Consider the following 259,959-nt stretch of genomic DNA (forward strand, 5'->3'; position numbering starts at 1 on the left):
CCCTAGTTCCAAATAAGGTCACATTCTGAGGTTCTGGGTGGAAAATATTCAATCCCCTAAAATAAGTAAAACAGGGATTATTTTAATGTTGGCTCTTATTGAAAGGAAATACACATACAAACAACCTCAACAGCCCAGAAATGCTGATGATAAATAACGGGGCGTCTTTTTTTTTTTTTGGCTGGGCCACAATGCATGCAGGATCTTCCCCGACCAGGGATCGAACCTGCACCCCCTGCAGTGGGAGCACGGAGCCTTAACCACTGGACCACCAGGGAAGTCCAGTAAAGGGCATCTTAATGTAGAATGGCTTAGGAATACGCTTGCTGCTTGGGCTGAATGTGCCCTCAGACAAGTGATCAACTAAACTCATTCTAACTCTGCTGCCCTGAGCTCGTCATCAGGTGCTCAAGAATAATGTAGAATAACTCTTCGAGAATGCTCCCTGCTTTATTGTTTTTCACCAGCACATTGCCCTCAAATCGTTGGGAACAGTGTAAAGTAAGTGGCAATCTTCAACCCCCAGAGTGTTCCTCTATTAATGCTGAAATCATTCTTAGAATCAGTCTTAGAATGAACCTCTACTTTGGTTCAGGTTTTGATTTGGCCCCCAGAGCTGTACTACCTTTAGCAGGTCATGATTTCTCGAGGGCCTGACTTCATCTTCATTAAGATATGCCTCAGGTAGGGCAAACTGGGCAATTCCTAGGTTCTCTCCTACCCCTGTGTTTCCCGACCTGACTCTTCCCCATTAGTTGATGGTGGTTGATCCAGCTCTGGCCCAATCATGCCAAGCTCCAGGTGAAATATGGCAGACAGGTGAGTCACTCATCTTCCCAGGCCAGTTACCAAACAGAACTGCTCTTCTCCTGTTCAGCACATCCCAGTGCTCTCCATGGCTGCTCCCAGCCATGCTGCATGTTTTCCAACGTCCCTTACAGCCATCAGAAGATGAGCGGTGGCCCAGAGAGGTACGCCAGCTTACCCAAAGATATTCAGCAAGTTAAAGGCAGAATGGAGACTAAACCTTCAGGCCATGGTTTGTTCCCCCGCTGGATCCACAGAGCTTCCCTAGGGCCAAGCCAGTTAGCTATCCTCTGCCTGACTTAAGAATGGAGTTATTGGTTTAGAAGCCAAAGCTGAAGATAACATCACCAACTCTACCTCATGGTTTGAAAACTACAATTCTTCTTTGGAAGTTAATGGGAAACCCAAAATAATGGAATCTGCCCTTCAGATATTCGCAGAGGACTTTGAAGTGGTGTCAAATAACTGTTAAGTGAAGATCAGGTAGTTAAAAAGCACCCCATGCAGAAGCAGGTCTCAAGGACAATTTACATTTATTTGTTGATGACTGACTAAACATACTTCAAACATAGCAGAAGTTAAAGAGTGTCAGGTGACGTCATCTCATGCCAACAGCTAAAGGTGGCCCGTGTAGAGTGACATGAGCTTCATCTTCAAGCTGAGGCCCTGACTCTGGGCAAACAGCTGGTGGGTGGACCTGGTCCTTCTGGCCTGGATTGGGGCCTCCAAGGAGCTACGCCTTGTTCTCATACTTGTGCTTGATGTGTTTCCATAGCTTCTGCATTTTAAAGACAAGAACCACAAACTTAGTTTTGCCTCTCACATTTTATAACTCCTCCCACTGCCCTGGTCTCTAAAACAAACCTGAGAGAAACATGTAGCACATGCTGACAGTTTGCAGTGGGCAAACTGGAAGCAGTACTAGGCTTGATGTACATTCCTAACATTTACAGGATGCTCTGATGCTCTCAATCAGTGTGTGAAGTAAGTGGGAAGGCATGATCTCACTTTACAGGAAACAGGTAGAGAGACTGAGGGACCTACCCCCTGAGCATACAATTATTAAGGAACAGAGGCTGGAAAATGTCTCATTTTTCAACTCCCAGGTATTACTCAAGAGGTCCTAAGTGCATGGTCCCCAAATACTTCACATTGAGCCATTTTAAAAATTTCCTCAGACCTATGATCATTGGGTGAGGAACTAGCTGTATTCTCATTCCTAAAAGCAACAAAGATGGGTGGGTTATGACAACATCCTGAGATGCCTTCCCCACACATTGGAAACAGCCAGAGGAACTGCTTGAAAATGAACAGTAGCAGCACTTTCATAAGGGCAGAAAGTTGACCTGGCCACAGGCAGTACATCAGTGGACAGAGCCTGCCTGGGCTGTAGGGCCAGACCCCTTCAAGTTAAAAACAGAGTGAGTGGTGGCACAGGCCTTATTTGTCCAAGACCTTCCCCAGTATGAGCCAAAATTTAACGATAGAAAGCAGGCAAGGCATCCAGCACAGTGCCTGGCACACAGTGAGTCTAAAAAGTGTTGTTATGCTCTATCTTATGCTTCCACTTTCTCGTGAGGAATGTAACAAATGACATTTTTTGGGAGTACCACTTACCAGGTACTGTGGCACCTTGCCTGCATCTCATATAATCCTCACAATAATTCCCTGAGATAGTTGCTATTATTATCATTTCTATTCCACAGATAAAAGTGAAGCTCAGACAGGTTAAGAAACTCGCCCACCTTAACGCCACAGTTATTAATTGATAAGGCCCAGTATTCCCATCCAGGGCTCTCTGATTTCATACCCACCCTACTCTTAACCATTATTAATACCACCGCTGACAGCATGGAAAGACTTTGGAACTGAAAAGTGCTATCTGAAAAGGCCAGCCACGGTATCTAAAGAGTTGTTCTTTTCACGACCGTCGCCCGCTCAAATCTGCCCTTGAAACCTTCAGACGAGATAGGGGGTCCCGGGTCCAGCCCTGACTTGCCTCTAACTCCCTGGTGATGTAGCCCTAACAAGTCCTTTGCTCTCACTAGGTTAGTCTTCGCTTCTGCAAATGGACAAGTGGGTGTATGGGGCGGAAGACAGCAATACTTAAAACCCCTGCAAAGTGGGATCTATTGACCCCGTTTAACGTTTTAGGATTCACACCGGGCGGAGCGGACAGACGGCAGTCTGCAGACAGAAGACACCCAGGGATCCCCCCCCTCCTCGTAAAGGTAGACTGAATCCCGCCCCACCCTCACTCTCACTGTCACCCCTCAGAGGGGCCCAAGGTCAGGATCGGCCCAGGCCCTCACCCCTTCGTTGATGTGTTCGTAGATCGCGTCCGCGCCTTGATCGAAGGCGCGCTCGAAGAACAGGGCGCCCACGGCTATGGTGAGGGCAAAGGTGGAGGTCCTGCGGAACAGCACGGAGTACAACCTCGCAACCAACGTCGGGCCCGCCATGTTTGTCCGCTGCCGAACTAGCGCCACCGCGCATGCACCGCGACCGAGCTTTCTCTCCAAAGGTCCTCAACTTGTAACGCTTTATGGGATTTGTAGTTCTTCTGGATCTCAGCGCTCGTCGTTTTGAACTATGGAAGTAACTGATGGCTTGCGCGTGATTCAAATCTCCTAAAATCCAGATCACGGCAGCCCAAATAGTTGGTAAAATGTATTACCGAATTTTTCTCCTCAATCATTTCTTGCTGATTGAATATTTTAAACTACAACACCCAGAAGCCCTCGCGCTTTCTCCGCTTCCTCCTGCACGGTCTCAGCTTTGATTCGCAAAGGTTTCTGGGAAGGGTGGACCGATACCCAAGGAAGGACTACAAATCCCAGCAAGCAGGAGGAGGAGCTCAGAGCCGTTGGGCCCCGCGGAGCCAGGTACCTACTTTGGCGGGACGTCGAGGGCGAGTGTCCTTACCCCCACGGGAGGGCTTGGGCTCTTCCATCTAAGTCCGCGAGCCCCGCGGCGGGCCACACTATTAAACGGAATGCGGAGTGGATAGGGGAGCGAGGCCTGGGTGCCCGGTCCCAGGCTTGTCCCGCGTCCTGTCTCTGTCAGCCCCAAGTCCAGGGCTAGAGTTGGAGCCTGTGGAACAAGTCGGGTCCTGGGGACTGAATCCCTCTGCCCAGCCTCAGGGGAAGTGGCGATTCTGCCCATGCTTCATGTTACCCTCATCCCTGGGTTTCGCAGCTGGCAATCCTGGCTTGGAAGGCAGGAGACCTAGATCCACTCATTCCTTCTTGGGAATAGAAATAGCAAGGACTTTGGAGGACTAGGGCCGTCCAGCACATGTTTTCTAAGTGCCTCTGGGCCTTGCGCTGGGGACCCAGCGGTGAACAAGTCCCTGCCTTCATGGAGCGCCCATTCTACTGTGTATGGGTAGATGGGAAGGTGCAGTAATGACAAGTAATGCTTTGAAGAGCTGAAGAAAGGTTGATTGGGGAGGGGGTGGTGGTGGTAATATTTTAGACAAGGTGGGCCCCAGGGCGACACTTAACCCTAGACCTGAGTGAATGGTAGCCGTTCAAACAGGAAAACGTTGGTGCAAAGGCCTTGAGGCTGTTCTATCCTGGGGTGTTTGAGGGGGAAAAAAGTAGAGTGGACTATGAAGTAGGCTCAGGTCAGCTCATATCTGGCCTTGTAACCCGTGGTAAAAAGTCTTAGTTTTTTCTAATTGCACTAGGAAGCCAATGAAGGGTTTTAAGCTGCGGTGTGACATGATCTAATTTACATTTTAATGTCATCATTTCTGGCTGCTCTGGAGAACAGACTGAAGAGGGGAAGTTGCTGTGGTGGGTCAATTGAGGCAGGGTGGTAATTTAGATTAGGGTGTGGATTAGAGTAGTGATCAGATTTGGGATGTATTTTTGGAGGTGGGACAAACAGAACAAGCTGACAGATGCATGTAAGGGCTTACAGGAAAGTGGACTCAAGAATGGCATCAAAGTTTTGACCTCAGCAACTTAAAATCAACAGGATGATCTTAAGTTCTGTTTGGCCACATTAAGTTTGAGCTGCCCCTTAGGCATCAAATGGAGGGGTCCAGAGGCCAATTGGGATTTGGATCTGGAGTTCAGAGGAGAGGCCTGAGCCAGAGATAAAAGTCATTGGCGTACGTGTGGCATTGAAAACCAGGGACTGGATTCGAGACCTGGATCTGCCTCTGACTTGTAAAAGCAACAGTAATGCCTTGTTTGGGGACTGGTAGGAAAAACGTGAAATGCTCTATATCCACCATGCGGTTATTTTCTATTTGCAAAGCGTCCTGGTAGCCCTTTCGGGCAGGAAGTTGTGAAGCTTCTGGGAAAGAATACTTATATCTTGCTGATAACTTCCCAGATGAGGAGTTCAGAGGAGGGAGGAATTATTTTAGGTGAGATGGGTAGGGAAGACCACAGGGAGTTAAGGTGGGTCTTGTTTTATTTTTTTGCCTTTTTAGTTCATTCTCATTTTGGAGCAACAATTTTCTAAAAATCTAATTTTCTTTAGGCCATCGATTTCAACTTAGAAATTATTATTCTATACATAAATCTAGAAAAATTAGAAAAATGACCTTAACTTTCCCTTTGATTAATGTTTGAACTCAACTTGAACAAAGTAAATTCCTTTAAACATTCAGCCCTATCTTCAGCTCAGTTACATTCCCTTACACATTTAAGTCCACTTATACATTTAATATATTTGATTTTCTTTTTAAGTACTTCAGATATATAACCTAACAAGCATAATTTCCCCAGAATACTTAAACAGTTACTAGAAAATCTAATCAATTAACCTTATAAATGTAATAAATTTTAATACTTTTCAATACTTTTAACAAACTTAGTCAAATTCTGTTTTGTCAACTTGTTCTCAGTCGGGGGATTCAAAAAATACAGGCTCCATCTCTGACAAGAAATTAGGATATGGCGGGCACCCTTAGTAGCTTTCATAGCACCTCAGTGATTTTAACGTGCAGCCAGTGTTTCCAACCATTGCTGACCCCTCAACTTAGAATCACAAGTTTCATATCAATTACTGACAGATACTTTATCAATTACCTAACTACATATTTTGACTTTTATATTTTAAACTGGAATCACAGTGCTTTTCTGTTATATACTCAACATGTCAAATTCTTTTCAATGTGATACTTTTAAGCACCAGGTAGACACTGATTATTAATAATCTTAGGACAGGAACATTAGTACAATAATTGATTTAGTCTACTACCTCTGTTTTCAATTTTAAGCTTTCCTGGAGTGTGACAGGATGCTTAGCCAGTAAGAAAACACTTCTATCCACTCTAACAAATTGTGCTTAGCATTCTCATCAAGTCGGGGTTACCATTTCAGCTTACTGAGGTGGTTCATAGTCTGACCAGTTTCTGACTGGGACACAGATTTGTGGGCTGTGTCTACCCAGAGTGACTGCCTTCAGCAAAGGCTGCCTTTGGGATGCAGGGGATGAAGAGGTCAATGAACAGTGGAAGCTCAGTTCTCCAGGCTTTTATTTCTTGGGGGTACCTACTGGGGGTGGCTAGAGTCCCTGGTTAAAATGCAAATTTCTGAGCCCCTCTCCAGATCTGCTGAGCCAGAATTCCTGAGGATCTGATTCAGGAGACTTCATTTTTAATAAGCTCCTCACCAGGAGCAATGGAAAATTTTGAGGAGTTGTTTTGAGAGGGTTGATGTGATGCTGCCAAGGGTGGGCTGAACTAAGGAGGCTGGTCCAGATGTGAAGGGGTGAGACCTGACTTGGGCAGTGGTAACAGAGAGTCACATGGTATTTGGAGCCCAGACTTGGTGGTGGGGAGAGAAGGGAAAGGCAGAGGTGTTTATATGAGTCAGGGTATATGGTTCAAGAGCCTCTTTCAGACTATTTTTGCCTTTCCTATTTGGAAACTCTGGCCTTTTGGGACCTCTAACTATCTGGTGAGAAACTCTCTCCATCCTGAAGCTCCTGGAGCCCAGATTTGGGTTCAGCTGACCTTCACTGGGCCAGGTCCACTTGGAATCAGGGCTTGTCCTATCAACCGTCAGCCTGGACTGAGGAAAATGTTTACGCTAGATCCCTTTCAACACCACCCCCGGCCGGTTCATCCAGGTGAACGGGGTCACTGGAACCATCCATGGCAGCCTCCTAAGGAAGAAGGAATAGGGTTTATCCCTGCCTGACAAATTTCCCACTTTTTTGAAGGGAATTTTTGGGGAAAATTTTAAAACTATACACGCCAAAAGTAGAAACTTAGAAAAACAGAAAAACACAAAATGAAAAAAAAAATCCCGCACATCGTAATTTTATTCTCTAGACATAACTACAGTAAATATTTTGTGTCTTCTCCAGTCTTTGTATGTGTGTCTGTGTGTATATGTGTGTGTTGAGGCGGGAAGTTCTTTCTCCTTAAAAAAGTGGTATCATGTTGTACATACTGTTGTGACAATGAGTCATTTTTCATTTACAATATGGGATGAACATTTTGTCCCTGTAGGGAATTGTTCCCTTTGACTGATTCTTCTTTAACTGAAGTATAGTTGATGTATTACTTTGACTTGATTTTTTTTTTTTTTTTTTTTTTTTTTGCGGTATGCGGGCCTCTCACTGTTGTGGCCTCTCCCATTGTGGAGCACAGGCTCCGGACGCGCAGGCTCAGTGGCCATGGCTCACGGGCCCAGCCTCCCCGCGGCATGTGGGATCTTCCCGGACCGGGGCACGAACCCATGTCCCCTGCATCGGCAGGCGGACTCTCAATCACTGCGCCACCAGGGAAACCCTGACTTGATTTTTAATGGCACCATTGAATAGGTTGGCTCACACCCTACTCTTGCTCCTTGCCAGTTGTGGGCTCCCTCTACCCAAAGTTATTTTTAGGGTAAAATGAGGATGGTAGGCTTTGTGCATCATCATTGAACCCCTTCCCCCTCTCTACACAGGACCCTGAGCGGTCTGCCTGGCATGTGGTGAGCAATGGATAACTGTCAGCTCTTTTTACTCTTGGACATTTGGAGTTTGGTTTCAGGACAAGCTACATTGCAGTGCTCAACTTGGTACCTAGATCTTCGAGATGATCTCTGATCATTTCCTTGGAGGAAGTCCCTGTTGGATGCAGGCGCCCCTCTTTGGGACCCCCGGCACAGAGCTTGTTACCTATGGCTGTTACTGGGGGCACATCTGTCGGCTACCCATCCCCAGCACATACTCAGCTCACGTTCTCGTGAGAGCATGGACTCTGTGTCATGAAGCGTGAACCCCAGTCTGGCATAGAGGAAGTGCTCAGTGTGTTTGGCTGGTGAATGAATGACTGAAAAGGGAACCATGGAACTTTAGGGTTGTGCATATGCAAGTGGGAGGGGGTCCCTCCTTTGACTTGACTCAGGAGAGTTTTGCATTGTGGGGCACTTTGTACCTGTGGCCATCACAAATTATAAAGTGATTTAGCTTCTCCATTCATTTATTTCACTGTATTAGTTAGCTGTTGCTGCATAACAAATTACCCTAGAATTTAGTGACTTACCACAACAAACATTATCTGATACGGAAGTGGCGTAGCTGGGTGGTTCTGGCTCAGAGTCTCCCACAGGTTGCTGTCAAGCTGTCAGCCAGGGCTGCCCTCCTCTGAAGGCTTGACTGGGGCTGGATGGTCTGCTTCCAAGCCCACTCACTTGGCTGTTAGCAGGAGGTCTCAGTTCCTTGCCATGTGGGCCTCCCTACTGGGCTGCTCACAGTATGGTAGCTGGCTTCCCCCCAGAACAAGTGATCAGAGAAAGCGAGACACCAGGATGGAAGCCATGTTGTCTTATAACCTGATCTTGGGGGTGACATACCATCCCTCAGCTCTCTTCTCTTAGTCACAGAGACCAACCCTGATATGCTTTGGAACAGGGGACACAAAGTGCAGACACCAGGAGGTGGGGTCATTGGGTGCCACAGAGGCTGGCTGCCACGTCCACAGATGTGCATTAAGCAGCACTGGCTTGCCAGACACTCTGCCAAGCACCTAGCATGCATGATTCAATCCTCACAGTACTCCTGTGAAAAGTATTATTACCCCCGACTTCCAGATGAGGCTCAGGGGTAGGTAGTTTGACGAGAGTATCACAGCCTGCGAGTGGCAGAGTTGGGATTCAGGCCTGGGTGGATGGCTATACAGTAAGGGCTGACTTGTGTGGCCTGTGTGACTTCAGGCAAACTCCCTCCTTCTCTGTTCCTCAGTCTGTCATCTCCCCACTTAGACCAGCATTTCTCCAAGTATGGTCTGTGGACTCTGCATCAGGGCCTCCTTAGACCCTACCCCTGTCCCAGACCTGCTGAGTTAAGAAATCGCTGTGGGTGGAGTCCCCACTGCCTTATATTGCTGAGAGTGGATGATATACTTTACTTTAAGAAGTGAACACGTTTATAAAGCAGAAACTAACACACCATTGTAAAGCAATTATACTCCAATAAAGATGTAAAAAAAAAAAAAATGAACACGTGAATGAGGTCAGGATGAGAAAGCTTCGTGGTTGCTACAAAACCCTGGGACATCTGAGGGAGACCCTTAACATATCAGGGCTCCTATCAGGGGAGACATCTGGATCTTCTTGGCACTTCTGTTGGAGCTGGGTCCTGAGCAGGCAGTCTGCAGGCCACCTGCAGGGGCTAGGTCCGATGCCGCCAACTCCAGACGGCGGGCATATGTGGTGCTGGGACATTGCCATGCTCCTAGTGGGCGTGCAGTAAAGCCGTCCTCTGGCTGCGGTTTGCTGTTCACCTGGGGTCTGGTGGTGCCATAATTAGAAGAAATGACAGGTAAGCTCGAGGGCAGCATGTGGTGAGCACAAGTCCTGTATAATTACAGCATGCATCCCAGCCCCGGCCACGGCCAAGCTGTTGACTGATTTTAGCCTTGTGCCAAAGCCAGCTCTGTACCTGAGACGCACGTGATGAAAGCAACCAAGAATATCAGTGAAGCACAGATGTCTGCCTTGAGCCAGCCTCACGGTGGAGCGGTGGGGTGGGGAGAGAATGGGTCCCGGGTCAGCCAGGCCCCAGTGTGAATGCTGGTTCCAATGTGCCTTGGCACGCCTGGTGAGGGCTCCACAGGAGGTGCACGGGGGCCCTCAGCACCACTGGCCCACCCGCAGCACTCAGGTTGATGAGAAATCTTCCTTATCAGTGTCTCTCCCGGTCGTGGCTTTGAGCAAAATAGGAGTGAGAGTTTCTGAACCTGTTTCCTCATCTGCGAAGTGGATGCCTTGATATCTACTCCGAGGGTCTGTGAGGATTAAATAAGAGAATGCCTAGCACACAGGAGTCAAATCTGATTCTCCTTTCTTCCTTCTTCCACCCCACAGCGTCTCAACTCGTTGGTCATCTTTTCCTTGAGCCTGGAGGCCTGCAGTCAGGTGCCGTGGGCTCGCCAGGTGTGGTCTAAGTCGGTAGTGGGGGCCCTGCTGGAGACAGAAGCCCTGCAGGGAGGGTGGGGGTGGCAGAGACCTGCTTTTGGGGGCCTTACATGTCTCTCTTCTCGTCCCCGTCCTTGTCCCCAGATTCAGGCTTGTGGAGAAGAGGGTCGGTGAGCAAAGGGCGGGAGGCCTTGGGCTCCACAGGTGGCTCCCTCGCTTATTCCACCAGCAGTTCTGCATTTGATCCTCTCTTCCGGGTGGTGTAGTTGGACAGACAGACAGAACCCTCTGCCCTCGTGGAGCCTGTATTCTAGTGGGGAGGCAGCTCTTGTGACAGTAAATCAGTGTGTGAGACGAGCTATGGAAAACAGCAGGTGGTGAGGGGGCAGACGTGTTTGCTGCTGTGACTTTGGCTGCAATTTTAAATCAACTGGTCAGGACGCGCTGGGGGTAGGAGGGGAGTGAGCCTCCCAGGGGATGATGGCAACAGCAGTAACGGCCTCCATTCTCTGTGGTGGTAAATTCACAGCAGCGGCGGGGTCCCTGTTTTATAGCTAAGGACAGACTCTGGGAAATGAAATAACTTTCTAGTGGTGGAGCTAGAATTTGAACACAGGCCTGTGTGACCTCAGAGGGTGGTCCCACTAGCATTGCCCTCTGCCCCGTGCCCATGAGGAGCCACCCTGTCACCTGGCGAAGCTCCAGGGAGCCAGCAGATGCTGTCGCCACCGTGGACCTAGTCTCTGGGAGTGGGTGGGTGGCACTGCCTGTGTTCCTGGTGAGGGAGTCGGGCCGGATGGTCCTGTGTTCCGGACAGGACCTCGCTCACACACTGCAGAGTGCGCCAGCCTCAGAGGACGAGGATGAATCACAGCAGAGAGGGCCAGCTTAGTCAGCACCCCATGCTGGTGTCTGGGTGCCGTAGAGACGTCCGGCTGTCCCCATTCCCCTTTCCCTGACCTCCCACTCAGGGCTGCCAAGTGCAGTGGTGCAGGTTGTGCCTTGTGCAAGGACACCTGGCTACGAGGTGAGGCAGAGTGAAATACACTCTGCTTGCCAAGTTGTGTGTCTGGCCCGGTGCTGTGTCTGTCCAGAGGATTCTGCAGCCGCATCTTTTGCTAATGTGTGCCAGGGCACTGGAGCAGGAGGGAGTTGGGTCAGGAGCTCTAGAACTTCACACCTGGACGATGCCTGGGTGAGGTCACCCTGCTGGAGGCCAGCTCCTAACCAGGGACAGGGCCTCTGCCTCCATGGGGTCAGGCCTGTGAAGGAGGCAGGAAGTGCTGGCCCCTCTAAAGCCGCTCTGCTCCCTTGACACCGTTCCTGGGCATTGGGGGCTCTGCAGAGCTGCTGTGCAGGCAGAGGTCTTAGCCTGCCAACGGGGCTGAGGTTCAGTCCCACCCCTGCCTTGTGCTGTGTGCTTTGGACAACTCAGTTCCCTTTACTGGCCTCCCTTGCCTCATCTGTAATATGGAATAGCTGACCACAGAGGTCACTTGGGCACTGATATCCTGTTCCTTGTTCTGAGTCTCAGTTTTCTGAAATACAGGCTTTTGGAGGCTAATAATAATGATGGTGATGATGGCCAATGTTTCTGGAGGGCCTCCTGTGGGCCAGGCTCTGTGCTAAGTGACACACGTGTGTGTGTGTGCCCTTAGAGATCACCTGGTCTAGCTGTCTGCGTCCCACTTCACATGTGGGGAAACCGAGGCCTAGAGAGGGCAAGTGACAGAGCCACATCCTCACCTGGCAGAGCTGGGACTAGACACAAAGTCCATTGACCCGTCCTGGATGGCTGAGCACTTCCCCTGTGCCAGATGAGGGGTGACCAGGGTGGGCAGAGGGAGGCATGGGTGGGCAGCGCTGCCACGATGGCCCTCAGCTGAGGCTGGTGTGCCCCCCATGGTTTGTTTATGTGAGAGAGAGGGGAAAACACAAATACACACGCTCACACAGGCACACACAGCCCAGCCCCGAGGGGCTCATCATTTGAATCGGTGTTGCTGGGCAGGTTGGGAGAGGGGCATGTGATCTTCATTTCCTGGTGGTTTGGTTGGAGACCTGCTTTGCCCTTCCTGGATGTGTGATCTGGGGCACCTCACAGCACCTCTTTGGGCCTCAGTTTCCTCAATCGTAAATGAGGTTGTAATACATACCTCTTGGGGTTTAAAGGGGCCACATGGTCCTGGGGGTGTAGTGAGTAAAGGAAAGCTGTCATCAGTATGATTTGTTAGGAGGCAACTTTCATAAGTGATTAGGAGTGTGGGCTCTAGAGCCATCCTGCCTGTGTCCTAAGCCCAGCTCGGCTGCTTTCTAGCAGCGTGATCTTGGCTAAGTCACTTCACTTCTTGGAGCCTCAGTTCCCTCATCTGAAACCTCACAGGTTGTCCTGAGGATTAAGTGAGATGATGGATTATAAAGCTTTTAGCCCAGTGCTGGCACATAGTAGGTGCTTAGTGCATCAAATATTACATAACATTTATTGTACACTTGCTTAATGCCAGACATTATTAGTGTCATTTGTATTGCTGTTACTCTTTTATTAATAATTCATTTGGATTCAAACTTCTGTGTGCTGCTCCCTAAGCAATCAGCCAACCCGTTGGACCCACCGCCCCATATTCCTACAGTGAAAGTAGAGGCCTGGAGAGGTCCAAGGTCACACAGCTGGCTTCCCAGTGCCCTGTGTGGTTTTGCCTAGCTAAGTCTGCCGCAGAGCCACTGTTCCTTATCAGTCTCCTGGAGGAACGCCCCTCCCACTGGCCCTCCCGTCCCTTCCCCTTTATGCTCCAGAGCCAGTGGCTCCTCTGAGCTTCAGCCTTCATGAATGGCTTAGTTAAGCACTCGGCCGTTAAACGTTCATCTCTTACAATTTCAGTCCAATTCCTATAAGTTTATTGGCAAGACGGGGTGTATTAGAGCTGCCAAATTTAATATATCAAGTCCGCGTGTCTGGGATGCGGTTTCTCAGCAGTAATGGGAGAAGAGAGGTTTTATACGTTTTCATTTTGAATGACTGTTCGTGATCCCATTACAGCCCTTGACTTAATGGCTGTTGTCTCTGCCGCAGGAGCGGCTTCCTCCATCCCTCGCCTGGCTGCCTGGACTGTCCAGGGGCTTATTTGTCTCTGTGTCTCTCCCCGTTCTCTTCTTCCCAACATGTATTCCCCCATCTCTCTGCCCTGTGGGTCAGGTCTCAGCTTTAACTTTACTAGCCAGATTCTGAGAGTCTGGGGCTTTTGCCGCTGGCCTGGGCTGCTACCTCGTGACCTTGGGGAAGTCACTTTTCTTCCTCCTCTTGGCCTCAGGAACCTGCTCTGGGAAATGAGGGGTCAGACTATAGGACCTGAAAGGTGAGAGGCTATTCTGGGCTCAGCCTTTGCAGATCCCACCTGGTGGCCCTGAGTGAACCCATTTGTCCTCTGGTCTTGTGACACCAAACGGGGACCCAAGGGCTGGCCTTGAGTCATGGCTGCAGATCTCCTGGGTCAGGAGTGGCAGCTGTGGTCACCAGGACTGAGGGGTCTTAAGTATCTGAAGACCCTGAAACGTTCTAATTTCCCTCTGTGATTGCCACCTAAGTGTTTAGCTGGTCTCCTTGCGAAGCTGTGTGCATTTCTCCCTGAGCCCTCTGGCTTCTCTAAGCCTTAAGCTGGCTGTGGAAGGGAGGACACCAGCAGCGGGATTTTAGGGCACCGGGGTTTGCCTTCTGCTTACCAGCTGTGTGACCTTGGGCAAATCGCTTCCTCTCTGTGAACCCCAGTTGTCCCATAAGGAAAATGGGAATTAACTCATTGTTGAATAACAAATATTTGGTTGCCTACTCTGTACCGTGCACCACTTTGGGGGCTGGGGCTTTGTAAATTTTATGTAGAAAATAAAGTGTGAGTGTCCTAAAAACAACAACAACAACAAAAACACAAAAATATGCCAGCCCACATGGATTTATATTCCTGTTGAAGGAAAGAAAAATATAATAAACATAACAAGTAACTTATTACTTCAAAGGTGATAAAAGTGAAGCAGGGAATGGGGAAAGCTAAGTGGAGGGTTCTGCAATTTTAAATAAAGTGGTCATGGGAGATTACTGAGAAGGTAGTATTTGCGCAAAGATCGAAGGAGTCAAGTGAGCAAGCGGGGCAGGTATGCGGGGGGAGCATCCCAGCAGAGGGAACAGCAGGTGCAAACAGCGGGAGGTGGGCGTGTGCCTGGCGTGTGCCTGGCACGTGTGAGGAGCAGAGAGGGGGTGCTGTGCGGCCAGCATGGAGGAACAGGAGAGGGGACGTCAGAGGTGGTGGGGGGTGCTGTCCAGAGTGGGTGAGGTGGTGGTTCTCCAGCCTGGCTGCAGACAAGAATTCCCTGGAGCGCATTAAAACATGCTGATGCCCAGGCTTCACCCACTGTGTTTCCGCTTTAACCGACCTGGGGTGGAAGCTGGGTGTCAGAACTGTTAAAAGACCCCTCTGGAATGAGGCCTCTCAGGCCATAAGCATCTGCCCGGGTAGCCCCTCATGGGCTGTTGCGGAGTTCATACGAGCTGGTGTGGGTAAGTAGAGCCTTCCTGACGTGGCGCAGGCCTGGCCCCCGGGCGTGCTCAGGCAGGGTGGTGGCATTTCCTCTGTGCTCTGACCCAGCGCCCTGCGACTTCCCAGGCAGCAGCAGCACCTTGCGGGGGTGACCATGGGGAAGCGTTACTTCTGCGACTACTGCGACCGCTCCTTCCAGGACAACCTCCACAACCGCAAGAAGCACCTGAACGGGCTGCAGCACCTCAAGGCCAAGAAGCTCTGGTACGACATGTTCCGAGGTGGGTGTTGCCGGCCTGGCGGCCGGGCTGATGAAGCCCTATTCTCCAGTCTTTCTTATCATCAGACAGGGAAACGCTGCGGGCCAGCTGGGCTCTTTGAGGAGCAAAAGAGAGGAGGCCTGGGTTGCTGGCCCCTGGGGCAGATGGGCCCTCAGAAGGGCAGGTGGAAGGCGAGCTCCTTTCCCTGCAATCCTGACTGAGGGCTCCGTTCTCTGACGCCTTACCAGGCTCTGGGGACACTGTGGCCATGAACAAGGCCTCTCTAAGGAGCTAATGTCTGGGCCCACAGCTGAAAGGTAGGGAAAAGCCAGTGCTCCATCCTGGGTAGAGGGCAAAGCGCCAGCTGCTCTCGGAGCCAAAGAGAGGATGAGAAGGAGCATGGTAGGGACCAAGGCTGGCCACAGGGCCGGGGCCAGATCGTGCAGGCCTGCAGAGGCCACGGTAAGGGGGATGGGCAGAGGGCAGCCTTTGAAGGGCTGTGGGCAATAGCCACCACGACCGGAGCTACGTTTGATGGCGATGGCCGACTGCTGCCTGAGCAGGGGGTGCAGTAAATGGCTGTCGAATGACTGAGCTGCTTCTGGGAAAGGCTTATGAGGCAAAGGAATTAAGGCCATAAGCACCTGGCACAGGGCCTGGCACCTAGGAGCATTGGCTGGAGGGGAGCTGCTGCTGCTCTGCTGTCTTTAGCCACACTGAGCCATAGTGAGAGAGGCGCCAGGAGCTGGACAAATGGAGGGGGACTGTGGCAGTGGGGTGGGGTGACCAGGAGCTCCTGGAATGAGCCGGGGCAGGGCCGGTGCTCCATGAGCTGGGGAGCAGGATTCCAGGACAGGGCCCAGAGGCTGGAAGGAAGGAGCTGAGTCCCAGCAGCTCAGAAGGGGAGACAGAGAGTTCCCTGGTCTGTGACTCAGATTCAGATCACTCACATTTTATTGAGTGCCTGCTGTATGCCAGGTGCCTTCCATGGTCTGTCATTTGCTTTTCTCAGTAACTCTGTAAGGCAGCAGATCTAAACCCTTTGAGTTAGGATCACCTAGAGACCTTAAAATAAAAAACACTGATCCCCTGACCCCCATCCCCAGAGGCAGGTTTGGGTGAGGGAGGGTGGCCAAGCCACTCAGCAGACCAGGCGTGGCTATGGTTGCAAGGGGCTGGGAGTGGGGGCAGAGGGGAATTCAGGGGCGGAGGGGTCTCCCAGGTGCCTCAGAGGCCTCTGAACCTGGTGTCAGGCAGAGGCTCCCTGTACCCCAAATCCAGTAGGGGCTGCGATCTGGTGTGGTGCTAGGCCTCAAGGTTATCCTGGTGTTTGTTCCTAGTCCCAGACTTTCAGCCAAGAACCCTGGCCCCGTGGGTACAGGTTGATTGGAAGAGGGCTATAGAAAAGATGAAACAGTGGGTGCCACGAGCCCCTTCTCAGGGTTCCCAGCATTCGCTCACATCCCCAGCCATATCCAGTCCTTAAAACAGCACTTCGAGGGAAGCTGGGCAGGCCAGGGAGCCCCACTTACAGGTGGTGACTTAGAAATCCAGAGCAGTGCATCACCTCACCCTGGTCCCCAAGCTGACATATGAGCTCTTTCCCCTTCCTTGGGAGGCTTCCCCAGGGCTCCAGCTCACCTGCACAACCACACAGCACAGTCTCTGCAAGGGCATAGGGTACCCTGCCTCAGCTAGGACTCGAGACCTGCTCTGCTCCCGGCTTCATGGCCTTGAACAAGTCCCTTAACCCTCAGAGGGCTGATGATCCATCTGCCTTGGTCAGGACAGGCATGGGCCCTGGAGCTGGGCTGCCTGATGTCAGTCCCAACGTATCTGCCTTGGTCAGGACAGGCATGGGCCCTGGAGCCGGGCTGCCTGATGTCAGTCCCAACGTATCTGCCTTGGTCAGGACAGGCATGGGCCCTGGAGCTGGGCTGCCTGATGTCAGTGCCAACGTATCTGCCTTGGTCAGGACAGGCATGGGCCCTGGAGCTGGGCTGCCTGATGTCAGTCCCAACATGTCACTCACTAGCACTGTAGCCCTAACTTTGCCATGTGTAAAACAGCTGTAATAGCCATACCCCCCCTCCCAGGATGTGACGGGGCTCAGTAATCTCCTGATGACTGTATGGCACGTAAGGACTTACTAAGTAAGAACGATGCTTATGGGTCCACAAAAGGATTGGCCTTGTACCCTTTATCTCATGGCTCATGCATTCGGCCAACACTTGGTGAGCGCTTAGCGTGTCCTTGGCTCCCAGAGAGGCTCTGAAGACTTAAAGGTGAATAAAACAGGGCCCCTCTCCTGTGTAACCTCACACCCCATTACAACAGTGTGTTCTGGGTGGAACCCCTGTCCCACCCAGGCCTCCAAGCCCTGCTGACCTGTCCCTCCAAGCTCCAGCCACACTGACCACCACAAGTACTGTCCCCTCTGCAGGCATGGCTTTCCTGCTGTCCTCCCCACCCCAGACAGTCCTCCAGGACGCCCTCTCCAACTCCTGGGCCAGGTCAGGTCATTTGGCTGCGTGCTGGCTGTTTACCCCGTTTATATCCACATGGATTAGTGTGACTATTGGAGTGGAAGGAAGGACCAGGTCTGACTTGTTCTCCACTAAATCCTCATCCTGGCGCAGCGCCTGGCACACAGGACGCGCTCAGTAAATGTTTGTTAGATGAATATCTCAATGAACAAGCAAACAAACCCAGGGCAGCAGGGCAGCTGTTGATTTGGGGAGCTGAAGCGAGAAGGACCAATAGGGTCAGATCATGAGGAGCCTTGAATGCCAGGCGGAGGAGCAGGGCCTGTGGCTGGGGGTTCTCAATCCTGGGTGCACTTCAGAATCACTAAGGAGCTTTTAGCAATTCTCATGCCCTCCCCTTAGATGAATTACAACAGAACCTGAGAAAGATGGGCTTGGGCTGTGTATACTTTAAAAGCTGCCTAGTGATTCGCCATGTGGCTGGAGTTGAGAACCACCAGCCAGATGCTGGGCAGCCTGGAACTCTTCTCCCATACTGAGTTACCCCACCAGGGCCCCTTGTCTAAGACTCAGACTCAGCCCCATTTCCAGTTTAGCTGTCCTACCCCAGTGGGGCCCTGGGCAATGTCCACACGCCCTCCACCAGCCCTCCTCCCCAGGGAAAGCCTCTGGCACCAGCTGGGTGGGCTGAGTCTGACAAGTCCAGTGCTGACCCTCTCCCCACGCTGCTGGCCCACCCACGCTCCTGCAGGCCGCCCCGGGAGTAAGTCCTCTGATAGCTAACTCTCGACCCCAGCAGGCCAGCCCTGAGGAAGTGAGGAGCCTCCCTCAGAGTCGGCTACTCACCAGCCACCAGGAAATCAGCAACCACACAGGAAAGGGTGGGGGCTTGAGATGCACAGGCCAGGGTTCAGACCTGGCACTGCCACTTCTTATGTGTGTGCCCCCTTTCCCTGTGTGAACCTCAGTTTTTCCGTCTGCAAAATGGGGATGTTCATGTAAATGGTGGGTTTATGAGGAGGAAATGGAGTCAGAACTGCTCCTGTTTGTTGAGCAGCCACTCCAGAGGCTCTCAGCCCTGGCTGCACATTAGCATCACCCGGGGACCATGATGCTGAAGCCGTTCCCAGCCCCACTTTCCCACAATTCTAATGTGGGACCTCCTCTGCCCTGTGCTCTCTCCATCCGTTATCTTATTAAATGTTGACAGCAGCCCTACCAGGTGAGAATTTTCCTCCCATTTTACATATGGGGAAACTGAGACTTAGAGTTCATCTACCAGTCAGGGCTCGTTAATGAGGAGCCCACCTAACCCCTCACTCCATTTGGACGTGGCCTGGAGAGTATTCGATTGGAAATGCTTGTTACCTGCTCCAGCTGGAAAGTCTGACTTGAGGGCTAAGTAGGAATTTAGTGGTGAGGTCTCCATCTTGGAGTAACCAGCAGAGATGAGTTTGACTTCCGAATAAATTTAGGAAAGAAACAAGAAAGTGTAACAGAAAATCTAAACAAAGAAGAGCAGAGGACCCAGAGGGCTCTTAGAGTGAAGGTCAGAAACACCAGGGGAACTATTTTGACTCGGTGACTTTGGAATCCAGTGAAAAGCAATAGCTAACACCATGAAATGAAGCATAGAAGTCAGAAGTCAGGTGGGATAAGGCTTTCAACAGCCATTAGACTTCTGAGGTGGAGGTCATGGTGACATTTGGTGGATGTGGTCCTGTGTACCTGGACTCAGTAGCCCATGGTCTTTCCTTTACCCCAGCAGCCTCTAGAAAAGGCAGCAGATGGACGGGGAAAGTGCACAGCTCAGACCTGGCCTCTCCTTCCTCCAGGGCGACATGAGGGCCTCTGAGTCAGGGCACCTTCCTCACTTGTCTCACTCACTTACAGATTTTGACTGATTGATTCCTTGCCCACCAAGGAGCATACAAGATTTAAACTGTACCTATATGATGAAAGTAAAAGTAGGAAAAATCGGAGGAAACCGGGGTTAAGGTTCATATCCAGAAAGATTGCCAGGAAGTCCTGTTGAGGCCAGTGGCTAGTGTGAGAGGGGAACAGAGGGAGGTGGGGTACAGCCTTGGCCATGGAGCGATGCCTGGGCCCTGGGGTTTACTGGTGGGCTTTTTAGGTTTTTATTTTGAAATAATTAGAGAGTCTCAGGAAGTTGCAAAGACAGTACAGAGAAGTCTTCTTCTGGTACCAAGACTTCAAAAAAAAACACTTCCCAATATGATCTACTGTGCAAAGTTGAGAGTCTCTGACCTCAAACCTGGCCCTGGCCTTTGGCTGGGTCTACGTGGGGTGGGTGGGGCTGAGGTCACCTGAAGCTCGGATCCCTCTGCCCAGCATCCCTACCTGTGGTCATCCCCTCTTACACTCCTCCGTGGATGAGGACCTCTTTCCTTCCCTGATCTCAGTGGTAGGAAGTGCCTGTGTGCAGCTAAAGTCTGAACCCAGATCCTCTCTCCTCGCAGATGCAGCTGCCATCTTGCTGGATGAGCAGAACAAGCGGCCCTGCAGGAAGTTTCTACTGACAGGTAAAGTGTTCTACTCCGTTCAGGTCCCCCTAGGGACCAGCGTGCCCTGTCTGGTCTGCTTGGACTTCTGCACAGCCTCCCCCCACCCTCCCGCCTGAGCCCGCTTTGTGGCCTTGGTGTGTCAGCTGACTTGACACAGTCAACAGGGGCCTTGCCAGGGGTTGTGCCTTATGACATCCAGGGCTTGGTCCTCAGCTCTTCAGACCTAGAATGTGATTTTATCAGCTTACCCAGAACAAGCAAGGGCTGGGAGATTGCAAGTAAATCCAGGAGATACTAATAGGTGTAATAGACTGGCTGATTAAGTTAGCCTGGGAGCCTGACCTCCACTGTGCCCGACCTCCACTGTGCCCTCCCTCCCAGCAGGCAGGGCTGGAGACAGGAACAGGCCTGACAATGCCGAGAAGCTTCAGGGTTAGAACAAAGGACGCTGGGTGTTGATTTCACTGCTCAGTACGCAGCTAATAAAGATGCATATAGTTCAAAGAGACAAAAACCTCAGTAAGTGAAGGAGCCAAAGGCAGATGAAAATAAGGGTAGGAAAAATAAGACAAGGCCAGAAGAATGCTTAGTCTCCTCCATGCTTGCCTTGAGGTCCTGTATACTCTAAGGGTTTGGCCTTGAGTTTCCTAGCAGCCAAGGCAAAGAGGAAAGCCATGATGATTAACATGGTGTAAAAGGGAGCTTAGCACCAAGGAGAGGTACTGCTGTTGGCCTAGGAGAGCGGGGTGAATGGCTGTGCTCCCCTCAGGAGACCATGCTGCCCCTAGAATGGGCACCAGGCCTGCGAATCAGGGGCTGCCGTTCCCCATGGGCTGCACCTTGATGTGAACACGCTGCTGGTAGGCAAGGCTGTCTTAGGACACCTCTAGTCTCCTATTATTATGACTTTTTAAATTTATTTATTTATTTATTTTTGGCTGCTTTGGGTCTTTGTTGCTGTGTGCGGGCTTTCTCTAGTTGCGGCGAGCAGGGGCTACTCTTTCATTGTGGTGCGCAGGCTTCTCACTGCAGTGGCTTCTCTTGTTGCGGAGCACAGAGAGGCTCGCGGGCTTCAGTAGTTGTGGCACACGGGCTCTAGAGCACAGGCTCAGTAGTTGTGGTGCACGGGATTAGTTGCTCTGCTGCATGTGGGATCTTCCCAGACCAGGGCTTGAACCCATGTCCCCTGCGTTGGCAGGCGGATTCTTAACCACTGCACCACCAGGGAAGCCCTATTTTTTTTAATAATTTTTATTGGAGTGTAGTTGATTTACAGTGTTGTGTTAGTCCAGGTGTACAGCAAAGTGAATCAGTTACACATACACATTTATCCACTCTTTTTTTTTTTTTTTTAGATTCTTTTCCCATATAGGCCATTACAGAGTATTGAGTAGAGTTCCCTGTGCTATACAGCAGGTTCTTATTAGTTATCTATTTTATATATAGTAGTGTGGATATGTCAGTCCCAATCTCCCAATTTATCCCTCCTCCCCCTAGTCTCCTGTTATTTTGAGAAACATTTTGGTCTCCCCAGTTGAGATTTGGAAAGCCAACCTGGACTTTGGTACCTCCTTGACAAAGCTGCCATTAAAGCCTTTCTGGGGCACAGTCCAGCTACTTGTGCTCTCCTCCCCCCCCCACCCCCTGCCATGGGCAGGGGGCACCAAGGCGGGGGTGTGAGGAAGCAGAACCCTCTCAGGGACCCACCCATAGTTAGTCGGGGCTACGGGCCAGGGCAAGGGGAGGTAACAGGAGACAAGCCTGCAGAGGCTTATGGAACCCAATCATGAAAGGCTTCAGTGGACTTTGGTCCCCGGCCAGGGAAGGGCTGTGAGCAGGGCCTAGTGGACCAGACAGGCCATGCTGGCTGCTCTTATGGCTGGGCCAGAGAGAGTCCAGCTTCTTCCTCAGGGCTGGAGTTGCTACTCCTTAGTCCCTAACACCCTGCCCCTAAAACTCTGGTGGCCCCTCATCAGGCTGCCCTTCAGCTCAATGGTAGGAGTCCATCCCGGGCAGCAAGTGACTCTCTCCTCCTGTTGCAGGCCAGTGCGACTTTGGCTCCAACTGCAGATTTTCCCACATGTCAGAGCGAGACCTGCAGGACCTGAGTATGCAGGTGGAGGGTGCGTTTCACTGGGACCCTGGGCTGGGCAGGGGTGGGTGCTGGGGGGATGTAGGGGAATGCTGCCCTGTGTCTCCCCCCTTCCCCCTCTTCTGTGGCTGCCATGTGGGGTAGGCTGAGGGCTATCCAGGGCATCAGGAACTGCTTTCAAACCACCCCAGGCATGAGTGGGGAAGGAGCCAGGGAGCTCCCATCCATGTGCCTGGCTGGGTTTAAAGTGACACGCATGGCTTCCTGTCCAGGAGTCCCGAGGGTGTGCCTCAGCCCCACCTGGGCCCTGCTAGCCTGGCATTCATTCATGTACACCCACCCTCCCTTCCTCAATCAGGCAACGTGTTTGGAGCCCCTATTCGGCCCCTGGCAGATCCCCCACTGCGCTCTGGGGACAAGGGGATAAAGAGAGCACCTTCCCTGCCCTCAGGATGCTCAGGCCTGGGGACTACAGGGAAGGGCAAGTTCAGCTTCCCTCTGGAAACTGGCATGTCTGCCTTTGGGAAATTCACTTCCTACTGCTCCAATTAGAGATAAGGAAATTCCCACTTAGATGGTCTTTATCGATCTTCGCATGCAGCCCCTCACTGAATGGATGGAGAAACTGAGCCTCATGTGAGCCCCCATCCAGTGCGGCTCCTCTGTCCACGTGGCCTCGGGCAGCCAGCGAGCGTCTGGGGTGGCCTGGCCTTCACCCTCATCCACCAATAGGCCTCACTCCCCTCCGACCAGTCAGACCCTGTGGGCAGTGCCCTGCCCTGGGGATCTGATGACAGTGTAGCAGCAGCCCTGCCACAAACACAGGTTTCTAGGAGCTTTCCCAGGGTGGAAGTGAGGCCTTATGGGCCAGGCCAGCGAGTCCTGGTGACAGCTGTATCTCCAGCTCTTCCAGCCATGGTCTCTCAGAGCCTTTGGCTCGTGGTGGGAGAGCGCAGGCTTTGCCCTGTTCTGCAGCCCACACTGCCTCCCTGACCCCAGGTTTGGACCCCTCCTGAGGACCAGGCTCTCAACTGTCCTGTGTCCAACTCCAAAAAGCTTGGGAGGCAGCCAGTGTTTTGCCTTCACTTCATGGGGAAGCAGAGTGAGGCCCAGAGGGGCTACCTGGGGAGGTGGCTGCAGGATGGGGACAGGCCAGAGGACCTGCTCCTGGCCTCCCAGCCCGTGCCTACCCCCCTGCCTCTGGAAGGTTCCAGCTGCTTTGTGAGAGTGTGGGGTTCAAATGGGGGTGAGTATGCCCTTCAGTTGCCTGTCTCTCTATCCCCACAGAGGAGAGGTGGGCCAGGGAGTGGCCACTAGACGTCACCGAGCTCCCTGAGGTCCACGTGGAGGACTGGCTGGAGAAGAGAGCCCAGCAGCTGAGCTCGGCCCCAAGCAGCAGGTACAGGCCCTGTGGGTCCACTTCTCCCATGCCCTCCAGTTGCAAGACCCCAGCCAGCTTGCCCTTGTCTCTACGAACTTCCCAGGGACCAGACACAGGTGCCCCGAAAGGACTCCTCAGGTGAGGGCCACATCGGGAGCTCTTGGGTCCCCAAGCCCTGGCCAGAGGCTGAAGGGCACTTGCCTGAAGGTTCCTGGCCTAGGCCTCATCCCCCTGCCTTAGTGGAATCTGCAGTGGCTGAAGGGGGCAGGTGGCCAAGCCAGCTTGACTCCACATTACCAAGTCCATTGCCAGAGGGAGAGGCCTGACTGTGGTTACTGAGGCCCCAGAAAGCCAGTCACCGCACTGTCCCCTCTAGGCCCTGCCAGATAGGCATGGTTGCTCCGACCCTGCAGAAGGGGAAGTGAGGCTCATGGGATGATGTGACTTGTCCAAGGGCACACAGCTCGGAGCAGGCACAGCTGGGATTGCACAGGCATGTGACAGGCTCTTTGTCATTGTCCCACTGCCTCCTCGAGGAGGGGGCTGGGGTGGGGCTGGCCCAGCTGCTGCCTGGGCCCAGCACTCAGGACGCTCATAAGTGGACAGGGTGCGCTTTACCCCTTGTATTGGGAGCACCCTGGGTCAGGAGCCCACAGGTGTGTGCTGTGTGCCGTCCCAGGTTCTCCTCTTCAAGGTCACAGCCAAGACCAAAGCCAGGGCTCCTGGGGTCTTCTACCAGGTATTGAAAGAGAGAGAAGGGAGGAAAAGGGCTAAAGGATGTGCCTGTGACCTGCCTGACTTGGTAAAGTCACCCCGTGCTGGGCTGCCTCCTTTCCTGTCCTGCACTGGGACCCGGTGGCCTCATGGGACAGCAGCCTGGCTGGGACAGTCTGTGGGAGAGGTGAGGCTTCCCTTGAGGCTCCGCCAGGAGATGAGGGCCAAGCTTCTTGCCTTCTCCGTGCCTCAGTGAGGAGAGCTTGTTAAGCTATTTTAAAATTAACTTTAATTGTTTTTAAATCTGTGCCCAGTTTGTCCTCCGACCTTGAAAATATATAGTACAGTCATGACTCCTGTGTTGGAATGTGACATCCCTTCCGTCTGGTCCTGTCAGAAGTGGTTGTGATCTTGGTAGTGTGGGCACCTCCCTCGGGACTGGTCCAGGGACCCATGTTCTGCACCCCAGCTCGGGGCTGAGGCCACTCAGAGAACTCTGGGGGCTTCCCCGCTCCCCCACTCCCTGGACCCAGCTGCCTCCCTGCTCCGCCACCATGGTTCCTCTGCTGGGAGTGAGCCCCAGAGGCCTGGGCACCCCCTGGGCTTGTGCCGAGGGCTCAGGGAGACCCTGTGGCTGGGCTGAGGGGGCGTGGGGGTGGGTAGAGATGGGTGCCCTGAAGTCCCTTCCTAGGGATAGATGTGTCCCTGTGCTCTCTAAGGCAGCGTGCCTGTGACCATGAGACTCAGAGGACTAGGGCACAAGATGGAGAAACTGAGGCTGAATGACGGGCCCAGAGTCGCAGGAAGAGTGGTGACCACGTGATAATCAGGTGTGTTGATGCTGTGGTGTGCCCGGCACTCAGCCCCGGCCTTTAGGGGGGTTGGTGCCCCCGGTTTGTAGCTGAGGAATCTCTTCCCCTCCAGGAGGTTGTGACTGCCTTGGTCACACACCTACTACCCTTAGCAGCACTCAGCTGTCACTTGAGAGAGAGCTTAGGTCCCTGCCCTGGCTTTGGACCCTGGGCCACTTCTGTTACCAGGTCTAGGGCTGGCCAAGGGCCAGTGCAGTGGTTGGCCACTGCAGCCGGAAGTCTGCAGTGGTAGTGGCAGTAGCCGGCTGCTGGGATGGCAGTGACTGGAATAGAGCTTGCCACTGGGGACCACCCTAGGCTGAACCCTATCCCCTGGGCTCCTCTCCCGCTGACCACCCAACCTGGCCCCTTCCAGGGGACCTGCTTTTCCACTTGTTCTCTGTGCCTTTGCACAAGTCCACCTGCCTCCTGAGGGCTTGGGGCCAAAATGAATTACTCTCTGGGCAGAGCAGGCCACTCCAGCCTTGAGAAAAGGAGGTTGTTAGGAGGGAGGTGACCATTTATCATTGCTTTTGCCATCACAGCCTCGGTCTTCCTCAGCCCTCTCCCCTCAGGTTGGTCTCATGAAAAATGATACCCACCCCCTGCAGCCCACAGGCTTTGGGCTCTGCCCTTGCGTCCCTGGCCCCCACTCCGCGGGGTCAGGGGGGTGGATTGCAGCCAGGAGGCTGCCTCTCTCTGTTCCCTGAGTCTACCATCAAGGCAGCCCTGTGGCAACAGTGCCCTCTCTGCCCTTCACCCACCCTGGCTCTCCTAGACGTCACGGCAGCCCTTCCTGGTCTCCTACCTGCCTCTGCTCCTCCAGTCCATCCTCCACACAACAGCCCCAACCAGCTTCTAGAACACTCCCTGGCCCCGGCCCTGCTGAAACCCTCCTGGGCTTCCTCCCCGTCGGGGGGACCCGGACTCCACAGCCCAGTTTGCAGGGCCCCGGAGAACTTCCCTGCCGCCTCCACGGCCCTTGAGGGTCACCTTCTCACCTCTCCCATCTGGCCTCTTTGTCAGTCCCGCCGGACGCCTGGCAGCTGGTTAGGTGTGGTGGGGCGTTTCTGATTTGCGGGCACCTTGTGCACACTATTTCCTCTGCCTGGAACTGCCCCACCACCACCACGTCTGCCTGGCAAAGTCAGACTCATCCTTCAGGCTTTAGCTGAGACATCTCCCCTTTCTCCCCTTCCACCCCCGGGCCTCCCGCTCACGGCCCTGAGCTCACACTGTCATCAGCCTGGTGCAGACCCAGGACATGTTGGCTGCATGAGAGAGCATTTGGGGGAGCAGGGTCCCGGCCTGCAGGACTATTCCTGAGTATTAGTGCCGTGGGCGCCTCGTGGGGACGGGTCTGGTGGCCCCTCTTCCTCTCTGGGTGTCTGTGTCCTCCCCCCAGGACACAGGGCAGAGATGGCTGCCTGGCCCACCTGGGGCCACCCAGACCCGAGGGCTCTGACCTCACAGGCTGAGCGGAGCCCTCAAGGTGAGCCAGGCTAACCATCCTTGTAAAGGGGAGATGGAGGCTCAATGGGGCCCCAGCCTGGTGCATTGTCCCACCCCTCACCCCCCCACCCACCCCCACCCCCCCACCCACCCCCACACCCCCACACCCCCCCGTGCCCCAGCAGACCGACCCTGAGGCACCTGCTGGGAGCAGACAGTAGGGGGAGGGAGGGGCCAGCCTCAGGTGAGCAGGCTGATCCCTGCGAGGCCAGTGCTCGCCCCTGCTTTCCACTGTTGGCTCTTCAGGTTGTGACTTTATCCGTCTTAATCTTCCCCTTTGCACCCCTCTCAGGGCTGGTGCTACTGTTCTGGCCCAGGTGCCTCCCTAAGACTCTCTCCTTGAATTAGGACCATAGCTGGGGACAGGTGAAAGAGAGCTGCCCTGTCCCTGTGACGGGGCAGACAGGCCAAGAGAGAAGCCACGAGCACAGTCCTACGCACCTGTGTCCCCGTCTGCTCCGTGCAGACTGGAGGGGTGTGCTCCAAGGCCTCAGGGCCCGCATGTCTGAGGCCCGGGGAACGCACCCTTCTCCTGGCGGGAGGCCTCAGCTGCCCGGGAGTCTGACCTGTGTCCTAGAGGAAGGGCCTGAGGCTCACAAGAAGGGGCTCCCCGATGGATCACACCCTCTCAGGAGAACTGCGGTCACCCCAGCCCCACGGGGAGCCGGGGCTTGGCTGGCAGCTGGGGCTCTCCCTTCCAGCAACTGCGGAGCCTCCTCCATTCCCACCCTTCTCTGCGCCTGGTGGAGTTTATAAAATCTCCCCGGCACCATAAATCATGCTGGGAGCCGCTTTCTGTGCTTTCCAGTGGGCAGCAGGCTGCCGAGCAGGGATTCCCCTGTCCTTGCGCCACGGGAGGCCCCAGAGGCTGCACCGGGGCTGCCTGAAGCCCTTGCTCTGGGTCCGACAGCAGGTCAGGCCCAGGAGGGGTGGCTGGTTGAGGCTTCAAACCTCTCAGTGGGCCTGGGACGCTCCCGTCCTGCAGTGGCCTGGCCACTGGGCCCCTGAGCCTGCCAGGGCCTCACCTTCACTGAAAGTGGGACCTGGGGGTGGGCTGGGCTGGGCTGGGCTGGGGGCAGAAGCATGAGGGGCCAACATCTGGGGCCCACGTGTAGGTGGCATTCCGGCCTCTCATCCCCCATTCTAGACTGTGTCGCTTGGGCCCGTGACTGATTCCATGCACCTCAGTTGCCTCATCTATAAAGTGGGGTTCAGTAAGGATTCTTGAGGTTCCTCTCGGCTGTGCTGTCTGGCCCAGAGTAGTATCCAGGCAGTAATAGCGCTCAGCATGGCTGTTTGTCATCAGCAAGCATTCACCGGGTGGCTCCCTGTGCCAGGCCCGGCTCTGGGCGCTGCGGGAGCAGATGGACGCCACCCCATCCCCTGGTCTCTCCCCCTTGGAGAGCTCCAGTCCTACAGGGGTGACATGAACTCCCAAGTGAGTTCAAGGTAGCCTGAGGGGCAGAGCAGCCCTGGAGCGGCAGTCTGAGTGGGGGTCGAGTCCAGAAGGATCGGAATGTGGAGCAGTTGGTGGGGAGGCTGCCTGTGCGCCTCAGCGGCTCCCTTAGGACAGGGCCACCCCGGGCTGAGCACACAGGGTGGGTGCTTCAGATAGGCCCTGGGCCTTAGGAGGTGGCTCCTGGGGCGGTGGACCTTAAGGGGAAGGGGAGTAAGTAGCATGAGAAATAAGGCTTTTAAAAAATTTTTAGACAATATTTTTTTCTCATTTCAAAGGCTTGCGTGCTTGAAAAACTTTCTTGAAAAGTATAAAGAAGTAAAAAAAAATCACCCATAATTGCACCGCTCAGATAGAACCACTGTTAACATTTTGCTGTGTCTTCCAGGTTTTTTTTTATGCATTTATATATGCTATATATCTTTAAACAAAAATAGCATCATGCTATATACATTATTTTATAAGCTGCTTTTTCTCCCTACTCACACAGTATTATACATCATGACACCTTTCCTCGTCAGTGCATATAAGTTTGCCTTAATTCTCACGCAGGCTGCATAGCATTCTCTGCTGTGGACGTGCATATATATTTAATTAGTCCCCCAGAGGTGGACACTTAGGTTATTTCCATTTCTTATAGCTCAGTCTCTGCCCACAGCCCCCCTATTTCCTTGCGCTCAATCCTAGAGGTGAGGTGGCTGGCTCAAAGGGTCTGCGTGTTTCTGAGACTCTGCCTTCCAGAAAGGTGATACAGGCAGCTGCCCCTGCCCACAGCTGGGGTGGTGGGGAGGGTGAGCTGGAGGGGGGTGCCCCCGCCTGGGCCTGAGCTGTGCTCCACACTAATTCTCTGTTCTTTTCTTTCCCTCTAGGGCTGAACCCATCAGAGCCACCGTCTTCCAGTACCCGGTGGGCTGGCCACCAGTCCAGGAGCTTCCTCCATCCCTGCGGGCACCCCCGCCTGGGGGCTGGCCCCTGCAGCCCAGCGTCCAGTGGGGCTGAGTCCCTTATCCCTGCCTAGTCAGCCCTCCAATCAGCCACAATAAAGATAAGGGCTTGTACGGGGGACACCCAGGCCCCCTCCTGCTGCACCCCATGGAGCATCTGAAACTAAAGACCGGGCCTGGCCTGGCCTCTCTGAGGCCTAAGTGTCCTCCTCAACCAGGTGCAGCCCTGGTCCTGGCTCTGAGCCAGGCAGCTCCACCACCCCCACCCCAACAGGACATCTTGAGAAGACTTCCTTCCAGATGTTTATAAAGAAAGTCTGTCACCACCATCGTGCGGCTGCTCTTGCCCCTTGCCTGGCGCCCTCAGCTCCGTGCTCTGGCCCTGGGTCAGATGATGGGCAGGGCTGGAGTGAGGTGAGGTCCTCTCCAGGGTGACCGGTGCTTGCTGCCCTTCTCCCTTGGGAGCCGGCAGAGGCTCAGCACAGCCGGGCAGGGGGCAGCCAGCGTGGCTGTGACTCGCCCAGGCGCGCAGTAGCCCCAGATCTGGGGAGGAGAGCTGAGGACTCAGTCTGCCGTCCTGGCCCCACATCAGCCCGTGCTGAGCTGCTGCCCAACCGTGAGACGGCACAGCTTGGGCAGGGATGGGAGCCGGGTCTCCAGCCTGGATGGTGTGGAGAAGTGGGCGACCCAGGAGGACGGGCCCTGAGCTTGGGAGAGTGGCCTGGCTGAACTTCCTGGCACTGACACCAGGGGTGGCTTCTGCCCTGGAGGAGCCCCCCAGTCGGTAGGGAGACCACATAGGTTGCTCAGGGGATTTGCAGCCTCTGGGCCCCAACTCTGCTTCCTGCCTCCACTGCACTCCACTGTGCTGGGGTGCTCGTGGGCAATGTGGCCCTCAGGTCACTGGGCCTCTGGTGGGGGGCCCAATGGATGAGGTGGCAGCTGGGCCACCTCAGATGCTCCATCTTCTGTGAGCTTCTGCCCTGCCTAAAAATCACCATTGATGGGGGAACTGAGGCCAAATCTGGGAGCCCTCTGAGCCTCAGGGTCCTCATCTTTGAAATGGGCTGATTCTCTAGCCCTAGTGGGTGTGTGGAGGAGGGCTGAGTTTGAGTCTAAGGAAGGTCAGAGGAAGGGATTCAGCAGAAGGCCGGGGTCTTCCTCAGGCCATGCCAGGGAGAAGGGCCCAGGAGACCCCAGCCTCATGTTGCCCTCCAGGAGGAGGCTTTCTGTCCCCTGCACTCCCCTCCATGGCCCTGGGCAGACCTGAGGGACCAGGGTTGGGTTGGCTATGTGGCGCTGGGCACACAATGCCTCCTCCTGCCCAAGGGACCTGCAGCTACTGGGCCCTGTATAAATTCCTCCTTAATTTCCCAGGAACCCCTGCACAGCGAGAAAAGTTAGTGCTACATACAGGCCAGGGTGGGGCAGGGCAGGGTGCAGGCAGGGCCAGGGCCAGGGCCGTCCTCAGAGCCACCACCAGGCCCTCTGCAGCTGGGTCACAGCTCCATGCAAGGCCTGTGGGGCGGGCGGGGTGGTGCTGCTGGACACCCAGGCCCTGAAGTACACGCGGTGGTGGCCCAGGGAGTTGGTGGAGGGAGAGGACTGTGGGCGGCGGTGGGTGTGGAGGGGGCCCCACGCACCGCGCGCCCCATGGGGCGCCCAGGTGGCGCCTATTTCATGCCGCTGCGCAGCACCTGGTTGGCTGCGATGAGCATGACGCTGATGATGAAGGCGATGGCGAAGGCGCAGATCAGGCTCTTGCGCACGCACGTCTGACGGATCTGCTGGTTGGAGCAGGCTGTGGCCGCCCGCCGCCGGGGAGCACCAGAGAGAGAAGGGGACAGCCAAGTGACGGACTCAGGGGCCGTCTGCCCTTCTGCACATGGGCTCGTCCCGCGGGGCACACGGGGACGCAAGGTTTGGGGCAGGCAAGGAGGCCCCCAGCCCCGCTCTGCAAGCCCCTGGTTCCTCCCCTGCCCGAGCAGTTGGCCCGCCCGTGGGGTCCCGGGGTGGGTCACTCACTCTCCACGTCCACGGGGCACTCCTCCGCTGTGCCTAGGTGGCTCTCCTCCTCCGTCATGATGATGTTCTCAATATCCTTCATGGACAGGTGCTCACAGAAGGTGTCGTAGAGCAGCCGCTTCAGCTCGTCCACGGTCAGCTTTTGCATGTCACACTTGGGTGGGGGGAGACACAGCGCTCTGGCCACCAGCACCACCACAGTCCCCCCCGCCCAGCACCTGCAGCCACACAAGCCAGTGACAAGCCTCCAGATTCTGGAGGGCTGGGAACCACTCACTCCATTCTCTGAGTCCTCGACCAACACCAGCCTCCCCAGGGAACCCCATGGCCCGCTGGGAGACAAGACGTCCAGTGGACAGAGCCTGGGGGTGTCATCCCCCCCTTTATGGTGTGGGCCCGACCCTTCACTGGCCCAGTACAGCCCTTCACTGTGCACACAGCCCTGGGTCCCAATCAGCCAGGGAGTACCTTCCAGAAGACGGTGTCGAAGTCAGTGCCGTGGAATTTCTCTGGGATCCCCGAGGTGGAGAGCTTGGGTCCCAGAAGGGTCACAAACTCCTCGAAGTCCACTTGGCCATCACCTAGAGCGGGCACAGTTCCAGTCAGCTGGTGAGGCTGCACCTGGGCACCTTGGGCCACCATGGGACCTCAGGCAGGTCCCCTCCTCAGAGCCTGATGTGCCAGTCTCTGGGCTGATGCTGAAGCCACTGCGTGTGCTGAGGCCCCACCTGACAAGGTGGGGAGTGGGGGGGGGCGCACAGCAGGTGGGCCCTGAGCAGGCCTTGCGTGTGGGAGACACGTTTCCCTCTGAACCCTACATGGCTTCCCAGCACCCTGCTGCTGTCCCTGAGCAGGGGTGGTGCCGGACATCCTCCCCACCACACAGACAGGAAATGAAGCTCAGGATGGGGGACCGCCTGCCCAGGTCATCACCTGCTCTCTGGGTGGAGAGGAGGTGGGGGAGGCAGCCAGAGGAGGATGAGCGGAGGGCACTGGGCATTACTGGTTCTTATGAGTTTTTCCTTGATTAAATGCCAGGTGGCAAATATTTACAACTAAATTGACTTTTTATTTTTGGTGATGGGAAATGGGGTATTTAGTATATCCGTTCTGCTTTCCTGTACTTTAAAAATTTCTTGGAACACAGAGTGAGAGGGGCAGAATCTCCAACCTTTGGGTATGGCTGGGGCTGTCACACTCTCTCTAGCCTCAATTCTCCAGGCTGAGAAATGGGGCCAGACCTGGCTGCAAACCCAAGCCATGGGCTTGGAAGGCTGGCTGGGAGTGGGGAGAGTGAGAGGCCCCCTATGGGCTCAGGCCCCAGACTTGCCCCCCACCACCAGGTGAGGGGTGAGGAAACAGCCAGGGGGCAGGGCTCACCATCCATGTCCAACCGCTGGATGATAACCTCCAGCTCCACCTCGTTGGGCATGTATCCCAGGGAGCGCATGGCCGTGCCCAGCTCCTGCTTGGAGATGAAGCCATTGCCATCGCGGTCGAAGACTTTGAAGGCCTCTCGGATCTCTGTGGGAGGAGCAGAGCAGGTCAAGACCTCACTCCTGTCCCCAACAGCCCACTCCCCAGACCTCCAGGATCCCAGATGCCACATCCTGAGACCGGGATGGAGAATCCCCCCTTCCCCTCTAGAGCCCGAAGGTCTGGTCAGAGAGAACTGGCAGGTGGCTCAAGAGTCCACTACAGCGCTGCCTCCCTGGAGCTCAGGCCAAGCAGGCAGCAAAGGTGCCCAGGCCCCGCGGCAGTGACAAGACCGCCCCGGGGGTCTCCGGCTCCGTGTGCCAGGCTCCCACAGCCTCTTCAGGCGTGCTCACGACGACCCCGTGTGGCCGATACCACGGGTCCCACGGTGCAGGGGAGGACGCCGGGCTAGGCAGCCAGTCTTCTGTGAGCTGCCGTAAGCTTCCCTGCCTACCACCCCCCCTCCATCCCCCTCCCATCATCCCCATCGCACTTCCTCCCCAGGCTCAGCTCCTTAACACCAGCCAGCACTCATTAATGGCGGCTCCGGGCTAATGGGCTGACAGCTCAGTGCAGACTGCCTCCCAGATGGAGCCCAAGGTTTGGGGGAAGAGAGAGGAGGGCTGGAGCAGCCCCAGGCCAGCTCAGGTGCGGGGGGTCACTCCCCGCCATTGTATGGAGGGGGAGACAGGCCTGAGGACCTGGGTGACTCAGGGGTGGGGAGCAAGGCACTGGGCTGGGAGCCTGGGAACAAGCAACCCAGTGAGTGACCTTGGGCCAGCCTCAGTCTTACCCACAGTAAAATGGGCGGTAATGGTATAAGGATGAAAGGGTTTTACCAAGGACATCCAGGAACTGTTGAGGGTTGAAGGGTCCTAACCTCTCCCCAGTTCACCCTTTTTTCACCTCTTTTTCTCTGTTTGCTGTCCCTTCATTGTTACTCAGCCCAAGAAGGGTCCTACAGAACATTTCCCATTGATGGGGAGTGAATTTCAACCCACTCCCACCCTCTCTGCTCCAGCTCCCGGGGGTCTCCTTGTTCAATTCGCGGGCAGAGGTGAGCTCATGTGCGTGCGTGCGAGCGTGCGTGCGAGCGTGCGTGCGTGCATTTGGAAGGAGAGACAGATGAGATGCTCCATGCTGCCTGCCTGGAAAATGAGGCCCAGAGAGGCTAGGTGGCCAGTGTGGGGTCAGGGCTGTTTCTGGTGAGGGCAGGAGTTAGGCTGGCCCAGGCCTGGCCTAGAGGGTCTGTGAGCCCCTGAAACTGACTGTGGGATCCTGCACCTTGGGGTCATCCCCTGATTCTGCTGGACCCACTATAGCCCAGAGAGGGTGGCCATGTGTCCCAAGCCACACGGCAAGGTGGCTTGGGCTGAAGCCCCAAACTTCATCAGGCTCTTCCCACCTGGCATCTATAGCCAATGCCTGGAGGTTCCAGTTGACATGCAGGCCAAGACAGAGTCAGTGGGCCACACCTGAGTTGCCTAGGCCCCCAGACCCTCTGACTCTGGACCACCCCCTACCCATCCCAGGCAGGTCCTGAGAACCTGGTCTCCTAACCAGTGGCCCCTTGGCCAGGAGAGCAGCTGGGAAGGGAGATCTGGGCCAGGCCCAGAGGCTTCTATAAACCCTGGACTCTGGGAACTCCAGGCCAACTCCCACCTGAATTTTCCAGGGCCACGGAGGAGGTAGTGAGCTCCCCATCCCCAGAGGTGTGTGAGCAGAGGCCCAGCAGTTACAGAGGCTGTTGAGGGAATTCCAATCACCTGGGAGTCTTTGGGTTCAGAGGAGGGCACTGACCATGCAGCCAGGCACACCCTCTGCCCAGCCCTCCACACACACACTTAGGTTTCTGGCTGGCACTGTTGGTCTCCTGACCCAGCCATGGGCTCTGCCCACCTCAGTCATGGTGGGCACCAGGGCTGCTCCACCTCCAGGCCTTTGTATATGAGGCTCCTTTTGCTTGGAATGCTCTTCCCTTCACCATGGTGAATTCTGATACATCCCTGGTTCCCAGCGTGGATGGCATCACCTCCCTGGAGCCCCCCCCCCCGCCCCCCCAGCTGACTCTGGCCCTCCTCTGGGCTCCCACAGACCCCACTCTTCCCCCAAGGATTCCTTCCTGACCACATCAGATTGTGAACTATGAGACGCCATGAGAGCAGGAGCCAGGTCAGTCTTGTTCACCGCTGTGTCCCCGCTCCCTGGAACGGTGCCTGTCATTCAAGCGTAACCATTTGCTAATAAGTGGTTAAGTGAATGAATGACTGATTCAGGGAGCCACCCATCTGGAGCACGCACACAAAGGAGCTGACCAGAAGTTCATGCTCCACTTGGTGTGGGGTCATCGCTCAGAGCCCATTTACCCTTAGTTTACAAATGATCCTAGTAAGGGCAGGCGTTTGCTTTCTACTCCCCAAGCAGGCAAGAAGCAGGAAGGGAGGCTGAGGATGCCGCTTGTCTCCTTGTGCAGTCCCTAAGGACCCCCTCACTCCATGGGCCACCCAGTGGAGGGGGATCAAGCCGAAGTCAGGGGTGGGGGAACCATCCTCAGACCCACCCAGGTCAGGGGCTGGTTTGGGGAACCCAAGGCAGGCACCCCATCCTTCTGGGTGCTTGGTCGGGAGAGCTCAGGGTGGGATGGCAAAACCCTGGACCTGCAGTGGGTGCTGGCTCTCCCCTGCAATGAATTGGGGTCCAGGCTGTCCCTCCCACACTGACAGGGGCCAGGTGTGGCTCCCAGAGCCCAGGGCTGCTTCAACTGGAGCCCCTGATCTCCTAAAAGTCCTGAGAAAATGCACAGGAGACAGTGGAGGGCAGGTGAATCTTGGGCTCCGTGGGCAGGCGACAGGCCCAGGGGCAGCCCTTTCTCAGGCAGGACTAACCTTCCAAGACCACTAGATCAATCCAAAGACCGCCACCTCCTCATTCATGTGTCGCCTCAGCCACTCCTCCCTGGCACGCCTGGCTCGCAACCTCAGTCTTACTCTGTGTCCTCGCCCTTGCTCAGAGCTGTGACCCAGCACCAGCTGATTTCTGAGGCCAAGTTCGGGGATCACCTTCTCGGCCAGAGAATCAGCACTAAGTCACACAGATTCAGGGTCAGAGCCCAGCTCTCCCACATCCTGGTCGGGTGCCTTTGAGTGGGTGTTTGCTCACCTGTACAATGGGGCTGCGGAAATGACTAAATAAGAAAATCAAGCATGTAAGTGCTTGGCTGGGGCTGGGCCTGGCTCAGAACACGATGCTATAAATCAGAACATCCCAGACGTTCTGGCAGAGCCGGAAGGAGAGGGAGGACTAGGGGAGCTTCAAGCACCAGGCCGGCCTTCCTGTTTGCTGGTGCCAAGACTCGGGGGCCCGGGCTTGAAGTCTGGCTTTGCCACTCAGCAGCCGAGTGACCTCCCTCTCTGAACCTCAAGAGCCTCGCCTGTGAGATGGGAACGTGACTCTTGCCCCATCTCTGAAGCCTGGACTCTGCTGGGGGCTCCCAGAGTGGGGTGGGTGTCCTGTTGCTGCTGCCGCCATCGGCACATCCCAGCTGGGCACGTTTCCCCGAAAGCCTCACTCTGTTTGCTCCCCACGAGGCCAGGGAAAGCCTGCCGTGCTCCACGTTGGCATGGGGAAGCCTGGCCCAGGCAAGGGCTGGCAGGGCCTCTGGGTTTCCGGGCCGACACTGGTCCCTACCTGCCACCTCCAGCCTGACGCCCTCAATCCCCTCCCCGGCCCAAGAAGCTGCGTTAGGGCCTGAGTCCCCAACCGCCCCCAAGGGATGCCAGCACTGTCAGGGAGCCAGAGTCCAGAGAGGGGGTGCGTGGGCTGGAGGTCACTTTGAGGGGGGCAGTGTCTGTCCTCTGCGGCGACAGCCACTCTCCGCGGCATTGGCACCGCACCCCAGCACTTTGGCCTCCCTGAGATTCCAGCCTGACAGAGGCGGCTGCTGGGCTCGCAGAGAAGAGGGGCAGGAAAAGGGACTCCTCTGCCCCCCCATACCCCGAACGCCCCCGTTTGGCCACTCTCATTGCAGGCTCCACCATCTGACTGAGCAGGTCAAGTGTCAAGCCCAGACCTCTGCCCTGGTGGTTGTCTGCCTGTCCGTCCGTCTTCCTCCTCCCCTCTCAGAGGGAGGGCCAGTCTAGGGCTTGCAGCTGCCCCAATTCCCACCCTCAGGTGCTCAAGCCCGTCGATGCCACTAGGGTCAGCCTCAGCACTGCCACAGGCCAGGGGAGCTCTGCTGTGTGCATCTCAGGGAGAATCTGGGAGATCCTATACCTCCACCTCAAGGGAGGCTGGAGGACCCAGACCAGCTCTGCCGAGCCACGTCTACCCTGCCAACTGCCATCCAGGGGTCCCCAGGTGCCTCTGCCAGACCTTCAAGGCCATTTCCACCCACCCTCTCCCCCAGCCTGCCTTTCTGGCCTGGCCCCCCTGCATATCCCGTGTTCCTTCCTCATGGGCCTTCCCTGACCCCCACCCCTCAGCCTCCCTGCTACTGCGTCCCGGTCCCCGAGTCCCCACTGCATGCCAGGCCCTGTGCTGAGCACTTTCATCACATCCTCTGTCACTGGCAGCCCTGGGGAGGGGCAATGTCAACCCCCTTTTACAGATGGAGAAACCGAGGCAAGAGAGGCAAGTGATTGCCCAAGGTCACTCCATAAATTGAGGGAGCAGAGAACTCGAACCCACCACTGCTTGGCTAGGAAGCCCTCACCTTAACCGGTGCTCTCCACCTCCCTCCCTAGTCCTCCTCCCCCCTCGGACTCACCACCCCCTGGATTTCTGCAGGCAGGCACATACTGTCTGTAGCATTTCATCCCAAGCTACCCGGCTCCCTCTCCTCGGCATGTGTGGCTCCCCCAGTGATGGGCATCCTCCCAGCAAAGAGCCTGGGCCTTACCCACACTACCCTGGGGCGGGAGCACTGATGAGGCACTGGGGAGGTGGAGGGGGCAGAGGGGGGATCTGTGCTGTGGATGGTCACCCTTCCCACCCACCCCTGGCACTCAAGGCCCACTGGGGCCTGCAGAGACTTGGTCTCCTAGGAGAAGGGCTTCCAGAGTGCCTGCAGCCAACAAGGGGGCCGATCACAGAGGACTTCCTGTCTTCATCCTTGGCTGCCCGCAGGCCGGGAGATGGGCTGGGGCCACCAGGCATCTGCTTGCTCCATGACGCCCCCCCCGCCCACCCCAGGGAGGGCTCTGTCCTTCAGATGCCCCCTGTGCCAGGTCCTTCTGCTTCACAGGGCCCAGGAGAAGTGGACAGGAGAGAAGCAGGGAGTGCGTTTTGGTGTGGCTGGTGACTAACGTTCCTGGGCTCCTGCCAGCATGTCCGCCATGCGGTCCAAGGGGAGCCTGCGGCCTCTTTGCCCCTGGACTGCCCGCCCTGTGCCCTGCTCACCCCTGCACCCCAGCCTCCTCAGCTTCTCCCCTTCCTTGGGGTCTGTACTCCAGGGCTGGGAGATCAGGAGAGGAGGGACAACTGAGGCCCATAGCAGGGCTGCCAGGGTCATGGTGGGGTGCTGGGAGCAAGGGGAGGGAATGAGGGGAAAGCTGCCGGTGTAGGGGGACAATGTTTACCCTTGCCCGCGTAGCCAGGAGGAAGGTGTGGGTGAGGGTCTGTGGAGGGGAAACTGGTAGAGGTTTGCAGTGGCCCAGGGCAGGAGAAGACAGCGTTAGGGAAGAGAAGCCTATGCCCATCCCCGCCCTCTTGTCCCTCATCATACTCCCTCCTTTTCCCAAGCCCTGGATGAGACTTTTTGTTCCTGGGCTTCGGCGGAGACAGGGCAGGGACTTGGGCTTTGGAATTCAAGGCCAGAGACCCAGTAGCGGCACCCATCCATCCGTCCTGCCCACCTCAAACATCAGGCTCCATTTCCATGGCTCTCCCAACCTCTGGAGGCTTTTGGGGGGACTTGCTGAGAAGCAGGCGGCTCATAGTCTGTGGTGCAGTGCGGGGGTGGGGGTGGGGTGGGGTGGGGGTAGCTGCCTTCTCCCCTTGATCTTCCCCCTGATCCCATCTGACTCCCCCAGGATCTGCTCCCTCCAGGGCTGGGGGATGAGGCTGGATCTCTCTCCATGGCTTGTGCTCCCACCATCATCCCTGACTGCGCTGGTGTCTCAGCTGCACCCCCCAAAGGCCCTGTTGAGTCCCAGATCACAGAGACCCCTGGACCTAAGGTACCTGAAGAGAGGCCCAGCTTCTGGGTGATCGCAGCCCCTCCCCCAACAGCAGACAAGCAGATCCCAGGGGGCCAAGACTCCCATCAGCCCAGAGCCCCTCACTCCACTCCATATGGGACCCCAGGAGGTCTGGGGGGAGGGAAAACCTGAGCACCTGTCCTTAGCCCAGTAGGGAAAGAGCTCGCAGGCCCCAGGGGTCTCATCGCTCCTCAGAAGCCTCTGTCTAGGGACCCTGGCCTCTGCCATCTGCTCTGATCTCGCCTAGCCTGCTGCCTAAGGTCCCCATTCATGTCCAGAGGTGGAGGGACTCCAGGGGGACAGATTTAGGTCCCGGCCTCTCTGCCTTTCCCTACCAGGCTTGGTTATCTCAACCAAGCCGCCCAATCTGGCCACTTGTTGTCGCCACCACCTCCCGGGCCGCCTTCCTGGCGCTCCAGGCTGGGGGTCCCCGCAGGGCTGTAGGGAAGGGGCTACGGCCGTAAGAGGGGCTGCGGGCATCCCGGGAGCCGGCAGGAGCAGGGCAGTCGCCCTCTCCCCTTCTCTCGCTGCCCGAGCAGACTGGATTTTAAAAGCGACACGAGCGGAATGTCAATGCCAGCGCAGAGCCGCGGGCGGCCGCCGCGGAGGGGATCAAGATGCGGGTGCTCTGGCCGGGCCGGCGGAGGGGACACAGCTCAGACCCCCAACCCAACCCGCCGCGTTGCCGCACCGTCACCGCGGATTGCGCGGCCCCGTGACCCCGCTGCAGGGCCCGGCAAGTTTCCGCAGCGCGGGGGACCACGCGGGCAGGGGCTGGGCCGCCCCTCCGCCTTGGCGACCCCCACCGCGGCGCCCAGAGGTGCGAACTCGTCCTGCCTCCCCGCGCAGCTGTTCGCTGGAGTGCCCACCTGGCAAGCGGCACCTGCAGACAGCCCCCCGCCCCTGCGCCCCTAGACCGCGCTTCACCTGGGCGCACAGGTAGGAGGGCCAGCGGGCGGAGGTCCCGGCGGGGCACTCACCCTCGAGCTCGTCCTCAGGGATGTCCACGGGGCGCTGCTCCGACAGCAGGTTGGGCACGGTGTAGATGCCCCGGTACATCAACGCCGCCGTCACCGGGTGGAACGGCATCTTGGAGGCTCCGCGCCCGCCCGCCCGCCGCAAACTTTGAGGTCGGGGCTCATGGGCCGGCGGCGGCCCCGGGGGCGGCTGGAGCGGGCAGGGCGCGCGGCTGCGGAGGGCGGCCCGGCGGCGGCAGTGGCGGCGAGGCGGGGGGCGCCCCTCCGGGGGCCTAGCGCCCCCGCGCCCCGGGCCGCCGGTCCATGCCGTCCCCTCCCTCGTCGGGCTCCCGGCCGGGGCCCCGCAGGGGCCGCGGGGGCGGCGCCGCTCGGGCCTCTCCGCTCGGGCCGCTGCGCGCTACGCCGGCCGTTCCCGCTCCTCGGTGCCCCGCGCGCTCCGCGCTGCTCGCCGCCCGCTGGTCCGCTCGCCGGCGCGGCCGCCCGGCCCGCCGCTCCGGTTCTCGCAGCCTCCCCTGCTCGCTCGCTCGCTCTGTGCCGCGCTGGCTGCGCTCCCCGCCTCCCCCGCCCGCCGCCCGCCCCCTTCGCGCTCCCCCCACCAACCCAGCCCGCCCCTTCCCGCCGCCGGCCCCTGTGCGGCCGCCCGTCGCCCGCCGGGGATTCCTTCTCCCTTTTGTCCCGGGCTCCCCTTTCTCCCTGAGGAGGATAACTTGCCCCCCCAGCGCCCATACAAACCAAGTCCGCAGCCACCAGGATTAAATTAAGGTGGGGGTGGGGCCCTTCCAGCCCCTTGGCTGGCCCCCACCCCCATGAACTGAGAGCTAGGAACTGAGGACCAGATAACTGGCAGCGAGGGGAGGTCTGCCCCAGGCGCCTGGGTCCTCGAAGAGAATCACACAGTGTTGGCGCCAGGAGAGGCTCCAAAGTGGGGAAACTGAGGCTGAGAGAGAAGGGCGTTGACCAAGGTCATGGGGCAGGGCCGGCAGGCAGGAGCTGGGGACAGCTCTGGGGCAGGCTTCCCTGCCCTGTGGCTGAGACCGCGCACCTGACCTTGCCTCCAACAGTGGAGCCTCCTTCCCAAGCCCTCACCACTGCTCAGCCTGCAGAGAGGGAGCCAGGCCCCAGAGGCAGTGCGGGACACAGAGGTGGCTGCGTGCCTGTAGGGACTGGTGTGAGGCTTTGTCAGTTCACATAGCTCCAGGTTAGACCTAATACTTGTGCAGGGCTCTCCCAGGCCCCAGAGCTTGTGTGCGTGTGGCGTGAGGGGTCAGGTGTTCGTGGGAGCAGTATGCCTGTGCGTGTATCCGTTATCCATGAGGGTGTGTACATGTGTTTGCGAGTCCACACGCAGATGAACGCATGTTGGGAGTGTGTGTGGACACCTGTGTGTGCCAAGGTTGTAAGCTGGGAGGGGAGGGCAGGAACCCGTGGGCAGGTGGGGGACAGTGTGCGGCCCCTGGGTGTGGGCCTGTGTTCGCAGACGGCCATGCATATTTATGAAGGAGGGATTGACCCTCTGGCCTCGCCATGGCCCCAGCTGCGGACCCCGCCCCTTGAGGCCCCATCGGAACCACCTCCCTGCCCCCTTTGGTCCAATCAGCCCTCGGCCCCAGGGGAAAGCTGATTGCCACGGCCCTCTACGGCCCTGCCCTTCCCAGGCTGATTACGTTTTTCTGCTTTTGTCGCTGATTAATCACAGCCCTGTCGCATGGCCTGGGGAGAGGGGCTCAGGGAGAGATGCCAGCCTTGGCTGAGCTGGGCTGGGCCAGGCCTGGGCCCCAGCACTTCTTGGACTTGGCTGTGGACACGGCTCCCAGCAGCATCTACAACCTGCAGAGAAGCCAGGAAGGACCCCAGCTGTTTGTCTGTCTGTCTCCCCAGCCGCTATGGGCCAGCTGGGTGCCCATTAGGACCTGGGGCTGGGGACTGTGTGAGGCCCCAGAAAAGCCCCTCCCGAAGCCCTCCTAGTCCACCAGTCCCGGGTCTGACGTTCCACCCTTAGAACTGAGTGCTTTGAGCTCCCTTGGGTCTTCTGCTGGAGCAGAGGAATGGGGAAGAAAGAACCTGGACCTCGGAGCCAGACAGACCTGGGGCTGCTGCTGTAGGAACTTAGTCACCTCCCTTAACCTCCTGGGGCCTCGGTTTCCCTCGTGAAGTGAGGGTGGCAGTGCTACCTCCCGGGCAGTGTGAAGATGAAGAGATGTAACATATGAGAGGTGCCTGGCAGGGCCTCCCTGTGTCTCTTGGGAGTTTACTATTAGCATAACCCCCCCCCAAGGAATATGCAATAATAATAATTATAGCTGCAACGTACTGATGGGGAGTGTGAATGACAGCAGCTCAATCCTTTGGTGTTTACTGAGTGGCTAGCCAGTTCTAAATCAGGACCCCCACGTCTAGGGAAGGTGGGCTGGGACCTGCTGAGGGGCTGGTGGGAAACCCAGCTCCTGGTGACTTTCCAAGAGGCTGCCACACAGCATGTTGGCGCTCGCCAGACGGAGCTCCCGTTGCATCCCCTGTGGCTCCCGCCGTGCTGTCCAGGCAGAGAATCTTCAAAGGACGGGCAGAAACAGTCCCTGAGTAAATCAAGCAAAAATCAGTTGTGTGGGCCTGACTAGCACTACCTGCAGGTCTGTGCTGAGGGAAGGTGTAGGTGTCTGCTAAGACATGGGCCCTCCTCCTGGCCTCAGCCTTGGTCTGTGACCATCTTGTGACCAGGCTGCTCCCTGGGACAGGCTCCCACCAGGCCAAAGGGACAGGACCCTCCAGGTTTATAGCACCAAGAGATTATAGCACCAAGGTCGTGGTGCACCCACTGCTTGGGCCATTCTTGACCTCAGGCATATTTATGGAGGCCCATGGAGCTGGCTGTGTGTCCAGGGAGCTTCCACACGCCACCAGCTGCACCTGGGCTACACCTGGGCTGTGCATATGACCTGCACAGAGTCCCCTAAGACTCTGAAGGCAGTTTGGCCACACCCCACTCACGGTCAAGGGCAACCCCATTCAGGGAGCTGAAGGGACCAGGTTGGTCATGCAGAGTTATGAGATAGAGCTGGGGTTCAAGCTCAAGGCAGGAGCTGGGTAGGGGTGGGATGGGAATCCAGGCTCTGGGCCATGCTGCTCTCTCTCTGCCCTTCCAGGGTCAGAGGAACGCCACCTCCTCTGGGAACCTTCATCGACCTCCTCAGCCCTCCGGTGGGCAGCCCCTGGGTGCTAGGTCCTGCGAGCAAGCCAGGCTGGGAGTTAGAGGATGAGGGGGAGCTGCTTGTACCTGGGGCTCACAGAGCAAGCGCCAGAGGGCTGGGCAGCATGGTTAAGGCCAAAGCTCATTGCCTGCTGAAGGGCAGGTGGGGGGGGCAGTTTTTACAGAGGAAGGACATGGAAACGGGGCTTTTGGTTGAGGAGGCAGTGCCATGAGCAGTAAGAGCTCTGCGTGGAGAACCCAGAGCTGGACATGTGCCTTTGGGTGTCTCTGAACCTCAGCTTACTCACCTGTTAAATAGGAACACATCCAGCCCCCAGAGTGAATGCTTAGTTCCTGCACGCGAAGTGCTCAGGCACGGAACATGGTGGCTCTTACTACGAGTCAAGGGAACTCCAGGAGGAGGAGCAAGGGTGGGCAAAAGCTCAGAGATGTGTGAGGGCCCCACTCAGCTCTGGAGGGCAGGGTCCGGGTCTGCACCTCCCAGATCCGAGCGCCTGGCGCAGGGCTGGGCTGGGCTTGGGAAAGTGGCAGGGGCTGGATGAACATCTGCTGAAAGAATGAATGAGAGAATGAATGAATGAACGAAGGATCACACACCAGCCCAGCCGCCCTTCGGCGTTGCAGCCCCGTCCTCTCCTCTGCACGTCACAGGGGAGCAGATGGTGAGATCACAGGGTGTGAATTGTGTCTGTCACTCCCCCATCTGGGGAAGGTGCCGCTGCCATCACACTGTACTCCCTGGGGTGCCACCAGGAGACTCGTGGGCCCTCCAGAGAGGGGTCTCCACAGACTTCCCCCACTAGTCCTTGTCTCAGGGTGCCGGAAACCCGAGGAGAGGTGCCCCATCTGTGACTCTGGGAGAATCCACCAAGTGGCAGGGAGGCAAGAGGAGAGAAGTGGGGACTACCCTGTCCAGAGGCTGGCTGCCTCCCTGCCAGAGACTGGAGCCCTCTCATCTCAAAACCAGCATGTTCCCCAGCATCCTGTCGCCACCCACATTCAGCACCAGGGAGAGCTACTGGCAGAGCCCAGGGCCAAGCCATACTGGGTAAAGTTGTGGAAGGATCCGGGAGGGCCTGACAGGCAATACATGAACCCATTATCCAGAAGAGGATATCAAAATGGAGGGAGGGCAAGCACCAAGCTCAAGGCTTTGCTGGGGCCACTGACCGCAGCCCTGCCCAAACCTGGGGACTGCTGGGGGAGGCAGGGAGGTGCTGGTGGGGGAAGGGCACATCCAGGGAGGGCAGAGGCTCTGGCCTCTGATCCTTGGCTAGGGAACAATATTGTTCCAAGAACCCGCTGGGGACAGTGTGTGGAGATGAATAAAATATTCATCATCCGGGAAAACTCACAGTCACTTGATGAATAATGGAATTTATAGACCTGCAGAGGCAGACCCAGCCATGAGGGGTGCGGGCCAGGACCCAGAGGCCCCTGTCTGCTCTGATCTTGCCTTCCCCTGAGCACCCTCTCTGAGCCCTTAGATGCCCAGCTCCCACAGGTGACAGGGGTAGACAGGACAGAGCAGGAGGCAGAGTCCATGAGAGGGAAACAGGGTGAAAGGGACAAGTCCTTAAATTTGTTACTCCTTGAGAATCAGCTTGGTGGTAGAAAAAGAGCACTGAACTTGGAGTCCATTGTGGCTGGCATGAAACCCGGCTGCTGTTACCAGTTCTGTGCCCTGGGTGTGACACCCAGTCCTGCCTCAGTTTCCTCCTCTGTAAGATAGGGTTGACTACCACTATCGGACCAAGGATTGCTGGGATCTGATGAGATGATACAGGTGACAGTGCCTGGTACCCTGTCCCTGGCACACACAGCGCTGGGACGTGTTGCTGAGAGCTGGACCTTTAGAGCCTCCCTTTCTGGCTCTCACACTACCCTGGGCCCAGAAATGGTCTGGCAGGCAGAGGGAGGCATGGCCATAGGAGCAGAGAAGCGTCTAGTCCTTGCGGCAGGGTTTGATGTCAATAAGTGCGAAACATCTGGCCTGGGAGAGACAGACTCAGGCACCCACCCAGGCCCCCCCACCCCGGAGAGTCAGCTTGGCTGGGGCCTGGGCAAGGGTACTTTTAAAAAGCTTCCCAGGAGCTTCCAAGGGTTAGAACCACTGCTCCAGGGAAGAAGGCTTGGTCGGGGAAACTGAGCCTGGGCAAGGGCGAGAAGAACTTGGTCGTGTCCATCCCAGGAAATGACAGCGATCCCTGCCCCTGCTCCCCTTTGGGCCTCGGTCTCCCCCTTTGGGCAGGCTGCTGACTGGCTGGGGCATCAGGGGCCAGCCCCTGCTTCAGGCCCACTTCCTGAGTGACAGCTGTGGCAGCTGGCAGAAGACAGGCGCAAGGCAGCTTCTAATTTCTCTGGGCTCCCAGATCCCTGCCTCAGTCTGTCGCCTCTGATGAGATGCTTGACCGATTTGCCCAGGGCAGCCGCTCCTCCAGAAGAGGCCCCAAGTCCTGCCGGCCCGAGCGCCAGCCAAGGGTGTGGGTGGGAGGAGGTTGCCTCTCCTTGCAGGCTCTGGCCATCTCTGGAGTGGGATGAGGGTGCCTCTCCTTTTCTGCATTTCTTTGTGTGACATAAAGAGCTTGTGCATAAGCTTCCATTTGAACAAGGAGCTGCACAGGTGCTGAAATGTGCAGACCTTGCGGGTGGGCTCTGCAGCCCCATCTGGCACACGACATGTCCTCTGGGATCAGACCGGAGAGAGAAACAGTGTGACCTCAGGCAAGTTGTTGGACTTCAGAGTCTTGGTGCCTCACCTGGGAATAAGGGTACCCATTTCTCAGGATGAGCACAGGAGGAGGATGACAGGGAAGGCACTGAGCCCGGGGTCCAGGGCACAGCACAAACATTCGCCGTCACTGCTCCTGTGGTGTCTCAGAGGGGTCACTGCGGTGCCAGGGACCGGCAGCCCTTAGCACACCAGGCTGAGTTCTCAAGCTGGTGCCTACCTCCGTCTCCAGCTGCCCGGGCCCTTCCCCCTCCCCTCCTCTGCCCCTGCCCCTCCCCTGTTGTGGAAGCACCTCCAGGGCAAGGGCTGGAGATCAGACAACTGAACCCTCCGGCCCTCCCAAGGGGGTTCTCAGATCCTAACATCTCATATTCTTTCTCAGGAGAAGAAAATTACTTACCTGGCTTCAATCATCCAGCCTAACATTTACCTTTCTCCATGTGTGAGCTTCTGCCTCCACCTGCCACCATGAGGCCTGGGTGCTGCCTGTGTTTGCACACCTCCAGGGACGGGGAGCTCACTCCCCCCACCTCCAGACAGGGCAAGCACTTGCCTATTCCCTGGCCTCTGGCTTTGTGCTCCAAGATCTGCCCTGTGCTGAGACAAGTCACTGAGGGTCCCCCAAAGGAGCACCTGCTTGTCACCTGGGAGATGGACAGTGCTGATCTGTGAGTAGCTCATCAGAGCGGTGCCCCAGCACAGTGGGGATACCGTGTAAGGATGGCACCTCGAGGCTGTGGGCAGAGGGCACTGTGGTAGCAGAGAGAGGGGGCAGGGGACGTGGGGGCCAGACTTTCAGATGAGTGCTTACGGCCCCTCGTCCTGGGACTCAGCTGTGCAGGTTGGCCTGGCACTGAAACACGGGGCCATGAAACGGTGAGTCTGATGAGGAGAACGTGGGGGAGGCGCAGACTGGAGGTGCTGCCCAGGTAGAGGCTGGTTTTGCCGAAGTCCCTCCTCCGCTGCCCGCTTCTGATTCCGTAGGGAACAGGGCTATGATCTTTTGGAGTCCCTGATGTTGGGGGACAGGGTACTAGGACGCCAGGGGTGGTGGGTGGAGGGACTTCCTTCTGAGCTGCTGAGCTAGGCCCCCAGCCCTGGCCCTGGTCAGTCCCCACTCAAGGGGCCGCTAATGGGCCTCTGTGGCCTGAAGTGCCCTGGTTGTGTCGAGCCTAAGTGATGATAAAATCGACAGCAGTTTAATTGGTAATTTTAATCCTGGACAGAGCAGTAATGGCGTTACTAATTGGATTGTTAGAGATTTGTGCTTTATGGCTATGTAATTAGAAGAGCTATGGAGGGCCAGGGTGAACTGGGGGGCCATGCAGGGCCAGGGCCAGCGAGCAGCAGGTCGGGGGGGCCCTTCCCTGGCTGGCGTTGGGTCACCACTGGGACCTCCTGCTCTTCTGCCGCTCCTTCCAAGCAGGGCTCCTGGGGCAGCTGAGTGGGGCTGGGGCAGCCAGGGTCTACACATGCCCCTCTCAGACCTGGGGTTCCATCGTGTCGAGAGGAGAGGAGGAGGCCTTGGCGAGCACGACACGAGGGGACCTGTAAGTTCAAAGCTCAGTTCCCTATAGAACGGGGTATAGGGGCTCCCTCAAGCCCAGCCCCTCCCTGTGCTCCCAGGGCTCTGGGCAATCAGAAAGAGGTCTTAGGTCCTCTCTCCCTGTTCAGTTCCCAGATGGGGAAACTGAGGCCCAGGGAGGGGAGGGGACAGCCTGTGTGTGCTCCCTGGAAACCGGCATTTGGAGGCTTTTCTGCACACACATCGCTGCCATTCTGCACCTGTGTGAGGGACACGCGGGCTGACATCTGGAGCATAGAGAGGGGGTGGGGGGGGGGTCCAGGCCCACCCCAGGCATGCGGGGCAGACGTTGTGAGGTGTCTTGTCAGGGGGGCAGGGTGGAGAATCCTTTGGATTGAGTTCACAAGAGGCTACAACGATTCCTGGCGCTCAATAAACATTTGCTGGATTAATTAATGAAGGAAAGAAAAAGAAAAAAGAAAAGGGAGGGAGGGAGGACAGACAGACCATGGACAGAGGGCCTCTGTCCAATGTTAGGCCCTCCCATTGGTCCGCTAAACTACCACTGGTCACTTTCCTAACCTAGGCGTAGTTCCCTCCACCTTCTTCCAAGGGAGCACAGTGTACCTCTCTCCTCACCTCTCTGGCCTCGACTCTTCCCCTTGCTTACCTGCTCCAGGTGCCTCACCTGGCAGAGTGCCAGGCACACTCCTGCCCCAGGGCCTTTGCACTTGCTGTGTTGTCTGCTAGAAATGCTCTCCCCCTAGACATCTTCATCGCTCACTCCTTCAGGTCTTTACTCAAAAGTCACCTTCCTGATGGGCTTTCCTTGGCCACACACTTGCTTAAAAAAAACAAAGCAAAAGACAAACCACACCTGTTCTCCCACTGCCCTGCTTTATTATCCTGGCTTGCACTTACCACAACGTAACACACCGTGGACTCTCTTTTCTTGCCTGTTGCTGGATTTTGTTCACGGCCGCATCCCTAGTGTTGTGACATAGAGCAGATGCTCATACATAGTTGCTGAATGAATGAATGCAAAGCTGGAGGCTCCCTACCGAGGCAGCCCTGGGAGGTGAAGGCAGGTTGTGCGGGGGTGTGTTGTGCAGGTTGAGGGGGCCGGGAGGCTGACATGGGGTGGGCTGGTGACTGAGACCCCCACACCTGTGATCCTTCCCTCTGGCTCCCCACCCCCCAGCATGGCTCCATAAGGAGCAGGGCCCCAGCGACCTACATCAGCAAATTACTCGGCAGATGGGGGCTGGGGAGATAAAAATCCCCATCCTCCTGCCAAGTGCTCCACCTCGGTTCCCTCCACTTGCGCGGCCATCAGCCTGACCCACACTCCCTTTCGGGTCACCCCATGGCCTCCAACTGCCTCTTTTGTGCTCCTCCCGCAGGAATCGGCTACCTCTGGGGTGGGCTTTGGGACTCCAAGGAGACCCCTCCTCTGCTGGCCCCAGCTCCCTGTTCACAGGCAAGAGTCAGTGCCCAAAACCCCACCATCAGCACCAGGGTGGGTCCCTCCAGGGCGAGCGCCAGCCCACCTGCCTGGCCAGGCTGCCTCAGGCTTCTTCGTTGGGTGATGTATGGCCCAGTGGCCCTGCCAGGAGGCGACAGCAGATGGATGGGCAGTGCCGAGGGGTGGGCTCAGAGCCAGAGCGGGAGCGGGCAGTGGGGAGGCGCCTGGCTCTGGAGAAAGCCATTCCCGGAATGCCACCCTCCCTGACCTCGGGCAGGACAGCAAGTGCGGAGGGAGCTGTCTCCCGCGTGGCGCTCACACTGTGGCCCTCGGTGTGGGGAAGTGCAGGGAGCTGGGGGTCTCTTGGCTCCTCCTGGCATCTCTCCAGGGCTCAGTTTCCGCCTCTGTAAAATGGCAATGAAGCACCCACTGGGAGGCAGCAGGGAGGATTACCTGAGAGGATGCTCACCACGGGCTCAGCCCCGGGCTCAGGGGCGCTCCCACTCCCAACCCTGTTAGGCCTGGTGCTGGGCCAGGGAGGGGCTATCCCTAAAAGTCCGCTTCCTCCTCCCTGTGTCTCCCCCTGACCCCCTCCCCCACCTTCCCTCTCCTGGCCTCTGGGAGAATCGCGCAGCCAGAGACATAGAAGACCTTGGCAAATTTCTAGTTCAACCTCCCTCCAATTTTCCAGAGGGGAAAACTGAGGTCTTGAAGGAGGCAGGACCTGCCCAAGGTCAGGTGGGAGGGCTTGGGAGACCCCTCATGGTGATTCCTGAAAGAAGTCGCCTCTCCACCCCAGAAGCGTGGGGCGCGAGGGGCTGGTGCCGCTGCCCAGCAGGTGGGGAAGGACGGGCAGGACAGCGCTGGGCACAGGGAAGGGGGCCGGGAGGGCTGGTGCAGTTGCTGCGGCCGAGTCAGGATGCGCCAGACGCCTCCGTGGGATCTGTCTGCATCCAAGGAGACCAGGACACTGGGCGGACGGATGGCGCGTCCTTGCTGGCTGGGCCTGGAGGAGGGCTGGGGAGTGTGGGGGGGTCATTCTGGGAACCAGGCTGCCTGTGGAGCCAGGCGGCATCTCCCGGCATCTGTTCACTCCCTGCTCCCCAGAGGAGCCCGGATTCCATGTGGGGCTCCCGACGGCTGTGGGTACGTGACACAGATGTTCGTGGACAGGTCTGCTGGACGCATGAGGGGTGTGGGCCTGTGCATGTGCGTCTGTAGCCAAGGGTGTGTGCACATGTGTGTGCCAGGGGGGATAGGCACGTGCAGGGGTCTGAGCACCTGGGTCCCTAGAACCCAGGGCTGGGGCCCACATCACACGTGTCTGGGTGTGCAATGCACTTTGCACGTGTGGGCCTCTCTGGACACGCAGGCATGGATGAGGTGTGGGAGTACACAGGTGGGCATGGGGAGAGACATGTTCACTCGGCGCCCACCAGGCCCCGCACAATTCGGCCTCAGCTTTGGTCCAAAAGAATTGTCAAATGGGGAAACTGAGGGCAGCAGCCTGCCTAAGGCCCCAGGGTTCCTGCCTGTAAATCCAGGAGAACCACCCGTGCCCCATCCTCCTCACAAGGTGGGGCTCAGACAAGAAAGTGTACCCCTCGAGGTAAGGGATGGGAAAGGCTCTGCAGCAGATCACGGTAGCACTCTGGAATGGGAGTCTTAATTTGGATTCGTTCTTCTGAGCAGAACCCCAGGGTGTGATGTGGCCTTTGAGGTCACCTGGGGAGCCCCTGCTGCTAAGTCGGGGTGGGGTGGGGGGGCCTGACAGCCGGGACCCTTGCAGAGGAGGGAGCCCCTGCTGGAGGGTCTCGTCCCCTCTCCGAGCCTCTATTTCCCCACTTGTAGAATGGAGAGGACCCCTCCTCCCGGGTCCCTGCTGGAGGGCTGGAGACCCAAGGTCATCTCAGGGGCCAGGCAGTGGTCCCGCCATGCTCTCCTGCCGGTCTGGGAGGGGTGATGAGCCCAGGGCGGGGGAGGAGGGGGCTAAGGGATATGAGGCAGGGAGGCAGGCCTTCCAGTTCAGTTAGTGAAGGGATTTGTCATTTTAATGATGCGATATTTCTTGCCTGGCTCCTGTCCGTGGCAGCACGAAGGGGACAGCTGCCTCCCTGAATAAGTTGGTGCCCGTGCCGGTGGGGGCTGCCCTTGGACTCCCTCACCAAGCCAGGCTGAGGCTGGGGTCGAGGCTCAGATGTCAGGGCTCAAGGGGCCAGTGGCTCCCACACAACCTCGCCTCCAGCCCAGCTCTGCTTCTCCCTCTCTGTGTGACCTTGGGCAGGTCCTGCCCCGTCTCCAAGGCTTGGTTTCCTCATCTATAAAATGGGGCTAACGCGATCACCCCCAGGGCTTCTGCCACTGACCACTATTGGCTCCAGAATCTTTCACTCCCTCCCCTTTGCTGCCCCCTCCAGTCCCACCTGCCAGGGCCTGCTTCTGCTCCTGAATTTCTACAGACCCTCGGCAGGCCGCCCTCCCCCAGGAGCGGTGGGGTTTTTTTGAAGCGCCAACCTGGCTCTGGCTCCCCCTCATCCAGAGGCGAGCCCAAGCTGGCCTCGCCCCAGCCCCCAGCCTCCCTGGGCCCCCGCCCCATCCCGTCTCCACGCCTCCGTCATTCTGAACCTGTCACAGCTGTGGGACCATCCCTTGCTTTTCTCACTTCTGGCCCTTTGTACAAGCTGCTCCTTCTGCCCTAGTCAGACCCATCACCCTGGTCCCTCGAGTCAGAGGCCTCCTCTGGCTTTCACAGCTGCCCTCTATTTGCCCTGTGACCCCACTTGTTACACTGGAGGGTGACAACTGGTTTCCTAATCTGTCTTGCCTGCTCTGTGTTCCAGCACATAGTAGGCCCTTGATAAACATGTGTTTGTTGAATGACTGAATGAGGGGCTGCGGAGCCGCCCTCCTGACCCTGGAGCACAGCTACGAGGATGCGGGTGGCAGCGACAGCGAGGGTGGCCCGGCGGGTGGCCCATCCATCAGGCTGGCGCGGCGCCGGACCAGATGGAGCCGAGCCCCTGGGGAGGGGAGAGGAGGAAGAGATCCATCACCCAACGGTCAGCCCGCAGGTGTGTGGGCGTGTGGCACCTGCCCCTCCACGGGACCCTCATCCATCACGCTGTCCCTGGGAGGCTGGGATGGGGTGAGCAGGCTTGGCGGGGCTGGAGCCTGCAGGAAGTCTGCAGCTCTCTCAGCACAGGGGAGACTGAGGCCTGGATCAGGGCGGCAGAAGTAAAAAGTGGGGACCCCAATCTGCATTTGAGTGACAGCTCCAGGGTGTGAACTTGGGCAAGTCTCTGGCCTCTGGGAGCCAATGCCCTCATCTGTAAAATGGGGACACAGCAGTGCCCCCTGACCCAGAAGAGGAGAGGAGTCACAGAGATGAGGTACCATGCTTGCCTCGCACCCCCCACTCCTACCCCTGACCCCCAGCCCGGCCCCTGGCAGAGGAGGGGCGAAGCAGTGATGGTGGCTTTGAGTGGCGGGGCCCTTGGATTCAGGCAGAACTGCCTAACTGTCTGGGCCAACAGGGCGAAGGAGACGTTGATGGATGCTCCTCTGGGACAGGAGGGCTGGGGGTGGGGGTGGCTCAGTAACGACCAGGCCCCACGGTAAGTACAGCTCAGTTGACCCAACCAGCGGCCGGGGGACATCGTGGCCTGGACTCTCCCAGCCCTCACCCAGTTTGCTGGGAGGTCACTGCCTCCCTCCCCCTCCTCCTCAGCATATTAATTATCAAAACAAATGCTTTCTGAGCCATCATTTCACCTGAATTGCACAACGGCCTAGGAGTGGGGCAAGATCCTTGGGCATTAAGAGCCTCATTCTAGGGACTTCCCTGGCGGTCCAGTGGGTAAGACTCCACACTCCCAATACAGGGGTCCTGGGTTCGATCCCTGGGTGGGGAACTAGATCCCGCATGCATGTAGCAGCTAAGAGTTTGCATGCCGCAACTAAGACCCAGCGCAGCCTAAGTAAATAAATAAATATTAAAAAAAAGAAAAGGTCTTCAAAAAAAAAAAAAGATCTTCATTTCACAGATGGGGGCGCCTGAGACCCATTCACCCAGCAGTTAAGTACTGAGCACCCACTCTGGGCCAGGCTCTGTGCTGGGCACCAGGGAATCAGACAAGAAGGCTTCGGCCGCATGCTTGCCCCACGCACCCTGGAAGTTACAGGACTGGGTTTTGCATCCCTCATGGTAGATACTGGGAATGTGGCAGACAGCATTCTGCTGTGGCGTGTGCTCCCTGGCAGCGATGGCTCCCTGGGGGCCAGGCACAGTCTGCACTTAAAGTGCGTTCTTCTCATTTAGTCATCCGAGGCAGACATCGGTGACCCTGTTTTCCAGCTTCGAAACCTGGAGCTCAGAGGGGTGACCTGACTTGCCTGGGCCCCCCAGCTGGGAGGAGGAGGAGGGAGGCGCCCACATCTGCGCCTCAGACCTGCACTCGCTCCATGCGGCCCAGGGACAGGCTCAACGAGGAGTGCCTGGCGGGGGGCTCGTGAATGAACCCGTGCTCCCCAACAGCACCGAGCTCAACCCTGCATCCCCAGCTCTTCCCCTGCTGTGGGGGTGAGAGCCAGCACCAGGACGCCTCTCCCAGAATCCAGCCCCAACCTGACAGCCCATCCCAAACCATTCCTGCCCCTGGGGTTTGTCCCCACTGCTGAGCCCCCTCAGGGGGCCGGTGGCCACACCCAGATCACGTGAGGGCAGGACTTCTGTCCCACCCGCCTCTGGGCTGGGCCCGAGGGACAGCCTCTCCTGGGAAGCTGAGGAGCAGAACAGCCCAGGCGGAGGTAGGAAGGGTTCGCACCCCAGCTCCAGGTCACGTGGCCTCTCCGAGCCTCACTCTCCTCCTGTCCCGCAGGGGAGCGATGGTGACAGCACAGGGCTCTCGTGTGGCCTCAAGATGCAGCCAGGACCAAAGCGGGAGCTGCTGCCATGAACTGGGACTGGTGTGTAGGGTGGTGAACGTGCCCCTGCTGAGAGGGCTGAGGATTAGAGACTGGCCAGGTGTGCCAAGGCCAACACGGATCACTGTTGTAGTAAATCTCATCCTCCTCGGGGCCTGGCCAGAGCAGACAGGGTCGGTGCTGGGGTGGGGGGCCGGGCCTGCTCCCCTGAGCCAGGCAGTGGGGCTGGACCGGCTGGGAGGAGCTGGAGGGCTGGCGGGGCGGGGCTGTGTTTGGCCTGTGCCGACCTACCCAGTGGAGCAGAGCCAGCTCTAACGAAGTGGGCCAGCCCCAGGCCGGCCCTGATTTCACGTCTCGGTGGCCACTTCCCAGCTGGTAAATGTCACTGGAGAGAGGTAGCTGTGGCACCTGGCATGGACCCAGTCTTGGGTGGGGGCGGGCAGGGGCCAGGGATGCCCGTGGAATGCTGATGCCAGCCCAGGGCTCCCAGACCCTCCAGACTCCCCCCAAGTCCCAAAGGCTGTGCCCAGGCAGCTGCAGCTGTCACCCACTCAAGGATATTTGCAACCACCAGCCCCTCTCCTGCTGTCAACCTGTGAGGGCCCCAGCTTCAGGGCAGGGAGGGTTCTCTGTGGCTGGTCATATCCTGCCCCTGTCTTCATGGGAGGGGGGCAGTTCAGGGTGGTCTGGAGAGGGGCACAGCTGCCCAGGGCTCAGGAGTGGGAGCAGAGCTGTGGGAGAAGCCCTCCCTGCCCACAATGGCCCCTGCTGCCCTGAGCTGTCTCCTTTGATACCTGAATCAGGACGAGCTAATAGTGAAGAGCTATAACCACACAGCAGCAGGCCTTGTTTAATAAACTCTCGCTGTGGCAGGTGCTGGCTCAGAACCTGATGACCCTGTGGTGGGCTGGGAACTGAATCGATCCTGCGGAAGAGGAATGTGGAGCTCGAAAGGCCAAGCCCTCTCCTCCGAACAGCACTGTCCCCCACCAGCCCTGCGGTGCCACCCCCGGCCCTCGTGGGGCCCTCCCTCTGCCCTGCTCCCCAGCCCAGAGGGGATGGGGCCTGGACCCCTGTCTGCCCTGCATCCTCCTCCCCTCCCTGTCGCCTGGGATTGCTAGGAGGCGGGAGGTGGGGTGGGGGTGGCCTGGGGTCGGAGGGTGTTGCTTTTCCCCTGCTCATCATAGGACTCTCAGCCCCCCTCAGCTTCCCGGCCCATGGGAGCTAGAGTGGGGGAGAGGGGGGTGCACATCCTTTCCAGGTTTGGGAGGAGGAGCTGGGCCTTCTGGAGAACTGGAAAGCACGAGGGGCTGAGGGGGGGTGTTTCCCTGTGCACCGTTCCCTCCCCTGCCCCTCCTCCCTTTTCTCTCCTTTTAGATCCTCCATCTCCAGATCTGAGACGTGACAACCATGCCCAACCACCCTCGGCCTAGACCCCACGGTTCCTGGGTGCGAACACTCTTAAGTTGCCTCCGTGACAGGACGGGAGAGTGGGCTGGCGCCGGTTCTGAAACCGGAGGGTCAGACCCACCTGGAACGCTGTGACTTCCACATCGTCGTCACTGCTGGCCTCCGCCCAGCGGGAGCCACCCCTGATTTATCCGCATCACCCCGCCCCCTTCCCTGACTAAGGAGCACCTCGGGGTGGGGCTCCGGCTCCCAGAATGCTGCCTTGCTGGGCCTCTCTACCCGACGCCCAGTACGAACTGGTTACAGCAGAGCTTGGCAAATAAGGGCACTGGGGTGGGGGCGGCCCCTGGAGCCTAACGGCCTCCTGGAGGGGGCAGCGGGGGCGGGGCACGCCTGCACCCCCTGAGAGCTGCTCCCTGCTCCCCCTTCTCGGCGTTTCCGGGGACCTTCCTATGTGGAGCGGGGAGCCCTGGCATCCCCAGCCACTCTCCCCTTTCCGGGGGGAAAAAAGGGGGGAGGAGAAAAAAGCTGTACCGATACTTCGCGAAAAAGCTGTACGGATACTTCGCCGCGTGTGCAGCTCAGAATAGTAAAGTGCTTTCTCAAGGCAAACAGAACTCCCCAGGTGTTAATGCAAATTCACTCCAGTTAAGATGAAAGAGGGCCGTTTCCCCCTTTGCCGGCTAATATGAAGGACTTAATAGATTCTGCCTCAGGAACTCGGCTGGGAGAGGAAGGCTGGGGGAGGGGTGTAGGCGTGGACAAAGAAGGCGGGGTCCCCGTGGGTTTTAGAGCAGAGCACCTGCCACAGCAGGCCTTGCCGACGCGCACTCGGCTGCCCCAGCCACCACCTGGGCTGTCAGGAGCTGAACCGGCTGCCGGGCAGGAGGCTGCGGGGAAGCCCAGGTGGCAGTGCCAGGCCCCTGCAATGGTGCCCACTGCCCTTCACATTAACTCGGGGGCTGGCACCAGAACTGCCACTTCCCAGTTTGTGCCAGAGGAGACTGGGGCTGGGAGAGAGGATGGGGTGAAGCTCGCTGGCCCTGCAGTGTGCCTGGTTCAAGACCAGCTGCGCCGCGGCTGTCCCTCTGGTATCCTGGGTCTGTCTTTTTCGGCTCCCTGGAGGGTGAAACAGACCAGCCTGAGGAATTCTTTTAGAAACATGACATTCGTAGACGGCTGGAACTGGAAGAGGTCTGGGTTCCTCTGGTCCAAACTTGACCTACAGCCGAGGACAAGAGCGGAAGGGACCCTCTCAAGGCCACACGGCTGGAAGCAGGGAGGTGCTCTCCTGAAGCGCAGGCTGGACCCCGACAGGCCAGGGTGGGACAATCAGTCTGGGTGGCTCTGCCAGCCACGGGCCCCTTCCTCCCATGGGGGGAGCCCTTCTCCAGCCCAGACAATCCCAGACCACTCCAATTCTGCACACGCATTTCCCTCGGAATCACCCTCCCCTGGAAACTATGCAGGGCCAAGCTGGGCCGTTGCTGGGGAGGGTGGGGGGGACTGGAAGGTATCTCTGGATGAAGGGAGCTCCAGCGGGATGGTGGGCAGGAGAGAGGCTGTCCCCACCGGTCCACTTCAGTCGTTCTGGATTTAACTCCAATCCACTCTCGGGTAAATGGCACAGCAGGTGCCTACAAGGAGACACCTCAGCAGCCTTCTTCGCTTTTGTTTACTGACTTAATTCCTTCGGATCAAAGGCTGCCCCTTCCTCCCTGAGCAGGCAGGCAGGGGAATTACATTATTTATATTGAAAATGGGCAAGATTCCATGGGGACTTCTTCCTTATGCCTGATAAGAGAAAATTAGGTCACTGCCGTGCCCGTTGCCGACCCTCCCCCCCAGGCCCCAACCCCCGGCGTCTGCAGTGGGTTTTTATGGTCCAGGTGCCCACGGGCTCAGGGAGCTGCTCCAGGTGCAGGGCCAAGGGCTGCCCACCCAGCCGCTCTCCCACCCTGAGCCTCCAGTAAATTATTGACCTGAGCAGCAGGTATTAATGTGACAAAGCCAGGCAGCCCCAGCCTGGGTTATCTATCATCTCCTGGGCTTTGCAGCTGGCACTGGGCAAACACAGTGAGGACAAATAGGCCAGATGCAGGTAATTAAGCTCCTGGTACAGGTGGAGGGATGGGGCCCATGTGGGGGCCACAGGGGGGCCTGGTCTCTCTTGACCTAGGGCTTCCTCTGGGTGTCCACTTGCTTTTTTTCCTGCTTCCTCCTGTAAGCCCCCCACCCCTCCAAAGGAAGCATCCAGAGAGAGTCACCTTCCCCTTGTGGCACTGGGCTTAGAGCTTCCCAGGCATAAACGATCCCCACAAAACCCTATAAAACTCCCCTTTTAGATGAAGAGATTGCAGTGCCCAAAACTTAGGTGACTTGCCTAGATCACATGGCCGCTAAGTGACTGAAACCAGGTCTTTCTGAGTTCCAAGTTGTGGGCCCTGAGCCCCTCAGCTATGTGGTTTCCTTAGCCCTCCGCATGGCTGGGTGTAAAGAAAAGATTTCATGTTTCTTCATGTGTACTGCTTCTGTTACTTGTAAATAACGGTGGTACTGCTGCACATCCTCGTCTCTTTTTCCTTAGAAATCTGAGTGTTTTTTGTGTCTGTTCTTCATGTTATCCTGACAACATCTCAGAGGTACCCAGAGGCATCATTGCCAACCCTCGTTACAGAGGGGCAGCCGGGAGGCACAGAGCAAGCATGCAGCTCCGGCTGCGGACCTCTCCAGGAGATGTCTTGATTTCTTTGGCTCAGAGGCAACATGCCAGGTGCTATTCTGGGGCTACTACCCCAGTGGGAAATGGGCATCAAGTGGGAACCGGGAGGGGACCCGGTGGGGGTTCTTCTGAGTCAGCTCAGGTCCTGGCAGTGCTGAACAGCCCTGAGCCTTCTCCGTGTAAGCGAGCTCTGGACTCCCTACCAGGGCCGGGACTGTGGCCGCAGCATCCTGCTGTAATGCAGTAATGACAGGCTGCCAGGGAGTCCCGCCGCGGCCCGGGAGGGGAGAGGAGCCCTTGGCCTCTCTCAGCTGCCTGGGCTGTCTGAGACGGAGACGGAGAACACACAGACGGCTCGACTCTCTTCTTCAGACGCTCAAGAGATTAGATTAGACATGGTTGCAGCAATCTTCTCACCGATACCTTTCCCCCCAGAGTCCGGCTGCCAACTCATTGTTATACGTGGGTGGCTCCCGACCCGCTCCTCCAAAGCGAAGGCTTCTGGGGTGGGCAGCCCTGGGGACATCTGCCAGGTGCTCAGCTCAGGCGAGGACGACAGAAAAGGATGAAGTGCTGGCAGGAATGCCACTGAAGGACCTAATGGGGCCGGGCTGCAAATGCCACAATTAAACACCCAGGTCCGGCCTGCAGCTTTGGGTTTACAGCACGGTCAAAACAAACTAAAAACAAACCAAAAAAAGCAGAGGAGAATTCAACCTGTCTCCCAATACCCAAATATCAGTATTATTAATTCTAACCCCACTGAATGGAGCCCTTGGGATCTGTGAGAGCCTTACTATCTCTTGGGGGTCAGGAGTTGGCTTTTTAAAAAAAAGTCAGGTAAAAATATTGTCTGGACAGCTTCAAATGACCAGTATTTATAAAGTATTTTCTCCAGCTTGGACTACGTAGGAAATAAAACTATTTCCAATCACTGAAAATAACATAACCTACATTTAAGAAATGCAGCAGTTCCTGCACACCTGAAACTAACACACTGTAAATCAACTATACTTCAGCTAAAAAATAAACGCAGCAGTCTCATATTATTCATCTAACAAAAAGTTAAATTAGTTACTAATTCTATACATTTAAAACTAACAAAATGTTTAAAAACTTCAAAATTCTCTAGTTTTACAACTTCATATCTTTCCAAAGTATATAAAAAGCTGGTTATATTTAACTCAAACTCTTGGAAAGTTTTGTGTACTTTGATAGGCAGCCCTGTGGACCCTCAGAAGTCCTGAGAACATATTGTGCCACCTGAATCTCTATTTTAGGTTGCGTGATTTGGGATAGAATTATCCTATAGTAGTTTTGGTCTTAATAAAGGACTTTTGTTGACTAAAACAATAAAACCAGCAAAAAAACCCCAAAGCTCTGCAGCGGTCGTTCCCAACTCCAAGTGTGAATGGCATGTGGCGCTGTGACCACAGCAGGGCCTCATCTGTCCTGCAGGCTGTGCCTGGGCCCCCAGTGGCTCTGCATGCTGCCCACGCCCCATCTTCCAGAGCAGGAGTGCCTGGAGCGATTGCCCAGTCTGGTGCCCTAGTTTTCAGGTCTAGAATTGAGGACAGGCGAGGGGTGTGGGAAGGACATGGAGAGACTGGGACCCAGTACAGGGCCTGCCTCACGGGAAGCACGAGGGGTGTCCTGGTGAAGGCACAGTCGTGGTGCTGTCGTCAGCCTGGAAAAGGGGACCCTTTCACCACCAAAGATGTGGGGCTGGAGCTGAGGTCCCAGACATCAGGGAGCCGCCACCCCCCAGCCCCAGTCACCACTTCAATGGCCAGAGCAACGAGCAAACTGAGGGAGCCCAAGACGAACTTTTTACAACTTAGAATTTTTATTAAAACAATCATTTAAATTACAACAACCCCCCAGAATAGAAAATAGCCTTCCCTGGTGTGGCCCTGACAGGAGGCCCCATAGGAAGAAGGATGGTTTGAAGTCTTTGAAAACGGGTGGATGGAGCTTCCCTGGAAGCCCAGAGGGGCCAGCCTGGCCCCGGAGAGGCTGGGAGAGGCCATCTCCCTGCCAAGGCCGCCCCCTCCAGGGGCCTGCAGGCCCCAGTCCTGCCAGCAGGCGAAGCTTAGCCAGTCGCAGGTTGTTACCCTCAGGACTTGCGGTTTTGATTTGAAAGAGAAAAGAAAGGGAGAGAGAAACCTGTCCCCAAGACTACAGAACGCGATCACTCAGGAAGCGTTAAGTAGTGCCGCGGGGTGCTGTCCAGCAGGGCCCGGTGGGTGCGCAAATAACTGTGAGGACAGCACAGGACAGAGCCGCTGGGGCTGAGGTGGAGCCTAAATCAGATCAACGAGGTGCCCTGCGTGGACCCGCCAGGGGCTGCCAGCGCAGCCTCGCTGAGTGTTACCAGCACGGTGCTTCTGCCCAAGGACCATCAGGAGCACTTCAAAGGAAACAATCCGGGCAGGGCCCTGCTCTCAATGGAGGTCGGGGGCTTCCTTACTTAATAAGACCTAAGCTCATTCACTTACAAATCACACAGTCACCTCGGCCATTGGCACACGCCCTGAAAACCAAGCTCTGCTTTCATTCCTTCTTCCACTGGGGCTCAAGATATTTCTGAGGGCCGCCATCCTCTCCGCCTGTTCATCTCTGGGAGGTACCTGCCAGCTCTCGTCCCCAAGGAGAGCTGCCTTGTCCCTGCTGGAGCCAGGCTCTGCCGGCCCTCCAGAGTCTGCTCCCTCCACAGCTCAGATCCCAGCCGGCTCCCCTGTGGCTGCATGGCTCGGCATTTCCCAGACTTCAGACATACACACAGCAGTTAAATAATAAAAAAGCAAAGCCTGACAACATTTTTATGAATGACCACCATGCTCTGTGCCCACAGCCACTGTTACAGACTAACTGTGCAGGTTAGGGATGGGTGGTGAGCCTGAGGAAACAGCCTCACAACTGTCAGATCTTACATTACAAACGCGGCCGGAGGAGCCCCGCCGGGACCGTGTCTCAGGGGAAGAGGCCTCGGAGGGACAGAGAGACACAAGGGAACCTTCCAGCTACAGCCATTCATGCTTAGTGTCCAGATTCGGAGTCCCACCCTGCATGTCCTGAGGGGCTGGGGGGACACATAGGGCTGGCTTACACCGTGCAAGGTGACCCAAGAAGGTGGCGGCAAGCCCAGGACACCACTAGGTCAGCTTGACCACGGAATTTGGCAGGATCTCTGCGAGCTTCTCAGTTTCTCAAAACCACACAGGATTGCCAGAAGCCACCTCTGCCCTCAGGAAATCTCCAGGCCCTCCCACGCCTTCATTTAATACACTTCTTTTCACTGGTTAGCACTTATCCCCGGCTCTGCACAGCAGCCTCATCGGAAGGATGTGAATGGCCTGGCGGGTCACAGCAGCACCACCAGCCATGGAGGAAGAAAGGGCAGGAAAGCGGCCCCAAACCAAGGAGTGAGTATGGGCCATGGGGTGGCTTTGTGACCTGCTGCCACCCGGCATGGCCGGGGGTCGTGTGTCGGCAGGTGCAGAGCACTGACTGTGAGGGGTCACCTGCATCCCCTCCCTCACATGGCCCAGGGGAGAACATAAGGCGAAGGGCTCTCAAGGAGACGAGGGCAACAGCCAAGCAGGCCCAGGTACAGCCACGGGGTGGAGAGCCTTGCTGGCGTGTGGCCGGGAGGAAAGACCATTCAGATCAACGAGGCAGACTGGGGCCAGTGGAATTGGGTGTCGGGGCCTCAGAGCCCTACAGAGACCCCGGTCATGGCTGGGCTGCCAGGTGCTGACTAGAGTGACGGGGAGCCCCCCCACCCCGCCTGCCACGTGCGAGAGAGGCTACGGTTGCAGAGGGCCCCGCCTGCCTCCTGGACCCTGGTCTGAGGTGGCAGAAGAAAGGCAGCGAGTGTTTTGTAGGGTGCAGGTTCCTACACGGCTCTGCTGGCCTCCCAGGCCCTCTGCTGGCAGCCAGCCCTTCATCACAGCTTCTGCCGGGTCTTCCCCCAGGCACAGCTGCCTTTCCCATTCCCCACCAGCTGGCAGCCAGAGGGCTACCTCAGGGGTGCCTAGGCCGAGGACCCATCGCCTGGCTCGCTCTCCAATGACGTGTAGCAGGCAGGTTGCTGTGGGCCTGGGCTTGGGCGGCCACACTTCTTCCCATGCCAGTTCCTCACCAGTGAAGATGAATTTTCTGGAACCCTGGGGGTGGGGGGGAATGCCACCAGCCTTCCGGTCTCCAGGGGGCCTGTGTACTTCACTTCCTACAGCCACTTCCCAGACAGGGCTGGGAGGTCAGCAGTGGACAGTAAGACACACACCCCAGGGTGCTTTGGACGAAGGAAGCACGGAATCCCACATTAGATAAGGAAAGGCAAATACTCAAAAAAATTTAAAGACTCAGGTCAGGAGAACTAGAACCCCAAGAGAGATACTTCTGCAGGGTCATAGTTCAAGGCAATTGCACGTGAAGGGGGCTGGGCTCTCCGCTCAGCCAGGAAAAGCTCCAGAGCTCCAAGGAAGCCCCCATCCAGCCCGCCCACGGATGGCTCCCTCGGTGTCAGGCCCATCCCATCGGTGCTGCAAGCAGGAGTGGCCAATCCTCGGGTGGCTGGGTCACCTGCTAGAGCTCTTCAAAGAAGGCCACTCGGGACTTGGCGCTCTGCAGGGTGAGCTGCAAGGAAGCAGAGAAGAAAGTGAAAGGGGGGCTGGCTTTCAGCTCTTTCACGACAGGATGCCCTCCTGCCTCCCGGACTAAACTCAAAGGTGGCTGGGAGTGAAAGGGAAGACGGTTCAAGTAGATGTTCAAGAAGCTCGTGGTCAATCCCAAGTAAGTTTCCAGATTTGCCCAGGAACTCAAATTAGGAGGTGACAAATGAGGACGTGCCAGGAGGGATGGCTGGTGGGCAGAAGCATGTCAGCAGGAAAATGTCATCAATGTCGCCTTTTCACAGAGGGCAGGGGAACCCTCGGCATTTTAATAGATTCTCACATCCCCATCTACAAAGGAGTCTCTAACGATGCCTCTTGTTGTGCTGTCCGTGCTGGTCCCAGCCTGGGTGCTCATCCGCTCCAGGGCTCGAGGGCCAGCTCAGCAATGCAAGTGTCTCAGTCCTCATGCCCTGGGCACACTGCTCGGGCAAGGAGACATGGCCTCGGGCAGGGCAGGCCTGTGTCAGGTGAGGAAGAGCTCATCCTTTCCACTCCTGGCTCCCCAGGTGGCCCCAAAGCAGACTTGCCCGTGACCTGGCAGCTGAGAGGGGGTTTCCATCCACAAACTGGGAGGCAACTGGCTTTCCAGGTAGGGCTGGTTTAGGCAGGGAGGGCGCAGCACATGGGGCGGTCCTCTGGGCAGAAACTGTGAGGCCTTCCCAGGAATGCTGTCCTGAGCGGCACAAGCTTGAGAAGACGTGGAAGGGAGAGGGAGGATCGGCGGTGGAGCTCTCTGATTGGCAGATAAAGCACTAACTAGGGTTTGCGACCTCCCGGGCTGCCAAACCCCAATCCCCCAACTCGGGAGGTCCCTTCCCAGGATCTCCCCAAACAGAAGCATCTGGCATGGGCGTACCCCCAGTGCCCTGCTTCCTGCTCTACTCCTGAAATCAGTTACTTGGGTGAGACTGTGTGCCCCATACCCAGCTCTGGGATTTTGCTAAGGAGTGTCTTCAGGGAGGGGGGACACAGAGTGCGTACTGTTCATCTTCATACCCTCAAACCACTTAGCTTAGTGCTTTGCACATAGCAGAAGCTCAGTTTGTTGAGTGAATGAGATGTAGGTGATAACGATAACGAAATGGTGAGATGCAGGGGAAAGTTGAGAATTCCACCTGGGGCTGAGAAGGCCCAGGCGCTAATTCTCCGTCACCACCTCACTGTGTAGCCTCAGTGGACACCCTTGACCTCTCTGAGCCGCTTTTCTCTGGAGTTAAACCATGGGGCCAGGCTAGATGGTCTGGCCCATTCCCTCAACCTCTGGCAGTCCCTGAATCCAAAGAGAGCTTGGCTCTCCACAGGGTGGGGGAAGAAGACTCCAAACCAACCACTTCACCATCAAAGACACGCAGCATCAGTACACTCAAAATGAGACAGCTTGAGAGCCAGCTCTTTAAATCCTGCCAAATCTTTTGGCCTTGAAGTTCCTGACTAACAAGCTAAATGCAAGGAGACATCTGAGCTCTTTTTTTCAGTGGAACCAATTTCAGAAACCCTTTGGAAAGCCCAGCTCCAACGGGAGTGGAGAAACCTTTCATTTCTTTGCTGAAAAGGAACTCCCTCTAGAAGGATGGGTTTCTCCCTAAACACAAGCAGAGGAGACGGGCCGGGAGTTACGTGCTCTGTGATAATGGGAACAAGGATGGTAACTGGGGAAGAAAGAAAGACAGCCAGAGAGCCACCGGGACAAAAAGGCTCTTGGGGGAAAGTGAATCAAAAGGTGTGAAACCCCGTGTCTCCACTCGGGTTCCTCCCACACTCCCGGGGAGACCTCAGGCCGGCTCCTCACGGTACAGGGGACCTGCAGGGGACGGGGCCTCTGCCGCAGCCCTTCCTTCCATACACTGAGTCACTCACAGGCACGGCCAGACTGACCAACCCAAAGCCCATCTGGGCGGCTGGGTGGTCCTGGGCAGGTCACTGACTCCGTCTGGCCCCAGTTCCCACCGAGAAGCAGGGGTGGTGGCAGCCCCTGCCTCGCAGGGTGACGTGCGGAGGGACAGAAACTCTACAGAGCGCTCGGTGCCGTGCCTGGTGCGTGGTGAAACGCTACAGCTGGTGTTACTAACAGCAGTGTCACATTGCCCCTCCCCCAGCTCCGACTCCTCTCCTTCCAGGGGGAGCAGGGCAGAGGGCAGATTTGGAGGGGTGAGGGCGAAGGCAGGGTTCACAGCCTCTGAGGCAGGGAGAGCAGATGCCCCCAAGAGGCCTGGCCTCTTCCGCAGGCACGGAGCCCGGGCTGTGGGGGCTTCCGAGAGCCTCCTGCCCGTTTGTACAATGATGGTTCCAAGAATTCCTGGATCCTCCTACCGGAGCTGCGTGCTGGCTATCCCCTCGAGGTGCCAGTGGAGGGTTTTGGCAGCTCTGGCAGCGCCAGACTCCAGTCACTTGAGCGTGTGCTTATTGGGAGGCAAAGGCCTCTTCGAGTGGGCAACACACTGCCCTGGATCCCAGCCCGCACTGACCTCCTATCTCACAAGAGCAGCAGTCGCACCCCAGCCCAAGGAGAGGTGCGGTGCGAGATCGAACGCTGGCCGTGCAGAAGCAGGAGAGCACCCTGGACGCGCAGCCTCGGCAAGAAGACAGTACCATGGTCTCCAGGCTGTTGGAGGGATGGGCAGAGCCACCGGACGGAGGTGGCGGACGTGGCTGCTGACACCAAGGGCACTGGAGCGTCCCACCTCGGCCCACAGGCAGACCTGGCTGCCCCGCCCCCACCTTTCACCCTTTCTGTACAGTTTGTGGTGGTTCCAATTCCAACAGGAAGCCCGTCATCAGAGGATAATCCCGCACGAGCTGACTGGCGCGGCTGGAACCCTTCCTCTGCCTGCCCTACCTCCACAGCGTCCCTCATCTCAGGCATCAGGACCTGCTCATGCTGGAGCACAGGCCGGGGAGCTGGGCAGTGAGGACGGTCCGTGGGGAGAAGCCTGGGCTTCTTTCTTCCACATGGGGACTCAAGCCCAGGGGCAGGGAGGTTCCCCCTCAGGCACTGCCAGCTGCGCTCCCGGCCCGGCTCCGCCCCACACCCCAGCCCTCCCCTCACCTGTGGGATCCCTTACCACCTGCTGTTTCTAGAAAGCTCACTGTCACATTTACCGTGTAGCCTCAGGCAGGAGGTATCCGTAAAGGAGGAGGGGAAGGCTTAGAGGAAACAGCACAAAGCTAGCCCTTCAAAAAGGGAACGGCCTCTGCAGGTCGTCTTCGTAGACTCCTGGAAATCGGCTCACAAGCATCCTGGATTCCCGCTACCCTCTCCTACCCCAAGGTGTACAAGCCACGTCAGCATTCGGTACACCTTCCTGCTCAGGGACGGGCCTGGCTCTCCGCACAGCGTGGCAAAGGGACCACAGAGATGACCCGCCACCCTGGGCCTCGCATCCTGCGGTGCCAAACGGTGAGAGCCGGAGTCAGCCGCGAGGGCCACCCACCACCCTGCAGCCCCTTTGGTGATCCAGCAACACCTGTCATCACCCCAGACCCACTGCTTGGGGGGCAGCACCTCCAGGACTGGGGCGGTGCCATGGGGGACTCCCCAGGTGCACAGAACGTGGCTCTACGACCACGCTGCCATGCTGGGCGGACTCCGAATTCCAGCAGGTGGTGAAGCAGAAAGGCCTCATTACGCAGACAGACAAGCAGGGCCTCTTGGACAGTGGCTGCCTCATTCTGGGACCTGTCAAGTCTGGTCCACCTTCTCTGAATCCTTCTGAGGACACGCGGGTAGAGTTCTGCCCGAGCATGACTGGTGGCCACGTCTGCCCCGCACCGTCCAAAACTCCCCCTGGGTCCAGACAGAGGCGGCCAGGGAGTCCTGGCGGCCGCATCCAGCCCCTCTGGGAGCTCTGCACCCCACGTTCCTCTCACCAGTTCCCTGAAGATGACAAAAGAACATGAAGTTTCCTCACCAGGCACAGGACTGACCCGCTTCTCTCTTGCAGCTGTCTCCTCACATCTGATTAAAATCCGCCGTGTGAATAATACAGGAGGAATTAAGTTCTCTCTTGACTGAACCGGCTGTTCAAGTCTGTCACTAATCCAGCTCCATTCTGAGGAGACAAACTTCCTCTTCTTTCTCGGCTGCATATCTGTATGGTGTGGTTTTTGTCTTGGGGGCGCTCTGGCCCACCTGTGGCCTGGCCCCTTCTTCCTGCCCAGCCTTGATAGACACAGCCTGGCAGAGTTCCCCCACAGCCACCTCCCCATCACACTGCCCGTTGTTTGTGACGGCCACCAGGCTGTGCAAGGGCAGGACGGGGAGCCTTCTGGCAGGGCGAGACCTCTTCACACCACCCGAGCTGTGTGCAGTATCACCGAACAGACACCTCCACCAGCTAATGAATCAGATTCGGGAGACACTTCTGTCTCCTTAAAAAGACAGGAGGCTGGTTCCTCCAACCCTAGGGAAGGACTTGGTACCCGGCAGCCTCTGCTGAACCCGGGCATGCAAACAATATGCAGACTCACGGGCTCCCACTCACTGGGCGAGGGTTTCAGGCAGCCCGTCTAGATACAAGGACCTGGCTTGCCCCTGAGAGAGGGCCCCAGGGTGTAGAGACAGCAAGCCTGGAAGCACCAAGACCAGCACCAGGCTTGCCGATCCTTCCTGGCCTGCTCTGCAGTGAAGGCTTCCAGCTACGAAGCTCCTCCGGCCTCACTCCCAGGAGTGCCCCCTGCTGGAAAACCACAGCCCCAGGCTGGCTGCCAGCTCCCTCCTTCCAGCTCTCCTCCAAAAGTCCTTTTGAGAGGGATTGCTTCCCAAAGTGAAGACAGAATAACTAAATGTATTCCGGCACAGAGCCTGCAGCAGCAAGGCTGTTTGATTAAGAATGAATTACACTTTCATCAGCACAGAGAAATTGATTCACAAGGCCGCACTGTGATAATCTTGTTCCTAAAGCAAAAGGGGGTGGGTGGGACACAGAGCCACTTCGGCTATCAATGATGAGAGAGAAGAAGCTCTACAATTAAACTGGGAGAAGAAAACTAACCAGAGCTCCAGGATTCCTCCAACTAGTCTCTGGGGGCCTCACCTCAATCCACTCATCCCCAGGGGGAAAAGAGAAGAAGGGGTGGGGGAGCGTCTAATTCATTTTAAACAAAAAGACCCACAACGCTGAACCCATTTTAGATACTAACCTAATAACTCTAGGCGCTGAGACTCTGCTTGTCCCATAAAAATGCAGTGGAATTGAAATGCAAGCCCTAAAATCATGTTACACTTCCTCTCAACCACTACATATTGAGAACGAAGGAGCGGGGGAGGGCGCAGATACAAAAGGACGGGCAGATTCTCCACCAGGAGCAGGAAGGTGACAGCCAAATCCAGCAGCAGCAAATTCCAACATAATCTCTGGTTTGGGGTGTGATAAACATTCCCCTTCCAAATCAAAGCTGAGGGGGCAGGGCCGGTGAAGGGGGATGGCTGCTATAAACGGGTCAGATTAAGCTATTCAGCTGTCTTGCTAGTTGACAGCTTGTACCCAAATACCATCTGGTGATGTGCACGGGGAGAGAGCTGTCCACACACTTATCCCTAAGCAGAGGTAGGATGAAGGGCCGAGTCCACCACAATTAACAAATCCAGTTTGGTATCAGCTACTGTATCTGCTCTAGAGAGAAATATGCCTGGGAAAACCCAGAGGGTGCCTTTGGTTTACTAATCCTTTAGGGACCTAAAGTGGCAGGATGATGCCTGGAAACCGGTATCGGCCCATGTCTCAAGCTGCCTGTGTGATGCTGGCAGGTCCTCACTTCATTCCTCCACCTGGAAAATGGACGAATCGGCCTGATTCACCTCGCTGGGCAGGGGGAGGCTAACTGATGGGCACAGAGCACTCTGAACGAGCACCTTCGGGAAATGGGGCAGATAGACCGATGTCATTTCAAATTGCCAATATCAGAAGGGAAATCACAGCAAGGATCATAAGAATAGAACCTCGAGCCTGCAGAATGAGTTTGCATCCCGACTCTTCCCTCCCGCTGTTGCGGTGACAAATCAGGTGCTGGAGGAATGCTGCACTGAAACGTATCTTCAGTGCTGAGGGACCAAATGAGATGTCTTACTGCATCCAATAAGGCCCACTAATGTCCTCAGACACTTCCAAATGGTGGTAAAATACCCTAGAAGGGCGAGGCAGGTTTTGCACACTCCTCAACGCCTCCCAAAGGGCAACTGCTTGACCAGGTAAAGCCCACCGACCAAAGGGAGGGACTGGATCGTGGTCTTTTGGCAAAGAGGCTGGTGGAATCTTCTACCTAGGGAGCTACCAGGAACAAGCAAGAAAACTGGAAGCGCTCGACAGTTAAGAGGCGCGTGGACATTCAGTCTGCGTGAGGAGGGAGTGACCTTCAGGGATGAGCCCAGGCTTCATGTCCAGGAGGAGGGTGCCCCGAGACCAGCCCATGCCTGCGACGCCTCCCCCGAGCTTCCCACGGAGCCAGTGCCCTCGCTCCTGTGTTCTTCATCCACACCTGGTGCCTCTGCTGACCCCTGCTCCCCACTCCACTCCTGCTCCCCTTTCTTCTCCACCCTCCCCCCACCACATCTGCCCTGTTCTCACAAAGGGAAAGTTCTGGAGCCAGGGAGCCAAGGCAGGGGACGCTCCACCAGACATCACAGGGTTTCCGAAGCAGGCAGAGCCCTGTGGGTCCCTGAGCGGGGTCTGGGGGTGCTGAATGTGTTCACCACACGGGCAGCGCAGCCTGTGGAGCTGCCCCCGTCCAGGCAGGCGATGCTGATGGAGGTCACAAGGGAGGCCTGACTGGTTGCTTTAACTGTGGGAGACGCCTTTCACGCTTCTTCACCCTCGCCCTGTGATTTGTCACTTCCCTGGTGTTTTAAGTGCTCCACTTGACTCGGCCAGCCCTGCATCTCCAAAGGGAGTCCATGCAAATTGAAGATGACATTGAACTTTTATGTCTTCCCGATCTGAGAGAGGCGGCTGGAGCTTCAGATAAATGTCGAGGCTCCTCATTCCTGCTCCTCCACCAGCGGAAGCCACAGCTAGACCTCGATGGTTCACACCATTTACGAAAAAAATAAGCTTTCTAAGCTCTATGACCCACAGGATTTCTCATTTGTTGACTGCCTTTGAAATCCTGTGCTTCTTCAGAGACCACGGGCACAAAAAACAAAGACAAGTTTCCTGGCGCTCATACCAGCCCAGAATTGGGGAGTGAAGCTGTCCCTTGAGAGGGGATGAAGGGTGCGAACGTGTTGTCACCTCCAGAATGTGCTGCCCAGCTAAGTCACACCTGGCCACCACTCACTTCATCAGTGCAGTGGCTCTGAAGGCAAGAGGTTCAAGCCCAAGACACCGTGTCCCCCTCCCCCAGCCTCACTGCCAGACCCCACACCCTCGCTCACAAGACCCAGAGTCCAGGAATACATGTCATGGTCACTCCCCCCGAGAATGCCACAAATCTACGTTCCCAAAGGCAGCTTCTGATCACTAGCACCGCTTGGGACTCAGATGCAAATGCCAAACCAGTTGTACTGATTATCGATTGGGAGAAAATTGAAATATGGAGTTAAGATTAGCAGGAGGAGGGCTTCCCTGGTGGCGCAGTGGTTTAGAGTCCGCCTGCCGATGCAGGGGACACGGGTTCGTGCCCCGGACCGGGAAGATCCCACATGCCGCGGAGCGGCTGAGCCCGTGAGCCATGGCTGCTGAGCCTGCGCGTCCGGAGCCTGTGCTCCGCAATGGGGGAGGCCACAACAGTGAGAGGCCCGCGTACCACAAAAAAAAAAAAAAAAAAAAAAAGATTAGCAGGAGGAGAAAAATACAGCCTTGCAAATCCAAATCAGATAGTACAGTCAGCGGAGTTCATTCTGGAGTTTTAAAAGTTTTTACCTCTAAACACACGGAAACTAAAACACTTACTGTATACGCATGTCACAAGTTGTGCACGTAACTGTGGTACGTCCCTCGGCCCAGGCTCGCAAGCAGATTTGTTTCTTTATATAATTTTAAGCACTCGCTGAGTCCTTACAGTGAACTCACTAAATTCTCATAACAATCCTGGGGGGGAACGAACTGTTTATTCCCTTTTTACAGGTGAGGACACTGACCCTTAACAGAAGGTATGAATTTTAGAGATAGTAAGTGGCAGAGCAGCGGCAACCCTGGTGAAGAAAACTGGACTGCCTCTCAGCATTCCCATGTAACCCGTGGGTAAACCCTTGTAATTAGCTTAAGAGTCACCAGCCCTGGAGGGTCCTGATGAGTCAGGGTCAGACACCAGCCTCGAGGTGAGGCAGGAGAGGACAGACAGCAACGGGGAGGAGTACACCCGGATCACGGGAGGTAGCAGAACCAGTCTTTCCTTGAAGAAATGTATGATCAAAAGACATGAAAAACAAAACAAAAATCAATGCAGGCTGGTTTGAACCAAGATTAATGACAAGTTTCAGGACAATGGACACTCTCCAGTTCACCACCGGTCTGCATTTCTCATCCCGGACTTTCTAGATGGAGCTGTGCCCTTGACATTCTAGGCGCCCACACTTCAAAGCCCGCCGTCGTATTTCTCATCAGCTAGGCTCACTTCAGCCCAGACCACAGCAGGCACAAGGCCAGAGTCGCCCCAGCACAGCAGGTGACTGGCTGTCAGGCTTGGTCACTGGCCACAGGGACCACCAAAGTCGAGAAAGTGGAAAGTGCATCCAACTTCACGTGTAGCAAAAGCTGCCACTATTTAATCTGGTGATACTAAGTCCGGCTGTCTTAAGAGCCAACTCCATTTTATTAATCCTTGATTAATCAGAATTCTTGATTAACTGGAGCTTGGCAGAATACTTTGAAAACAAGTTCACATCAAGACACTAAATAAAAAGAAAAAAAAAAGGCTTCTGTGCATGTCCTAGGAGCGGTACACATTTGACTACAAATCAAACATCATTTGTCTATAATCACAGCTCAGTGAGAACTGACGGTCAGAACTGGGTCCCTGAAGAAGTTAAGCGTTCTGAATCATTACAGAAAGAAGAGAGATGAAATCATATCAAGGTAGAACAGGACGGTCACATGCAGAGAATATCTGACAGCACAGACTAAGACAAAAAGGGACTTCCTGCATGCCCCTGTGCTTGCCACGGGGTCCAGGAAGCCACCGTGGAGCCGCCCCGGGGTCTTCTGGGTGCCACGGGGTGATCCCTTGAGCAGAGGGGCCACCCGGCCCGCCCACTCCGTGCTCTTCACACCTGCCCGGCGTGGAGCATGCGCCGCTTGGTGCTGGCGTGTTCAGCGCCAGCGTGCGGTATGAAAGCTGAAGAAACAGGAGCCTGCTAAACAAAAGTGTCACACGCAAATTGTGGTTCACGCCATGGGTTCCTGGAACCACTGACAGATCGAATCCATCTTCTAATGAGATCCATCTGGGACTTTAATAGCAACCACAAATAGGACCTATCCTATGCCAGATCGCACTGTTTCGCACAGAGCTTCCAATGGGCTTATTTTATTCTAGGAGCAGAAAGCACGGTGAGGACACCAAAGGACACATCCCATGTGACTGTCAGGTGTGGGTGGGCTTGCTGGCGGGGGTACTACTGGGGAGCAGGCGAGGAGCAGAGGCAGGATGTTATTATTGCGCGTAATAAATTCTCTCCACTGCCTAGGCCTGTTGGGAGAATAATGAACTGTTGCAGAAGGAAAGCAGCAATTATTCAATTAATTCACTCCACGAGCACTGACTACCCGTCTGCTGGGTGCCCAGATTTCTCTGTCCCGACATGAATTCACGCCGACTGCGACCGTGCCCCAGACTGCGGAGAAGCCCAGGCAGAGGTGGCCGTTAGTGTGCCGGCGAACAGAGTCCGCTTAGCCTGACTGCATATCGACCCCTGTGTTACTGGTTTGCTGTACTCGAAAAGAGAATAGATGTGTACAGAAAGGGAGGCTCTAGAGGAAAATGAGGGAACACGGGCAGCCCCTTCATCCCACGACCAGAAGCCGCCAGGTATGACTGCGGGTCTTCAGAGGCTGTCACCACATGAAAGGTCTTGATCTCGTTTTAAAGGCACCAGTCTTAAGAACACCCAAATTGACCCCGTTTCCATGCTAGGGTTATTTATCTAAGGAGTACGCCACCAAGACAAAGGACTTTAGACAGACCTGACCGGACAAGAAGCCATGACCTTCCCCAGCCCGACAACGACACAAGATGAAGGACGGCTGGTCCTACAGCCCCAGGACATGCTCTTCAGAACGAGGCAGCCTTCTGGACCCTGGAGGCTGTTCTGGCCCCACAGGGCGGATGCCTGCTCTCAGACTCGAAGCATGCTGCGGCCAGTCCCCAGGCGCCACCTGCCCTCGGGAGGGCTCGGCACGGCCCGGGGACAGAGACAGGCAAGCTCATGCAGGGGTTAGTATCACAGAGGTCAGTCCCATCACCACATACAGAGTACCTGGGAATAACCTACTTTGAGGGCTCAAATGCAGATAGGTCTTCTGCCTTGGGCTTGAGGCTAAACCAGCAAAATAAAATGAAGAAAAACAAAAACATACCCTGTGATATCAACAATGCCACACGTGCCATTTGCAAAATGCTCAGACAGGCCTGAATTGTGACAAGTCACTTCATTTGTGTGTTTTTATGGCTTGGAAACGGGTCTCCCCAGCTTTCAGCACCCCAGGGCCCTGTGGTTGAGGGCCCGGCTCATGGAAGCAGTGGCAAAGATGAGCCTGTGCCCGGCGCCCGGGGGAGGAGTGGGTCAGGGAGGGGTCCGAGGCAGCTCCTGTGAGGCCCAACTGGCTCACTGGCCCAGTCATCCTTCTTTCTCTCTGCTCACTGGCTGAGGCCTCGCTCCAGCTCCCCTTTGCTAACTGTTTCAGAATTTGGTTTGGAAGGGAAACCCGGTAAGTTACAGAAGCTGGAGGAAAGAAGAACGTGGATTGTGGAAAGGTCTCTCCCTCCAGGTCACGCTATTAAAAGGAATTCTCTACTCGGTGCCAATACTAACCGGAGTCAAGAGGGAGGATTCAGGGCTCCCGACTGTACCCCTCAACGATGGCAGGTAGATACAGATCTCTTGAAAACAGACAGTTCTCAAACTGGGAGATCAATTTAAAGACTACGCTAAAGCGTACAAAGTGAAACACATCTAACTATCACCATCTAAACTCAATGAAGAGCCTTGTCTTACTGACCCCCATTTTACGGGTGTTAGCCTGGTCCTGGGGGAAGAGACAGGAGCTGACATCACCTGGCAGGAGAGGACCTTTCCGCTTTGCCCAGCGTAAGAGATGTACACTCTTGGGCTGATAGTTAGTATGGAATTTAACTTCCTCCAAAATGCTGAAAGCTCAAAATATCCGTGGAGAAAGACATGAAACTGTTAGCAACATAAATGAAGTCTCATCTCTTAAAACATTAAGGTTCTTCTAGATACTCCCTTTCAAGTCTGAAAAAAGTTAAAAATTCAGAATTTGGTTTCTAAATCAAGAACAGAATTTTACAGTCCTTGCCACTTAAAAACGCAAAAAGACGAGAGGGAGAGGCCATTCTCAACAGCCTCCCTTTCATTTTGCTTTCTCATTAAGTAAGGCAGCTCCCTGGGCAGAACTCCCCTCGGCTTAAAAGACAGAATTGCTTTACTGCTAAATGATGGATCAAAACCTGTCCTGTAACTGTGATTCATTTCATCAGAGCTTTTAACACAAGCTCCCCTTCCACCGAGTCAATGGATTCACAGACACTGGCAGATTAAATTCCCTTTCTGGCGTGAGTCAAAAAATTTCCTCAACTAGGTACATATAAAAAATGACAACAGTCTAATGACTCGGCTACTGAGGAAACCAGATGCCAACCTCACATTTCATTAACAACTGCCCTAATCAGCAAAAGACAAGAGACTCGGTACCTTTTTAATGGTATTGTGTTTGCTGCTGGTGCCGCCCTGATCAGAGTTCTCGTTGTGCAGAATATCTAAGGCCGTCTCCCTCTCTTTGAGTTTCAAGGCCTCGATCTCTGTCTTGAGTTCGTTGAGCTGCTCCTGCAGGTGCTTGCTCTTCTCCATATACTCCACTCTGCCAGAGAGAGGACAGAGTATCATGGGGTCTGGCAAACAGTGAGGCGCACCGTGGCCGAGAGGCTCCAGACCCACACGCTGCTTGGCCTGGGACCCAGGGTCTGAGCCTGGGGTTCACATCTCTGCTTGGCCACTCGCGGGCCATGGGAGCTTGGGCCAGTCACTAAACTGCTCTGCATCTGTTTCCTCATCCATAAGATAGGGATAACGATCACAGGGCTGTGGTCGGGATTAAAGTGTAGGAAAGTGTAGGAAAGCCTCAGTAAACTCTCATACCAGTTGTAATGGATAACAGATAGTTTTTAGTTCTACACAGAAAACAACACAAGAAACAAGCCTCCTGGCATCCAAAACAATCTTGTCTCAGCCCTTCTCGGAGAAGTAATTCCATTCTAGTGACCTCTTCTGATAGGCCATGGCCACATCCCTACTTGTTTTGGGACATAATCTCCTAAAGATGACAGAAGCTCACTCAGCAAACACCAGGAATAGAAAGATGCCCACCACCACCTGCAAGCACACATGGTTATCTATGAAGGAAGCCATCCTCAGGGTGTCCAGCTACACGGGCACAGCCAGGCAAACTGGGCAGCACAGACACAAGGGACCTTCTGCAGTGATTCCCACGCACGGGTGGTGCCTGGTGCGCACAGGTAATGAGTAAGAAAACATGAACTGTGAAAAAGCAGTAAGCAGCCTCACCCTGATCACACAACCGTGTACTGCTGAGCACGCCTAGAAAACAGTCACACAACCACGTACTGCTGAGCACGCCTAGAAAACAGTCACACAACCGTGTACTGCTGAGCACGCCTAGAAAACAGTCACACAACCGTGTACTGCTGAGCACGCCTAGAAAACAGCCACACAACCACGTACTGCTGAGCACGCCTAGAAAACAGTCACACAACCACGTACTGCTGAGCACGCCTAGAAAACAGTCACACAACCGTGTACTGCTGAGCACGCCTAGAAAACAGTCACACAACCGTGTACTGCTGAGCACGCCTAGAAAACAGTCACACAACCGTGTACTGCTGAGCACGCCTAGAAAACAGTCACACAACCACGTACTGCTGAGCACGCCTAGAAAACAGTCACACAACCGTGTACTGCTGAGCACGCCTAGAAAACAGTCACACAACCGTGTACTGCTGAGCACGCCTAGAAAACAGTCACACAACCGTGTACTGCTGAGCACGCCTAGAAAACAGTCATCACACAACCGTGTAATGCTGAGCACGCCTAGAAAACAGTCACACAACCACGTACTGCTGAGCACGCCTAGAAAACAGTCACACAACCGTGTACTGCTGAGCACGCCTAGAAAACAGTCACACAACCGTGTACTGCTGAGCACGCCTAGGAAACAGTCACACAACCACATACTGCTGAGCACGCCTAGAAAACAGTCACACAACCACGTACTGCTGAGCACGCCTAGGAAACAGTCACACAACCACATACTGCTGAGCACGCCTAGGAAACAGTCACACAACCACGTACTGCTGAGCACGCCTAGGAAACAGTCACACAACCGTGTACTGCTGAGCACGCCTAGGAAACAGTCACATAACCACATACTGCTGAGCACGCCTAGAAAACAGTCACACAACCACGTACTGCTGAGCACGCCTAGGAAACAGTCACACAACCGTGTACTGCTGAGCACGCCTAGGAAACAGTCACACAACCACGTACTGCTGAGCACGCCTAGGAAACAGTCACACAACCGTGTACTGCTGAGCACGCCTAGGAAACAGTCACACAACCACATACTGCTGAGCACGCCTAGAAAACAGTCACACAACCACGTACTGCTGAGCACGCCTAGGAAACAGTCACACAACCACGTACTGCTGAGCACGCCTAGGAAACAGTCACACAACCGTGTACTGCTGAGCACGCCTAGAAAACAGTGAAGGGCAGAGGGAACTCCACCACGGGTGGAGGGGCTGCGGGTGCCACAGACAGAGACGCTGGGTCCCTCTATCCTCAGGACATGAGCCCAGAGAGCCTTACTGCTCGGCCTGTGGCTGCCCGTGCTGGACACGGAGAGGGTTACCTGAGGACACCAGACAAGATGAAAGCACATGGGCCGCAAAGTCAGACGGACGAAGCGCTGAACCCCGGATCTGTCCCTCATCAGCTGTGGGGTATTGGGTGAGCTCCTTAAATGCTCTAAATCTGGGTTCTCATTTATAAATGGGAACACTAAACCTACCTTTGAAGTCAGTTGGTGGGAACGAAATGAGATAAAAGATAAAGGACCCTGTCACCCAGGCACCTCGTGCCTGGCAGCTACTGTGACATTTCCCTGCCCAGCCATGGCACAGATGGCCGATTTACCGACGGCCCTGATTAGGGGACCTCGGTTAGGTGCCCTCTGCAGTGGGGCTCCCTTCCATCTCAGAGCCACGTCCCCTGACCATAAAGTGAAGGAGGAAGACAGCTCAGGGCACGCTGGGCTCAAAGTGCGGATCCCGCAGCAGGGCTGCTCAAGATGACTGTAGCCCCAGCCGTTAGCCCTCCTCAGCCTTGAGCTGGAGTTTCTTCTCTCTCGCCCTTGTTCTAGACATGGGACCCGCCACAGAGCTCAGCCGCCAGAGAACACAACTAGGAAACGTGTCGCATCACCAGGTTAGAACACGACCACCATGGACCACCACGTGAACAGCGGTCTGACTGGCTTGGAGACCTCTGACAGCCAGTCCTAGACTTCAGGTGAGCTCTGGAGTCACTACAAACTCCGGATCACCAATCAAGTGTCATTTTTATCCTGGAAGATGAATGCTGGTCTGTCGCCCTTCATTTCCAATTAGGAAATTCCTCTCCCAGTGGGTGAGGACAGAACAAACCTTTGTAGGAGTTAGTGCCAGGCTGCCCACGCGGGGCACAGGGGAGGGGAGGGGGCTCCGTACTTTTCTTTCTCTATCTCCATGGAAAGCCGCTTCATGTCAGTATCCTTGAAGTCGAAAGACAGGCTGTCACCAATGAAGTTGAAGCTTGGTATGTCAGGAGGCAGTGGGGCTGGGAGTGGGTTCATAGGCTACGAAGGAGAAATCTGATTAGGAGGTTCGGTTCCACAAGAACCGAGGGCACTGCTGCGTCAACCACCCACCCCTCCAGAGGCCACAAAGGCTCTGGACCCAGCGTGCCCACCCCTGAAGCAGAGAGTGAGGCAGTTAGATTTGTTTTGAGGACTTTCTCCTCCCAGATCAGAGGGTCATCTAAAATACGGCCCCAATCTACTTCTCCCACCATCTGCCCTATAAGATCATCAATGGTATCATTTATTACCCCTTGGACCACTTTGCTTCCCACCTCTGTTACTTTGCTTAAACCAAGTCACCTCCCTACGTCCCATCTCTCTTTCAAAGCCCTAGAACATTCTGCACCATTCGCTCCACCATGCGTTTGCTTAACAGTCGCCCTGAAGGCCCCACCAGGGGAACTGGAGGGCTGGGAGGGAAGGGACCACTACGAGGTGAGAAGCAGCGCGGCTGGCAGCCCCAGGCTCACCGGGTATGTGGGCTTGGTGGTGATTTCCAGGAGCTTCTGCTTGGCTCTTCGCTCTGCCTCGCGGGCTTCCTGCAGGTCCTGCTTTAGCTGATCTGCCTCCTTGGCCCTGCAAGGAGAGAAGGGGCCCTCAGCTCCACAGAAGATGACAGGAGGAGGAAAGAGACCCCTCTTCCCCCTTGACCCCTGGAGAGGAGGGAGCTGGATTAACCCTGAGGGTGGCACCAGACCAGGCAAACAAGCACGGGGGTTGGGGGGTGGGGGAGGATTTACATGAAATCGGAACTTCCGAAGCAGGAACAACATTCCCAGGTATTGTTCATTTCAATTGATTTCCAGTTTAAATCAAAACTGGGAGAGCAGTGAAGCAGGTGGCCAGAAGAGTCAAGGATGAACCTTTGCAACTGGGGGAGGGGGAGGGAAATCGGGGGAGGGGCTAGAAGCTTCCTCTGCTTCTTTCTGGGTGAGAGTGGGCTGGGCAAAGGTGTCATACTGGATCACAAAGGGCAGGATGTGAAAGAACTGATTCTTCACGACCCCCAAGTGAAACAACCTCCTCGGGCAGGAAGATAAGTACGTCGCTGAGGGCCTCGTGCCTCGTCAGGACACTGGACCCAGGGGACCCAGCCCAACACACATCATTCACGGGGAAGTGACCGCACATGGAAAGAAAGGAGCCTGGGGCAGGGCAGGAAACGTGGAACCGTATTCCCAGAATGACACGCAAAGAATGGAGAGGAAACTGTAGCGACTGCACCCTGGCAGTGAAAAGCCAAATTCAGGTGTTCTAAACCCACAGACCGAGTGCCGCGAGGAATGAGCCAGGGCTGTCTGACGGCTGCGGAACCAGCACAGCCCAGAGCCTCCAATTGTCTTTGAAAAGCACAGACTACAGTCCCATCCTTCGACCTGGTTGTGAGCCAGGGCACCCTGCCCTCCCCTCCCATCTTCAGGGAAGCGTTAAAGGTGAATAGCTGCTGTCTCCCCACACACCCCTCAAACCAAAAGGGAAAAGAAGAAGCACATTCTGTAAATGTCAGAAGAGCCTCCTCATGTCTCCTCAGCTAACAGCAGCCTGTGGACAAGCTCGATGGTTTTCCTGCAAACACGAGCATCACAGAGACGGGGGCTCATCGCAAAGGCACAGCCCGACCAGAGTCCACTAGACAGGAGAACTAGGTTCCTGCGCCCGTCCAGCTCCAGCCCCACCGGCCTGTGCGGCAAGGAGCCTCTGCCCCTGCCCGGGAGACGGGTCAGCAGCTGCCCGCAGGCTCTGCCCCAGCGCAGGGCCTCCCCGCCCCCATGCTGACCTCCTCTCGGACTCCTCAGCCATCTTCAGCGCCAGCACTTCGGCCTCCAGCACCTTCTGCTCCATAAGGCGCTTCTCTTCCTCCGTCCGGATGGCCGTGGCCTTGATGCGCTGCATCTCCTGTTCGGCCTCTGCCGCCTTCTGTGCCAGGAGCTTTGCCTCCTCCTCAGTGATTTGGGCCTTTTCGGCCAACAGGTCGGCTGTCTCCTCGGACCGCATCTGGAGAAAAGAGCGTGCTCAGCGGGAACAGGAGTCCTGTGCCTGTCATCCCGCCCCGATCAGGCCTCAGACACTCAGGTCAGCAAGGACCAAGGTCTTGGACTCCTTGGGGCCCTGCCACTGAGTGTCCCCAAGCCACACCCTTCAACTTCTCAGAAGGCCCTTCAGGGTCCCTCCATGGGGACCACTTGAGCTGAGGCTACACTTTATGAGGGAGAAACCCAACTTAACTCTGTCCTTTCTCTTTAAATAAGTGCTTCAAAAGCACGGGAGACTGTGCCCTCTGGGGACGCATCACAATGTCTAGAGACATTTTTGATTGTCACAAATAGGGGAATCTAGTGGGCAGAGGCCAGGGACACGGCCAACCAGCCCTCAACACACAGGATGGCCCCCACCAGGGGATGACCTGGCCCCGAGGTGGGGCAGGCCAAGGCTGAGACACCCTGCGGGAAAGGTGACCCACAGTGAGTGGAGTCTGCCTGCACTTGGAGGTTGAACTCAATCTAAATCTGCTCCTGGAAACACAGGCGGAGAGGAAGACAATAATTTTAAGCCAAAATGTCAAAGCAAATGTGCCTCATCTGTGGTCCTTGGGGGCCTAACTCCAGAACCAGAGGGAGTCCGAGTAGCCTCCCAGGACCCAGCCCCTTGGAAGTCACCAGGGCTTCGTTGGCCATCGTCGCCTCTTCCTTCATCTGCAGCAGCCTCCTCTCCAGTTCGTCCCTCGTGCGTTCAGCCTCCTCCCTCATCTGCTTCTCTCGAGCGAGGCGCTGCCTCTCCATCTAGGGGGAATGAGCGGCCGCTGGTCACAGGGCCCATGACCTGCTGTGCCACAGATCTGAGGACAGCCAGTGCCCAGGGTCTCCCCTCTGGGGACCCTTTTCTTCCCTGGACTTTAGGTACCAGTGTCGTTCTCCTTGTCCACCACCCTCCATCCTTCTAAACCAGCTCTAGAGTGGAAAGCCGTGCTCCTTGAAAAATCATCTAGTTGTAAATGAACAAACAGCAGAACACGGAGCCAGTCTCCACCTGGATGTACGGGTGCATCCGTACACGCTGGGTACGGAAACAGCTACCTGGCCAACGTGCCTGAGACCCCAGTGGCTCTGCCCTGCAGCTGACAGGACACAATGCAGGCTCCTTCTCCCCAAGGGGCAGCTCCAGAGATAGACCACGTGTCCCTCTCCACCACCGTGAGCCACCATGCCACTTCTTATCCACACGGACCCATCCCACACCTCTAATCTCATCAACAGTAGCTCCACTCTTGCCTCTGACCCTCGGAGAAGATGGAATCATCTGTGTGATGCATCAATAGCTCACACATCGTATTTCACAGCAGGAGGCGGTGGCAGCCAGGCACAGACCCCCACAGCCTCAAGCGAAAGCAACTCCTGAGCCAGGCCTGTGACAGGAGGGAGCACGGGGTGGGGGGAGGAGTGAGGACGCGGCCCTGATCCTTACGGCACCAGCACTAAGCTGCTGCTGCCTCCCTTGCCTTCCGGGTCACTGTATTAATTGGGCCACATGCCGAGCTTAATAAGGGGAACAAGCAGAGGACAAGTGCTATTCTCTGTGATCCTAGGGCTCTAGCTGAGTTCAGAAAGCAGGAGCCAGAAGTGACCACTGCACTATTTTCTTCCTTAAATAATTAAAGCACATTTAATTACTTACTTCTTGCTTCAATCTTCTCCCAAACACAAGATTTTTAAGATTGCTGCTTTTTCTAAATAGTAAGTCAAAAAAACGCATTGGGCCTCAAAGGAATAATGCAAAGACAAGCAATAAAATACAGTAAATTTTTCTCCAGTTTTCCTCTTGCAGGTCAATGAAAAGCTTGGCCGATTTGTTCGCTAATTTCCATCATATTACAATTCCCATTAGGTGGATGACTAGATCCCCATTATCCTCCACTTGAAAAAAGTCTACAACCCCCTTCTGCTCTCAGCATTGCACCCTCCCTGAGACCTCCACCCCAATCATAAGGGACCTCCTGTTTGCAAAGCGGTTTCAGCTCACAAAGACCTTCAGGTACAGTGTGTCCTCTGATCTGAGACACAGAAGAGAGATACTTAGCTCCACTTGACAGATAAGAAAACCGAGATCTGGAAGGTAAGTCAATCACTAGGGTCACATACTAAGTTTCACATCTGGCTCCAAGGTCAATGTCTGTACTGCTGGGCCATGGAGCCCCTGACCTGTGGTTGCCAGATGCCAGGAACGTGCATCTGCCATCCTACAGGCAGTGCAGGTCCAGGGGTGTGTTCAAGCTACTCTCTGCCAGCCTGGAGGCTTACACACTCCTTGCCGTGATCAGATCTCTCACTTCTAAGCCTTCCTCTGCTGACAAAGAGGTCAGAGAGGGCTCTTCTTGAAGTTGCCACTATGACCCTGTGCTGGCCCAGGAGCATTTCTTTGTCCAGCAAAATCCATTCCACTGCCCCCCACCCCACCCCAAAGCATCCCGAAGAGTACATCTGTGGCCTGCCATCTCAGAGAGCAAAGAGACGGAGCCGAGAGCACAGAGACGGAGCCGAGAGCACAATGGATCACACTGGGCATTTCATTCTAAACCTCAGGGCCGGGAGCCAGCTTCGTCGGAGGACCCAAATTAGAGAGCTGCACACAGACTAATTATTACCCCTCCAAGCCTGCAAGTCCTAAGGGCAGCCAATTGCAGCTGCTGCTACTCTGTCTAGTAGTTCATCCAAAGCCATGATTGATATTTCTCAGCAGCGGGGCTCAGATTAGCTGTGCGGATTGCGGTGAGTCAAAAAGGTCTAAGAGTAGAAAACAATGATGCAGATCGTCCAGACTGCTGATAACGTGCTCCTGGCACCTCTCGCTGTGGGCGATGTGCCGCCTGGGCTGACCTGCAGTGGGGAAGCGCGGCCGGAGTCTAATTCCAGCAGTGGGCGCAGAGATGCTGCCCTACATTCCATCACCATCTAATTAGAAAAGGAGAAGTCTGGGCACAGGAGACAGGCAGGCAGAAAGAATGAAAGCTTAGCTGCATGGACGATGGATGGATGGATGGATGGATGGGTGGATGGGTGGATAGGTGGGTGGATACATGTGGGCTTGGCTATCTCTGCCCACAACGTGCATTAATCACACTTCACTCAATTCACTGCAGAAATAACTAGGGATGTGTCTTTGAGATATGCTGTTAGAGTTTATTCCTCATTTCCAGAGCTGACATCCCACCATCATTTATTCATCAGCCAAAAAGACCCAACAGGAATAAAATAAGAGTAGGCAGATCCGTGCTCAAAGGACTCCTGTGAGCCCATGACCACTCCTTACCTCCCGGCCGAGACCACCACCAGGAGACAATGGCAGTTCACCTGCTCACCTGCTTTCTGGCCTTCTCCTCCCTGGCCTGAGCTTTCATCTGCTGAACTTCCAAAGAATCAGCCTTCCTCCTCCTCATAAACAGGTCGTGGTTCCCGATACACAGCTGGAGAATCTGTGCAATGAAAGCAGGAGAAATGTTATACCCACACGTTGACTCCACTGAGACAGCACAGCAGCTACAGCATCTTGGTCCAAGGGCTCTTGTGGGGAACCTGAGAGAAGGTATGGAGGGAAACACCAACGTCCTCCCTGTGGCCTCCAGGCCTCAGCTCTGGAGACAATCACAGTGAAGAGAGGAAGGGGTGCCATTTAGCTTGTCTTCTGATGCCCCTCACTCTGCGGAGTCAGGGCATGGCTCCGCAGACCAGGGAAGATGACGGCTAAGCTTGTTCAACAGGCAGGGCTGGGACGACAAGTCATTCGTGGGAAAAAAGTAAGTTGGATTCCCCCACCTCCACCACATGCAGAACTCGACTCCAGAGGAATTAATGCCTTAAGTGCAAAGATCAAGCCATGGAAATTCTTAGAAGAGAACATAGAAGAATATCTTGATGGTCACAGGATAAGGAAAGATGTCAAGCAAGACACAAAAAGCGCAAATAGTTAAGGAAAAGATGTATACGTTTATCTACATTAAAATTTGTTGAGACATAAAAAGCAAGAGGAAAAATAAGACACAAAGTGGAAGAAGAGATAACCAATAAAGAAAACAAACAACCCAAAAGAAAAACAGCCAAAAGACAAGAAACAAGTTTGACAAAAGAGACAATGAGACTGGCCAATAAATATACAAAAAGATATTCAACCTCATTAGTAAAGATGCAAATTAATATGACACTGAAGATACCATTTTAAATGCACAAGATTGGCAAAAATTTTTAAAGGCTAATAACACAATTGCTGAGGATATAGGATATAAGGCAAAAGGAAGTCTCACCCAGGGTTGTTGGATCTGTACATTAATTCACCTTCTTTGGAAAACAACATGACATAACCTTGAATTTGGACATATACCACATGCAGGGCTATGTGAAGACACTCTCTAGACTCCACGGAAGCAACTGCCCATGCGCACCAGTGGGCAGATACAAGATGCAGAAAGCACTTAATTGTCCATTAACAGGAGAACGGAGAAAAAAAAATATATATATATATTTTAACAGAATATATAATGGAATACTATACAGCAGTGAAATGAAAGGACCATATCTTTGAGCATCAACGTAGATAAATCTCAAAAAATAATGTGTAAAAAAGGCATGTGACAGAAGAACACAGTTGATAGCACATACATAAATTTCAAAAACATACATAACTTGCCGTATACGAACTAAAGTTCTGATGAAAAGCAGGGGGATATTAAGCACACAGCTGAGAATGGTGGTCACCTTTGGGGAGAGGGGGGACAGCAGGGTGCTAATGCAAGGGCGGTTCCACAGTGTTGGGAGTGTGCTGTTTCTTAAAGCTTGGTGGTGGGTAGGTAGCTGTTTATTTCTGTTGTTCTTTATACCCCATGTATACATTATACATATTCTTTCATATGTATAAAGTACTTCAATAAAAATAACTTTTAGAAATTCCTCATCACAAAATGTACGTTTGACTCTTTAGGTTACGCTAAAGAGAAATCTTTCAAGGCTGATCAGAGAAGCACGTACCAAGTGAGTTATCATTCTACACCTCACAACATGTCACTCTGATACTGGTTCAAAAACGGCTTTCAATTTCACAGAAAAACTACAGTCTGTAACAAAAACCAGAATCTCAACTTACCAGCTTATTAACACGAAGCTTTGAGGAGTTAAATTTGAAGACATCAATTTTCTTATCCAATGGCTTAATAGTAAACTGAAAGGAAAAAGCAGAAAACAGTTTCAGTCTGATAGCCTAGAACATTGCCACCAACTGGGAAATTCCACAAAAGCAGCAACCCCCCTAGCAAAGTTCCAGCACGAGGCCATGCCTTGTCCTGGCTTCATGGTGCCCAGGAAGTTCAGGATCCTGGAAGCTGGGTTCTCGGCACCATCTTAGGCTTGGAAATCTGAAATACAAACCCTTGACAGGCCCAACTTTGAGGCCAACACTGGGAGGGCCGCCGCAGAGGCGGCCCTGCCTACAGGAGGCTCACCACCTGGCTGGAACTAGACCAACAAGAGTCAACTACTCAAGAGATTACATCACGTGTTAGTGCCTCATTGGGTGGCACAAGTCACAAATCCTCAGGGTAGTATGGACATAAGCTGGTCTTAGACAAAGAGTATGACAGAGAAGCTAAAAGGTAGGATGGAGGGGCATTCTGGACAGGGCAAGCAATAGGAATAAGGCAGAGATGGGGAAATGAGCAGTGTTAGTGCACACGCGCACGCGCGCGCGTGTGTGTGTGTGTGTGTGTGTGTGTGTGTCATTATTAACTCTTTGATGACTAAGATAAAACCATGGGTTTAGACTGGGAAGAAGGCAGGAGTCGGGGCTGGTGAGGTGGGCTGGGGATGGGCAGTCAGAAGGGCTTAGATTTGATGTGACAGCATACAGGGTGTCACCCCAGATTTCCAAACATGGGGATGGTTTGAAGAAAACTGTTAATAGAAAGAATACGGTTAAAGAGTGACAAAGAATGGACTGCAATAGAAAAGGAAAATACTACAAAAATCAAAGGGGAGAGAAAGAGGAATGCTATGGATGGGCGGGTGGGAGGGTGGGTAGCTTAGTAGGAGAACCCAGGGCCAGACTACCAGGCAGGGTCGAATATAAAGAAAAAACGGCAACTGTTGTTCTCATTCATTCCTGATGAGACCGGACACATCCTAGATTTCAAAGATGCACTTTATTTCTTTTTTTTATTTTTTAATTTTTAACATCTTTATTGGAGTATAATTGCTTTACAATGGTGTGTTAGTTTCTGCTGTATAACAAAGTGAATCAGCTATACATATACATATATCCCCATATCTCCTCCCTCTTGCGTCTCCCTCCCTCCCACCCCTCTAGGTGGTCACAAAGCACCGAGCTGATCTCCCTGTGCTATGCGGCTGCTTCCCACTAGCTATCTATTTTACATTTGGTAGTGTATATATGTCCATGCCACTCTCTCACTTCGTCCCAGCTTACCCTTCCCCCTCCCCGTGTCCTCAAGTCCATTCTTTACGTCTGCATCTTTATTCCTGTCCTGCCCCTAGGTTCTTCAGAACCTTTTTTTTTTCTTTTTTAGATTCCATATATATGTGTTAGCATACGGTATTTGTTTTTCTCTTTCTGACTTACTTCACTCTGTATGACAGACTCTAGGTCCATCCACCACACTACAAATAACTCAATTTCGTTTCTTTTTATGGCTGAGCAATATTCCATTGTATATATGTGCCACATCTTCTTTATCCATTCATCTGTCGATGGACACTTAGGTTGTTTCTATGTCCTGGCTATTGTAAATACAGCTGCAATGAACATTTTGGTACATGACTCTTTTTGAATTATGGTTTTCTCAGAGTATATGCCCAGTAGTGGGATTGCTGGGTCGTATGGTAGTTCTATTTTTAGTTTTTTAAGGAACCTCCATACTGTTCTTCATAGTGGCTGTATTAATTTACATTCCCACCAACAGTGCAAGAGGGTTCCCTTTTCTCCACGCCCTCTCCAGCATTTATTGTTTGTAGACTTTTTGATGATGACCATTCTAACTGGTGTGAGGTAATACCTCATTGTAGTTTTGATTTGCATTTCTCTAATGACTAGTGATGTTGAGCATCCTTTCATGTGTTTGTTGGCAATCTGTATATCTTCTTTGGAGAAATGTCTATTTAGGTCTTCTGCCCATTTTTGGATTGGGTTGTTTGTTTTTTTGATATTGAGCTGCTTGTAAATTTTGGAGATTAAATCCTTTGTCAGTTGCTTCATTTGCAAATATTTTCTCCCATTCTGAGGGTTGTCTTTTCGTCTTACGTTTTCCTTTGCTGTGCAAAAGCTTTTAAGTTTCATTAGGTCCCATTTGTTTATTTTTGTTTTTATTTCCATTTCTCTAGGAGGTGGGTCAGAAAGGATCTTGCTGTGATTTATGTCATAGACAGAGATGCACTTTAAACATGAATATCCACTCCCAAGAAAGACTTGCTAAGCAGATGAAGTCGTTTAGGAAGATCTATTCTTGGGTATTTCTTTCACATGCTATATTGTCCAACAAGGGGTTAGCACACAGAGGACAGAAAAACGGTCCTTTGTTTCGCTTTTGGTCAAGTGAACTTAGAAGCAGTATTGCTCTTGTGTAGGCTGCTATTTATGAATTTAGTGAGCTTATTTTTGGCCCTGCTATCAAAGCCCAGAGCTGTCAGTGGGAAACCTCAAGGAGTGGGGAAACCACAGGCTCGGTGCCATGCCGGGGCATGCACACAGAATCAATGGCTCACTTAAAATAAACCAGCACTTCTGTTGTGACAGCATGGTTGTTGTATATAATGACCAAGACTACTTCTCATCATGTCAAGCCAGCTTGGGGCCCTTGCACTGTGCGAGTTACTGACCTGACGGAACTCGGGGGCGCCTTGCCCCGGGAGAGGGAATATTAGTTTACTGTGTCGAGCCATCGCACTAGGGGAGACTTCACTGCTTGGCTTCCGTGAAGGATGAGTGTTTTGGGAGCCTTTAGCACGCGAAGTTGTGGATGTGCAGTAAATAGACTTTATGAAATTAGGAGATGAAAAACTACCAGCACACCTACTGCTTTAAGTCACGTAGAACTTTCAGTTTAAGTGCTTTAAAAAAGAAATACCTAAATGCTCATCTCCTGGATTACTTACAAAAATCTGAGAAGCCAAAATGTTTTAAATTAAGAAGCTCAATCTGTCTCATCAAGCATGGCCGAGTGGATCTCAACCACATACTGGCAACCAGGGGCCTGGTGCTCCTTTCCTCTAGTTGCTACACGAGGAAAGAGAAAGCAGGAAACCTGCACGGGGTGGGGGCTCTGCAGGCAGCCACGTGGGCCGTCTCTGTTACTCACTCCACGCCCGGGCCTGCCTTCCTCAGCCTGGTGCAGAGTCTCAGGGCCCGTCCTCTGTGCTTCTCTGGAAACTCGGGGGATGTGGCTTCTGCTATTCCTCTCACCAGACACAGGTCACCTGATCCCTCTGCATCTCTGCTTCCTGAGGTGACACAGAGCAACCAGAACACAGCCCCTACTCTCACAGCAGTGTTCTTGTGAAGACTGAATCAGAGCCAGGGCAAAGCTGCTGGCAGGTGGAAAAGCACCATATCATCACCACCTCTGTCACCAGCCGCTCACACTGAGGTTATGTATCACGGCAGTTGAGTCACTACTTGACTATAACTTCCCTGAGGGCTGAGACTGCATTCTCTACATCTTTGTTTCTCCCACAAAACCTAACACAAAGGAGATGCTCAAAAACTCTTAAACTTAACAATGAATGTGGCTACCAAAGGGGAAAGGGCGGGGGAGGGGATAAATTGGGAGATTGGGACTGACATATCCACACTACTGTATATAAAATAGATAACTAATAAGAACCTACTGTATAGCACAGGGAACTCTACTCAATACTCTGTAATGACCTATATGGGAAAAGAATCTAAAAAAGAGTGGATATATGTATATGTTTAACTGATTCACTTTGCTGTACAGCAGAAACTAACACAACATTGTAAAGCAACTATACTCCAATAAAAATTAATTTAAAAAATTAACAAAGAATGAATAAATATAGGATTACAGCATTAGGGAAAAGTCACAATCCTATGTAGTAATATTTGAATTCTAAGTTAGAGTGCTCATTTGAGTTATTCAAACTTAATTTTTCTTTAATTCTTGTAAGCAAGTTGGCCTGATATCCTTTATATCACTGCTGATATGTATACATTATGTATTTTTATATATATATATATATATATATATATATATATATATAAAATACATATACATTCATATACATGTTATGGAGAGGTGTGTGTGTGTGTGTATACCCATATCTCTGCACCGCATGAATCAAGCACTAGACACAGAGAGAGGGTTTAATATACACCGCATTTAAAATATAAAGAGAGGGGCTTCCCTGGTGGCGCAGTTGTTAAGAATCTGCCTGCCAATACAGGGGACACGGGTTTGATCCCTGGTCTGGGAAGATCCCACATGCCGCAGAGCAACTAAGCCCGTGTGCCACAGCTACTGAGCCTGCACTCTGGAGTCAGCAAGCCACAACTACTGAGCCCACGTGCCACAACTACTGAAGCCCGCGTGCCTAGAGTCCGTGCTCCGCAACAGGAGAAGCCACCACAATGAGAAGCCTGCGCACCACAACCAACAGTAGCCCCCTCTCGCCGCAACTAGAGAAAGCCCACGCACAGCAACTAAGACCCACACGGCCAAAAATAAAAATAAATAAAATAAATAAATTTATTTAAAAATAAAAAAACAAAGAGAATTCTCACCAGAAATAGAAAGCCAAGTAATAAGAAAGGGTTACTTTCTGGTTTGTTTACTGTTCTCCGGGTTTTAGTCCTGACAGTTGAGCTTCCCAGCCTCTCATTAGTCAGCAGAGGGGTTTAGTGATGCTGTTTGAAAATAGGATGCCAGTACTGTTCTGTAAATACTATAAAGATCAACAAGCAAAAACCCAAAGCCTGGGAATTAAAGGATCTTGCTGCTAACAAGGAGCGGTCTGGCTGGGGCTGCTCCAGAAGGAGGAGAGATGGGGAAAAACCTGCTGGGCCGCCAGGGCATCTACAGTGCAGACAGGTCCTACCTCCTTGTCGCTGTACGAGATGTTTCGGATTTCGTTCCACGGGAAGGAGATCTTGGGGGTCAGCCTGTTCTCAGGGTCATAAATGTGAAGCCCCAAAGCATCCACTCCGAGCAGCAGCTCTGTGCCCTTTTTATTCTGTAGATTTGACAAAGAACAGCCACTGTCACCTCCAGCTGAGGCTCAAGATTTTATTCAACTTCCCGAAGAACCTGGCATAGACCGTTACATGTGACAAGTTTCAACAGGTCCCAACAGAAGTCACTGTTGTCTTAGAACCCAGGGGGCCTCCAGCTTCCTGAACTGGGGCAGGTGGAGGCAAAATGATACCATTCTTGTTACTCATGTGTCCCACGGAAGGATCACTGGGGGCTCCTGTCACTGGCTCGATGGCTAAAGTAGAGGTAATCGAAACACTGTTACCGCTAATTAAATAACTGGCTTATCATAGATGTAGAATAAAAACTTGTAGGATTAAACACCTCTTATATTAAAAGAAAAGGTTATTGTACTACCAGAAAGAAAACTCTAAATGCTGGGATCAGATGGCCTTATTTTACATTAAAATGTAGTTTCAATGTGATAAAGCAAGTATAAAGTGTTAACTGTAGAATCCAGGCTGTGGGTATACATAGGTATGCACTGTAAAAGTCTTCCAACTTCCCTGCATGTTGGAAATTTTTTACTACAAAATATCGGAAAAATACATCAAAATGAATTATATATAAATTGTACCCCAATAAAGCTGTGTAAAACTTTAATTGATAGACTGTACACAGGCTGTAACTCTGATGGCAGTCCGGCCAGCAGCCAGGGCACCCATAGGGCAAGCGCCCTGGGCCCCCATATCACTGACCAGTGTGCACCTGGAAGCCACCTCTTCGGGCTGCAGGCCCATCGCCCTGTGCTGCAGTCTGGTCCTCGTACGGCAGTGGGGGGAATCTCCCCACACCTGACCCCTTGCTGACAACAAGGAAACGGACCCAAGACTCCAGGGCAGGAAAAAAGGTCTGCAAACCGAGAAGGTGCCGGGACTGTGATGAGAAGTACAAGGCTAACAGCAGGCGTCAGGAGGAGGAGTGAGCACTCTGAGATACATCTTTTACTTGAGCTAACACCTGAAGTCAGATGTGATCACCAAACCAGGAGGGAGAGTCGTCTGCTCATCTGCAGGGCTCTTAAAACCACTGTGTTAACACAAGTGAGCCTTTGTGCTTTAAAAATCTATAGTACGTTTTGGAAAACAAGACGTTTCATTATGTTTCTACCTTAAGTTTTTTAAAAAAATGGATTGCACCCTCTGCCTCCTATCATGAGGCTCCAACTGTTCTAGAGAATAAACAGAGAAGTGGGGACTCAAGCAGCCCCTTTCAAATTGTTTTAAGCACACGTCTTCCTTAGGTGATGGTGAAATTTCGGGAACTTTAACACAAAGACACTAAAATATCCATTAGCCTCATCTATCGCGCAATACAAGACACACACGCACAAAATAGTATAATTTAGTCTGCTGTAGAAATATTCCCTCATAAGAAGCTGGTTTTGTAAGGTTATAAAATACTAGTTTTCTAGAATGTAGGTGGTGGAGCAAGAGGAGTCATATGGACAAAACCACAGAAATGTGTCAAATGAGTCTGACCTTAAAGAAACCAAACAATTAGCAAATACAAATTAATAAAACTTTAGAAAACAACCTTTGGCGTTATTAGGGAAAATCTTTTAGGCATTTGTATACTATACAAAAATGACATAATTTGTCAGCGTGCCTTATTTTATGCAAATGATCCATTAAAAATACGTATTTAGAAAACAAAGTAGAAAGCTATCCCTAGGATATTTTACATGTGTTTCAATTTACCTAAATTTAATACAAAATTTATGGAAACCTTGAAAAGGAAAGCAAGCCTTAACTATAATGATGGCTGTTTTACTGTCTACTCATCTACAGTTTGGAACCGGGAATGAAATACTTCAGCAAATCGCATGAACTCCTTTGGGAGGAGCTGCGACCAGCAGCAGAGCCTCAGGAGAAAGATGCTTGAAAGGCCGGACAGGGGCTGAAAACAAACGCTTCTCTGGTGCAGGAGCAGCGGGTTCCCAGAGGACAGCGGACTGTTAATGGTCTGCATAGAAAATCAATTAGCCTGCCAGGGAGAGTCCCCACCCAAACAAATCAGTAATCTGTAAAAGCAGCTTTATTCTCCTTGTGTCCTGGGGGAAGAAAGTATTTACAGGTGTTCCCTGTGGACCCGGATCTCACAGAGCCAGAGATAATCAAATGTTACACCAGAGCATTCAGACAGGTTTCTGCCCAGACAGGACCAGGCCCTCACGGGCTCCACTGATACGTAATCACCTAGGATCTAATTTAAGTCCCAATATAGAAAATGAGGCTCTTAGACCCTCCCCTTCCTCTTCCCCTGAACTGTTGAATACCGCCCTGGGATGGGGAGGGACCCGTTTCAACAGTCTGCCCTCATTCAGTCTCCACCCACACACAGGGAACTCGCAGAGGCTTCTACACACCCGGATTGTAAAGTAGTTCACACCGTACATCTCCAGGTCCTGAGCTATCTTCAAATATTCCATTTCAGCTTCGTCCCTGCGAGGAGAATGAAAGACACCGTCACTGGCACGGAAATGAGAAATCTGGAGGGCGGCGCACACCGAGCTGAGCTTCGAAACTGTGGGAAGACGCGAGCCAGGCAGCTACCAGCCAAGCTCTGACCGATCCCAAGTCTGTTAACCACACCACACAGAGGTGAAGCAGAATTTCCCGTCCCCATGAAAACAAGGGAATCGATTCATTAGTGTCTCTTGGCTTCAATTTCACGCTTTACCCTTGGTAAATAGTGACACCCGGCTTGAGTAATTCAAGAAAAGCACACAGTACATCTGCTCCCTCAAATGGATTTGTATGTTCGAACTTTACGTAAGCTGTTGCTTTATCTAATTGCGTACTTTCTTCACCTAGAAGGTTTTGGTAATGATGTATCTCTCTCTGCAAGCTACCTGAGAGCTGCCTTTCTGATTTTATTCCTTTGGGTGTTATTGGAGGTTAAGGCACCTTCCTGATTTTAATCCTTTGGATGTTGCTAGAGGTTAGGGCAAGAGCTATCCAGGCTGTCAAACCCAAGCCAGCTCACCCACTTCTAAGTTGTGAGTCAGACTTAAAGGAAGCTCTTGAAGTAGCAATGACTTGCAGAAAACTCCCAGATAGGTACAGTGTTGAAATATCTTAACTCAATTCTCCCTATGACCTTGCCTTCTTCCCTCTCTCCCATCTCAATATGGTCTCAAATGAATTTAAAAAATTCAACCTGAGAGGATAAGCAGTGGCAAGCAGGTGGAGAAACTTGAAATCACACACGTTGTTGAGGTAAATTGATACAATTGCTTTGGAAAATTGTTTGATGTTATTTGTAACAGCAAAAACCAGGAGACAATGGGACAACCTAAATGTCCATCAATAGTGGAATGGATAAATAATGTGTGGTCTATGAATACAGCGGGATTCTACACAGCAACAAAAATGGAAAAAACCACCGTTACAAGCCACAAACCGAAATCTCACAATATCATGCTGCATAAAAGAAGTGAGGCACAAATAACAGAAACTGTCTGATTGCACTTATACAATGTTTAAAACAGGCAACACTAATCCATGGAGTTGGATTCAGAAGAGTGGTTACCTCTGGGAAGGAGTGATCGGGGGCACGTGCTTTCTTGTCACCTCGTGTTACCTGGTGTTTTCACTTTATAAGAATCCATCAAGTGGTATATTTACGACTTGTCCACTTTTCGGTATACTTTTTTAAGAGTTAAAAACAACATGTGGGCTTCCCTGGTGGCGCAGTGGTTGAGAGTCCGCCTGCCGATGCAGGGGACGGGGCTTCATGCCCCGGTCCAGGAAGATCCCACATGCCGCAGAGCGGCTGGGCCCAGGAGCCATGGCCGCTGAGCCTGCGCGTCCGGAGCCTGTGCTCCGCAACGGGAGAGGCCACACAGTGAGAGGCCCGCGTACCGCAAAAAACAACAACAACAACAACAACAACATGTGATAGGAAGTTGATTTGAAGAAGAGAAAAAAAATATTAAAGGCTAATGAAAAGATGATCAATTCCTAAAGTGATTGGGGAAATGCTAATTAATATTTAAGATACAAAATTTCATCTTTTAGATCACAAAAATTAGATTGGTTAAAAACCAGTGTTGGGGAGAGAATGGGGGGGAAGACTTTCACACACAGCCGATGGGCTTGTAAATAGGTACAACCTTTTCAGAGGGCAATTTGGAGGCACCTGTCAAGACGCGAAATGCTCACATCCTTTGCTTCAGCAGCTCCTCTAAAGGATCTATCCTCAGAACTACTCATACAATTATATAATGATATCAGATTGTACACTGCAGAACATTCTGTAAAAGTGAAAGACCTATAGCTACTCCAAATACCATCAATAGAGGAATGGATGCAAAAGCTATGGGATATGCATATAATAGAACTTTTTTTTGAATTTTATTTTTTTATACAGCACATTCTTATTAGTTATTTTATACATATTAGTGAATGTATGTCAATCCCAATCTCCCAATTCATCCCACCACCATGCCCCCACCACTTTCCCCCCTTGGTGTCCATACATTTTTTCTCTACATCTGTGTCTCTGTTTCTGCCCTGCAAACTGGTTCATCTGTACCATTCTTCTAGGTTCCACATATATGCGTTAATATATGATAATTGTTTTTCTCTTTCTGACTTACTTCACTCTGTATGACAGTCTCTAGATCCATCCAGGTCTCTACAAATGACCCAATTTCGTTCCTTTTTATGACTGAGTATTCCATTGTATATATGTACCACATCTTCTTTATCCATTTATCTGTTGATGGGCATTTAGGTTGCTTCCATGACCTGGCTATTGTAAATAGTGCTGCAATGAACACTGGGGTGCATGTGTCTTTTTTTAAAAAAAATATTTATTTATTTTATTTTTTGGCTGCGTTGGGTCCTCCTTGCTGCATGCGGGCTTTCTCTAGTTGCAGTGAGCGGAGGCTACTCTTCGTTGCAGTGCACAGCCTTCTCATTAGGGTGGCTTCTCTTGTTGCGGGGCATGGGCTCTAGGCGCACAGGCTTCAGTAGTTGTGGCACGTGGGCTCAGTAGTTGTGGCGCACGGGCTTAGTTGCTCTGCGGCATGTGGGCTCTTCCTGGACCAGGGATTGAACCCATGTCCCCTGCATGGGCAGGCAGATTCTTAACCACTGAGCCACCAGGGAAGTCCCTGCATGTGTCTTTTTGAATGATGGTTTTGTCTGGGTATATGCCCAGTAGTGGGATTGCTGGGTCATACGGTAATTCTATTTTTAGTTTTTTAAGGAACCTCCATAATGTTCTCCATAGTGGCTGTATCAATTTACATTCCCACCAGCAGTGCAAGAGGGTTCCCTTTCCTCCACACCCTCTCCAGCATTTGTTGTTTATAGATTTTCTGATGATGCCCATTCTAACTGGTGTGAGGTGATACCTCATTGTAGTTTTGATTTGCATTTCTCTAATAATTAGTGATGTTGAGCAGCTTTTCATGTGCCTCTTGGCTATCTGTATGTTTTCTTTGGAGAAATGTCTATTTAGGCCTTCCGCCCATTTTTTGATTGGGTTGTTTTTTTTTTTTAATATTGAGCTGCATGAGCTGTTTATATATTTGAGATTAATCCTTTGTCCGTTGATTCGTTTGCAAATACTTTCTCCCATTCTGAGGGTTGTCTTTTTGTCTTGTTTGTAGTTTCCTTTTCTTGGCAAAAGCTTTTAAGTTTCATTAGGTCCCATTTGTTTATTTTTGTTTTTATTTCCATTACTCTAGGAGGCGGATCAAAAATATCTTGATGTCAAAGAGTGTTCTTCCTATGTTTTCCTCTAAGAGTTTTACGGTGTCCGGTCTTACATTTAGGTCTCTAATCCATTTTGAGTTTATTTTTGTGTATGGTGTTAGGGAGTGTTCTAATTTCATTCTTTTACATGTAGCTGTCCAGTTTTCCCAGCACCACTTATTGAAGAAACTGTCTTTTCCCCATTGTATATCCTTGCCTCATTTGTCATAGATTAGTTGACCATAGGTGCGTGGGTTTATCTCTGGGCTTTCTATCCTGTTCCATGGATCTATATTTCTGTTTTTGTGCCAGTACCATACTGTCTTGATTACTGTAGCTTTGTAGTACAGTCTGAAGTCAGGGAGTCTCATTCCTCCAACTCCATTTTTTTCCCTCAAGACTGCTTTGGCTATTCAGGGTATTTTGTGTCTCCATACAAATTTTAAGATTTTTTGTTCTAGTTCTGTAAAAAATGCCAGTGGTAATTTCATAGGGATTGAATTGAAACTGTAGATTGCTTTGGGTAGTATAGTCATTTTCACAGTATTGATTCTTCCAGTCCAAGAACATGGTATATCTCTCCATCTGTTTGTATCATCTTTAATTGCTTTCACCAGTGTCTTATAGTTTTCTGCATAGAGGTCTTTTGTCTCTCTAGGTAGGTTTATTCCTAGATATTTTATTCTTTTTGTTGCAATGGTAAATGGGAGTGTTTCCTAATTTCTCTTTCAGATTTTTCATCATTAGTGTATAGGAATGCAAGAGATTTCTGTGCATTAATTTTGTATCCTGCAATCTCATAGCGCTGGTCAGAAAAGATGCTCGATATGATTTCAATTTTCTTAAATTTACCAAGGCTTGATTTGTGACCCAAGATGTGATCTATCCTGGAGAATGTTCCAAGCGCACTTGAGAAGAAAGTGTAATCTGCTGTTTTTGGATGGAATGTCCTATAAATATCAATTAAATCTATCTGGTCTATTGTGTCATTTAAAGCTTGTGTTTCCTTATTACTTATCTCATTTAAAGCTTGTGTTTCCTTATTACTTATCTGTCTGGATGATCTGTCCATTGGTGTAAGTGAGGTGTTAAAGTCCCCCACTATTATTGTGTTACTGTCGATTTCCTCTTTTATAGCTGTTAGTAGTTGCCTTATGTATTGAGGTACTCCTATGTTGGGTGCATATATATTTGTAATTGTTATATCTTCTTCTTGGATTGATCCCTTGATCATTATGTCCTTCCTTGTCTCTTGTAACATTCTTTATTTTAAAGTCTATTTTATCTGATAGGAGTATTGCTACTCCAGCTTTCTTTTGATTTCCATTTGCATGGAATATCCTTTTTCATCCCCTCCCTTTCAGTCTGTATGTGTCCCTAGGTCTGAAGTGGGTCTCTTGTAGACAGTATATATATGGGTCTTGTTTTTGTATCTATTCAGTGAGCCTGTGTCTTTTGGTTGGAGCATTTAATACAGTCACGTTTAAGGTAATTAGCGATATGTATGTCCCTATTACCATTTTCTTAATTGTTATGGGTTTGTTTTTGTAGGTCCTTTTCTTCTCTTGTGTTTCCCACTTAGAGAAGTTCCTTTAGCATTTGTCGTAGAGCTGGTTTGGTGGTACTGAATTCTCTTAGCTTTTGCTTGTCTGTAAAGCTTTTGATTTCTCCGTCAAATCTGAACGAGATCCTTGCCGGGTAGAGTAATCTTGGTTGTAGGTTCTTCCCTTTCATCATTTTAAATATATTATGCTACTCCCTTCTGGCTTGTAGAGTTTCTGCTGACAAATCAGCTGTTAACCTTATGGGAGTTCCCTTGTATGTTATTTGTCATTTTTCCCTTGTTGCTTTCAATAATTTTGTCTTTAATTTTTGACAATTTGATTACTATGTGTCTTGGCATGTTTCTCCTTGGGTTTATCCTGCCCGGGACTCTGCGCTTCCTCAACTTGAGTGGCTATTTCCTTTCCCATATTAGGGAAGTTTTCAACTATAATCTCTTCAAATATTTTCTCGGGTCCTTTTGCTCTCTCTTCTCCTTCTGGGATCCCTATAATGCGAATGTTGTTGCGTTTAATATTGTCCCAGAGGTCTCTTAGGCTGTCTTCATTTCTTTCTTTCTATTTATTTTATTTATTTACTTTTGGCTGCATTGGGTCTTTGTTGCTGCACATGGGCTTTCTCTAGTTGCAGTGAGCGGGGGCTACTCTTCGTTGCGGTGCGCGGGCTTCTCATTGCTATGGCTTCTCTTGTTGCAGAGCACGGCCTTCAGTAGTTGTGGCTCATGGGCTCTAGAGCACAGGCTCAGTAGCTGTGGTGCATGGGCTTAGTTGCTCTGCGGCATGTGGGATCTTCCTAGACCAGGGCTCGAACCCATGTCCCCTGCCTGCATTGGCAGGTGGATTCTTAACCACTGCACCACCAGGGAAGCCTTGTCTTCATTTCTTTTCATTCTTTTTTCTTTATTCTGTTCCACGGCAGTGAATTCCACCATTCTGTCTTCCAGGTCACTTATCCATTCTTCTGCCTCAGTTATTCTGCTATTGATTCCTTCTAGTATATTTTTCATTTCAGTTATTGTATTCTTCATCTCTCTTTGTTTGTCCTTTAATTCATCTAGGTGTTTGTTCTTTAATTCTTCTAGGTCTTTGTTAAACATTTCTTGCATCTTCTTGATCTTTGCCTCCATTCTTTTTCTGAGGTCCTGGATCATCTTCACTATAATTATTGTGAATTCTTTTTCTGGAAAGTTGCCTATCTCCACTTCATTTAGTTGTTTTTCTGGGGTTTTATGTTTTTCCTTCATCTGGTACATAGTCCTCTGCCTTTTCATTTTGTCTATCTTTCTGTGAATGTGGTTTTCCTTCCACAGGCTGCAGAATTGTAGTTCTTCATGCTTCTGCTGTCTGCCCTCTGGTGGATGAGGCTATCTAAGAGGTTTGTGCACGCTTCCTGATGGGAGGGACTCAGTAGAATTCTTAAAATGAACATAAATTAGCACTGAATGCAGTAGGTCTGTACATCCTGACAGGCAGTAAGTACCCACGCCCCCACGCACCAGAAGAAGGACACACACAATACCGAAGACCAGCACTGCTGCCAGCTCTCCCTTTTTCTTCTGTATACTTCGGTACTGCATTTTGTTCAACAAACACATCCCAGTTTTGTAGTTCCTTAAGAAAGAAAAAAAGGCCCATAAGGTAATATAAATCAGTGATGAAGCAGCCTCACCTGGCTCGGCCTCGGTGCTCTGCGTACCAGGCTGTGATTCTTTCCTCCCACATTTCTGGAGTCATTTGATACAGATTTATTACCTAGCAAAAAAGAGAGCAAAATAAAAAACCCACACACAAAGAAAGTTCTGGTATTGTTTGGTATTTTTATAATTATGCATCATTTTTACAAAACAGCAAAGCTATTTTTAAAAAGCCACATACAGGGAGCCAGTCACATGCAGAGGTGGGTGTGTAAATAAGCACCGTTCAACCTGAGTCACAACTCGGAAAGCTGCACCATTTCTCAGGCCGCGGGGCTCCCCTCGCCTGGCAGCACCCCTCTTTCCTGGGCCATAGAGCCCAGGGGGAGGACCTTGCTCAGGAGCAGAGCTCACTAATTTCGGGCCAGCCGCGGGCCAGGCTGTACGTGCTGCTGCCTTTGCCTCTGCAGAAATCATCAGAGGAGCAGGTAAAGTCAGGGGAAGGTGAGGAGCAGACCTTTATCACACATGACAGGGGAGCGGAGCTATAAAATCAGAAGCAGCAAAAGGGAGGGAAGGACTGCTTCTGAGGCTAATGAACAAGACGAACACCACCAAGGATTAAAAGCTACAATGCCCCCCCCCCCACTCATCCCTATCCACCCCGCCTGCGCAGCTGCAAACAGCTCATTTCCCCAGGCTGAACTCAGGCTGCTCCACGCCCCTCCCTAGGAATCACTGAGCTCCCCCACCTTTAAAGAAAGGACCATCCGCAGGCCATGCCTGTCCTGGCAACCCCAAATGAATCCCACGAACCTTTGCTTTTTAATGTTCTTAACAGAGATCATTATTCGAGATTGATTACAAAACATTTATAAAAATGTTCTTGCCACCTACGTCCAATATTCCTTCCGGTCCTTTGGTTATGTCTTCCCAAACAGGGAATTTGACTTCTTACCCTTTTTGGAAGCAATTCCTCTTGGGCCAAAAATCCCCGCTTGTGAACAGAGGGGTCGTAGTCACCATACTGGAAGGAGAGGAAAAGGAGAGCGTGGGATTGAGATTCTAAAGACAACTGCGTTTCTGAACAGGTCGACTCAGCCTCTGTCCCTCCCAGCTCCAGGGAGCAATTTAATTCTGATGACAAGTCAAGATTGCAACCTTGCTAGTTTGTTATCCTTGGATGAAAATACAAAACTGATTATATCTGTGAACAGAGTCGCATAATCCCATAAGGGATGGATGGGTGACATGCTAATAAGAATGTGACATTTGTAGAGAAATGTGGCCAAGTTTTCTAACTCCTGAAGGAAGCCGTCACTACCAAAACAGCTTTTGAAAGGAGATAACAAAACATAACTGTGTAAGTTGTGATTAGCAACCAGTGATAAGAGTCTTACCTATAAATGCTTCTAAGTGGCTGGTAATTGGAGCCAACTGATAGGTGGGAGCTGGGGATAATGCCAGCAATATTTTTAATACCTTTCAATCAAGGCTCTGAAAAATGCTTTGGAAAAATCTGATGCCAACACTGTCATTTCTATCGTACAGACAAAGAAATGAGTAAAATGTTAACAGATTTTCCTGAAGCTGCAGAGCAAATCACTCTGGGGCCTGCATTTTAATGTACTCACCAGGGACAATAACTTGAAGTTTATTTTCTGATTTCAAAACAAATACCCCTCCCTGCTCTGCAGCGGGAAGGTCACCACAATGAGAAACTGCGCACCTCGCTGCAACTAGGGAGGGCCTGCGTGCAGCAATGAAGACCCAACACAGCCAAAAATAAATAGAATGGATAAATTTATAAAAAAACAAACAAACAAACAAATACCCCTTTCCTAGAAAGTGAGTCTGACCAGGAAATAATCAGAATTGAAGGAATTTTTTAAAAGAAACTAACCATAAAATATATAGAAGATCAAAGCCTATCTCTTGTCAATCAGCATTCAGTGGCTTTTCTTTTGACCCAAAACAGCAAAGCTCAGTATTTTAGTATTATCTTCTATAAACATTTATCCTTTTTGCCACCAACATTGGAAAAACAAAAGAAAGGTCTGGCACAAGGCTGTTGGCTCTACATCCCACCAAATTAGGTGAGGACATGGCCTACCCTCATTCCCAAAGAACCTTAAATTAGATTTCTGGTGAGTTTTCCAACAGACACTCATGAGACTGAAGAGATGTTCATCATCAACTGTAAATCATGACTTTTTCCCATACTACCCTTCTATAAAAGCCCCGAGGATTAATATCTCTTATGAACCTCATAATTACCTTGCAAATAACAGAATTGTAGTGCATTGCTTTTTCAGTTTAAAAAATTAACTGGTCAAACTTAAATACTTAACCCTGTCTATGCATTTCTTCATTTAAAAAACTTGAAGGAGGGACTTCCCTGGTGGCCCAGTGGTTAAGACAACACGCTTTCAATGCAGGGGGCATGGGTTTGATTCCTGGTTGGGGAACTAAGCTCCCGCATGCTGTTCGGTGTGGCCAAAAAAATTAAAAAAAAAAAAAAAATGAAGGAAACTGGTTTCTCTGGATCTCTGAAAGGCCAGGGGGGTGTAATAAGTCAGGAACTGTATGAGCTTTAACAGTACTCTCTGCGGAGAGTACAGGTAAGAGCCTGAAATTGGGGGGGAGGGGGTATGGGAGGCAGGCTGCTTAAAGTTCAATTCCAGCTCCTTCACTTATTAGCTGTGACCTTAGAAATTTTGTGTCTGTTTTCTCATCTGTAAAATGGGAATAACAACAGTATTTATCTTATAGGATTCTTGTGGGGATTAAATGAAATACCCAGAAATTTTTTTTTTTTTTAATTTTTTTGGCTGCACCATAAGGCATGCAGGATCTTAGTTCCCTAACCAGGGATCAAACCCTTGCCCCCTGCATTGGGATCGTGGAGTCTTAACCACTGGACCACCAGGGAAGTCCCGACCCATAAAAATTTTAAAACTATGATTAACACACAGCATTCAATACAACCTGATGTCAAAAGATTAAAAACTCAGGTCATGTCAACTCTCCAAGTCTGTTTCCTAATTTGTCAAACGAGAGCATTTGTCTTGGAGGATTTTGAAGCGGGGGGGTGGGGGGGGGCGGGGGGCGGGCGGGCTCTGGAGCATCCCCTGAGGCCCCGAGTCAGGCACCCTCTCTCTAAACCTCAGCTTCCCCATCTGGAAAGCAAGGGTCAGAACAGTGCCTGCCTCCTGAGGGGTGACGAGGATGAAGACAGTCAGGTAAGCATTTTGCATGGTGCCCAGCTCATAATGAGTCAGGTATCACCGTCATCAGCTACGTTATTTATGATGATACTGGTTACTCTTTGCCTGTCAGATTCTTAAAGGGGGAGGATGATAAAGAAAGCCCTGTGAGTTGTACTTGCAAACCTCTCAACAGTGCTGACCAAACTCTAGTGCTTTTGCAAGCAGATATGCAAAATGAAAGCTGTAAATTCAGGCTCCAAAGGCTTGCAAGATTAATGATCCACATTGTCATACTGAGCTCCCAGCTACTCCACTGATCAAATGCTACATCTGAGCACTGGGGAGGTGGCAAAGACACTGCTGAAGGAACTTCTCCACTGGACTAATTCCACTTATAACATTAAAGCCACCTTGAGGTATGTGCCTGCTCTTAAATGTCTTTTTTTTTTTTTTTTTTGCGGTACGCGGGCCTCTCACTGTTGTGGCCTCTCCCGCTGCGGAGCACAGGCTCTGGACGTGCAGGCTCAGCGGCCACAGCTCACGGGCCCAGCCGCTCCGCGGCATGTGGGATCTTCCCGGACCGGGGCACGAACCCGTGTCCCCCTGCATCGGCAGGCGGACTCTCAACCACTGTGCCACCAGGGAAGCCCTTAAATGTCTTTTTAAAAAACAAAAGAAGAAGAAAATCCTCAAGTTGTGGTGGCTGGTGAATATAAAAGAAATTCAGACCACTCCATGGATGGAGATGGCTGTTCCTCCTCATTTTATGTACAGAGGCATCCCAATAACATAAGCAGGAGTGAATTTGCTGGGAAGCTAATGAGGCTTGGGTTTCAGGTCTCTGCACCTGCATGGGCCTGTACCTAATTTTATATTAATAATTTGGTGTTCTTGCATTAAAAGAACACCCTAAATTATATAAGCTTCAGGGCCCACAAAACCTGGATCCACCCCTGATATAAACCAATTGAATTTAAATTCAAGAAGGGAGTTCACCTTTTAAAGGACTCTCAGAGTCACTTCTTAAACAGAGACAAATACTTTCCTCTGCTTATATGTACGAAAAATTAGACCAAATGCTCTGAATAGGATTTCACGAAACATAAAGGTCTAATCAATACATATATAGAATAAACAGTTAGATCCCAACCGCACACCAGTCACTAAATTCCAGATGGATTAAAGACTTAAACCTATAAATGAAAATCCATAAAAATACCAGAATAAAATATAGAAGAACATGTGTATATTAAGTTGGTGAAGTCATTCCAAAAGTCACTCAAAACACGAAAAGGACTGACATGTAAAAAAAGATAAAAGGTTAATATCCATAATATATAGGTCCTATAACTGAATTAGAAAAAGACAAACAATAAAGTGGAAAAAACAGGCAAGTCATAAACACTTGATTCACAGAGGAAAGAAATACAAATGGCCAGTAAGTCTATGAAAATGATGCCCCAGTGGTAATCAAGGAAATGAAAACTTTAAAAAAAATCTACTTTTTTGTCAAATTAGCAAAAATTTAAAAGGCTGATAGCAACCACTGTTGATGAGGATATGGAAAAACAGATATTCTCACCACTATTGGTAGAAGTTAAATTAGGAACTTTTGGAGAGCAATTTGGCCATAACTATTTAAATTTTTTTAGATAAAATTTACATAATAAAATTCACAATTTTAAGCATATAATTCAGTGGTTTTTAGTACTTTCAAAATGTTGTACAACCATCACCACTGTCTAATTCCAGAATATTTCCATCACCTCAAAAAGAAATCCCTTACCCATTAGCAGTAAGTCCTAATTTCCTCCTCCTGTCCCCTGACAACCACTCAACCTACCTTCTGTCTCCATGAATTTGCCTCATCTGGACATTTCATACAAATGGAATCATACAATATGTGGCCTTTCCTGTCTGCTTCTTTCACTTAGCATTATCTAAACTTTAAATGTTCCTATCCTTCAACCCATTTATGCCACTTCTTGATATTTATCATAGACAAATGTTGTTCGTATGTGCCCCAACAGGCGTACTCAAGGATGTTCACTGCACCCATTTAAATAGAAAAGTAATAGAAAGAAAAACAAGCCTAAGTATCTACCAATAAAGATATATTTAAATAAACAACAAGGAACTACTGTATAGCACAGGGAACTATACTCAATATCTTATAATAACCTATAACGGAAAAGAATCTGAAAAAGAATATATACATACATGTATAACTGAATCACTTTGCTGGACACTTGAAACCAACACAACATTGTAAATTAACCATACTTCAATTAAAAAAAAGAAAACAAAAACAAAACAACAAAAAAAGATATTTAAATAAACCACAGCCCCTCTGTTCTATGAAATACAGTTCAATAGTTTAAAAAACTGAGTACTTTAAGAACTCTCTTCTGACAGTTTTAAGTGAAAAGGGTGTGCTATGCAGGATTTCCTCTAGAGTGGAGGCCTAGGAGTGGAATTTCGGGGACTCGGGGAGCGGGTGTCTCCTCACTGACAGGCCCCTACCATACCCATCACCCCACAGAGCTTATGCCAATTCAGTCTATTCCTGCATGGAAATGAGCTCAGAGCTTCTATTCAATTTATTTATTTATTTTACTTTTTTTTTTTTTTCAATTGAGGTTGATTTACAATGTTGTGTCAATTTTCTCTGTACAGCAAAGTGACTCAGTTATACATATATGTATAATTCTTTTTCATATTCTTTTCCATGATGGTTTGTCATAGGATATTGAATGTAGTTCCCTGTGCTATACAGTAGGACCTTGTTCTTTATCCATCCTATATTAATCCTTGTCAATCTCATGGGTTTGAAATGTTTCCTTATTGTTGCTTTAATTCTTCTTTTTCTTGATTACTAATAAGATTGAGCATCTTTTTGTAGTTACAGATTCTTCTCATACTCTATAAATTGCCTGTTATTTGTACCCTTTTTCTCCCATTTTTCTGCTTTTTTCTTAGAAACCTTAGAGTTCTTTATATTCAGGGATATATCTGCAATTCTACTTCTAGAAATCTACCTTAAGGGGAAAAAGCTTTTGCACAGGTACACAAGGAAGCATATAAAAGAGTTCTCAGTAAAGCACTGCTTATAATAGGGAAACAGCAGAAACTAAACCTACCTCCTCCTCAGGAGGATAGAAAAATAAATTAGGCTTATTCATCAATGGCTACCATACAGCAGTTAGAATCAATGAGCTACATCGACAAGTACAACACAATACATATCAAAATTGACATTGAGTGAGAGAAAATACCCATTTGCAAAAGGATAAGCCCCCCAGAAAGGGGAATATGCAGAGGATAGTACCATTTATATCAACTTTTACCTCCTGGGTATTTTTTCCCCTGGATTATTTTAAAGTTAGTCTCCTCCCATCCAACTGACCACTGCCCAAGTTGGGAACCCCACAGTCTCAGCCAGATGACCACCACAGCCTTCTAACAGGTCTCCCTGTTTCCAAACTGGTTTACTCCAATCTGTCCTTCACACAGCCACCAAAGGATCTGTCCAAAATATAAACCCTTCACTGGCTCTGCATCCCCCACAGGATAAAGTTAAGACCCTTTATGATCTGAACCCCAGCAGACCTCTCCAGCCTCAACTCTTGCCACTCTACCTATACTTTACATATACCCAACTTCTTAGTTGCCTTTTGGCACTCTGCCCCTAACTAGCATCAAAGAGCACTAGGAAACAACAAGCCTCCTCTCCCACCAGTCTTTTCTCTCTCTGAACACTAGGAATCTGCTGGCCAGCCCTGCAAGATTGGGGAATTACATACCATTCTTTCCCAAAGTCATTTTTAATAAGAACACATTTCAAACACCAAATTGTCAATATAAAATCCAACAGGTGGCTTAAGACATTGCAAGATGGTTTGGTGTGTCACATGACTGGGCCAAAAAAAACAGCCTATATTTCTGATTCAAAAATAACCTAAATGGGCTTCCCTGGTGGCACAGTGGTTGAGAGTCCGCCTGCCGATGCAGGGGATGTGGGCTCGTGCCCCAGTCCGGGAAGATCCCACATGCCGCAGAGCGGCTGGGCCTGTGAGCCATGGCCGCTGGGCCTGCGCGTCCGGAGCCTGTGCTCCGCAACGGGAGAGGCCACAACCGTGAGAGGCCTGCGTACCGCAAAAAAAAAACAAACAAACAAAAAAAAAAAACTTAAACTCCTACTAAGAAATATGGTTCTTGTTAACTGAACCATGTGATTAATATCTGTATTTATGCTTTAAGGGTAATTGTTTCTTTATGCTTTGGAATGAACTGTCTATATCAGTTGAACAGCTGAAATACTGTAATGAATACATTTGTGAGTAATTACATCCCATGTGTTAATGAGCTCAATTCACTTTCCCCACCACACTTTTACATTTCCTATCTGTCTCAGAAAGGTTGTGGAAGAAAAGAAATGGAATATAATGGAAGGAACCAGGATGATTTACTGAAAAGTTTGTACTGATGTGACCATATAAATGAACCTGGAATTTAGTGAAAGGTAGTGTGTCGTACTCAGAGACCCCTCTCACAGTGAGGGCAAGAGCAAGTGCTAAATTATGCAATCCAGACACTAGGGTTCTCACCCCTGCTCCATTCTCCAGCTCCATTCTGCTTCAAATCCTGTCCATTAAGAAGTGGGCTACAAACTCCATTTAAAAAAGGATTTATATCGGGCTTCCCTGGTGGCGCAGTGGTTGAGAATCCGCCTGCCAATGCAGGGGACACGGGTTTGAGCCCTGGTCTGGGAAAATCCCACATGCCGCAGAGCAACTAAGCCCGTGCACCACAACTACTGAGCCTGCGCTCTAGAGCCCACGGGCCACAACTACTGAAGCCTGCGCACCTAGAGCCTGTGCTCTGCAACAAGAGAAGCCACCGTAATGAAAAGCCCGTGCACCACAATGAAGAGTAGCCCCTGCTCGCTGCAACTAGAGAAAAGCCCGTGCACAGCAACTAAGACCCAACGCAGCCAAAAGTAAATAAATTATTAAAAAAAAAAAATTAACATCAAGTACTGTGACTTCAGACAAATTATTAGTCCTTTCTGAGCCTTAAATTCTTTGGCTTACAGAAAAGACTCCATTGAGTATTGCAAGAAATATTCAGGTTATAACACTTTGTAAAACTGTAAAACGCTACAGGCGTGTAAGATCTGATCAATATTGTAATCAGAGGCACCCTATTAATATTAACAGCTGTCCTAGAAACTGGAAGCATGTTATAATAATCCTTAGTTTCCCAAATGCAGACTTGAAGCCATAGATTACCTTTATTTGTATGTTCCTGACAATTTACACCGGGAAAAACAGTTAAAGCACGCTCCTCCATATGAACCCCATATGCTGTCTGTGAATCACTTTCATCTCTAAATTAGCAGGATCCAAATTAGGAGGGCTTTCCTACAGTGAAATCTGTTTAAGCAAACATCTGCTGGTTCCCTGAAAAGTTATTTTTTTTCTACAGGTGGCCTTTGAATTTGTGGCCCAAAATTTATGCAAAGAAAATGTAGCCTTTGAGACTAAAGGCTACCCCTTCAGAGAGAGGTAGTATCTTTGAGAACCTGGGCCTCCTCTCAGCCGGGGAGAAGGCGTGCTAGAGAGAAGCTCAGTTCCGGGCCAGGAAGTGCTCAGATTTAATGAAAGTGACAACTGCTTCATCACTGTCAGGGCGATACTGATTGAAAGGACACATTTTTCCTGTTATTAATATTCTTAATCAAAGCATAAAAGGAAGCATATGTTTTAGTTGAATCAAGGCCCATTTTTCTGTTTTCTCAATTACTCATTTGTCAGGATAATGGAATAGGGGAGGCACAAAATGCAATCCCAAAGCCATGAATTCTGCCCTTAGCTTTACCCAAGATTGCCCAAATGACCTTGGGCAAATCACTGAGGGCAGATACTCACCTTGTGTCTGTATCAGTGACAGAGTCAACAACCTCCCCTCAGGCCAGTGAATACTCAGCAAATATTAGACGAGTCATCAAATGACCCTGATGCTTCTGTTAGTGTGACGAGCACATACAGACCCTTTTCTCCTCCAAATGACAGGCCAGTTTTGAGATTATCTTAAGCTACCCCAAAAAGTGGGCTAAGACGTTGAGGGTCTTATTAATTTCTCTAAAATTTCAGGGAAATGGCTTTATGGATACCTCTAACTAAAAAGGAAAATAATAACTGAAAAGATTATGCAAAATCACAAAAGTAACCCAGGTGTCCCAATTCTGAGGTCATCTTATGCTGCAGTGAAAGGTAATAAGCAGAGGAATCAGGAGAAAGTGGCATGTGATTGAAGTCGGAAATCTGACGGGCATGAAGCACCCTGGGCAGACCCTGTAGCGCATCTTATAAAAACAGAGAGGACAGAAGCACAAGACCAGTGGTCTCCCTCTCCCACCACTCCCAGTCTGCAGCGATTTCTCTGTGAAAGACTCTCAGGTCACCAGACAGCTCAGCTGGGCTTGGTGGGGCCGAGAGCCGCCTGCAGTACCCGACCGTAAGCACAGCCAGCACGTCCATCCAGGTGGATGAAGCAGGACAGTCCCCAAGGTGTGACATGGTCCCGAGGCATAGGGCCGCTGGTCCTCAGAAGATGAGTTTGCAATGAGGACCTGGGCCTTTCTGACCCCAAGGCCATGTTTGACCAAAACTGGAGACGATAACCTCATTCTTCCTAGTTAATAAAAAGAGAGGTTGGCCGGGTGAATATAATTAACCATGTGTGCACAGTGAGATTACACAGATAATTCATCAAGCTGTACACTTATCGTTTATACACACACAGACACTATCACAAGATGATACAGCAGTGGAACAGTGAGAGTGGTCCCCCAAGTCCACAAGTGCCACAGCATCCCACTTTCTGGGGAAAGTCTCTGAAGCCTAGAAGATCCAAAGAAACAGATGACTAGTGTGATCCTGTGACATGCATTAATGCCCAGGAAGAATGCATTTTTCTTCTTTGAGCCTACCTTGGCCTGGACGGCATAAGAAGCCAGGAGCACAGAAGCCTCGGGAGGGCAGTAGATCTTTTCATCTAAAATCTGCTTCTTTACCTGAAAGGGGCAACAGAGGAGACATGATACCGTGTGTGTGGACAGGAGCCGTGCAGGCTGGTCACAGCAAGACACTGCAGCGTGTTCTAATGAGGCCTGTCAACCCAGCCTGCTAATGATTTTCTGACAAAGGGAACGATTTTTTCTTTTTACCGCTGCCGACAGGTTGGGAGCTCGGTCCCCGAGAAGTTATTGGTAAGATGGCTACACAGAAAAAAACCCTTAATCTCTTCTGTTCGTGATCAAATGCCAAAGAGGAAAAACAATCTTCATAGTTAAAAAAAGAGACTGACATCTGGGTTGTGACGGAGGAGAGCTGTGAACTCGGGAAATGTCAGGAGCGGCTCTGGTGGTGATTGCAGCCTCGGCCCCAGCTGAGCACACGCAGAATCAGAGGAAATGGAGTCTGCTTTTAAGTCTTAACACAAGACCAAAGTCAGCGAGGCCACTGAGTTATGACTGCAGGAAAAAAACCCATCACTTTCAATATGCCTGCTCCAAGGAAAAAGGAAGCAATAAAGTTTGATCAATTAACCTTTAAGTCCACTTGAGGTCCGGGAAATATAATTCTTAAGCCATAATGTTGAATTAACATATCTCATTGCATTTAATTTCTTAGACTGGTACGGTGGGTGATGTTCCAGACATAGAGGCAAGACAGCCTCCTGAAGTGACGGCATGCTGAAATAAACACAACGGGAAAGCCAGCTCTCTTTCACAGACGTCAGCAGTCACCAGATTCATAAAAGTAGTAAATTTTGCCTTGCTCAGCCATGAAAGCGCTCCAACATTTCAGTAGGAGGGGAAATTAAGCCAAAGTCAAATGGAGAATGGGCACTGCTTACAAGAAAGCCATCTCTATATGGCTAGGACATTCTGGGGCCTAGGAGGTCATTTTGTGGTTTCATTCAAAGCAGGGCAACTTTCTAATCCTTCGGTTTTAAGCTGCACTACAGAAAAACTAAACGGGCTTCCCTTTGACATGAAAATATTGGAGAGGGGATATACAAACACACACACTTTTTTTGGCAAACTTTTTTGTGCAAGAGAAATTATTGGAGGGGGTTATTACATTTAACTTAATATTTACTTAATGCAATAATCTGAGGCTCAAACTAATTATAGGAGGCCAGGCTATATGTGTACGTTTGGGCAATCATGTAATTAACGCCCTGCTAGGGTCTTTTCCATCACTGATGGTGGACACACCAGCCATTCCAGCGCCAAGCACCATAACTAACCGTGAAACTCGGAAAGTGCTCTGAGCGAGCAGTAGGAACACAAGCAAAACTGACAAGGTTCTCATCCTCACACCAGTCCCCCTAGCTGCACCTCTAGATGGTCAACTAGCTGTCTTTGAACCTATAATTATGGATCTCCTAATTTCTTCAATTCGGTGGAACAATTACTTACGGGGTGCCCACCGTGCACTCAACGAGCCTTGCCTTAAAGGGGCTTACAGTCTAATGAGGGAATAGGTGGAAAATAAGGCAATATAGACAAAGAGTGGCATGAAACATGATGTTTGAAGTACCACGTGTGTGGGATTTACCAAGTGTCACTGGAGTTCTGAAGTCCTGCCTTCATGAGAGCAGATTTTAAATTTCTGGAAGAACTACTCTTTGCAAGACTCTCTTTTTAGACGTCCTGGGCAACTATTGAGTACTTCGAAGTTAGTGAGGAGCCATCTTCAGAGATGTTTCTAGTTAGGGAGCTACTTGTATGTGTTCTTTCACCATCATACTTTTGCAATTTCATTTGATGCCAATTATCATCACTCAAGTACAGTTCTGTCCTGAAGACTGTTTTTCATTATAGAACCAAAGGGACTGGCTTTCCAGAGGGAGAACATTTTCACAATGTGGAGGCATTTGTGGTCAAATCCGAGGGGTTGGCCCAGGCTGCCTCTGCTGCTACCCCTGGGGGCGGTTCTCTCAAGATCAGGGGGGTAGCATGAAAAGGGGTACCTGCAAGAAGAATAAATGTTGCGTGATCTCCTGAACCAGCTCCTCCTCGGCATTCTCAGGATAAAATTTGGCCAGGAAGTGAAAGGTGACTGGCTCTTCCTTTGAAACGTCATGATCCAGCACCTGCGGAATTACAGAGCAAAAGAAAAACAAGCTAGTTTCGCCCCTCTCCCTCCCAGGTCACCATCAAAGGACCTTCTGCAGGGAGTGTATAAACATTTTTCTCCCTTCTAAATTTATCACATTTCCCAAAGGTTGTGATTCTACAGTTTGAAGCATTCACAAAGCCATCTATAACAGGAGGTAACATTCACTTCACATGGTGAATTAATCAAATTAATCAATATCCCCAAGTGGTGAGTGGAGCTAAGATGATTCAGGCACAAATGTTTTCAAGGCCACAGAGATAGCTAAAAACTAGAAATTTATAACTCAAAGGCCTTGGGCACTATCCTTTACGGTAGGCTGAAGGTTTTTTAATTTTCTCAAGTAGTGGAATCTTCCTTTACTCTTTTGTCTTGCTGACTACCTACAACATTTAGGTCCATACTGGAATGGAGCTTAGAGATGAAGAACTAAATATTTGTGAAGGCATCTAAACATTAACTGAGCAACAAAAGTAAAACACGTCCATCATGGCAACCCTTTGTTTCAAGGAACCTCTAGAGATGCCCCACGAAATACTTGAGCACAGCCAGTAAACCACTCTGCCTTTAATATTCTAACAACTTCATCCACCCACTGGAAAGCTTGGGCCATCTGCTCTCCAGAATGAATTTCATCTCAGGACATAAACATGCCATGTGACAGGCTACAAGGCTCCATTAACATGTGTCATAATTTATTTCCTTTGAGCAGCAGGCTCCATGGCTCCTGAGGCCCCCAATCTAATATCCATTTGGCCAACACTCAGGTACGATTTCAAATTTACTTTGCCGAGAGTCACAAAATGATACTGAAGGTTTTGCTGTCTTTGGTAGACAACTCTCCAGGCTCCTGCCCAAATTCCTGGTCGTGGTGCCCAAGAGATTCAAAATAAACCTGATCTAGGACGCTCTTGCTGGCATGGCAGCACTTGGACATTCATGATCGTTGGGAATTACCATGTGAAATTTATAACCAGCAGGGACCCCAACGTGAAGATTCAGATTACTGCGTACATATGTAAACACAATTTGAACGCCTGAATTTAGAGTCAAACTGGTAGAAGACGGGAGGCTTTCACTGTTTATCATGCAAAGTAGTAGATAATAGAATGAGGTAGGCAATTGCAGGGGGTAACTGGGGGTAAAAATGAGACACTGACTTACTCAGAGATTCAGGGGTCTTTTAGGAGTCACTGACTAAAACATATGGCCCTGCTCTCAGCGTCTCCATGGACAGGTTGGCGGGTAAGTAGGTGACAGCGTCTCTGTGAGCACATAAGAACCCACGCAGAGGGCAGTTCCCCGAGGCAATATCCATTTCTAAGCCACATTAGAACTGCTGGGAGTCCAGACTTGTACACCAGGCCTCAGAAGCCCCAGAATATCATGAGAACAAAATAGACATTCTTCCTTCACCGCGGGAACCAGGGCACTCTTTATTCCTTAGATCATGTTAATGAATAAATTGAGTTGGGCCATGGTGTTTCTCAAAAATACTCTAAAACATTCCCTAAAGAACAGGAGCCCCAAGAAAATCTTTCAAAGACATAAATTGTGGGAAAAAAACCCAAAACGATAATACAATAGTAATTTCTATCCACGAAGCCTGACTCATGGCTCAGTCAACAGAATGGCATTAAGCCTGAAGCAATCAGGTGACACCCGGTGACAAGAAGGAAGAAGCCAGGGATGGCAGCTGGTCAGTCCTGGGTGGTTCTGCAGGCCCCGGGGTAGCCGGTGAGGAACAGGGGCGGGGTCTCCCTAGGCCCGCATCCTGTCCCGTATAACTTCCTCCGCAACCCGCCCCTCTCTCTGCTGTGTACCCATAATGCCCCATGATGAGCAATAAGCTAGACACATGCTCAGGGGAAATCTAGAGCTCATGCCAGCCCCACTGGTGTCATCAGGGTCTGGGCCCACCTTCTTGTCCATCTTGAGCCAGGCCACGGTGTCCTTGATTGTATACTGCAGGCCAAAGAACCAGGTTTCCCGAAGCCCCAGGGTCCGGCACACCAAGTCAAACAGGTCCTTCCCCTTCCACTTCATCTGCAAGGGAACAAACCAACAGGGGAAGACAGCTGAGCCCAAGTGGTAATCTGCTCGCAGGAAAACCTTTTCTCTGCTCCCCTGACCTCAGGTTCTGAAAGGTGGGGATGACGCTAAGATGGCTGAGGAGCACAGAATTCCTAAATAATTGTAAACCTTCCTACACAAAACCATGAGTGGGAAAATAATAATTAGAGCTTAATGGCTTAATCACTGCAAAGCATACACAATACCTCCCTTGGACAGTTCCTTACAGATCTTAATATGCCCAAAGCTGCCAATTTAGGAAAGCTGGTAAATAACGTCCACATTTAAGAGTCAAGCTTCTCCCATTAACCCAGGGTTAGCTTCTAGAGACATTCGTTTCCTCAAGATTTTCTTGTTGATTTTCTTTTTAATCATGACTCTGCCCTTTAATAAAAGGCTAGCTTTTTAAAATGTAAAGACTAGTTTTACTTGATTTTTTTTTAAAACGCAACATAGGGTACGAAATTGTAACTGACGTCACAAATCATGGGGAAAAAGAACCACTAGAGACCAGCCAGTCCAATCACGGGTCTCTCCCCAACATGATGTGTAACCAAGGCCAAAGAGGAGGTGTCCACCCACAGCCACATGCAGCAACTCCAAACTCTTGTATCGAAACCCAGGGGACAAACAGACAGGAATATACTGTAGTGTGCTAATCCCGTAGCCTCATTTTCAAAAGGACCTGAAGCAATGGCTGCTAAGCCCATTTCTCAGCTCTTCAATCTTGTGGCCAGAAAAGCAGGTTCAATATCATAATAGGGGAAGAAAATACCCAGGAGCTTAGTAAATGTTGCCACCCGTGATGCAGCCACCCATAGCGGCTGCTGGCCTCGACCCCAGTCAGTGGCCCCCAAGTATCAGGTGGACATTCAAATGGACACCTGCGTACAGGGATGAGCACAAGACACATCACGGAGATGGTGGGCACAGATGGTGGATTTAAATATGAGGTCACCAGACATCGGAAGAGGAAGACCACCTGACTGCAGGGGCGTCTGTCCTTCTCCTGCTCTCATTAGAAATTTCCACCCAAGGTCCTAGCACGCTGAAGATGCACAATGAAAAGGAACTGGGGAAGTTCAGGGTTCAGAGACTTCTTATAAAAGCAAGAAGGAAAAAAAATAAGTTAGACCTCTAAAATCAGATTGGTGTTTGCTAAAACCTGATTCTAGAGGATTTTTCAAGCAGGCCCTCTATTTTTAATATATGTGAATGGACGGCGTGTTCCCTACGAGGAACTCAACAGGAAAGCCCATCCTTCTCCGTGTGTATATTCAAAGTCCAAGAGCAAAGAAGCAGCCTAGATGGAAGCACACCGAAACTGCAGCAGACGCAGGGTGGAGATATGGACTAGCTTTTGTCCTTCTCCAAAAGACGCTCTAGCCCTGCCCCCGTCCCCTCTCTGTGACTTCAGTGGGGCCCCTGCAACACTACAAAGGTTGAGTTCTTTAGAAATTATTTTGAGTAAAATAAAATAAAATGTTTTATTTTAAAAAGATGATCTTCCCCTTCTGTAAGGCTTAATAATGCTTGTTGGCACACCTGTGTCCCAGTCTGACACTGGGACAAAGGGTTTTTTAATTCACGGTAGGTTTTAATTCCTACGGGCGGACTTCACTGAAGAAATGTTATTTTGGAAAACTAGGAGCTTCAGGATGCTGACTATCCTCTTGTTTCTATTTTAAGCCAGTACATAGTATATAAATTATAAATGACTACTTTGCTACAAGATAATGTAACACTTAAGAGCACACATTAACTTGGAGTAGTGAAATACCCAAGGGCCAAGAAGATCAAGGTAATGATCCCCAATCCGCCATAACTCACGGCCACCGCAGGGCGGGCTCTGGCACGAGGGGCTGTCTGCAAGTGGGTGTGTGGTGCATCTAAACGAGAGCTACCAAGAAAATGGTGAGTGGATTTCCTGATTTGGGAGCTTAAATTCTCAAACATAATCTCGTATTAATGCAGTTTTCTACTTCCTTGTTTCTAAAATGCAAAATTATCTCTGTTGAATGCAGAGACAATGTCTTTGCTACTGTGGAGCTTGCAATAAAGTGAAGAGAGGGTAAATTTTTTCACACCGATTCAGAATGCCTGGCTTATATTTTCAACTTTAAGAATTGTAGGGTGTCAAATTGGAAATGAGTCTAAGTAGTTAATTACCCACAGTAGACCTGTCCCCTTTCTGTATAAGGAAACATTCTTTGGCAGCCTGCTACAGCAGACAACTGGCCTTCTTCTTGGTGGTCTAAGGTAGGCAACCCCCCAGATCGCCTCTTTTTCTGCTCTGTGGGGTTCCTTTCATCTTGCTCTCCTCCAGCACTCCCCAGCCACCTTTTCCAGTAAGTAACTGGTATCTTAACACTCTTCTCCCACCCTAAAACAAAACCCATTTTCAGAAGAGCCCGGTATTTATTGCTCCTTTACAGCTCAATGTGAATTAAAGCCTCTGCTTCCTCTCATCTAATCCTTTTTTTGGCTGCACCTCGAAGCCTGTGGGACCTCAGTTCCCCGACCAGGGATTGAACACTGTCCACAGCAGTGAAAGCCTGGAATCCTAACCGCTAGGCCACCAGGGAACTCCCCATCCTCTCAGCTAATTTTTCAGCAAGCATTACACAGCACATCCTGTGTGCCCAGCAATATTAGACACTGAGGATGTGAAATTCTGGAAGAATGTTCCCTGCCGAAGACTCAGTAACGACCCAGGTTGGAAAAAGCTTTAAAGAACAAGGGAGAATTAGTTAAAGGAGAAAAGGAAATAAGTCTAAAAACAGACAAACGTCATGATCTCTACAGGGAACTGCATGTCATCTGGCAGAGGTGAAACAGACAGCCTGAACTCAGTGGGCCTGGTGGGGACGGACCAGGACTCTCCATATACCCAGAGGCAGAGGAATGATGGGATCAGACCTGCATTCTAGAATGTGCACTAACAACAGGTTGGAGGAAAGGAGCCTGGAATCAAGCAGGGCAGAAGGGAGGCCAACTCCCACCTTGATGAAGGCAGTGCGAAGGAGAGAAAGCCTGAGAACTAGAAAAGCATCAAGAGAAACATCTGAATTCCTGGCTTGAGTATCAGGTGTTTCCAGTAGAGGAGGGATGGAAGACAGGAGAAGCAGGAGCAGCAAGTTTTGAGGGAAACAGATGAGTAATTAAGTTCTAGACAAAGCAAGATAGGGTGCCTGAGGAAACCAAGTAGAGATGTCCTAAATACACCTGATTTTAAGTCTTAGCTCTATTTACAAAATAAAGTGTTCTAGTTTTTAGTCATTAAGTTTTTCTCTTGGGCTAAATCTAACCTCCAATGTGTTGTTACCTACATGAGGGTGCACTTTTCAACATGCCTTCCCCAAATGTATGAGGCTTGCTTAGTCTTCCTAATTTGGGTTTCCACTTCTTCACAAACAGGAACCACCGGTCACAGTTACTCCTGGTGGTTCTTGGGACACCCTGAGGATGGGAGGTCTTGGGTTGCAATGGGCCTTCCTTGGTGCTGCTGACTCGCAAGAGCATGAGCACACCCACCTCCAGTTCTATCACTGGTCCACTGCGCTGTGCTGATGTGGGAAGGTGATGTGACCACCTAAGCATCTCCCTAGATCGTAGGCACCTCAGAACAAGAGCAACGCCGGTCATCTCTCTACTCCCCACAGCACCCGCCGAGTGTGCACACACAAGACGTGGCAAACGATGGCTGTGCGACAGAACAGACCTGACCACTTCAAAACCTGAGACTCAAAAGTGTAAAGCAAAATGAACCCCCATTCGTCCACTCCTTCGACAAACATTTAGTGAACACACGCTGTGTCCGAGCACCAGCCGAGGTGCAGGGGATAAATGGGGGACAGAAGACAACAGGCCCAGGGTGTGAACCTGTCAGAAACAGATAATCATTCCCCTCGCCCCACACACAAATCAGCTCCGGGTGTGGTGGTCAGCACTATAGCACCCAGTGCCACAACAGGGACATCAGGGACTGGAGGGACCCTCTCTCTTGAACAGGTGGGCAATGGCATCTGAACTGGTGGGAAAGAGAAGCCAAGTGAAGACCAGCCTTGGGGAAGGAAGAGAGAGCAGGCAAGTGTGTTACAGGCAGAGGGAAGAGCATATGCGAAGGTCTAGAGGTCTAGATGGTTCTTGTAGGAAATGACAGTATTGTAGTTCAGTTTGGCTGGAGAACAGAGGCTGGGGAACATTTGCTGTACTTTCAACTACCATCTAAAATCAATTCTTGGGAATTCTCTGGCAGTCCAGTGGTTAGGACTCCATGCTTCCACTGCAGGGGGCACGGTTGGGGAACTAAGATCCCGAAAGCCATATGGCATGGCCAAAAAAAATTAAAAATAAAACCAATTCTTTGTCTCCTAACTCTGACCTGTCGTGTGAACCACAGAAAGCTGTCTGAGTGGCTGTTTTCTCCTTTTTCCCTAGGATGGAACATAACTCGTACCATTCTAGATGTACAGGAGAGAAGCTAAATCATTACATAAGATGGATGCTTCCGAAGATTAGGGCTTAATTCCTTCCAGGAACCAGTCTAAAAGGCAGAGAGAAACAGTGGTTATCTAACATCGGTATGAATCTCAGTGCTGCCGCTGTGTGACCTTGGGCAAGTTATTGAACTTCCCTGTGCTTTGCAACAGGGATAATAAACAGAACCCGTTTTAGCAGATTGACCTCAGGATTAAGTGCACTGATACATTTGAAAAGCCTAAGAAGGTGCCACAGTAAATACTCAATAAAAGGTGGTGATTACTCATTCTAACCCCGCCTCTTCTTATATTCTCAAGGGGCATCGTTTAAAGCCTCCAGTTGTGTTCCACTCCACGCATGATGGATGGCAGATCAGAAAGGGCACCATCAATTCTCATCGTGCTAACCGAGCCATCACTCACTTGACAAACATTTATTGAGCACCCACTACATCCTAGTCACTGCGCTTGGCCCCAGAGATGAATGATGAATCTGGGACAAGACGCTGTCCCTATTCACGGCTGATGGGGAAGACAGGTGAACGGATAAGGAAAGTGCAACCTGGCAAATGCTCACAGAACAGAGGACTGAGGGAACGCAGCTCGGGCCTGGGGGTCTGTGAGTGGCTTCCCTGGGGAGATGCCGTCTGAGCTGGGTCTCAAAAGCCAGGCAGCAGCTGGTCCTCTGGTGAAGGGGCTGAAGGAAGAGAGGTCACTCCAGCCGGAGGGAACAGCATGTCTGCCGCTTGGGTCCAGGCTGTTGTCAAGTGAAGGAACGCTCTTTGCGTTCTTCTGGTATCTGACAAGCAGCGTGACTGTCCTATCTGCAGTACTGAATGTTCAGTGCGGTACTGTGTACATGGCTTCAGCCCCAAGCGTGTGACAGCTCGCACCCACCACAGCCACTCAGGGCCTGGGTCGTTCAGTCCCTGCTCTGAGCGGCCAGGCCCCCCTGAACAATACCTGCCACGTCTCTAAGGAGCCACGACCAGTGGGATGAGTCTCGTGTTTCTTTTTTTATTAAAACATTTTCTCTTCTGATACCTGCTAGCACATAAGCCATTCAGGCTTTGCACTTATGCTACTTGCAGGCCTTTTTGGAGGGTTTGTCATTTTTCCCGAACAGATTGCCAAAAAGAGAACAGTCCCTGGTGCTGATGAAATGTTCACCTGAACTCATCTCTTCCGCCCTGGGGCAAGTGTTCCACTGCTCCACATACCCCCTCACCCCCGCCTCTGCTCAGCCCAGTGAAGGGAGGGAGGCGACGAGGCAGGGGCTCATCTTGCAGGCAGAAAAGGAGCGGTGGAGGGAGGGAGAAAGGAGATTTGCAGGAAGGAGCCGGACTCCATGGCGTGTGGGCTCCAGCTCTGTGGGCCTCGGCCTCCAGATGCCCTTGAAGCTCAGGGCAAATGGCAGGGAGTGTGGGTGCACGGCGCGTCTTGCATCGTGGCTGTGTTCTTGCATTACTTTAACGGGCTGCGGTGTTATTTCCCAGATCCATCCCATGCCTCTATCACAGATGGATGTGTATGAACTTTATAAACAGGACTAAGTGCTGTCAGCTTGTTATCTTTTGTAGGGGCTGGATTTATGAGCTTTACCCAGAGTGAAGTGCTTGTCATTTATCAACCTCAAATGTTTTAAGGAAATAGCACTAAGCACTTAGGCTCTGCAGCAGGAACGTAGCTGGAATGCAGCACTTTTCTGTTGTTGGAAGCAACTGGCACCAATAACCTACAGGACCAATCAGGGTCTATTAACCAGGGAAGCATTTTGAATAACGTCTGAGACATCTTCTTACAACAGGCCAGGTTTAGACTCACAACCCTAAAACTACCACTTGTTTTTTTGGCTTTGGCAGCCTTCGCATTGCATTTCTCGCACTGCTTTCTCTGGGCCGTGCAGAGAATCGAATGTGGCTGCCATGTGTGAAATGCCTGAGAATCAGAAGCCCCAGAGAAACTTCAGCTTTACAGAGAAGACTCAGACCTGGAGAAGCTAGCAGAGAAGTGACATCCCATTTCATAGATGTCGGGGGACAGGATTATCAGCCACACAAGAGATGCTATTTGACTGGCTGTCTACTCCACAGAAGAGGAAAGAGAACCGACGGACAGACCCGGCATTCACTTATCAGGGTTTCTTCTAATTAGTTCACAAGTTGCCCCAGCATTTTCCATAAAAACTATTGAAAGGTTAGCTCCCTTACAGACAGAGCAATAGAAGGGACCGTACCTCCCCGGGCTCAGGACACATGTAGCGTGTTTACCGTGATTTCGGGAACGCAAGAGCAAGGAGGGCTGTGATCTCCCCTCTCCACGTTCACCCCTAATTGACTTTTGCAGTCGTGGCTGCCCTACGAGAACTGATTTCAGAGAAGAGTTGAGAATTTAAGATGCTGATGTGCTGGATCCAAACCTAAATACAACTTTTATTGGTCTGTTTTGAAAAAACAGATGCCAAACACCTCCATTTACAAGATAAACACAATGGAAAGAGTTATAAAAATGATTTTGCTGTGCAGTAGTGAATAATGAGTCCCATTAAAATCTATTCCAGTTAATCAAAGGGGATAAAAGAGTGCAGTAAATGGGGGTGTAAAACCGACCCTCCCCGACTCATACCATGGAAGCAGGTTCTGTGTCTCATGTCTGTGTTTCCTGTCGTGGTTAAGGACACACACACACCACTCCTAATCAGCCATTATTTCTGAGGGAAAAGGAGACCCTCCAAATAGAAACAAGATTTTAGCCAAAAAAAGAGACTCGTCTCTTTGCTCTACCAATCACGACCCCCAAATCCCTTATCTCGATCTGCACAAAATCTCACAAACCTGAAACCTCCTTTTTGCAAAAACAAAACAAAACAAAACAAAAAACTCAATTCCAATCTTGCCCTGTCAGTTTCTGCCATAATCAACCACAGCAAGTAATTTTCCTCTCCCAGCCCTCCAATCATCGCTGTTAGTATGCTGAATCTATTTAAATCATTGGTTTCAAGGCCCTCCACCAATTACTTCCTCTCTCCTCCAACCAACTGCTCTGCCTTGTTACAAGGCAGCCTCTGCCCTCCCTGGTCAGCAAACCTACATGCCTCTAGTTACCCACAACCAGACCTTTCTAAGATTCCTTCTTTATCTCACCACTGTCTCCCTCCCACGCATACAATACCAGATATGTGAGTTAGTATGTACTTTACATACACGGAAAAATGAGGTGTCTGTCTCTGCCCAAGATTCCTGTCCTTCCTGCAATTCTGCAGATCATAAATTCCTTGAAGACAAGGGCTAACACACACACACACACACACACACACACACACACACACACTCACACTCTCTCTCTCTCTCTCTCTCTCTCTCTCTCTCCCCTTCTCCTTTCCTCTTTCTCTCTCTCTAAGTCTCCCAGGACCCACACAAGTGCTGTATAATCTGTGGCCACTTCACAAATGCTTGTGGTTGGCTGATGATGTTGATGATAATGATGATGATACCTAAGCTGAGCCTTCTGAGTAGAACAGTCTTCTAGGTAATGATTGCAATGAAGCAAGAATTTATGACACTCCTCATTAAAATTCTAATTGCATAATTGGGCCTGAAGGTATATACCCGCCCCATTTGGGGACACATACTGATCTCCACTCTCTAAAAATACCTTGGCAAGGAAATCTAAATCTCAAAAAGCCAACCAAGAAAAATTTCCACAGAACAAGAGACCAGTAAGAAACAGATCACAGCGCCTCGGCAAGCCACAAAACGGAGGTTTTAAACTCTGAGAAGTCTTTCAAAACAAAATGGATTATAGATTTTTTGGGGGGAGAAAAGTTCTTATGTTTGCAGCTCCTGGCACATTGCCTGCTTTAGTGGAGACAGGTTCTAGCAGCGGCCGTGAGCCCAGAGATGGGATCTGCGTCCTAAACTCCCCTGTCCACCACGCACAACCTTGGGTGAGCCACACAGCTCAACTGAGCTTCAGTTTCTTCACCTGTCAATCAATTGTGCCCCCATGCAAGGCCCAAATTTTATAATGCTGTGAAAAAAGATGAGCGGCTTGAAGCTTTGACAGTCAGCTGACAGATGACAAAGCAAAAAGAAACAATAGTTATATGCTATAAAAGCAATGCAATTCCTCCAAAGTAAAGAAGACAATCTCTATCTTTGGAATTTAACTCACAACATGAGGGCAATCATGGCCTTGTCAAATAGCTATGAAACACCCAAACCCGCTGTGTTGGGAAAGTCGCTTAACCTCTCTGGGTCTCAGCTTCCACACTCATCAAGTGGGCTTGCAGGATTAATACCCTCTGAGTCTACGAGCTTGAGATGGTTTTGTATAAACCGTGGAGGATTTTTCACTGCTATAATCATTTTCTTTTAATCCTTTAACATCCCATTCTATATCTTAAAATCGTTTTGGGGGATGTCAATGACCCTTAACACTTAATTTCTGTGTGCTTTCTACTTTCCCTTACGCAGGTACTGCCACTGCAATCATGTTCCTTACTACTAATAATCAGGAGTTGACTTACAATAATGAACTCTAATGCAACAAAAATGGTGATTGTCATGCTAATGAAAAATACAAGTTTTTTAGCACCAAGCATGCTGTTGATATTCAGCAATTACCAATGATTACAAATGTTTCCTACTAGAGCATGGACTTGAGGATATGGGGAGGGGGAAGGGTAAGCTGTGACAAAGTGAGAGAGTGGCATGGACATATATACACTACCAAATGTAAAACAGATAGCTAGTGGGAAGTAGCCGCATAGCACAGGGAGATCAGCTAGGTGGTTTGTGACCACCTAGAGGGGTGGGATAGGGAGGGTGGGAGGGAGGGAGACGCAAGAGGGAAGAGATATGGGAACATATGTATATGTATAACTGATTCCCTGTTATAAAGCAGAAACTAACACGCCATAGTAAAGCAATTATACTCCAATAAAGATGTTAAAAAAAATGTTTCAAACACTGAGAATAAGAATTCTGCAGAGAGCTATGAATAGGAAACAATAGTAAATTCAGTGCTGGCAGCACAAAGCTCAATTTCAAATGCCTAAACATGAAGTAAAATGAACAGACTCTGAAACACCACCCATGACTAAGTGTTACCCAGTGGATTAACTCCTCCTGCCCTGGACTCTGTGAAAATTGTAATTTATATTTAAAAGTACTTCAAAAAAAGGAGAGGAAAAAGGCCAATTCCTTTAGAAATGATGTGCTCTGACCCCACCTAGTGGTGTCGCAGTGATTCCTGAACTAGGACAAGTGCCTCAACTCAGCACAGGTGACTGAAGATTTCCCGAGATCAGCACTAAATTGGTAATAAATTTTTGCTTGACAAAAATGTACTAAAGCGGGCTTCCCTGTTGGCGCAGTGGTTAAGTCCGCCTGCCAATGCAGGAGACATGGGTTCGAGCCCTGGGCCTGGAAGATCCCACATGCCGCGGAGCAACGAAGCCCGTGAGCCACAACTACTGAGCTCTGCGCTCTAGAACCTGAGAGCCACAACTACTGAAGCCTGTGCACCTAGAGCCTGCGCTCCACAACAAGAGAAGCCACTGTAATGAGAAGCCCGCGTGCCACAATGAAGAGTAGCCCCTGCTCGCCACAACTAGAGAAAGCCACGCGCAGCAACGAAGACCCAACGCAGCCAAAAATTTTAAAAATTTTTTTAAAAAGTACTAAAACATGTGGACTTAGAATCTAAATCAGACAAAGCACAGACAGGAGGATGGAACACATCATCCTGTCACAAACCAGAGAAGCCTCGTCATCAGCTGGCTAAAATAATTACCAGCTCTGAGGAAACTCAATTCTGGGTTTTTAAGACCACAAATGCTTTTTTAACTTCTGAAATTAAGAATAAACAAGCACCAAAAATGTTCTTGGAGAAGAATGCAAAACTAGCATGAATAATTGGAGAAGTCATCAAAAACAAAAGAGAAAAATTTCAAAATGACACATGGGGGACAAAGGAATCGAGAATAATGAAGCATGGCAGAAATCAGAAAAGAATCCTGCTATCACAGTGGACATCAAGCTAAATAGAGACCATTTATAGAGCATATTACAAAGAAGATCCTTAAGTATATGGCATAAGGTAAAGCTCACTATATTTAGACTAATTGTGGAGTCTAGAGGGTCTATAATTACAAAGCCATGGATAATCTGAAGAAGATTCAAAGAAAATGAAGGAGATGATTAAAGGAGAAAATTTACAGTGCCTCTAGCATGAGACCTTTCCTCTTTATTCTCACACTCCCAACTCATGATATGAAGCTAATGTTTACCAAGTGCTTACTATGGTCGGGCCCTGGGCTAAGTGCCTGTAAAGGTCTACCTCGAATACTATTATTCTCATTTAGAATAATAGTATTTAGGTTTAGAGAGGTAAGTCTAAGATCCATCAGGGAGACGGGGGCAGTGGTGGGTCTTCCTTCCACCTAAGCCAACTTACCCCATCAGGATGCTGGCTCTTTTCCCTAAGCAATATTTGTTCTGTCCTCTAGCAGATTTTCTCATACCTACATGCTCAAACCCTGAAATGACTTCCTACCTAAGGAGGAAATATGAAACAGAAAGTTGCACAATGAGCTTCTTCTGCCCAGATCACCTAAAATAGGATGCGAAGCTGAGAGCCTTTGAAATCAAGTTCTTCCCCCTGTTTTACAGTGGAAAAACTGAGGCCTGGGAGAAAAAAGAGATTTGCCCAAGGTCACAGAAGAGCTCCACGGAGAAGCCAGGGTTCAAACACCAGTTTGAACTCCCTCCTGGAGTTTACATCCTGGAAGGGAATCATTTGCCTCAATCTTGGGGTGTCTAGGATTTAACATCTTACTGAAATCACCAGAGTTGTTCTGCCTTCTCCTTTTGAAAGTTTCGCCCGTTATGGACCACTGTATGTCCACTTGTATGCTGGAATGATCTGTAATGTTGGTATTTAATCCAATCATAATTGTGCTTGGGTATGTGAAAATGATTGGGATGCCAACAAACAGGAGAAGGAGGCTTTGGTTTTGATATAAGATGGTATTAGGATCTCTCACAACTCAAGTTCGAGAAATTTTTCATATTTGGCTCTTCTTACTGATAGATTGAATTATCAGAGTAAAATTCCTACCTAGAAAAGAAGTAACAAAACCGTTTAGCCTCCTGGCAAATTACATTCAGCATCCACTTTCTCAAAATGACAACTATTAAATCTTTCAAGTGGAAAAATCCTCCACAGCATCAAGCCAATTATGCAATGCAGTAAGTGGTGCAAGAAAGAGATGTTTCCCCCTATCTCTGCAGTCTGAAATGATTAGCATCATTAACATGATTCGTATGTTAACTACCACTGGTTCTGAATTTGAGTCCTTCTTAGAAAGCCACCTACATTTGACCTCAATAAAACCAAGAATTCCTCAAGTACCATCTCTCTTTTCTTCAAAATGCATCTTTGCTTTAGCATCTTCTTGCATTAGCATCTTGCTCAGTTAATGTACAACATAAAAATAGAGCAGGAGAGCAAGACTAGTGGCTTCTCAGAGTTCTCTCCATCATCATAAATCAAACTACCATTACTTTCGACAGAATATTTGAACATGGTTTACAAAGAGGTATTTTCACTGGAAATTTGAGGTTTGATGAGATACGATGGCTGGACAAATCACAACAGGGCAGTCAGTGCCCATGGTGACCCAAGCCTCCTGCTTTAGGCTGACTATAGTCCCTTCCTTTCTGCCCAGCACTAAGCATTCCATGAGTCCTTAGAACAACCTTGCAGGGTCAGTAATAGTAGTTCCATTTTACTGATGTGCATACTGAGGTTCAGAGAGCTTGAGTATCTTATCCAAGCTTTAAGTAGTTTAGCTGGAATTCAAGCCCAGGTCTGTCTTATTTCAAAGCCTGTGCACTTTCTACTACTACCTTTTTTATTTCTATAAATTTATTTATTTTATTTTTGGCTGCGTTGGGTCTTCGTTTCTGCGCGCGGGCTTTCTCTAGTTGCACTGAGCGGGGGCTACTCTTTGTTGCAGTGCACAGGCTTCTCATCACAGTGGCTTCTCTGGTTGTGAAGCATGGGCTCTAGGCATGCGGGCTTCAGTAGTTGTGGCACACGGGCTCAGTAGCTGTGGCTTGCGGGCTCTAGAGCGCAGGCTCAGTACTTGTGGCTCATGCGCTTAGTTGCTCCGTGGCATGTGGGATCTTCCCGGACCAGGGCTCGAACCTGTGTCCCCTGCATTGGCATGCAGATTCTTAACCACTGCGCCACCAGGGAGGCCCTCTACTACCACTTTTTAACTACTACTAATGCTTTGCTACTTTAGTGTGGTCCCTGGACCAGTAGCATTGGCATCACTCGAGAATTTGTTAGAAATGCAGAATTCTCAGTCAACCACAGAACTACAGAATCAGAATCTGCACTTTACCAAGATCTTCAGGTCATTTATGTGTACATTAAAGCTTGACAGGCTGTATGTTGTAACAGTCTGTCTCTCTGAATATCACTACTATTATTCCTTCCACTGGTTCTCAATGTGGTGGAGGATAGGGTGGAGGGAAGAGGAGGGTGTTTTGCCTTCAGGGACAGTTGACGGTGTCTGAAGACATTTTTCAGTTGTCACAACTGGGGCAAGGTAGGAGGTGCTCCTGTAATCCAATGGGTGGAGGCCAGAGATGCTGCTACACATCCTACAGTTCACAGGACAGTCCCCACCACAAAGAACCCTCCAGCCAAAATGTCAATAGTGCCAAGGTTGAGAAATCCCGACATTGCTGATAATAGTGTCCATCCTCTTTGGGTCTGGGGTCTGTTTAAAGAAGAAAAACTAAGAGTTTTTCATTGCAAAATTATGGCCGAACAATGTCACAAAAAATTCCTTTCCCTGTGGGTCAGTCTCTCACAACATGTATCAAATAGTAACTTTGATCAGGGGTCAGTAAACTGTGGTCCACAAGACAAGTCCAACCCACTGCAGTTTGAGAACTAGGAATGAGTTTTACATTTTTAAATGATTGAAGAAAACTTTTTTTAAGTTTAAAAATTTTTTTATTTTATTTTATTCTTTGGCCATGCTGTGTGGCTTGTGGGATTGTAGTTCCCCGACCAGGGATTGAACCCAGGCCCTCGGCAGTGAAAGCGTGCAGTCCTAACCACTGGACTGCCAGGGAAAAAATTTTAATAACATTTCCTCACTTGTGAAAATTACATGAAATTCAAATTTCAATGTCCATAAAGAAAGTTTTATTGGAACAAAGTCATGTCTATTATTTTTTACTTTTATCAAAGTCTGCTTTTTAAAAAACAGCTCTACTGAGATATAATTCACATACCTTAAAATTCACCTATTTAAAGTGTACAGGTAAATGGTTTTTAGCATAGTCACCGAGTTGTGCAGCCATCAGAGTCAAGTTTAGAACATTTTCATCACCTTAAAAAGAAACCTCGTACTCTTTAGCTATAGTGCCCCATCCCCGCACCTAATTTCCCAGCCCTAAGCAACCACAAATCTACTTTCATTATAGATATCCCTATAATAGACTTGTATATGAATGAAATAATATATGATCTTTTGTAACTTGCTTCTTCCACTTATAATGTTTTCAAGGTTCATCCATGTTGTAGCATGTATTGTTACATGCTACATTATAGATTTCCCTATAATAGACTTGTATATGAATGAAATAATATATGATCTTTTGTAACTTGCTTCTTCCACTTATAATGTTTTCAAGGTTCATCCATGTTGTAGCATGTATTGTTACCTCCTTCCTTTTTATTGCTAAATAATATCTCATTGTACACACAGACCACATTTTGTTTATCCATCCATCATCTGATGGACATTTGGGTTGTTCCACCTTTTGGCTTTTACGAATAATGCTGCTATAAACATTCATGTACAAGCTTCTCTATAGACATGTTTTCACTTTTGAGTAGATACCTACAAGTAAAATTGCTGGACCATATGGTAACTCTATGTTCAACTGTTTAAGGAACTGCCAGACTCTTCCAAAGTCGCTGCACCATTTTACATCACCACCAGCGGTATATGAGGATTCCAATTTTTTCATATTCTCACCAACACTTGTTACTATATGTCTTTTTTCTTTTTTAAATTTATTTAATTTATTTACTTTTGGCTGCATTGGGTCTTCGTTGCTGCTCACGGGCTTTCTCTAGTTGCGGTGAGCAGGGGCTACTCTTCGTTGTGGTGTACGGGCTTCTTATTGCGGTGGCTTCTCTTGTTGCAGAGCATGGGCTCTAGGTGAGCGGGCTTCAGTACTTGTAGCACGTGGGCTCAGTAGTTGTGGCTTGCGGGCTCTAGAGCAAAGCCTCCGTAGGTGTGGCACATGGGCTTAGTCGCTCAACGGCATGTGGGATCTTCCCGGATCAGGGTTCGAACCTGTGTCACCTGCACTGGCAGGCAAATTCTTAACCACTGTGCCACCAGGGAAGTCCCTATATGTCTTTTTGATTCTAGTCATACAACTGGTTGGCTCTCATTATGGTAAAATGGTATTTCCAATATATTTAAAATGATGAAAGGGAAGAACCTACAACCAAGATTACTCTACCTGGCAAGGATCTCATTCAGATTTGATGGGGAAATCAAAAGCTTTACAGACAAGCAAAAGCTAAGAGAATTCACTACCACCAAACCAGCTCTACAACAAATGCTAAAGGAACTTCTCTAAGTGGGAAACACAAGAGAAGAAAAGGACCTACAAAAACAAACCCATAACAATTAAGAAAATGGTAATAGGGACATACATATCGATAATTACCTTAAATGTGACTGGATTAAATGCTCCAACCAAAAGACACAGGCTCGCTGAATGGATACAAAAACAAGACCCATATATATACTGTCTACAAGAGACCCACTTCAGACCTAGGGACACATACAGACTGAAAGGGAGGGGATGGAAAAAGATATTCCATGCAAATGGAAATCAAAAGAAAGCTGGAGCAGCAATACTCATATCAGATAAAATAGACTTTAAAATAAAGAATGTTACAAGAGACAAGGAAGGACACTACATAATGATCAAGGGATCAATCCAAGAAGAAGATATAACAATTACAAGTATATATGCACCCAACATAGGAGCACCTCAATACATAAGGCAACTACTAACAGCTATAAAAGAGGAAATCGACAGTAACACAATAATAGTGGGGGACTTTAACACCTCACTTACACCAATGGACAGATCATCCAGACAGATAAGTGATAAGGAAACACAAGCTTTAAACAATACATTAAACAAGATTGACTTAACTGATATTTATAGGACATTCCATCCAAAAACAGCAGATTACACTTCTGTCTCAAGTGGTCATGGAACATTCTCCAAGATGGATCACACCCTGAATCACAAATCAAGCCTTGGTAAATTTAAGGAAACTGAAATCATATCAAGTATTTTTTCCGACCACAACGCTATGAGACTAGATATCAATTACAGGAAAAAATCTGTAAAAACTACAAACACATGGAGGCTAAACAATACACTACTAAATAACTAAGAGATCACTGAAGAAATCAAAGAGGAAATCAAAAAATACTTAGAAACAAATGACAATAAAAACACAACGACCTGGACTCCCTGGTGGCACAGTGGTTAAAAATCCACCTGCCAATGCAGGGGACACGGGTTCAAGCCTTGGTCCGGGAAGATCCCACATGCCGTGGAGCAACTAAGCCTGTGTGCCACAACTACTGAGTCCGGGCTCTAGAGCCTGCGAGCCACAACTACTGAAGCCCGTGTGCCTAAAGCCCATTCTCCGCAACAAGAGACGTCATTTCAGTGAGAAGCCCGTGCACCAAAATGAAGAGTAGCCCCCACTCACCACAACTAGAGAAAGCCCGTGCACTGCAACAAAGACCCAACACAGACAAAATAAGTAACTAAATAAACAAATTTAAAAACAAACAAACAAACACAAAGACCCAAAACCTATGGGATGCAACAAAAGCAGTTCTAAGAGGGAAGTTTAGAGCAATACAAGAAACAAAAACCTTACACCTAAAGCAATTAGAGAAAGAAGAACAAAAAAACCCCAAAGTTAGCAGAAGGAAAGAAATCATAAAGATCAGATCAGAAATAAATGAAAAAGAAATGAAGGAAACAATAGCAAAGATCAATAAAACTAAAAGCTGGTTCTTTGAGAAGATAAACAAAATTGATAGACCATTAGCCAGATTCATCAAGAAAAAAAGCGAGAAGACTCAAATCAATAGAATTAGAAATGAAAAAGGAGAAGTAACAACTGACACTGCAGAAATACAAAGGATCATGAGAGATTCCTACAGCAACTATATGCCAATAAAATGGACAACCTGGAAGAAATGGACAAATTCTTAGAAAAGCACAACCTTCCGAGACTTAATGAGGAAGAAATAGAAAATATAAACACCCAATCACAAGCACTGAAATTGAAACTGTGATTAAAAATCTTCCAACAAACAAAAGCCCAGGAACAGATGGCTTCATAGACTAATTCTATCAAACATTTAGAGAAGAGCTAAAACCTATCCTTCTCAAACTCTTCCAAAATATAGCAGAGGCAGGAACACTCCCAAACTCATTCTACGAGGCCACCATCACCATGATACCAAAATCAGACAAAGATGCCGCAAAAAAAGAAAACTACAGGCCAATATCACTGATGAACATAGATGTAAAAATCCTCAACAAAATACTAGCAAACAGAATCCAACAGCACATTAAAAGGATCATACAACATGATCAAGTGGGGTTTATTCCTGGAATGCAAGGACTCTTCAACATAAGCAAATCAATCAATGTGAAAAACCATATTAACAAATTGAAGGAGAAAAACCATATGATCATCTCAAAGATGCAGAAAAAGCTTTCAACAAAATTCAACACCCATTTATGAAAAAAACACTCCAGAAAGTAGGCATAGAGGGAACTTACCTCAACATAATGAAGGCCATATATGACAAACCCACAGCCAATATCGTTTCCAATGGTGAAAAACTGAAACCATTTGCTCTAAGATCAGGAACAAGACAAGGCTGCCGACTCTCACCACTATTATTCAACATAGTTTTGGAAGTTTTAGCCACAGCAATCAGAGAAGAAAATGAAATAAAAGGAATCCAAATCGGAAAAGAAGAAGTAAAACAGTCACTGTTTGCAGATGACATGATACTATACATAGAGAATCCTAAAGATACTACCAGAAAACTACTAGAGCTAATCAATGAATTTGTTAGAGTGGCAGAATACAAAATTAATGCACAGAAATCTTTTGCATTCCTATACACTAATGATGAAAAATCTGAAGGAGAAATTAAGTAAACACTCCCATTTACCACTGCAACAAAAAGAATAAAATACCTAGGAATGAACCTACCTAAGGCGACAAAAGACCTGTATGCAGAAAACTATAAGATACTGATGAAAGAAATTAAAGATGATACAAACAGATGGAGAGATATACCATGCTCTTGGATTGGAAGAATGAACATTGTGAAAATGACTCTACTACCCAAAGCAATCTACAGATTCAATGCAAGCCCTATCAAACTACCACTGGCATTTTCCACAGAACTAGAACAAAAAATTTCACAATGTGTATGGAAACACAAACGACCCCAAATAGCCAAAGCAATCTTGAGAAAGAAAAACGGAGCTGGAGGATTCAGACTCTCTGACTTCAGACTATACTACAAAGCTACAGTAATCAAGACAATATGGTCCTAGCACAAAAACAGAAATATAGATCAATGGAACAGGATAGAAAGCCCAGAGATAAACCCACACACATATGGTCACCTTATCTTTGACAAAGGAGGCAAGAATATACAATGGAGAAAAGACAGCCTCTTCAATAAGTGGTGCTGGGAAAACTGGACAGCTACATGTAAAAGAATGAAATTAGAACACTCCCTAACACCATACACAAAAATAAACTCAAAATGGATTAATGACCTAAATGTAAGGCCAGACAGTATAAAACTCTTAGAGGAAAACATAGGAAGAACACTGATGACATAAGTCATGGCAAGATCCTTTTTGACCCACCCCCTAGAGAAATGGAAATAAAACCAAAAATAAACAAATGGGACCTAATGAAACTTAAAAGCTTTTGCACAGCAAAGGAAAACATAAATAGGACGAAAAGACAACCCTCAGAATGGTAGAAAATATTTGCACATGAAGCAACTGACAAAGGATTAAACTCCAAGCAGCTCATGCAGCTCAATATGAAAAAAGCAAACAACCCAATCCAAAAATGGGCAGAGGACCTAAATTGACATTTCTCCGAAAAAGATATACAGATTGCCAACAAACACATGAAAGCGTGCTCAACAACACTAATCATTAGAGAAATGCAAATCAAAACTACAATAAGGTATCACCTCACACCAGTTAGAATGGCCATAATCAAAAAATCTACAATAAATGCTAGAGAGGGTGTGGAGAAAAGGGAACCCTCTTGCACTGTTGGTGGGAATGTAAATTGATACAGCCACTATGGAGAACAGTATGGAGGTTCCTTACAAAACTACAAATAGAACTACCATACGACCCAGCAATCCCACTATTGGGCATATAACCTGAGAAAACCATAATTCAAAAAGAGTTATGTACCACAGTGTTCACTGCAGCTCTATTTACAATAGCCAGGACATGGAAGCCACCTAAGTATCCATCGACAGATGAATGGATAAAGAAGATGTGGCACATATATACAATGGAATATTACTCAGCCATAAAAAGAAGTGAAACTGAGTTATTTGTGGCGAGGTGGATGAACCTAGAGACTGTCAAACAGAGTGAAGTAAGTCAGAAAGAGAAAAACAAATACCATATGCTAACACATATATATGGAATCTAAAAAGAAAAGGTTCTGAAGAACCTAGTGGCAGGACAGGAATAAAGATTCAGATGTAGGGCTTCCCTGGTGGCACAGTGGTTGAGAGTCCGCCTGCCAAAGCAGCGGACACGGGTTTGTGCCCCGGTCTGGGAAGATCCCACATGCCGCGGAGCGGCTGGGCCCGTGAGCCATGCCACTGAGCCTGTGCGTCCGGAGCCTGTGCTGTACAACGGGAGAGGCCACAACAGTGAGAGGCCCGCGTACCGCAAAAAAAAAAAAAAAAAGATGCAGATGTAGAGAATGGCCTTGAGGACACGGGGAGGGGGAAGGGTAAGCTGGGACGAAGTGAGAGAGTGGCATGGACATATATACACTACCAAATGTAAAATAGATAGCTAGTGAGAAGAGTGCTTTGTGTCCACCTAAAGGGATGGGATAGGGAGGGTGGGAGGGAGATGCAAGAGGGAGGAGATATGGGGATGTATGTATATGTATAGCTGATTCACTTTGTTATACAGCAGAAACTAACACACCATTGTAAAGCAATTATACTCCAATAAAGATGTTAAATAAATAATTTAAATATCTGTATACAAAATAATATTATGTGTAAACAGACATAGGTTTACTTCTTCCTTTCCAATATAGATGCCTTTTATTTCATGTCTTGCCTAATTGTCCTGGCTAGAACCAGCAGTACAATGTTGAATAGAAGTGGTGAGAGGGGACATCCTTGTCTTATTCCTGATCTTAAAGAGTAAACATCTAGTCTTTCACCATTAAGTGTGATATTGGGCTGTTCCCTTCTATTCCTATTTTGTTGGGTGCTTTTATCATGAAATGCTGTTGCACTTTGTCAAGTGCTTTTTCTGCATCGATTGAGATAATCCTGTAATTTCTGCTTTTTGCTCTATTGATATTATATATTACATTAATTGATTTTTGGATGTTAAACCAACCTTGCATTTCTGGGATAAATCTCACTTGGTTATGGAGTATAGTTTTTTTAATATGTTGCTGGATTCCTAATATTTTTGTTAAGGATTGTGGCTTCCATACGTATAAGAGATACTGATCTCTAGTTTTCTTGTGTTATCTTTGTCTTATTTCAGTATCAGGATAATGATGGTCTCATAAAATGAGCTGGGACGTGGTCCCTCCTCTTCTAGTTTTTTGGAAACGTTTGTGAAGAATTGGTATTTATTGATCTTGAAATGTTTGGTAGAATTCAGTGGTGAAGCCACCTGGGCCACTAGTGGGTAGCACATGGGTTTTTTAATGTGAGTAGTATTTTTATTGCTAATTTACTCTTTCTTCTTGAGTCACTTTTGGTAGCTGGTTTCATTTTAGGAATTTGTCCACTTCATTTAAGTTATTTAATTATTTGGGATACAACTGTCATTTTATTTTTTGTTTTCTATGTTTTTCTTGTCTTTTTAAATTCTCTATTCCTCCTTTACTATTTGATTTGCATTAAGTGAATAGTTTCTAATGAAGCATTTAAATTTCTTTAATAGTTTTTCCACTATTTATTTATTTATTTTTCCACTGTATTTTTAAAGATTTTTTTTTTTAAAGTGGTTATTGTAGGGTTTAACCACATAATCCTGACTTATCAGAATCAGCTTCAGAGGGACTTCCCTGGCAGTCCAGTGGTTAAGACTTCGCCTTCCAATGCAGGTTCAACCCCTGGTTGGGGAGCTAAGATCCCACACGCCTTGGGGCCAAAAAACAGAAGCAAAATTGTAACAAACTCAATAAAAACTTTAAAAATGGTTCACACCAAAAATATATATATATTGGACTTCCCTGGTGGCGCAGTGGTTAAGAATCCGCCTGCCAATGCAGGGGACATGGGTTCAAGCCCTGGTCCGGGTAGATCCCACATGCCGTGGAGCAACTAAGCCCATGCACCACAACTACTGAGCCTGCGCTCTAGAGCCCGCAAGCCACAACTACTGAGCCCACGTGCCGCAACTACTGAAGCCTGCATGCCTAGATCCCGTGCTCCACAACAAGAGAAGCCACTGCAATGAGAAGCCCGCGCACCTTAACAAAGAGCAGCCCCCGCTCGCTGCAAGTAGAGAAAGCCCGCGCGCAGCAATGAAAATCAAATGCAGCCAAAAAGTAAATAATTAAACAAATTTTAAAAATATATATATATTAAAAAAAAGAATCAGCTTCAGATTTATACTAGCTTAACTGCAGCGATTATATAGAAATGTTATTCTACATAGTTCTGTTCCCTTCCCCCTTTTTTATAGTATAATTATTGTATACTATATCTATTAAAGTTACAAACCCAGCAATATATTGTTGTAGTTATTACTTTACCATCTGTAATCATTTCCTTAGCCTATTACAGCTTGGTTTTCACCCACCTCCTTTGTACTGTTATTGGCACACCTATTAAACATATATTACGTTTCCATGTTATAGGCCCAACAATATAGTATATACAAATATTATTGTATATTATATACAAATTATTTTATATAATTGCATTTTAAATCAGTTAAAAGGAGGAAAATATACATTTATACTGTCTTTTATAATTATGTTATTACATTTACTGGTGCTCTTTGATTTTTTTCACGCGGATTTGAATTACTATCTGGGGTCACTTGCTTTAGGCCTGAAAAGCTTCCTTTAATATTTCTTGTAAGGTGGGTCTTTAAACAACAAAGTCTCTGTTTTTGTTTATCTGGGAAATTCTTTATTTAACTTTGTTTTTGAAATGTCCTTTTCATTTATATCCAGCTATGTTGGAGATAGGTTTCCTAGTTGACAAGTTTTTTCTTTGAGCACTTTGAATGTTATCCCACTGCCTCTGGCCTCCACAGCTTCTGCTGAGAACTTAGCTGTTAATCTTATTGGGGTTCCCTTATAAGTGTCAAGTCATTTTTCTCTTGTTGCTTTCCAGATTTTCTCCCTGTCCGACTTTCAGCATTTTTACTATGATGTGTCTGTGAACCTCTTTGTGTTTATCCTCCCTGGAGTTCATTGAGCTTCCTGAATATACAGGTTATTGTTTTTCAATTAATTTAGGAAGTTTCAGCCAATTTTTTTGGAATATTTTTTCTCTCTCCTCTCCTCTGGTAGTCCCATTACACATGTTGGTGCACTGAATGATCCTCACATTTCTCTGAGGTTCTGTACATTTTTCTTCATTCTTTTTCTCTCTACTCTTCACCTTACATAATCTCTATCAATCTATCATCAAGTATACTAATTATTTCTTCTGCCTGTTGGAATCTACCTTGAGCCCCTCTAGTGAATTTTTTATTTCAGTCATTGTATTTTCTAATTCCAGAATTTTTTAAATTAATTTATTTAATTTATTTTATTATTTTGGCTGCATTGGGTCTTTGTTGCTGTGCACGGGCTTTCTCTAGTTGTGGTGAGCGGGGGCTACTCTTTGTTGTGGTGTGCAGGCTTCTCATTGCAGTGGCTCCTCTTGTTGCAGAGCATGGGCTCTAAGCACCCGGGCTTCAGGAGTTGTGGCACACGGGCTTAGTTGCTCCACGGCATGTGGGATCTTCCCAGACCAGGGCTTGAACCCATGTCCCCTGCATTGGCAGGCGGATTCTTAACCACTGTGCCACCCGGGAAGCCCCAATTCCAGGATTTTAATTTGGTTCTTTTTATAATTCATATTGCTTTACTGATACTATCTAGTTGATGCAAAAATGTCATTATACCTTCCTTCTTAATCATGCTTTCTTTTAGTTCTGTGAACATACTTACAGCAACTCTAGGGAGTGGTCCCCCCCACCCAACTGGGCTGGTTACTGCTATTTGCTTGTTTATTTGTTTAGTGACTGGCTGGACTATTTTACTGAAATCTATTTCCCCTGTCACAGTGTTGAGGTCTATGATGTTGCTCCTCAGGAAGACATATCTTTGGATTTGCCCAAAGTCACCCAAGATGACAGTGGTCTTAGTAGGACTCTTCCTCTCTTTCCCTGGTCACACCCAACTGTTAAACTCCACTAATTGTGGTATATTATTCTATTATTTTCAACAATGCTCTGGGGCATAACTTGTTCTATAAAGTAATCCAATCAAAAGGTGGCTCTTTTGAGATTAGTGTTTGATATTTGTCCTGACCCCAGGAGGGCTCTTCCCAGCTGTCTTATTCTCTCCAGCAAACTAGCTGGCTTACAAGTCTAGGCTGTATCTTTATTAAATCCACAAATCTCCTCCCAATTGCCTTTCACTAAAACCTCCACAGTTATTGAAAGCACCCTTAGGCATAAATTTCTCCACACTCTACTGCAAATGAAGTCACTACTTTCTGGGAAGAGATTAGGAGCCTGCTTCTCCCTCCAGGCAAAATCTCTGAGCTCTTGATAGAAGTGGGGAGGGGGAGACACACTAGCCTGAGGTCTTCTCAGTTTGCCTCTCCTGGCTGGTACCACCATCTCACAAACTGAGGGTGGGGATAGAGCAAATGGGACCCCAGTACTCTCGGTGGGCCATGCCCAGAGTACAGCTTCCATTCCATAAGTAGGAGCTGGGTGAAGGAAGGAAGCCCCATCTTTCAGCTTCACTCAACCAGGATTTAGCCTCAGCAGCAAGTAGCCTTGGGCAGGAGAAGCCCTAAAGTCATGCTCCTCCTGGGAAGAAAGCTGTCTGACTGGGAGCTAGGGGAAGAGGGAGCCCAGTGTACTGGGTTGCAGCCGTTGTTGAGAGCTGGGAGCAGGGACGGTAGTAGTGGTCTTGCTTCAAATACCACAAACTCTTGGGACTTCCCTGGCAGTCCAGTGGTTAAGACTCCATGCTTCCACTGTAGGGGGCCATGGGTTTGATCCCCGGTCAGGGAACTAAGATCCCTTATGCCTCTCGGCCAAAACAAAAACAAATACCACAAACTCTTGCCTTTCTTACCGAATTATCATAGATTTTCTTGAGTAGCTGTTTCTTCACTTGATGTTTGCCCTTAGGACAATTTCCAGAGGGTTTAAAATTTTTTTTTTTTAATGTTTTACCAGTTTACAGGGAACCAGGTCAGTGGAGTTCCTCACCCTGTCATGCTGGAAGTTGATCCTGTCTAAGGCTGCTTTTGTGCTACCATGGTAGAGCTCAGTTGAGTAGTTGCAACTGAGACCCTAAAGCCGGCAAAGCTGAAAATATTTACTATGTGGGCCTTTACAGAAAAAGTTTGCCAACCCCTGACTTAGGTTACTGCTGCCAATGCTGCTGGTCCACAGGCCACACTTTGAGTAGCAAGGACTTAAACTACTTGAGAGGCAGTACTGTATTGGCTAAGATCTTGAATCAAAACCCCCCCTTCGCCATTTACTAGATATATGGTTTGGGGTACCTACCTCATTGAGTTGTTTTGAGAATTAAGTGTATGAATATCTGGCATTTAGGAAGTATTCAATAAATGATAACTGTTACCATCATGATAGAAACTGTATGGAAAGTTTAAGACACCGTCTCTTTCCTCAAAGTTTTGTTTTGTTTTTTCCCAGAAAATTTAAGCTGTGAAAAAGGGAAACAAGTACTATAGACTTTCCAATAAAACGAGATGCAACTTATAATATCTGGGGTACATAATATCATCTAATAAAGTTTAAACTCTATAGAGCTGGAGCTTAAGCGTGACACTGAAAACTAGAATTCGCTACCACGAATGCTTTCAGACTCTTGCAGTAACAATGAATGAAAACCTTCAGGAAGTGCTTCCAAACCCGAAAGCCCCATTGAAAAAAAGCAACGATTATCTTTAACATGAGGATTTGGGCCTAGATGGCCCCTTCCAGTTCTGGTTGACTCTATCTCTGCCCAGAGCTGATATAAACAGAATCCTGAAGCTTCCACTTCCACTGTCACCGCGGCAAGGGCGTCCGCGTCGGTGTCGGACCAGCACCCGGCCGGATCCCGCCGCGCTCCCCTTCGCCGCAGCCCGTTGCAGCCAGTTACCTCGCAATTGAACTCCATCTCCGCGTCCATGGTGACGATCCGCACTGTGAACGTCTTGGGCTGCTTCCTCTTGAGCGAGCTGAAGCTCATTCGGGAAGCGATGGCCCCGGCCATGGCGCGGGGCTCAGGTTCGGGACCCTCGCGCCCCGAGGCCTGCGCTCTGGACCTTTTAGCCTCCCTGGAGGAGCCTCACAGGCCTCAGGGCCACCATGGTGGCCGGCCGGCCGGCCCGGGAGCTGGCTGAGCGGCGCGGGCCCCCAGCGGCCAGCATGGACCGCGAGGACCCTGCCCCGGGAACCGAAATGGGAGTTGGGGGGCGAACCCTGACGGCCACGGGAAGGGATCGCGATCGGGGACCGACGGGGCGGGCACGGCCCGGCTCTCCGGGACTCGGGCCGGGGACGCTGGTGACGCCCGGGGACGGGGCCCCTAGACGCCGGAGGCCCAGACCCCGCGCGCTTCTCAGCCGCCGAGGGAGGTGTCGGGGCCGCGCTGCAGCCGGGCACGCACGTGCGCGCGTGGCTGTCACCGTCTTCACTCCGCGTGCCCGCGGGAAGCGTCCCCTCCCCGCAGCCCCCGGCCTGCTCCCCGCCCCGCCCTCGGGCCCCCTAGATCACTACACGCGGTGCAACCTAACTCGGCGGCTGCCGCCCCGACGCCGAGGTTGGCTGAGAACCCCGAGGGAGGAGGAACTTTCCCGCTCTGTCCCACCTTCTTCAACAACACTTCACCAATTGGAAGTTCGGATCTAATTGGAGGCGCCGGCCGGGGCTCGGCGTTGAGTGGCTGAGGCGGCAGTCTCTCCGAATGCTTTTGTTCGCAGGGATAAGCCTACTCTAGCAAGACTGGTTGAGGTGGCGGAGCCCGGCTCGCCTTTCCCGGGAAAACACGTAGAGGGTCGTGCCGGGGCGAGAGAGACGGGTCACCCCTGGTACCGCGAGGGATTGCCCTTCGGACCAAGTCTGCGCCGCGTGTGGACCCCCAGGGGATCGTGTTTCGGACACCAGGCGGATAGTCCTGTTTAGCGCTTAATTAATTACATGTGCTGACCTCTGTTTCTCAAACTTTCAAATCACTTGTGGAGGCCGTTTAGGTAGCCGGCACTTTCCCCCCAAGTCCTTCTTCTCTTTAGAAGAAATTCTTATTATTACCGAGGGAGAGGGTAATAATTGTTCCTACGTCATGGGCTTGTTGAGGACTATAAAGCTTTAGAACGGTGGCTGGTCATATTAGGTTGAATCCTATGAAATTGCTCTTTTTGTAGATTTTTTTTTAAAATGAAAGTATTTTGGGGGAATTCCCTGGCGGTCCAGTGGTTAGGACTCCGCACTTTTACAGCGGAGGGCCCGGGTTCAATACCTGGTCGGGGAATTAAGATCCCGCAAGCCACTGCCCGGACCAAAAAAAAAGCATTTTTCATTTTATACTGTGTGATTTCCAATTTATTTCGGATCATATACGTGTACTGTTTATTTTTTTAATGTCATCAAGGGTTATATGGATGTGTGTGTGTGTGTGTGAGAGGTGGGGAAGTATAACTTTGTGTATTAAAAAAAAATCCTATTTTTGAATAACTCTTAATGGTTGAATACCTGAATGGTTGATCAAGAAGCATTCCACGAATAACTATCATTAGCATCACCCCAACCCTACAGGTGAAGAAATAGAAGCTCAGCATGACAGAGCTGGCTATCACCCAACTAGTGAGGGGCAAAGCTGGAACTCAAACCCAGGCCTATCTCACCCAGAGGCTGTTGGTATTACCTCTACTCTGCTCTGCTTCCCTGGTGGTGGCTTCTAAATTGCTCCTCCCTGTTCTGGCCCCAAGACCATGAAATACAGTTTTGGAACACTCAGCAGACACTGTTGATGTAACTATACTAATAGCATAAATTAGCTCTTCTCCGTGGGCCCCGGCGGTGCCCGCAAAGCACCAGCCAGGCCCCAGGAATCATTTGCTGGCACACTCAGCAAGGCTGCCAGGCTGCTGTGGGGGAACTTTATGTCTTGCCTACTGCTAGCAAATTCTCCCCACCAAACTGGTTGTTTAGGGCAGTCTGATTAGCGTGGGAGTGTCTATTTTCATTGCTTCAGTTCTTCCCTGCAGGTGGGAAAACCAGGCTGGATTCTCCTATGGGCTCCCCACAGGGACAACAAATCAGGGCTTTAACCCAGGGCCAAGACTGCTGACAGAAAATAAGTGACTCTGAGAACCCACTGAGGAGTAGCAAGAGGAGGTGGATCAGCAGGGGCTAAAAATGACACTGATGGCCAGTAATAGCTCATTTTTATGGAGGGCTTGCTAGGTGCTAGGCACTGGGCTAATTGGCCAAACATGCTGTTAACATTCCTGGGGGACATCCAGGTAGATGTATGGGTCTGGACCTCAGAAAGGAGGCCAGGGCCAAGAATCAAAATAGACATGATGGAATATTATGCTGGCATTAAAAATGCTGTTCACACAGAATAAATAGAAATGGTAATAGTACATACCAGATAAGGTTTTGAGAAAGAAAAATTCAGATAGGGCTTACTAAGAAAGACCTGGCACACAGACACCAGTTACTGAATATTTGTTACATGAATAAGTGAAGGACATGAGGAAATACTTACAGTCTCAACTATGGGAACAATGTTAATAGGTGCCATATATTAAGTGCTTACCATATACTCTGCAAAGTGCCTGGCATGCTTCTTCTGATCTTTATCAAAACCCTATTTGCTAGGTATATATTCCTTGTTTATACATGGGGAAACTGGATAAGGCTGAAATGAAGTAATTTACCCAAAATCATAATTGGTAGAGTTGCAATTTGCATATAGGACTGTTTTAATCCAGATCTCACCTGATATATTTTGTTTCTTCATTCTTCCAGAAGATCAGAGTTTCTCCAAGTGACATCCTTTCCCTCCAGGGGGGCATTTGGCAATGTCTGGAGTTTTTTTTTGTTTTTTTTTTTTGGTTGTCACAACCAGGGTGTGCCCCTCTCCCCTCTATGGGAAGATGAGGATGTGTGACCTGGTACCTAAGACTTCTGAGGCCATAGCCTTTTTTATTTATTTATTTATTTTTTAAGGCCACACCAGCAGCTTGCTGGATCTTAGTTCCCGACCAGGGATTGAACCCAGGCCTCGGCAGTGAAGGAGTCCTAACCACTGGACTGCAAGGGAATTCCCCTGAGGCCATAGCTAGGATGCTCCAAGGCACTATCCTGAAGCACTGAGCCTGGATGAAAGTAGTTGCAGATAACAGCTCCTACCTGAATAGCCTGGGACTTCCCTGGTGGTCCAGTGGTTAAGAATCCACCTTCCGAAGCAGGGAACATGGGTTCAATCCCTGGTCGGGGAACTAAGATCCCACATGCCACAGAACAACTAAGCCCAGGTGCTGCAACTAGAGAGCCCATGAGCTCTGGAGCCCGCGTGCCACAACTAAGACTCGACGCAGCCATAAATAAATAAATAAATACTTTTTTTTTAAAAAAAAGAACCTACAAGGCCTTAGGAAATCACTGGTGCTCACCCTCTTCCCTTCAGGCCCAGGACTGAAGATTATTGAATTTGCCCAGACTGTCACCTGCAGTGTTGGAAGCAGGCAGATCTGAGTAGGAATTTCTACTTTTCTGTGACCTTGGGCATAACTTAGCTTCTCTGAGCCTCAGTTACCTCATCTGTAAAAATGGGCATAATAATACATGATATGACATGTTTAAGAGTCACTCTTAAATAGGAATTAATATTTATTGAGCACTCTAAGGTGCTGTGTAACCTAAAAAAGTTTTTTTTTTTAAACCATTTCTGGACCTCCGTTTCATCATCACTTAAAATGGGGAGAATAGGAAATGGGATTGCAAATACCAAAGCCTAAGAGCACATATAGATAGAACTTTAACTGGTGCTCATTTTCATATGCATGCATTTGCATTTAATTCTCATGATTAAGTAGATTATTATACTCATTTGACAGTTAAGAAAACAGAGACACCCAAAGCTAAGTTACTGGCCAAAGACCACACAGCCTAATAGAGATACAGCCTGGATCCCAAACCCAGGTCTCTAACCCTGGCCCATGGCCTTCCAAGGACAGCATGCTGCAGGTTGCAGGGGGCCTTGTCTACAGCAGGCACTGAAAAATGACTGTTTTCTGGCCTAAAATTCATGCTCATGCCTAATTCGAAATTTTCTGCTATTTCTTTTTCTTTCTTTTCTTTTTTTGAAGATGTTGGGGGTAGGAGTTTATTAATTAATTTATTTATTTTGGCTGTGTTGGGTCTTCATTTCTGTACAAGGGCTTTCTCTAGTTGTGGCAAGCGGGGCCCACTTCATCGCGGTGTGCGGGCCTCTCACTATCGTGGCCTCTCTTGTTGCGAAACACAGGCTCCAGTCGCGCAGGCTCAGTAGTTGTGGCTCACGGGCCTAGTTGCTCCGCGGCATGTGGGATCCTCCCAGACCAGGGCTCGAACCCGTGTCCCCTGCATCAGCAGGCAGATTCTCAACCACTGTACCACCAGGGAAGCCCAATTTTCTGCTATTTCTGTGCTCCTTACTGTGGCAGATAATTTTGAGTCTCAAGCTGACATTCTGTATTAGTTTCCAAGGCTGCTGTAGCAAAATCACACAAACTGGGTGGCCCAGAACAACAGAAATGTATTGTCTCACAGCTCTGGAGGCTAGAAGTCTGAGATCAAGGTGTCAGCAGGGCCCTGCTCCTTCTGTAACCTGTAGGGGAGGATCTTTTCCTTGACTCTTGTAGCTTCTGGAATCTCCAGATGTTCTCTGGCTTGTGGCTGCATCGCTCCAGTTTTCCCATGGTGTTCTCCCTGTGTCTCTTCACATCCTCTTCCCTCTGTGCATGGCTGTCTATGTGTCTGTTTCCCCTTTTTATAAGGACACCAGTCAGGCTGGGCTAGAGCCCACCCTAATGACTTCATTATAACTTGATGACCTCTGTAAAGACCCTATTTCCAAATAATGTCACATTCTGAGGTGCTGGGCTTAGGACTTCAATATCATTTTTAGGGGACATATATGAGAAAAACACTCCTGTGTTTCTCCTTTACTTTCATACCCACAATACTTCTGACACCAAATGCATGGGTTTTCCACACTAAGCAATTCTCTGGGACACCAGCTGCATGTCGTATAATTTAATCCAATTCTGACACTAACTAGAGTTAGTACAGACCCCACAGGTTAAGGGCTCAGTCCCACGAGACTGCCCCCCACCCTCGCCCCTGGCTTCAGACGCCAATCAGAATTCCAGGTTGTAATCTAAACTTCTGGAGGACTGGTTATAAATCAGGGATCCTGTGACCTCCTCCTTAGGTTTGATAATTTGCTAGAATGGCTTGTAGCACTCAAGGAAACACTTAGGTTAACCGGTTTTTTATTTAATAAAGGGTACAGATGAACAGCCAGATGAAGAGACACGTAGGATGAGGTTTGCAGTGGTCCAGGGAGCAGGAACTTCTGTTCCCATGGAATTGGGGTGCACCACCTTCCAAGCACATGCATGTGTTCACCAACCTGGAAACTCTCTGAACCCCATACTTTTGGGATTTTTATGGAAGCTTCCTCATGTAGGCATGATCCATCATCAACTCAACCTCTAGCCTTTCTTCCCTTCCAGGAGGATGGGGGCTGGTGCTAAAAGCTCCAGGCTTCTAATGATGGTTTAATCTTTCTAGTAACCAGCCCCCGGTCCAGGAGCCCATCAAACATTGCCTCATTAGAGCAAAAGATGCTCCCATCACCCCGGAAATTCCAAGGGATTTAGGAGCTCTGTGTTAGGAACCAGGATCAAAGACCAAATAATTTGAATACACAGGGCTTCTGGTGCTTTTATCACTTAGGAAATTACAAGAGTTTTAGGAGCTCAGGTGCCAGGAACTGGGGTCAGAGACCACATAAAGATTTTCTATTATTTCACAGGACACAATTCAACCTACAACATTCCCCTTCGAGCAGTGGGCTCCAGGAGCCATATTTCTACCAGGATATCTGGGTAGGTCCAGGGAAGTCCCATTTTTTTCAGGAAGGATGCCTTCTGTAAACTTCACAGGATTCAAAACGTTGCATACCAAGACCCATGTTTCCCCATAGGAATGAATGTGAAGGAGGCGATGAAACGCGCTCGCACAGCTCGTAAATCTATAACCATCTTACCATATCTTTGCTTTTGATGCTGCTTCGTGTCTTTGCTGCGTTATCTCTATCCGCTGGCACTCTCCCAAATTTTCTGCACCGCCTGTCACGGAGGTGGTTCAATCTTATTCACGGTGTTCTATCACGTCCAATAGCCGCTCCGAAGTACTGATTTGGGGGCGTGGTTTTCAGCATTGACCTCTCTACTTCGTGAACGATGTTGTTGAATGACGTTGTTATAGCTTTTTAAAGTTGTTTATAATGACAGTGAGTGGCAAAATAACAGCTCAGTAGTCACAAAGAGGCAGTTGCTGGAGTCCAAAGCATGCTAACAACTGTGTGATTTGCTCCATAGTGACACAGAATGTGGTCGTTTTCCGGCTGTAGTGGCGCCGCCTTGTGGCATCAGCGTAAACACAATTTATAATTTGTTCCAACCCAACAGCTGTGAAATCGTTCAGTATTTAACCGGTTAAAATGTTCTCTTTCTCTGGCATTTGTATGATTTCCAGTTTACACATGGGGTGGCACTTTGATCATGTTTTTATGTGGCACTGTGTCAAAGTCACAAAATTCATATACGTATATGATGCATACTACAGAAAAGCTGGAACTTGGCAGTGCGGCTCATGCCCCAGCCGAGACATAAAAGCTTTCTTGTCTTTCCTGTCACTCCTGTTCGGGGTCTCATAGGAACTGGAGGATGCAATTCTCAGAGAGCAGTTGGGCCCGAGCATAAGAGCCCATCAATAAGGAGCAGGTGACACTGCCACAGCTGGATAATTTGTCTCTTTGCTCTTCTGCAGCCCATTTGGTGATGATCTATTTGTCCCAGGGAATAGATGATGGCAGGTTTGTCCATATTTTACACTTATGAACCTGCCTGCTCCTCTTCGCCTGGCTCTGCCCATCTATCTTTGTCCCTGCTCCTCTCATTTCACTTCACAGATTGGGCAGTAGATCTTGGCAATGAGTTATGAAGGTAGATTCCATGAGGGCATCTTTGGGAAACAAGGGAGGGAGAAGAAGAAATGGGTCAGCTCCCTGCAGAGAGGGGAGGATGAACAGGTTCAGGAGAAAGAGATGTCACAGACTCAGTGGTGAGCAGAAAGGGACCTCAGAGAAGAAGGGGAAGGGGAGATCCTAGAACAGAAGACAATGATGCTGGGGAGTCCTGCTCGTAGAAGATGGCTTGAAGAGCTGAGTCCAATCCCAATAATTAAGTTGGGCCTAGTGCAGAACATAATTGTGGTAGCCAGCCTCCAGGAGTCTTGCGTGTAGATATTCACACCCTTGTAATGTCCCCTCCCACACTGAGCAGGGCTGACAGGTGTAACCAATGGGATATTCAGAAATGACAGAGTGTGATTTCCAAGGCCAATTCATAAAAGTCCTTGGGGGACTTCCCTGGCGGTCCAGTGGTTACGACTCCACGCTTCCACTGCAGGGGGCACAGGTTTGATCCCTGTTCGGTGGAACTAAGATCCCACATGCTGCATGGCCTGGCCGAATTAAAAAAAAAAAAAAAAAAGTCCTTGAAGTTTCCACCTTACTCTCTCTTGGATCACTCGCGCTCGGGGAAGCCACCTGCCATGGGGTGAAGACACCCAAGCAGCATCTGGAGAAGCACACGTGGCAAGGAACTGAGGCACCTGGCCAACAACCAGTACTGACTTGCCAGGTGTGTGAGTGGCCCACCTTGGAAGCAGATCCCACAGCCTCCGTCAGGCCTTCAGATGACCACAGCCCAAGACAATATCTTGACTGCAAAATTGTGGGAGACCCTGAGCCAGAAACAGCCCAGCTAATCACTCATTCCTGAATTCCTGACCCATTTGGAACCGTGTGAGATCATAAATGTTTATTGTTTCAAGCTGCTAAATTTGGGGGTAATTTATTCTGCAGTAATTGGAAATGGTCTAATTATATAACTCCTTATTTGCAGAATTGTCATCCAACATCCATCTGGTTACTGCCCAGAATGCATGGTCCATGGGGCAGGGACCTATTCATACCAGGTGCTCAGTTAACGAGCATTGCATGTCACTGAGTGCCATAAAGACAGCCCCCCTGCCCTGCCACTTCAAGCAGGGTAAATGGGGTTAGTTAAGCAAGGAAAAGATTCTGGGGTGGAGTTGATGTGTGTCCCGGGGAGAGGGAAAGGGCCACAATTAGGATAACCATACATCCCAGTTTGCCCAGGATAGAGGGGTTTCCTGGGATAGGGGACATCTAGTGCCCAAACTGGGAAAGTCTGGGGTAAACTGGAATGAGCTGATCACCCTAGCTGGGGTGGGGGTGGAGATCTCGAAGCTGAATTTCCAGTGAGCCAGCCGCACTGGTTCACATGGCCTGGGTATGGAGACTCATCTCCCATCTCTCCTGGTCAGGGGTGAGACCATGCTCCCGGAGGACCTAGTTTGAGCCTCCTATCCCACTCGAATAGGGGGAGATGGGAAGACCATCTTAGAAATGCCTAGACCAGTGTGAGGAGGCTGCAGGTCAGCCCTCCCTTGTTTTCTCCAGCAGAGGTGGCCAGAAACACCAAGAATTTGGTGAGGACTCTCACCCTAGACCAGGAGGGCCAGCCCTTCCCTGTCCTGGCTTGGAAGCCAGGGGTCCTGGCTTCCTGTGGCTCGATTGCCAAATGCCCTACACCACATGGCCAATAAGTTGCTGTGCAGCCTCTGTTGGCACAATCCAGTGACAGGTCACCAAGGCTGCCCACTCCATTGTTAGGAAAGTATTCCTTGTACTGAGAGAGATGCCTTCACATCATCTCCACCCTCTGATGACATTCGATGGTGCTGAACAATCCAAACCCCTTCCTTCCTGGGGGCCCTTTCGCGTACTGTGCACATATTGCCTCCTCTGCCTGAGGCTCTCCTTGCCCTGCTCCCTTCTGGCTGACTCTCCCTGCTTAGCCTTTAAAGCTTAGGTCTAAAATCAGGCCACCTGTGAGGCCCGATCAAGATGGTCACACCCACCTCTACACGCCTGCCACACCTGGTTCCTCCACAGCATGACACCAGTGACACGTTACTTGCTACACCTCCATCTACCCATCAGGGCTTTTCCTGAGTGGCTGTGTCTGGGAACCCTCCAATCATGCTGACTTCCAGAACGAGGAGCTCACTCTTTTTGTCCCTCTGATAAACCCAAGGAGCAACTGGGCCCAGCTGTGTCTTCTTTGTTAACACAGAGAGCAGGCTCCAGGCTCATGGCCCTCTGCCTTAGCTACAAGGTACCGGCGATACTGTTATCTGTTGCAGTATCTGTTGCAAATACTTTTGCATTTATTTTGATGGTTCTGCCTGTGTATAACAGTTGATTTCGGTTTTTATTTATCATGATGATATACAGTATCCTTTTAAAATAAATCATGCAAAGAATACATGTTCATTGTAGCAACTTTAGAAAACACAAGAAAAAAAAATCATAGTTCAAGCCTCACTTCCTTATAGAAGTTATCATTGACCCTCAAAGTCTATATAGGACCTCGAATTTTCTCTTTCCCGCTCCCCATTATAAGTCCTCATAACTTCACATACTTCTTCATAGCCTCTATCACAGTTGGCAAAAAATATTTTTGTGTATATTTTTCACTTATTCAGTAAATATTTAGTATGTCAGGCAGGAGAGGGGAGGGGAGGGGTAGGCCTAAGGCCTCTGCCCAGGAGGTTAGTACCAGTTTGATTTTGTCTCCCTGGCCAGGCCTTAAGTTCCAAGAGGGCTGGGGGATTGTTGTTCTGGCCGCCTTTGGTGTCTCAGAGTTAACCACATGGCCTAGCCACGTGGACTCAGTATTTGCTGAAGGAATCACAAAATCAAAGCCTGTCCTCACTCCTCCACCCCAGGCACACCACGCTGACCGTTAGTGTCAGCCTCAGCGGGTGGACATTCTTTTACACATACAGTCTCTCTGGAAGTTATTAGGCTCCTGGGCCCCCCTGTGGGGTCTGCAGGCCCTCTGCTCCTGCTAAGGTCTGTGACCTGGGGGATTGTGGGCCGAGAGGAGACTAGTTTGGAAGTGAGGCACAAGACCTGGGCAGAGCAGGAGAAGGGCATGGGGCCCCAGGAGGCCCAGGCAGCGATGGTAGGCGCGGATGGAAAGGGAAAAGGAGATGATAGAGAGAAAGTGTCCCTGCAACCCAGAGCCTTGTCCATCTGTCTTAAATCGTTACGGGGTTTTCCTTTCATAATGTGATAAACGCTACCTGTGCCGCCCCCACCCCACCCCACCCCCGCCCAGGAACGCACAGGCGCACATAACTGTATACGATTTCAGGGGGCTTACTCGCCCTCTGCCGCTCATCCTTGAGTGCCCCGTTAAGAACCCCTGGTATTATTGTTCAATGCTCCCATTTTACCGGGGTGGACACCGAGGCCCAGAGTAGGCAGAGGGTTTGCTCCAGGTCACAGAGCAAGTCTGCAGCAGGGTTGCAGAGGCTCAGAGGACAAGAATCCGGACTTCTGACCAGCATCTAAGTTGCTGAACGCACAGGGACTACACCCACCAGTCTGGGTGGAGAAGGGGCGGGCTACCAGGTGGGGCGGGGCTTACTCACGTTCCGCCTCCGCCGCCGGGTTCGGGGGCGGGGCCTTCCTCCAATCAGCAGCGCTCCAACATGGCTCCGCGTCTGTGCAGCATCTCTGCGGCGGCTCGGCGGCTGCTGGGGCGCCCGGGGCCCGGGGGCCGGGACGTTGCGGCTGTGGCTGCAGCGCGGTATGAGCCGGGCCGGGCCAGGCGGGGGCGGCGCGCGTGGGGGGTGCACGCGTGGGGGCCAGGGTCTGGGCTTGGGGGATGGGCAGAGACTCGGGCTTGTAATCTAGTGGTTAGAAGTGGAGCCATGGGGAGGAGGTCTGGTCAAAGAACGGGGGAGGTGGGAAAGGTATGCGCAGGGTCTTTGTCCTGTTGGGTGCCTGGCTCTGGGCTAAGAATGAAGGGTAGGGTGAATGAGAGGGGCGGGTCCTGGGTCCTGGGGAGTGGGAGCTGTCAGAGGGCAGGAGGAGTGACCCCTTCCCAGGCCTTTGCGGTGATTGTGAGATAGTCCCCCTGGGGGCTTCGAGGAGAGGCAGCACCTCCTTCCGGAAGTTCTGGGGGTAAGAGATATGGGGAGCAAATGGGAGATCCCTAAAGGCCGTCGCTGCACAGATCCTTTGCTCCCCAACCCTGAACAGTAGAAGCGGGGCAAAGGAGGCCTGAGAAAGGATGTGAGTTGCCCAAGGTCACTCCCCCTGCCATCCTGTGGCGGCACTGGGTCTGGACCCAGGCCTCCTGACACCCCTGTGCTCTTTGCACCACAACTGGTGGCCTCCTGGGAGAGGGAGGCTGGCTGGGCCATGGGCTGGGCCTGGGCTTTTGTTTGGTCCCTGCTCTGGGCTGAGGCAGGGCTGGGCCTCCCTGACTCCGTCTCTAGTACCCTATACTTCCCCCATCTCTGCTCTTACCACCCTGTACACACTTGCCTATCCCTGCCACTAGAGCATCACCTCATATTTCTGTTTCCCCAGCCCCTGGCACAGGGCTCACAACAGTGTATGCTCAAGAACATTGGCCAAAGAAGTGAGGACACCTGTCCCCCCACCTGTGGAAAGGAGGGGTCTGTGCTGCCCAGCAGCGCAGGCATGAAGCTGCTGAGTTCTGTTAGGCTTTGCTGTGAGATGATCTAGAGTGCTGTGCAGTGGGGGTCAGGGGAGGCTGGGAAAGAGGAACCAGGTATGTGCCCCCAACCTGACTGCCCAGTAATTGGGGAGAAAGCTGATAACATGGAGAGAGCCTACCTAGAGTTTGCCGGGCACCAGCACATCTAACTCAGCCTTTTTCAGTGGGGTGACCTTGCATGAGTCATTTGGCCTCTTGAAGTCTCAGATTCCTAATCTGTAAAATGGGGGTGATAAAGTAGGATGTATTTCATAGAGTTGTTGAGGATTAACAAGGCCATGTGTGCGACGTACCCAGCCGCTGATGAATTTGCTGCAAATGTTGCCCCTTGCCCAAACCTGTGTCTCAAGCAATTTCTTCATGAGGCCCGAAGATGTCAGGGCTGAAGGGGCTTTGGGGAGATCACCTCCTGTGAGCCCCTTGTTTTCCAGATAAGGAAATGGAAGCTGTGGGTGGGACCACACTGCCCCAGGGTTACAAAATTGGTTGGTGGTAAAGCCATTTGTGTGGCGAATAGCCAGAGGCCACAAAAGGAGCGTGGGACATTAAGGCAGCCTGCTGCTCCTCCCTTATCCACTCCTTAACCTTGGATGGGGCACTGAACCTCTGGGATCCTTGGTTTCCTTCTCTGTAAAGTGGGAATGGAGATCCCTGCCTGGTGTTTTTCGTAGGATTGCTGTGCAGGTACTTGGATTAATACTTATCAAGTCCCTAAAGGACTGCTTCAAAGTTACTTACTCCCTGATCCCACCTTGGATACCTGGGAATCCTGCCGACCCTCCATCTGCCCCGTATCTCTCTGGAGTCACTAGAGGGGCCCTCTGGCCTCTGAGCTTTGGGGGCCACTGGGGTATAGACACCGTGTGGGCTTTGAAATCGGATAGACCCGGATTGGAATCCTCTTGGCCATTGAGTAATTGTTCTCGAATAAGGCCTGGTACATCTCTGAGCCTCATTTTTCTCTATTTTGTTTTTGAGCCTCATTTTTCTCAAGAACATATTGTGAGGATCTGTTCTCAGCACATAGAAAGTGCTCAGTACACAGCAGTTGCTACCGCTGCATCAGTAATGCTCTCGTTAACAAAACTTTAGTTCTTCCAGTTTGTCTTCTAAAGACACACTTCAGGAACAATAAGCAGAAATGTGGCCCCTTTTTTTTTTAATTTATTATTTTTGGCTGCATTGGGTCTTCGTTGCTACGCACTGGCTTTCTCTAGTTGTGGCGAGCGGGGGCTGCTCTTCGTTGCAGTGCGCGGACTTCTCATTACCATGTCTCCTCTTGTTGTGGAGCACAGGCTCTAGGCACACGGGCTTCGGTAGTTGCAGCAGGTGGGCTCAGTAGTTGCGGCGCACAGGTTCTAGGGCACATGGGCTTCAGTAGTTGTGGCACGCGGGCTCAGTAGTTGTGGTACACAGACTTAGTTGCTCCGCGGCATGTGGAATCTTCCCGGACCAAGGCTCAAACCCGTGTCCCCTGCATTGGCAGGCGGATTCTTTTTTTTTTTTAATTAATTAATTTATTTATTTATTTTTGGCTGTGTTGGGTCTTCATTGCTGCGTGTGGGCCCTCTCTAGTTGTGGCAAGCAGGGGCTACTCTTCATTGTGGTGCATGGGCTTCTTATTGCCGTGGCTTCTCTTGTTGTGGAGCACGAGCTCTAGGCACGTGGGCCTCAGTAGTTGTGGCACGTGAGCTCAGTAGTTGTGGCTCACAGGCTTAGTAGTTGTGGCGCACAGGCTTAATTGCTCCGCGGCATGTGGGATCTTCTTAGACCAGGGATCAAACCAGTGTCCCCTGCATTGGCAGGCAGATTCTTAACCAGTGCGCCACCAGGAAAGTCCTGTGGCCCCTTTCAGCCAACTCAAAACAGAAGAGTGTTTCAGGAATGTGCACAGAGCCAAACTTCCTAGCATATCAATCTAGAACATTCCAGAGCATTTTCATGTGGTGAGGCACCAGATCGTTGATCCCTATTGAGAGTGCAAATGTGTCTCAGAAGTTCTCATCTGGGACAGATATTTACTGAGCAACTCCCATGCTAAAAGCATTGTGCTGATACCTTGAGGGGTGGACACCGTCAGCTCTGGGCTTCCGGTGTGGCTGGGGAGACGAGACATATTCACATGAAAATGATGGAGGGGCTGAGGGCGAAATAGGAGAGGTTTCTTTTTTGGCCGAGCCCCACATGTGGGATTTTAGTTCCCCTGACCAGGGATCTAACCTGTGCCCCCTGCAGTGGAAGCACAGTCTTTTTTTTTTTTTTTAAATTGGAGTATAATTGCTTTACAATATTGTGTTAGTTTCTACTGTACAGTGAAGTGAATCAGCTATATGTATACATATATCCCCTCCTTCTTGGACCTCCCTCCCTGCCCCCTCTCCAGCCCCCCAGCCATCCCACCCATCTAGGTCATCACAGAGCACCCAGCTGAGCTCCCTGAAGCACAGAGTCTTAACCACTGGACCTCCAGGGAAGTCCCAGGAGAGATGTGTTTATGGAAAGGGTTGAACTGGTTTTTCTAGTCCTAAGGGGTGTTCTTCTTTTTCTTTTTTTAATTTATTTTATTTTTTGGCTGCATTGGGTCTTCATTGCTGCGCGCGGGCTTTCTCTAGTCGCGGCGAGCGGGGGGCTGCTCTTCATTGCGGTGCGAGGGCTTATTGCAGTGGCTTCTCTTTGTTGCAGAGCTTGGGCTCTAGGCGCGCAGACTTCAGTAGTTGTGGCATGAGGGCTCAGTAGTTGTGGCTCTCAGGCTCTAGAGCACAGGCTCAGTAGTTGTGGCACACGGGCTTAGTTGCTCCGCAGCATGTGGAATCTTCCTGGACCAGGGCTCGAACCCGTGTCCTCTGCATTGGCAGGCGGGTTCTTAATGCTGCACCACCAGGGAAGCCCCACCTTAATACATTCTTAATATAGTTTAGATACCAGACTCTTTGGTGTTTCTGGGATGATTTACTGAGATTACATGAAGAAAAGAAGGAAAGAAAGTAAGTTGGGACTGCCTTAGAGCAGTGATTTTCGGGCCTGAGTGTGCATCAGAATCCCTTGGCAGGCTTGTTAAAACCCAGATTGCTAGGCCCACCCCCAGAGTTTCTGTTGCAGTAGGTCTGGGATGGGGTCTGAAAACTTCTAACACGTTCTCAGGTGTTGCTAACGATAGGGAATCTTGGCTCTGTGGTCACCAAATTTAAGAGGGAATTGGGGACTTCTCCGGGAGTCCAGTGGTTAAGACTCTGCACTTCCACTGCTGGGGGCATGGGTTCAGTCCCCGGTCGGTCGTGGAGCTAAGATCCCACATGCTGCGTGGGGCGGCCAAAAAAATAAACAAATAAAAATTAAAAGTAAAAAAAAAAGGGGAACTGACTCTGGAAAGCTTGGCAAAATAGATTAGAGCTAGAATCCCAAGTGGAGACATCCAGCCTTGTTTTATGGGCAGTAGGGATCCATAGAAGATTTTCAAGTGGACGAATAGCATCACAACCATGGTGCATTACAAAATTGATGGTCAGGTTAGGAAAAAAGGGAAAGAATGGGAGGCAGGAGCTCAGTTAGGAAGTTAGGTAGGAAGAGTGATATTAGCTGCACTGCTGTGTCTGCCCCATTCTCTACAAGGCAATCCTATTGCTGTTATTTTATGGATGAGGTAAATGAGTCTCAGAGAGATGACGCTGGGCTGGGATTAGTCCTGGATTTGTCCAGAACCTGTGTTCTTAAGCACTAATTCTGCTGGTGGTGGTGGGGATGGAAAGGGCCCCTGAGTCCCGAGTCCACACTCTGAGCCAAGGTCCACACTTTCTCTCCTTTCTTACCTCTCAGATTTCATCATTTTCATGCACCCGTGTCCCCCCACACGCCTGCACTCATTCCCCAAACGTGGTCTGAGCATGTGCCACATCCCCAACACTTTTCCAGGCACTGGGGATACAGCAGGGATACACGAGACAGACAAGCTCCCTATCCTCCTGGGGCTCTGCTTCTAGTGGGAGACAATAAACAAGGCACATAATAAACAAAAACATTCTATAACGTGTTAGAAGGAGCTACAGAAAAATAGAGAGCAGGGTGAGAAGGGTTGGGGAGTTCAGGGACAGGAGAATGTTGTGATTTCATTGAGAAAGTGAAATTTGAACTCTTGAAAATGTGAACCCTCGGATGCTAGCTTCAAGTTCAGACCCTGCCCTGGGATATTCTTGGGACTTGTAGAAAAGATCCTTAGAGATAGGCTGCTCTACCCTGCTCTTTTGACACGTGGGGAAACAGAGACCCAGAGGCAGGAAAGATTAGACAGTGGTGGGAGGAGATGGGAGCCCATCAGAGCTCCCGGACCCCCTCACTCCCCAGCCCCCGGGGTCCCAGGCTGTCTCTTCAGGGCTGGCCACTTGGCTGTTTATCTTGGTCAGTGCTGATGTTAATAAATTACTCAAAGCCCAGTCCTGGAGCAAAGGTCTTGGTTGACAAATAGTAGGAGTGGCTGCCCTCCCTGTCACCACCCCTTCCAGCGGAAGCAGCCTCTCTACATTCAGACCAAAGGTCAGGTCCCTCTGCCGTGGCTTTGTTAAAAACACCTGGTTCTTCACAGTATCTACCTGATGCTAGTTCCCCAGGTTGGTGCCAGATCTGAGGTGGGGCTGACTATAGAGGAAAGAGATCTGGGTTCTTTCCTGAGCTCTCTGTCCCTGATTTGCTATGTGACCTGGGGACAAGTTTCTTAGCCCTCCCATCTCCGACCTTCTACTTTCTCATCTTGAAAATGGGGGCATTAATAATATCAACATTATGATATCCTTACATAGATTCAGGGGGATCACGTTAAGCTGATCACAGGTCCCTGGCACAGAGGATATCCTCAGCCAACGTTAGCCATAGTGAGGCTCCCTTATTCTGGTCCCAAATTTTTCACAGTCTACATCGACCATCTGACGATAACTGTCTGTTTTTTGTTAATGAAGCAAATACACACAAAATGATAGAAAGCCTATGAATTTGGAAATACTTTAAACAGTTTTTTTTTACCTTTACAAAAAATTATAATGAATAACGAAAAGTTTAACCATCTTCCTCTTCCCTCTCCCAGGTAAGCAGTATTAACAGTTTGGGACTGGGATTTCCTGGGCAGTTCAGTGGTTGGGACTCGGCACTTTCACTGCTGTGGCCCGGGTTCATTCCCTGGTTGGGGAACTAGGATCCCGCAGGCTGCTTGGCGTGGCCAAAAACCAACCAACCAACCAACCAAGCAACAAAAAGCAGTCTGGGACAGATTGTTACTTATCTTTCTCTATGCTTATACAAATATTTCACCACTTTAAGATGCTTTTTAAATTTTATCAGTCCCAGTACTTGCTCCATATTTTGGAAAAAAGCAATACTTTGATTTACAAAACGTTTATCCTAGCCACAGAAGAGGCTTGAAAAAGGAGAGGACTTGCTGATGGGGCCCCCACTGCCAGGCTCCTTGGCTAGAAATCATCCAGCAGGAGGCTAGTGTTTCAGGCCTGGCTACAAGCTGCACCACTGCTGTTAAGTAAGATGATTTACCACATTTGGCAGCCTAAAAGGAATCCCCACCCCTGCTGGGACCTTGTGTGGGGAGTGCAGTTATGATCTGGCAGGACCTGGTGGTTGGTCCCCCTGCTCTGAACAAGGCACGTCATTCATTCATTCATTCTCACAGCAACACAGCAATGTGCACAGGGCAGATATTTGTCAGTTAAGTGTTGGCTGGATGAGTGAATGAATCTTGCCTTGTGATGCCTTTGACCCCCTCTACCTGCCTTTATCTGCCAAATCAGCCCTGGAGATTTGGAGACTGGCCAGATCACCTCCTCTGGAGAGCCAGCCCAGACTTCCAGAGGCCAAGTTCAGGCTAACACATCTGGGCTCTCTCAGAGACCTCTGGCTGTAACTGTGTTCCAAGGTCCACTTCTCCCAGCAGACTGTGACCTCCTCAAGGACAAAGTGTGCTTGTCTTGGGCTCTCCATTTGTGGGGCTGGGATTGGGCACAGGCCAGGTGTAGTGTGAGCACCAGGGAGGACGGTGAGTGCAGCCCTCTTGTCAGAGGGGACAGAAATTGCAAAGAAAGCACAGAGTGAAAGAGCCTGGTTGGTTCAGGGAGAAACATAGCTGGAGAGCGGGATACGCAGGTTGGGGATGGACAGGATGGGAGGCTGCCAAGGTAGGTTGGGCTGTCATGGGCTTTGGACATCAGGCAAGATGGGTGCGGGGTTGATCCTCTTGGCAAGGGATGCAGTTGTGTGGTCCAAGTGGACGACCTCTTGGAAAGGGGTGAATTGGAGGCAGGGAGGCTGGAGAGAGAGGCGGGAGGTGGGGCTGCCTCTCCTGGCCTCCTGAGCCTCCGCAGAGCTTCAAGAAGCGAACTGGGGAGCCAGGATCTCTGTAGAAAGGACCAGCTGTGCTCAGCTGGCTCCAATGATATGACATCTTCTGGAGCTGCCATGGGATTCCGTGGCTTCATTCCCAGAAATGTGTGTCACTAGCATTGGGGAGCAAGGCGTCCGAGCAGATGTAAGCAGGTCCCCCCTGAACTCTGTCCCGCAGCTTCTATTCCAAGGACAATGAAGGCAGCTGGTTCCGTTCTCTGTTCGTACACAAGGTGGATCCCCGGAAGGACGCCCACTCCACCCTGCTGTCCAAGAAGGAGACCAGCAACCTCTACAAGATCCAGTGTGAGTGGCTGCTGAGTTGGCCAGCCCGCCCTCCCAGGGCCTCTGGGGGCCTGCAAGGCTCTGGCTGGGACTTGAGAGGGTCTGGGACATCCCGAGCTGTCCTGGTAGCCCACACCCTGTGGGGCTACCCCCAGCACAGCTCCCCACAGACACCCCGCTCCCCCTCGCTTCACCTCCTGCTCTCTGTCCTCTGTTGCAGTTCACAATGTGAAGCCCGAGTATCTGGATGCCTACAACAGCCTGACGTGAGCTGACCCTAACCCTAACCCTCGTGTCCCAGTCTCTGCTTGGGTGGGGACCTCTATGCAAGCCCTGTTCTCCGTGCAGAAATCCAGGGGGGTATAGATTTCAGAGCCACACATCCTCTCGTGCAGCCTCTGCATCTTAGAGATGGGGAGACTGAGGCCCAACTCTGCGGGCCTGAGTTGGAAGCCTCATCTCAGGGGCTCTGGTGGCTGGTGTGAGCCCTCCCCCTTCTCTGTGCCCCTCCCACAGGGAGGCTGTGCTGCCCAAGCTGCACCTGGATGAGGATTACCCCTGCTCACTCGTGGGCAACTGGAACACATGGTACGGGGAACAGGACCAGGCAGGTGAGCTGCCCACCCCCCAGCGCCACTGCTGCCCAGCCCAGGTGGCTGCCCTCCACTCCCTCTGCAGCGGCACCCAGAGGGGTCTTTCTAAGTGCAGCCCCCGTCAGCTCACTCTCCTGCCCAAACATCTGTGGCGGCTCCCTCTGCCCTTGGGGTGCCCCACGAGGCTCTCGAGCCCTTCCCTGCCCAGCGTCAAGCCTTGTGTCGCCACGTCCTGCTGCTCACTGCACGATCCCACCCAGGACTCTTTTCTGTTCTTCAGATGGATAGTTTTTCCCTCTAGTTCCACGCTCTTGTTCATGCTGTTTCGTCAGCCTGAAGCATTCTTTCTCCTTTGCCTCCTCTACTTGGCTCACTCCTCTACTCACCTTTTATTTTGGTGTAGACATCACCTCCTCCTGGAAGCCTCCCCTGATTCCCTCCACCCCAGCTGGGTGAGGCACCTCTCCTGGCTCCCCAGCCCCCAGGACTTGCCTCTTCACAGCCCTGATCATGTGCCCTGTTCTGTCTGTCTCCCCGTGGAGGTGGTGAGTTCCAAGCGGGCGGGGGCCCTGCCTTTCTTCACCACTGAACCCCTGGTATGCCGTACATATTTGTGGAATAAAAGGGACTCTTGTCTGAGCTGGTTCCTTACAGCTTCCCAGCGGTACCCCAAGCATGCCCCATCCCACCCCAACATGCCCACCTCAGTTGGCACCAGCTGTGAGGACCCACACATGCATTTGGTTCACTCACAGCATCCCAGCCACTTACAGGGGCCTTGGCATTTAGATCTGCACTGTCCAGGAAAGTAACCACTAACCACATGTAGCTACTTAGATTTAAATTGAGTGAAGTTAAATAAAATGAAAAATTCAGTTCCTCAGTCACACTAGCCACATTTCAAGTGCCCATTGATAGAAATATGTGGCTCGTGGCTACCGTCTTGGATGGCACAGCTGTAGAACTTTTCCATCATAGTAGGAAGTCCTTTTGGACAGTGCTGATTAGACTGCGTACAGCACAGGGAGCTCCTCTGGTGCAGCCTTGATAGAGGGTCCTCTATGCTTCCCTTGAACACTCACAGCTATGGGGAGCTCACTACCACACAAGCCAACTTATCTCATCCTTCAACTACCCTGATAATTGTATGTGTTTTGTTTGTTTGTTTTTTAAATCTGTGATCTGCAGTTAGGTAGATTCTCTTAATCATATATTCTGTTTCAGTAACAGTCACTGACACATTAATAGTGGGGTAGGAGAAAAGCTGTCTTCCGTTCCAGCCCCTACAGTTTCCCCATTTTAGGTACAACCTAATCAGTTCCAGCAGTACTTCTTGGATTCTTCTAAGTATCTGTTAATTGAGAAATGAACTTTGAGGAATGGGAGCGTGAATTTTAAAGCATGCCCTGTATTTTGTGTATCTTGAGGGGTTGTCCCCTATGTAGAATCATCTGGGGAGCAGATCCACTGAGCCACCCCCTGGGAGTAGGGCTCAGGAATCTACATTTTAATGAATTTGTAGATTCGGGTTTTTTGTAAAAAACCTCCAATCCATCGTCCACTATCATTGTTAGAAAATTCTTTCTTCTCATGGGCCTTGGATGCCCTCTTTGTAACTTTTACCTCTTGGCCCCTAGAATTAGGCTAATGCCTCTTCCACAGGTCAGCATTCCTGGTCTTAATAGACTGCCATCCATACAGTACTTTTGCTGTTTCCCTTGGGAAAGAGGCCTTTAAACCATAGGGTCATACCATTTTGCAGATGGGAAAATCAAGGCAGAGATGGAGTCAAAAGGCAGGTGAGCGACCAGCTGGGGATAAGTAACAAGAGTCTGAAATGCCAAGCCACTGGCCAGCCAAATGCTCTCAGCCTTAGCCTGCCCGATTGACCTTTTAGGGACCTTGCTCCCTTGGCCCCAGCCATGCTCCCAAGCATGACAAGACTGTTCCTTCTCTTGCACACAGACTAGGTTTCTTTATTACTGGAAGGTGTATCAGGGTTTTCCTGGGGCTGCTGTAAAAAGTACCAACTACTGGTGGGCTTAAAACAACAGAAATCTATTCTCTCAAGTTCTGGAGTCCAGAAGTCTGAAATCAAGGTGTCGGTAGGGGCATGCTCCCTCCAAAGGCTCTAGGGGAGAATCTTTTCTTGCCTTTTCCAGCTTCTAGTGGTGGCCGGAAATCCTTGGCACTCCTTGGCTCACAGATGCATTGCTCCAATCTCTGCCTCCTTAGTCACGTGGTGTTCTCCCTGGGTGTCTGTCTTCACGTGGTGTTGCCCTCTGTGTCCAAGTCTCCCTCTTCTTATAAGGACATCAGTCATTGAAGTTAGGGCCAACCCAATATGACCTCATCTTAGCTTGACTACCACTAGAAAGACCCTATTTCAAATAAAGTCACATTCTGAGGTTCTGGGTTGGCATGAATTTGGGGGTGGAGGTGGAGGACACTATTTAACCCAGTACAGAGACGGTGATAAAATATGCAAACGGTACAAAGAGTTTGCAACGAAAAGTAAGCCTCCCTCCTGCCTGTGAACCCCAGGCCTCAGTTCTTTGCCCCAAGGGCATCTCCTGTCACAATCTCGATGGCTCTCCATCAAGAGGTGGTACATAGACCAGCATCTCTGGATATGTTCTTCCCCCTCTAAACACACGTGGTACCATACCTCACATGCTGTTCTGTTCCTTAGCTTTTTTCCTTTAATTCAGTGTTTTGGAGTCATCCATCTCTGCCCATCAGACCTACCCCTTCCTCTGGCCCAGCCTGTCCCCCACAGGCCTGGTGGTCTGCTTTACGCATGCGCAGCTCCTAGGGTACAAGTTCATGTCTGATCCTCTTGTTGCTACTTAAAGAAGTTTGGGTGGGAGCGTTATTCTCATTTTCAAGATGAGGACATTGAGTCCTAGAGGGGTCAAAGGCCACCTGGCAAAGCTGCACCTCAAACCTAGGTCTCCGGGTCTTGTGTCTGGCTTTTCCGCCTGCCTAGAGCTGCCCGCACCAAGGCAGAGGGAACTCAGAGAGTCCTGGTGCTATAGGGAACCAGACTGGAGCCTCCCCTTTTACATACACACCTAACCAGCCTCGGGGTAAGCAGGGCAGGGTCCCCGCAGCCCCCTGACCTGTACCGTCCTCCCTGCCTCCCAACAGTGCACCTGTGGCGATTCTCAGGTGGCTACCCAGCCCTCATGGACTGCATGAACAAGCTCAAAAACAACAAGGTATGTTGGCATACACTCGGCAAACCTCTCCAGATGCTGGTTCTGGCTCAGCCCTGTGCTGGGGGCTGCCTCCGTCACCCTGTGGGACACACCGATGGGGCCAGGGCACTTCCTGGCTGCCGTGCCCAAACCACCATGCCCGCAGGAGTACCTAGAGTTCCGAAAGGAGCGGAGCCAGATGCTGCTGTCCAGGAGGAACCAGCTGCTCCTCGAGTTCAGCTTCTGGAACGAGCCACAGCCTAGAGACGGCCCCAACATCTACGAGCTGAGGACGTACAAGCTCAAGGTGCTTCCCCCGCCAGCTCCCCGCCTGTCTCCCACCCCTCCTGCAGCAGCGCTGCTTTCCTGGTACCCTGAGGTGGGCGGGCCTGGTGCCCCAGCACCTAGATTGGGGCTTCTGGCCCCAGAACAGAGGTGTGTGTGCATGTGTGCACACGTGCACACCCAGGCGTGAGTCAGGGCCCCATGAATAAGGTGAAGCGGCCCCAGGAGCTGCAGAAACGTGACAGTTTCCCATCCCCACCCAACAGTGATGCTTGAAGTACCAGAAGGGGGCTCATTCGCCTCCTCTGCTCTGGTTCTCTTTCAGCCGGGGACCATGATCGAATGGGGGAACAACTGGTGAGTGGTGGTTCTGGGGAGTTGGGGGTACCCTGCCCACCTGCCCTATCAAGGCCCCTGGTGGACCACCTTTCCCAGGGCCCTGTAGCAGGGAACCTGTCATCCTCCATGCCATCTCCAGGAGATGGTGATGATCCAACCAGGGGGGTGAGGATTCTCTAGACCACTGTGGTAGAACACCCAGCCAGCGGCTGCACCTCCGTCACCCTGGTCCCTGATCATTTCTGAGAGCCAAGGGCCCTACCTCAGGTTCCTCCCTTGATGTGTAACTGAGAAACCAGCCTGGGAACACCCCGGAGGGCCCTTTGCACCGGCCCTGGCCTCTGCCCCACACTTTTCTGCCATCCCCAGGGCTCGGGCCATCAAGTACCGGCAGGAGAACCAGGAGGCAGTGGGCGGCTTCTTCTCGCAGATAGGAGAGCTATACGTTGTGCACCATCTCTGGGGTAGGCTGGGGACCCTCCAGGACCCTCTGTGGCCCCCTTTCTCTACTCTCAGTCCATGTCAACAATGCGAATACATTAGGGCCCTTGTGGAGCTTACATTCCAGCAGAGGGAGATACCACCTCAGACATAAAGTAACAAAAAAGATAATTTCAGATTATTACAAATCATAAAGAGAGAGGGAGAAATAATGAAGAAAAATATGGGAAGTTTCATTGGCTTAGATAGACTAGAACGCCTCTCTAAGGAGGTGAAATGTAAGCTCAGCTAAAGGATGAGGAGTCAGCTGTGAATTGCCAGGGAAGGGTATTCCAAGTAGAGGGAACAACACGTGCAAAGGCCCTGCGGTGGGGAAAGGCCTTCAGGGTTTTGAGGAGTGCAAAGGAGGCGTATGTGGAGGGAGTGGGGAAGAGAGTGGGAAGATGTGGATCGACCAGGTTAGACTAGGTCTTGCAGGCCATGGGGATGAGATGAGTTGGGATTTATTCTTTTACTTTTTCTCCTTTTTTTTTTTTTTTGGCTGCACTGCGAGGCTTGAGGGATCTTAGTTCCCCAACCAGAGATCGAACCTGATCCCCCTGCACTGGAAGTGTAGAGTCCTAACCACTGAACCATCAGGGAATTCCTGGGATTTATTCTAACTTCAGCGGGCAACTGCTGCAGCGTTTCAAGCAGCATGAAATGACCTGATTTGTGTTCTAATGGTTCCTCTGGCTGCCATGTGCTTTGTTGGGAGCACTTTGTAGGGGAGCGAGAGAGGATGTGGGGCATCAGGAGATGGTTATAGTAGCTCAGGGGGGAGAGGATGGTGGCCTGGCCTAAGGTGGTGACAGTGAGGATGCTGAGAAGTCCACAGATTCTTTGGTCTGGAGGTGGAACCAATCGGACTGGTGGATGAATTTTCTGTCTGGGGTGGGGGAGGGAGAGAGGACCCCAGGACACCAAGACTCCTGTTTGAGCAGCTCTGTATTGCTTACTGAGACCCTTGGAGGAGCAGGTTGGAGAGTCAGGAGTGTACTTTTGGTCCTTAGAAGTGTTACCTTTGAGACACTGACACATCTGAGTGGAAATGTGAAGTGGACACTGGATAATCGAGTCTAGAGCTCAAGGGAGAGTTCTGGGCTGGAAATACACAAGAAATGTACTGATTGGATGAGATTGTCAAAGCAGACAGTGTTTGCTAACAGTTGGAGGCATCCGGGGAGGAAGAGACAGCAGGGCAGGGTTTGGGGCACCGGAAGGAGGGCCTTGTGCTGGGTACAGGCTCAGATCCTCTGTGCCTGAGGAATGAGCCTATGCCTTCCCCCCACAGCCTATAAAGACCTGCAGTCTCGGGAGGAGACCAGAAATGCTGCCTGGAGGAAGAGGGGCTGGGACGAAAATGTCTACTACACAGGTGAGCACCTCCTCTGAGGTCATCTGCCAAGAGCCCTATCTGAGGATGGAATCCCCTCTGCAAGTAGATCTGACCTCGTTTGATTACCTCTCGTGATGGAGAACTCACTTTCAGGACAATGAGTTAGTAGGTTCCTGTCCTGGTGGCATGCTCCCCGGGATGCAGGCTGTCCTGGGTGAGTGCCCTAAGGGGCAATAACACAGCCAGGTGGTCCCTGCCTCAGAGAAGTGTTGTAGTTGAGCACACAGTGTGACCTTGGGCCTGGTTCTTCACCTCACTGATGCTGTTTTCAATCTGTAAGGTGTCAATGGTGAGAAAGCCTCCCTCAGAGGGCTGGAGAAGCTAATTTATGAAAAGTGCTTGGCCTAGACTCTGGCGCAGAGGAGGCGCACAGTCAATTTTTTCGAGCAAGTTTTTTGCCTACAGCATTTGCCACTTTGCAGGGACCCCTGGGAACCACCTGGAGTCAGTAGGTGCTGGGTGAGCACTCACTGTGTACCAGGGACTGTGGTGGGTGGGAGTTGGGAGGCAGAGAATGCCCTGCCCTTAAGGAACTTACAGCTGAGCTTCCACACTTACCAGCTGGTGTGTGGGAGAATGCATCTCCTGAAGGAGTTAGCGGGAGCCTCGCTCTTCCAAGTGTGGTCCCAAATGACAGTGTCAGCATCCCCTGGAAGCTTGTTAGAAATGCCCAATCTCAACCCCCTACCTCCCCGCACTGAATCAAGATCTGCACTTGAACGAGAACTGTAGGTAATTTGTAAGCATGGTAAAGTTTAACTGCACTGAGCAGGAGGAAAGAGTCTGACCTTCTGGGTGACCTTGGGGTGATCCACCCTGAGCTGCAGTGTCCCCACCTGTAAAATGAGTCAGTTGAACTAAATCAGTGTTTTTCAAACTTTAGCCCCTTGAGGACACCCTCACAGCTTTTGTCCTGCCAATTTTCTTCTGCTACAATTATTTTCTTGATCTCTTCCTTTAAATCCCCCTGCTTTGTTCTTCACCTAGCTTTGTCCTAAGCAATAATATCTGTGAAATCACTTTTAAGCTATGCTGGTTGTTTTTTCACATACATAGGAAGTAAATACATAATTATGAAAAAAAATTTAATAAATAAATAAATTTATTTATTTATTTATTTATGGCTGTGTTGGGTCTTCGTTGCTGCGTGCAGGCTTTCTCTAGTTGCGGCGAGCGCGGGCTACTCTTTGTTGCGGTGCGCGGGCTTCTTATTGTGGTGGCTTCTCTTGTTGTGGAGGACAGGCTCTAGGCATGTGGGCTTCAGTAGTTGCAGCACGCAGGCTCAGTAGTTGTGGCGCACGGGCTTAGTTGCTCCACGGCATGTGGGATCTTCCCGGACCAGGGCTCGAACCCGTGTCGCCTGCATTGGCAGGCGGATTCTTAACTACTGCACCACCAGGAAAGTCCCAATTATGAAAAACTTTAAAAGCTGCCTTTCATCACAGCCTAAGTCCCCTCATATCCCACAGTTTGGGAGATGTGGCGCTCTCCATGGGCCATTCCAGGAGAGCAGTGGGGTTTCCCTGTCTCAGCATCCCAGGCCTCCTCCTCCTTCAGGGGCTAGTTTTGGGCGGTTGGCTCACCTCAGCCCCCTCGTGACCTCTGCCTCTCTCTCTGCAGTCCCCCTGGTTCGACACATGGAGTCTCGGATCATGATCCCTTTGAAGATCTCACCTCTCCAGTGATGCTGCCGCTGCCTCCACCTCCTCCCACCTCTCCCTCAGGGTAGCCATGGACAGAGGAGATCCCAGCCCTGATGTCTTGGTTTTCTCTCAGACTCTGTGGACTCTGGGAGTAGTGCTCAGCTCAGAGAAGGGGGAGCTGAAGGATGATGGGGTTCTGAGGACTCGCAGCCCTGTCCAGACCCTTCCCACCTTCCCCGCACACCCGTTCCCCTTGCTGGAAGCAGTTGTTAATTTCTCTGAATGAAGAACAGCAACCTTTTGTGTCTTTTCACATTTTCCCCTAAGATTCCTCATCTCAAGGCCACCAGTCCATAATCATCACCATGGAAATCCTCAGCTTTGCTTAAGTTGTACAAAAGGTAGTGTGTCCATTGGTTAGAGGTGGGGTGGGAAGGGAGGAGGTCAGACCAGGCCAGGCTCTCAGGAATTCCCTGGTCTCTACTGGCCCACCCACTTGGTGGACAGTCTGAGCCAAGTCCCTTCTGCTGGAGAAAAGCCTAGAACTGCCTCAAGAAGCAAAAGGGAAAACCCTCAAGTTAGCTAAGTCAGCAGGACATCCACATATTCCACCCAGAAAGGCTGGGAAAAGGGATGGGAGCTGGGAAGGACCTGGGGGAGGGAAGCAGAATGGAACAGGAACCCAGAAGGTAGAACTTAGAACTCAGAACTTGGGTTTGAACTGAAGAATTTGGAATACAGAATTGGGAAGATAGAACAGAGATGACAGAAGACCACTTGGGGAGGGGTTCCTAATACAAGACAGTTGGAGAGAGGTGCATCTCTTTCTTCCCACATAATGAGGTTGAGAACTTGAACAAGTTGTTCCAGCCCTTCTGTGCAGGGACTGTCTTCTGCCCTCCCTATTGCCTTCCTGCAGGCAGAACTACGGACTAGGTCCCGTATTTCCCTCACCCCGTATTCCTTTTCTCCCTCTTCACATTCTCTCAGCCCAACCCTCATTCCACTGGGCCATCAGGTGTGTTTAGTGGGGTCAGTGACTTTGGGGACCTCCTCAGTGACCCCCACACCTCATGAACTTCTGAGTATCTTGATTCTGCCTCCGTTTCAGGAAAACTTGTGGTGGAGTCACTGATGGAACCAGTTAAATATTTACTATAACCATGGTGTCTTTTCTTCATCTGCAAGGAAATTTGGCAAGTGCCCCAGGCAGGGCCAGCTTCGCAGGTCCACCTGGCTGATCTACCCCACTGGAGGTTATTGCGTTCCCTGAGCTACTTTTGGGGAGGGCCTCCTTCTACGGCAGAAGGAAATACACTGCATAACCAGGGATTCAGGACATCAGTGTTTCTATCTTCAGATGAGTAGGATTTACTGAACCTCATCAGTACAATTCATACCAGGGGTAGAAAATACTTGAAGCTGTCAAATGCTGCGTTAGATTTGTGACTCTGTCCTAGGGCAAATCGGGCCTAAAATGGGGATGAACTTGTGGGGGGAAAGAGGCGGGGTTAGATGGGATTAATGCCCACCTTGACTTGCTGCTCTCGCTAGCGTGGGATGTTCGGGTGAGTATGACAGTGGTTAAGAATCCAGGTTATGGAAGCAAATTCACAAGTGTCCAAATCATGGCACTACTACATTCTTGGGTTATCTTGGGCTCTCGACAAATTCATTCAACAAATACTTGGCCGAGCACCTACTAGTTGCTGGGCATAGCTTTAGGCGCTGGGGAAAGAATGAACGAGGCACATAGTCTTTGCCCTTGCAACTTCGGTTTCCTGGTTTCAGAGGGCAGCGTGAGGCTGTTGGCCGGCTGGGACCCGCCCAGACAACCCAGGTGCCACCAGCTCCTAGACCCCTTGCAGCCCAGCAGCCGCCCGCACCGCTTGGTGGCTGCGTCGCGACCCTTCGCGCTCCGCTTCCGGCCTCCACGCCTCACTTCCGGTCGGCCACTCCTTCCTTCCGCTTCTCTGTGGTGCGGGAGCTGTGGGAAGTGGCTCGCTGGCCGCGACAGGTCGGGGTGCAGTGTGGTGAGGAGAGGACCGGGGTGGGGCTGGGCGCGCTGGGACTGGTGTGCGGACCTCCCGAGGGCGTCCCCGGGCTGGGGTCTGACCCGGTTCTCCGTCCTTATTCTCCGGGGACCCCGGCCGCTCGGCGCCGCACTCTCAGTTTCCTCCTGTGGAAAATGGTGGCTGCAGCATCGTCAGGCCTTATGGGGCAGCTTCTAGATAACGACCACCACGGTGGTGGTGATATCAGCTCACATTTATTATGCGCTTGTGTGTGCCAGGCACTGTCTACTGTCTTGCCAAAGTCAGGATTTCGCACACTTAACGCTTTTCGGGTCCCTCTGTGAAAAATCAACTTATCTTGTACGATTGTTTACTAAAGGCTTTTAATTGAGTCACTTTTAAAATTTAAATTTACTTTAAAAGAAAAATTTAAATCTTTACCATAAATAGAAAACTTTTCTCACTTGTCCTATGCAGAAGGTAGTGATAAAAATTAATGTATTTAATATGTAAAGGTTATCGTTAATAATTGTGGCTAGATTTCATTGTCTAAGGGTCTGAGATAGAGTCCTTTTGTTAACAAAAGGACGTTGTCATTCATAGGTGTTAAAGACTAACTAGGGAAATGACACGTTCTTCTTGAAGCAATCAGAAGTTTCTAAAAAGAATTGAAAGGGATTAACTTTCTCCGTAGGTGTTTAACATTATTAACCACTTGTGTACCATCTAAAGCCCTGCTCTCAGATCATCTTCATCACCTGCCCCAGTGGAGCGCCTCCTGCGTTAATGTCCACAGCCACCTCTGAGGTAGGGATGGCTATTTTCATTTGATATGGGAGGAAGTAGATGCAGAGAAAAGTGAAGTGACTTGTTGCAGGACTCAGCCGTGAAATAGAGGACTGGAGACTCCAGCCCAGGGTTTCTCTGACACAACTCTGTTGAGGCATTGGCTCCCTCAATAAGTGTTGGTGACAGATTCACTGGGGTAGGGGGGTTAGTGCTGCCCACCTCAGAGGCTGCTGGTGACAGTAGAGGTAGCAGAGAGAGGATACTTTGTGACGCTAGAGGCCCATGAATGTATGTTCTGTTCTTTTAAATTTTTTATTTTCTATTTTATTTTATTTTTATTATTTTCTTGGCTGCGTTGGGTCTTCGTTGCTGTGCGCGGGCTTTCTCTAGTTGCGGTGAGCAGGGGCTACTCTTCGTGGCTTCTCTTGTTGTGGAGTAGGCTCTAGGCGTGTAGGCTTCAGTAGTTGTGGCACGTGGGCTCAGTAGTTGTGGCTCGCGGGCTCTAGAGCTCAGGCTCAGTAGCTGTGGTGCATGGGCTTAGTTGCTGCGCGGCATGTGGGATCTTCCCGGACCAGGGCTCAAACCCGTGTCCCCTGCACTGGCAGGCGGATTCTTAACCACTGCGCCACCAGGGAAGTCCCTATTCTGTTCTTTTAAATTTTCGCGTCAACCAGGGAGTTGATGGCATCGCCAGATGACATGGTGGCAGCACTACAAGATACAGTAACGTAGTTGTCAGGAGCACTGCTGTGGCATGGGTTGGACCCTAGCTTTAGCACACTAGCTGTGTGACCTTGGGCAAGTCATTCACCTTCCTGACCCTCAGTGTTCTCACCTGTAAAATGGTGCTTGTTCATATCTGAGAGGATCCTTGTTATAAGAACCAAATGAGAACATACCTTTGAAGTGCTTAGATCAAGGTCCAGCACACAATGATCAATCAGTTGTGTTGAGAATGGGCTTATGTGCCTGGCTGAGGAGTTTGGTCAGTGGGGTTGTGGTGGTGCCTTTAAAGGAGGTGGAGTTGGGGAAGATGAGTTCATTTTGAACAGTCTGAGGGATGATTCTGCTTTTTACAGAGGATTAAATTGAGGCTTTGGAGGGTTGATGACTTTTCTTGAGTTGCCAAGAGTGTAAGCGGGCACAACTGCTAGTTAGACTTCAGTATTCTGACTCTAGGAAAATCTCCAGTTCCAACTCTGGAAAAGCTCAGAAGCTTTCTCCTCTTAACAGGTCTCTGCTGTTTCCTCCTGACTTCACCAAACAACCATGTCATCGGAATCGAGCAAAAAACGAAAGCCCAAAGTGATCCGAAGTGATGGAGCTCCAGCTGAAGGGAAGCGTAATCGTTCTGACATTGAACAGGTGAGATCAGCCAGGGCTGCTGTGCTGCTGAGAAATTGCAGCTCGTGGCCAAGCACCTGGCTGTGGGTTTGCAGCAGCCGAGGATCATAGGCGTAACCTCCCAGGTGGCCTCTGTTTGACCAGGTGCCTGGAATTCCCTTGGCTCTTCAAGACCTGAGAATCCATATCAGATTTAGCTGCAGCATCCCAAGAACCAACAAGCCTGTACTAGACACGATTAGTGCCTGAACAGAGAATGCATTCTAGTATGGTGTGTGTCTCCAGCTTTCCTGATGGTCAGAAGAAGGCAGTCCATCCGCAGCGGCCACTAAGGCTTTGGAGATGTGACATCCCTGGTCTGCTACCGAGACAGTACCAGAACCATGTAGCTAAAGAACGTCTTCTGAGGCCTGAGTGCTGTTGTAGTCAGCAGGTTCTTCTTTTGCTGTTTCTCTGTCCTTGAATCTGTCAAGCTAATTTATGACTTAACAATTTTTTTCTTCTCCATTATGGTTTATTACAGAATCTTGAATATAGTTCCTTGTGCAATGCAGTAGAACCTTGTTTATCCATTCTATGTATAATAGTTTGCATCTGCTAATCCCAAACTCCCAATCCATCCTTCCCCTTGGCAACCACAAATCTGTTCTCTGTGTCTGTGAACCTGTTTTGTAAGTAAGTTCATTTGTGTCATATTTTAGATTCCACATGTAAGTGGTATCATATGATATTTGTCTTTCTCTTTATGACTGACTTCACTTTGTACCTAATCTCTAGGTCCATCCATGTTGCTGCAAATGCTATTATTTCATTCTTTCTTATGGCTGAGTAGTATTCCATTGTCTGTATATACACCACATCTTCTTTATCCATTCATCTGTCGATGGACAGTTAGGTTGCTTCTATGTCTTGGCTATTGTGAACAGTGCTGCTATGAATGTTGAGGTGCATGTATCATTTCTAATTAGAGTTTTGTCTGGATGTGCCCAGGAATGGGATTGCTGGATCATATGGCAACTCTATTTTTAGTTTTTTGAGGAACCTCCATACTGTTTTACATAGTGTGCACCAGTTTACGTTCCCACCAACAGTGTAGGAAGGTTCCCTTTTCTTTACTCCCTCTCCAGCATTTATTTGTAGACTTTAATGATGGCCATTCTGACTGGCATGAGGTGGTACCTCACTGTAGTTTTGATTTGCATTTCTCTAATAATTAGCGATGTGGAGCATCTTTTCATGTGCTTCTTGGCCATCTGTATGTCTTCGTTGGAGAAATGTCTGTTTACTCTTCTGCCCACTTTTTGATTGGGTTGTTTGGTTTCTTGTTATTGAGTTGTATGAGCTGTTTGTGTATTTTTGAAATTAAGCCCTTGTTGGTCGCATCGCTTGCAAATATTTTCTCCCAGTCCATAGATTGTATGACTTAACTTGGTTTTTTGGTTGGTTGTGGTTTTTGTTTGTTTTTTAACTAGAATAGAGAAACATACCAGCTTCAACTTAAATGGAAGATGATGCTTTCCTCAGATTTAGGAAATTAAAATTAACGAAGAACCTTATCCTTTGGGAGGTATTGATTCTGACTCTTTTTTAAAAAAATTAAATTGAGATATAATTGGTATATAACATTATATTAATTTCAGGTGTACAACATAATGGTTGATATTTGTTTATTTTGTGAAAAGATCACCGAAATAAGTCTAGTTAACATCCAACGTGTTACATAGTTGTTACAAAAATTTTTTTCTTGTGATGAGAACTTTTAAGATCCACTCTTTTAGCAACTTTCAAATATGCAATGCAATATTTTTAATTGTAACTGACTCTCTCTTAAAGAGATGTGTTTGTTTATGCCAAAGTCTGGGAGACCAATTAGTATATTTTAGTTTCTGCTAAAGCTTGATTTGACCGTCTAAACACCCATCAGTAGAAATTTGGTTAAATGAATTCTGGTTCATCTATATGTAGCCATTTTGATGGAGATTTATATTTATTGTGATGGGAAATTGCACTAAATAGCATGAACAATATCCCATTTTATTTATTTATTTATTTATATTTTTTATTTTATTTATTTTTTTGCGGTATGTGGGCCTCTCACTGTTGTGGCCTCTCACTGTTGTGGCCTCTCCCGTTGCGGAGCACAGGCTCTGGATGCGCAGGCTCAGCGGCAATGGCTCACGGGCCCAGCCGCTCCGCGGCACGTGGGATCCTCCCAGACCGGGGCACGAACCCGTGTCCCCTGCATCGGCAGGCTGACTCTTAACCACTGCGCCACCAGGGAAGCCCTTATTTATTTTTTTAATGTATTTATCCACAGTACTAACAATGGAGTTACTTCAGGCTGGGAGGTGAGATTATAGGCAAGTTTTCGTTTTGTTTTTGATACTCCTCTCTATGTTCTGAATCTCTGACACCAAGCATGCATTACTTTATAATCAGAAAGAGGAAAAGAGGAATTCTTTTCCATTTTGAAAAAAAGAAAAACATTTGATTTGCAGATCAGATCCTTTAGAGACCTGATTTGGGGCTTCATTGTTACTCATCTCAGCCAAGTGTCCCTGTTCCAACAGAGAGACTTTTACTCTCCACCCAAGGCCTATATCCTTGCCTCCACAGGAAGGTAAATACTACAGCGAGGAGGCTGAGGTGGACCTGCGGGACCCTGGCAGAGACTATGAGCTGTACAAGTACACGTGCCAGGAGTTGCAGAGGCTCATGGCAGAGATCCAGGACCTGAAGAGCAGGGGAGGCAAGGATGTGGTAAGGAGTGGGGCTGGGAGGACACGGACCTGGTGGGTCTGCATGGATGGACCTGTTTCGCACCTATCAGAGCCCTTCTTTATATTGGTCTTATGTCCTGCCATCATCATGGGGTTAGAGCCTGAGGGCTCCAGAGACCTGCCTATTAATTTATTGTAACATCACCACCCAGTCATCAATTACAGTCATGAAAGTACAGGATAATTAATGTTTTCCATAACTGTAATTTGATAATTCATCCAAATGATATTTATTAAGTGCTGGGCGTGGAGAAATTATGGTACATGTCAATCACCATTGCTATTATAAGGCTAGATATGTACAAATAAATCAGAGACCAAAAATTAAAGTATTAATATTAAATGAAAAAAAAGGTTTCAGAGCAGAGAAGCAAAACAGTGTGACTGAAAACTAAATGGGTAAGTTCAAAATAAAACAATCCATATTTTTCCAGGAATCTCACTTATTTGTTCTTATACTGGCCAATATTGTTAAGATTATTACATTCTATCTATTTTACTGTAGTCAAGTTTTACAGCTGTAATTCTGCTATTTTCATTTAAATTATTCTGTAATGTTGTTTACAGAGGTCAAGTTGTATGGCATGATGTTGTCGTTGTTAGGATCTCTGTGTACATTGTGTAGAGACAGCTGTTGTTTGCATTGGCTGCCTTTGCTCCATCTTTGATTCCTGTTACTTTGGTCCAAGTAGAAATTAGTTTTTTATGCCTGGGAACCTTAAGCATTCCCTTATACAGTCATTCTTCCATTTCCCCCGACACTTCTTATGGTTCTGAGCTCCTTCCAGTGTCTGTTTTTTTTTTTTTCCCCCCGGTATGCGGGCCTCTCACTGTTGTGGCCCCTCCCGTTGCTCCGGACATGCAGGCTCAGTGGCCATGGCTCACGGGCCCAGCCGCTCCGTGGCATGTGGGATCCTCCCAGACCAGGGCACGAACCCATGTCCCCTGCATCGACAGGTGGACTCTCAACCACTGCGCCACCAGGGAAGCCCTAGTGTCTGTTTTTGACTCTGGATCAGGATGAGCAGTGAGGGGCTGAAGGAAGCTGAGCCAGCTCCAGTTGTCAAGGTCTTTACCAGTTTTTTTGGCCTGTAGGCAATTGAGATCGAAGATCGGAAGATCCAGAGCTGTGTGCATTTCATGACTCTAAAAAAGCTTAACCGATTAGCCCACATCAGGTTGAAGAAAGGAAGAGATCAGACTCATGAGGTAGGAGCTGAGAGATTTAACCCTCCTCTTCCTCCTTCTCATCCCATCTTTAATCTCCTTTACCCCTTTTCTGAGTTTGCTGCTGCTCTGCTTTGCCCCACCCCACCCCGACTTGCCCCACTCACCTCTGACCTTGTCCTCCTTTCAGGCCAAGCAGAAAGTGGACGCCTATCACCTGCAGCTCCAGAACCTGTTGTATGAGGTGATGCACCTGCAGAAGGAGATCACCAAATGTCTGGAGTTTAAGTGAGTGTTGGAGCACAGGGCTTTGGCAAGATGGTCTGTTGGTAACTGCTTTTTCCTACATAGCTCAGTATGAGCCATTTTTTTTAAAAAGAAGTCAGATGCTCTTGGAGACTACAGGATCTGGGGGAAGGCTGAATAGATCACTTTGAGTGGGAGAATTGGAAGCAGTAGTTCCAGGCTGCACAAAGAACCTCAGAAGCCTGTCTGACCCTTTTGAGTTTTGTGCTCTGAACCTGGTGAAAAACAGTTGTCTCTCCCCAGCAGGCAGAGCCTTTGCGTTACTAGTTTGATTCCTGAGCACGTTGTATGGGAGCAGCTCACTTCCAATTACATCTTTTTAACCTTTTGGCCCAGCTTTCCTCTCTAAAGTTCCAGCAATTCATTTTTGCAACTGGATTTCATTATTTGGAACCTGAACTTCTTGCTGCCTAGCTGCCTTTAGGTGAACAAACTACAGTTTGTCAGTGTCCTTAAACTGTGATGCCCCTTGGCAAATCCAAGCTGAGAGATGTGAAAGAGGACGGAATAGACAAATTTCATAAGTGTATTTTTAGGTTTTCAGCTAAATCATGGATATAAAGCTTGGGCAACATGGATAAGGATCCTGTGGCATGTCACCAACTACCTCTCTTCACATTGAAACACCTGCTAATGAGCATTTGCTGAGAAGACTGGATTCTAGGTTCCTGGGTAGCTGTAGACCAGGGCTGAGTTGACGTACACGGGGTGGAACTCTGGGCCTGTTTAAGCCACAGTTTGGGTTTCTGAGGGCAGCAGCTTGACATTGAGTTTTTTGGGGTTTTTTTTCTGCGGTACACGGGCCTCTTACTGTTGTGGCCTCTCCCGTCGTGGAGCACAGGCTCCGGACGTACAGGCTCAGCGGCCATGGCTCACGGGCGTAGCCACTCCGCGGCATGCGGGATCTTCCCGGACCAGGGCACAAACCATGTCCCCTGCATCGGCAGGCGGACTCTCAACCACTGCGCCACCAGGGAAGCCCTGACATTGAGTTTTTGACTGCAGGTCAAAGCACGAAGAAATCGATCTGGTCAGCTTAGAGGAGTTTTATAAGGAGGCTCCTCCAGATATCAGCAAGGTGGAAGTCACCATGGGAGACCCTCACCAGCAAACCCTTGCACGTCTGGACTGGGAGCTGGAGCAGCGGAAAAGGTAGCGTTTCCTCCTTCCTGCCCTTGTTCACCTGTGCAGACACGGACCTTTATCCATGAGGGACAGTGCTTTGTCCTGACCCAGGATCAGATAGCAAAGCACTGTGGAACCAGCAGAATAGTCTCTAAGACCAAATCCCGTTTTGTGATTAATTCACACTTAGCAGTTCACAGTTGACCAACTGAACTGCATCATAAGTGGGGTCGGAATTGCTTAACGCCGTTATGCGAAAGAGTAACCTTTTCTTTAAAATTTTAGTGCCTAAGACCTAAATACCTTTTGTATTATTAATCTGGTTTTTTTTTTTGCCTTTTCCCCCACCTGTAAGCATATTTGTGTGGTATTGCAAAGCTGTGCAAACATTATTTTAGAAGGTTGTACAACATTCCAGGGTAAATTGTAAATCACATAATTGTTCCCATATTGAATTGGACTTTAAGTTGTTTGCATTGTTTTGGTATTATAAATAATGCTTTGAGGCACCCCTTTACATATAAAACTTTTTGTACTAATAAAGAGCTTTTATTTATTAACCGTAAGTAGAATGTCTATACTGTATAATTTAATCTAGATCTTCCTTAGAATATGGTATGTATATTTTTTTCATCCTGAACTTTTTTTTTTTTTTTTTGCGGTATGCGGGCCTCTCACTGCTGTGGCCTCTCCCGCTGCGGAGCACAGGCTCCGGACGGGCAGGCCCAGCGGCCACGGCTCACGGGCCCAGCCGCTCCACGGCACATGGGATCCTCCCAGACCGGGGCACGAACCCATGTCCCCCACATCAGCAGGCGGACTCCCAACGACTGCGCCACCAGGGAAGCCCCATCCTGAACTTTTTATGGTTGCATCCCTTCCATCGTGGTGACCTTTTTCCCTTTCATGTTTGTACACGAGTTCCAGGGCTTTTGGTTGGCACATTTGTTCTGTTTTCTGTCAGAGAAGCTGCTGTTTTTAAATTCCTTACCTTTTTCTGTTGTTGAGTATATTTTGTGCCTTTGGTCTACATAATGAATTTAATAAGTACTGAGTCTGGATCTTAGGGACTTGGTGTCAGTTTTTTAGCAGATGGGGCTGGCCTGTCACACCCCTGTCCAGTACATCACTTGCCCTTGGCTAAGCCATAAGTGTTCCATTCCTGTGGCTCTGGTCTGGAATCTATCCCCACTCTGCCCCACTCAGGTCCATGGGCCTCATTTGTGTCCTATAGCTGCTGAGTCCATATATTTGTGAAAGTTCTGGGTCTAGCCTCTGAGGCAAGAAACGGAGCAGTAGGTGATACCAGTGGTCATGGGCACAGCCTTTGGAGCAGACAGGCATGGGTTCAGAGCCCAGCTCTGTGCTTGCTCTTACTGGATGACCTGAGCCTTTGTTTCCTCCTTCGGGGATAAAAAAAAGTCCCTATCTTCCAGGGTTTTTATAAGGATTATATTTATAAGGATTAAATGCCATAATGCTTGTACACCATTTTCCAAAGTGCCTGGCACATAGTAAGTGCTAGGTAAACATTAGCAGATAATCGTGACTGCTGTCATTAGGTAGAGTCTGATAGTGAACAGGTGTGTTGGGGTGTCCCTGGAGAGCATCAGGCGACAGTGCTCTGTCTTCCCCCAACAGGCTGGCGGAGAAGTACCGAGAGTGCCTGTCCAACAAGGAGAAGATCCTTAAGGAGATTGAAGTAAAGAAGGAGTACCTGAGTAGCCTCCAGCCTCGTCTCAACAGCATCATGCAGGTGAGGGTCTCCCCACACCCTGCCACCTCCTCGGCTTTTGCTTTGCCTTCACCACTCAGTGGCACATTGCTGACCTGAGGCCACCAGCAGCCACATCACCCTGTGGGTTTTGTCGGGTCTGTTACCCTAATCAGTGTTAGAGCACAGTGCAAGGATGGTCCCGTCTGCATGCCCACAGCAGGTGTGATAAGGTTGTGTCCTGTGTGGAGGAATTGCTAGCAGGATTCGCTCTGCAACGTATACACACACGTACCTCGGCATATTCTTTTCACCAGCGCCTATTCCGGGTAAAACGCTTTCACAAACTGTAAGTTTAGTTTACACCTTGCGTGATCTCCGCCAGCCCACAGTCCCCAGGTATCTAAGCATGCTTCCACAGATGTCTATTAGATCCCCCTGACTGCACCACAGGGGCCAGCTGCTCAGCAAATCTACTTGCTCTGAAAAGAACTTTACTCATATTTGAAAACCGTTAGGTACCTTAGGAGGAAAAGTCCCCACTTTACCTGTAAAATGTAATTTCTTTCTATATGGGTGACCTGATTTTTGTTTGCTTTGTGAAGCCAAGTTTGATCTAAATATAGTTTTATAAAGCAGGGTAAATGGCTAATATGGAGGAACTTTGTAAAAGGACCCTAGTGAAATTGAAAATTCACTTTTGTAGGATTTGGCAAGATCTACATTTCTTCTCTTCAACTCTAGGCATAGAATTAGAGTTAACAAATATGCTCAGTAACACTTCATATGGGACAAAAATCAGAAACTAAAAATTTTGGTTGTACTTCAATTTTTCCTGTTAACTGGAAACACTGAATGCTCCTAAATAGGGTACAGGTTAAATAAATTCTTGTGTGGTTCAGTCTTACACCTATAATGGAAGTATGGAGCATCCTGTTACTGACAGAATAACTGGACAGAAAGATCTATTAAATTATGAAATCAAAAACTGCACGTTGTAGAACATGTATAATCCCATTTGTATACCTTCATTTACAAAGTATTCGAATGGCTGTATATATGTGTAAGTCATGTATGTGCTTAGAAAAGTATGTTTTCACACCAAACCATTAACAGTTACCTTTGGTGGTTGGGAACTGGGAATTTTTGCCTTATAAACTAGAATACAACTTTAAAAAAAAATGTACATATACTACTTAAAAAAATAATTTTATATAAAGAAAAGCATACAACTCATAAGCATACTCACAGTTCAGTGGATATTCCCTGTGTACACATTTGTGAACACATCTGTGTAATCACCCAAATCAAGAACATTAGCAATTTTCCAGAAGATACTTTATTCCCCTCCCAGTCACTGTCCCCCCACCCCATAACCTTTAATCTTGACTTCTAACATCACAGGTTAGCTTGGCCTGTTTTTGTTGGTTTGTTTGTTTTGTTTTTTTGACTGCTACGGGTCTTCGTTGCTGCGCGCGGGCTTTCTCTAGTTGCAGCGAGCAGGGGCTACTCTGTTGTGGTGTGCGGGCTTCTCATTGTGGTGGCTCGTTGCAGAGCACGGGCTCTAGGCACACGGGCTTCAGTAGTTGTGGCATGCGGGCTCAGTAGTTGTGGCTCACGGGCTCTAGAGTGCAGGCTCAGTAGTTGTGGCCTATGGGCTTAGTTTCTCCGCGGCATGTGGGATCTTCCCAGACCAGCGCTCGAACCCATGTCCCCTGCATTGGCAGGCGGATTCTTAACCACTGTGCCACCAGGGAAGTCCTGGCCTGTTTTTTAACTTAAATAGATGGAATGATATAATACATATTCTTTTGTGTCTGGCTTCTTTTTTTTTTTTTTTTTTTTTTTTGGCGGTACGCGGTCTCACTGTTGTGGCCACTCCCATTGCGGAGCACAGGCTCCGGACGCGCAGGCTCAGCGGCCATGGCTCACGGGCCCAGCCGCTCCGCGGCATGTGGGATCTTCCCAGACCAGGGCACAAACCGGTGTCCCCTGCATCGGCAGGCTGACTCTCAACCACTGCACCACCAGGGAAGCCCTGTGTCTGGCTTCTTTGATTCAACAGTTTGTGAGATTTATCTAGATTGTTGTGAGTACCAGGAGTTCATTTATTCTCATTGATGTTTAGTGTTTGATTTGGGGTGTTTCCAGTTTGGGGCTGTTGCGAATAATGCCACTAGGAGCCTTCTTACACGTGTCCTTTGGTGTACATGTGTACACATTTCTTTTGAATATATACCCAGGAATGAAATTGTTGGATCATAGTATGCTATGCGTATATTTAGTTTTGGTATTCAGTGAAACAATTTTCTAAAGTGATTGTACTGATTTTTGAAATTCCCACCATCACCATGTGAAAGTTCTAATTTTCCACATCCTTGTCAACTCTTGATGTTGTCATTTTTCTTGATTATAGCCATTCTGGAGGGTATCTTTTATGGTTTAAATTTCCATTTCCCTGGGGACCAGTGACGTTGAGCACAGCACATTTTATATACTAACTGGCTTTTGGAGTACCTCATTTGTGAAGGGCCTGTTAAAGTCTTTTGCTCCTTTTTCTGTTGGGTTGCCCGGAATTCTTTATATTTTCTGGAGATGAGTCTTCTGCAGATATCTTTCCTTTTCACTTTCATAATAGTATCCTTTAATGAGCAGATGTTCTTAATTTTAACACGATCCAGTTATTAGTCTTTTCCTTTCTCTGTCCCAAGGTCATGGAAATATTCTCGTATTTTCTTATAGAGCCCTATTGTTTAACCTTCCACATTGAAATCTATAGTCTTCCTGGAAGTGAATTTTGTATATAGTGTGAGGTGAAGGTCAGATTCTTTCCCCACATAGGTATTCAGCTGATTCATTTATTGAAAAGACCATTCTTTCCCCCACTGTTCTGCAGTGCCTTTTTTGTCATAAATCAGATATCTGTATATGTTTGGGTTTGTGTGTGCGTGATCTAGTTGTCTCTGCACCAATATCACACTGACTTATTACTCTAGCTGTATCAGAAGTCTTGATGCTCAATAATGTAAGTCCTCCAATTTAATTTTTCAGGATTATCTCTGTTATTCTTGGCCTCTTTTATTTACATATAAGTTTTAGAATCAGCTAGTCTATTTTCATCTGCTGGGATTTAGATTGGATTGCATTGAATCCATAGATACTTTGGGGAGAATTGACATCTGGGTGGTATTAAGCCTTGGAGGCCATTAACATGGCATATATCTCCATTCATTTAGATCTTTCATTTCTCAGGTGTTTGTGTAGAGGTTGACACACTTTTGACATTTAGGTATTTGATGTTTTCTTGATGCTAGACGAAATGGTATCTTTTTTTAAAGTTCGTTTTCTTACTGTTTATTGCTGCTATCACTTTCATAAATAAAAAACTGTATACTAAGTAACTAAGAAGCCACATGTTCCTGTGTGTGCCTGTAAAAGAAAAACAAAATCCCTCCTTCCTTGCTCGCAGGCTTCCCTACCGGTGCAGGAGTATCTGTTTATGCCCTTCGACCAAGCTCACAAGCAGTATGAGACAGCCCGACACCTACCACCTCCCCTCTATGTCCTCTTTGTCCAGGCCACTGCGTATGGGCAAGCCTGTGGTGAGTATGGGGGCTGGGCAGGGAGGGGCTGTGGGAGCAGCAGCTGTGGCCAATTGAGTCATTTGGAAGCACCTCCTGCTGAGGAAAGCTCCCTGGCCCTACTCAGAAGCCCTCAGGTGATAGATGCTGCCTCCCCTCTGCACTGCCCGGCATGGCTGTTTTGACCAGCTGGCCTGAGGCTGGACTAACCTGATGGGCATTTCAGAATGGATGGCTTTGAATCTTTGATGAGCCTGACTGGTCGGCTGTTGTGTTCAGTGCCCAGGCAGCCTGTCTGGCCTCCCAAGCACTCACCCCATCAAGGCACACTTGGCAGGTGGATCAGTGCCTCCTGCTCTCTTCACAGAGAGGGTTTGGTGAACACAGGTCCCAGCCAGCTGTCTCAGGCTTTCACCAAGCCCTGGAACAGGCTGCATGTCATAACAGTGAATTACGGAAGGAGAGGAGGTGTCCTCATTAAGCTTGAAGGCAGCCCATGACTCCACTAGGATTTTGAGAAGCTTTTAGAGATCCTGCCTTTTGCCCTACTGCAAGCTTTCACCCAGCACCTAAAGTTTTCTTCCCTACGCCCACCCCACTGCATCAGACAGACACACATTGCGCCAGTGCATGCCTCTCCTCCCAGCCATGGGCATCAACACATTACTGTCTCTCTTCTTGTGTCTTCCTGGTCCTTTTGATCCTCTCCCTCCCCTTTCTTCTCCCTCCTGTTTTCATCATCAGCTCATATGAAATCCTCCCAGCCCCCTAGACAGGGTGAGTAATTTTCTTTTCTTTTGTGTTTAAAACCCAGCCTGTTTCCATTCCCATTTTACTCTAGAATTCCAGGAATAAACTAGTCAAAAGAACAGTCTAGCATTTGCCAGTGTTAACGGGGGCAGCCAGCTTGTTTGGGATGAGGTGTGATGGTTCACGAGGGTTGTCAGAGGTAAGCAGTGGTCAGCCACTGAGGAATATCCCAAGGGCCCGCCACTTGGGGGAAGTTTGTCATCCCTTTTTGTGCACTTGAACAAACCCTTTCAGGCTCCTGTGACTATCTGCGTCTCTGTATACCCTTTTGAATGGAGGAGGAAGGGTGATGGCCTATCTGATCTCTCAGCGCTGGACCCACGGAGTTGCACAGAGGCAGGCCCAGGCATTGCTCATTGAGGTGTCAGGCCTGGTGCAGGGAGCAGGCCACTTAGCTTTGTGTTTGAGATACCAAGCTCAAGTTGAATAGACTTGGTCTTGAATCCTAGCTTATTTACCTCTTGGCTGTTGTATCTAACTTCCTTGAGCCTTAATTTTCTCATCTGTAAATGGCTAGAGTAATAGTATTGCTCCTATAGGATTGCTGTGAGGATTGAAAATTAATTTTTAAAAGTAATTTTATAATTAAAATTCAGTCCTCCTAACCCAACTGGGCAGCCACCATTTGTCAAGTCCCTGTTTCATAGGTGCAGAAACTGAGGCTCAGAGCAGTGACATAACTTTCCAGGTTGTAAGTTTGGGAGTTGGTTGAGCAGAGACTCAGGCCGGGACTGGACTGCAGGTTCCAGGTTCCTACCCACTGTCCTGCTGCCTCCCAGTTAAATGTTGTGGTATCAGGCAGGTGCCAGGTGCTAGGTGTAGTGCAGAACAGAGAATAAGAACTGAGGGGAGAGCTGTCGTTTCCAGAATGTGGACAGTTACAGGTTCTGGATGAGAACCTTTAAGACAGTTGGTAGAATTGTGCCGTGTGGCTTTAGGCCATCGATTTGGATTTCTGTGCCTTGGTGTAAGCCTGAAAAGAGAGGCATTCACCCCTAGTCTCAGGTGATGCTTGGCCAGGAATCTGCATTTTGGGTTCCTTGTTTTCAGTAAATGATGGGAAAAAGTGATGGGAAACTTAGGTTTCCCACCTTGCTCCTCTTCATCTGGAGAAAGGACTTTTGCCCTCCAGCCCCGGTCAGTAAGAAGCTGTGACAGAAGCAGAGGAAGTGCAGCCCCAGGGCGGGCCTGGTCGTGTAGCTTAGCTCCATCTCTCAGCAACTTTCACAGAAAGCTGTTTCTTGCTCCTAGATAAGACGTTGTCTGTGGCGATTGAAGGCAGCGTGGATGAGGCCAAGGCTCTGTTCAAGCCTCCCGAGGACTCCCAAGGTAAGTGGTGGTCAGGATCCTCCCCCACGTCTACTGTAGGTGGTTCCAGGAATGCCAGGTCACCACCCAGGGCCAGTGCTGGTCCTTTGGTAATTAGCCGTACTGGTTCTGTGTGGCAGGGAGCTTAGCTTTAATGTCTTAGTGCTCGAGGTAGACAGGGAAAAGCACTGCCTTTGGATTTCAGCCTGCCTCTCACCAGCTCACTGATCCTAGGGAAGTTCTTTAACGTTTCGGAGCCTCAGTTTACTCTCCTGTCAAAACAAGATAGTAATACCTCATGTAGAATTATTATGTGGATTAAATGAGGTCATGCATGCAGAACCCTTAGCATCATCCTCAGCACACAGTAACCCCTCAAATTATATGAGCTTCTGTTATTGTTGTTTATACTACTGTTATTACTGCCACCACCACCACCAATGGAGGAGCTTATGGTCCATAGGATGACGTTAAAAATCACTGAAAAAAAAAAAAGGGTGATGGGATTATAAGTCATTTTTCTTTTCCTTGCATCACTCTGTTTTCTATACTGAATAAGAAGCAGCAAATATTTATTCTAAAGGAACCCATTTACAAAAGCCTGGGCCCTATTATGCGCCCTGGGTTGAGGTGCTCTCAGGAGAATTGGGAGCCCTCACCTCGAGCTGCCTTCTCTCTGTCGCTGCAGATGACGAGAGTGACTCGGATGCTGAGGAGGAGCAGACCACGGTGAGAGTGTGGGGAGTGCCGAGCAGCTGCCCTAGGGGCCCACTAGTTGGCGGGTGCCATCCTCCCTAGAAGCAGAAGAAAGAGGTTTGAAAGAAAGGGAGCTGGGATCCTGGCAGCTGGAGAGCTGAAGCACGGGTCCCAGTGGTGAGGCCCTGGCCAGCAGGGAGAAGGGGACGGGGGAGATTCCCATGAGCAGTGCTTACCGGCTCGACCCTTTCCTTTGTCCAGAAACGCCGGCGACCCACACTGGGAGTTCAGCTGGACGACAAGCGCAAGGAGATGCTGAAGAGGCACCCGCTGTCCGTCATGCTGGACCTGAGGTGCAAAGGTCTGGCTCCCCTTGGTCTGGGGGATCTCGTAGCGCCTAGGAGTGCAGCCAGCTGCCGCTCTGCGGGGTCCAGCAAGCTGATGCCTCCTTACCCAGGAAAAGATTCTGGTTTCATATTTCTGTTTTCCTTTGTTGTTCTTCATGGAGTTTGATTTTTTTCCCCCTCCTAAGCCATAACTTTGAAAACATAGCAAAAACATCAGACACATTAGGGATGCTTGATGGAACTACACACCTCTTTCTGAACTTGACAGGTTAGATACACAGAACAAGTTGCCAAGAGTATGCAGGCTTTGAGTAATATGACCAACCTGCTTAATTTAATAAATATAAGTAGAACTTCGTATTTTGCAGAGACAGTGGGTTTTGAAACTGGCTTCATATGGGTAAAGGAGCACATGGTAAAGCATCCCAGCAGGATAAGAGTTAGCAGTCAGATGTAAGTTTCCTTCTCACCCCAGACTTCCAGACCCTGGTCCTGGTCATTACCTTCAAGGGCAACCATTGTGACAGTTTCCTATGTATTTTCAAGAAATAAACTATGCATTTAGAAGCTTTTACACAAGTTTATACTTAACCCCTTCGCCTTTTATTTATTTATTTTTTTTGGTGGTACGCGGGCCTCTCACTGTTGTGGCATCTCCCGTTGCAGAGCACAGGCTCCGGACGCGCAGGCTCAGCGGCCATGGCTCACGGGCCCAGCCGCTCCACGGCATGTGGGATCTTCCCGGACCGGGGCACGAACTGGTGTCCCCTGCATCGGCAGGCGGACTCTCAACCACTGCGCCACCAGGGAAGCCCCGCCTTTTATTTTTTACATAAATGGAAACACTCTACACACTTGTCTTCTCTTTGCCTTTTTATAAAAAAATTTTTGAGATAATTTTAGACTCAGAAGAGTTTCAGTGATGATACAAAGATTTCACACCTGGTCTTCACCCCAATATCAACATCTTTCTTAACCACAGTAATCAAAATCAGTGTCAATTTCATTGGTACAGTACTATTAACTACCAAACTTATTCACATTCCCCTGGTTTTTCCACCAGTGTCCTTTTTCTCTTCCAGGATCCAATCCAGGATCTCACATTGCATTTAGTCGTCATGCCTATTAGTCTCCTCCAGTCTTTGCTTGTCTTTCATGACCGTGACACTTTGGGAGATGAGGTTTATGTATTATGTAGAAAGGCTCTCAATTTGGGCTTGTCTGTTGTTTTCTCCTGATTAGACTGAGGTTGTGGGTTTTGGGGAAGGAATACCACAGATGGCAGTGTTCACCGTCACGTCTTATCAGGGGTCGGAGGTATCAATTTGTCTCGTTAATAGTGATGTTAACCCATATCACTTGGTGATCCCTTGATCGCTTCCTTTCCATGTTGTGTTAGTTAGAAGCAGAGTCTCTAAGTCCAGTCCACACTCAAGGGAGGGAAATGAAGCTCCACCTCTTGGAGAGAGTAGTAGCAAAGAATTTGTAGAGACTTTTTTTACTCAATGTTAAGTTGCCATCAAGTTGTTTTTATAGTGAAAGATCTTAAAAGTCTTGTTGACTTTGCTTTCTATAATACTGTTGACGCTCTTCTAGTGTTTAACTCATAAATGATGTCTTCTTTTCCTCCTCCCCTCCAGATGACAGTGTACTGCACCTGACTTTCTACTACCTCATGAACCTCAACATCATGACGGTAAAAGCCAAAGTGACAACTGCCACAGAACTGATCACCCCCATCAGTGCAGGGTATTGGACAGGTGCTGCGGGGGGTGGGGCGTGGGAGGGGGGTGTGGTGGCAGCCTTGGTGCTGGGCTCCTCTCGGATCCTCCCTCATCTGGCTCTGAGTGGAGTTCATGGCCACACTGGCTTCTGTTGTCACGTCCACACAGCCCCGAAGTCCTGGTACATCACAGGTATTTGGAAAGCACTCACTGACTTGAATTGGTGAAGTCCTCTCACTACACAGCAGATGCTAGAAGTGACTACAGCCTGTTGTAAATTGAGTGGGCAGGGCACCACCTTTTACACCAGTGGAAAGAGTGTGAATGTGAAAGTGAGATTTGGCAGACCTTACCAGGTTGACAAATTTAGGCCTCTCTTTTTCTTGTCTCTTTCTGTCCCAAGGTGCTGGGATTTCACTTTGCAGCTCAGCTCAATCCCAGGTTGTCCTTACCTGGGCAGTGGGAGGAAGACTGGCGGGTCCCTGTGGGGGTTTTGAGGAGGGTGAGCAGAGGCACATAGTGGCAGCCACAGGTGGAGCATCCCCAGAAAGGCCCTGACCGTGGCTGCTTGTTCCACAGCCAGCGTGGGAAGAAGGGAGGAGGACCGAGAGGGCCTGGGGGTGAAATAGGCTCACCTGGCCTGGCACACCTCCCGACCCTGCCCCACCTGCTTCCAGTGAGTCCTCACGTCAGGTGTAGAAAGATCAGTGAGGGAGACGTGGGTCTGGTGGGATGGAACTCTTCCCAGGCCTGCCTGATGGTGGCGTTTCCCCTGGGTTTTCAACCCTGCACTTAGAGTCCACACCCCCTTCAGGCTGCATCCTTGGTCCCTGTGCTTGAGAGTGTTGCTGGACCACCCCGAGCACTCTGGATGGAGTTGACCTTGTTCCCACCTCACCCCAGCAGAGGGAGCCTAGGGCTGGCTTCTTCGGAGAACCCAGTTGCAGTGCTGGTCCAGTGAGCAGCTCGAGGGCCCCATGATGGCCCTGGCCACAGTGGAGCTCTTTGTCGTGATCGTTCTGCCTGCTCACTTCTCAGATGTCCTGTCTGCTAAGTCACGGGGCTGCAGGCTGGCCCCAGTGTGCACTGAAGCCCACTCCCCTGCGGGGCACTGCACATACCGTGATAGGGGCAGGACTGCACACTGGCTACGAGCTCTGCGAGTGCCGGGTCTCCCCTCACAGCTGTGTGTGCACCTTTAGCCAGATTACCTGACCTCTGAGTCTGTTTCCTCACTCCGGTCATTAATTAGATCCCCTCCCAGGGTGCCTGTGTGAGTCAGGTAAAATGCTTAGCATAGCTGAAATGCTTGGTAAATGACAGCTGTTTGTCATCATCAGATTTAACTCTCACAGTAGCTCTACAAGGTGAAGAAACTGAGGCTCTGCAGAGTTAAGAGGCTGCCCCAGGGTCACAGGTAGTGCATGGAGAGTGATGATTCAAAGCCAGCTGGGCCTGTGTACCATGGTACTACACTACTGTCATTGCCCTGGTCCCCAAAGGGGAGGAAACCCAAAAGGAAACACCACCCTGAAGCCAGGATTAGCTCTTTAAGGGCCTTCAGGTGTTGTCTAGCTCATCCCCCTATTTTACAGATGGAGAAACTGAGTTCAGGGGCATATGTCCAATTATGGAAGTGCTGGGCCTAGACTTCAGACTCGCAGCCTAGAGGCCTTTGCTCAAGGCTGCTTTTGCCCCATGGAGACACCATGGTGTGTGGTTTTATTTATTTATCAACTAAAACAGGGATACTTTTTAAAAATTTCAATTTAATCACAGTATGACACTAATTCCTTAATATCAATTATCTAGTCAGAGTTCAGATTTCCCTATAAGTGTTCTTTGTTAGTTTTGTTCTTACAGTTTGGGTTTTGAATCTGGATCTTTTTAAGATCCATGTGTTGCAGTTGGATGAAGCTTCTTTCAGGTGTCTTCCCATCTGAATGTCCTGCCATCTTTTATTTGTTGAGGAAAGTAGGTTGTTTGCTCTGTAGGTTTCCCCCAGGCTGCATTTTGATGATTGCATCCCTGCGGTACAATTGAACGTGTTACTCCCTCCCCCTGTATTTCCTGTAAATTGTAGGTAGAGTTAGAGACCTGATCAGATTCCATTTTTAGCGGGGGAGGTGGGTGTGCAGCACTGTGTCAGAGATGTTGCATGATTTTATCAGGAGGCACAGGCTGTCTCTATTTTTGAGATGTTAGCAACATTGACGACTGATGCCAGGATCTCTTAATTCATTAGGAAATTCATGTTTTTATTATAAACATTTTATTCAGAATTATATGAACCTTGCTGAATTTTCCTCAAGAAATTGTTTTCCAGAATGATCTCCATTAGGCCACTTTAATTCATTAATCAGTTTTTCATTAAGGCATTGAATTATTTTAAATTATTTTCCATTTCCACTTTACGAAGATTTTAAAAATCTCTTTTTTTAAAACTTTATAACAAAGACTTGAGTAATTGAATAGTGTTTTGAATAGTCATATTTTTATGAGTATATAGCCTTCTCTTTAATGGCCATTATTTTTACCAAATTCAGTTGTCCTGAGCCACATATTGCAGATGGAAATTTTGTCGAGAAGATTTGATTCTTCCATCAGGTTTCATCAATTTAAAATCCTAATCTTGTGCATTTTTAGCTGTTCTGTTTCATTTTGGCTGATTCTGTATATTAGTAGCAGTCACTAAACATTGGCTAAAAGACTGACAATTATTCATTTTCTAGCCGGTTCTCTGTGTGAAGCAGCGAAGGGGACAGAGACCCTTGGGGGTCATGGTGGTGCAGGGAGACACTGTCAGGAGAGAGAGCAGGGCAGAGCCAGAAGCTGCCACCCTCCCGGTGCTAAGTTCCTGGAGGCCTGCTGGCTCAGAGCAGCAGTTTCCGCCTGAGTCACTCCTGACGCTGTCCCTGGAAGGCGAAGGGGAACTCCCTTTGGTGAAGGGAAAGAATGGGCCTCGTTGACCTTTGCGATCAAATTACTCCATTCTCTCCCCATCTCTTCTCTGATTGTCACGTTTAATTACATGTTTAACCATTGTGAGTAGGTGGCTGTGGCATCACCGTGTCTCTCTGCTTACAGCACTAGGTCACCTTGTCTCCAGTCTATGTGATATATCTTTTTCTGGGAATTTTAAAGGGGACCTATTTCTGTGATAGCATGAGATTTGGTAAAAAGTGAGATAAGCACAATATCAAAGCTTCACACTGGATCTCTCTGGGGTAGAAAGGATCTGTTTTGCTCCTATGAAAATTCTGATTATTCCTATTGTGTCACAGGGCTTTGCTCCCCTGAGGAAAAGGCTCTGGTCACCATGTAACTCTTGAAGGGATAGGTTTCTTAAAAAATTGGTGGTTAAGAGTATTACTGTCTTTGATGGAATAGAGTAAATCCTGGCTCCAGCACTTAATAGCAGTGTGATCTTGGACAAGCCATATCTTTTAAAGCCTTGATCTTCTCCTCTGTAGAATGGAAATGATGATACTCCCTACCTCATAGGGTTATGACTATCTGATGACCTCAGGCATGTAAAGGGTCTGGCTTTGATCATCAGTGAGAGGGGGCGTTACCACCGCCAAATGCCCACGTCTGCGTGGAAGCAATGGGTTGGCCGGCGTTCTCACTGCAGTCTTTTTCCTCTTCCAGTGACTTGCTGTCTCCTGACTCAGTACTGAGCTGTTTGTATCCTGGGGATCATGGAAAGAAAACTCCAAATCCAGCCAATCAGTATCAGTTTGATAAAGTTGGGTGAGTCAGCAGCATTTCCTCCTCTCCCAGCCTCTCTGCTTCTGAGTTTCTCCTGTGGCTCAAACCCAAAGCTGGAGACCTGTTAGGGCCAGAGGCCTCCCAGGGGACAGGGGAGGCGGCTGGGCAAGAGGGAGTGCTCTGTCCAGAGAAGGGAACACATGCCTTTTCCTGCTTATGAGGCCATGGAGGGTGGGGAAGGGTGGAAGGATCAAAACTCTGGGAACGTGATAATAGATGTATTTAACATTTTAATTCTCTGAGGATTAAAGTTTAAAAAATATTTTATAAATTGGTGGACTGATGAAGAGATCAAGTGTACTGCCTTTTTATTGATATTTGCTAATGAGTTGAAGGCTGCCAAGGGAAAAAGAGAAAAGTGACTAGGAGAGATGAAATTCACAGTAGGGAACTGATGAAGTTAAGAGGCTTTGCTGGCAGCCTGGCCGTGGGTGCAGCTGAGCCTGTGGGACCGTTCTGTTTTGGGGGGATGAGAAGGTGGGAGGAGGGATATATCCGGGGACCACTGCAGAAATGACTTATAGAATCATTTCATTCTGTGTTCTTATCTGCAGCATCCTGACTTTGAGGGACTACGTACTTGACTTAGGGCATCCCTATTTGTGGGTGCAGAAGATGGGTGGCCTCCACTTCCCCAAAGAGCAGCCCCAGGTGTGTCTACTGATCCGGTCCCCTCGGCTGAGGACCTCTATTCCTCTTGTCCCATACAGACTCCAGAAGGGCTTTGGGACTTTGAACTAGCAGAATGCTATCCCTCTGGGCTATGATCTATCTTCCCTCCACTCAGGATACTAAAATGTCCAAGGCCTACAAGTGTTTAGGTACCTTTTGCCTTTGCCATGAGCCTGTTAGCCCTCTAGGTCAAAGTAACTTGGATCCTTGCCCTGCGTGCAGTGCAGCTCCAGGCGCTGCTACCCCTTGGTCTTATGTACGAAGGTGCCAGAAATGAACCCTAGGGGACCTCTTAAGATCTCAGCACCTTGTATCGTTCCTGTTGGGACTCAGCCTCTGGCCTGTCACAGTAGGGAAACCCTGCTGTCCCCAGAAGGCATCTCAGGACGTGGGTAGTCCAGGTTGCCACAGGCAGGCAGGTCCTAGGAGAGAGGGGTGCCTGGAGGAAGGGATGGGGAGCTACTAACATGTGTGCCACTCGCTGTCCTCCACAGCACACTGTGATCACTGACCACTCTCTGAGCGCCAGCCACATGGAGACCACCATGAAACTGCTGAAGACCAGGGTGCAGTCCCGCTTGGCCCTCCACAAGCAGTTTGCCTCCCTGGGTAAGCTGGTGCTAGTTAGGGCTGTGACCTGAGAGCCACTCAGACAACACAGGGACAAAGACAACGGAGCCCTGCACTCAGATTTCTTGAATCCTGATGACAAATCAAAACGGGCTGGCTTTCTGGCTCTTGTTGAGCAGAGGTGTTAGCTGGGCCACTGGGGAGAGCTGTAGGCTGCCAAGCAGAGGTCTGAGCTCTCCTCAGGGCCACCAGGGCTGTCTCAGCCCAAAGCCTTTTGGGGGCCCAGGTTAGCAGATTGGTCAGGAGCATCATGCTAGGTCAGTGCACGTCAGACTTTGATGTGCGTTTTATTTATTTTAAAAAAATATATTTTTAATTATTTATTTATTTTGGTCTGTGTTGGGTCTTCGTTGCTATGTGCAGGCTTTCTCTAGTTGTGGCAAGCGGAAGCTACTCTTCGTTGGGGTGCACGGACTTCTCATTGCAGTGGCTTCTCTTGTTGCAGAGCACGGGCTCTAGGCACGCAGGCTTCAGTAGTTGTGGCTCACAGGCTTCAGTAGTTGTGGCTCGCGGACTCTAGAGCACAGGCTCAATAGTTGTGGCACACGGGCTTCGTTCCTCTGCAGCATGTGGGATCTTCCTAGACTAGGGATCGAACCCGTGTCCTCTGCATTGGCAGGCAGATTCTTTTTTTTATATATATAAATTTATTTTATTTTATTTATTTATTTGTTATTTTTTGCTGCATTGGGTCTTTGTTGCCACGCGCGGGCTTTCTCTCGTTGCAGCGAGCAGGGGCTACTCTTTTGTTGCGGTGTGCAGGCTTCTCATTGCGGTGCCTTCTCTTGTGGAGCACAGGCTCTAGGCATGCGGGCTTCAGTAGTTGTGGCACACGAGCTCAGTAGTTGTGGCTCGCGGGCTCTAGATCACAGGCTCAGTAGTTGTGGTGCACAGGCTTAGTTGCTCCGCGGCATGTGAGATCTTCCCAGACCAGGGCTCGAACCCATGTCCCCTGCACTGGTAGGCGGATTCTCAACCACTGCACCACCAGGGAAGCCCCAGCAGGCGGATTCTTAAACACCGTGCCACCAGGGAAGTCCTGATGTGCGTTTTAATAGGAACCTAATTCATTCCAGGCAGCCAGAATAGTGCTGGGAGAAGAGCCATGAGCACAAGACAGAGCCCTGCTTTTGTGGAGCTTACGCTCAGCTTACTTGAATACAGCTGTCCAGGGATCCACGCCTCATCCCTCCCCTGACACCTGAGCTGACATCCTCCAGGGTGGGGCTGAGCCCCTGTGTTTTCCATAAGGTCCCAGGTTATTCTGATGAGCCCTTGACCAAGATGATGGCCATGTGGGGCTTTTCATTTGTTCATTCTGTAAATACTTGTAAGAGCCTACCATGTACAAGGGACTTGTAAGGAGTGAGGGTTAAGATCTTTCTGATCTAAAAGAGCCACTGTCAGGAAAGGCTTTGAGTTCCCAGGACCCGTCTGGAGGCCTCACGTGGACCCTATTTTCTCCAGGGCAGCATTACTTGCTCCCCATCAGCATTGCTTAGTTTGTTTTGTCCCAGGGTTGGGTGATTGTCATCCTGGACAGCGTTTACCATGTTGGCACGTTTGCTTATTGAAACGCCAGCAGGAATTCACCCTGGAGCAGTCCTCCTGCTCTTTTCCCTTAGAGGAACCAACACAGAACACTTCAGTCCTTTCTCCATCAAGGTCAGCTCTGAGAACAGCCCTCTTGGCTATTTGGTCTAATTAACAGTCACTGCTGCAGAGACACCGTACATCTCTGTTTCTGGCTGCAGGGGGTTTTTTTGTTTGGCAGGCCATCATTTGCATTAAGGATAAAGTGCTGTGAATGCTGGTGCTGGGTCCGGCCTCAAGCACAAGCACTGGGTAAAGGTCAGGTTGGTGTGCCTTCGTTTCTGGCACATGTTGACCTGGGCACCTGAGTACCGAGTGTACCTGGACAGTTGGCAGGGCCATCTGAGCCCTACAGAAGATGCTAGTTACACAGCTAGTTACCCAGCTGATTTCTACCTGTGACACCACCTGTCCTGCTCTCTTTTAGAACACGGCATTGTGCCAGTTACCAGTGACTGCCAGTACCTCTTCCCTGCAAAGGTTGTCTCTCGCCTGGTGAAGTGGGTGACGATTCCCCATGAGGATTATACGGTAGGTGGAGGGGTGACAGGCCACTGTTGCTGTCCTGGGGACTGCAGGCCCACGTCACCTTTCAGCTCCTGCTCCTCCACCAGAAGAGCAGGTGATTTGACTAGAGGAGCCAGCAGTTCACCCCTTGTCCTTGGTGACTTCTAGGAACTGCATTTTACCAAAGACATCATGGAGGCGGGACTGGCTGGGGACACCAATCTCTACTATATGGCACTCGTGGAAAGGGGCACAGGTAATTGCTCTGCTGATCACAGTTGCTCTAGGCAAGGGGAGCCGCTGAGAATAAAACACTCCTGGGAGTTGCCCAAAGGAAGCGAAAGATCCTGGAATCCTGTAGTGGGGACTTAGCAAACAGTCATAGTTGTGAGAGGCAGCATTCAGCCAGGACTTGTTCTGCAACAGTCATGTCCGTGGTTTATCAGCTAATCCTTAGGACAGTCCTGGGGCTGGTGATATTCCTGCTTTGTAGATGAGGAAAGTAGGGCTTAGTTACAAACCCAGTCTGACCTCTGAGCCTGAGCTCTTAGCCCCTTTGTTTCATTACATTTTAGAATCAGATGCTTGCTCGTCCCCCTCTTCAGGGAAGGGCTGTCACTCTCAGGATGTGAAGTGCAGGACCCTCCTCCCTCTGCAGTCCCTGCACTCACTTGGGAGGCATCGAGAGCTGTGATTCCTCACAGCTGTCCTGGCATCTGATCGGCCAGGGTTTCCTGCTGGAGCCACCCTGATGCTGCCTGTGGTGCTGTCATCCGGCCCCAGCCTTGGCAGGTCTGGCACAGCCTGCAGGATCCCACCCCAGGGGCTCAGTGCTGAGGCCACCGGGCGGAGGAAGTTGTCTGTAGTTCCAAGACAGTACGAGACATGTCAGGAAAGCTTGCACTCTTTGATGTTCAATTGTCTCTATTTCTTCCCTTCTCCTTTTTTTTTCTTTGCATGTTTTTAGAAATATTCTGAGGAAATTAAATAATTTCAGATACAGTTGAGGCTCCTTGATCCCACTTCATTCTCACCCTGACGATAGGTGACTGCTATTTGGAATTTTGCATTTGCTTTCCATCCTCTCCCCTTTTAAAAAATACTTTAACCTCATCCCTAAACAACAGAGTGCTATTTTGAAAGGGCACAAAATATGCATCCAGTAAATTTACAAAGCCCCAAGGGTGGGAGGTCATTGGAGGACATCATTTCTGCTTCCTGGTTGAGCGGAAGAAAGCTTGGAAAGATGATAAGTATTCTAGATTCGTACATGGAATGAATGTGATCATTTAAATTTTCATTAGATGCATTATAGAATTTGAAAAATTAAGAGTGAAATTTAAATGAATAAGTGGACAACAGTTACATGGTATGGGTTAAAAACCAAAAATTAGTGAATAGAGATAAACCCCGAAATATGTGCAAACTGTTACGGCAGAAACAACAGGAAAGTGTCACTTTTTAATAAATGTTGTTGTGACTGTCAGGGAAGAATTGTTTTAACCTACACTCTCTTGTTCTCTTATTTATTTGAATTACTGGTGGGTCAGAGAGTTCCTTTTTTCCTCCATAAATAATGAAAAGGAGTGGCTAAATGCCTAGCCCATTGATGGAGAGGATAAATGTCATCCTATTGAAAAAGGCAAAGGCTATCACCAGAGAAAAAATGAAAAAGTTAAAAAATGCAAATATTTCATTTAATGATTATGAACACAGCTTTGGCATCAGGTAGTTCTGATTAAACTCAGCATTGCTGCTTTGCAGCTGCTTGATGATCTTAAGGAAGTTTCTGTCAGAGCCTCAGTTTTTTAATATGTAAAATGGGATGATAATAATGGTACCTACCTCAGAATCGTTATTAGGATGAAATAAAATGTGTGCAAAGGGCTTAGCACAATGCTTGGAAAACAGTAGGTAGTCATTAAATGTTAGCTGTGAAAAAGCTGCACATAACAAAATAGATAAAGATAAAGAACAGAATAGAAAAAATATATTTGATTAATGTAACAGTTAATACCCAATATTGTTGAAAAGGAAAAACAGGAAACCTTCACATGGGAAAATCCTTAACTTGCTGGCAAATAAATGCCAATGAAAACAAACTTCTGCCAAAGGAGTAAATAGAACTCTTGGGCAAACTCATTGTGGACCAGACTCTGGGGAGTCCACACAGCTCTGTGTCCTTGGAGGGACCAGAGTCACAGGACCTCACTTTCTGCAACCTGGCAGTTCCACTTGGGAGATTCTAGAACAAAAGTAAAAGTCAGTACCAGAATGTGCTTTGAGCACTTGGATTAATGTGAGACACAGAGGGGTGTCGTGGCTCGTGTCCCCTCAGGGGTCCAGCGGGGAGCATGCCTCGGCTAACAAGCCAGGTCTCAGAACTGAGTTTTCCTCCTTTCCCATCCCTTCCCAGCTAAGCTCCAGGCTGCCGTGGTGCTGAACCCCGGCTACTCCTCCATCCCACCCATTTTCCAGCTCTGTCTGAACTGGAAAGGGGAGAAAACCAACAACAACGACGACAATATTCGGGTAAGGACCTGCTGGGGGTGGTGGGAGGAGCAGGGAGAACCTTCTTGGGGAGGTGGGCAGTGGCCGAACCTGCCGCAGCTGAGGGCTTGGGCACTGGCACAATTCCCGGGGCAGAGGGGTCTGCCGGGATTTGTAGAGTTTGCTGGAGGGTGCATGACATAGTAGCAGAAAGAGCTCAGACCCATCCCAACCCCTTATCTAGCTTGGGGTCCACAGGTTCACCCTATTTATGAAATAGGGGTAATATAAATACCTGCTCTGAAAGGTTGTTGTTTGGGCTTCTGTGGAAATGAGAATAAACTCAGATGCACAGAAAGTGCTGGAATGAGATGATGTCCGAGATCATTGCACCTGTTAATTATTGTTATACCTGTGGATTTGATTCAGTAGTCATGGAGCACGTTTTTAACCCTAACACCTGATTTGGATCTCATCTTGAGATTCATCTTCTACACATCTTCGTCTCTGTCTGTGGATGTGCAAGGCAGGGAAAGTTCCGAGTCAGGATCAGGAAGACCCCATTGTCTTGAGGAGAGGGAGCCTCGGGACAAGTCGGTCCGGCTTGATCTGCAGAGGCCCAGCTCCTGCGGAGGCCTGGGTGCAGTTCTTGTGAAACCATCAGACCCAGCTGGCCTGAAAGTGGTGCTTAGTTTCTGGTTTTCCCACCCATAGGCCATGGAGAGTGAAGTCAATGTGTGCTACAAGGAGCTGTGTGGCCCCTGGCCCGGCCACCAGCTCTTGACGAACCAGCTGCAGCGCCTGTGCGTGCTGCTGGATGTCTACCTGGAGACGGAGAGCCACGACGACAGCGTGGAGGGGCCCAAGGAATTTCCCCAGGAGAAAATGTGTCTGCGGCTTTTCAGGTGAGGTGAGGGGAGGGGTGGGGGTGCCGGGTCCAGGGACCTCCAGCCCTGCCTCTCACAGGGACCTGGGGCAGAGGTGAGCCTGGCATGGAAGGCACGCACGTTTCCCGGTGCACTAGTCTCCATTCACTGTGGAAATTAAAATCCTGCTGCCAGATTTCCTGGGGAGAGCTTGCTCCCTTATTCCTAAAACTTTCCCTGTAGCCCCCATCCTACCAGCCTGGTCCAGTTGTTCATCATGCACACCCCCCAGAGGTGGGTCACACGCCAAGTGAGCAAGAGGATTTGACTGAACTTTCCTTTCTCTACTTTCTGTGGAAAACAGTAGGTTTGCTTTTCATGGTCCAAATGAACTTTTTAAACTCTATGCATTCCACCAGTCCCCAGAGTCTGCTATACTTCCTAAGGTACTCAAACATCTCGGGGGATCGCAGCTATAGGCAGTCAGGCGTCACAGAAGGAACTAGCTTTGAAGTAACACAAACACAAGTGCAGATCTCTGCTTTCCTGCTCACCAGCTGTGTGACTTTGGAAGAGTCACTTCAGCTCAGCTCTGAACCTTTCCCAAAGGTGTTACTTTGTAACTCATGATGAAGTAGAGAGAGTTCATGTAAAGCTTCCAGAATGGATCCTGGCACAGGCGGAGGCTCAGAAAATGCCAGCAGGCCCTGACAGCTTGGTATTTAGCGTGTCTACATGCACGGCACTGCTAGCTGCTTTTCCTTTCTCCTTGATGTTGGGTCCTTTCTTTCCCTTTCATTCCTTAACTAGCGTTCTTAGAGCCAGTTTCAGAACTCTATAGAGTCCACACTGCTCAGGCATCCCTTCCCTTTTGGGCAAGGGGTTGGGGAGGAATGATGTCTGCGAAGGGCTAGCATCTGTATCTAATCAGGACATCCCTTTGTTCTCTGTCAGTCTAAAAGGTGCCTTACCTGCCCCTTACCTTCTTCTCACACAGCCAGCTTCAGCTCCTGGAAGCTGTCCCAGCATCCTCCCACCTCCGTCTGGCACCTCCACCTGGCCTGGTTTGTCATGCTAGCTGATAATAACCAGCTGCAGCCCTGGAGTGGCTGCTGACAGGCAGAGCTGGCGGCTAGATGTTGGTGCCTTCTAGGACTTGCTTTCCTTGGTGTGTCTGCGTGAGAACTCAGCTCTTACCCCCGCTCCCAGCCTGCTGTAGCACATTTCCAGGGTGGGAGTTCTCACACAGCCAGTGTTTATATTCTGTTATCTAATGGTTCCCGAAGGACCCATTTTCTGAAGTGGTTGGTATGTCTCCCAGGCTGAGCTCCTCTGGCAGGACATTCTGGGAAGGTGCTCCTTTGGCTACTCAGATCCAGTTAATTCCATGACTGATGAGATGTGGGATGTGAGGTTCTTGGCGTGGAATTCAGCTGACCACTGGGATCAGGCCAAGGGGCTGGGCTGCAAAGGGCTGGCCTGGGCCGCAGGAAACGCAAGGTCTGGCTCTGCCTGTGGCTGGGTACCTTCAGGCTATGGGGTCTCCATCAGCTGTATGCCTAGACTTACCTGGATGACTGCACCCTTCTGATGTTGGGGAGGTACATGACGTCATGGCTAGGAGCAGAGGCTTTGGGGGACTTGACCTGGTGGTCCAGTGGTTAAGAGTCCGTGCTTCCAACGCAGGGGGCTCGGGTTCGATCCCTGGTCAGGGAACTAAGATCCCACATGCAGTGCGGCACGGTCGAAAAAAAAAGAGCAAAGCCTTTGGGGCCAGAAAGGCCTAGGTTCAAATTGCAGCTCCAGCCTATGTGATTGGGGTCTGTACTTAACCCCTCTGAGATTCAGATTCCTCATCCCTAAAATGGCATCCACTTCAGGTGTTGTTGGGAGGATGAAATTAAACCAGGCAGAGCATGCAAAGTGCCAAGCACAGTGCAGGCAGAGTAAGCCCTCCCTTAAGTAAGTGATTGCACACCCCTACACACACACATACCACACACTGCCTCTCACCCTCCCTCAGACCAAGATCCAAGGTGTCACCTCCTGGTTACCATTGAATGTCAGTCATAGGCAGATAAACGAGAGGCCCTTTAGCTGGATGCCATTCACTGTGGAGTTGTATGGAAAAGAACCCTGTGTGAAGTTTTGCTTGGGGGGCTCAGGATTGGAGCTGAAGCACCTAAGCTTCTCAGGGTCCAGGCTTTGGCTGTGATTGTCAGCCTGCCTGTGGCCAGCAGGCTTTGGCATCAGACCTGGTTTTGAATTTGTGCTGTGCTGCTTACGTCCCTAAGCCTGTTTCTTCATCTTTAAAATCTATAAAATGATAGAAATAGCGTCTGAGAAGTAATGAGTATAAAGCACGTGGCTCTTGGCAGGAACTTTGTACAGATTCTTTTCACACCCAGACTCCTACCTGCATGGGAATCTCCCTGCAAAGGAGGATTTTATGGTTTTTCTTTAATCATAGAAATAAAACATGTTTGTTGTTAAATATAACAAACAACAGTGAGCAGTTTGGTAAAAACACTAAAAAGTGAGGGTGCCCAGGCCCTGTCCCCCAAAGTGCACATCGTCAGTGAGGGCCCTTCCAGGTTTGTGTTCATGCCTTTGCAGGCACATAAAGACATTTTTTCAGAAGTGCATCACACCTTTCATATTGTTCTGCAGTCTGCTTTTCTTACAACATTCCTTTTTTTTTTTTCCTTAACAGCTAATAGTAGTTCCTATTAGTGTGGATGAATTGTAATTTATTTTATCAGTCCAAAGGGTATAGTATTAACACTATTCTCCCTTCTCCTGTTTCTCTAGGGGCCCCAGCAGGATGAAGCCATTTAAATATAACCATCCTCAAGGATTCTTCAGCCATCGCTGACCTCCCACTCAGCCTGTTGTTTCCCCCCAGACCCAACTGCTGCGCCTCTGCTTTCTGCTCTGGCGCACATGTGGCTCTTTTTTTTTTTTTTACATCTTTATTGGAGTATAATTGCTTTACAATGGTGTGTTAGGTTCTGCTTTATAATAAAGTGAATCAGTTATAAATATACATATGTTCCCATATCTCTTCCCTCTTGCGTCTCCCTCCCTCCCACCCCTCCAGGCGGTCACAAAGCACCGAGCGGATCTCCCTGTGCTATTATGCGGCTGCTTCCCACTAGTTATCTATCTTACGTTTGGTAGGATACAAAATTAATGCACAGAAATCTCCTGCATTCCTATACACTAATGATGAAAAATCTGAAAGTGAAATCAAGAAAACACTCCCATTTACCATTGCAACAAAAAGAATAAAATATCTAGGAATAAACCTACCTAAGGAGACAAAAGACCTGTATGCAGAAAATTATAAGACACTAATGAAAGAAATTAAAGGTGATACAAATAGATGGAGAGATATACCATGTTCTTGGATTGGAAGAACCAACATTGTGAAAATGACTCTACTACCCAAAGCAATCTACAGATTCAATGCAATCCCTATCAAACTACCACTGGCATTTTTCAGAGAACTAGAACAAAAAATTTCACAATTTGTATGGAAACACAAAAGACCCCAAATAGCCAAAGCAATCTTGAGAACGAAAAACGGAGCTGGAGGAATCAGGCTTCCTGACTTCAGACTATACTACAAAGCTACAGTAATCAAGACAGTATGGTACTGGCACAAAAACAAAGATCAATGGAACAGGATAGAAAGCCCAGAGATAAACCCACACACATATGGTCACCTTATCTTTGATAAAGGGGCAAGAATGTACAGTGGAGAAAGGACAGCCTCTTCAATAAGTGGTGCTGGGAAAACTGGACAGGTACATGTAAAGCATGTGGCTCTTGATAGTCTCCAAAGACAGGTTTTCTATTTCTAGCCTATTAAAGTGTCACCTGACCATGTGGCCTTTGTGTCTCCTTAGGGAAGAAGGGGTGGCTTTGCAGTCTGCATGGGCAGGTGGGAGCCAAGGCACAATGTGAAAGAGCATGTGTGGATAGGCTTTCCCTAGGTGGCCAAGAAAAGCAGAGTGAGAACAATTCACCTTGCTTTGGCAGGTCCTCATTATCTTGGTATTTGTTATGCTAAGTCACTGCTGTTAGCAGGTGGCCGGGGAAGCCAAAGTCGCATAGCACAAAAAGCAAAAGCTCTTTTTCCCCCTTCCCCTCACTCTTTCCACTGTCTCTGATGGCCAAATTCTCCTGATTGGTGGCTGTTATAAACATCTGACAATGAACTAAGAGACTCCTAGTCCTGCCAGGACCCTGCACTTTATAGGTGGAAGCCTGAGACCAGTGAGGAAAGGAGAATGGCACCTCTGGGGGTTGTTAAATAACCACCACCACCTGTGCCTTTCCTTCCCCTCAGTCTGGATCATTCCTTTGAATTCTAGACCTAGATACTCTCCAGCCCTCAGGTCCTTGAACTTCATTGTGTGTGAGAGTCACCTACCCTGGGAGTAGGTTGGAAACACACATCCCCACTGTAATATTTGGACTCAGATAACTAAGATGAGCCAGGGAGGTATATTTTTAATGAGCTCCCCAGGTGCATGTTGCCCTAGTCTCTTTTTGGAAGTCGCTGTACTTTCCTCATTTTTCTTGGTGACTCCTCAGGTAATGCAGGAGGGCTGATTCTCTGATAAGCTCCCCTCGTCTGTCTCCTGCACCTTGGACAGCAACATGAACCTCTGGGAGCTTCTTTCTCTCCCATAGTGAGATTTCTTTGTCTTTTCCCTGACCTACTTGCCTGGGACTCTGTCTCCGCCAGCATCTCCTTGGTCTGGCCACTTTCAAGCCTAGCATCTCACAGCCTGTGCTGAATAAGATTGAAATGGAGCCTAAAAATAGTTCCTTTAATGGCCCCTGCATTGCAGCCTTCACTGTCTTCTTGGCTGGAAGGCGGCCAAACTGACTCAGCACACAAGCCCGTCTCCGAGAGCTGGGACAAGGTTGCAAAGACAGCTTGTGAGGGCTGGGAGGAGGCTCTGCTTCCTGGGCAGAGGATATCAGGGCCTGTCACCCTCCAGAAGAGATTTTCCCTCTTGAAAGGAACAAGCTGAACAAAAGAATCCTTTGGCCTTAAGGAGTAAGGTTTTAAAACTAGTGAGAAGCCCAAGACAATCCAGCCCCTTTGAGTTACTGAACTGAGCCTTTTGTGTCACCAGTGGGCAGTTTAGGGGGAAGGGGCCTGGCTTGGGAGGACCTCAAAGCTTCCTCTTCAGCCTTGGCCTTGGCCTTGACTGGGGCACATCCCAGATGGCAGCCCCCTTCTGTCATCCTCCCACACCTGGGACTCAGCCCAGGTTCCTTGCCTTTTTAAAGCTACTACCCATATTTTTGATTTCTCTGTGTCTCCTAGTCTCTCCCTTTTTCCAAGCTTGCCCTCCCCTAATTGTTTTCTCTGCAAGTAAATCCAAAGACCCCTTTTATTTTAAGGGCATTCCTGATGATCACTCTGGGGAAACAAAGCTAAAAGCCCTATCCATGGGATGGAGCAGAGCTGCCAGGCTTCCAAAGGAACTTTCTCCCTGTCTCTGTAGCTAGCCCCAACTCTGGCCTTTCCATGGTGTTCAGCAGCCTCTCTGTTGAGCTCAGATGTCAAGCATCGACTTTGGGTCAGGCCCTGTGCTAGTCATGATTTTACATTCACTGTCCTATTTAATTACTGCAGGCTGCCAAGGGTACACATTCCCTTCATGTCTACAGATGAGGAAACTGAGACTCAGAGGGTTAAATGACTTGTCCATTGCTCACAGGGTTCTTGAGCTGCCCACCCAGGATGCAAGCCCAGCGAGGTCTGTCTGCCTCCAAGGCTTTCCTTTCCACAAGAGTAGCTTCAGGCTCAACGTAGCTTCAGGCTGGTGCTCCTTCTGGGCCATTTATTCATTTCAGCAACACAAGTACACCAAGAGTACTGTGGTGGTCAAGAGTTACAGCCTGGTGTCAGACCTACCAGCTGGATCCTGTCCCACCCCTGAGCAGCTGTGTACCCTGGGCAGATTGCATGAATCACTCGAAGCCTCAGGGGGTCCTCATCTGCAACTAGAGGTGACAGTCAACCTTCCTCCCAGGGAGGTTGTGGGAATTAAGAATCAACTCAGGACCGTGTCCAACACCAAGCACTACTCAGTAAAGGGGAGCGATTCTTGTCTCTGCCTCCAGGTTTCCGCCTGGAGAAGAGGCCTCCTGAGTGAGGAAGGCCTTACCTTCCTGATGCCCTTTCCCCTGCTGGAGTGTTCCCAGGCTCTGGAAGCCTCACTCTCTCTGGCCCTGTCCCTCCTTTTCGGCCTCATGTCCACCAGTCAGTGGCCAAGCTGGGCTCTGTCCTCATCTGGAGTCAGGCTCTCATTACCCGTCACACTAGGCCAACCACAGCCTGTTAGCCACACCTATTCCCTGCTGTCTGTGGGCCTGTGTCCTGGTCCCCACCAGAGGATCACCTCAACTTCCTGGGCTCTCACCACATCTTGTTCTAACTTGGCTTTCCCCCACCTCTGCAGATGACCTAAGGTGGGAAAGGAAACCCCAGCACTCCCCAGTGGGGCTGGTGGAGAAGGACCCTCAGAGTATTTGTGAAATGAGTGAATGGATGGGGGTCCCAAAATATTTCGAAGATGAACCCAGTCTAACAAGTTGAAATGTAAAGTCCTACAAAAAGACCTAAAATCCAATCACTCACCCATGTGCTGGGATGTAAAAACAGCTCGAGTTAAAATATGTGACAGTTTGGGTGAGCAACTGGTTTAAAATGCCTGATGGGGCACCTGTTCTGGCAATGCAGAGAGTTGGTAGACCCTGAAATTATACTATTCCTTCCCTGATTCCACAGAACCAGTACAATATTTACTTCCCACTGTATCCAGAATAACCACTTATAGGCTAGATGTTTTCTATTTTCTGATTTCATGCACATTTATTTTCTTACTAAACTTGGATCACAGTGTACAAATTGGTTTTTTAAATCTAATTTTTAGAATAAGTGTAATACATTCACAAACTTCAAAAACCAGAAAACATAAGAAGTGAAATACAGTGAAAGGTTTCACTACCAATCTTATCCCCCACCTGCCTAGTTCCCATCTCCCTCACAAATAGGCAACCAAGTTGCTTAGTTTCTTTTGTATCCTTTCAAATTCTTTAAGCAAACACAATTATTTTTGCACACAAATATCATACTATATGCATCTTGATTTTTTTTCATATCTTGGATATCTTTCCTTATCAGTACAGAGATACAAAGTTTCCTTGTTCTTTTTTAGAGCTGCATAATATTCTATTGAATAGATGTATTATAATTTATTTAGTCTTATTAATGGATATTTGGTTACTAACCTTTGCTTTAGTAAATAACCTGTGCACAGAGCCATTTCACCCATATGCTAATACATCTGTAGGTTAAACTTTCAAAAGTAGAAATACCAGAGTAGAGGGTCTCTGTTTTCATAATTTGGAAGGATATTTCCCAATTCTCCTCCATGAGAGATATACCAGCTTATGTTCCCACCAGCAACCTATGAGAGGACTAGTTTCTCCACAGCCTCACCAAAATATTATTAAACTTTTGGATTTTTGTTGATACAATAACTAAAAAATTGCATTCATTATAGTTGTTTGTTTGTTTGTTTATTTTTAAGCAAAAGAGAGAATTCATTGACCCAGGTAACTAAGAAGTCCCGCAGAGGAAGACTTCAGGCATGGCTCGATTCAGCTGTTCAAACCGTATCATTGTCACCTGAACACTGTCAGTAATTCCAAGGTGCTGTCTTCTCTGCCGCTATTTGTTCTCGGGGTAGCCTTTGGTAAGGCTTCTCTGCACCAACAGCTCCCACAATATCATTGGAATTGGCTCTCATTGGATAAACTTGCATCACATGTGAATCTGTGAACTAATCACAGAGGCCAGGGGATAGTGCATGATCCGCAATGCCTGGAACATGTTCATCTCTGAGTTCTGGGTACATGGGGTCACCCAAACCACGTGGCCTATATTAGGTTTCTGTGGCTGCTGTAACAAATTACCACTAACTTACTGGCCTAAAACCAACGCCGATTTATTCTCTTACTATTTTGGAAGCCAGAAGTGCAAAATCAATTTCACTGGGCTAAAGTCAAGATTTTGGCAGGGCTGGGGGCTCCAGGAGGGAATCTATTTCCTTGCTTTTTCCAGCTTCTAGAGCTAGCTTCCTGTTTTACTTGGCTTGTGGTCCCTTCCTCCATCTTCAAAGTGCATCTCTCCAATCTCTGCTTCCATCATCACATCACTTTCTCCTCTGACTCCTGCTCCCTCTAATAAGGAGCCTTATGATGACATTGGGCCCATCCAAGTAATTCAGGGTAATCTCCCATCTCAAAATCCTTGACTTAATCACATATGAAAAGTCCAGGGATTAGGACTTAGACATCTTTGGGGGATCATTATTCACCCTAATACATGGCATGAGAGTGGGGACATGTGGTTTCTCTTTTTATCAGTAAAAGAAAAAATGGAAGCTCGAGTGGCAAAAGCCAACAGAGACCCACAAGAATGTAACATACAACCAATTTTATTACATAACCCTTTGTGTTTACTCTTCTTTATTTGCTCTCCTACTAGACCGCAGGCTCCAGAAAAGGCAGAACACACCTCTATCTTGCTCACCTCTATATCTCCAGGATCTTGCACAAGGTGGGTACAGTAGGAGATCAATAAATATCTCTTGAGGGGCTTCCCTGGTGGCACAGTGGTTAAGAATCTGCCTGCCAATGCAGGGGACACAGGTTCGAGCCCTGGTCCAGGAAGATCCCACATGCCATGGAGCAACTAAGCCCATGCGCCACAACTACTGAGCCTGCTCTCTGGAGCCCATGAGCCACAACTACTGAAGCCCGTGTGCCTAGAGCCTGTGCTCTGCAATAAGAGAAGTCACTGCAATGAGAAGCCCGCGCACCGCAACGAAGAGTAGTTTCTACTGTTTCTACCTTTTGGCTGTTGTGAATAGTTCTGCTATGAACATGTGTGTATATTTTTGTTTGAGTATCTGTTTTCAATTCTTTTGAGTATATAGCTAGGAGTGAAATTGCTCAGTTACATACTAATTCTATGTTTATCTTTTTGAGGACCCACCAAACTGCTTTCCACAGCAGCTACACCATTTAACATTCCTACCAGCAATGTATGATACAAGGTTTCCATTTTCTCCACATTCTCACCAACACTTGTTATCTCCCATTTTTATTGTATTATTATTTTTTAAAATATTTATTTATTTATTTTGCTGTGTCAGGCCTTAGTGGCCGCATGCAGGATCTTCATTGCGGCATGTGGGCTCTTCAGCTGCGGCATGTGGGATCTAGGTCCCTGACCAGGGATCGAACCTGGGTCCCCTGCATTGGGAGCTCAGAGTCTTAACCACTGGACCACCAGGGAAGTCCCTCCATTTTCAATCCTTTTAAAGTTATTGAGGCTTGTTTATGGCCTAAGATATATGATCTGTCCTGGAGAATGTTCCATGTGCACTGGAGAAGAAATGTGTATTCTACTGTTGTTGCATGCAGTGTTCTATAGATATCTGTTAGGTCTCATTGATATAAATTACTTTTAAAATTAAAAACTTGTTTCTTTTTTGCAGCAACATGTTTACTAATATAGAGGTAATTTAGGGACTTCCCTGGTGGTCCAGTGGGTAAGACTCCATGCTCCCAATGCAGGGGGCCGGGGTTTGATCCCTGGTTGGGGAACTAGATCCCACATGCATGCTACAACTAAGAAGTCCACATGCCACAACTAAAAGAACCTGCATGCTGCAACTAAGACCCGGCACAGCCAAAATAAATAAAAATAAACAATAAATAAATATTTTAAAAAATAGAGGTAATTTAATTTATTTAGCCAATCTCCTATTGTATATTCAGAGTATTTCCCATTTTTCCAAAACATAAAACGAAGTGAATATATTTTGTATTTGAATATTTCTGTACAGACCTGATTATTTAGGATACATTCCTAAAAGTGGCGTACTTTGGTTAGAGTGTCTAAGCTTTTAAGGCTTTTAATATGTCTCATTATGTTGCCTTCCAGGAAGGTTTTGTCAATTTTCATTTCAATCATTAGTGTCAGAAAGTTCAAGTTTCTCTGCACACCCACAAACACTGGGTATTACTGCCTATTTGGATCTTCTGCTACAAGCACTCAAGCCACTGTGGACAGTTATCATCCACTCCTTTTTCTTCTGCTAACCATCCTCTAATTTTCTTTTGGAACCACACCTCACAAACTCTCAGTTTCAGTTTGAGGGCCCCAACGAGAATCAACCCCTGGACTTTTCCTGGAATATTGAAAAAGAGTTCTTTTTTCCCTCCCAAGTTTCCTAAACAGGTGGGATGTAAGCCTGAAGCTTCTGGAGACCACATGAAGAGGTCCTGCCTGAGAATGAAGCCTACACAAAAGGAAACAGCTGAGAGATGAAGAAACGAGTGACAGGATCTTGGGGAACATTACTTGAGAATTCTCCTGGCTCTAGCTGTATCTGAAGCAAGTCAACCTTCTTAAACTCCTTGGTTATGTAAGCTAATATGTTATATCAATCATTATTATCAGTAGCAAGTATTTTGCTTAAACTAGTTTGATTCTGTTTGATTCCCCCTAAAAGAGTCCCTACTCTCCTCCCTCCAGGCACTTGGTAGGACTGCTCTGCCCATCCCCTCTGATATTAGATATAACTGTGTGGATTGCTTTGGCTGATGAAATGTTGTCAGAAGAGACCTGTATCACTTCTAGGTAGAAGTTTTAAGAGCCTGTGCCTGGTGTGCCACATCCTCTCGCCCCTGCCTTAGTGAACTTGGAAGCCTGGGTCCAAATGGATCCCCTATTAGCTTGGCCTTTGAATGACCATTATGAACAGAGACCCCTGCTGACCTACCCAGAGTGTATAGCATAAGTGAGAAAGATGCTTTCTTTGTGTTAAGCCACCGAGATGTAGTTGTTCATTATTATAGACAGAACCTAACCTCTTCTTTCTGAAACAATCCCCCTGGGAAAAAAATGAAAGATGGTTTTCATCAGCTCAGCTGTATCTGCAGAGCCAACAGCTAACCAGCAGGAAGGGCATATCCTAAAGCAGTCAGCTCCTTCCACATTTCGTCTCTGTCCCCCAGGCCTCTAACATCTGACAAGCAATTCCATAGCAAATTGACTCTATTGGTTTTTCCTAAGGTTTGTTATCCTCCCAGAGGGAGGATGATTTTGTTTGGCAGATGGTTAAAGTCAGTCTGGCTGGTATCTGGCCAGCGAATCCTGCCTACAGCATTGGGTACACGTCCAGTTAGGGCAAAAAAGGAGGGGCATCCTGGTCAGATCCTTCTGCCCTGCCTGTGCCACTTAGAGCCACCATGAGAATGATATCATCAAGGAGGGCTGGGGCTTTTGGCATTCTAAATACCTTCAGCATCTGGTTTAGGGGTGGCCATGTAATATGTCCCTGGAGAGGATGGAGGCAGGATGGCAGAGTAAGGACGAGCCTGGGTTCTGTGGTCAGGTAGGCCTGAATTTAAATCCACGCTCCACCTCTTCCTGGCTCTGGACTTTGGGCAAAGTCTGCTTCTCTGAGCCTCAGTTTCCTCAACTGAGAAATGCAGGTTCAATAGTGCTCACTTCATTGGGCTGGCTGCTTTAGACTGTGGACATAAAGTGTACAGTCCAGGGCCCAGTCCTTGGGGATGCTCAGTAAGTGGTGACCATGGATTCTAGTCTGGACAAGTCCCATCTTTTCTTCTGTGGACATCAGCTGAGACAATGATTCATGAGAGAGAGCCCTTGTAGCTCTAATACCTTTCATGTCTTCCCTGTGGTTTCAAAACTAAGAAAATGTAGATTTTCTAAGTAAGGGTCACTGAGGATAATTTATTAAATATCAGATTCTTAAAAAAATTAATATCCATGTAATTCATGTTTTCTCTATAGAACAAATAGGAAAATGTAGCTCTGCTACCAACTGGCTGTTGGGCCTTAGGCAGGCTCCTGTCTCTCTGGCCTCAATTTCCTCATCTGTATAATGGGATTGGACTAGATGCTATTTGGGTCCCTATTTGCTTTGACTGGTTATGATTTACTTATAGTAATATACAGGGGCCTTTGCCTTCTCTTCCCAACCCCCATCTATTCTTATTTTCTTTCTTTTTTTTAAAATCTTTATTGAATTTGTTGCAATATTGCTTGTTTTATGTTTTGGTTTATTGGCGGGGAGACGTGGGATCTTAGCTCCCTGACCAGGGATCGAACCCACACCCCCTGCATTGGAAGTCGAAGTCTTAACCACTGGGCTGCCAAGGAAGTCCCTATTCTTATTTTCAACCATAGCTCTTAGGTTTTGGTATTTACCTCCATGTTTTTAATCATATACAATTTATTGATATATCTTAAACTTTTTTCTTAAACTTTTTATTTTGAACTAATTTTAAATTTACTGAAAAGTTGCAAAGACAGCATAGAGAGCTCCTGAATGTTCTCACCCAGCTCCATCTCGTGTTGACATCTTACATGATCATGGTACATTTGTCAAAACTAAAATTAAAATTAATGTTGGTACATTACTATTAACTGAATTACAATCTTTATTTGGAGGTCACCGTGTTTTCCACGAATGTTGCAGGATCCAGTCCAGGGTTCCACATTGCCCTGTGTCATTATATCATCTTAGTCTCCTCTAGTCTGTGATAGTTTCTCAGTCTTTCTTTTCATTTATCAATATTAAGCATTTTCTCCAGAGGAGTATAAGAGATGAGTATTTTTGTCAATTACACACTCCATTTTCCCTTTCCCATTTTTTATCTTGCTTTTTGGTATAATCCATATTCATTGCTTTTGTTATTTTTATGTAAATATTGTTACCTGTTGATTTGACTAATGTGTTATAATTACACTTCCTCTTATACGGAATTTTTTTGTTTGTCTTGGAGTTACTTTGTTTTCTTTGAAATTGACTAAATTTTCCCACACTCTCCAATAGTTCAGTAAAGGGCTTTCAATTCAATTTTATACATGGTGGATCATGTCAAATAATTTATCAGTTTAATTTTTTTCTTGGAACCGCCCCTTCTCTCCCCAGACCCACTCTAGTCTAGATAGGGCTGCACAGCTCTTGTCCATCAACTCTCCTCTGTCGTCATCCTGGGGATTCCCTTCTTGTCTCTTCTTTGTTATAGTCCCTGTTTTCTGTATTCTTAGATTTTCTATTTCTTGGTTTATAGTCTCCTGTTGTTGTAGCATGTTCCCCTAGTGATTTCAGAGAAAGGGTTTATGGGAAGTAACTTTTTGGGACCTTGCATGCTTTAAATTGCCCTTTATCTATCCTCACACTTGATTTATCAGTATAGACTTCTAGGCATTTCCCATCATTGAGAAGTTTGGGACCATTCTTGTTCTTGATCCTTTTTTTTTTTTCCTCCTCTCTCTCTCTCTAGAAGATTTTAGAATCCTCTTTATCCCTGAGTTCTGAAATGTCAGGTCCAGTTTATATAATTCAGATGGCTGCCTCCACCCTGGATCTAGAGTTTGACATGTGACCCAGCAGGTCCAATTAGTATGTTCCATTAATTTCAGGATGGGCACATAACCTGACCATGTAATGAGACTCAGTTCTCAGACTTTGGTTGAACTGGTGGGGACACAATCTCTCTCTCCCTGATTTGTACCTGGAAGGGTGCAAGCCCATAGCTACTTAGGATCTCCATGAAAAGAAGGCCTTCCTGAGAGAGAAGCTGTATTAGTTAACTATTTTATTTTATTTTTATTTTTTGGCTGCGCTGGGTCTTCGTTGCTGCAAGCGGGCTTTTCTAGTTGTGGCGAGTGGGGGCTACTCTTTCTCGCAGTGCACGGGCTTCTCATTGTGGTGGCCTCTCTTGTTGCGGAGCACAGGCTCTAGGCACGTGGGCTTCAGTAGTTGCAGCACACGGGCTCAGTAGTTGTGGTTCACAGGCTCTAGAGCACAGGCAGAGTAGTTGTGGCACACGGGCTTAGTTGCTCCGTGGCATGTGGGATCTTCCTGGATCAGGACTCAAACCCGTGTCCCCTGCATTGGCAGGCGGATTCTTAACCACTGTGCCACCAGGGAAGTCCAGTCATCTATTTCTATGTAACATATTACCCCAAAACTTAGTGGCTTAAAACAACAAACATCTATCATCCAGGTGCCGTTTAGCTGGGTGCTTCCTCCTTAAGGTCTCTCAGAAGGCTGCAGCCAGTGTGTTGTCTGGGGCTGAAGGCTCAGCAGGGGGGAATCTGCATCTATGCTCAACAGTGTGGTTGTTGGCAGGATTTGGTTTCTTGTTGTACTGAGGACCGCAGTTCCTCACCGGCTGTTGGCCAGGGGCCTCTTTCAGTTCCTGGCCATGTAGGCTTCTCCTTCTTCCATTGGAATAAGCAAGTAGAATGAGCAAGAGAGAATAAGCAAAACAGAAGCCAGAATCTTTTTGTAATCTACTCTCAGAAATGACATCCCATCGCTTTGCCATATTCTAGTCATTACAAGTAAGTCGTGAGGTCAAAATTTTACAGTAAAGACCCCACATAAATCCACAGGAGCACCACAGCTTTCAAACTTGTGTCTGGAGAAGCATGTTGGAGTCCAGTTAAGTGACTATTGACAAATTGTTCCCAATAGTGGTGACTATAGTCTTCACTACAGGTGAATTAGCTACATATGGCCCCTATTCAGAAAGCTCATCCCTCCTTACAAAAAAGGACACATGCAGAACTCTTAAATAGATGGCTCAGTGTCCTCAGGACCTCACCTGTTCCCAGGCTTCAGCGTGCATTAGAATCAAGTGGGACCTGGTGAAGCATTCACTGTCCCAGGCCTACCCCTCGGATTCTGATTCGGTGGTGTAGGGTGGAATCAAGGAGTGTGCCTATTCATAAGGCTCCCAGATGATGCTCATGTAGGTGGTCCACGGACCTCACTGAGAAACCACACACCAGGCCACCTGTCTGCAAGATTTTAAAGATAAAGCACCGAGCACATTGCCTGGCACATGGTCTGTGCCCGGGAAATAGCCCAAGAGAGGCCTTGTAACTGGTCCCAGACCCGCACAAGACCTCTGATTCCCATTCAGTCCTGTGCATTCTTAAGAGTGAGATCAAGACCTCCCTCGCCCATCCCCCAGCCTGCCCACGGGAAAAGAATAAATAACAACAGCAGCATTTTCATTTTATAAGCACTTGGTTTTATTGCACAGAAGCAATTGAAAGTGGACTCCAGTGGAAAAGTGCGCCCTGGCATGGTTCAGTGGCCAGCGCCCAGCCCCACCTGCTCCGGCTCTTCCAGGACAGAGAGCTTTGGGCAAGGGCTCGACCACTCCTTTGGAAAACAGAAGGCATTCAGGAATAGGTTAAGACATCTCAAGCATAATGTGTTTCTAACTGCTCATTCATTATTGCGGTCATCTGTCAGTTGCACATACAGGAAATAAATGCACTTATTTGGAGAGGAGGGGGCAGTTTTTATAGTCAAGTGTTTACATGTGGCATTCTGCATATATCACATTCGGCTACATAAGCTATCATAACATAATTGTCCATCGCCTAGGGAGGGTTTGGGGCGTGGGGCCGGGGTTTGGAAGGACCCTCTCTTGCTAACACATTGCTAAAAGAAATTCCTGTTTGGTGAAGGAGGGCCCATAGTCTAAGCAAAGTTTCTTCTTAAAGAAAAGGGAGAAAAAATGAAAATTGGTTACACCGACCCTTGAGCTCCCAGACCCTCCTGAGTTTCTTTGGCTGCTCTGGATGTTCCTCTCTCCCTGCCTTACTTCTCTCCCTTGGTGGCCTTGTCTTCTGTGGCCTTCTCTGGAGGCCTGCTGTCTTTCTGGTCTGTGCTAGAGGATTTCTCAGCCTTTTCTGCCTTGGCTTTGCCTGGTGTGGAGGCCTCCTTGATGGGCTCCTTGGCTTGGGCCTCTGCTTTGGGTTTCTCCTCAGGCTTCTTGGCCTCTGTGGCCTTCCCCTCCTTGGCGTCTTTTTTCTCAGGTGCCGCTGGCGTCTCTTCCTTCTTTGGCTTTTCCGGCTCTTTCTCTGCTGCTTTGCTGGGTTCTTTGGCCTTGGCATCATCTGGTTCCTTCTTGGCCACCTCAGTCTTCTCTTTGGGTTTGGCTTCTTCCTTCCCCTTGGCAGCAGCCTCCTTCTCTGGGGTGATTGCTTTTTTCTTATCTTCAGCCTCTTCCTTCTTGGCTTCAGCTTTGGGTTCTTTGGGCTTTTCCACAGCAGGGTCCTTCTTCTCCTGGACCTCGGGCTTTGGAGCCTCCTTCTTGGGCACCTCATCTTTCTTGCTGTCCTTCTTCTCCTCGGTTTTCAGTGTGGCTGGAGCTTTCTCTTCCTCTGTCTTCTTTGGGGGCTCTTTGGCTTTCACCTCCTGGGCTTTCTCTTCCTCCTTCATGGGGGACTTTGCCTCCTCCTTCTTTGGGACCTCCTTCACAGGAGACTTGACCTTCTCTGGGGATTTGGCCTCCTCCTTGACAGGGCTTTTGGCCTTCTCCGGGGACTTTGCTTCTTCCTTCACGGGAGACTTGGCCTTCTCTGGGGATTTGGCCTCTTCCTTCACTGGGGATTTGGCCTTCTCTGGGGATTTGGCCTCTTCCTTCTCTGGGGACTTGGCCTTCTCTGGGGACTTCACCTCCACTGGGGACTTGGCCTTCTCTGGGGACTTGGCCTCTTCCTTCACTGGGGACTTGGCCTTCTCCGGGGATTTGGCCTCTTCCTTCTCTGGGGACTTGGCCTTCTCTGGGGATTTGGCCTCTTCCTTCACAGGGGACTTGGCCTTCTCTGGGGATTTGGCCTCTTCCTTCACAGGGGACTTGGCCTTCTCTGGGGATTTGGCCTCTTCCTTCTCTGGGGACTTGGCCTTCTCTGGGGATTTGGCCTCTTCCTTCTCTGGGGACTTGGCCTTCTCTGGGGATTTGGCCTCTTCCTTCTCTGGGGACTTGGCCTTCTCTGGGGATTTGGCCTCTTCCTTCTCTGGGGACTTGGCCTTCTCTGGGGATTTGGCCTCTTCCTTCACAGGGGATTTGGCCTTCTCTGGGGATTTGGCCTCTTCCTTCTCTGGGGACTTGGCCTTCTCTGGAGACTTCACTCCTTCTGGGGACTTGGCCTTCTCAGGAGACTTGGCCTCAGCTGGCGATTTTGCTTCTTCTTTCACAGGGGACTCAGCCTTTTCTGGGGACTTGCCTTCTTCCTTCACTGGGGACTTGGCCTCCTCTTTCTCTGGAGATGCGGCCTCTTCTGCTGGGGGAGATTTTGCTGCTTCTTCTCCCCCTTCCTCCTCCTCTTTGGCCTCTTTCTCTTCTTCTTCAGTCACTTCCTCAGTCAGCTGGACCTCCTCTGTCTGTTCCTGCACAATCACAGTTTCCTTCTCTGACTTTTCTACCACCTTGATCTTCTCTTCGCTTTTGACTTTTATATGAGTGGATATGGCAGGGATTTTGGGGAGTCCTTCTAGAAGGGAGAAAGGACTCGGGCCAAAGCCAATCCGACACTCTTCACCCTCCAGGAGTTTTCTGCAGAATGGATAATGGAACACATTACTATTAACTCAGAGCCGATCAATAAGTTAGGGGGCTTCCTGAGCTACTCTGAAGGTCCACCGCATCCAGTGATATGCACTTTGGTGGAGGAAGGGGTGTGAATGGTGGGCACTTTGAGGCTGGAGAAGGTCACTTAGCAGATCATCCCAGGGACCACCCAGAATCCACACCCTAATGGCACTGCTCTTGTTTAATGCAGCTAAGGTTGCAACTTATAAAACTTTTTCTCCTGAAAAATGGACCTCAAGAGAAAACACCTATATTAACAACATTTATACTTATTGTGCCTCAACTAAAATGTTATTCAAGAGAAAGGTGGGAATATGAGCAAGGAATTCCACATGTATAAACCTGGGTTTAAGAGGTCTTAGAATGTTCCCATTTGAATTTCAAGGGTCTCCTGTTACCTTATAGTCTCATCCTTTGGGTTTTAGGAACATGGTGGGGGCAGTTTCCACTCTTTCCTACTCACTAGATGTGTGACTTTAGCTAAGCCACTCAAACTCTTTCATCCTCAGTCTCCTCATTGGTAAAAACAGGGTCATTAAGAGTCCTAACCTCAGAGGGTTGTTTCAGTGAAATAATAAATTAAAAAAACCTGGCAATACCTACCTCAGAGTAAGTGTAGGGGTTACCCATACAGACCAGTGCTTTGCAAATTTAACGGCATGCAAATCACCCAGGGATCACGGGGTCAGCCCTGTTCCTTAGCAGGAAACTGCTAAGCTGGGAGGTCTCTTGGCTTTCTCATGGCTACTTTTTACTGAGGGCTTTCTCTGTGGCCGCCCAGTGGTACCTGTGTTACCTGGATTAGCTCAGGAACAGGATTAGCACCTCCTCCCAACAATCCCAGGACGTGGGTACTGTTATTATCACCCCTATTTTATTTCTCCAGGAAACAACTGCTCAGAGAGCTAGGAATCTCTAAGAGGTAGAGTTGTGAAGGCCCTTGACAACTGAAGTACCTCCTTTCCCTCCAAGCCAACCTCTAGCTGGCTGGATTTGGGAAGAGGGTGAGGAGCTTTAACCCTCTGAATCACTGTCAGAATGAAACTAAGTCACTCTCAATATATTTGTCTCTCAAAAGGTAAAATGGTGGTTGCCAGGGCTGGGGGGAGGGAAGGGAAGGGAGTGGAGAGTTACTGTTTAATGAGCACTGAATTTCAGTTTGGGAAGATGAAAAACGGTCTGGACATAGATGATGGTGATGATTGCACAATAATGTAAATATTTTTAATGCCCCTGAACTGTATACTTAAAAATGGTTAAATGGTAAATTTTCTGTTATATACATTTCACCGCAATACGAAAAGAAAAAATTTTTTTTTGTCTCTAAGACTGGCAGGCTACCTCACTGTGGGGCTTAAAATCCAAGGCTTCTCCTTCTAAGAAGCACCACCCAAAGGCCCCCTGGCCCCTCACCTGTAAGCAGCAATCTCAATATCCAGAGCCATCTTGACATTGAGCAGGTCCTGGTACTCTCGGAGCTGGGCTGCCATCTCCCACTTGGTGTTCCTGAGCTCAGCATCCAGCTGCTGGATGGCTTCCTGGGGAGGAGAAGTCACATACATGTCACGCGCCAGTCAGCATTCTGGCCCTCAGCACTGGAGGAGCTGGGGCGGGCTACGCAAACCCAACGTAGTCCTGTTCAGCCAGGCGTGCTGGGGCCAACCCCCACCCGGTGAAAGCTACGGATCTCATTCATGGACGTGAAAGCCACCTGGCACAAAACTCCTGCTGTGTGTATAACCTCAGCCTGGGGAGTGGTCTGGAACGAAACACACCAGACACCAACAATGGTCATCACAGGTCAGTGGGATGATGGGTGAATTTTTACAGATCTTAAGCTTAGAAAGGGCTCAGTGGGAACACGGCCTTGTCTGCTTTGGCTCCCTATCGTTTCCCCAGTGCTCCAAAGTGCCTGCCACACAGTACAGGCTTGGGAGGCATCTGTTAACCGAGACAATACACAGAAGCACACTCAATACGAGCTGAAGCTTCTCCCCTGACCCCAAGGCCACTTAGCCACTGCTTGGAGTGAATCAGTATGGCTGATTTTTATTGCCTCCTTTTTCTACAATCACCATATATTACTTGCATAATAAGCTCTTTAAAAGCGATATTTTCTTTTGGCGGTTGTCTTTAACGGGAGGTATCTGCCAAGGCCTTCCCCAGGCTACCCTCACTCATAGACACTGGTTATTGTTTACTGAATGCCCACTATGACCAAGACCCTGCTGAGCACACTCACTCCTCACGTGAAAAGTTCGTCTCTCTCTTTAAGCTTCATAGCTCTGCAAAGGAGGCTTTTTTTTCCCCCATTGCATTGAGGGAATTCAGAGTCAGAGAGGCAGACACTTTCCTGGGGTCACACGGCTAGAAAGACATACTGGTACCCCTGGTATGTCTGACTCCAAGGCCCATGGTCTTAACTACGATGACCCCACTCAGAGAGGGGCAATGACTTGTCCAGGGTCACCCAACCAGGTGAGACAATCTGGCTCTCTGCCCCACCCCTGCCCACCTGGTAGGATGCGATGTCAGCCTGATGACGGTCCTCCAGCTCAGAGCGCTGCCTCTCCAGTGAGTCCTTGGTGCTTTTGAGCGCCTCCAGCTCTGTGGTCCTGGCCTGCAGCTGCCGCCGGTACTCAGTTATCTCCTCCTGTGCCAAGCGCATGGCGTCTGTGTTCACCTTGGCTGCCTCTGACAGTCGGTCCAGTCTCACTGGGAGAGAAGGGAGTAGGGCACAGGGTTAGACACAACTGGATTTGGATTCTACTGCCCAGATCTGGAAGGTGACACACATGGGTTGAGGACCTTCTGAGTGCCGGTGCCATCTTGGATGTTTAACTCACCGTATCCTTTGTGATAGGCAAATGACCACTGCCCATGGCCGGTAGGCCAGTTTGAGCAGCAGAGCTGGGATTCAGATCTAGTGTCTATCTGGCTCTAAAGATCACACTGTCTCCCCAAACTCAGGATCTGGAAACTCTGCAGGGCAAAAGAAGCCCACATTTCTGGTCCTCCTGGTTCAGCTCCCCAGCAAAGGCTGGCAGTGCTGAGGGTCATATGTGAAACCTGACCCATGGGGCTTAACTCTGAGCTTGTGGTTGAACAAGTTAATGAGTCTGTGACCTTTAGAGGCATGAGGGCGCCGTGAGCCACCATGTAGCCATAGCCCCTTCCTTGCAGGTTTCTGCTTTGCAGAGACCAAGGTCACTGCAGAGCCTGGGGCCTGCGTGCCAGCTCCTCTGTCCCTTCCTCCCCCTTGTTGTGCATTCTCTAGCACAGGAGCCCCTGTGCCAATGGCAGCCACACCCTGGCCCCTGTGAGCAATGGGCTGCAGGTTCCCAGAAGACTTTTCAGGGACCAGTGGGGGTCTGGAGGCTAGTCTGAACCTCCTGAATGTGGACATCCTGAATCCTGAGATAATGACATTCAGGACCTGAGTCTTGGGAGTGGGGGAGGAAGAAGGGATGCCAGCTGGGTGGTCCAGAAGTCCTGAGATGGATGAAGGGCAACGCCCAAGAGAGCAGAGAGGTTTGCTTTGGGAGGAGCCTTGCTGCAGAGATGGGGGAGGGGATGGTTCTGCCACTGCAGAGGAGAGGAAGGAACTGGAAAAGCAATGCATCAAAATCCCAGCTTTTCTGGTTTTTCTCTGCTAGTACTGGCAAAGACTTAGAAACCATCCAAGTGGGTGAGGATTCTTACGCACTGTGGATCACAGACCTGTCTGAAAATCACTGAAGCCTCGTACCCTCTCCCAAGAACAATGCAGAAGTTTTACAGACAGTTTCAGGAAGGCTCATGGAGCTCCCCAGGGTAAGAAGCCCAGTTAGTCGACCCCCCTTTCAACCCCAAAAGAAATGAAAACCAGAGAGGGCAAGTGTTGGTCAAAGTCACCCTGCAGGTGCTGCGCACAGCTTCAGAGCTGCTGCAGCTGCAACCTAGCTGACTCGGGGTGGCACGGAGTTGGGGGAGGGAGATGGGTTTGGGAGGCTCCCGGCTTTTCTGAAGGGGAGCAAGGACATTAAAGGGCCCACAAGCCACTTCAGCTTCAGGCACCAATTGGTTGTAATGGTGGTCCCCCTGGGGAGAAAGAATGTGAGAATGACCCACCCTCCCCAACTGTAGTGGGCAGGAGCCCGATAGGTGTCTGAATAGGGTTCCCTGCAGTGTGCAAGAAAGGGGGCGGGCAGCATTGGACAGGGAAGCCATGTTACTTTGAAGGGCAAAGAGCGCCCCAGCGACTAGAAGCCGGCACCGCTCTGGAGCAGTAGAGGGAACCTGATGAAAAGGGGCCTCATAGTGGGGTTACCAAAACTCGGGAGAAGGAGCAGAGAGGACCCAGAGTTGAAGGACAGATATAAGGACCCTGGAGAAGGCCAAAGGAGAACCTAGAGTTGCGGGGAAGGGGGGTGTTCCACAAGAGACCCAGAGTAAAACTGTTTTTTAACTAAGGGGCATTCACTCTGCAGGAGGAAGCTGAGCAGCGCACCATCCAGTCCAGCCACCTCTATGCAGAGTCCACCAGCACCCTGTCACGCCACCCTTCCCCTCACTGACCGACCAACAGAGGGCGCCCCATCCCCCCGTCCCCGCTCGCCTGCGAACCTCGGAACCACTCCTCGGACTGTAGCGTGCTCTGCACTGCGTGGCCTTCCAGCTGCGCGCGGATCTCGCGCAGTGCCGACGTCACGTCGCACTTGAGGGCGTCGCGCGCCTCGGCCTGCGCCTGAGTCTGCGCGGCGCTGCTGCCCTGGATCTGGCCGAGCAACTCGCCCACCTCCTGCTGGTGGTGACGCCGCAGGTAGCCGCACTCTTCCTGCAGGGCCTGAGCTTTCTTCTGCAGCTCGACGCGCGCCGCTTCGGCCTCCTGCGCAAAGCGCGCAAGTGCGCGCGCCGCCGCCTCAGCCTCCTCGCGCTGCCGGGCCTCGTCGTCTAGGCGCTGGCGCACGTGCGCGATGTCCTCCAGCAGGTGCTCTTGCTCCAGGCGCAGCTGGCCGCGGGCCGCGCCCAAGCGCAGCACAGCGCCGCGCATCTCGCGCACCTCGCGCTCGTATAGCTCGCCCATGGCGGCGCGGCCCGCCTGCTGCTGCCGCAGCGCCGCCGCCTCTCCCTCCAGGCTGCGGTTATGTGCCTCGAGCTGCCGCACCTTGTCGATGTAGCCCGCGAAGCGGTCATTCAGCGCCTGCAGCTGTTCCTTCTCGCTGCGCGCCGCCGCCGCCGCCACCACGCAGCCCTCCGGTCCGTTGCTCAGCGTGTCTAGCGAGTCGGTGCTGGAGGCGGCTCCCGCGCCGCGGAAGCGGCTCGGCGAGGCCGACACGGAGCTCACGGACGTCCGCGCCCATGAGTGGAAGCCGCTGGAGGAGCCGGCTGCAGAGCGCGCGCCGCCCTTGCGAGTCAGCCCGTAGTGCAGACTGCCGCCTCCGTGGAGCGGCGCGAAGGCGCCCAGCAGCGCCTCAGCGCCGCTGAAGCTCATCTTGGCCGGAGCAGGTGCGGCTGCCGGCGGAGTGGGAACCCGAGGCCGGGACGGGGCGGGCGGCACTGCGGTAGCACCCGGCCGGCCGGCCCTTTTATAGCAGCCCGGCGGGGTCCAGCCCCTCAGCAGTTGCTGGGGGGGTGAGCAGGGGAGGAGGGCCCCGCCCTCTCCGCCTCCTCCCCCAGCGGCCCGGGGCCGGCTGGCTCCGCCGCAGTGAGAGGGGCGGGGCAGGGAAACCAAGGAGTGGAGGGGAATCGACGACGCAGCGTCAGAGAAGCACCCCCGAAGCAGTCAGGCGGTAGAGGACTCCCGGAGTGGACCGAAGGGGAGCCCCCTGGTGCGTGTCGGGAGACCCTGCTACTATGTTCGGAATTAAAGAAGGAGCCTGAAATGGGGGGAGGGCAAGGAGACCTGATGGGAATAGGGGCAGGATGCCTTCGGGATGGAGCGATAGAAAACTCGGTAGGATGAGAGGACCCCCGAATGAGAGGGAGCACAGGTTTTTCCTCATAGTTAGACCTTCAGGATAGGGGATGCAGAGTGTCTGCAGCCGGCCCGGAATAGGGGAGGGAGAAAAGTAATCCTGAATGGAAGCATAGTGGGCACTACAGAGGGTAGAGGTAGAAAACCCCTGAGTGGAGGTACACTGTTCCCCTAGTAGCTAGAGGGGCCACCAGGAGAGGGCTCAAGGAACTTTGCAGCCGGCTCCGGAATAGAGGGGGAGGACCTGGAGTTGGGGAGGGCGACAAGGCTGCCCTGAATTGGGCGTGTGGGAGACACTGCAGAGGATGGAGAAGGGAAGCCTGGATTGGGGGACACAGTGGTCTCCGCAGGATAGGAGGCAGGAGACCCTACAACCGGCCCCAGCAAGGAGGGCCCTCAGTGAAGTGGCAGAGGGTCCCCTGTAAAGGCAGGGTGTGTGAGGGTCAGAGAACCAAGAGTGGGCGTGCTGCGGGGAACTTGGCATGAAGCTGGGAGAGTTGATGCCTGTGGGGAGTTGGGAAAGTGACAGGAGGGCTAGGAGTCACTCAGGCCAGGGTCTGCACACTGAGGTCAGCTCCACAGTTGCTGGCAAATGACCTTGGACAAGTTGTCCCCCATCCCCCCCACTCGGTTTTCCCATCTTTACAGAGAAAGGACCTTGCCCTGGGTCAGGCTGCAACTTGAGACCCCCTGCTCCCCCAGCAGCTTCTGACTTGGGGGATCTCTGGCAGAATTGGGGGAGGAGAACCTCCTACTGCCCGTGGATATAGCAGCCACTTTCCCACAACTAGGAAGTCCATCTTTGTTCCTCTCCCCTCCCCATCTCCTCAGCTTCAACTTGTAGTCTCTCCCCAACACCCACAACAGACAAGTGGGTGCCATGATAGATTTCCCTTCTCCCCCCCAGAGAAGTGATGGGATGCTTTCAGGGTACCAGAGTCCCTCACCCCCATAAACCCTAATTCACGTAGAAAAGAGGACCCTGGTATTTGGAGGGCCCTGCAACAGCTGGTGGTTATTTGGCTTTTTCTTGGGTTTGGCTCCTGTCAAGTGCCTTGGGGGTGGGGGCGGCGCTGCGGCTGGTGCTTCAGCACCAGGGACAGGGCCTACTGCTCATTGTTGGGGAGGAAGGGGTTAATTAGCCTCTGCCTTTCCCTTGAGGGATGGGACGGAGGAATGCTATCTCCCCCTTGCCTGATCCCTGTGTTATGCAGATAGGGAGCTGAGGAGGGATGGGTGAATGATCCCGTGGAGAAACACCGGCAGCCAGACACCCAGCCCCTTGACCTTCTGCTAGGGATCCGGTCCCCTGTTTTCTGTGACGTTCTCCCACATACACACCTGGGCTGTCTTGCCTCTCCATTGGGAGCTGAAGGGACACCCCTAGATGCCAGATGCCAGGAGGGAACCTTGAGACCTCCTGGGGAGTCAGTGTAGACTCCCCTCCCAGACCTGAGCCTCCCTCAGGCAGTTAACCCAAACCCCACTACATTTCCAGTTTAACATGGTTTTCATTCGGTAGGATCCCCAGGATGGGGACAGAAAAATACCCCAGGAAAGACCTATGCCAGTTCTTTTCTCTTTGCCCTCCACCTCACTCCCAGACCCCTGGTTCTAAGCAGACCCTCAGAGATGGGGAAGTGATGGCGCTGTCCCTTTAACCACGTTTTACAGGGAGGAGAGTGCGCTGGGGAGGAGGAGGGAGGGGGAAGGGAGTTTCTGGTTTTGCTTGGAGAAGCAGAACATGATGAAGCATTTTTCCCCTGTTTAAAGATCCAGCCATGCTCCAGTTTGCAGGGGGCAGAAGGGCACCTTTGCAGTTGGTGGAGGATGGAGGTGAGTGTCTGGTCTGAGGCTTCTGAGAATGGCATTTGGGGGGCTCAAGAGGACTCCCATGCTCTCACATGGCTCCCCATTACTTGTCATTCTGCTTGGAATCTTGCCATTAGAGCCCAGTTCCTTTGGGTCTTTTCAGTCATCTGCATAATGCAGATGCATCCTCTGGGTGTGGGGAGGCTGACAAGCAGCTGACAGCAAGGGAGAGTGGCAGCAGAGGCTGGGTAAAAGAGGGGAGGGGCCAAGATGGATTCTGCCAAGCCTGGGGGGCCACAAACATGAGATTCTAAGCAAGAAGTCCCAAGCATGATTCATGTGGCTGGGGAAAATGACATGAGGGTGGGAGTCCTGGGGTCAGTGCCCCCCAAAGGGCCCTTCAGGCTCACCTCCAGGAAGCCATCCATTTTACCCCTACATGTAGTCAGTTATCCCCTCCATGGTCCCCAGTGCTAATCCACCACATCACACTTACCACTCCGAGTTGTCATTGGGTGAATGAATGGATGGATGAATAAATTCCATCAGTTCTCCAGCCAAACTTGTGGTCTAGAGGGGACTAAAAATGATCCTGCCCTGAGTCCTTGAGTCTCAAATCACTTTCATCTTCCTGCCCTCAATTCTTACCATTTGAAAGTGAGTAGAACAACATATTCATTCATTCATTCATTCATCCATTCTTCACATGTTTACTGAGTGCCTGCTATGTGATAGGCACACACAAAACACGGAGGTTCAGAACCCCATAAACCTCTAAAATTGCCTCCCTGGGACAAGGGTTCTCAAGTCCTTCCCAAATCCCAGTGCAGCATTTCCCAGGGCAACTTCTTGAGGATGGTGATAAGTGTTCCCCAAAAAGGAGAGGAAAAGAAGAATTTCACAGTTAAAGGAGTTAAACAGGGCTCTTGGGGCAACCCTTGGAGCCTGGACGTGGTGATGAGCATTGGGAATCTCCCAGAGGTGCCGACTTCCCCAAACTTATTAGACCACAGGCCCTTCTTGTCCCCAAGTGTCGCCCACATCGGCCCTCACTGCAGAACCCACTCAGACATGGGCTTCAGCCCCTGTTCCCCCTGGGCTGCCATCTGGGCTCCTGCGTACCCCCAAGGTTAGTGTTCTTCAGGAACAGGGCTGCAGTGTGAAGGGTAAAGCAGTACAGCCCTCGGTGAATATCAGCCAAGCATTGCTGCCACTTACTTCATTCATTCAGTGTCTACAGGATTAGACCCTGTGGTGAGCAGTGGGGACTCTGAAGAATGAGACCCTAGTGAGGGGGAATCCCCCCATGTGTACAGCAGAGAGAACTCGGCCACCACTTTCTCCTTGGTACCTCCTCAAACTTGGCAAGGATCACTAGGCAAGGATCGCTGTCCCTATTATAGATGAGTAAATGAAGGCCAGAGTAAGATAGTGAGTTGCCCGAGTTGACCCAGTGACAGGGTCTCAAATCATCCAAGTTTAAGCTGGTGCTGTACACTGTGGGTGGAAATCCATTTCTCAGGCACAGTCGGGGCCCAGATGGCCTGAGGTTGGAGGAATGAGAGGCCCCCAGAGAGAGAACAGGCAGCTGGCTGGAATTGGGGTCTGGCCCCTGACAGATCGCCCAGCTGAGAGCCTCTGTGACCTGTGACCAAATGTCAGCACATCCTTTACGTGGGGGCTCACTCCCCCCTGGGCATCCTGCACCACTGTGTCACCTCTCTGTGACCACTGTTTGGGGGTGCATTTGCTAAACTCATTCTCTTCCTCCTTTCCATAGAACTTGACCTTTTCTAACATGGAAAATTCTACTATCTTGTCTCCTCCCATACAATTTAAGCTTCATAAGGACAGAGACTTTTGCCTGTCTTATTCAGTACAGCTTTCCTCAGCCCTTGGAACAATGGCTGGCAAACAGTAGGTGTTTAACAAGTAGTCGAATACCTGAGCAGTCCTGCCTGAGAAGCTGGTGAGCACCTGGTCATTTCAGCACCAGGCATCTGGACAGCTCCAGGCCGGCTCAGCCCTTGGAGCATGGCTGCCGCAGGCTTGGAGCCCCCCAGCCAGCCTGAGCTGCGCGCGGTCACCTTTGCTGGGGCTCAAGCCCTGCCCACTGCATTGCTTGCAAACTCACCTCAGTAATACCTTTTCCTTTTTGAGTTCCTCAATTACTTTTATGTATTTGTGAAGTGCCAAGCATTTCTCTTTCTCCTTATCTCTCTTTGGTGCTCATCATGCCTCACATACTCTCTCTCCTTCCCTTCTCTCTGTTCCTTCTTCTATCACGTTCTTCCATCTCTCCCCCACCCCCAGTTTCTCTGTCCTCCTTATCCCTTTCCTCCTCCCCTCTTCCTCCTCCCGCTCCTTAGAGTTGTCCTATTTTTGCAGGCCTTGATTTATAGTAAAGGGGAGGCAGCCTCCCTCCCCCTACTCCCTTTATGAAACAGACAGCAAAAACTGAACTACGTGCAGTTTTGCATAAGCCTCCCCCTCCTAGTATCCGCCCATAGTTGTAACCACAAGGGGACTGGCCCAAAGCTGATGAAAGCCTGCAGCAGGTCTGCCTGCCCACCCATCTGTCTGCCGCCCTGGGATGACACCGTGTGGGAGGCTGAATTCTGCCACAAAGGTCAGGAGCTGGTGGGTGGATTTACAGATCCGCCCCATCTCTCCCGCCCTGGTTCCCTTTGCGAGCAATTATGGATGAATGATTCTCCGGCTGTGGTTCCCGAGTCTGAGGGTGAGACGGTTCATTCGTTTTCCCTAAGGAAAAAGTTCTAGCAACTGGATGAGGCATTCGGAGTTACACACGCTCTAGGGCTGTTTTATTCTTGTTATCTAGTGCAAGAGGCTAAGCAATAATAGGACTCAAGGCTCTCAGCTAAGGAGGGGAAGAGGTACCTCTGCTTTTTTTTTTTTGGATGCATTTTATTTGCTTCAGTAATGGAAATCAAATAGTTGTGCTTTAACTAACATGATTTCATAAAAAAAGCATTATTGCATGGTTTGACATTTTTGCAGGGATCATCAAATATTTTCTTTAAAGCTTTGAACCAGTCATGTTCATTCATCATTATTTCAAAACATGTTCATCATTATTTCAGTTGAGTATGACACATCAACTGAAATTTTACATACGTGCAAAAATGTCCATCTCATCATAATTTCATTATGCAAGTTTTTCTTTTTTTTTGGTTTTGTTTATTTCTTTTTTCTTTTTCTTTTTCTTTTCTTTTTTTTTTTTTTTGCAGTACGCGGGCCTCTCACTGTTGTGGCCTCTCCCGTTGCAGAGCACAGGCTCCGGACGCGCAGGCTCAGCGACCATGGCTCACAGGCCCAGCCGCTCCGTGGCATGTGGGATCTTCCCGGACCGGGGCACGAACTGGTGTCCCCTGCATCGGCAGGCGGACTCTCAACCACCGTGCCACCAGGGAAGCCCTCTTTTTTTTTTTTAACTTAATTTTTATTGGAGTATAGTTGTGAGGTACCTCTGCTTTTACACCTGGCCTCTTTTACACCTGGCCTCTCTCATTCCAGCAACCCTATGAAATAGAGACGGTTACTATCCCCACTTCATGGTTTGGGAAATGGAGGTTCGGAGAGGTTGGGAAACTTGCCCCAGGTCACAGCTAGTAAGTGGTGAAGGTGGGATTCAAACCCAGGTCTGATGGGCTCGACAGCAAGTATGCTCAACTACAAGACTGTGCTATCACCTCTCACATTCATAGGAAGGCCCAGCTAGGTTCCCACAGGACCACTGCTTTAGAACTGGACCCAGCACTTTCCTGGTCCCATCACACTGGCTGGAGCTTTGCTCTGGGAGTTCCTTCCAGCCTCTTGATGGAAGCAAGGGGGGTTGAGAACTGGCATTGTCTTGGGGAAGGAGGCCCCCAAGGCAGTATGGTCAGGAAGTTGAAATGACAGCTGGCAGCTTTCTGGATGGCCTACCCTGAGGAGACAGATAACTAGACAGCAGTCATGGAACCATGATTAATGTTCACAGTGTAGATCTTGAGTCATCAAGAAAACAATTTTGGCAACCTCTGTGTGCTGAGCACTTGCCTGCTGTGTGCTGGCCCCCTATGTATGTGGTGTCTGCAACAACTGCCCTAGGTCCGCAGGGTCATCCCCCAATACAGAGTAGGACGTCTAAGTCAGAGAAAGTGACCTGCCAAGGTCACTGAGCAAGGTGGTGGTGGGGCTGTGGCTCACAGCAGGGCCACCTGCACTTCCTGGGATCCACAACAGCTCTCAGAAAAAAACATTTCTGTGTTGCTTCATCTCTTTATTCTGGAGGAGAAGGCTGTCCATAGGACATTTGAGAAAGATTCTATGCCAATGAGTTTAAATTGGGGTGTTGAGGCTTAGGGGGAGAACTATCAGTTGGATAAAAGTTCATTTCTGATGGTTGGTGTTGGCAGGTAGATGAGGCATTACTGGGCCTTAAAAGAGGCCCCTACAAATGGGCACAGCCAGGGCTCTGGGGACGTGAAGCTTGCTTTGCTGAGGGGCAGCCACATCCTGGCCCATCCCTTTGAAGTCAGTCTGCATGAGGACACACAGGGCCTGGCAGCAGCCTGGCACCACCCAAAAGTAGCAAACGGCAGCAGCGAGGAGACATGCCAGGTAGGTTTCTAAAACCTCTTCCTCGGCCCTGAGCCAGGCGCCTGCCACGGATGGGTGGACGGAAGACTGCGGGAGCCCATAGCAGACCTGGACCGGGCACTCGGTCACACACGCCGGTAAAAACTCTGCTGGGCATCTGAACCGCCTTCTGGCTTCTGGGGAGGTTAGTGGTGAAGGAAGGAGGAGACAGAGCTGACCTTGAGGTCTTTGCTCTCTCAGGGGCAGTTAGTGGAGAAAATGTGCTTTTTATTTAAAAATTTAAAACATTCTGCCACAATGCTGGTCACCAAAGCAAATCCCCCGGCCCGCCCATAACCTCTGAGTCAGAATCTCTGGTGGAGGGGCCTGGGGATGTACATCCTGAACCAGTGTCCCTACAGCAGTACTGCCTGTGTTGATCTGGCCTTGACCAACCTTCCAAGTTCACTGATTGAGCCCTGCTGTTAAGTCTTTTACATACCTTATCTCATTTAGGTGTCACATCCACTCTTAAGAAGTTTTGGTGAGAAAAATTGAGGCCTGGAGAGGTTAAATCACTTGCCAAGCACAAAACTTGGCTCTAGAACATGGCCACCTGGTCCCACCTCCCTGTCTTTGCTCACAACTGGACCTCTCCTGGGAATGCTGCCCCGCCTCATCTCTTCAGTCCGAGACTTCCTCCTCCTCCATGTCCTTCCTGCTGCCTTGAACCCCATTCATCACCTAGGTGCCTGTCCTGGGACGTAGGTGATGGCATGTGCTGGAGTCCCTGGTGCCTGTTTCTTCACATCCTTCCTAGACCATGAGTCCATGAGTGCAGGGAGTGGTCCTTGTACTGGGGCACTCAGGATGTGTGCAGTGGGTGAACATATGGTGGGGATATAAACACTTGAGGCACAGAGAGAAGGACACAAGAATGTTTCCTGGCGGTGGCTTTGGAGGGGGCAGGGCTGGATGGAAAGGACAGAGAGAGCTGGTATGCCCTCCCCTGCCCACATCCCTCTCTGCCCAAATCTCTCCTGCCTTCCAGGCCCACCTCCATGAAACTTTTTTTATTTTATTTATTTATTATTTATTTATTTATTTGGCTGCGTTGGGTCTTCATTGCTGTGTGCGGGCTTTCTCTAGTTGTGGCAAGCGGGGACTACTCTTGGTTGCAGTGTGCGGACTTCTCATTGTCATGGCTTCTCTTGCTGCGGAGCACGGGCTCTAGGCGCGGGGGCGTCAGTAGTTGTGTCACGCGTGCTCAGTAGTTGTGGCTCGTGGGCTCTAGAGCACAGGCTCAGTAGTTGTGGCACACGGGCTTAGTTGCTCCGTGGCATGTGGGATCTTCCTGGAGCAGGGCTGGAACCCGTGTCCCCTGCCTTGGCAGGCGGATTCTTAACCACTGTGCCACCAGGGAAGTCCCTCCATGAAATTCTTGATTCTGCCATAATCTCTTGTACCCAGAGCTTCTTCTCTGACATCCTTTCCCCCACCCCAAATTCACTTCCCCCATTTACATAACTTCTTTTTATGCTTTAGCTATTCCATGTTAACTCTGCCTTCAGGGAGCCTTCCCTACCCGCAACGTGTGGGCTCCCATAGCCCCCTGCCTTTCCCTCATTCTAGCCTAACACTGTATTCTAAAGGGCTATTTGTCTCCTAACTGTACTTTGGGCAAGGGTGACAGGCATCTCTTATTCAATGTTGCTTCCCTAGGACCTGGTACCAGAGTATTACCTCAGTGAAGTTTGTTGAATGAATAAATGCCAGTCCACGGTGACTTCCTATAGACTGTCCTCCACCTTATCCATCTATAATTAGAGCCATCTTGGACTGCGTTTCACAACCCAGAGTTCAAGGAAGCCAGGCTAGAGGGCCTTAAAGGCCATCAGTTGTACAGATGAGGAAACTGAGGCCAAGTGGTCCGTGGCAGGTCTGACTCCCAGCCAGTGCTTTCACTGCGGCTCACAGCTACCTTGCTTCTGGTTCTGAGGCTGAAGGTCCTTGGAAGCAGGAATAGACACCTGGACTTTCTTTCCTGTCTTGGCAAGGAGGGTGCTTTGCCCATTATCACAATCATTGCCTTTTACTGGGTGCTTACAAGGTGCCAGATCTCTTACATGTATCTTTCCCACAGTTTGCAATTCTCACAATTTACACAGGAAAGGAAGGTACAATTACCCTTAATTACAATGAACAAACTGAGGCAAGTTAAATAGCGTGGATATTTACCAATGTGTCTTCTAGTTTCTCTCAAAAACTTATCGGGGTTCCATTGGAGCCTCACAAGACTTGTCATCAGCCCATTTTCCAGAGGAAGTAATGGAGGCTCCAGGGTTACAGAGCCTGTTTCTGTGCCTGCTAATACGTAGGCCGGCTCTCTGGCCTGACAGACTCTACAGGCGGGGGCGGGTACGCCTGCGTTCACCATCATCCTCGCCCCTCGGCGCCGGAAATGCCCGAGCGCTCCCTCCGGCTTCCGAAGACTGTCGAGCACTTCTCCGAAGCACGGGCTCGGAGAAGCCGGGAGTGCTCCCTACAACTCGGACCTAACTCCCAAGCAGCCTTGGTCAGAAGTCATGGGTCAAAAGCATCCGTGGAGGGCTTGGCTTCCCTGGTGCCGCAATGGTTAAGAATCTGCCTGCCAATGCAAGGGACACAGGTGCGAGCCCTGGCCTGGAAAGATCCCACGCGCCGCGGAGCAACTAAGCCCGTGCGCCACAACTACTGAGCCCACGTGCCACAACTACTGAAGCCTACGCGCCTAGAGCCCGTGCTCCGCAGCAAGAGAAGCCACGACAATGAGAAGCCCGCGCACTGCAACAAAGAGTAGCCCCCGCGCACCGCAACGAAGAGTAGCCCCCGCTCACCACAACTAGAGAAAGCCCGCACACAGCAACGAAGACCCAACGCAGCCAGTAAATAAATAAATAAAATTTATTTTAAAAAAAATTATCCCTGGAGACCGCAGAAAGGTGGCGACGGCCTTGGTTGCCATCGCTCCCTTTGTCTTAAATAAAGCCGGGACAGAGGCGAAGAGGCCACCGGAAGGGCGGGACGAGCAGCCTCGAACGCAGGGGGCAGGGCTCTGGGAGGGGCCCGACCAGCGCTCTTCGGGGGCGGGGGCTCCTGGGGAAGGGCATCGTCCCTGGGGTGCCACAAGCGAGGACACCGGTGCGTCATGCCACGGGCCTGTGTCCGGGCGTCTGTGCATCTGTGGGCAGCAACCTTCCCCTCCCCAGACCTCAGTTTCTGCACCTGTACAATGGGGGTCTCTTCCAGGACACTTCCACAACTGCAAAAATCGGAATTTCGTCCAGCATTTCCAGAATTCCCGTCTCCAGGCAGGCACTGAGAAATTAGAGCTGCATCCCCGTGGAGGCACAGAGCTCTGAGATCTCCTTCCCTTGCTGCGTTAGCACTCCTGACACTGGAGAGTTCTGGAGATTGGGGACCAGATCCTTCCAGGTGGAGCAGGCGCCCTGCAGCCAGAGATGTGACAGACATGCGACATGGCCATGAAAGTAATAAGTAATTGTGGTAGCTCAAATATGTTGAGCACTTACTATATACCTCGCTTTGCATTAAACCTGTCACGTGTATTATTTCCATCACCCAACAGCCCTGCCTGGTAGGTCCTGTATTTGCCATCCCCAGTTTACTGATGAGACGTTTGAAGCCCAGAGTCACAAAGTAGTAACCAGTCCAAAGTCACCCAGCTAACAAGTGGCTGAAGCAGTAGTCCACAGTCTTACCCACTGTACTGTACCGAGAAACGTTTGACCTGGAAGGCAGATGGCAGAGGAGGAAAATGACAAGAGCCTACCAGTGTTAATAAAATATACCGTGAATTGAGCACTTAGTATGTGTTGGGTGCTGGCCTAAGGTCCAGCATCATTTATACTCCTGACAGTGAGCCTATACTATAGGTTTTTTTATTGCCACTTCACAGATGAGGCTCTGATAGGTCATCTCATATGTCTGGTCACTGCTAGTACAAAACTGGGACTTTTGGGTCCATTGATGGTACACCCTGCCTGCCTGTATATCACTCTTAGAAGACCCCACTCTTCTCTGAGTCTCGGTTTCCCCTTCTGTAAAATGAGAGGCTTGGGCTGGAAGGCCCTGGACGTTGTTTCCTGAGCTCACATTCTTTGATTTTAGGGAGCATTGACATGACATCTGGAGTCCTGGGTTTGTTCCTAATTACCTGTGACTTGGGAACACCTTGTCCAAGTCGTGTGGATCTCTGGGCCTCAGCTTCCCGCTTCATAAAATGTGGAGACTAGACAATCCCAGTCACCAGGGCATCTTCTGGCTTTAATATTTTATGACTGCAACTGAAGAGACAAGCTGAGGTTCAGCAGACTCTGCATCCTCTGAGAAATGGTAATGAATGTGAATCTACCACCCCACACAGAACATTCCTGGTGCCGGGCTTCCAAGGACAGATGCCTACACAGGTGAAGGGGAACAATCAACAGTAACTAATGGTTCAGAATCCACCCTCGAGGTTGGACCAACCCAAGACTGAATGCCTGCACTCCCTCTGGGATACCTCAGACAAGTGACTCTCCTTTCTGTGGCTTGGTTTCTGCATCTGTAAAACGGGGTGTAACAGGACCAGCTTCATTTGAGATTTGGTGAAAAAACATATGCAAAAAGCCTAACACCATTTCTGGCTTAGAAAACCCTCAACAAACACAACTGTTACCAATTGTGTCTGCCGCACCATTCTGGACACTGGGAGAGTTCCTGAGCCTTGGACCCTGCCGATCCTCTGCCCCTTACAACCAAGATGGTGTTAGGGTGGAGGGAAGAGAGGCAGGGTCCTGCTGAGTTATCGGGGGACCCAGATGTGGGATGCAGGCTTCCCTGCCCCGGAAGCTGAGGGCGTAGGCTGCCAGGCCTGATGGAGGCTTAAATAGCATTAACAAGCATTCCATCACGTCCCTGGCTGGTGGCAGCCCCTGGGGAGGGACAGTGGGCCATGTGAGTGAGGAGGGAGGAGGTGGAGGAATGGTGTCAGAACTGCTGCATTGTGTGCCAGGGGCTGCAGCTCCACACAGGCTTAAGGTGGAGACAGTGTGCTGTGCTTCAGGCTCTGGTGAAGTGTGTTCATGTCAGTTGTGTCCCCAGGACAGGGCTGTGTAGCCTGTACAAGGTTCTCAACCTGCAGTACAGAGACTCGACTCCTGGAGGCCTGTGGGTGAGCTCTAGTGGGCCAGGAGCCCTCAAAACTGGGCGCAGGATTGTGTGGGTGACTCCCCAAGAGGCATAGACCCACAGATGTAAGGAGTTCTAGATTCAGGAGTCAGAAGAATTGGTGTAAGACCCTGCGATTCTAGTAAAAGGCATCCTGCGATTCTGAGCAGGCGGTTTAACGGCCCACACCACCCTCTCCCGCCCCACCCGCACTCCTCCCTTCCTTCCCTTTTTCCATCATCCATTCAACAAACAATTCCTGAACCTGTTCCAGGCTCAGGACTGCGCTGGGAATACAGCCACGAAGAAGACGGGAATCCCAGCTCCCCTCATCACCAAGTAAGGAGCCGATTTTATGAGGGTTGGTAGAGGGGCAAGTCCAGGAGCCATGGGAGCCACACGCTGCGGCTCCTGACTCAGCTCCTCTGGTGGGGGAGGTTGGGGAGTCAGCAGGTGCGTCCTGGCTCAGTGCCTGTGGCCTTGAGCAGATCACTAACTCTGCTGAGCCTCAGTTTCCCCCTCTTGCCCGTGGGCCTGATGACACCACTTTCAGGATGGGATAAGGGTGGAGGAGATGAGGGCTTCCTGTTTGGAATAGCCAGGAGGAAGAGCATTGGTGTGGGAGTCGGGAGTCTGGCCCTGCTCCCCGCTCTGCCTTGTCTCACTGGGTGACCCTAGACACCTCCCCAGGGCCTCAATTTCCCAACCACAGAGAGGGAGCCAGGCTGCCCGGTCTTCTGTGGGCAAAGGCACATGGGCAGTGGAGTGCCAAGAAAGTGAGCAGTCAGGGAAAGCTTCTCAGAGGGGGTGGCATAGCTGAGGCCTGAAGGATTGAGAGCAAGGGTCATGAGAGAACTGTGTGTGATTTCTGGGCTTGGGGTTTCCCTGGCAGAAGCCCTGAGTGTGATGGAGGAATTTGGGGGTGGGGCCCTGGATTCAGGTAGAAGGGAGGGGATGAGTGGGGTACTCAGTGAGCTCCCAGGCTCCCTAACTGGGGGAGTTGAGGACAAAGAGCAGGGCCTCTGGAGTCAGGTGGGCCTGGGTTCCAATCCTTCCCATTACTGCTTCATTGAGGCCCTTGGTAAGGTTTTCACGTGTCCAAGCCTCAGTCACTTTCATCTGGGAAACAGGAGCGATAATAACACCCCATTCAAAAGGTTGCTGGATATTATATGACTCCATTTATATGAAATATCCAGAACAGGCATATCTACAGGGAAGAAAGTAGATTAGTGGCTGCCTGGAGCTGTAGGTATGAGGGGCTTGAGGGCTGATAGTTAGAGTACAGGGTTTATTTTGGGGGTGATGAAAATGGTCTAAAATTGATTATCATGTGGTGATGGTTGCACACTCTGAATATACTAGAAACCATCGACTCATACACTTTAAGTGGGTGAATTGTATGCTATGTGAATTATACCTTAATCAACTGTCACCAAAACCCCAAAATGTTATTGGGAGAATTAGATGAGATGCTACATACCAGGCCCATTGTAAGCGCTCCCTAAACGTTAGCTACCACTGGCATCGTTTATTCCTGGCAGCAAGCCGGCCCTCCCTCACAGAGGGCTGATAGGCTCTGGGAGGAGGAGGAGAAGGGGCCTGGCCCACCACTGCTGGCTGGGGCCCTAAGCAAGGCACATAACCTCCCTGAGCCTTAGTTTTCTCATCAGTGAATTGGGGGTAATTTTCCAGGCCTTGGCCACCTCTTGAGACACCATGAGGCTCAGATCAGACCGTGGGTTTTGCCAGACACAAATGCAGGGTTGGACGTGTCTCCACTTACATGGAGAAGTGGGGAAGGGTGGTGGGTGTGCCCTCTCTCTGCCCACCACGGGGCTGGCTTCCTGCATCCACTTATCTTGTGCACTTGAGTGCAGGTTGGGTTGAAGGCTCCGGGTGGAGGAAAGAGCAGGGGCCAAAATAGTCAGAGCCCCACCTGCCCGGAGCTCAGAGTCCAGGAGGAGAGGCCTACAAGGGTCTCTGGGGCGAGGATGGAGCAAGCCAGCTATGCAGGCCTCAGTTACCTCACCTGTAGAAGGGGGAAAAATAATGCCTCCCTCATAGGGCTGTGCTGAGCCTCACAGTGACTGGCCCAGCACCTGCGCTGAATCATTATTGTCACGATTGCTATGATTAATGTCATTATCCTCATCCATCAAGTGCCTTTTTTCATCCCACCTCAGCTATCTTGTCACACAGTGAATTGTGTCAGGGCTACATCTCCCCTGTCCCTGCCCCAGGCCATCAGTCAACTCCCTCAGGGCAGGGCCTGGATGCCCCCTTTCAGACCCAGCCCCCAGGCCTGAAGAAGCTTCTCCTCTGCACAGCCTCAGGCCCCCTTTCTGCCCCCTTTCTTCAGGCCCAGCCACTAAAGCCATGTCGCCCTGGGGCCTGCAGGCCTGACCAGGCAGGGAATGAAAGCCCAACTCCTGCCCTCTCCTTCCGCCCAGCTGCAGGGTAAGGTCACCAGGCCACCCCCCAGCGGGCCTTTCTGAGCATTCTGCTCTCACTGCGGCTGGAGCTGGAGTGGCAGAGCCCGACTCAGCATCTCCTCCCACGTCCCTCCCTCTGCAGAGCTGCAGGCCAGGCTGGGGACTCGGCCAGGGCCGCAGCAGCCTCTGCAGCATCCCCACTGCTGTGGTAGCAGCAGGCACAGGTCGGGGGAGGGGGGTGGCAGGGAGTGGCGGCTGCTTCCTCTGTTGGGCACTACTCCCTGCTCCGGACCCTTAGCCGCAGTGCCAGTTATAGGGCTCCCCCAAGGCTCTCTCCAGCAAACTGCCTGCAAACCACTCCCTCCTTCCCCTTTTTCCTGGTTCCCATTTGCAGACAGCCAGGTTGTTTCAGGCCCCAGCCTGCGGAGCTTCCCTGAGCACTGGGAGGAAGGAGCAGGTCCCATCCCAGCCCTGCCGTAGGTGGGCTGGGCAGCCTGACGACGTGACTTACGGATTCTCTCTGGGCCTCAGGTTCCCCTTTTGTACAGTGTGAATGATCTTGAAGGTGTCCTCACTGCATCCTGCTTCTGATTTACCCTCACCTCCCCCAACCCTGGATTTCTCACCTTGGAACTGAATCTCTGTGTCTGAACAGGGACCTCGGTAGCCAGGCCAGGCAGACAAGGGAGAGGAAGGACAGGATGGGTGATGGGGATGGTGGAGAAGCCCAGCCTCAGAGCCCCATGGTCTAGGGCAGGGCTCCCCTCCCTCCAGGCCGGTCCTCACCTCCCTGAGAGTCAGACCTGAGTTATTGGAGGTGTATCCCTGTGCCAGACATGGTACTAGCAGGTGACAATAAACAAGGGTCTCCTTCCCCTCTGAGGCCCAGAGCAGCCCCCTCAGCCTGGGGTGGTCAAGTCCAGGCCCCTGTGAACTGTGTCAGAGATGGGGGATGGGCTGGCAGTGGGCATGTTGTGACCAAGGTGGTTCCCAGATGTGGGGGGGTGGGGGGGGCATCACTGAGCCTCCAGGCGATCTGTGATCCCTGCTCAGTGGTAAGGAAGTGGAGAAGCCAGGGCAGGCCCCAACCCTGGGCGTGGGCAAGGGGCCATGGGACTGTGCAAGGGTTTGGCAGCCTGTTTGCTCATTTGTTCATCCACTCGGCAAATATTTAAGCAGCATCATCTCCTTGAAGGCCGCTGTGTGCCTGGGCCAGCAGAAGACAGCTGAACAGAGCTGTGTGCCAGGTCCTGTCCTAAGCACCTTACATGAATTAACTCACTTTTATCCTCACAGAAACAGTATGGAGTAAGCACTGTTCCCCTCATTTGGCACAGAGAAGTTAAGTAACTTGCCCAAGGTCACACAGCTGATAAGAGGTAGAGCTGGGCTCTGAAACCAGGCAATTCTTTAAGGTCGATGACAAAAGACTTTCCTCTGCTTCCCACTGCCCTTAGCACCAAGCCTCCTTCCTGTTTGTTCTGGAACAACCCATTGGGTCTTCTACCTCCAGCCCTTGCTCTTACTGCTTCTTCTGCCTGCATTTCCTTTTCTGACCCCCTTTCTCCTTTTTAAAAATGTTTAAAATTTTCTTTATTTATTGGCTGCGCCGCACGGCATGCGGGATCTTAGTTCCCTGACCAGGGATCAAACCTGTTTCCCCTGCAGTGGAAGTGCAGAGTCTTAACCAGTGGATCACCAGGGAAGTCCCCCCTTTCTCCTTTAACTGACTGACCAACCCCTGATCATCCTTCAGTGCTCAGGTGTGGCAACACCTCCTCCAGGAAGGCTTCCTTGTTGTCCTTCCCTCCCCGGGCTGGGTTAGGCTCCTTTGCTGGCCTTTCTTAGTTCTCTTTCCCTCATCCACCACGTCTCTCTTTTGTAAGCATCGGTTAATGTATCTGCCTCCCTCCCCCACCAGACTGTGCGCCCTTCACCCTTACCCTGGCACCCTGTGCCGGGCACCATATGCGGTATCGAGATCGCTAGGAAATGTTGAATGACCAATCGTGACTGTTAATAGTCTTGTGGATAGTGGGCAAGTTCTAGTGTCTCTGTTTCACAGAGGAGAAAACAGAGGCACAGAGCAGTGACATAATCTACACAAGTCACAGAGCTAGTGGCAACGGAGCTGGCGTTTGCTGGAATGGCCTCCATATTGAGGATGAGATCCTGGAAGGTGACAGAGGACTGTGGCAGCAGCCCTTGCCTGGGGTCTGTCAGGCAAATGGCCAATAATAATAATAACAATCCCATTCTAGGAGCTCTTATTGTGTGTCAGGTGTCATGCTTAACTCTTTGCATGCATGCTTTCATTTATGCTTTACCCTTACCCTATGGAGTAAGTGCTATAATTAACACTCTTTTACAGTTGGGGAAATAGAGGCTCAGAGAGGCTAAGTGACTTACTCAGGGTCACACAGTGATTTACCAATCCAGGATTTAAATTTTTTAAATTATTTATTAATGGTTCAAGAGTCCAAGGGCCCAAAGGGTAGACAGTGAAAAGTCTGCCTACTCTGCCTTGATCCACAGCCACTCAGCTCCTCCCCTGGAGGCAACCAGGATGATTCTCAAGTGTCCTTCAGAGCAGGACTGTGTGTTCACAGGCAAACCTGAATGTGTGTTATTCAGAGCCAGGTTTAAACCTAGGTCTGTGAGTGGCTCAGGGCTTGACATAGAATGTCTGTCATGCCCTGGTGGAGACGTGGGGTCACTGAAGGCCTCCATCCCCCCACCGGGGCCGCTCTCCCCGCTGCCGTTGTGCCCACCCCCACACCCCAGCAACTGCCTCTTCTCTTCAGGCTGCAGCAGAGCCTGGGCTCTGGTCCAGGGCCCTGCCCGGCGACTGGGAAGGGCTGCGTCAGGCCTGGGGAGATCTCTTCTGCCCAATCTGAGACCCACTTCATTATCCCTCATGGACGCTGCTCAGTGTGTGGAAACAACCTGTGCAAAGGCTGGGAGGCCAGAGTGAACAGAGGGGGAGTGTCAGGGCAGGCGGGGCAGCCTTGGTCTTTGGCAACCAAACTGACTTAGGTGTGGGTCCCAGCTCCAGCCCTTTCTGCTGTGGAACCAGGTGAGTCCACCTCCCTGAGGAGCCTCTGTTTTCTCATGCATGAGGATTAAGAGACAAAGTACCTCAAACTGGGGAATGTAGTTGGCCCTTGATAAGTGATTAGTTGGGTTGTTTCAATTATGGAAGCCTCTGCTCTGAGCTTTTCCACCACCCCCTTCTTATATCTGACCGCTGAAAAGCACAGACACGAGACCCTCAGAACTCTTCCTTCCTTCCCACATGCAGAAGGAATTGAGTGTGAATAAACATTAGGTGGTATTATTATTGTTGTTGTTGTCATTGTTCTTATTTGGTGCCCAGCTCTGTGGTGTCCGTGGGTGTGCAGACCCCAAGAACCCCCACCCCCACCCAACTCTCTGGGATGACACTTTGTGGGGAAGCTCAGTGGCAGGAGTTTACCCCTGATGGGGGGCAGGGCAGCAGGGGGTATGTGCAGGGGTTTGGAGAGTGGGGAGGGGGGGAGCTAACAAAAAGCTGGGGGAGCTAAGAGGACAGAGCACAGGGCTTGGAATCGGGTGTCTTGGTCAGTAGCCTTGATCTGCCTGAGCCCCAGTTTCCTCCTCTGTGAAATGGAGGTCATCTTCCCTCTCCCATTAACATCAGGGGCTTTGGGATGCTCAGGTGGGAGAATTCATAAGAGGGTATTTGCCACCTGCAAAGTGAAGGACACGCAGGCTGATGTAGGCTGCAGACCAGCTTGGTTCAGCCCCAAGGATATTAAAAGGCTCTAATTTACAAATGGATAGCCGTCATGGTTGCCCAACATTGTGAATGTAATTAAAACCACTGAACTGTACACTTAAAAATGATTAAAATGGGCTTCCCTGGTGGTGCAGTGGTTGAGAGTCTGCCTGCCGATGCAGGGGACACGGGTTCGTGTCTCGGTCCGGGAAGATCCCACATGCCTCGGAGTGGCTAGGCCCGTGAGCCATGGTCGCTGAGCCTGCGCATCCGAAGCCTGTGCTCCGCAACGGGAGAGGCCACGACAGTGAGAGGCCCGCGTACCGCAAAAAAAAAAAAAAAAAAAAAATTAAAATGGTAAATTTCATGTCATACTTTTTACCACTTTTTTTTTTTTAATGTGGGGGGAAAAAGAGGATTTGAATTAGTTACTGTATCAGTCAGAAAACCAGAGCCCACTTTAAGGGGTTCCATAGGGGCAATTTTGAAAAGCCAAACAGGAAATGGGGGAGTGGTTACTGGAACTCCTGGCCTGGGATCATGGAGAATGGGCTGCAGGCGGGGCAGTGGAGCTTCAGAGGATATCCAGCCACTGCGCAGAGAGGGGGAAATACCCTGGCTTCTTCCCACCGTCCAGTCTCCCTTCAGTGCCTCCCATTGGCTGAACCAAACCAGGGCCAGTTGGCAAAGGAACTTGGGAAATGTAGTTCACAAGGGTCAGCCCCCGGGATGCCAAGCAGAGCCGCGGAAGGGCAGTTTTGAGATCACATACCAAATGATCAGAACTGTTGTCTACATTTAACAACCAGGTGGGGACTTCCCTGGCGATCCAGTGGTTAGGGCTCCGCACTTCCACTGCAGGGGGCACAGGTTCAGTCCCTGGTCAGGGAATGAAAATCCCACATGCTGCGTGGCACTGCCAAAAAACAAAAACAAAAGAAAACAATCAGGTGATGTAGCATAAAAATCTGAATTTATAGCTTCTCCTAAGACACCCTTGTGCCCGTTTTCCCAGTAATCACCCCAAAGAAGGTGGGTGAAGAAAGGAAGATGGGGGTTGGGGAGTGCTGAGGCCCACCTCTGCCTAGTCGTGCTGGTGCACTGGCCTTGGGGGGCCCTGCTGAGGAGTCCTGAGACGCCCAGGGTCCCTAGTATTCTGACTTGCACTCAGTGAGGCATGAGGGGACCCAGGTCCTCTAGAGTGGGGTAGAGGGGGGGAAGCGTGAGGACCCTGAGCCAGGTGGACTGAACAGGCAGCCAGAGGGGCCTGCGGGGCAGGACTGGCCCCTAGAAAGAGTGCATTGGGTATCTGGGACTGTGGGAACCTTCCTATCGTAGCTCTTGGAGACTGTCTGGGCCCGTGGGGGTTCTGTTTGTCTGTTTGGTTGCTGTTTTAGTTCACTTTCTGAGGCTGTCAGGCCCTGTGTTCAGATCAACTCTTCCAGGAAAGCCCAACATGTAAACGCATGGCAGAGCTAACCTGGAGGAAGAGGTTAGATGGCCCAGAGTTTTCCTCTGAAAATCCAGAGGCTTTGGGGGATATGGAAGCATTCAGGAAGGGTCTCAGACCTACCCAAGGTTGCACATGTTGTTTGAAGAGAGGTGTGCTTAGGCCACGGGCCTCTGGGCTCCTAGGAAGCAGAGAGCACCGGCTCCGGAGTCAGTCAGACTTGGGGCAAATCCTGGGTGTAGCCCAGTGACCTCAGACAAGCCCCTTCACATCTCCTTAGAAGGGGATGCCAGGACCTCCTTCACGGGGTGTGGGGTGGGGTAGAGGGGCTTATGCTTGTCAGGTGCCCACACAATACCCAGCATCAGGGTTGTCCTGGTTACCAAGGGGCTAGTCCCAGGGCTGCCCTCTGACATCCACCCCCCAGTGGGGAGAACTCCCCAGATTCCCTCCTCTGCTCTTCCTGCCCCCTCCTAGGCCACGCAGCTAGCAGGGACTTGTCCTCTGCAGGAATGTGCAGGGAGAAAGTCTCCTTTTTTGATGAAACAGCGATGAGGTGATGTCTGGGTTTTTTATATCCCCATTGCTGAACGGGTGCCAGACACAAAAGAGTCCAGGCCAGATTCCATTAGCCACATTCGTCCTCTGGGCTCCTGGTCTTGTGGGAACCTTCTGGGGGTCCAGCTTGAGACCCAACAGCTGGGAAGAATTTGGGGGGGCAATGAAAATGGTACCAAGACCTAGTGACTCCTCTGGGGACCCAGGCAGGGTCTTTAAGAGCCTGCCTCATTCAAGAGTCTTTTCTTTAAAAAAAAATTATTAAAAATAAGTAAATAAATTAATTATTTTTCCTTCTTAGCAAAGTAAGAAACCCTTTGAGGTATGAACTGAGGATAAACTCCATTTTGGAGGGTAAACTGAGGCCTAGACAGGTTAATTACCTTGCCCGTAGGAACCCAGTATTAAGTGTCAAGTCATGGTCTTAATCCTGTTGATCCCTTGCTTATCACGCTTCAGAAGCCTGAGTCCTCAATACCATCTGGGTCCCTGGTTGACTCAATGTGCTCAACAAAAGAAACAATGGCCTGGTGAACTCGGGGTTGTTGGTGATACTATAATAGGATCATATTTTAAATGAGAATAAGAGAAATCCCTAAAAGCCTACAATTGTTACAAAAATATTCAGTTCCAAAAATGTCTGAGGTACACAGTAAAAGCTCCTGAAACCCCACACCCTAGAGACAAGCTCTGGAATAATTTCTTATATAGATTCCTTTAGATTTTCCTATGCATTTACAAGTAAATGCTAATATTTATGTTTTTAAAAAGATGATACGATACATTCTGTTTTGCAGCTTGCTTTTTGAAAATAACAGTAGCTCTGGAGACACAGAGGTTCCTAACCAGGCAGAGTCCAGAGTTGTGGCAGATCTGGTGGAGGAGGCAGCTGGTAATGTTTGATGCAAAACTGTGTGTTGTGTGTGAGCACTTTTTAGGGATAGTGATTATGACTCTCATTAGGATCTTTTTCAAAAAAAATTTTTATTGGAGCATAGTTGATTTACAATGTTGTGTTAGTTTCAGGTGAGGATCTTTAGAAAAGATTCAGACCCAAGCCTCTTGTTTTTCAGATGGAGAAAGCGAGGCTGGCTGAGAGGGAAGGGCGTGGTGAGTGGGGAACCCAGCCCTGCGGGATGGCCTGGAAGGATGAGGGCAAGAAAGCTGCAGTCGCCTGCCCTGGGCATCCTGTCTGGGCCACAGACAGGAGCTGTGCCCTACAGAGCCAGGAGGAGGGCAAGGGAGTCAGCCCTGCCTGAGCTGCCGGGCAGCGCCTCTGCAGTCCCTGTGGGGAGAAGATTTACAGCCACTAGGAGCTGGGGAGGGTACAGGAAAAACCTGGTGCAGCACTTTGGAAGTATGCTGCCTGCAGTGCCTGCAGTGGGCCAGCTTTTGGGCAGGCCTGGCTCCTCCAGGCTCAGAAAAGCCCTCCAAGGGGAAGGCATGGGGGTGGGCAAGGGGGAGGGGTTAAAGGATGCTGTCGGGATCAGAAACACCCCCTCTCCCCTAAACATACACAGAGCTTGTGCTGGGACCCAGACCCTGAGGAAGGTGCTGAGCACGGGGCCTGGCCAGCTCTTGTTACTGATCCGTACAGCCAGCAGGCTCCACAGAGTTTGGGCTACTCAGGACTTTTCCAGCTGCCGCGGTGGGAAGGGGTGGGGTATGATATCACCAGTAACGATGGGCACCGTCCATCGGTCTCATCTCCTATGTGGGCCTGTGTACCCCAGCCTTCAACGCCCACAGCAACCCCCTGGGGCGAGTTCCTGTTATTCTCCCCACTTCACAGTGGCTCAGCATGGCTGAGAGCCCACCCAAGGCCAAGGGGTCAGCAGTGGCACCGTGCAGATGTGAGCCTCATATGCCCGGTGCCTGAGCCCCTGTCCTCAACCAGAGCTGCTCTCCTCTGCCCTCCCTGGGCGGAGCGGGGGCAGGGAGCCGCACCCTGGTGCAGGAATAAACTATACAAGGTGAGGGTGGAGGAGTTATTGTTGTTTTTGAACTTTAAAAATATATATATATTTATTTATTTATTTATTTATTTGGCTGCACCGGGTGTTAGTTGCGGCTTGACGGATCTTCATTGCCGCGTGCGGGATCTTCGTTGCAGCATGAGGGCTCTTAGTTGCAGCATGTGGGATCTAGTTCCCTGACCAGGGATGGAATCCCATGTCCCCTGTATTGGGAGCATGGAGTCTTAACCACTGGACCACCAGGGAAGTCCCTGAACTTTTTTTTTTTTACCACAAGTACACATCACTTTTGTATTTAAGGGGAAAAAAATTTTTTTTTAATCTGTATTTTTTTTAATTTTTATTTTATATTGAAGTATAGTTGATTAACAATGTTACATTAGTTTCAGGTATACAGCAAAGTGATTCAGTCATATATATACATGTATTTATTCTTTTTCATATTCTTTTCCCATTTAGGTTATTACAGAATATTGAGCAGAGTTCCCTGTGCTATACAGTAGGTCCGTGTTGGTTTAATCTGTATTTCTGAAATGACTAGCAAATAGCTCAGCTTAGTGCTTTACATGCGGGGCCCAATAAAGGCCCACTGAGGCTGGACACCACAGGCCTCCTGCCCATGGGCGCCCTTCTCAGGTGCCACCTTCCTCAGACCCAGCCTTGGGCCAGGAGAAGCTTCTTCCCCTGAGTTCCTGGCCTCAAAGCAGGGTGGGCTTCCTGGCTGAGGAGGCTTATGGGCTGCTGGGGTTGTGGTGGGGTAGCGGTGGGGTGGGGGGCTTGGGAAGGGTGTACAGCCTAGATAAAGGCTCAGAAATGTGGGCGAGTGTGAGCTGATCTTAGAATAAGATCAGCTCAGGAGAGCTTCTGGAACACTGCCAAGAGCAGAAAATTCTAGGCAACAAGGCCTGCTCACTGTTGGTGAAACCGCTGTGGACAGAGGGCCAGGGTGACATGGGAGGCAGGAGCCATGGTGGGGGCCCAGGCATTTCAGCGAATCCAGACCACCCTAAGCTGCTGCTTAATCACGTCATTTCTTCCTTCAGCCCAACAGACTCTATTTAGCCCCTCTTGGTGCCAGACCGCGTGCTCCTAGCCACTAAGACAGGAGTATGCAGTGACATGGGAGGGGCAGGCGCGCACAGCTCAGGGTGGTGGTTAAAAGTCAGGCTTTGAAAGGAGCCTGACAGGGAATTTCTTGGAGGTCCAGTGCTTAGGACTCAACGCTTTCACTGCTGGGGCCCCTATTCCATCCCTGGTCGGGGAACTAAGATCCTGCAAACGGCGCAGCACAGCCAAAAGTAAGTAAGTAAGTAATAAGTAAGTAAGTAAATAAATAAATATAAAAGGAGCCTGCACATCCCCGCAGAGGACAATTCCCTGCTGGCTGCGTGGCCTGGGAGGGGGCAGGAAGAGCAGAGGAGGGAATCTGGGGAGTTCTCCCCACTGGGGGGTGGATGTCAGAGGGCAGCCCTGGGACTAGCCCCTTGGTAACCAGGACAACCCTGATGCTGGGTATTGTGTGGGCATCTGACAAGCATAAGCCCCTCTACCCCACCCCACACCCCGTGAAGGAGGTACTGGCATCCCCTTCTAAGGAGACGTGAAGGGGCTTGTCTGAGGTCACTGAGCTCAGCTCAGTGCCTGGCATACACTGAGACTCAGTAGATGGTGGTTCTGATTTAGAACCACAAATCTAGTCATTGAGGAAGGTGGAAAGGGCCGTGCTAAGTGGACAAAGGCACAGGGTGGTAGGGGAACCCAGTGGAGGGGCAGCAAAACTTTCCTGGAAGAGATGCAGCTGAGCTGAGTCCAAGGGAACCTTGGAAGTGTTCTCGAGGACAGAGGGACCAGCACAGGTAGAAGGACATGAGGAATTCAACAGGTGGTCCCTATGGCCAGAGCTCAGAGTGGGAGGGCGGGGGAGGAGGGGGAGAGGCTGCAGAGGTCACAGGGCCAGGTGCCAGGTGGAGAGCTGGACCAGGGAAGGTTCTGAGAAGGGCTCAGGCAGTGGCAGTATTTGAAGGCTCCTTCTGACAGAGGCTGGATCTGGGGGAGCTGGGGATGCGACGGTGGCGGGGAGGCACTGCTGGGTGGCTGTGTGCCACCCTGGACTGGGTGCAGACAGAGAGGGGCCACAGAACAGGCTGGGGGGGGTCACTCTTTGGCTCCCTGCCACGGGTCCCGAAGCCTCCTCACCAAGGCTTCATGCCAGTACCCTTGAGAGCAGCTCAGCATCCCCACTTCACCTCCAAACCCACCTCTAGCTCCCAGGTGGTGGTGCCTAGGTGTCTCAGGAAGGTGGGCCTTGGCTGGGGTGGGTAATCGTGATAGCCCCAGGCTGTGTTCGCTTCTCTCCGGTGGCTCCGGGAGGTTGGGACTGTTACTCTCCCTGGTTTACAGAAAAGGAACCTGAGGCTTGGGGAGGTCGAGAACCTTGGCCAAGGTCCCACGGCCTCTGAGTGGGGGCAGACAGAGCCAGGACCCAAATCCAGGGTCCCAGTTCCACTGAGAGCCCCTAAGTCCCCCAGATCCACAGGCCAAATGCAGCCTTGTATTACTATTCATTAGTTCATTCATTCATTCATTCACTCATCATCACTCTCATGAGCCCCAGCTGCTCTGCTAAGCACTGGCGAGGCCTCAGGGAGGAATGCAGGCAGCAGACCCTGTACTACCAGGGGGCTGCCCTGACTCTGTGTGCAAAGGATAGCAGCTCCAGCAGCAGCCAGGTGGTGGGGACTGGGGAGACCAGGGACACCACCAGCCCCACCCCTTGATGGCATCCGCCAGACGCTACTGCTAAGGGACACAGCGTGGATGCGAGCAACGTCCTCTTTGAGAACAGTATCTCCTCAGTACCCAGGCAGGTAAGCCATGTTGGGGCAAGGGGATCCGCCAGTTTGGGGGTTACTGGGTGAGGAATCGGGCAGGAGTTTGGGGCTGGGGGGACACTAAAGCAGTATCTTCTAAAGGGCAGCTCATGAGAAGTTATGAGGGGTTCCATTATTTGTGGGTTTGGGAAACTGGAAACTGAGGCTCCAGCAGACAAATGCCTTCTCACCTTGGACACTCAACAAAGAAGTGGTGCCGTGTGCATTCCTGCCCTGGCCCGAATTCAAGTCACTCTGCCACCCTGGTGAGGCCTGGGAGGTGCTCTCCTGCCCTGTTGTCCAAGCCTCTGGAGCATCCACAGTGTGTCCCCCATGCTGCAGCCCCACGTGCTGTCCCCCCATTGGATCCTATCAGGCCAGAGCTCTGCCACCAGAACTAGTGCCTGTGGGTAGACCACAGGGAGGCTGAGATTAGGCAGCTGAAGGAATAGGTGAGCATATGGGGGAGGGGGTGGGCTTGACAAAGAGGACCAGCCAGCACGGCCGGGAGCACACTTTTCCCATCTCAGAGCTATTTTCAGTGTAGGGGTCTACGCAGCACGTGGCATTTCACACTTGGGTTTTTGTCCACATCTTCTCATGCAGCAGGTGGAGAGGGTGCTATGATCATCTCCACTCTGCAGATGAGGAAACAGAGACTCAGGGAAGGCAAGTGACTTGCCCCAAATCACACAGCCAGGCCAGGTCATCTGGCTTCTGACATCCTGCTGCACAGTGAGTGGCCCAAGAAAGGGTCCTCTTTTTGGCCGTCCTGCCGTGGCTTGGCAGGAGCTGAGGTGGACGTCATCCTGGTGCTTCACCAGCACCACAGTGGCCACGTTCATCACTGGGGACCCACCGCAGGTGAGGCACTGTGCTGAGGCTCCACATTCATTATAAGGTAAATCCTCCCAGCAACTTCCAAAGGGAAACATTTTGTCCCCATTTTATAGGGGATGGAAAGGAGGCACCAGCAGGGTAAGAAACTCACCCAAGGCCACATGGCTAGGGTCAGCACTGTAGCCCAGGTCCTCTTTCTCCTTTTATAAAATTGAGATATAATTCACATATTATAACATTTACCATTTTTTAAAGTATAAAAGAAGCAATTTTATTAGATGAACTCATTTACTTGGCACATTAAATCAGACAAAGAAAAATATATGCACTGTGTAAAAAGAATCACATACTCATACTCCTTGAACACTCAGTAATGGTCAAAAATAATGAATGTGGAATGGATCCCAGGATTGAATGCCAAAGACACGCTGTACAGAAAAACATCAGGCTTCTAACTTCACTGAATCCAGTACTAAGCGTCCTCCTTATATTCCTCAGCATCTTCCAAGTCTTTTTCACTCTCTAACAACTGCAGAAGATCAGTAGAGGCAGCTCCCATCCTGCACTGGCGGTCTGGGGTCAGCAGCTCTGGAGACCCCCAAGGCTGGGGCAGCTGCTGGGCGTCTGGTCATAGGGCTCTCCCAGGACGTGGTGGAGAAGTGGGATGCGAGCTGGGCCTGGCAGGGGGGCTGAGAGTCTGGTGAGATCCTGGGGGCAGAGGCCGGCTCTGAGACTGCCAGGATGGGATGGCAGAGGCTGCTGCCCAGGTGAGGCAAGAATACCTGTGCAGCCTGGGGGCAGCCACATCTGGCTGGGGAGCTGGGCAGGCAGCTTCCTAGGCGCCCAGCAGGCCTGATGTGCAGCTGTGGCGACCTGGCTCCTCTAGGGGACAACCTGAGCCTGTCATGAAATGGGAGTTCTCAACCCAGGCAGCATCTCACCTCCTGCTTCTGCAAGGATTTACCCAGAGAGTGGAGAGCCAGGGCTGTGGGATCCAGTGAACTGTGGTTCAACCTCAACCACAGACAGTGATGCATTTAGCCTAGAACAATGGTCGATGTCCACGGTGTGCTCCCTGGGCACCAGGCATTGGGCATGACCTCCTTTGGTCCTCATGGCTGCCCTGTGGAGTGGTCATCAGAGGACACAGAGGCACAGAGAGGGCTAGTGATTTGCTCAGAGTCACACAGACAGAAATGGCAGAACCTGGGTCCAAGCCAGGTCCATGTGATCCTGGGCTAGACCCTTCCCAGCTGTGCTGTCTCCCAGCTCAGCTCCTTTCCAGCTGTGTGAGCCTCTATGCCCTCACCTATGAAATGGGGATGACAACTGTGCCCACCCTATGGGGTCATCATGCAGAGTAAGGGACACAGCCCAATTCAATTACTTTTTCCTTTTTTTTTTTTTAATTTATTTTATTTATTTATTTTTGGCTACGTTGGATTTTCGTCGCTGCATGCGGGCTTTCTCTAGTTGCGGCAAGCAGGGGCTGCTATTTGTGACACACAGGCTTCTCATTGCGGTGGCTTCTCGTTGGGGAGCATGGGCTCTAGGCGTGCAGGCTCAGTTGCTCCGCGGCATGTGGGATCTTCCCGGACCAGGGCTCAAACCCGTGTCCCCTGCATTGGCAGGCAGATTCTTAACCACTGCGCCACCAGGGAAGTCCCACTTTTTCCTTTTTTATGGCTGCGCCGCGTGGCATGAGGGATCTTAGTTTCCCGACCAGGATCAAACCCACGCCCCCTGCAGTGGAAGCGTGGAGTCCTAACCACTAGACCACCAGGGAAGTCCCGATTAAATGACTTTTGTGCAGAGTCCGGCACATGATGAATTCTTGGCAAGTGGCACCACCATCACCATCGCCACCATCATCTCTATTATTACTGGTAAGCTGGGAGTCACCTGAATGATCTTCCAATCCACCCCCTTATTGTACAGATGGGGAAACTGAGGCCTAAACAGGGGTCGGTGGGTCACATGATCGGTAAGCAGTGAAGGAGTAACAGAAATCCTCACGCAGTTGAGGCCTGCCACATCCGGCCTCCCACCCTGCATGGTGATGGCCTCAGGCCTTCCAACAAGTGTAGCCCTCCTGGGGGGTCCCAGGTGGCACCAACCCAGCTCTGTACTCCAGCTGCCCACGGTGGAGCAGGTGGAGCCAAAGCACCCAGGGTTCCTACAGATACGGTGGGCATTTGCCCTGCTCAACCTTGGAGACCCCCATTCCTCTACCCTGGATTCTTCCTAACTCCCAGGCACCCTGACACCCCTAGGGACATCACTGCCATCTGAGCATGGCCTCAGCGTCCCCTGGTGGCCACCCCAAGCCTGAGCTGCAGAGTCTGGCCATCACAGATGTCCAGTTCACCTGTGTCTCTTTACCCAGCTGAGTTCCGGAGCAGGGTCCCACCCTGGACGCTGAGGCCCAGCCCTGCTCCTGAGGAGCGGATGACCCCATCCTGGTGGTGGTACCCACCCACGGAGTCACAGCACCAACTTTGTCCCCAGGGTGCCCCAGTTCCAGGATGCCCATTTACCAAAATACCTCCTATGACACAGAGCATCTGATTTTTATGTAAGATTCAGTAGGTAACTGCAGCTTTTTGTTGTCAGCATCAGCTTGGGAAACTCTGTCCTCCTCCTCCACTGATAGCTGCAGGACAGATAGGAAAGCTGGACTCTGAGCAGGCCTGGCGGGAGGACCCCGATGATGGTGACCCTTGGAGGCCCTGAGCTCTAAGGGCCCACCTGCTCTGAACCACTGTCTCTCCTCTGATGCAGTTAGGGCTCAAGTGGAAACACCTGGCCACAGAGAGTAAAGGATTTGTCACAAGTGTTTGAACTTAGGGTGACTGTAGGGGCATCTTAAGCTGTCTCTGGAAGGCTGTATCCTTGAGTCTGTTGCTGGAGCTTGAAGCCACAGGGTAGGCTGTCGGAAGGGCAGGTGGCGGGGGAGCAAGAACGTGCTGGAATCCACAGGCACAAGCCCGTGCAGACAGGCTGAAACCCAGGTCAGTTCTACTGCCAGACTGCTCCTCAAAGAGCCAAACACACATCATCGGCCTAGGAGTTGAAGTTGAAGGCCCAACCCTGGGGAAGGTGGGCCAGTGGCAGGCATGCAAGGACCTCTCCTGTGACCCACCCAGGGAAGGGAGCTGTGGGAAATGTCACTCAGTCTAGCCAGAGTGACACGTTACACGTCCACCACAGCCTCTGAGGCAGCCATCACCATCCTTCTAGATGTTGATGTGGACCTGTCAGTTCCCTCGTGCCCTCCCTAAATTCCAGTCTCCATCAGGGAAAAGAGCCTGGGCTTGGAGGCCCACAGACCTGAGCTCAAACTCTCCACCTGGATGGACGAACGGAGCTTTGAGCCTCAGTTTCCCCATGTGTGAAACAGCAGTAATAATAGTACACTGCCTGCAGCAGTAATATGAGGATTGAAGATAATGCACATAACACACCCAAGATGCTGTGTTCAGGTAACCTGGTTCATATTAACCTAAAGAAAGCATAATGAACAAATTTAATCTGTGGTTAATAAAATCATGAGCCCAGGGTAATTTGTTTGGAAAAATGGTTGATTCCAGTGCTGGGGCAGAGAAAATACAAGATGGGTCTGGAAACTTCTTTTTTTTTTTTTTTAACAGAAGAAATGTTTAATATTATCAAAATGTGTAACATTACATTTTGAACAGTTTTTCTTTCATAAGGTGGCTGGATATTTGAGGGGTTTGCCAGGGAAAGGTTGTGACTCTATAATCTCAAAGCTTAATTTGTGGTTGATGGGACGGGACATCATTTCAGATATTTTTTTTTTTGGCCGCGCCACACGGCTTGCAAGGTCTTAGTTCCCCGACCAGCGATTGAACCCCGGGCCCTTGGCAGTAAAGCTCGGAGTCCTAACCACTGGACTGCCAGGGAATTCCGCATTTCAGATTTTTAATCCAAAGTTGTATTGATTTTATTGGAGCACTGGATCTTCCATGAACAAAGACTCCTTTTTTTTTAAACCCTATTTTTTAAGTTGAAGTGTAGTTGCTGTACAATATTATATGTTACAGGTGTACAATATAGTGATTCACAATTTTTAAAGGTTATACTCCATTTATAGTTATTGGAAAATACTGGGTATATTCCTTATGTTGTATAATATATTCTTGTAGCTTATTTTATTTATTTATATTTATTTATTTATTTATTTGCGCTACGTGGACCTCTCACCATTGTGGCCTCTCCCGTTGCGGAGCACAGGCTCCGGACGCGCGGGCTCAGCGGCCAAGGCTCACGGGCCTAGCCGCTCCACGGCATGTGGGATCTTCCCGGACCGGGGCACGAACCCGTGTCCCCTGCATCGGCAGGCAGACTCTCAACCACTGCGCCACCAGGGAAGCCCTCTTGTAGCTTATTTTATACGTAATGGTTTGTACTTCTTAATCTCCTACCCCTGTATTGCCCCTCCCCCTTCTCTCTCCCCACTGGTAACCACTAGTTTGTTCTCTATATCTGTGAGTCTATTTCTTTTTTGTTATAGTCACTGGTTCGTTGTATTTTTTAGATTCCACATATAAGTGATATCATACAGTATTTGCCTTTCTCTGTCTGCTTATTTCACTTAGCATAATACCCTCCAAGTCCACCCATGTTGTTGCAAATGGCAAAATTTCATTCTTTTTTATGGATGGGTAGTATTCCATTGTGTGTATGTGTGTGTGTGTGTGTGTGTGTGTGTGTGTATACCACTTCTTCATTCATCTCTTGATGAAGAACCTGGAAATCTCTTGCAGTACCAGAAAGTAAGGAAGTGCTGAAAAAAAAAGATGAGGGCTATTGACATGAGCCAACCTTAAGGAATTCCCAAAGGCTGAAGCTGGACAAAATGATCCACAAAATAAATAAGTACAGAATTGGATTATAACTCAGAAAAAATGTTCATGAGTTCCTAAGGCTAATAATTGGATTTAAATTTAAAAATCTAATATGAATAGAAATAAATAATTGAATAAATAAATTAATGGGGAAGAAAGGGCAGCTCTTCCTTACAGTAGAATTCCAATTAATACATACAGAAGAAATGAGGGAAATAGAAAATCATCATTAGGCAAACACCATAGTGATAACTGTTGCAGTCAAGAACCAGTGAGGGATGCTAAAATTAGTGGGAAAAAGTGCGATATGAAATAGGATTTTGTATAATCTCACAGTATTTCCCCACAACATATTTATTAATTACAAAGGAAAAATAGTAACTTTACAGTGGAGAAACATGACAGATAAAACCTCAACCAGGTGACAATAGTCGACATCACCAGTAATAAGACCTATGGCCATCATGTACCATGTATCCCCTGATACCACGTACCAAGAAGGGCACATCACTTTTGTGGTATTACCAAAAATGCATGATGCTTAACATTGATAAATTAAGGGAAAGACTGAGAAACTGTCACGGACCAGAGGAGTTGAAAGAGACGTGATGGTGAAGTATAATGTGGCATCCTGGATCCTGATGCAGAAAGGACATTAGTGGGAAAACTGGTGACATTTGAATAAAGCCTAGCATTTAGGTACTAGCACCGTATGAACAGTTTTGATGTTTTGGTTTTGATCCTTGTACTACAGTTAGGTAAGATATAAACATTAGAGGAAGCCAGGTGAAGGGTAAATGGGAACACTGCTATTTTTGTAACTTCTCTGTAAGTCTAAAAGTATTTCAAAATGAAAAGTTTAAAATAATTTTATAGGTTGAAAAGGAAGTTCAGTGGGAAATCTCCTTTCTTCTGGTGTCCTTCAACTATGCAAGTCCCTTCCCCACAGGGATCAATGTTATCAGTTTCTGATGTTTCCTTCCAGAATAATCTATGTGTCTGCAGCAACTAGTCTAGATCATATCTGTGGGTTTTTTTTTAAATTTTTAAATTTTATTTTATTTTTTATACAGCAGGCTCTTATTAGAATTAAATTTTTTTTTTTTTTTTTTTTTTGCGGTACGCAGGCCTCTCACTGCTGTGGCCTCTCCCGTTGTGGAGCACAGGCTCCAGACGCGCAGGCTCAGCGGCCATAGCTCACGGGTCCAGCCGCTCCGTGGCATGTGGGATCCTCCCGGACCGGGGCACGAACTGGTGTCCCCTGCATCGGCAGACGGACTCTCAACCACTGCGCCACCAGGGAAGCCCTAGTCATCAATTTTGTACACATCAGTGTATACATGTCAATCCCAATCTCCAAATTCATACCACCACCACCACCACCACCGCCACTTTCCCCCCTTGGTGTCCATACGTTTGTTTGTTCTCTACCTCTGTGTCTCTATTTTTGCCCTGCAAACCGGTTCATCTGTACCATTTTTCTAGGTTCCACATATATGCGTTAATGTACGATATTTGTTTTTCTCTTTCTGACTTACTTCGCTCTGTATGACAGTCTCTAGATCCATCAACATCTCTACAAATGACCCAATTTCGTTCCTTTTCATGGCTGAGTAATATTCCATTGTATATATGTACCACATCTTCTTTATCTATTCATCTGTCGGGCATTTAGGTTGCCTCCATGACCTGGCTATTGTAAATAAGGCTGCAATGAACATTGGGGTGCATGTGTCTTTTTGAATTACGGTTTTCTCTGGGTATATGCCCAGTAGTGGGATTGCTGGGTCATATAGTAATTCTATTTTTAGTTTTTTAAGGAACCTCCATACTGTTCTCCATAGTGGCTGTATAAATTTACATTCCCACCAACAGTGCAAGAGGGTTCCCTTTTCTCCACACCCTCTCCAGCATTTATTGTTTGTAGATTTTCTGATGATGCCCATTCTAACTGGTGTGAGGTGATACCTCATTGTAGTTTTGATTTGCATTTCTCTAATAATTAGTGATGTTGAGCAGCTTTTCATGTGCTTCTTGGCCATCTGTATGTCTTCTTTGGAGAAATTTAGGTCTATTTAGGTCTTCTGCCCATTTTTTGATTGGGTTGTTGGTTTTTCTAATATTGAGCTGCATGAGCTGTTTATATATTTTGGAAATTAATCCTTTGTTGATTCATTGGCAAATATTTTCTCCTATTCTGAGGGTTGTCTTTTCGTCTTGTTTGTAGTTTCCTTTGCTTTGCAAAAGCTTTTACGTTTCATTAGGTCTCATGTGTTTATTTTTGTTTTTATTTCCATTACTCTAGGAGGTGGATCAAAAAAATCTTGCTGTGATTTATGTCAAAGAGTGTTCTTCCTATGTTTTCCTCTAAGAGTTTTATAGTGTGTGGTCTTACATTTAGGCCTCTAATCCATTTTGAGTTTATTTTTATGTATGGTGTTAGGGAGTGTTCTAATTTCATTCTTGTACATGTAGCTGTCCAGTTTTCCCAGCACCACTTTTTAAAAATAAGTTTATTTATTTATTTTTGGCTGCACTGGGTCGTAGTTGCTGTACACGGGCTTTGCTCTAGTTGCGGTGAGTGGGGGCTACTCTTCATTGTCATGCACGGGCTTCTCACTGTGGTGGCTTCTCTTGTTGTGGAGCATGGGCTCTAGGCACACAGGCTTCAGCAGTTGTGGCTCGCGAGCTCTAGAGTGCAGGCTCAGTAGTTGTGGCACACGGGCTTAGTTGTTCTGCAGCATGTGGGATCTTCCCAGACCAGGGCTCGAACCTGTGTCCCTTGCACTGGCAGACGGATTCTCAACCACTGTGCCACCAGGGAAGCCCATCCCAGCAGCACTTACTGAAGAGACTGTCTTTTCTCCATTATATATCCTTGCCTCCTTTGTCATAGATTAGTTGACCATAAGTGCGTGTGTTTATCTCTGGGCTTTCTATCCTGTTCCATTGATCTATATTTCTGTTTTTGTGCCAGTACCATATTGTCTTGATTACTGTACCTTTGTAGTACAGTCTGAAGTCAGGGAGTCTGATTCCTCCACCTCTGTTTTTTTCACTCAAGACTGCTTTGGCTATTCGGGGTCTTTTGTGTCTCCATACAAATGTTAAGATTTCTTTGTTCTAGTTCTGTAAAAAATGCCATGGTAATTTGATAGGGATTGCATTGAATCTGTAGATTGCTTTGGGTAGTATAGTCATTTTCACAATATTGATTCTTCCAATCCAAGAACGTGGTATATCTCTCCATCTGTTTGTGTCATCTTTGATTTCTTTCATCAGTGTCTTATAGTTTTCTGAGTACAGGTCTTTTACCTCCTTAGGTAGGTTTATTCCTAGGTATTTTATTCTTTTTGTTGCAGTGGTGAATGGGATTGTTTCCTTAATTTCTCTTTATGATCTTTTGTTGTTAGTGTATAGGAATGCAAGAGATTTCTGTGCATTAATTTTGTATCCTGCAACTTTACCAAATTCACTGACTAGTTCTAGTAGTTGTCTGGTGGCATCTTTAGGATTCTCTATGTATAGTATCATGTCATCTGCAAACAGTGATAGTTTTACTTCTTCTTTTCTAATTTGTATTCCTTTTATTTCTTTTTCTTCTCTGATTGCCGTGGCTAAAACTTCCAAAACTATGTTGAATAATAGTGGCGAGAGTGGACGTCCTTGTCTTGTTCCTGATCTTAGAGGAAATACTTTCAGTTTTTCACCACTGAGAATGATGTTTGCTGTGGGTTTGTCATATATGGCCTTTATTATATTGAGGTAGGTTCCCTCTATGCCCACTTTCTGGAGAGTTTTTATCATAAATGGGTGTTGAATTTTGTCAAAAGCTTTTTCTGCATCTACTGAGATGATTGTATGGTTTTTCTCCTTCAATTTGTTCATATGGTGTGTCACATTGATAGATTTGCATATATTGAAAAATCCTTGCATCCCTGGGATAAATCCCACTTGATCATGGTGTATGATCCTTTTAATGTGTTGTTGGATTCTGTTTGCTAGTATTTTGTTGAGGATTTTTGCATCTATATTCATCAGTGATATTGGTCTGTAATTTTCTTTTTTTGTAGTATCTTTGTCTGGTTTTGGTATCAGGGTGATGGTGGCCTCATAGAATGAGTTTGGGAGTGTTCCTCCCTCTGCAATTTTTTGGAAGAGTTTGAGAAGGATGGGTGTTAGCTCTTCTCTAAATGTTTATAGAATTCACCTGGGAAGCCATCTGGTCCTGGACTTTTGTTTGTTGGAAGATTTTTAATCACAGTTCCAATTTCATTACTTGTGATTGGTCTGTTCATATTTTCTATTTCTTCCCGGTTCAGTCTTGGAAGCTTATACCTTTTTAAGAATTTGTCCATTTCTTCCAGGTTGTCCATTTTATTGGCATAGAGTTGCTTGTAGTAGTCTCTTTGGATGCTTTGTATTTCTGCAGTGTCTGTTGTAACTTCTCCTTTTTCATTTCTAATTTTATTGATTTGAGTCCTCTCCCTCTTTTTCTTGATGAGTCTGGCTAAAGGTTTATCAATTTTATTTATCTTCTCAAAGAAACAGCTTTTAGTTTTATTGATCTTTGCTATTGTTTTCTTTGTTTCTATTTCATTTATTTCTGCTCTGATCTTTATGATTTCTTTCCTTCTACTAACTTTGGGTTTTGTTTGTTCTTCTTTCTCTAATTGCTTTAGGTGTAAGGTTAGATTGTTTATTTGAGATGTTTCTTGTTTCTTGAGGTAGGCTTGTATTGCTATAAACTTCCCCCTTAGAACTGCTTTTGCTGCGTCGCGTAGGTTTTGGATCATCGTGTTCTCATTGTAATTTGTCTCTAGGTATTTTTTGATTTCCTCTTTGATTTCTTCAGTGATCTCTTGGTTATTTAGTAACGTATTGTTTAGCTTCCATGTGTTTGTGTTCTTTATGTTTTTTTCCCTGTAATTGATTTCTAATCTCATAGTGTTGTGGTCGGAAAAGATGCTCGATATGATTTCAATTTTCTTAAATTTACCGAGGCTTGATTTGTGACCCAAGATGTGATCTATCCTGGAGAATGTTCCAAGCGCACTTGAGAGGAAAGTGTAATCTGCTGTTTTTGGATGGAATGTCCTATAAATATCAATTAAACCTATCTGGTCTGTTGTGTCATTTAAAGCTTGTGTTTCCTTATTACTTTTCTGTCTGGATGATCTGTCCATTGGTGTAAGTGAGATGTTAAGTCCCCCACTATTATTGTATTATTGTTGATTTCCTCTTTCATAGCTGTTAGTAGTTGCCTTATGTATTGAGGTGCACCTATGTTGGGTACATATATATTTGTAATTGTTATATCTTCTTCTTGGATTGATCCCTTGATCATTATGTAGTGTCCTTACTTGTCTCTTGTAACATTATTTTAAAGTCTATTTTATCTGATATGAGTATTGCTACTCCAGCTTTCTTTTGATTTCCATTTGCATGGAATATCTTTTTCCATACCCTTTCTTTCAGTCTGTATGTGTCCCTAGGTCTGAAGTGGGTCTCTTGTAGACAGTATATATATGGGTCTTGTTTTTGTATCCATTTAGCGAGCCTGTGTCTTTTGGTTGGAGCATTTAATCCAGTCACGTTTAAGGTAATTATCAATATGTATGTTCCTATTACCATTTTCTTAATTGTTATGGGTTTGTTTTTGTAGGTCCTTTTCTTCTCTTGTGTTTCCCACTTAGAGAAGTTCCTTTAGCATTTGTTGTAGAGCTGGTTTGGTGGTACTGAATTCTCTTAGCTTTTGCTTGTCTGTAAAGCTTTTGATTTCTCCGTCAAATCTGAATGAGATCCTTGCCAGGTAGAGTAATCTTGGTTGTAGGTTCTTCCCTTTCATCATTTAAATATATTGTGTCACTCCCTTCTGGCTTGTAGAGTTTCTGCTGAGAAATCAGCTGTTAACCTTATGGGAGTTCCCTTGTATGTTATTTGTCATTTTTCCCTTGTTGCTTTCAATAATTTTTCTTTGTCTTTAATTTTTGTCAATTTGATTACTATGTGTCTTGGCATGTTTCTCCTTGGGTTTTTCCTGCTTGGGACTCTCTGCACTTCCTGGACCTGGATGGCTATTTCCTTTCTTGTGTTAGGGAAGTTTTCGACTATAATCTCTTCAAATATTTTCTCAGGTCCTTTCTCTCTCTCTTCTCCTTCTGCGACCCCTAAAATGCGAATGTTGTTGCATTTAATGTTGTCCCAGAGGTCTCTTAGGCTGTCTTCATTTCTTTTCATTCTTTTTTCTTTATTCTGTTCCACAGCAGTGAATTCCACCATTCTGTCTTCCAGGTCATGTATCCGTTCTTCTGCCTCAGTTATTCTGCTATTGATTCCTTCTAGTGTATTTTTCATTTCAATTATTGTATTGTTCATCTCTGTTTGTTTGTTCTTTAATTCTTCTAGGTCTTTGTTAAACATTTCTTGCATCTTCTCGATCTTTGCTCCATTCTTTTTCCGAGGTCCTGGATCATCTTCACTATCATTATTCTGAATTCTTTCTTTGGAAGTTTGCCTATTTCCACTTCATTTAGTTGTTTTTCTGGGGTTTTATCTTGTTCCTTCATCTGGTACAAAGTCCTCTGCCTTTTCATTTTGTCTGTCTTTCTGTGAATGTGGTTTTCGTTCCACAGGCTGCAGAATTGTAGTTCTTCTTGCTTCTGGGGTCTGCCCTCTGGTGGATGAGGCTATCTAAGAGGCTTGTGCAAGCTTCCTGATGGGAGGGACTGGTGGTGGGTAGAGTTGGGTGTTGCTCTGGTGGGCAGAGCTCAGTAAAACTTTAATCCTCTTGTCTGCTGATGGGTGGGGCTGGGTTCCCTCCCTACTGGTTGTTTGGCATGAGGTGACCCAGCACTGGAGCCTACGTGGCTCTTTGTTGGGGCTAATGGCGGACTCTGGGAGGGCTCACACCAAGGAGTACTTCCCAGAACTTCTGCTGCCAGTGTCCTTGACACCACGGTGAGCCACAGCCACCCACTGCCTCTGCAGGAGATCCTCCAACACTAGCAGATAGGTCTGGTTCAGTCTCCTATGGGGTCACTGCTCTTTGCCCTGGGTCCCAATGCGCACCCTACTTTGTGTGTGCCCTCCAAGAGTGGAGTCTGTTTCCCCCATTGTACACCAATATTTCTATAGCATTATTCACAATAGCCAAAAGGTGGAAGCAACACAACTGTCAACTGATGGATGAATGGATAAATATAATAAAATATGGTCTATCCATACAATGGAATGTTATTCAACCATAAAAAGGAATGAAATTCTGACACATGCCACAACGTGGATGAACCTTTAGGACATTATGCTAAGTGAATTGAGCCAGACACAAAAAGACAAACACTATGATTCCACTTACATGAGGTACCTAGAACAGTCAAATTTGTAGATACAGAAAGTAGAATCGTGGTTGCCAGGGGCTAAGGGAAGGGGGAAATGGGGAGTTTAGCGTTTAATGGGTTTAGAGTGTCAGTTTGGAAAGATGAAAAAGCTCTGGAGATGGATGGCGGTGATGGTTGCACAACAATGTAAATCTACTTAATCCCATTAAAGTGTACACTTAAAAATGGTTTAAAAGGCAAATTTTATTTTATCTATAGTTTGTCAAAATTTTAAAGTTCCCTTACTGTTGTTTTAGTAGAATTTCAGAAAGGAGCAGAATCACATGCCCATGTTGAATCCACTACCTGACCCAGAAGTCTCGGGAGTTGTTTAAAAGAAAGGGTTTTATTTGCCAGGTGTAGGGGTAGTTTTCTGGTTTTATTTTTAATTTCTAGTTTTGTAGATTGTTATCAAAGAAGGCTGTATGAACTCCAGTTCTTCTTTATTATAATTTATTGACATTTTCTCTGTGCCCTAATCTATGGCCTTTAATAAACGTAATCACTATGCTTATTTAGTGCCTGCTAGCTGTTGCTCTAGGAATATTACCTACAACATCTACTGTAATTTTCTTGACATCTGTATAGAGTATTAGTACCACTTTCTAGATAGGGAAGCTGAGGCTCAAAGAAGCTACGTCATGTGCTCACAGACACAGTCAGGAAGTGGCTGAGCTGAACTAATATTAACACAAATAACAGCTGCCTTGAAGGAGGGTTTCTAGGTTGCCAAGCACTCCACAGAAGTTGTACAATTTAATCTCTGTAACAGCTTTGCATGAAGGCTCAATCAGCCCCATTTTCCAAATTGGAAAGTGAGGTCCAGCTGGAGATTTGAACCCAGGTGTGTTTCAGAGTCTGGGCCTTTTCAATTGCACCAGTGGAGGGTCATCCAGCCCTCTCAGGGGCACCTGAGAGAGGAGAGCAGAGCCCTTTGAGAAGCAGCCTGCGGTGGCGGAGAAACCAGGAGGGTTGAGCAGCATTTTGTTACTGGGAAGCCCAGGGATGGTGTAATGAGAACATTTGCAGCAGGGGGAGATGGGGGCAGCGGAGGAGGGGTCCTGGGCAGACTCTAAGCCCCTCTGCCCTGGGAGCTGTGCCAGTCCTGGCCTGGGCGGGGCGGGGGGAGTTGGAGCTGCCCACCTTCAGCAGGTGGGACACTGGCCTAGTCAGTGAGGCTCGTGGACAGTCACCTCCTGCTTCCTTCCAGAAAGGCTCTGCAGCAACTTTTAGAAATGTGTAAGATAAAAACAACAGAAAAAACAAGCACACACAAACTGAAGTAGAGGAATAGTAATTACAGGAAGAAGAATCTAGAAAGAAGGTCCAGACGTAGAAAGGCTGACGTGAGGCTGCCCATGCAACAATTCCATTGGAAGGGAAGGGTGGCAATTAATGTCACCCGTGCGCCCTCTAGTGGGCACAGACGGAAAGAATATTTAATTTGTTCAACCTTTATTATGCACCAGTGTGGAGAGAGGGTGGGAAGAGCGTGCTCTCAGTTTCTGTGTGTCACAAAGAGGAAGGAACTTGCTGAAGGTCACACAGCACCAGGTCAATTCTCGACACCACCTTCCTCTGATTGGATGAGACCTCATTGGCAGCTGAAGATGGGACAAGGGGGAAAGCCTGGGCCCTGCAGTCACCAGCCCTGGCCTGGACTCCCAGCTCGGCACATTGTTGCCTTGTGAAGTTGGGAAAGTTCCTCAGCCTCTCAGGGCTTCAGTGTGCTCACCTGTAAAGTGAGGGTTATCGTAGCACCCACCTCTTGAGAACAGTGAGGGTTAAATAAAGTGATGGAGGTCAAGGGTATACAAAGTACTTGGCCCATGATGGGTTCAGAGTTCTTAGAGTGGAGAAATTGAGGCCCAAAGAGGTGCACAGGCCTGTCCAACATCAGCCAGCTCAGTAGGGCAGGGTAGAACATGAAAAACGTCCTCCTCCAATCAGGAGGTGATGTTGTTAGTAATGATGTATTTGTTGGGAGAATCTGGTTCTCTCTCCAGGTGGGCTTCGCCATCATCGGCTCTGCTCCACCCATCCTGGAGTCTCAGAGGGCCAGGGTCCCAGGAGCGACTGTTCTAGACACAGCGGTCAGCGTTTGATGGTGAGTGTGACTCGGCCGTGTGGCCAGCTGGGTTTGGTGGTGGCGGTGGAGAGGGAAGCCCCCAAACGCACCCTTTCCCTGCTTCCGTCTCCCACCTCTGCAAGCTGTAACTATACGGCCTTTGGCCTTCTCTTATTAGTAGCATCCTTTTAGCTTTCCTGTCAGGCTGAGCTGTGGGAGAGAAGGCCCAGGCCCACAGGGGAGTCGGGGAGAAATCGGCTCTGCCCACTGGCCTAAGTCTTCTCATCTTTCCTTGGAGACAGTCATGGGATTGAATTGTTGGGAGAGTTCAGTGGGTTAATATGTGAAAAAGCCAAGCACAGTGATTCGTTCACAGTAACTGTTAGTAGGAGGAATATCATCCTTCACAGTTCAGGCTGGATGTCACCTCCTCCAGGAAGCCACCCTGAGTGGTGTTATAATTATCCCTTTGTCTGTCTTTCTCCCACACTCCACCGTAGCCCCAAGGAGGGATCGTGCTGCCTTTTGCTCATTGTTGTATTCCCAATATGGCTGGTTTAGTGACAAATATATTTTAGGTGAATGAGTGGGACTTGTGAGAGCACATATCCAAGGGCTCTGGGGCCAGTCCCTCAGCGCTGTCACTCACACACTGTTTGGCTTAAGCTCTTGGAGTTGCAACAACCGTCCACCTGGATAAAGTGGAGCTGAAGTGAGAAGGAAATGAGACCCTCTGCACACTGCCTGGCCCACCAGAGGTGCTCCATAAACATTCATTGTTGCTCTGCACTTCCTGCTTTGGACTCCCATAGCCCCCAGCCCATCCCCTACCACAGCACCAATCACACTCGTGTCTGCTGCTCTGTCATCCTCCCCAGACAAACAGTAGGGTCAGCAAGAGCAGGGCCTTTGCCTCAGCCATGCAACTATCCAACACCCAGTCCAGGGCATGATTCAGATCAGGGACTTGGGAACTGCTTTCTGAAGGACCCAGATGTCTGGTTCCCTTGCCTTCCTGCCTCTACACTGTTGTCCCTGGATCACCTTTTCCTTCTGTCTCAGCCCATGCAACTGTGTTCTTATTGGGCAAAGCCTAGCACAAATGTCACTTTCCTCAGGATATCCTTCCTGAGCAAACTGACGCTGTGACTTCTGTCTCCTTGGAAATCTTCCATCTCTGACTGCTTCTACCACTAACTTGTCACTTTCACATAAGCTGTCCAGCTTGGTACCTTTAAGTTCCTTGGTTTGTTTTGTTGGGTAATTCTTCTCTTTCCATGTCACATTCCCAGTGAAATTTTGTTTTCCAATGAGGCTGATGGCATTTGCCAACATTTATCATTAGGGGAATGGTGGTTCCTCCAGACAGCTGTATATAGCACATGGAACATGGCATGTACATATAGAATTCTATTTGTTTCCTGTCTACTTCAGAAGAGGATTTAAAAAGTGGAGTAAGGTCTGTAATGTAGTTAATGGTATTGTTCCAATGACAATATCCTGGTTTCAATATTATACTACCAATATATAAAATGTCACCATGGAGGGAAGCTGGGTGAGGGGTACATGATACCCTTTGTGTACTATTTTTGCAACTTCCTGTAAGTCTATAATTATTTTAAAAATAACATTTTATAAAAAGTAGTTGAGGGACTTCCCTGGTGGCACAGTGGTTAAGAATTCACCTGCCGATGCAGGGGACACGTGTTCGAGCCCTGGTCTGGGAAGATCCCACATGCCGTGGAGCAACTAAGCCCGTGTGCCACAACT

At 49.8% G+C, this 259,959-nt stretch overlaps 7 protein-coding genes across 13 annotated transcripts; 3 read left to right on the plus strand and 4 right to left on the minus strand.

Annotated features, from left to right (window-relative positions):
• Window positions 1-1,323: 1,323 nt before the first annotated feature.
• UQCR10 (ubiquinol-cytochrome c reductase, complex III subunit X) lies at window positions 1,324-3,315 on the minus strand. Its single transcript, XM_079942464.1, has 2 exons — window positions 3,120-3,315; window positions 1,324-1,585 (listed from the first exon to the last, which is right to left on the minus strand). Exons 1-2 carry the CDS (start codon window positions 3,267-3,269, stop codon window positions 1,541-1,543), a joined length of 195 nt encoding a protein of 64 aa, XP_079798590.1. The 5' UTR covers window positions 3,270-3,315; the 3' UTR covers window positions 1,324-1,540.
• A 305-nt stretch (window positions 3,316-3,620) lies between these two features.
• Window positions 3,621-30,301, plus strand: ZMAT5 (zinc finger matrin-type 5). 3 transcript variants are annotated; one of them, XM_079942484.1, is made up of 6 exons: window positions 3,621-3,692; window positions 14,834-14,988; window positions 19,934-19,996; window positions 22,021-22,101; window positions 23,358-23,469; window positions 28,854-30,301. In XM_079942484.1, the coding sequence occupies exons 2-6, from the start codon at window positions 14,862-14,864 to the stop codon at window positions 28,981-28,983; spliced, it is 513 nt and encodes a 170-aa protein (XP_079798610.1). In that variant the 5' UTR covers window positions 3,621-3,692; window positions 14,834-14,861; the 3' UTR covers window positions 28,984-30,301. The 3 variants fall into 3 exon arrangements, with proteins under 3 accessions (XP_079798610.1, XP_079798611.1, XP_079798612.1); XM_079942485.1 differs by having other exon boundaries at window positions 3,642-3,692; window positions 14,816-14,988; XM_079942486.1 differs by lacking the exon at window positions 3,621-3,692 and having other exon boundaries at window positions 14,899-14,971.
• Window positions 30,302-30,361: 60 nt separating this feature from the next.
• On the minus strand, window positions 30,362-39,787 carry CABP7 (calcium binding protein 7). The gene is made up of 5 exons (XM_079943077.1): window positions 39,607-39,787; window positions 32,334-32,477; window positions 31,422-31,534; window positions 30,954-31,107; window positions 30,362-30,729 (listed from the first exon to the last, which is right to left on the minus strand). The coding sequence occupies exons 1-5, from the start codon at window positions 39,713-39,715 to the stop codon at window positions 30,602-30,604; spliced, it is 648 nt and encodes a 215-aa protein (XP_079799203.1). The 5' UTR covers window positions 39,716-39,787; the 3' UTR covers window positions 30,362-30,601.
• A 19,679-nt stretch (window positions 39,788-59,466) lies between these two features.
• NF2 (NF2, moesin-ezrin-radixin like (MERLIN) tumor suppressor) lies at window positions 59,467-138,813 on the minus strand (the record flags this gene model as incomplete). Of its 4 annotated transcripts, XM_079942812.1 has the most annotated exons (17): window positions 138,242-138,813; window positions 112,833-112,958; window positions 110,767-110,889; window positions 108,716-108,799; window positions 99,471-99,539; window positions 98,548-98,630; window positions 91,977-92,052; window positions 89,454-89,588; window positions 84,478-84,552; window positions 82,703-82,816; window positions 80,007-80,129; window positions 79,127-79,344; window positions 77,820-77,925; window positions 77,219-77,346; window positions 74,130-74,295; window positions 72,686-72,734; window positions 62,199-62,225 (listed from the first exon to the last, which is right to left on the minus strand). In XM_079942812.1, exons 1-16 carry the CDS (start codon window positions 138,353-138,355, stop codon window positions 72,699-72,701), a joined length of 1,776 nt encoding a protein of 591 aa, XP_079798938.1. In that variant the 5' UTR covers window positions 138,356-138,813. The 4 variants fall into 4 exon arrangements, with proteins under 4 accessions (XP_079798937.1, XP_079798940.1, XP_079798938.1 ...); XM_079942811.1 differs by lacking the exon at window positions 72,686-72,734 and having other exon boundaries at window positions 59,467-62,225; XM_079942813.1 differs by lacking the exon at window positions 62,199-62,225 and having other exon boundaries at window positions 72,622-72,732.
• Window positions 138,814-148,983: 10,170 nt separating this feature from the next.
• Window positions 148,984-164,990, plus strand: NIPSNAP1 (nipsnap homolog 1). The gene is made up of 10 exons (XM_079941747.1): window positions 148,984-149,111; window positions 156,604-156,731; window positions 156,931-156,976; window positions 157,227-157,321; window positions 160,454-160,524; window positions 160,670-160,810; window positions 161,114-161,145; window positions 161,497-161,591; window positions 162,902-162,985; window positions 164,627-164,990. Exons 1-10 carry the CDS (start codon window positions 149,014-149,016, stop codon window positions 164,689-164,691), a joined length of 855 nt encoding a protein of 284 aa, XP_079797873.1. The 5' UTR covers window positions 148,984-149,013; the 3' UTR covers window positions 164,692-164,990.
• A 3,698-nt stretch (window positions 164,991-168,688) lies between these two features.
• THOC5 (THO complex subunit 5) lies at window positions 168,689-197,934 on the plus strand (the record flags this gene model as incomplete). Of its 2 annotated transcripts, XM_079941746.1 has the most annotated exons (20): window positions 168,723-168,818; window positions 171,414-171,557; window positions 172,673-172,786; window positions 172,935-173,032; window positions 174,056-174,202; window positions 175,817-175,931; window positions 179,359-179,491; window positions 181,532-181,609; window positions 182,277-182,317; window positions 182,546-182,645; window positions 183,298-183,434; window positions 184,268-184,380; window positions 188,007-188,108; window positions 188,681-188,777; window positions 189,293-189,407; window positions 191,449-191,552; window positions 191,697-191,784; window positions 193,945-194,060; window positions 194,733-194,923; window positions 197,696-197,934. In XM_079941746.1, the coding sequence occupies 20 exons, from the start codon at window positions 168,723-168,725 to the stop codon at window positions 197,757-197,759; spliced, it is 2,193 nt and encodes a 730-aa protein (XP_079797872.1). In that variant the 3' UTR covers window positions 197,760-197,934. The 2 variants fall into 2 exon arrangements, with proteins under 2 accessions (XP_079797871.1, XP_079797872.1); XM_079941745.1 differs by lacking the exon at window positions 183,298-183,434 and having other exon boundaries at window positions 168,689-168,818; window positions 184,272-184,380; window positions 197,696-197,931.
• A 12,175-nt stretch (window positions 197,935-210,109) lies between these two features.
• NEFH (neurofilament heavy chain) lies at window positions 210,110-217,961 on the minus strand. The gene is made up of 4 exons (XM_079942465.1): window positions 217,031-217,961; window positions 214,941-215,140; window positions 213,839-213,963; window positions 210,110-212,389 (listed from the first exon to the last, which is right to left on the minus strand). The coding sequence occupies exons 1-4, from the start codon at window positions 217,896-217,898 to the stop codon at window positions 210,649-210,651; spliced, it is 2,934 nt and encodes a 977-aa protein (XP_079798591.1). The 5' UTR covers window positions 217,899-217,961; the 3' UTR covers window positions 210,110-210,648.
• Window positions 217,962-259,959: the final 41,998 nt, after the last annotated feature.

Source organism: Stenella coeruleoalba, assembly GCF_951394435.1.
Source record: "Stenella coeruleoalba genome assembly, chromosome: 14".
NCBI lineage: Eukaryota > Metazoa > Chordata > Mammalia > Artiodactyla > Delphinidae > Stenella > Stenella coeruleoalba.

What these genes read in the sequence shown, in the direction of transcription:
- UQCR10 (XM_079942464.1), bottom strand. Translation starts at nt 3,269, where the DNA reads ATGGCGGGCCCGACGTTGGTTGCGAGGTTGTACTCCGTGCTGTTCCGC. An exon ending in ACGAACACATCAACGAAGGG is followed by an intron (nt 1,586 to 3,119) that starts GTGAGGGCCTGG and finishes TTTAAAATGCAG; the next exon opens with AAGCTATGGAAACACATCAA.
- ZMAT5 (XM_079942484.1), top strand. Translation starts at nt 14,862, where the DNA reads ATGGGGAAGCGTTACTTCTGCGACTACTGCGACCGCTCCTTCCAGGAC. An exon ending in CTGGTACGACATGTTCCGAG is followed by an intron (nt 14,989 to 19,933) that starts GTGGGTGTTGCC and finishes CTCTCCTCGCAG; the next exon opens with ATGCAGCTGCCATCTTGCTG. An exon ending in AGCTCGGCCCCAAGCAGCAG is followed by an intron (nt 23,470 to 28,853) that starts GTACAGGCCCTG and finishes CTTTCCCTCTAG; the next exon opens with GGCTGAACCCATCAGAGCCA.
- CABP7 (XM_079943077.1), bottom strand. Translation starts at nt 39,715, where the DNA reads ATGCCGTTCCACCCGGTGACGGCGGCGTTGATGTACCGGGGCATCTAC. An exon ending in CCAGCGGTTGGACATGGATG is followed by an intron (nt 31,535 to 32,333) that starts GTGAGCCCTGCC and finishes TGCCCGCTCTAG; the next exon opens with GTGATGGCCAAGTGGACTTC. An exon ending in TCGACACCGTCTTCTGGAAG is followed by an intron (nt 31,108 to 31,421) that starts GTACTCCCTGGC and finishes CCCCCACCCAAG; the next exon opens with TGTGACATGCAAAAGCTGAC.
- NIPSNAP1 (XM_079941747.1), top strand. Translation starts at nt 149,014, where the DNA reads ATGGCTCCGCGTCTGTGCAGCATCTCTGCGGCGGCTCGGCGGCTGCTG. An exon ending in ATCGAATGGGGGAACAACTG is followed by an intron (nt 161,146 to 161,496) that starts GTGAGTGGTGGT and finishes TGCCATCCCCAG; the next exon opens with GGCTCGGGCCATCAAGTACC. An exon ending in CGAAAATGTCTACTACACAG is followed by an intron (nt 162,986 to 164,626) that starts GTGAGCACCTCC and finishes CTCTCTCTGCAG; the next exon opens with TCCCCCTGGTTCGACACATG.
- NEFH (XM_079942465.1), bottom strand. Translation starts at nt 217,898, where the DNA reads ATGAGCTTCAGCGGCGCTGAGGCGCTGCTGGGCGCCTTCGCGCCGCTC. An exon ending in GTCCGAGGAGTGGTTCCGAG is followed by an intron (nt 215,141 to 217,030) that starts GTTCGCAGGCGA and finishes CTTCTCTCCCAG; the next exon opens with TGAGACTGGACCGACTGTCA. An exon ending in ATTGAGATTGCTGCTTACAG is followed by an intron (nt 212,390 to 213,838) that starts GTGAGGGGCCAG and finishes TCCATTCTGCAG; the next exon opens with AAAACTCCTGGAGGGTGAAG.